Source organism: Schistocerca nitens, chromosome 2 (genome assembly GCF_023898315.1).
Source record: "Schistocerca nitens isolate TAMUIC-IGC-003100 chromosome 2, iqSchNite1.1, whole genome shotgun sequence".
Classification (NCBI taxonomy): domain Eukaryota; kingdom Metazoa; phylum Arthropoda; class Insecta; order Orthoptera; family Acrididae; genus Schistocerca; species Schistocerca nitens.
The window spans coordinates 4,793,427-5,066,632 of record NC_064615.1 but is presented as its reverse complement, the minus strand read 5'-3'; the positions used below and the strand labels follow the sequence as shown (position 1 = coordinate 5,066,632).

The 273,206-nt window shown below is 42.7% G+C and overlaps 3 protein-coding genes across 3 annotated transcripts; 1 reads left to right on the top strand and 2 right to left on the bottom strand.

Moving 5' to 3' along the window:
• The first annotated feature begins 29,870 nt into the window (after positions 1-29,870).
• Positions 29,871-180,342, top strand: LOC126235669 (ribonuclease Z, mitochondrial). Its single transcript, XM_049944392.1, has 11 exons — positions 29,871-30,319; positions 62,853-63,039; positions 82,038-82,320; positions 110,673-110,933; positions 127,108-127,252; positions 131,653-131,934; positions 137,208-137,414; positions 142,669-142,984; positions 148,854-149,043; positions 164,216-164,439; positions 180,144-180,342. Exons 1-11 carry the CDS (start codon positions 30,027-30,029, stop codon positions 180,291-180,293), a joined length of 2,538 nt encoding a protein of 845 aa, XP_049800349.1. The 5' UTR covers positions 29,871-30,026; the 3' UTR covers positions 180,294-180,342.
• A 30,704-nt stretch (positions 180,343-211,046) lies between these two features.
• Positions 211,047-222,917, bottom strand: LOC126235668 (putative ATP synthase subunit f, mitochondrial). Its single transcript, XM_049944391.1, has 4 exons — positions 222,769-222,917; positions 221,315-221,413; positions 216,385-216,501; positions 211,047-211,182 (listed from the first exon to the last, which is right to left on the bottom strand). Exons 1-4 carry the CDS (start codon positions 222,845-222,847, stop codon positions 211,151-211,153), a joined length of 327 nt encoding a protein of 108 aa, XP_049800348.1. The 5' UTR covers positions 222,848-222,917; the 3' UTR covers positions 211,047-211,150.
• Positions 222,918-239,797: 16,880 nt separating this feature from the next.
• LOC126234238 (uncharacterized) lies at positions 239,798-272,861 on the bottom strand. The gene is made up of 4 exons (XM_049942929.1): positions 272,673-272,861; positions 261,047-261,186; positions 253,891-253,990; positions 239,798-242,324 (listed from the first exon to the last, which is right to left on the bottom strand). Exons 1-4 carry the CDS (start codon positions 272,827-272,829, stop codon positions 242,182-242,184), a joined length of 540 nt encoding a protein of 179 aa, XP_049798886.1. The 5' UTR covers positions 272,830-272,861; the 3' UTR covers positions 239,798-242,181.
• Positions 272,862-273,206: the final 345 nt, after the last annotated feature.

Below are 273,206 nucleotides of genomic sequence, written 5' to 3'. Positions count from 1 at the left end.
CTACATAGTCGTGGTGCTAAGATAAAATGGCTGAAAATGCTGCATTAAAAACGGTGGCAGGAGTGCAATCTCTCTTGTACTGCAATAAATCTAAAATCACTCCGGGCCTCTTCAGTAACCAGGGTGGCAGGTGGTTAAAACCCTGGATTAGGGTTGTACAGACTCCACACCGAGGGACTCTAGTACACGTTGCACACAGATCCCAAACGGCAACGTAGCCCGGGGACGGCGGGAAAAAAGGCGGTCCAGAGGTGGATGGGCAATAAGACGGTGAGCAGGCGAGCTGGGAGCTGCAAGAAACTTACAAGCCTGGCGGACCACAAGGAGCTGCCGCCGGATGGTAAGTGGCGGTTCGCCAGCCTCAGCACAGAGGCTGGGTACGGGACTGGTCCGATAGGCACCCGTGGCCAGTCGAATCCCAGCATGGTGAACAGCGTCAAGGATCCGCAAATAAGACGGCCTTGCTGACCCATATACTGTGCACCCACATTCCAGCCATGAACGCACAAAAGCTCGATAAAACTGAAGGAGACGCGCCCTGTCCGCTCCCCAAGACCTGTGGCTGAGGCACTTGAGGATGTTCAGTGCCTTCAGCGTTTTGGCTTTCAAGTCACGTAGGTGTGGCAGCCATGACAACCTGGAGTCAAAAATTAGGCCCAGAAACCGCACCGTGTCTCTAAAATGTAGGACAGTATCCCCCATATGCAAGGCAGGCAAAGTAAAAAGACGACGAGAACGATTAAAATGAACACAAACACACTTATCGGCAGAAAACCGAAAACCCGTCTTTGCAGCCCACTCCTCTAACCGCCGCACTGTTAGCTGCAATTGACGGCTCGCGGTTGCAACACTACAGGAGGAACAGAAAACATCAAAGTCGTCCACAAACAAGGAGCACTGTACTGGACTCCTCACTGTAGACGTTATACTGTTGATGGTTATGGCAAAGAGGGTAACGCTTAAAACACTGCCCTGGGGGACACCGTTCTCTTGCTCAAAGCGATCAGACAGTGTGTTACCAACGCGGGTCCGAAAAAACCTCTGAGACAGGAAAGACCGAATGAAAATGGGGAGGCGGCCACGAAAGTCCCATTGATGCAGTTGTCCAAGAATACAGTGTCTCCAAGTAGTATCATATGCCTTACTGATATCAAGGAAGATACCAATACAGTGATGCTGAGCGGAGGAAAGCCCGCTGAATAGCCGCCTCTAGGAGGGTCAGGTTGTCGACCGTGGACCGAAATTTTCGGAATCCACACTGAAAGTGGCTAAGGAGCTGTCTGGTCTCTAGCAGCCAGACCAGACGACGGTTAATCATCCGTTCCAGGGTCTTTCCGACACAGCTTGTCAAGGCAATACTACGGTAACTACTGGGACATGTGCGGTCCTTTCCTGGTTTGAGGAGAGGGATGAGGATTGCCTCCCTCCACGACGTGGGGAACACTCCTGTCTGCCATATGAGATTAAAACATTCAAGGAGGATTTCCTTTGACGCCGCTGGCAGATGTCGAAGCATGGAGTACCGGACACGGTCGTAACCTGGTGCAGTGTCAGCAGTCTCAGTAAGTGCCGATTCAAGATCCCACATGGAGAAAGAGGAGTTGTAAGCCTCAGAACTGTTCGACCGAAAGTCCAAGTTTGCTGTTTCGACAGTCGCACTGTAGCGACGAAACGCTGGATCCTGGGTTGCAGTGGCAGCACTTTGTGCAAAATGCTCTGCCAGTGTCTGAGCAATGGCTCTGGGTGTCGTTTGGAGGCATCCCTGGTTCAGGACTGCAGCTATTGGTAAACGGCTGCGTTTACCGGAAATCCTCCGGATGGCTTCCCATACTTTTGTGGAACAAGTGGAACGGTTGATGGAGTCCAGGAACTCCTGCCATGACCTTTTCTTGCTCTCTTTAATGACACGGCGTGCCCTGGCTCTCGCGATTCGAAAGGCGGTAAGATTGACCGCTGTTGGGCGGCATTTAAATCGGCGAAGAGCCGCACGCCTGTCCCGGATGGCTGAACGGCACTCTTCTGTCCACCAAGGCACAAGGCGCCGCTTAAGAGGGCCAGAAGACTGTGGTATGGACAGGTCAGCAGCATGATGGATCACAAGTGTGATGTGATCCACCCATTCCTGTACGCTGTTGTGGCGTTCAAAGACAGCCAACCGAGTGAACAGTGGCCAGTTAGCCCTGCCAATCATCCATGATGGTGGCCGCTGCTCCAGCAGTACACCATCCAGGAGATGAATGCGGATGGGGAAGTGATTTCTGGAATGAAGGTCGTCAATGACCTCCCAGTGAACAGAGTCGGTGAGGGTTGGAGAGCAGAAAGATAGGTCAATGGCGGAGAATGACCCTGTAGCAGTAGAGAAATGAGTCGGCGTACCTGTGTTGAGGATGCACAACACTTGAGATGTTAGGAGATTCTCCAAAATTCGACCTCGAGCGCAAAGAGGAGTGGAGCCCCACAGGACATGATGGGCATTGAAGTCTCCCAGGAGGAGAAATGGGCGGGGGAGTTGGTCGATAAGATCTGTGAGAGCGTCTAAGGTCATTGCATCCAGAGGGGGTAAATAAAGGGAGCAAACGGTAAGCCTCCGATGTGAATGAATTACAACTGCAACTGCTTGCAGGTCAATATCCAGGGGGAGAGCAGAGGAATGGTGGTCATTATTGACAAACACAGCGACTCCGCCTTTGGCCCTTTCTCCAGTCAGGTCATCTTTGTGATATGACTTGTAGCCCCTTAGTACAGGAGCATCAGATGGTTTTAAATGTGTTTCCTGTAAACACAAGCACAGGGGGTGTTGCCGTGCTAGGAGGTTCAGTTCCTCCACATGTGCCCGGAGTCCATTCATGTACCACTGTATAATGGGAGCCATCTATCAGGGTGGGAGTACCTTCATTCTCACTTTCTGTCGGGCAGGAGAGCCCACAACAGGTGGAGGCTCAGTTTTGGGGCGAGATGATTGCCTCAGTCTGACATCAACCTCCATCGCCTCTGAAGAGGAGTCGAGAGAGACGTCAGAGAGAATGACATCCACATCAGCAGACTGTATAACTGCAGTCTCCTTTAGTGGGCAAGTCTTCACCTTTGTCTTTGGCTTCGATTTTCTGGCCTGAGGTGGCATTGAAGCCAAAACCTCAGAAGCAGTAGGGGGTGTGGCACGCCGGGCAGTGAACGAGACTGGACCCGGGAAGGGGCAGGAAGTTCCATGATGTCAGCTACCACGGCCTGGTCAGAAGGACGGGGGGGAGCAGCAGGCTTCACAGGAACGGCAGCAGCACACGTACATTGACAAACGCAGGTGCTAGTGCTGACAGTAGCAACCTCCGTTTGTGTAGCGGCATCGGTTTTCAAGACTGGCTGTTTGAGAACGGAAGAAAAGGAAGCAGCTAACGTGGGCGGCTGCATGGACTTGAAAATTTTCTTCGCCTCAACAAGCGGGATGCGTTTTGTAGTTTTAAGTTCCTGGATCTTCCGTTCCTCAAGGAAAACTCTGTATTCCCTACTCCACACAGGGTGATCCCCAGAGCAGTTGACACACTTGGGAGGAGAGGAGCAACCAACACCCTCATGGGTGGCTTTACCACAATTCCCGCAAGTGGCTTCCCCTCTACAGCCGAGAGTAGTGTGTCCAAAGTGTTGGCATTTAAAACACCGCATGGGGTTGTTGGGGTAATAAGGCCGTACACCGAGACGTAGGAAACCTGCCTTCACATGCTCTGGCAATTTGGTGCTGTTAAATGTAAGGATAAATGAGTCAGTCTTTATGAGAGTACCATCCACCCATTTCATAACGTGTTGCACATCGACAATTCCTTCCTGGGACCATTCAGCCTTCAGTTCATCTTGGGGAATGTCAACGAGATCTCTGCAAGTCACAACACCCTTGCTGTAGTTCAAGGTGTTGTGAAATTCAGTCTCTATCACAAACTCCCCAAGAAATTGTGCTTTCTGAAGGTTCTGGACTTGCTGGAAACTAGATGTTTGAACCAACAAGGTTCCATTTCGCAAGCACTTGACAGATTTTAAGGTGCCAGCAATGCCTTCTAAGCCTTTCTGTATATAAAATGGTGAAACTTTATCAAAACTCCCCTCCTTTCTTTTAATTATGAGAAACACATTCTGCGAAGCAGTTTGCATTCTCTTACTAGTAACTGAATCAGGAGGACTGGCTACACAAGCCCTCTTGTTGGATTGGGTGTTAGAACCCACCAGCGGTCCACCCTTTCCGCTGGCAGGAGAAGAATAAAAGTTCGAGGGTTCCATCTCGGTCCCACGAGCAGCTAGGGAACTAGGAGTCCACCTAGACAGAGCCCCGCGTGCCTAGGTAAGCCTTATACAACTGAGGTGCGGCAGGTTCCCCAGAGGTTGCCCGCTAACGACTGTTCCACCTCAACAGGCATGCATCTCATCGGCGCGCAGCACACCTTGAGATTGAGGGGTTTTTTATAGAGCTTTATTCCATCCTCACAATCCGGGCGGTCAAGCCAAGATCCCCACTCCCTGAGACACACAACGTTCCACCGCCGCGCCGCACAGTGGTCGTTGAAGTATGCCCAGAGCTTACGGTGACAGAGGACTGGCGGCGCTTTCTAGTCCCCAGCTCAGGAACCCCAGCGTCGCCAAGCCCGTACCCAGCAAATGAATGCTGGGCCCCTGGGGGCAGCTTCCTCTTTCATTCCTTGCTTCCATTCCATATTCACCTACTATGTTTCCTTCTCTTCCTTTTCCTACTATCGAGTTCCAGTCACCCATGACTATTAAATTGTCTCCCTTGACTATCTGAATAATTTCTTTTATTTCATCATACATTTCATCAATCTCTTTGTCATCTGCGGAGCTAGTTGACATATGAACTTGTACTACTGTGGTTGGCATGGGCTTCATATCTATCTTGGCCATAATAATGCGTTCACTATGCTGTTTGTAGTAGCTTACCCGCATTCCTATTTTCCTATTCATTATTAAACCTACTCCCGCATTACCCCTATTTGATTTTGTATTTATAGCCCAGTATTCACCTGACCAGAAGTCCTGTCCCTCCTGCCACCAAACTTCACTAATTCCCACTATATCTAACTTTAACCTATCCATTTCCCTTTTTAAATTTTCTAACCTACCTGCCCAATCACGGGAATCTGACATTCCATGCTCCAATCCGTAGAATGCCAGTTTTCTTTCTCCTGGTGGTAATTGGACAGAAACTGTAGAGAGATGGTGCAGAAAGTGAGCAGTGTCTTGAATGGAGGATGGGAAGTTATGGACAAAAGTTTGGAAGTGTTTATCAGCAAAGGCGGATGTTCGTTCTGTAGGAACACTATATTCACCCACGAAGACACGACCAGTAGGGAGATATGTGGGACTGTGTTTGTGGTGGTGGTGGTGGTGGTGGTTAGTGTTTAATGTCCCGTCGACAACGAGGTCATTAGAGACGGAGCGCAAGCTCGGGTTAGGGAAGGATTGGGAAGGAAATCGGCCGTGCCCTTTCAAAGGAACCATCCCGGCATTTGCCTGAAACGATTTAGGGAAATCACGGAAAACCTAAATCAGGATGGCCGGAGACGGGATTGAACCGTCGTCCTCCCGAATGCGAGTCCAGTGTGCTAACCACTGCGCCACCTCGCTCGGTGTGTTTGTGGAATAGGTAGAAGGTAGGAGTGTGGGGGATTGCTGGTGTGAGGAGGAAGAGGGAGTCAGGTGTCAGGTTTTGGAATGGGCCTAAGGCCTTGCGGAGGTACTAGAGGTTGTGTTGGTCCTCTGGAATGGAATCACGGTCATAAGGTTTGTATGCAGAGTTGTTGGAAAGTTGGCAGAGACCCTCAGCACATAGTGACTATGATTCATGACCACAGTGGTGGAATCTTTGGCTGTGGGAAGTATTATAAGGTCTGGATTCGTTTTCAGGTTATGGATAGCTGTGTGTTCGACAGAAGCAATGATGGACTGACTGGGGAGATATTTAGGAAAGAAAGGTGAGGCCAGGCTAGAAGTAAAGAATTCCTGAAAGACTGCCAGGGTGGATGGGGAGGAGGATCATGTTTGGAGGGAGGATGGAACTGTTTTAAACAATTATGTGGGGGTTTTGTTTGGCTGTTGTCAGTGGGGTGTGTGGCAAAGAAATTTTTTCCACTGGACAGAACAAGTAAGGGAAAGAAAATCCTTTGTAAGTCCAGTATGGTAGGACTTATGTTTGAGGCTGAAGACACGGTGTTTAGAAAGTACTGTGACTTCTGTAGGGTTCAAAGTTTTGGCAGAAATGTTGAGAACAGTCCTACGGGATGGGTGTTCAGGAGCAGCGTGTTTCAGGGAGGGTAGAGTAAGTTTATGGCAATGTACAAGCTGGAGTAAGTCAGCAAGGCATAGTTGAGTCTCTCTGAGGGGTTGACAAGGACAGGAAGGCTGGGGGTGTTGGATCATGTGGTAGGCCCTTTCTTGGCTATAGATAATCCCATGTGGGCATAAGACAGGAGTAGGTGGGACAGATGGTGCTATAAATGCTGTTACGACCATTGAAGGATAAGAGTTTCTATTACACTGATGGCTTTTAGCAAGTTGTGGTCACTAAGTGAAAGGGTTTTGTGAAGAGAATAGAGGTTGTCAACTAAAGTTTGCACTTTGTATGATTATGAAGGATCAGACTGGTGAGGGTTAGGGACCGATGGAATTGGGAAAGGTGAAGGTTCTTGCAGTAGGGTAACAATTTTAATGGTCAGCCCATTAGGTGTGATGCCCCATGACATACAGGATTTTAGAAAGAAGTGTGTGACTGTAGTTTTTCAAGGTCAAAGGAGAGTTTTCAGAAATGATGAAGGTAGAAAGAGCAGAGATTCATGGTTGGACTGTTGGGAGAAAATAAGAGTGACTGAAAAATAGTTACAAAAGGTTGAAAATAAGGTGAAAACTTATGGTCGATGTGTTATAAAGGAAATAAATGGTGGATACTATACAGAGATCTTTGTAGGGAGTTAGAGGTAATGTCAAAAAATGTTTTAAGGAAGCATGAAGTAGTGGGTGCACTCATAAATAAATATATTCTATCACAAATTGACATGCGTTATTGCAAATGAACACATGTGATCATACACTGTGACAGTAATAAACACATGTGATCGCACAATACAGTAGTAAACAAACACATGCAATCGGCTAACAGTCAGGTTGGGCTGCAAGAGTCAGTAGTAGAGAAAACATTATAAACAGCAGTGGAATTAAATGTTGGATAAGGGGCTGTCACCACATGAGGTGGAATCTGTACGGCACTACTTAACTTGGAGGGCCGTTACAAAAGTGGCCATTAAGATTCGTAACAGAGGATGAATGGTAGTGTTTTGTAGAGGAGAAGAAAGTATAGACATATTAAGGAATAAAGGACGCACAATTACACACAAAGACACCCAAGCACACACTTTTGTGGCCATGGTGACACTGATTATTGACTGTCAAATATTGAAAGCAGTTACTTGGGCTGAAGGACATAGGGAAACAGGTAGGAGAGGATGCAGGGGAAAGTAGGGTAGTGGGAAAGAGGTAGGACTTTTGGGATATCACTTAGCAGCTGCACAAAAAGATGAAAAGACTAGAGAGGGCAGAGCACAAAAGAGATATAGGAAGTGGGAGCAGAGGGGAGGGAGAGGGAGAGGGAGAGGGAGAGGGAGCATGGGGGAGAAGAGGGAAAGAGGTAAGTACATGATTTGGAGAGGGAAGTGATGTGGACAGAAGAGAGGATTACGGTGAGGCAGTAGGAAATAGGTTGGTGGAAGTTTGGGCCAGGGGGATAGCGAGAGCACATGATATGTTGGAGAGACAATTCCCAAATGCGAAGTTCAGAGAACATTTTGCTGGCAGGAAGTATCCAAATGGCCTGCATTGTGAAGCAGCTGTTGAAGTCATTTTTGTTGTGGTAACTGGACTGTCATGTTTGTGGTGTGCCACAATTTGATGGTTGTCAACCATACAAGTAGACAGTTGTTCCTTTTCATTACCACACACAATTTTCTGTATGGTAATTGCATCATAGCTGATACAGAAAAGGCAGGGCCACTTATGAATGCCACCCTATTATATATCAGCTTTGTTACGTTTTTTTAATCAGTCTTCTGACTGGTTTAATGTGAGCCACCACGAATTCCTCTCCTGTGCCAACTCTTTGATCTCAGAGTAGCACTTGCAACTTACGTCTTCAATTATTTGCTGAATGAAATCCAATCTCTGCCTTCCTCAACAGTTCTTACCCGCTACAGCTTCACCTAGTACCACGGTAGTTATTTCCATATGTCTTAACAGATGGCCTATCATCCTAACCCCTCTTCTTGTCAGTGGTTTCCATACATTCATTTCCTCACCAATTCTGCAGAGAACCTCCTCACTCCTTAACTTATCAGTCCACCTAATTTTCAATATTCTTCTGTAGCACTACATCTTCAATGCTTCTATTCTCTTATGTTCCAGTTTTCCCATAGCCCATGTCTCACTGCCATACAATTCTGTGCTCCAAATGTACATTCTCAGAAATTTCTTCTTCAAATTAAGACCTACATATGATACCAGTCGACTTCGCTTGGCCAAGAATGCCCTTTTTGGCAGTGCAGGTCTGTTTTTTACGTCGTCCTTGCTCCGTCCCTCAGGGGTCATTCTGCTGCCTAGGTAGCAGAATTCCTTAATTTCATCTAGTTCATTATGATAATAAGTTTCTAGCTGTTCTCATTTCTGCATTTCTCATTACTTTCATCTTTCTTCAATTTAATCTTAATCTGTATTCTGTTCTCATTACACTGTTCATTCCATTCAAAAGATCCTGTAATTAATCTTCACTTGCACTGGGGATAACAATGTTATCAGTGAATCTTAACGTCGATATCCTTTCTCCTCGAATTTTAATCCCACTCCTCAACCATTCTTTTTTGTTTTAGGGCACAAATACAACCAGGGTCATACATGCCCAAGTCAAAACTGTAGAAAACAAAGACAAAGAGATGAGTTAAAAATGAAAATACATTAATCCTAACTGGCAGAAGAGAAGACAGCTAAAAACAGGGATGTGGAGAAAGGACTACAAGATACGCCATAGAGAAATGGAGGTCCAGAACTAAAAATTAAATGGCTTTCACCATATTGCTACGACAGATAAAAAGTAAAACGTGGTCATCAACCTGCGCATTGTTCGCTAAAATGGCCGATAACTCAAACGGCAAACATAAACGAGAATGTAAGTGGTTGAAAAAGGTTATTCCATCAGGAAATGGTGGACTGTCAAAGGTTGAGCACAATGAGCACAAAATGGTGGAGGAGCACAACTTAACAAATGGCAATAGCTAAAAAGATAGTAAACAACCTAGCTTCTCTTAGCAAGAGGGCCGAGAGGAGGTCGTCCAAGCTGCTGGGAGAGACTTAATAAACCGGAGCTTGTTCCCATGAAGGGAGGACCAAGGGTGATGCCAAAGTGACACCACCCACTGACAGACAGCAACAGAGAGATCATCGGAGGGAATATAAGAATAGCAGGCTGAGGAACAAAGACTGCAGCCTTGGCAGAAGCAACAGCAGCCTCGTTTCCTGTCAGACCGATGTGACCAGGAACCCACATAAACATCACAGTGGCTCCACCAAGAGTGAGCAAGTGACAGCTTTCATGGACAAGTTGCACTAAGGGATGGACTGTGTACAGCACATTGGGGCTTTGAAGGCTACAGAGAGAGTTGGAGCAGATGACGCAATTGAAAAGCCTGTGTCACCAGATGTACTGCATGGCACTCATTTTACTACGGTTTGAAGCTCCTCTTTATGTACTTCCATGTTTGCGATTTAAAAACTTGGTTGTTTTGAAATGCAGCCTTATGCAAACACAATTAGTTTATTTTTATATTTACCCAGACATGTTTCAACACCTAAGTATATCTTGTTTGGGTCAAATTTTTATTTCTTAAAATTACATCACTAACTGAACTGTTTTATTATACACCAGTTTTAGTGCTTGTTTTCATCGCTTTTTTGACAGCGTGTCACCTGCAAAATTTTTCATCCTGTTTCATGTCTCTGGTTGGTGTCTCGATCAACTGCTATTTAGTGCATTGTTTTCATTCATGCTATTTAGTGCATTTTTTTCATTCAGTTTTTCACAAATTTCCACTCACTACTTCGCCTCACATGCACTTTCACAAAATGTGGCAAAACGTGATCTGAACAGACACTTCTGACAACATACTCATACTGCGTGGCCTGATACAAGGCGAAGAGCTCTGCTGTAAATACTGAGCAGTGAGTGTTCCGGAAGTTGATACCAAAAAATGTCAGTTGCAATGACAAAGGCACACCCAACACCACGGTCAGTCCAAGAGCCATCAGTGTACACAAAGGTACAATCGGGAAGTTCCGTGTGAATGTCGTGAAACTGAAGGCAATGGAGCGAACCTGGAGTAGTGTCCTTAGGAAGCAAATGAAGGCCAAGATGAACCAATGCCACCGCACAAGCCAAGATGGTGAAGGGCTCACACCCACCTGGAAAGTTGCAGGCAGAGTGAAGTTAAGCTGTCAGAGCAAGAGCCAAAAGCAAACTCCAGGAGGGAACAGAGAAGAGGGACGCGCCCCATACTGCCGAGCAAAGGAATCGTCAAAGAAGGAGGCACAGGATAGGTGGCCACGCATGGCAGACAAATGGCAGGCATATCTGCTGAGTAAAAAGGTCGCAGTTTGAGGACAGTGGTAGTGTGGCAGCTTCTGCATACAGACTCTCAACTGGGCTAGTGTAAAAGGTGCCAATGACCAAACGGATGACACAATGGCGGATAGTATTGAGACAGCATAATAGGGACATATGTACAGATGCATAAACAAAACATCCATAGTCTAGTTTTGAATGGACAGTGAACTGATACAAACAGAGGAGGGTGATTCGATCTGCTCCCCAGGAAGTACCACTGAGGACATGTAGAACACTGAGGGACCACATACAGCGGGCTGCCAGGTAAGACATATGGGAGGACCAAGAAAGTTTCCTATCAAGCACGAGCCGAGGAGCTTCGTGGTTTCAAAGAACGGAAAAGCAACAGGTCCAAGATGTAAGGATGGTGGAAGAAACCAATTGGGCGGCCAGAAATTCATGCAAATGCTTTTGTCAGTAGAAAAACTAAAGCCATTGCCGATGCTCCGTGAGTGAAGATGACCGACACCTCGCTGAAGATGGCGCTCAAGAAGACAAGTCCATGGAGAACTGCAATAGATGAAAAAATCGTCATCGAAAAGGGAGCCGGAGATGCCCGGCAGGAGACATGCCATTATAGGGAATGGTGGTAACAAAGACGATGATGCTCAGGACAGAACCCTCAGGCAAACCGTTTCCCTGGATAAAGGTGCCTGACAAAGCAAACCCACACATACCATGAAAAATCAGTCTTTTAAAAATTCCTGAAGAAACAGGGCATGTGGCAAAAGAAGCTGCACGTGTAGGGAGTACGGAGGACACCAGCCCTCCAGCACGTGTCGTAGATTTTCTCCAAATTGGAAAACACAGCCACAGTCTGGGATGCCCACAGGAAACCATTCATTACATGGGCGGACAAAGTGACGAGTTGGTCAACTGCAGAATGGCATACTCGAAATCCCCACTGCATACTCGAAATCCACACTGTGCAGTGGTTAGTAAATTGAGACTCGAGCCACCACACCAGTCGGGCACGAATCGTATGTTCCATCACCTTGCAAACATAGCTGCTGAGAGAAATAAGACGGTAGCTAGAGGAATGTGTTTGTCCTTACCGGGCTTAGGTACGGGCATGACAGTGGCTTCGTGTCAACATCTGGGAAACGTACCCTCTGCCCAGACGCGGTTGTACGTATGAGGCAGAAAGTGCTTGCCCACAAGAGAAAAGTGCTACAACATCTGAATGTGAACATCGTTTGGCCCTAGGGCAGAGGATTGGGATGAAGTGAGAGTGTGACCTAGCTCCCTCGTAGTAAAGGCAGCATTGTTGAACTCACTATTCTGAGAAGAGAAGGGTATCGCCTGAGCCACCTCCACTCCTTTCTGGTGGAGGGAGGGAGGATGATAGTGGGAGGAGCACGGCACCTCTGCAAAATGGCGGCCCAAGGTGTTGAAGATAGCAGTAGGATCCACTATGATACTGTCTGCTACTGTCAGGCCATAAATTGGGGAATGGATCTTGGTCCAAGGTAGCCGTCGGAGGTTGGCTCACACAACGGACAAGGGAGTGGAACTGTTAAAATAACTAGTGAATTAAATTCAACCAGCTTTTTTGCTATCCCGAAGAACATGACGACACCGCGCACACAACTGTTTATAATGAATGCAGTTCGCCATCATAGGATGATGCTTAAAAATGCAGAGAGCACGTATCAGCACGCGAATTACATCGCAGTGTCCCTCAGTTCACCAAGGGACTGGGACACAGTGTGGTAAAGAGGAAGTGTGAGGATTGGAACATTCTGGGGCAGTAAGGATAACGTTTATAAGATATTCTACCTGGTCATCACAAATGGGAAAATACCTGGTCATCACAAATGGGAAAATGTTGTTCGTCGAAGGTCGCCAGGGAGGAGTAAAGCCTCCAGTTGGCTTAGTAAGCTGCCATTCGGGTGTGCACATAGTTGGCTTAGGAGTCAGCAAATGGATAGCACACTGGAAACGGTCGCTTGAGTATTTGTCAGAGAGAACAGACCACTCGAGACGATGGGCAAGCTGGGCAGTGCAGAAGGACAGGTCCGTGTGCGTGGAGTCTGAAAAGAGCATGGGTGCTCCTGTGTTAAAGCAGAGAAGGTTAAGTTGATTGAGAAGGTCAGCCAAAAGGGCATCTCTTGGGCACATTCTGGGAGAACCCTAAAAGGGATGGTCCTCATTAAAGTCACCGAGAAGCAGAAAGGGGTGACGTAGCTGCCCAATAGGTTCAAATGGCTCTGAGCACTATGGGACTTAACATCTGAGGTCATCAGTCCCCTAGAACTTAGAACTATTTAAACCTAACTAACCTAAGGACATCACACACATCCATGCCCGAGGCAGAATTCAAACCTGCGACCGTAGGAGTCGCGCGGTTCCGGACTGAGCGCCTAGAACCGCGAGACCACCGCGGCCGGCTGACCAATACGCTGGAGGAAGTCTGACCTGGTGATGTTGAATGATGTAGGGATGTAAATGGTACAAAGGGAAAAGATCAACTAAGAATGAAAAGGCGAACTGCAACAGCTTCGAGGTGGGTAATCAGGGACTTGGGTTGACCGTGAACATCATCCTGTATGAGCAGCATGATTCCTCCACGAGATGGAATGCCGTCATCAAGCAGGTCAAAATGGACTGGGAAGAAATGCGAGAGCTCAAAGCGGTCATGAGGATGCAATTTTGCTTCCTGGAGGCAGAGAACATGCGGATGCTGTGATTCTAAGTGCAGCTGTAAATCCTCTTTATTTGTTGGAAGGCCACGAACGTACCATTGAATGGAAGTCATAATGAGGAAAGGGGAGGAGGCAAAACACGAAGGGGTGTCTCCTCGGCAGCTGCCGAATGCCAGCCTTCAAAGACTCCCTGCTACAGGGCGCTGAGGCTAGAGGATCCTGCTCCACGAGATCCACAGAGGCATCAGCATTCTCCTTCTGTCGATCTGCGGCGTTCAGGGCAGAAAACGAGTTGGCGGTGCACACCTGCAACACAGAGGTTGGCCAGGCCAGGGTATCACATGGCGACACTGTCGAAGAGCACCTCTGAGTCGGCAAAGGTGAAGACCTTTTGCTTTTGTTTGACTTCTTGGAGCCTTTCCAGTTGGCAGAGGAAGACACAGATGTTAGTTAGCTGGAAGGACATAGGAAGTCTTCGTGGGAGTTTTTCTTCTGTCCTTTCTGGCCTGCTGATTGTGTAGCAGGGATTTCACTTCAGGAGGCGACTGTTTGGTGGCTTGTCGCACAGCTGGATGAGGAGATGGCAATGCTATAACGACACTGGGTGATTCACAACAGCAGTGCTGAATTTGAGGTAGCATGTCTCCATGGCCATGTCCTTCATGGAGCGAGATGTAGCAACAACAGTACTGTAAGTGCCAGATGGTATAACACAGACGGTAGAACTTGCGAGGGACCAGGTAAGCCACTTTTTCATTTATCCAGATCTGGACAGTCTGCTAATTGAGATACATGGGACAATCTTGAGAGGAGGCGGCACGGTCACCATCTCCATTTGATACAGCGGGGAGGGGGGGTTGGACAATTGCTCTCGTGTGCATCCCTACCACAGTTTACACATTTTGCCGGTTGTTGACAAGACATTTGGGTGTGATTGAAACAATGACACTGATAGCAGTGCATTGGGTTCGGAATGTACAGTCAGACTGTGGTAACTTCTTAGTCTGCTTTGATCTTGGATGGGAGAACCACTGTCAAAGGTGAGAGAGTGCATGTGGGCACTAAGGATGCATCTACCCTTTTCATCACCTGATGAATGACAATGATACCCTGATCAGAGTGGTATGTTGGGGTTTCTGCCTCAGTCAGACCATCAAGCAACCTAGTGTACATAACAACATGGAAAGAATTCAGAGATCTATGGGCCTCAGCACGAACAGGGTAGCCATGGAGCAGCAAAGTGGCAAGCGGCTGTTGTGCCTGAGAATCATAAGTAAGCTCTAAAAGTAAAGTACAATTGCATAAATGAGAGCAGGATTTCACAGGGCCAGCGATTGCATCACCACCTTTCTGAATAAGAGACAGATTTACCATTGCAAAGGTCTGACCCTCTTCAGTAAGTGAAACCACGAGGAACCTTGGTGCCTTTGAATTGGGACCTTCACTCCATTTACATTTGGTAGATGTGGACTACAAAGACGATGATTGGCTCATTGCAAGAAAATCACCCTTGATTGCCAGCATCTCCAATGGTGTGCCTTCAAACTGGGGATTCCCCCCCTCCATGAGAGGGGGGCTCACTTGCCTTAGGTGATTGTTCACACCTTAGGTCACACCTCCTGAACATCAGACAGAGGGACCAATTGGCAATTTGGGAAGGCAGCAGCCAGGGAATCACCCCTCCTTGGCCTGGCCTGTACAGGGGGCACGTGCGAACCATACCTGTCAACCCAAGGCTGGAAATTACGCGTTACCCAGTCACCTGTTACATTTCATGTGTGTGTTCAGGAAGACACAGGGAGGAAGAAGAAAAAGAGGAGCCTGAAATACCAAAGCAGAGGAAGGATAGGAGAAGGTGAATGAAGAAAGGAAAAAAGGAACAAAAAACAGTGGCGAAACTCTTCTTATGTCAATTACTGAAAATGTCGAACATATTCCCAAAAACACCCAGACATGGTCCCCAAGGGAGGGGAAAGGAATACAACAGGATAGACATACAGCACGGAATGGAAAAGATGCTGCAAAGGCTGGGGCCTCGTGGTAGTCAAGCATGAACTCACCAAAAAGTGGCAAGCCCCGAGGCGTTTAATATTGTCAAATGACTTTTCCAAGTTGACAAATCCTGTGAATATGTCTTGATTTTCCTTCAGTCTTGGTTCCATTATCAACCACAATGTCAGAACTGCCTTTCTGTTGCCTTTACCATTCCTAAAGCCAAATTGATCATCATCTAGTAGATCCTCAAAATTCTCGCACTTGTCAGCTCGTGCAGTTCTGGGAGTTGTGTGGATGATGTTTTTCTGAAAGTCTGATGGTATGTTGCCAGTCGCATACATTCTACACAACAACATGAGTAATCATTTTGTTGCCACTTCCCACAATGATTTTAGAAATTCTGATGGAACATTATCTATCTCCTGCTTCTTATTTTATTTTAAGTCTTACAAAACTCTTCCAAATTCTGATTCTAATGCTGTAGTTTCTATCTATTCCCTGTGAACTCCTATTTTTGTACTTTCATGTCATTAGATAAGTCCCCCCCCCCCCCCCTGATAGAGGCCCTCTAAGTACTCTTTTCACCTATCCACTATCTCTTCTGGATTTAAGAATGGAATTCCCATTGCACTCTTAATGTTACTACTCTTGCTTTTAATTTGTTTTGATTTTTCTCTATACTACGTCAATCCTTCTAACATTTTTCAAGTAGCCATTTCACCTTAGCTTCCCTGTACTTACTATTTATTTCATTCCTAAGGGACATGTATTTTTGTATTCCTGAATTTCCCTGGACATTTTTGTACTCCCTTCTTTTCTCAATCAACTGAAGTATTTCTTCAGTTACCCATGGTTTCATCACTGTCATCTTCCTAGTATCTATGTTTTTCTCTCCAACTTCTGTGATTGCCTTTTTTAGAGATGTCCATTCCTCTTCAACTGAAATGCCTATTGGGCTAATCATTACCACATTATTTATAGTCTCAAAGTGTATCTTTTCATTCCTTAATACTTCCATATCCCACTTCTTTGCTCAGTGATCTTTCTGCTATTACCACCTGAAATTTGTTGCTCAATTAATCTCCCTCCTCTCTCATTCCTGCTACCAAGCCCATATCCTCTCATAACCCTTTTTTCTACTCTTTTCTCTACAACCACATTCCAATTCCCCATGACTATTAGACTCTCATCTCCCTTTACATACTGAATTACCCGTTTTAATATCCTCATATACTTTCTCTCTCTCTCTCATCATCATCTGCTTGCAATGTTGGACTGTAAACCTGAAGTGTGTTTACCCAAGCATTCTATGTGGGCATGACAAGCAACCAACTGTCCATTTGCATAGATGGCCACTGCCAAATTGTGGGAACCTTGCTCATGCAGTTGCTGGTCATGCTGCACATCAACACAAATGACTTCAACAACTCCTTCACTGTGAGGGTCATTTGGATAATTCAGCCAACCAAAAGTTTCTCTGAACTTCCCACAGGGGAATTATCTCCCCACCATATCCTGTGCACCTGCATCCCTATGACCTGTAGGCCTACCTGCGCTAACCTGTTTCCCACTGCCTCACCTCACCTTTTCCGTTCTCGCTTCTGTCCACGTCACTCCCCCCGTCCAGATTGGGTACTGCCTTCTCCCACCACTCTTCTTCCCTTCGTGTGGGCATTCTCCCCCCCCCCCCCCCCCCTTTCCCTTTCCCCCTGTTCCTTCCTTGGTCCTCTCTCTGTCTCCCTCTTCATCTCCACTTTCCTCTACTTTTTCCTCTTCTTTTCCCATCTACCTACATCTCTTATATACCCTACTCTCTGTATGCCTTTCATCTTGTTATGCAGCTGCTGAGTCACATGTTAAAAAACCTGCTTTTTTCCCATTTCTCCCTCCTTGACTATTTCCTTAACCCCTTCCCATTCTTCAGGTCAGATAACAGTTTTCGATAATCAATAAACAATGACCACTGTTGCCTTGGCCACAGAAGTGTGCATTTAGGAGTCCATGTGTACTCTCACAAGAAAAAGAGCAAGCTCGAAAGATAGCATGAACATTGCTTCCTGTTACTCACTTCAATGTTCCACACACAAACCATCACAGACGAGTTGTTGTCTGTCCCTAATTTTACATTTTGTTCCATCCAGGAATTTTCATTATTGTTATAAAATAAATTGTGAGTACTGTCCAACATTCGACTCTTAATATAAATCAGGTGCAGCAATATGGCTAATGGAAATAAATTTGTAAACTTTTTAAAAAATTTTCTTACCTGCAGGCGTGTACTTCAGTATGCAGTAAACTACTGTACTTATTAACTATAAATTTGTTATTTTTCCATTTATTTCACATCCTTGAGAAAAACTCCAATTCATTTTAAGGTGTTTTAAATATGTATTTTAGATAAATATTTAGGGATGGATAAAAATCATGAATTGGAAGAGATGCTGAGTAGCAGCCAAGTATGTTGAAAAATATCATAAATTGTTAGCTTTCTATACTTTTGTTAGCTCTGAAGAAAAACATTTTACAAAAGCTGAGTAATTTTGTCTTCTGTGTGTGTCCAACTACAACTCACTGCCTCCTATCTTTGGTGTGTAACCCTCAAACAAATATAAAATTCATTCTGAAGTTTCCATTAATGCACAATAGCAAACCTTGTGCTGGGATGTGTTACATGGTCAATCTTGCATTTTGAGCAGCTATGTAGCAACCATCGTGAATCAATATAAAAACTGTTAAAAGGAGAGTGACTGACATGAAATTTATAAATGCGAGGAAAAGAGAAATTATAAAGTCAACCCCAACTGCATCTCATTATGTTTGTAATAACTCTGCCATACTCTGGATAAGTCCTGCAAACAAAACACCTGCCATGACACGTAAACATGGTAGTATATAAATTTCATCCAGAGTTAATGTCTGGTACAGCACTGATATAAATGAAATGCAACGTGGCACATTTTTCTATTTACCTTGAGAACATGCAGACGAGGAAATATTAGTTCAAAAAGCACAGGAAACTGCCTTGTCCGTATTTCAGATCTGTTCCAAGAAGGTACAAAATCTGCTAGTAGAATATTCTGGTATTATCTATAGATATATTGCATGTAAACTAAATAAATATAATTTCACAAATGATCACTCTAGCTGAATAAACAATATGCAGACTTTACACGTAAAGTTTCAAGTTCAAATCCATGTGATTTACACACTCACTCACTCACTCTCTCTCTCTCTCTCTCTCTCTCTCTCTCTCTCTCTCTCTCACACACACACACACACACTCACTCACTCTCACTCACTGTCCCTCTTTTCTTTTTTGTCACAAGAAAAGCATTTTTCTCATTCAACAATTTGTTCTCTATGAATCCCTCCATTGTATTATGTGAAACGCTTTGTGACAATGTGCAGCTGACTTCCCACAGAAAACGTGATGGAATTGTGGCTGTAAATAAACAAGAGTCATTTCTAGTGGAGACTGGCTCTCAGGAGTCAAAAACTTATATTTACTACCTCTATTGCATATATGTGAGAATTAGTCACAGTTTCATTGGTATTTTACACTAACAGATTGATAATCTGTCACAAACAGTTACATCTGCAAGCACGCATTTGTTTTACAATAACCAATGACAGTACATGAGCAACAGCGTCTGCACCACTAAACTTGCAGGCAAGTCACATCATTCATGCACAATGTCATATCAATAGGCCATTTGTGACCACGTCACTGATCTTGTGGAGGAAGGAAATTTGATGGAATTGCAGGCTGGGGCACAGTATGGCATTCCTGAGCATACTGCATGATGATGGATTAAATATTATCAACATACTGGAGAATTCTGTAAGTGTTTGGGAATGGACTTTGGCATGTGACACCTGTCCAAGATAATGAACTTGTCAACACATCACAGCAAAATCCTTTTTTTAAAACGTGGTGCAGTTGAAACATACTACTGTTTTTCCTGGCTCAATGGATATGGTTTGGCACCGGTTTTGTGACCCTGGATTACATAGCAAATGTGCAGTCACCAAGGAGAAACTCTGTGATGATCATTGACTCTACTGGTTAGCGAACATTTACAGATGACAGTGTGAATTGTGATGGGCACAACATTTCATTTTCTGATGAATCAATGTTGTCCTCAGCAAAGGATAGTACAGTATAAATACACAGGTTGCAAGGTACTCATTTTGACCCCAAACACATCCATGAGTCATCACATGGTGGCCAAGTGTCTGTGGCTACTTGGAGTTGGATGTGTTCCCATGGACGTGGAATGCTTGACAGAATACATGCTGCCCAATATATACTCGTATTAAGAGTAATATTATGGTCCCTTCAGTGTGATAAGTATATATCTGGATGGAGAAACCTGTTTCCAGCACAAACAGTCTCCTACCCACATGTCAGTGATGGCACAGAAGTGGTTTGCAGAACAGAGTGAGATTTCTCTTTTCAATTAGCCTCATCCTGCACCAGACCTAAGCCCTATTGAAAGCACATGGGCAAAGACGAAACAGGCCATGCAAGGAAACTGGTCTGACACCATGCCAATGATCTTCGGAAAGTCACCCTAATGGCCTTTGAAGAGCTAGCAGAAAATTGGAAATTCATTACACACCTTGTGGACTACCTTCCACACAGATTGCAAACAGTCATTCACATTGATGGCCTTTGGTTGGGATATCAAATGTAAAGAAACCGGATGCTGTGCACTTCTGAGGGCTGAAAATATCTTCATAAGAACTGTGAACTGTCTATTCTATTAATTTTGTGATTTATACAGGCTAAACAAATTAACAGAGTAATGAAAAAATAATTGCACGGTGCCAGATAGAAACCAAACCCTGTCACCAGGCAGTTGTCTACTAGAGCTCTGACTATGCCACTGAGCTACAAATGTATTATGCAGCAGCTGTCACATTTGAATATTTCTTACCACCCTTAGATCCGCAGTGCTACACCGGATGTGGCACAATTTTCTTGATTGTTTTAAGAGGGTGTATCCTTACGCTAAGTGTCAAAAATGTGTTAATACTTCTAATCCACATACAATTACAAGTGTTCTCTACTTTTATGAACAGATTAGTACACCCTGTAACATAATTGGCTCCTGTGTAACATGGACGATAATTCAAATTTTAACCACAACCATTTTTTGTGATGTCAAATGTACAATGATTACAATAAAACTTGTAATGCAGACAGTGGAAAGTTTTAATCCATTTTAGAGTTATGTTAGACACTGAAGCACCAAAGAAACTGATCTAGGCATCTGTATTCAAATACAGAGACATGTAAACAGACAGAATATGACACTGCAGCCAGCAATGCCTATATAAAACAGCAAGTGTCTGGCGCAACATTAGATTGGTTACTGCTGCCACAATAGCTGGTTATCAAGATTTAAGTGAGTCTGAACATGATGTTATTGTCAGTGCAAGAGCAATGAGACGCAGCATGTCCAAGGTAGCGATGAAGCGGGGATTTTCCCGTACGACCATTTCACAAGTATACCACGAATATCAGGAATCCAGTAAAACATCAAATCTCTGACATCGCTGCAGCCAGAAAAGGATCCTGCACGAACGGGACCAACAGCAACTAGAGAATCGTTCACTGTCACAGAAATTCAATCCTTCTGCAAATTTCAATGCTGGGCCATCAACAAGTGTCAGTGTGTGAACCATTCAATAAAACATCATTTGAAGACCCACTCGTGTACCCTTGATGACTGCACGACACAAAGCTTTATGCCTCACGGGCTCTTCAACACCAACATTGGACTGTTGATGACTGGAAACTTGTTGCCTGGTCAGACGAGTCTTGTTTAAAATTGTATCGAGCAGATGGATGTGTATGGGTATGGAGACAACCTCATGAATCCATGGGCCCTGCATGTTGGCAGGGGGCTGTTCAAGCTGGTGGAGGCTCTGTAATGGTGTGGGGCGTGTGTTCTTGGAGTGATATGGGACTCCTGATATATCTAGCTATGACTCTGACAGGTGACATGTACATAAGCATCCTGTCTTAATCACCTACATCCACTTATGTCCACTGTGCATTCTGACAGACGGGCAATTCCAGCAGGACAATGCGACACCCCACACGTCCAGAATTGCTAGTGGGCTCCAGGAACACTCCTCTGAGTTTAAACACTTCTGCTGGCCACCAAACTCCCCAGACATGGACATTTTTGAGCATATCTGGGATTCCTTGCAACACACTGTTCAGAAGATATCTCCACCCCCTCGTGCTCTTATAGATTTGTGGACAGCCCTCCAGGATCACCAGTGTCAGTTCCCTTCAGCTCTACTTCAGACATTAGTCGAGTCCATGTCACGTCGTGTTGCGACACTTCTGCATGCTCGCAGGGGCCCCACACGAGATTAGGCAGGTATCCCAGTTTCTTTGTCTCTTCAGTGTATATACATTTTGTCCCATAGATCAACGATGAGGAGATCTGAAGAATGCAGAACGTGCCGTAAAACAAGAAAATGTAATACAATTTTACATTAAACCCCCAACAGCACCAGTATTTTGACAGCTGTCACCTCTCCCACACCAAATAATCACTCCCAAACAACCTGGCCACCTGAGGATGATATAACTGCAGTGATGAGAATTGCCTTGGCCAGTAGGCTGGAGGTCACATGAAGGCCTCTGTGGACAGGCGCTGCCCCAAAACGTAAGCACAAACGCATTTCTTGGGCCATATTCTCTAGCACTCTAAGAATCAGCTACATCGGAGCACCTCCCTCCATAGTAACTCAATTTCACCCTCAACTGGAGCACCTGATCCATTTCCTTTGCCACGGCTTCGACCATTTATCATTGTGCCCTGAAATGACAGACATCCTGCCCAAGATCTTCCCACCCCTCTTAAAGTGGTATTCCATTGTCCACCCAATCTACAGCACATCCTGGTCCATCCATATGCCACTCCCATTCCCAATGACTCCTCACATGGGTCATATCCCTGTGGAAGACCTAACCAATTCAGCCACCCAGCCTACTCCAGTCCTGTCAATGCGTACCCTAACCCATCACAGGCAGGGCCTCCTGTGTAAGCAGCCATGTCATTTACCAACTCTGCTGCAATCACTGCACAGCATTTTATACGGGCATGACAACCAACCAGCTGTTCAACAGAATGAATGGCCACTGTTGGCAGTGGCCAAGAACAAGGTTAGTCATCCTGTGACATAAAATGCTGCTGCGTACAACATATCCATGCCATCGGGATTCTACCCTCCAGCACCAGCTTTTCTGAACTACACTTGCAACACATCCTTTACTCCCATAATCATACTGGCCTCAATCTCTGCTAACCCACTGTCTCCACACTCAACTCAACAGTCTCCTCTTCCTCTGTCCTATCACTCCTCCCAATCCACACCTCCACTTAATCTTCATAAAGCGCCACCCCTTAACAGCTCTGGTATTCAGTACATCACATGCCTAGCCCACACACCTGCCACCCCACCTCCTGCATTCCAAGCCAACTGCTAGCTACCCTAACCTAACAACTCAATGCTTATTCTATTTGATGAGTAGTCTCCTTTATGCCAGAACTTTCCTTACTATATTTACAAGAAAGAAATACACCAACATTTCTTAAACAGACCCTAAGTGAAATAGTTCCCAGCGAGACGAATTAAGGCAAAGTCTGAAACATTTCAGTTTAAGAGGTAATTCCAAATCTGTCAAAGACAAGTAAATGTACAAGCACTGGAGTCATAGGATAATTCGTAGACACCTATCAACAAATGGAAAGCAATTTACTGCACACATTTACAGTGATCACATTACGGTTCTGAAGATATGCACAAGTCAGATTTGACATAACACTCATGTTATTTGATATTATTTTTATTATTAATATATAAATCAGACGACTCTACTATGAAATTTTTCAGTTGTGTAAGAGAAGCTGGCCACCAGTAAATTGTTTGGGGTCCCATCATCTTAATTAGTAATTAGACTTTCTATGGCTGCTGGCAAGTCACTGAAAATGTGTGTTTCTCAGTAACAGACACATTTCAGGACCAAATTGACTTTAAACCTTCATGTAGATTATTCTTATTTGTTGCATCGTTTTCATGAAATGAGCTGTTGGTCTAAATGGTTCAAATGGCTCTGAGCACTATGCGACTTAACGTCTGAGGTCATCAGTCCCCTAGAACTTAGAACTAATTAAACCTTACTAACCTAAGGACATCACACACATCCATACCCGAGGCAGAATTCGAACCTGCAACCGTAGCGGTCGCTCGGCTCCAGACTGTAACGCCTAGAACTGCACGGCCACTTCGGCCGGCGAGCTATGATCAATTTTATTAATGAATAAATGTACTGTAAAGTAGTAGTTAGTATCCCCAGTTCCTTGACCGGACTTTTGTGTGGTGCTCTTGAGTTTACGCCACCAATGAATTGTATTACATGCTTTTGCACTCAGGAAACTTTAGCTGACAAGATGTCATAGCCTAAAAAATGATCCCATATGACATTATTGAACTATAAATAAGGCAAAATCTTTATTACAAATAAAAATTGTTTAAATGCTGCTGCAGTTCTGTGATATGCTCCTCTGATTGAATTTATTGTCAAGTTATAATCCCAAGAATTTAACACTGTCAGCCTCTTCTTGTGGCTGACAATGAGGAAATCTCTTAGAGGTTCTAAACCACGTATAGTGCATCTTTTCAAAGTTTAGTGACAAAGAATTGACAAGGAACCATTTACTAATGTCCATGAAACATTCATGAACCACATTTTCTAAAACTATATTTGAATATATTTTTGTTGCAACACTAGTATCAACTGTAAAGAGAAAATATCAACATGTGGTAAGGTCACTGATAAAAGATCATTAATATGCATAAGAAAAGGTAAGGGCCTTAACATGGGAACTTGTGGGACACCACAGTTGGATAATGAATGATAGCTTACCATGTGACTCTCTTCTACTGGGGTCGAGTTCCAGTACTTCCTCAGATTTTTTCTAAGGTTGGGGAGTCTGGTGTAAGGTCCACTCAATCCTTGTGTAGCTAAATGAGAACCTACAAGCACTTTAACACAGAAGCAGCACAATTATCAGGATCAGGCAATAACAGCCGGAGGGATTGGCGACATGCTAATCACATTCACGATTGTAGATTGCTCCTCGTACTGTCTTGTGGGTAGCAGTCTGCCACTTGGAACAGCCCTCAGACCTAAACTGAGTGTGCTGTTTTATGTACTACATTATCACTGTAAATGTAAATAACCTTTTCAATAATGAAACCCACTAAAAATCCAAACTATGATTAGGTAACAGATAGATCACTGGAAGCATCCAATTCCACCTGCCTGCTTTTGACCCACGACGTAATGGTGGTGTTGTGTGTGACATCACTATGGCGCAGTGTTTTTGAGTTGGTTCGTGTTTTTAGATATCATCCTGTTGCATTTTATGGCACCCTTTGGTGACGGATAATGACATGTTGAGTTTAACGTGGAGCACTGGGTTCATTTGAGTCTTGGTCATCACTATGGTACCATGTGTTTATTTGAGTCTGGGAAGTCAGTGCTGTAACAGGGATTTGGAAGTGTCTGCTTTGTTTTCAGCAAGTTATGTTTTTTCCCCTAAGTTTGTTAGGTGTGATTAGTTTGGTGTTTGTCATCGTGGGTGTTTTTTTTCCCCTGTGTGTGTGTGTGTGTGTGGTTTTTTTTTTGAGCTAGTGGTGGATATGGGGGGGGGGGGTTCTTTGGTTTTCATATAGTTGTGTTCTAGTTTCGGTGGTGTTTTGTAAGTTATGCGGATGTGTTAAGTTTGTGGCTTTTTTATTGGGGGTTTGCCAGCAGGTACTGAAGGCTGCGTTTGAGCTTTAAAGGCCAAAGGAAATGTCTGGTTCTGGATTTCACAACTGCATATGTTGGTTTTTTGGTGTCATGGGCTTCATTTGAGCTATATAGGTCAAATGAAGTGTACGGATCCTGCTGGTTTTGTGGCTGTAGCATCATGCCGTAAGTTGAGAATTTCTTTTTATAATATTTGTTTTGAGATGGTGCTGTGTTTTATATTGTTATATATTTAGTTTATCCCCATCCTAAACCCCCCTCTTCCAGCAGTTGCCCCATTAGTTTCATTCTACTATTAGAGTGAGATGTTCTTGTGTCTTTTTTGTTTTTGTTCACGTTTGTTGGCATGTGTACATATTGACAACATCGTCACCGTTTTGCATACAATGGAAGTAGGTGTTTCCACCAACTGATGACATCACGCGTCAAGCAGATGGGTGGAATTGGATGTTTCCCTAATGCTGATTATAGGTAGTCAGATGGTCAAGAAGTGTAACATTTTTGAGCATGGTGGCAAAACTGAAATTGATTGGATGTTTGATGATCTTCCTTTACATCCTTTTTTACAGAGAGGCTAAACTTCACCTTATTTCAACCAATTGGGAAAGTTTCAGTGATCAGCAACTGGTTGCACAAATAACCTTCAATTTTTCAGTACCAGTTGTGAAATGTAAGATCTTGTTTAGCCAGTGTTGCTTCTATATAAGGTTCTTGCAGATATGCTGCTGGATTGCTGTGTTATTGGCAGAATATTTCAATGGGCAATGTTATCAAAATATTGTGCCAATAAGAATCAACAAACCCAAAGCATACTCACAACGACAGTTATGAAATGCTATATTTTTCAAAAATGGTTCAAATGGCTCTGAGCACTATGGGACTTAACTGCTGCGGTCATGTCTCCTAGAACTTAGACCTACTTAAACCTAACTAACCTAAGGACATCACACACATCCATGCCCAAAGCAGGATTCGAACCTGCGACCGTAGCAGTCGCACCGGGAACCACAATGATCAGAAATGTTTTATTTGCAACAGTTAGCTACAACTTCCAACCTACTTCTCTACATAGTCGCTGCTCCGACTGAGACACTTGCCATAGCGTTGTTCGAACTTCCCAATGCCGTCGTCATAAAAGGCAGCCACCTGTGCCTTACGCCACTTCTCTACGGTGGTCTGCACTTTGTTGCTGCTGTGCCAAAATTTTGTAATGTTGTCTTCATATCCTGCGGTTAATGTGAGCAGACATGAACACCGGAGTGAGCCAAGTCTTCATTAAGGAATAAATATTCTGAGAAGCAGTGGTTAGGACACACAGTTCCTTGAACAGCTTCCTACACGATGTTCTTGAATTTACACGACAAATGAGTCTCATTACACCCTTTGGCACTCTAAAAACTTTTGCTCAGTTTGACGATTTACCCCGAAATATGTTTCCATACGACATAAAAGAATGAAAGTAAGAAAAGTATCAAGTTTTTTTTTTATATTTACATCTCCTACATCTGACATATTTCTTACCGCAAATATAGACTTGTTTAAGTGCTTCAGCAATTCTGTGGTTTGTCTTTCCCAACTGAATTTATTATTTTTACTGCTAATGCTATAATTTGCTCCTCACCTCTGATTCTATGAATCTCCTTCACTACATTTCACACTGTATGCAAGTTGATACCTACTATGAAAAGCACTCACTCCAATATCGGTATTACCAAATTCACTGGTTTTGCAGTGTTTAGCACATTATGAATCTGGAATCTGGTTTATATATAGAGGGAAACATTCCACGTGGGAAAAAATATCTAAAAACAAAGATGATGTGACTTACCAAACAAAAGCGCTGGCAGGTCGATAGACACACAAACAAACACACAAAACTCAAGCTTTCGCAACCAATGGTTGCTTCATCAGGAAAGAGGGAAGGAGAGGGAAAGACGAAAGGATGTGGGTTTTAAGGGAGAGGGTAAGGAGTCATTCCAATCCCGGGAGCGGAAAGACTTACCTTAGGGGGAAAAAAGGACAGGTATACACACACACACACACACACACACACACACACACACACACACACACACACACACACACACACACGCAGACATTTGTAAAGGCAAAGAGTTTGGGCATCTCTGCCCAAACTCTTTGCCTTTACAAATGTCTGCTTGTGTCTGTGTGTGTGTGTGTGTGTGTGTGTGTGTGTGTGTGTGTAAACAAACACAAACATACACACAAAATTCTAGCTTTCGCAACCAACGGTTGCCTCGTCAGGAAAGAGGGAAGGAGAGGGAAAGACGAAAGGCACCCTTTCAGAAAAATATAGTTCATGACCATTTCAAATATATGCCTGCAGTATGTTCTCTTCAATAATGCAAAGCCATAGTCTAAATATTTGAAGCTGCTATATAATCTGTTATGGTACTTGGAATTTAGTTGTTTTTTGTTTAATTGATGTAGCTGAAAATTATTCTTGTGTGTGCCAATATAAAATTTGAAGCAGACATAGTCAAATATTCTGCAGCACTGCTCAAAACAGTTGCTTGGATACAGAAGGTGTGGCAAGAGATGGGTGGGGGGTATCATTATCCATAGTTGTCATTAGCGAAGAAATGAATCTGGTAAATTATGATGTGTGGACTTTTCACTTGTGCATAAAATCTGTATTACTCGCGGATGGATTTACTACCCAGTATAAACACAGGAACACAACATTCCAAATTTACAAAAATCACAGAATAACTTTCTATTCCTTCAGTAGAATGGAATTTTTCAGCCTCATCATACAACAAAGTTCTGTGAACATGACAAAGTAGGCACAGTAAAAAAATAGTAGTAGTATGAAATACATTAGGGCCTGCATACCACAAAACATGGCTTATTTACCAAAAGTTATTGCTGAAAATGCAAGAACTTCTACATGTTTCAGAAAGTACCATATGGCAAATGAAAGTGTTGCTCTGTTGAAGAAAGGATGACAGGAGACTGCTCCACTCCTAAAAACACAACATTGCCATAATTTTCTTTCTATACAGACAGACACTTTTTATCAGGATTACAGCATATTTAGAGTTACAGCTCACTGCAACTCTTGACAGTCTAATGGCAGTAATTTATCAAACAGAAAATTTAGTTTCACAATTAACACTTTCTACCAGAAAAAGAATCTCTTACTACACTGATCCCATCACACAAATTGGAGTCACTGAACCTGCAAGAATCCAAGTGGAACTATCAAAAGTTGAAAGTAAGTGACAACTTGTAAAGTAAGCCCACTGAAGTCAAGGTAGTCATATGGAAGAAATTCCTTGTTCCAAAGCTAGTAGAAAAACATGGCCACTTTACTTTTGATTAGGACAGGAACAGCAGCATGACAAAAATATCCACAGTGTTTCAATTTAAACTCTTTTTAGGTAATCACAACATTTCATTAATATACCACTTAGCATCAAAGTATTCGAGCATTTGCTTGGCTATTCAGTCTGGTGTATCCTTCATCCAAGTACTCCTGCGATTAAGCATTCACCTAATATAGTCTGTCTTTAGAAATTGAAAAATAACTCAGAAACATCAGTTGCACTGTCCGTAAATTTAAGATTCATAGTGGTGACAACTACGACATTTTTGCGTTTTGGCAAAATTATAATGTAGAAATATGTGAGCAGCAAGAAATGCATTATTTAATATAACACACATTATAAATTCTGTACAAATAGTTATCATTTCAAACAGGTAGATGTACGGTACAATAATCTACATATTAAGGTAATAACGCCATTAGCCGATAAATGAACTGAACTGCACATTACTATGAACAGTGAACAATATCCCTTTGTGTAGTAAACTTCAAGCTGTCAAATACTTCTTCCCATACAACTGTGCTTTCCTATCAAATGATGGACAATGAATTTGAGTATTCGGCTTATAAAACGGATTCATTAGATATTTTATGTATGTTTCATACATCTCCATGAAAAAGTTCTTAATGCCGTCTTCGTTCTTCACGTCGTGAACCATAACAAACCTCATGTGACTTGCAGTAACAAACGCTGACACAAACCACTGATTGAACTTATCAATGGACTTTAAATACATACTGTTTGTCTTCCACATATGTTCATCCACTAAGTCAAGTGCAGCATGCGCAATAAATTGATTGAGATGTCTATGATCTTCTTTCTTGACGTCTTTCGTTGCTGGTGTAAATTCCATTTCAAACACTGGATTGTCCATATGGCCAACTATAACGAAGTAATAACTTCCCGACATCGTTATTTCTGTAAGTTTCAGTTTTTCCTGCGTGTTTGATGTATGTTCCTCCTAGAAAAATCGGATAGGTCTTGCCCTCAGCAAGTTATTTATTTCAGCGTCCATGACAGTTCTCAGTCAGCTGGTTGATGTCACAAAACGTAGTATTGTAATATTGTAGTAATACACATCACGTACAAATTAAACTGATGATTTCTTTGTTCAGAGTCTGCTAAAATACGACACAGCTTTTATTGGTATCAGATTATACCACCCATCTATTTCCTTAGCACTACATGCACTTTCGTTCCATCCTAGTTTGTTTATAGATTTTTGTATCTTTCACAACTTCGTAGTTTGTACAACCGCTGATGGAGAGAAAATCTTTGGTCAGAGTTTGATTCTTAGAACTCCAAGGAGGTTCGCTAAACTATTGAAGATGTAAACATTGACAGTGTTATACTATCTTTGCGAAATCTTCAGTGTGGTGTACGAAATTTGGTTTGAATGATGCAAGGCGGGTGAAATTTAGTGCAAAATGACTGTTATTTCGTTTAGGCGACATCTTATCCTATTTCCACCACGGTAGCCGTAGAATTACAAAACATCAATGCATATGTTCCGACATTACAAATTTCATGAGGTAATCTTGAACCAGAATATTATCAGAATTTTGAAATTACCACTTATTTCATATAGCCACAGTAGGCTGTCAGAAACGTTAAACAACTTATTGTTGAACATGCCGAAAGTTCCAAACCATACCGCCGTCTTGAAACAGCAGAGACAAAAGCTAAAAGAAAAAGGGAAGAAATATGTGCCTGGTACAGTTAGCATTAAAGTACTTGGAAGTGGTGCAAAAGGAACGTCGCGGTCATTGTATGTATTCACGGATCAGTCAAGGTACGTAAATATACATATTAAAAATGTAATTCTATGACGTAAAATTTTATTGCCTAATGACTGACTGCCCTTTTCGTTTCGTTAGAAACTTGAGTCTCCTGCTAGATCTCGTGATCAAGTGTTGAAAGATGAACAAGGACCAGATTACAAGGGAACGTATTAAACTAATTGCTGACCCTTAGATTGAGGAGGAGAGGGTGTCACTTTCTAAAGATTTCACGAACGAGTGGAGGGTCATTCCATATCAAATCACCCAATAAAAAATTTTACGCCCACCTCCTTAGATTTTCATGAAATTTGGCTCAAATGGTTCTACTACCATCCTGACAACACCTGCAAATTTTTTTTTCTGTATCTCTTATAGCTTTTTTTAATAAATTTTTAAAGTTTTTATGTTATGCGTTTTCCGAACCTTCGGATATGGTAAATTTAATTTGTATTCAAAACTTTAAAATTGCTTATCTTAAAAACTCTTAGATAACATCATGAATTTTTGCAGCAAGTTTATTTATTACACATATTTGAAGATAAAATGATACTATTAAAATATATTAATATTTTCCATGAAATATATATATATGTGTGTGTGTGTGTGGGTGTTTTTACGGATGTTTTGTTTTATAAGAATTGCAATATCTATAGTCTCGGACCTTGCCGTTGGTGGGGAGGCTTGCGTGCCTCAGCGATACAGATGGCCGTACCGTAGGTGCAACCACAACGGAGGGGTATCTGTTGAGAGGCCAGACAAACATGTGGTTCCTGAAGAGGGGCAGCAGCCTTTTCAGTAGTTACAGGGGCAACAGTCTGGATGATTGACTGATCTGGCCTTGTAACATTAACCAAAACGGCCTTGCTGTGCTGGTACTGCGAACGGCTGAAAGCAAGGGGAAACTGCAGCCGTAATTTTTCCCGAGGACATGCAGCTTTACTGTATGATTAAATGATGATGGCGTCCTCTTGGGTAAAATATTCCGGAGGTAAAATAGTCCCCCATTCGGATCTCCGGGCGGGGACTACTCAAGAGGACGTCGTTATCAGGAGAAAGAAAACTGGCATTCTACGGATCGGAGCGTGGAATGTCAGATCCCTTAATCGGGCAGGTAGGTCAGAAAATTTAAAAAGGGAAATGGATAGGTTAAAGTTAGATATAGTGGGAATTAGTGAAGTTCGGTGGCAGGAGGAAGAAGACTTTTGGTCAGGTGATTACAGGGTTATTAATACAAAATCAAATAGGGGTAATGCAGGAGTAGGTTTAATAATGAATAAAAAAATAGGAGTGCGGGTTAGCTACTACAAACAGCATAGTGAACGCATTATTGTTGCCAAGATAGACACAAAGCCCATGCCTACTACAGTAGTACAAGTTTATATGCCAACTAGCTCTGCAGATGATGAAGAAATTGATGAAATGTATGACGAGATAAAAGAAATTATTCAGGTAGTGAAGGGAGACGAAAATTTAATAGTCATGGGTGACTGGAATTCGTCAGTAGGAAAAGGGAGAGAAGGAAACATAGTAGGTGAATATGGATTGGGGGGAAGAAATGAAAGAGGAAGCCGCCTTGTAGAATTTTGCACCGAGCATAACTTAATCATAGCTAACACTTGGTTCAAGAATCATAAAAGAAGGTTGTATACCTGGAAGAATCCTGGAGATACTAATAGGTATCAGATAGATTATATAATGGTAAGACAGAGATTTAGGAACCAGGTTTTAAATTGTAAGACATTTCCAGGGGCAGATGTGGATTCTGACCACAATCTATTGGTTATGAACTGCAGATTGAAACTGAAGAAACTGCAAAAAGGTGGGAATTTAAGGAGATGGGACCTGGATAAACTGAAAGAACCAGACGTTGTAGAGAGTTTCAGGGAGAGCATAAGGGAACAATTGACAGGAATGGGGGAAAGAAATACAGTAGAAGAAGAATGGGTAGCTCTGAGGGATGAAGTAGTGAAGGCAGCAGAGAATCAAGTAGGTAAAAAGACGAGGGCTAATAGAAATCCTTGGGTAACAGAAGAAATATTGAATTTAATTGATGAAAGGAGAAAATATAAAAATGCAGTAAATGAAGCAGGCAAAAGGGAATACAAACGTCTCAAAAATGAGATCGACAGAAAGTGCAAAATGGCTAAGCAGGGATGGCTAGAGGACAAATGTAAGGATATAGAGGCTTGTCTCACTAGGGGTAAGATAGATACTGCCTACAGGAAAATTAAAGAGACCTTTGGAGAGAAGAGAACCACTTGTATGAATATCAAGAACTCAGATGGCAACCCAGTTCTAAGCAAAGAAGGGAAGGCAGAAAGGTGGAAGGAGTATATAGAGGGTTTATACAAGGGCGATGTACTTGAGGACAATATTATGGAAATGGAAGACGATGTAGATGAAGATGAAATGGGAGATAAGATACTGCGTGAAGAGTTGGACAGAGCACTGAAAGACCTGAGTCGAAACAAGGCCCCGGGAGTAGACAACATTCCATTAGAACTACTGATGGCCTTGGGAGAGCCAGTCATGACAAAACTCTACCATCTGGTGAGCAAGATGTATGAGACAGGCGAAATACCCACAGACTTCAAGAAGAATATAATAATTCCAATCCCAAAGAAAGCAGGTGTTGACAGATGTGAAAATTACCGAACTATCAGTTTAATAAGTCACAGCTGCAAAATACTAACGCGAATTCTTTACAGACGAATGGAAAAACTGGTAGAAGCGGACCTCGGGGAAGATCAGTTTGGATTCCGTAGAAATGTTGGAACACGTGAGGCAATACTAACCTTACGACTTATCTTAGAAGAAAGATTAAGAAAAGGCAAACCTACGTTTCTAGCATTTGTAGACTTAGAGAAAGCTTTTGACAACGTTAACTGGAATACTCTCTTTCAAATTCTGAAGGTGGCAGGGATAAAATACAGGGAGCGAAAGGCTATTTACAATTTGTACAGAAACCAGATGGCAGTTATAAGAGTCAGGGGCATGAAAGGGAAGCAGTGGTTGGGAAAGGAGTGAGACAGGGTTGTAGCCTCTCCCCGATGTTATTCAATCTGTATATTGAGCAAGCAGTAAAGGAAACAAAAGAAAAATTCGGAGTAGGTATTAAAATTCATGGAGAAGAAGTAAAAACTTTGAGGTTCGCCGATGACATTGAAATTCTGTCAGAGACAGCAAAGGACTTGGAAGAGCAGTTGAACGGAATGGACAGTGTCTTGAAAGGAGGATATAAGATGAACATCAACAAAAGCAAAACGAGGATAATGGAATGTAGTCAAATTAAATCGGGTGATGCTGAGGGGATTAGATTAGGAAATGAGACACTTAAAATAGTAAAGGAGTTTTGCTATTTAGGGAGTAAAATAACTGATGATGGTCGAAGTAGAGAGGATATAAAATGTAGACTGGCAATGGCAAGGAAATCGTTTCTGAAGAAGAGAAATTTGTTAACATCGAGTATAGATTTAAGTGTCAGGAAGTCGTTTCTGAAAGTATTTGTATGGAGTGTAGCCATGTATGGAAGTGAAACATGGACGATAACCAGTTTGGACAAGAAGAGAATAGAAGCTTTCGAAATGTGGTGCTACAGAAGAATGCTGAAGATAAGGTGGGTAGATCACGTAACTAATGAGGAGGTATTGAATAGGATTGGGGAGAAGAGAAGTTTGTGGCACAACTTGACTAGAAGAAGGGATCGGTTGGTAGGACATGTTTTGAGGCATCAAGGGATCACAAATTTAGCATTGGAGGGCAGCGTGGAGGGTAAAAATCGTAGAGGGAGACCAAGAGATCAATACACTAAGCAGATTCAGAAGGATGTAGGTTGCAGTAGGTACTGGGAGATGAAGAAGCTTGCACAGGATAGAGTAGCATGGAGAGCTGCATCAAACCAGTCTCAGGACTGAAGACCACAACAACAACAATAGTCTCAGACCTGATAGAATGCTCACATTTGTTTTAATTTACTCCTAAACATATAGGCTACTTGATAAAATAAAAATAATGATGGCTTTTTAACATGTTTATTAATTATAGTACATTCTTTTAATAGTTCCTCCTAGGCCATCACAAATTGACTTCACATGACTTGTTGCAAAAAAAGTGTTGGGCCTTCAAATTAAAGCCTCTCAAGTGTTCAGTCAAATTTTTAAAACTGTTTCTATTTTTGTTCTGCCCAGCACAACCATCTGTAAAGTAGTGAACTGAGTCAATGTCAGTATGATGTAATGACAGCCACTTTGTAATTTCTTTTTGTACAAAGTTAACAAAACCAGTGTCATGTTCTTGGTCTTCACTAATAAAACAGTGGTTGGAAACAAAAGCACTGTTTTCCTCATTTCTTAGAAAAACTCCAACTGGGTGTAGAGTACAACCACCTCTATTCCAGTGGTAACTTTGGATCTTATTTTGTATAACAAAGGAATAATTTTCACTGAAATCCATCGCAATAATTGCTGTTTTGTGTGGTGGGTCTTCTTTCAATCTTTTAAAGGCTGCTGATTGGGATTTTGCTATAAAGGAGTGCGAGGTGAGCTTTTACAATGACCTAACCAATAAAGAAATGTAGTCTTCAACAGTGATAAACTGTTTGATCATTTCTGCCCTGTCTGTGTTAACCCACTGACTGATTACAATTTCTTCTTCTAAATCATAATCTTCACTTAGTTTTTCAGTTAAGTACTCAGTTAGTGCAGTATTTGCAGGACAGCTGTCGCAATGATGTAGCATGCAGTTTTGGTTTCCCATGTTGCACACAAGCATCTTAATTAGGTCTTTATAAGATTCTTCAATTTTCACAGCATCCAGTAATAGTTTAACATTCTGGTGGATACTGCATACACATACAGTGTGTGTGCCTGCAGCACCAGCAAGGATACACCATTTAGGTCTCAAGAAACAAAATTTTGAAAATCCTACTTCTACCTCAGGATTCTCCCATTTGAAAGAATAATAGAGTTCTCTCAAGTTACACAAAATGAGTCTTTTTTGCATGTACACATTTTTTTGAACACTTACTTTGTCTTTTGTTCCAGGTAGCACTCTGGAACTTTCATCCTCTTCATAAAAATCTGTTACAAGTCTTACTGTATTTTCAGAAAGAGTTTTACCTTTTTTTGGACCAGGAGTTTCCAAAATACCCATTTCAGATTTTAGCTTTCTAGCTTGTCGCACAATGTACTCACTCACATTAAATTCTTTCATCACTTTATTTCGACTCCAAGAATCTGGAGCCAAGGTCAGAATCTGGATTTTTCTAGACCTCCCAACAGATGAAATCTTGTCTTTCATAAGAGAAATCATTACATCAAAATCCTTTGCTTTCTCAACCACACTTGTATCTTCTTCGTCATCATTAGAACTTGGTGCATCATATTTTAATGGTTTTGAAACCGCCTTTTTTGCAGTCTTTTCAATACTGCTAATCTTCCTTTTAAAATAAGACCCTTTACTTTGTTCTGACAAGCCATGAAGCTTTATCGGTGTTAAACCTAAATTATCAAGAGCAATGTTTGTTTGTACAAGGGATTCATTTCTGGATTCCAATGATTCTAATTCAACCATGACTTCATCTGTTTCACTTTCATTGACTTCAACTCTTAATTTTTCCTCAAAAAAGTTTCGGCATGTTGAGCAAAGCTTTTGTCCAGGTTTTATGCTAATATTTTTTGTCAGTAATTGTTTAGAAAGATCCAAGCCTACACTTCTCAACGATTTTTTGATGGGCGTTTTGTGTTTTTTTAGTGGGTCTACACATGTTGTTTGATACTTTCCAAAAACATTTAAAAAGTAGTAGCTGTGGTGTGAACATATATTCTTAAATTCACACAGATTAATTCCAGATCGTAAGTGGATCAAATCTTTTTCGTCCTCACTCAATTCAGATACCGGTTGTAACTTTTTTGAAGGTGTGTAGGTTGTTTGGAAACAGTCAGATTTTTTAAATAACCCTACACTACAGGTTTGAATATCTGACATACTGATTTCACTTTTGGTCTGATTACTGTTCTGGTTACTTTTATAGGATATTGGAAAAGAATCTCTGTAAACTAAGTAACAGTACTTACTGAAAGTTGGAATAAACTTAATAAAATACTATCCAAGCACTATTTAACACTGTAATAAGTATTTACTTCAAAACACAGGAGTAACAAAACAAAATCCAAGCGTACATTGTTACTCCAAGAAGACAAAAACTTATTTTCGGTGTCGAAGTCACTTGGTACTTTTTATTTTTAAAATATAATTAATATTATTTTAAAAATTAGATAACTATGAAACACGTTAAAAAGCCAACATAATTTTTCTTTTATGTAATAGCCTATACAATTAAGAGTATTTTAAAACAAATTTGAGCTTTCTATCAGGTCTGAGACTCTAGATATTGCAGTTTTTGTAAAACTAAACATCCGTTAACTAAAAAAATAAAAAATAAAAACTTGTAATTTTTTTCATTTGGAAGATTTTAATATATCTTTATGGTAATTTCTTTAACATTTAGATGTAATACACAAACGTATTCCAAAATTTCTTGCTGATATCTTGAGTATTCTTTAATATACAATTTTTTTTAGTTGTGAGGACACGTTTAAGTTACAATTTCCGACTGCTGAAACAACGCCAAATCTAAAACCTTTTAAAATTTATAAAAAAAAAAACTATAAGAGATAGAGCAAAAAAATTTTACAAGGGCTTTCAGGATGATTAAAGAAGTAATTGTACCAAGTTTCATCAAAATCTGACATGGTTGGTGTAAAGGCCTGGGTGACTTGACATGGAATGACCCTGGACCGATTAGGGGATGGGTAAGCAGTAGGGGGGGGGGGGGCTAATTTTGAGATAGGTTCTAAGTATTTGTGTGAAATGGCAAAGATAGTTTTGAAAACAAACCACACCATAGCAGACTCTGTGTTGACTGCCATGACTGACGACATTTGAACTTGGTTGCCATGAGACTTTATTTGGAGTTAAAATGACATCTTGTGCAGGTTACATGATCACATATCAGTGTGGAGAATCACACTAAGCATAGCCTTGACATCAACTGGAAGTTGGTAGGGCTGACATAAATAATCTTGCAGGGTACACACTGTCATGAGTGGTGAAATGCCAGTGGCTGCTGCTGGTTCCTTTTTAAGCACTTTGTTGGAAGAAAGAAACCAAGATCTAAGTAGATGTTTTTAGTACAAATTGTCTTTAAAATTCTTCTTGCAGTTACTACTAATATCATTTGATTTAAATCCCACTGTGAATTTTTAAGCTGTGGTAGCTGGCTCGTCAAAAACAGACATTGATAATATCTTTAAAGAGAAGTCTAATGAACAAAATCGTATTAAAAAATCAATATACAGTAACTAGGAAAGTGCTAATAGGCACAGTCTCCATCCATACTTTAAACCTTCAAAAGTGATGAATGGAAAACAGAAGAAATGTGGGGTGAAGCTGATTCCAGTGACAACTATGGCATCACCTCTCCCCACCTCACTCAAAGACCCCCCCATGCACATCAACCACGGGATTTTAAACCTATGTCCATAGACATTGTAACACTCATATTAGTGACAAATGGTGATTCAGAGATGTGACCTACCACTCTTGTCACTTCATTCTCCTCCAGGAGACTCCAGAGCAATCATTCAGTGGAACTGCACCGGTATTACTGGAGTGTCTCTGAACTGTGACGGCTGTTACTCTACTCAGCGAGCTGCATAACCCTACAAAAGAAAACACTGTTATCTCACTGTAACTAACCTACCCACAAATACGTGTATTACGATGCCACCCTCAAAAGTGTATCGGGGGGGGGGGGGGGTCGTCGCACTCATTCAAATTGATATTAGAAGGGAATGGGTGCCTCTTCATATAGCGTTAGAAGCAACAGTTATGCAAGTTTAGACTATCACTGACATCACCTTCTGTGATATTTAACAACTTCCAGGCTGTAATAGTCCCATAGCCACCATGATGGGCACTTCAGAATGTCAACTGGTAAATATATATCCATAGCCTCCGCATCAGGAATCATTGACAATGTCTGCAGAGAAGTCTCTGCTACGATCATTCACACTTCTAAAACAGTGTTCCCAGTTTTCACAGACCCTTACTATTGGCTGCCAGTCAGGTTATGTTTCAAAGAAATTGGTCCCCTGCGGGTCCATGGGTTAGAATAGGCCCGAGGTATTCCTCCCTGTCATAAGAGGTGACTAAAAGGAGTCTCACACTTTTCGGCTCTATAAGTTCAGGTCCCATTTTATGGTTTGACCTGCCACTTTCCAAAGTCTACAGAATTGTGGGCCATATGGACAAGAACGCCTTATGTGGTGTGTGAGTTATCCATAGTGCCCTTAGATTCGATCTCCTGCACCTCTTGTCATGGCTTTGCATCTCCACCTTCAATTCAACCCCTTTGGATGAGGACACTTTCCAGGGTATGTCATCTTCTTCTGTTGTCTCCTGTCCTCTTTTGCCTCCGTGACAGTATTGGGTTTCTCTGCACCCAATTTCCAGCATGGTACCCAGTCCGTTGTGTTGGGGCTGTCATTCCTGTACCCATTTGGTGGTAGCCCCCTGACAACACAGAGATCGCACTGCTGATGCCTGAGCTGTAATCTCCCCGTGTATGCCAAGGAGTAGATGCCTGTCTTCCTGGACTATCAGGACTCCAAGCAACGGCCGTCATGCCAGGTCAACTTTGCTGTGGCTGGGTGTGGAGCCCTTGGGGAGAGCCTCTGATCAGAGTGGGTGGCATCATGGCGTACTACCTGCAATGAAGTGACTAAGTTATCTCTAGCTGGTGACCGTATGGTGCCAGCAGTCTCTAAGAAGGGCAAGACTGAGTACAATGCTGACAGATATGACCTTAAATTGTTTCCCTCCATCACTACACCATGGAAGGTACGTAGGGCTACAGAAAGAAGAGAGCCGTTTCACCTAGGTATTTAGTCTGCAGCAGAATGGACGGGAACTCCTTTCTACCCACGAAGCCTCAATTTTTTGTTGAAAATCGTGATGATAAGTTTGGGGAAGTGACAGCACTGTCCAAGATGAGAAGCAGTGCAGTTTTGATTCAGTCAGCATCCCCAGTCTAATCCTGGGCATTACTCGCTTGTGACTGGCTGGGTGATATTCCAGTTTCCGTCACTCCCCATAAAAGCCTCAATGTGGTCCAGGGGATTATTTACCATTACGACCTCCTCTTGCAGTCTGATGACGAGCTCCATGTCAGTCTAGAATAGCGGGGTGTTCATTTCATCCGGTGCATTTACAGGTGACCCAAAGACAGCAGGGTTGCTAGCGGTGCCTTCACCTTGGCCTTTGAGGGTGAGTCATTGACTGAAAAGGTCAAGGTGATGGTTTACCACTGTGACGTTAAACCATATGTCCCTTGCCCTATGCAGTGCTTTAAGTGCTGGAAATTCGAGCATGTGTCTTCCCACTGCACTTCCAGCACCACATGTTGAGACTGCGGACGTCCACTGCATCCAAATACTCCATGTGCGCCTCCTCCCACATGTATCACCTGTGGAGAGCAGCACTCCTGCTCGCCAGACTGCACGGTAATCCAAAAGGAGTGAAAAATCATGGAGTACAAGACCCTGGACCAGTTGACTTACCAAGAGGCTAAACGTAAATTTGAATGATTTCACCCCATTTGGTTGACGTCCACATTTGCTGCAGCTACATTACCATCTCCGTCATAAGTACCAGTTGTACCACACACTGTGCCACAAGCAGTGGGCCTTCCCGGTCTCCAGAATACGTTCGCCCCCTTGGTAGTAGAGGAAAAATCTCCTTCCGTTGCTCCCAAAGTGTCTACTTTGGGAGCAAGGCTCCGTTAAACGAAGGACGAAGGAAGTGACCGATGGCCTTTGTAGTCTGGTCCCTTCAACCCTCACAAACCAACCATCAAACGCAGGGGACATGAGTACCCTGCCCCCAGCTAGAGAAGCAAGAGCCTCCTCCTGCTTCTCTTGTGTGGAAGGGTTTCATTGAGACCCTCTCTCCCGAGGTCTCCACTAATGCCAAGGTGGACACTCGGGGCTAAAGGCGCCAAAAGCTGCTGGTCGAAGAGCTACACGGTCTTCCACTGTGCCTGAAGCTACTTTGTAGAAGTCCTCCCAGCAAGCCCCTAAAGAGAAGCGTCGTCATCGTCTTCTTCTTCTTCTTCTTCTTCAACCTGAAGACTGGTTTGATGCAGCTCTCCACGCTACTCTATCCTGTGCAGGCATCATCATCACCAGACAACTACTGCAACCTACATGCTTCCGAATTTGCTTACTGTATTCATCTCTTAGTCTCTCTCTACATTTTTTACCCTCCACTCTTTCCTCCATTACTAATTGGTGATCCCTTCGTGTATCATAATGTGTCCTATCAACTGATCCCTTCTTTTGGTCAAGTTGTGCCACAAATTTCTTTTCCCCCAATTGTATTCAGTACCTCCTCATTAGTTACTTTATCTACACATCTAAACATAAGCATTGCTCTGTAGCAACACATTTCAAAAGATTGTATTATTTTCTAAACTGTTAATCATCCATGTTTCACTCCATACAAATACTTTCAGAAAAGACTTCCTAACAGAAAAATTTTATATTCAATGTTAACAAAATTGTCTTCTTTAGAAATGCTTTCCTTGCCGCTGCTAGTCTACATTTTATATCCTCCCTACTTCAGCCATCATCAGTTATTTTGCAGCCCAAATAGCAAAACTCTTCTACTCATTTCCTAATCTAATTCCCTCAGCATCACCTAACTTAATTTGACTACATTCCATTATCCTTGTTTTGCTTTTGTTGATGTTCATCTTATATTTCTCTTTTCAAGACAGTTCTGTTCAACTGCTCGTCCAAGTTCTTTGCTGTCTCTGACAGAATTACAATGTCATTGGCAAACCTAAAGTTTTTATTTATTCTCCCTGCACTTAATTTCCTACTCCAAATTTTTGTTTCGTTTATCGAGTGCTCAGTGTAGAGATTGAATAACGTCAGGGATAGGCTACAACTCTGTCTCACTCCCTTCTCAATCACTGCTTCACTTTCATGCTCCTTAACTCGTATAACTGCTGTCTGGCCTCTATAGAAGGTGTAAATAGCATTTCGCTCTGTGTGTTTTACCCCTGATGGCTTCACGATTTCATAGAGTATTCCAGTCAACATTGTCAAAAGCTGTCTCAAAGTCTACAAATGCTATAAATGTGGGTTTGCCCTTCCTTAACCTATCTTCTAAAATAAATCATGGTGTCAGTACTGCCTCGTGTGGTCCTATCATATTCGGAATCCAAACTGATATTCCCTTAGGTTGCCTTCTATCAGTTTTTCCATTCTTCTGCAAAGAATTTGTGTTCGTATTTTGCAATCAAGACATGAAAATGATAATTTTCGCACCTGTCAGCATCTGCTTTCTTGGGAATTGGAATTATTACATTCTTCTTGAATTGTGAGGTTATATTGCCCGTCTCGTACATTCTTGCACACCAGATGGAAGAATTTTGTCATGGATGGCTCACACAAGACTGGTAGTAGTTCTGAAAGAATGTCGTCTAGTCCCAGGGCCTTGTTTTGATTGACGTCATTCAGTGCTATGTCAAATTCTCCTCACAGTATCATATCTCCCATCTCATCTTCATCCTCTTCCATTTCTATAATATTGCCTCCATGTTCAACTCCCTTGTATAGATCCTGTACGTATTCGTTCCACCTTTCAGATTCCCCTCCTTTGCTAAGGACTGGTTTTCCATATGAGCTCTTGATGTTCATACAGCTGCGTTCTCCCTCCACTTCCAGTCAGTAATCTGTCCCTACAGTTTGTTGGTTTTATTAATGTTCATCCTGCATAATGAATCTGAAACCTTCTGGTGTCTCCAGGTCTCTTCCACCTTTACAGTCTTCTTTCATGATTTTAAAATCAGTTGTTATCAATGGTTAAATTATGCTCTGTACAAAATTGTACCAGGTGGCTCCCTCTTTAATTCCTTTCCCTCAGTCCATATTCACCTACTATTCATCCTTCTCTTCCTTTTCCTACTGTTGCATTCCAGTTCCCCATCACAATTAAATTTTCATCAATCTTAACTATCTGAATCATTTCTTTTATCTTACCATATATTTCTTCAATCACTTCATTGTCTGTGGTGCTAGTTGGCAATATAAACTTGTACTACTGTGATATGTGTGAGATTCATCTCTATTTTGCTTAGATAATGCATTTGATATGCTGTTCATAGAAGCTGACCCGCATTCCTATTTTCTTATTCATTATTAGTCCCACTCCTGCGTTACCTGTGTTCGACTTTGTAACCCTGTATTCAGCTGACCAGAAATCCAGTTTCTCCTGCCACCGAACTTCGTTAATTCCCACTGTATTTGACTTCAACCTATCCATTTCCCTTTTTAAATTTTTTAATCTACCTGCCCGATTAAAGGATCTAACATCTCACACTCCAATTCACAGAATACCAGTTTTGGTTTTCCTGTTGACGACTTCCTCCTAAATACTTACCACCCAGCGATCCGAATGATGGACTATTTTACCTCCAAAATATTTTACCGAAGAGGATGCCTTCATCATTTAATCATACAGTAGAGCTGCACATTCCCAGGAAAAATTATAGCTGTAGTTTCCTCTTGCTTTCACAGTTGTAACGCAACTTTACGCTAGCACAGGAAAAGTTCAGTTAATGAAAGGACTAGGCCACAATTCTCAAACATAATTGACTTTATTACAATATAACTCTCTGAGCAAGTTTAATTCCTTGGTACTTATTAAAAAAAATACATACAGAATCATTGCACTTCCAGACTTGATCTTAAGCAAGGGTAGACAAACATCAGCTCATTTAGCATTAAACTTTTAGGCAAGCTATTAAAATAATAAAAGACTAAAATATATTTTACCAAGCAGTAATATTTAAACAACCACTACCAAACCAATCAGAATCCAATAAGGCTGGTACTTCAACTAGAAAAATAACTAGGCCAGAATATAACCTTTGGTCTTACTCTAAGCTGGCATCTACCAATGACCTTATAATTAAAAGAAAAAAGAAAAGAAAAAAAAACACACACAGCATAAAGTTTCTCATAAAAACATTACTCTAATGAAATATAGAAATCTCTAAAACAAATTCAAGCTGACAAGTAAATGACTTTAGAATTAACTTCTGCAATAGTTCAACACAGGATCATTAAATAACATTAAACAAACTCGTGGTTTTAAAACTAAGCCACCACTCACACAACTGCAAATGCATCAAGAGATAATGGTTATAATTGGGGGCATATACTTAAAGCAGGATTACACAGGTTTCCTTTCATTACACTTGTACTGCCACTGTTGGTACGAGTCCTTTTACTCTCCAACAATCTACAGGGCCAGCTCGCTCATTTCCTCAGACAGGTCGTTGTACAAATGGGAGAGAACACAAAGTAACAAGACAAGCTTCTAAAACACACAAACAGATGGTTTTAATTCAACAAGCCTCAAAAACATGTACATACGTGCTTCAGGGAATACAGGCCAGGCAATAATGACAATTTAAACTATGGCCAGGAAAACTTCAAGCAACCAATTGATCCAGTAAATAAAATAACAAAAAAAATTTAACCACACTTGATAAACCATCAAAACATGGCCATTTCACTGCTAAGGAAATCATTCAGGACTGGCAGCTGGCAATACCCACAGCACAGACTGAAGTAGCTGACGAGAATTTTGAATGAGGCAACAAGTGTCCACTCAGAGTCCCATAAACCAATGAACGTCAGAATCACCAATGCCAGTAGCAACAGTCTCAGTTCTACGCATTGCCAGCTTATACTGCCACCCAGCATGCTTCCAAACACAGTGCATGCGCGACTCACACCTCCTAGCAGCTCTGTGTTCTCTCTCTCTCATGTGGCTCGCCTCAAGCACTCGCTCTATAGGAAGACCGTATGCCAGATGGGATCAATAACTGCTAGGTCGATGTGCACACATCAACCCTCCCCCCTTAAGGAAAAGCTCCCCCAGGTTTGCCCCCCTTAAGTTGGTGCAGATGGGTGCGAACTCCTTGTGTGCCTTCAGATCCCTCATCAGGAAGTTGACCAGAGTGAGCACTCTAATCACTTCACTCAGGCCCCCCCCCCCAGGGGATCCACAACTCTTTTGTGGATACGTGCGTAGCGAGCACGGGACCCCAAGCTGATGTGGCCTTCCTTCCTTTCCGGGCTGCATACCTTCCCTTTCCGCATCCTTCCCCATCCCCCATCTTCGCCACCCCCCCCCCCCCCCCCTTCACTTCTGGCTCTTTCTTTCCCTTTCTCTGGGGTTATGGTTTGTGCCTACGTCCGGAGACGGACGCTTGTACATATACTACATTCTTCGCCTTCCTTCCTTGCTTGTAAGTCTTCATCCTTCCTTTGTCCTTCTCTTTTCCTTACCTCTTCTCTCTACCTTCTCCGCTGCGGCGTTTGAGACCTCTCTTCTTTCCTTTCCCTTTCTCTTTCTTCCTCCCTGTGCGTGTCTGAAGGCCAACCCACGCACTTCCATGCATAGCCGGTGACGGGGTAACGCGTAATTCCCCGCCCCGGGTAGACAGGTAGGACACGTACGTACCCCCTGGTAACGGCCATTCCCAGGGAGGGGTGATTACCCGAGCTGATACCTTCCGAAAGTGCCGATTGGTCCCTCCGTCCGTTTGTCGGGAGGTGTGACCTGAGGTGTGAACAATCACCTAAGGCGGGAGTGCCCTCAGAGAGGGCCCCCACAAGGGAGGAGCGCGCCATCGGAGACGCCGGTAATCATGGGGGATTCTTCCGCAATGGTTTCCTCACATTCCACTATGTCTGCTCACAAACGTAAGTTCACTGAGTCTCAACCACAGTCAGTTCTTCCATCGTTGCCACAGTTCCTTGTTGTTTCTCGGTCTGACGAAGGTCACGACTTCTGCACGGTCAACCCCTTCATTATTCAGAAAGGTGTCGACGCAATTGCAGGTCCTGTAAAGTCTTGTTCCAGATTACGGAATGGCACCCTGTTGTTAGAAACAGTCAGTGCCCTCCAGGCACAAAAATTGCTGCGTACGTCACTACTACACACCTTCCCTGTCCGGGTGGAACCACACCGTACCTTAAATTCCTCGCGTGGAGTCGTTTATACACGCTCCCTCGATGGACTGTCTGACGAAGAAATTCAGCACTACCTGTCTGACCAGGGCGTAACGGCTGTTCATAGGGTTATGAAAAGGGTTGAAACGAACATCATTCCAACCCGCACTGTCTTCTTGACATTTGACAAAGTTCAACTACCATCAAAAATCAAAGCCGGCTATGAGATAATTTCCGTTCGCCCTTACGTCCCGAACCCTACGCGTTGCTATCGGTGCCAGCGGTTCAATCACACCAGCCAGTCCTGTTCCAATCCGGCCAAATGTGTTACGTGTGGCAGGGATGCCCATGAGGGTGCTTGTCCACCTCCATCCCCTCGCTGCATCAACTGTATGGGTGACCACGCCGCTTCCTCTCGAGATTGTCCCGTTTTTAAGGACGAAAAGCTCATCCAGGAAATTAGAGTAAAGGAAAAGGTGTCGACCTTTGCTGCTCGAAAATTATTCGCCAGTCGACAGCCCACCGTGCCTCAGAAAGGAAAATACAGCGCTGTCCTTGCTTCTCATCGGCCAACAAAGGAGGCGGCCACGCAGACTTGCGACCTCACCTTTAGTGCCACGGTCGTCAGATCGGCCAGCGCAACGATCGCCCGTTCAACCTCACCACTTTCGCCTGCCCACTCTCTGGCTCACCCTTCGTCGAGTTCTGCTAAATCTCGAGCCCAAAAGTCAGACACCAAGACTTCGAAAAAAGAGCATACTCGTGAAGAGTTTTTACGTGCAGCAACTTCCCAACCATCGGTTCCTCCTTCCTCTAAACATCATACTTCCAAGAAGGCTACAAAGAAACCCAGTTCCTCTCCTTCTCCCTAAGGCGTGTCCCATCTACAGTACCACCTGGCGGAAGTCACCCTCGGCCGTCTTCTGTGTCGCCGAGGCGCACTGCTGGCGGCCGATCAACCGGCCGATCGCTGGTGGCAGGAGCTGCTCCTGAACAACCTATGGATCAGGATCTTCTGCCTTCGGCTGAAGGCCATTCCATGCTGTCGGTCGCAAGCTCAGAGCAGTCGTTGAGTTGACAGCGACCTTGGTCACATTCCTCCATTTTCTGTTCACCCTATGTCCATTATCCACTGGAATATCCGCGGTATTCGAGCCAATCGGGATGAATTGTCGATCCTCTTACAATCCTACTCGCTGGTCATCTTCTGTCTTCAGGAAACAAAGCTGCGTCCCCATGACCGCTTTGTTCTCCCTCATTTTCAGTCTGTCCGATATGATCTCCCCTCTGTTGAAGGCACTCCAGCACATGGAGGACTCATGATTCTTCTCCATGAAACTGTCCATTATCACCCAATCCATTTAAACACTTCCTTCCAAGCTGTCGCCGTCCGTCTTTCCCTTTCTGGATACACGTTCTCTCTTTGTACTGTATACATTCCATCGTCCACACCAATGGCACGAGCTGATCTCCTTCATCTTCTTGGTCAGCTTCCACCCCCATATTTGCTGGTTGGGGACTTCAATGCCCACCACCCGCTTTGGGGATCTCCACATCCTTGTCCACGTGGCTCACTATTGCTAGACGTCTTCCACCAAGCAGATCTAGTTTGCCTCAACACTGGGGTCCCTACGTTTTTGTCTGCCTCCACGGCAAATTTATCTCATTTGGACCTTGCGGTCGGTACTGTTCCGCTAGCTCGGCGCTTCGAATGGTTCGCCCTTGATGATACACACTCGAGTGACCACTTTCCATGTGTCCTTAGACTGCAGCCTCAACGGCCATATATGCGCCCGCGACGCTGGAAGTTTGCTCAAGCCGATTGGACACTTTTTTCGTCCCTAGCGACATTCGATGACCGTCACTTTCCCAGCGTCGACGATGAGGTCACACATATTACCGACGTTATTCTTACAGCTGCGGAACATTCAATACCACGCACCTCCGAATTGCCCCGGCGCCCCCCAGTTCCTTGGTGGAACGAGGCATGCCGTGATGCACTACTTGAGCGGCGACGTGCTCTCCGCGTTTTCCGCCACCATCCTACTTTGGCCAACTGTATCCGCTATAAGCAGCTACGAGCGCGATGCCGTCGTGTCATCCGCGATAGCAAGAAGGCAAGCTGGAAATTCTTTATTAGCTCATTTAACACCTTCACTCCCTCCTCGGAAGTTTGGAGTCGGCTTCGACGGTTCTCAGGCGCGCCTAGTTTCTCCCCGGTCTCTGGGCTCACTGTCGCGCATGACACATTAGTGGACCCCGTCGCAATTTCTAACTCGTTGGGTCAGCACTTTGCCGAGATTTCAAGCTCTTCAAATTACCCGCCAGCGTTTCTCCCAAAGAAACGTGCAGCGGAAGTGCGACCTCTTGCTTTCTCCTCTCAAAATCGCGAAAGCTACAATACTGTTTTCTCCTTGCGGGAACTCCAACATGCACTCTCTGCTTCTCGCTCCTCCGCCCCAGGACCAGATGGTATCCACGTCCAAATGTTGCTGCATTTATCAACCCATAGTCTGCGTTACCTCCTTCGCCTTTATAATCGAATTTGGACCGACAGTACTTTTCCCAGACGATGGCGGGAAGCTATCGTCGTTCCTGTTCCGAAACCTGGAAAGGACAAACATCTCCCCTCTAGCTATCGCCCCATTTCTCTCACGGTTTTGGAGCGTATGGTGAATTACCGTTTAGCATGGTGGCTGGAATCCCGCAGTCTTTTAACACCTGCCCAATGCGGATTCCGAAAGCATCGTTCTGCAGTTGACCATCTTGTTGCTCTCTCCACTTATATCATGAACAATTTTCTCCGGAAACGCCAAACGGTAGCAATATTTTTTGATCTGGAGAGAGCATACGATACCTGTTGGAGGACAGGCATCCTCCGCACACTGTTCTCTTGGGGCTTTCGAGGCCGGCTGCCCCTTTTTCTTCGCGAATTTATGGCGGAGCGCACATTTAGGGTGCGGGTGAACACTACTCTCTCCCGCACTTTCTCCCAAGAAAACGGGGTACCCCAGGGCTCCGTGCTGAGTGTTGTACTGTTTGCCATCGCTATAAATCCAATTATGGATTGTCTCCTTCCCGATGTCTCGGGCTCCCTCTTTGTGGATGATTTTGCGATCTACTACAGCTCTCAACGGACCAGCCTTCTTGAACGACGTCTTCAAGGATGTCTCGATCGCCTCCACTCTTGGAGCATCGAAACAGGCTTCCGTTTCTCTCCCAGTAAGACCGTTTGTGTTAATTTTTGGCGACGTAAGGAGTTTCTTCCGCCCTCCTTACATCTAGGACCTGTCAACCTTCCGTTTTCAGACGTCGCTAAATTCTTGGGTCTTATGTTTGACAGAAAACTGTGCTGGTCCTCCCACGTTTCCTATCTTTCGGCTCGCTGTCTGCGATCGCTTAACACCCTCCGTGTCCTGAATGGTACCTCCTGGGGAGCGGACCGAGTGGTCCTTCTCCGCCTCTATCGCGCCTTAGTGCGCTCGAAATTGGATTATGGAAGCATAGTCTACTCCTCTGCTCGGCCGTCTATTCTTCGGCGTCTCGACTCTATCCACCACCGTGGATTACGTTTAGTGTCTGGAGCTTTTTACACTAGCCCTGTGGGAAGCCTTTATGCTGAGACTGCTGAACCTCCGTTGTCCAATCGGCGAGCGGTCCTTCTAAGTCGTTATGCTAGCCATCTGTCTTCCATGCCTGCTAATCCAGCCCATGCCCTTTTTTTCGATGCCTCATTTGATGTAGGGTATGCTGGCCGCTCCTCCTCCCTACTACCCCCGGGAGTCCGCTTCCGTCAACTGCTCCATTCTCTTTCCTTCCGCTTTCCTAAAACCTTCTTGACAACTTGGGGTACAGCACCGCCTTGGCTCCGTCCCCGGATCTGCCTGCTCCGTGACCTTTGTCGATTTCCCAAGGATGGTACCCCTACACTTGTTTATCGTCGGGCATTTGCTGCTCTATGTGCACAAATGACGGACGCCACGTTTATTTACACCGACGGCTCGAAAACATCGTTAGGTGTAGGGAGTGCCTATATTGTTGGCAACTCCCCAAATCAATTTCGGCTTCCCGACCAGTGTTCGGTGTATACTGCGGAGCTTTACGCTGTTCTCCAGGCTGTCCACTACATCCGCCGCCATCGGCGGATACAGTACGTTATCTGCTCAGATTCTCTCAGCTCTCTCCTCAGTCTCCAAGCTCTTTACCCTGTGCACCCTCTGGTCCACCGGATTCAGGACTGTCTGCGCTTGCTCCATCTGGGGGACGTCTCGGTGGCGTTCCTCTGGCTCCCGGGACACGCTGGTATCTGTGGGAATGAGGCGGCCGATATAGCGGCCAAGGCTGCAGTCTCTCTTCCTCGGCCAGCTATTCCGTCGCTTCCCTTCACCGATCTACGGAGCGGTTTATGTCGCAAAGTTGCTCATTTATGGCATGCGCATTAGTCAACACTTCCCAATAATAAATTGCGGGAAGTGAAAGCTCTTCCTTGCGCTTGGACTTCTTCCTCCCGAACGCGTCGTCGGGAGGAGGTAATTTTAACTCGACTCCGGATAGGGCACTGTCTTTTTAGCCATCGACATCTTTTAAGCGGCGATCCTCCCCCACTCTGTCCCCACTGCTCTCAGCTGTGGACGGTAAGACACCTTTTAATTGAATGCCCCTATTTTAATCCGTTACGCGCCCGTCTACAGCTATCGCCTGATCTATCGTCGATTTTAGCAGATGACACGCACGCTCAGCCGACCGCGTTCTCCAGTTTATTAGTGCTAGTGAAATGACGTCAGTCATTTGAAGCTTTTTTTGGGGACAACCACCCCCTTTCTGTAGTGGATTTTTAAGCCTTCCTTCTGCTTTTAGTTTCTCCAATTTTGTTCCCATTGCTGCTGATTTTCAGTTTCGGTTTTTTTACTGTTTCCTAAGTCACAGGCTGGGCGCTAATGACCATAGCAGTTTTGCGCCCTTAAAAAAAAAAACTTCACTCAGGTCAAGGAACCTCGGCACTAATTTATCTACCGCCTCATTATCACGCTTTCTCTGCCCCCAGAAATTTTTTACAAAAACCCGGTCGCCTACTGCAACTGACACGACACACCTTTCCCTATTATTCGCCTGTTCTTTTCGACGGTGTGCCAAAATTATATTTCTTTTTGCTGCCTCCCATCTAACCTGTAGCTTGTGAGGGTCCACACACTCTGGCAGAATGTCCTTTATGGGCCAAAGATTACTCAAGGGGGCACTCATTTCGTAACTTAAAAGTAGCTTTGCAGGAGTAGTCCCGTAGCTTTCATGTTGAGTGGTGTTAAAGGCCAGACTCAGCCAATTCAACAACTGGTCCCACTTACTCGGAGCACTAGAGTGGTAAATTATTAACGAAGATTTTAAATTGCGGTTAATCCACTCTGTGAAAGAAGTTTGTGGGTAATATGGAGTAGTCGTCACATGGCGAATACCTTGCGCAAAACAGAACCTATGGAATTGCCGAGAATTAAATGCCAGCGCATTGTCGCTCATCAAATTACGAGATGGACCAAAACTCGCGAAAATAGATGATAAATGCCGAATACTCGTATCGGCAGTGGTACTTCTGCTCGGAATGAGCCAGACAAATCTGTTAAAGCATCCACTACCACAAAAATAAACCTATTCCCATTCTTAGTGCGTGTGAGCGGCCCAACTTAATCAATTAAAAGCTTTTGAAAAGGTTGAAATTCCCTAGTGGACTGCAAGGATCCCTTACGCCTGCCCACATCCGGCTTCCCGCATTGGCAGTCTTCACAACCACTGACTAACCTTCGAATTTCGAGAGCCATTCCTTTCCAAGTAAGATGTTCTTTAATGTTGGCAAGCCTTTTCTTGCCACCTAAATGTCCACCATATACAGATTGGTTAAATATAACCGGCACCAGACTATTCGGCAGACAAATTCTTGCCTTCTGGTCTCGCCACCCTTGATAACAAAGTACCCTTTTCTCTATTGAATAACCGTCTAACAAATGCCCGTTTTGCAGCTCCCCTCAGACCACGGCTAACTAGGGATCACTTTCTTGCTCTTCTTTAAGTTACTAAACAAGACCGGGATCTCGGTTAGTACCACCCCCACCACTTGAGGTTCCGGCATCTCCGCCAGATCCGCAGATAACGATGCCTGAGAAACTTATTTGTGGAAATCTTTTCCACCTTGCTCAGTCGTGCAGCTAAGTGCATCAGCAACCAGATTTTGTGACCCTCGAATGTGCACCACATAAAATTGTAAGGCTGAAATCCTAATAGCCCGGCGTGCTATTCTACCCATTTTTCGCGGGCATGCCAAAACCCAACTCAGTGCTTGATTATCAGTCTCAAGCTGAAATCGCCGATGCTCAAGAGAGAATGTGAATTTCTTAATAGCAAACAGCACAGCTAATGCTTCTAACTCAAAAGCAGAGTAATTGCATTCAGGACCTGAAAGTGCCCTTGAAGCAAATGCTATTGGTCTGCGTTCGCCTTCCTGCTGTTGTAACAAAACGGCAGCAATGCTGGCTTTTGATACATCGGTCTGGACAATAAATGGCAAATTAAAGTCGGGAATTCCTAATACTGGCACATTGCTAATAGATCTTTTAAGCGCCTCAAAGGCAGCTTGCTGGCTATCACCCCAGTGAAATTTATCCTTTTCTTTCTCAACTGATTAAGACGAACAACAAAATTTTGCATAAATTTATGAAAGAAATTGCACATGCCAACATATTGGGCAACTTCCTTCTTATTAGAGGGTACTGAGAACTTGTGAATAGCACTAGTTCTTGACTGATCAATCCTCACGCCCTTTTCTGACACAGTGTGTCCCAGAAAGGAAATTTCACTTTTAGCTAACTGACTTTGCCTGGTTTCAACGTAAGACCTGCTTACCTTAACCAAGTGACCACTTGTTTCAGATGTTCAATATGCTCCTCAAAATTCTTACTGTAGACCACCACATCGTCAAGGTAATTGTACACAAATTTAAATTTAAACTCGCCAAACACAGAGTCTAAAAGACGGGACAGGACTGCCACCCCAGTAGCCAGTGCCCAAAAGTTACATGGTTGAATTCATACAAATTATAATCAATACAGAAAGCCGTTAATGGTTTAGATTCCTCAGGCAGGAGGATCTGATTGTAGGCTTGATTTAAACCTAACACAGAAAACACATGGTCACCCACAAACCACGTAAAACAAGTATGTAAATTTGGGAGAGGCACAGATTCTAACACCACTTTCTGGTTAAGCAAACGGTAGTCTACTACCGGCCTAAACCCCGCATCGTTAGGCTTTGGTACCAAAAAAATTGGAGGAGCATAAGGTGAAACTGATGGTCTAATAACACCATCCTCCAACAACTTGCTTACAATCGTATGTAATTCCTCCATCTTGGGTGGAGCCAATAAGGTGATTGTCTGACTGGCATAGAATCGCGCACGCTTATCTTACAGGACACCTCATGTGTTACCCCTAACTTTTCTAAAAAGACATCCGGAAACTAGTAAAGAATGTCTAATGGTTTCCTGGCCTGATCACGGGACAAGTGTCTAAAGTTAAAAGTGGAGCCACCCCCTGTACATGGTACGCACTATTCTTATCTTTATGGTCACACAACTGTAATTTTTCCTCAGGATGGAATTAAAAAAAAAACTTTCCACGCATAATCTAAAACACAACCAGTTTGTAAGAGAAAATCGTACCCCAGCAATACAGGCACTGTCATGCCCGAATAATCAAAAATTGCCAAGGCCAAGTAAACACACCTATCCTGAGATTACACTTTATGCAGCCTACATCATCTAATTTTTTAGTAGTCATGGACCGACAGTCACTTTCTGTTACTTGTGAGAGAGGTAAACCTGCACAAACTATTATTAATACCCACTGATACCCAGGCAAAAGGCAGGCAAGAGGTATTAACCGCACATACTTTACGACAACCCCGAGGATGTCGGGCTCCACCCATCCCCTGAATTTTCTTCTGGCATCAGCTGTTTATAGAACGCTCATGCGGTTTGGGACAGCCACGCACAAAATGCATTGTACTGCCACATCTACACCACCGCGGGCCCTCACCTTGACACCCCCTAAAATTGGCCTGGAACTCAGCACCTTTGTTGTTTTCTTCAAGCATCCAATCTTTCTCATGTTTTCCATCACAATACTTCACATTTTCTACTCTGACCACCAACTTCTCTAGCTCGGAAAATGATTGCAGCCTTTCTAAAAATACTGTCAGAGACCGGTATCTCGGGCGCATACCTTCCATCGTGCTACCCACAGCTTCTACCTCAGATGTTCTGATACACAAGGCTAGCATAGCTGTTCTTACTCTATCTACGTAATCGGGTAATGTCTCCTCATTGGCCCGAACCCGGTAAAAGTAATCATCAGCAAGATCCTTACACCTACACTCGCCCAACCATTCTCTTAAAATCTTCTGACGGAGACAAGTCGAGGAGCCACCCCTGCTTAACACATTAATTATCAACTGATTCAGCTGTCCTTTGGCTTGCAGAAAAATTATCTGACATATCAATTCTTCCTGAATTTGCAATACACGAGCCTGGTTCTGCAATTTGACAACTAACCACAGAAGCTCTTTAACATGATTCACCTCTTTATCTGGCAACGTACTCCTTGAAGTAGTGGTAACAAAGGGGTCGGGAGTTTACTAAATTGTTCAGATATACGAACTGCTGCACTTGCGCTCACGCCTCTACTAATATCTGCACTTTCCTTCCCTTCACTTTCCTGCCATTTGAGAGAAAACAAGGCCCTCTGTACCGAAATAAGTTCCTGTTGCAATACCTGTATATCATGCAGATGTCTAGTATCTTTACAAACAACCTGGATGTCGTTAACAGGATTGGCAAGATGATCTACCAGAGCGTGTAGACGCGCGGTAACTGGACTTGGCACGGGACGGAACCCTCTAACAAGTCGACACCCTCTTTCACATCACCAGGCAAGGAAAGGCGTGCGGTACACGTGGTACTCACCTCCCCGACCGCACTTGCTATGATGTTTACCGGCTTGTCCAACGCACTCCGTAGCTGTCGACTCAACTCTGCAACGTTGCCCTCGTCCCCTTCACCGCGAATACGTAACTCGTACTGCAGCAGTTCCTTCTGCAAATATTTCAGACCCAACACATTTCAAACCGCCATGGTAAGGTAACTGAAAAAACACAAGGAATTTTAAACAAAGGCCTAAAGGTAATGCTAATTCTAGCTTAAACCTAAATCACACAGTACCAAGGAATGAAATTTAACCAGACTAACCACGTTCTGCTACCAGTTTTGTAGCTCAACTTTATGCTAGCACTGGAAAAATTCAGTTAATGAAAGGAATAGGCCTCAATTCTCAAACATAATTGACTTTATTACAATATAACTCTCTGAGCAAGTTTAATTCCTTGATACTTCTTTAAAAAAATTACATACAGAATCATTGCGCTTCCAGACTTGATCTCAAGCAAGGGTAGACAAACATCAGCTCATTTAGCATTAAACTTTTGGGCAAGCTATTAAAATAATAAAAGACTAAAATATATTTTACCAAGTAGTAATATTTAAACAACCACTACCAAACCAATCAGAATCCAATAAGGCTGGTACTTCAACTAGAAAAATAACTAGGCCAGAATATAACCTTTGGTCTTACTCTAAGCTGGCATCTACCAATGACCTTATAATTAAAAGAAAAAAGAAAAGAAAAAAAAAAACACACACAGCATAAAGTTTCTCATAAAAACATTACTCTAATGAAATATAGAAATCTCTAAAACAAATTCAAGCTGACAAGTAAATGACTTTAGAATTAACTTCTGCAATAGTTCAACACAGGATCATTAAACAACATTAAACAAACTCGTGGTTTTAAAACTAAGCCACCACTCACACAACTGCAAATGCATCAAGAGATAATGGTTATAATTGGAGGCGTATACTTAAAGCAGGATTACACAGGTTTCCTTTCATTACACATGAACTGCTGCTCTTGGTACGAGTCCTTTTACTCTCCAACAATCTACAGGGCCAGCTCGCCTGTCTCCTCAGGCCGGTCGTAGTACACACGGTAGAGAATACAAAGTAATAAGACAAGCTTCTAAAACACACAAACAGATGGTTTTAATTCAACAAGCCTCAAAACCATGTTCATAAGTGCTTCAGGGAATACAGGCCAGACAATAATGACAATTTAAACTATGGCCAGGAAAACTTCAAGCAACCAATTGATCCAGTAAATAAAATAACAAAAAAAATTTAACCACACTTGATAAACCATCAAAACATGGCCATTTCACTGCTAAGGAAATCATTCAGGACTGGCAGCTGGACCCCCTGCGGGTTCGGGGGTAAGAATAGGCCCGCGGTATTCCTGCCTGTCGTAAGAGGCGACTAAAAGGAGTCTCAAATGTTTCGGCCTTATGTGATGGTCCCCTCTCGGGTTTGACCTCCATCTTTCTAAATTATTCTGAAGAGCGAGCCAATTGGGGAAGGGCGCCTTACGTGGTGCACTGTATCCGTCGTGCACTTAGACCTTTAGCCGGCTTTCTCGTCGTTGCAATGGTGTCCCGCTCGTTTTCGATCTCTTGGGCGATTACCACGCTGCACTCTGCAGTGTTTCTTTTATCTGCGACGACGACTTTGGTCAGTTTTGCACCTAAGATCCAGCACGGTAGCCAGTCCGTTGTGGTGGGGCCGCCATGTACCCTCTTGGTTGTAGCCCCCTGACAACACAGGGATCGCTCTACTGATGCCTGCGCCGTTAACTCCCCACGTATGCCAAGGAGTAGATGCCCATCTCCTTGGGGCATCAGGACTCCCGGCAATGGCCGTCCTGCCAGGTGGCTATTGCTGCGGCTGGGTGGCGCCCGTGGGGAGGGCCCTTGGTCGGAGTAGGTGGCATCAGGGCGGATGACCCGCAATGAAGCGTGGTACATCGTCTCTCGCTGGTGGGCCTCCACCAGCAGTCTCTAAGCGATCGAGGTCTAACCTCAACGGGAAGAAATTTGATCCGAGATCGTTTCCCTCCCTCGCTACTCCATGGGAGGAACGTCTTGCTACAACAGGCAGTGGAGAATATTCACCCCGGTACCTCGTGTGTACACGGGTTGATGGAGAATCGTTTATGTCGACAAAGCCCCAGTTTTTTGTGGAGCATTTAGAGGACAAGTTCGGGGAGGTGGAGGGCTTGTCCAAGATGCGCTCTGGTTCTGTGCTCATCAAAACGGCATCCTCTGCCCAGTCACGGAGGTTGCTCAATTGTGACAAGTTGGGGGATGTTTCAGTTAGCATCACGCCGCATAAGAGTCTCAACATGGTCCAGGGTATTATATTCCACAGGGATCTTCTTCTGCAGTCCGACGATGAATTACGCGCCAACCTCGAACGACGAGGTGTTCACTTCGTCCGGCGCGTCCATCGGGGTCCGAGGGATAATCAGGTAGCCACCGGTGCCTTCATCTTGGCCTTTGAGGGTGATGTTTTACCCGAAAAGGTTAAGGTGATGGTTTACCGTTGTGATGTGAAGCCATATATCCCTCCTCCGATGCGGTGTTTTAAATGCTGGAAGTTCGGGCACATGTCATCTCGGTGTACTTCCAGCATCACGTGTCGGGATTGTGGACGTCCTTCGCATCCTGATACTCCATGTGCCCCGCCTCCTATCTGTGTTAACTGCGGAGAACACCATTCCCCCTGCTCGCCGGACTGTAGGATCTTCCAGAAAGAACGGAAGATAATGGAATATAAAACCCTGGACCGCCTGACGTACTCTGAGGCTCGGTGGAAATATGAGAGACTCCATCCTGTGCCAATGAAGTCAACGTACGCCGCTGCTGCTACGACGGTTCTTCCATCTCCTGTGTCGTCCCATACGGTTGGTTCTGTGATTGGTCAGCATCCAAAACCCCCCTTGCTTGTGGGGGGCACTTCACACCCTGTTGCTCCTGCTCCATCTCCTCCAGGAGCAACACCCTCAAAACCATCGGGGCCATCAGCTCCCCCTTCCCAGCCGGAGAAGCGTAAGACTTCTTCGGCTACTCTCGCCAGGAAGGGATCCCTTGGGGACCTCCCTTCGCAAGTCCCGACCAGTGGAAAAGCTGACGCCCGCAAGGGCTTGAAACAACCGCCAGTCCCTGGTCGTCGGGCCTCGCGGTCGTCGTCTGTCCCTGAGACTGACCCAGTGAAGCCCATGAAGCCTGAACCACCGAAGGCACAGCGCGACAAGCTGAAAAAGAAGAAAGTCCCCAAGACCAACGATGTTGCGGTGGCACCCATCCCACCGCTTCCTACAAGCTCTGCCTCTGACGACGAGGTGGAGATTCTTGCGTCCGCTGAGGACCTCGCTCTTGCCGGTCCATCGGACGCAATGGATGGCATTTGCACGGGTGCTCCATCGGAGGCAGCGGGTGACCCTGCGGCGTAATCTGCCTTCCCAGTCCCGTCACGCCTTTCCCAGCCATGGACAACACCATCCTCCAGTGGAACTGCAGCGGTTTCTTCCACCATCTAGCTGAGCTCCGCCAACTTATCAGCCTTCACCCTTTCTTTTGCATTGCTCTCCAGGAAACTTGGTTTCCAGCAATGCGAACCCCCGCCCTCCGTGGCTATCGGGGTTATTTTAAGAACCGAGCAGCTTATGAAAGGGTGTCTGGTGGCGTCTGCATATATGTCCTTCACACTCTGCACAGCGAGTCTGTCCCTCTCCAGACGCCTTTAGAGGCTGTCGCTGTACGCGTGTGGACGCCACAGGCTGTTACCGTCTGCAGTCTTTACATTCCACCGGATGGTGATGTCTCACAGCAAGTCCTGGCTGCACTGGTCGCCCAATTGCCGCCACCTTTCTTGCTATTGGGCGACTTAAACGCCCATAACCCTCTGTGGGGTGGGTCAGTGGCCACAGGTCGAGGCGCCATCATTGAGCATTTATTGTCGCAGCTCGATCTCTCGCTGTTAAATGATGGTGCCTTCACACACTTCAGTGTGGCGCATGGCACCTACTCCGCCATTGACCTTTCAATCTGTAGCCCTAGCCTCTTACCGTCTGTCCAATGGAGTGTGCATGACGACCTGTGTGGTAGTGACCACTTTCCGATCTTTCTGTCACTACCACAGCGTCACTCTTCTGGGCGCCCTAGCAGATGGGCTATGAATAAGGCTGACTGGGACTTGTTCTCCTCCACTGCCGCTATTGAGCCACTCTCTACTGATGACATTGATGCGGTGGTTACATCGGTCACCACCGGCATCGTTACTGCCGCCGAATCTGCCATTCCCCGTTCTTCTGGGTCCCCTCGGCGGAGGACTGTGCCTTGGTGGTCGCCTGAGATCGCTGAAGCGATTAAAGATCGCCGGCGGGCGCTCCAGCGTCACAAGCGACATCCCTCCATAGACCACCTTATCGCCTTCAAACGGCTGCGTGCGCGGGCCCGCCTCCTTATCCGCCAAGGCAAGAAGGAGTGCTGGGAGCGGTATGTGTCCTCCATTGGTCTCCATGTCACTCCATCGCAGGTCTGGGCCAAGATTCGACGCGTCTACGGGTATCGGCCACCTGTCAGCGTCCCTGCGCTCTCACTGAATGGAGCAGTTTGTACTGACTCCGACGTCATTGCACATCGCCTAACAGAGCATTTTGCTACGAGTTCCGCTTCTGCGAATTACCCCCAGGCCTTCCGCTCCATTAAAGAGCGGATGGAACGTCGGAGCCTTTCGTTTCGCACCAACCACCCAGAATCTTACAATGCTCCATTTAGTGAGTGGGAATTTCGCAGTGCCCTAGCTGCTTGCCCTGATACCGCTCCTGGGCCAGATGGCATCCACTGTCAGATGCTGAAACACCTTTCAGTGGACTGCCAGCGGCGCCTTCTCGATCTTTACAACCGTCTTTGGGTCGAGGGGGAGTTTCCGTCGCAATGGCGGGAAGGCATTGTCATCCCCGTTTTGAAACCTGGAAAGAACCCTCTGGAGGTAGACAGCTACCGTCCCATTAGCCTCACCAACGTTCTTTGCAAGTTGCTTGAACGGATGGTGAGCCGGCGCTTGAATTGGGTACTGGAGTCTCGGGGCCTTCTGGCTCCGTCCCAGGGTGGGTTCCGTAAAGGCCGCTCCGCCACCGACAATCTGGTGAGCCTGGAGTCGGCCATCCGTACTGCCTTTGCCCGCCGTCAGCACCTGGTCGCTGTCTTTTTCGACATGCGGAAGGCGTACGATACGACATGGCGTCATCACATCCTTTCTACGCTTCATGGGTGGGGTCTTCGGGGTCCTCTGCCGATTTTTATCCGCAATTTTCTGTCGTGTCGTACCTTCCGCGTGCAAGTCGCGGCCTCGTATAGTTCCTCCCACGTTCAGGAGAACGGTGTGCCACAGGGTTCTGTTTTAAGTGTCTGTCTGTTTTTAATAGCCATTAACGGGCTTGCTGCGGCCGTGGGAAATTCTGTCTCCGCTTCCCTGTATGCTGACGACTTCTGCCTTTATTACAGCTCTACTGGCATTGCAGCAGTTGAACGTCAGCTACAGGGCGCTATCCGCAAGGCGCAGTCTTGGGCTGTAGCGCATGGGTTTCAGTTTTCGGCAGCCAAGACCCGCGTTATGCATTTCTGCCGGCGCCGAACAGTCCATCCTGACCCGCAGCTTTATCTTGCCGACGAACTGCTTGCTGTGGTGGAGACCCACAGGTTTTTGGGGGTGGTTTTCGATGCCCGGTTGACTTGGCTGCCTCATATCCGGCAGCTCAAACAGGCGTGTTGGCGGCATCTTAATGCTCTGCGCTGTTTGAGCCACACCCGCTGGGGCGCCGACCGCTCTACCCTGTTACGGCTCTACCAGGCGTTAATCCAGTCCCGCCTGGATTATGGGTGCCTGGCTTATGGCTCAGCATCCCCATCTGCGTTACAGGTGTTGGACCCAATTCTCCACAGCGGGATACGCCTTGCCACTGGTGCTTTCCGCACCAGCCCTGTGGACAGCCTACTAGTTGAGGCAGGTGTACCTCCACTGCGGTTCCGACGCCAACGTTTGCTGGCCGCTTATGCTGCCCATGTTCTAAGCTCGCCCGGGCATCCTAACTATCGTCTCTTGTTCCCACGATCGGTCGTCCGTCTGCCAGAACGTCGGCCCCGCTCTGGTTGTACAATAGCGGTCCGCGTCAAAGGGCTTCTGTCTGGGCTTCAGGTTTTCACTGTTCCACCTCCTTTCCGGGCTACTTTGCATACACCCCCATGGTGTGTTCCTCGCCCTTGCCTTCGGCTCGACTTGGCACAGGGCTCGAAGGACTCGGTCCCTCCAGAGGCCTTCCGCCGCCGCTTTTATTCAATCCTGGCCACGTATCAGGGCTCTGGCATTGTTTACACCGACGGTTCGATGGTTGCTGGTCGTGTTGGGTATGCGCTAACTCTAGGGGACCATTCCGAACAACGTTCCTTGCCAGATGGTTGCAGCGTTTACACTGCTGAGCTGGTCGCCATCTTTCGTGCCCTAGAGTATATCCGCTCCTGCTCAGGTGAGTCCTTCGTTATCTGTAGCGATTCCCTGAGCAGTTTCCGAGCACTCGACCAGTGTTTTCCTCGTTCCCGTCTGGTGATGGCTATCCATGAGTCCCTGCATACTCTTGCGTGTTGCACCCGCTCTGTGGTCTTTGTCTGGACCCCCGGTCATGTCGGTATCCCGGGCAATGAACATGCTGACCGCCTGGCGAAGGAGGCCACGAGACAACCGTCTCTGGATGTCGGCCTCCCAGAGACAGATTTGCGGGCAGTCCTCTGCCGAAAAGTTTTTGCGATTTGGGACGCTGAATGGCACGATCGGATCATGCACAATAAACTCCGTGCCATTAAGGAGACGACGACTGTGTGGCGGTCATCCATGCGAGCCAACCGCAGGGACTCAGTCGTCCTTTGTCGGCTCCGCATTGGCCACTCCCGGCTGACACACAGTTATTTACTGCGCCGGGAGGACCCACCTTTATGTCGCTGCGGCTCTATTTTGACGGCGGTCCACATTTTATTGGACTGTCCACTTTTAGCTGTGCTCAGGCAGTCGTTCGCACTGCCTGACACGCTCCCTGCCCTTTTAACAGATGACTCGGCTATGGCTGACTTAGTTTTACGTTTTATTCGGGCAGGGGGCTTTTATCATTTAATCTGAGTGTTTGATTTATGTTATTGTTTTGTTGATTCTGGCCTTTGGCCTATGCTTTTAAACTGGTTTTTTAACGTGTTTCTAAGTGGTTGGCTTTTCCTTTTTTTTCTTTCTATGGTCGGCCAACCACCGTCACACTCTGTGTGGTTTTAGTTCGTTTTGTCTTGTCTTTGTCTGAGTTTCTCTTGTTCTGTTTCGTCTGTGTTCTATTCTGTTCCTCGTTTTTATTCTCTGTGGGTGTTCTTTGTCTTTGGAAAAAGGGACCGATGACCGTAGCAGTCTGGTCCCTTTGATCCCCGAAACCAACCAACCAACCAACCAACCAACTGGCAGCTGGCAATACCCACAGCACAGACTGAAGTAGCTGACGAGAATTTTGAATGAGGCAACAAGTGTCCACTCAGAGTCCCATAAACCAATGAACGTCAGAATCACCAATGCCAGTAGCAACAGTCTCAGTTCTACGCATTGCCAGCTTATACTGCCACCTAGCATGCTTCCAAACACAGTGCATGCGCGACTCACGCCTCCTAGCGGCTCTGTGTTCACTCTCTCTCTCTTGTGGCTCGCCTCAGGCGCTCACTTTATATGCAAACTTTACTCCAGATGGGATCGTAACTGCTAGGTCGATGTGTACACATCAACAGTACGGGTACAGTAAGCCGTTTTGGTTGATGTTACAAGGCCAGATCAGTCAATCATCAACACTGTTGCCTCTGCAAGTACTGAAAAGGCTACTGCCTCTCTTCAGGAACCACATATTTGTCTGGCATGGCATCTCAACAGAAACTGTCCATTTTGGTTGCACCTACAGTACAGCAACCTGCTGCAATCATTGCTGAGGCACGTGAGCCAGCCCACTGAAGGCTAGGTCCATGGTTCATGGGTTATTTATATTAAGAATTTCGTGTGATTCTATAATTCATGAATACATTATAGTTCCATGGAAATGTTTGCAAGTGTCCGTCATCACATTGAAACTTGTATGTTGCATCTTTGGATCCACTATGACATCACTGGTGAAAACAGACAGGTGTGATAGTATTTATCCTTGTGCTTGTCTTGCTCCTTGTCCTCCTCCTCTCTCCCCTTCCTCACACTTTCTTGAGAGCCATCTCTCGCTGCCTGTGGAAGGAACCATTAGCATATGAATTGTTTTGTAAAGATGTGTTACTGTTAATCATTTTCTTACCTAATGTAATGTCGACTACATCCCTGAGGATCTCCTTACTCTAGGTCATTGAAGTGAATGATGTACTAACCTAGCTTTTACACATCTACATTATCCACTTCTTATTCTAGGTACCTGTTCAACTGTGGTGAAGGTACTCAGCGACTGGCACATGAGCACAAAGCGAAGCTGTCTAAACTAGAACATATTTTTATTACTCACCTTTCATGGGACAACATCGGAGGACTACCTGGAGTTGCTCTAACAATACAGGATGTAGGAGTTCCAGAAATTATATTGCATGGCCCGCCAGGAACAGTAAGTTTCGTATATATTGTTTTCTGCATTTATGCAAGTGAAAATATCTAGAAGAATTGCTGAGTCGCGATAGGCACAATAAAAAGATTCAAACAATTAAAGCTTTCAGCCTGTAAGGCCTTTGTCAGCAGTAGACACACATACACACACACTCACATAAATGCAACTTGCACACACATCAGCAGTCTCAGAGAGCTGAGACCACACTGTGAACAGCAGCACCAGTGCATGATGGGGGTGGCGACTGGTTGGGGGTGAGGAGGAGGCTTGAGTGGGGAGGGGGAGGGATAGTATGGTGGGAGTGGCGGACAGTCAAGTGTTGCAGTGTAGATGGAGGGCAGGAGAGAGAAGGTGGGGAGGGGGTAAGTAGCGGAAAGGAGAGAAATGAAAGAAATTAAAAGACTGGGTGTGGGCTATCGCGACTCAGCATCTCCGCTATATAGTGAGTAGCAACTTTCCTTCTCTGGTATTGTTACATTCCATCCTGAATTTTCCATTGTTTGATTTTTGCCTGACAGCTTTTCTTCGATCCTAACCCTGTGCTGTTTTCCTTTGTAACTACATTCTTTTGCATCTGCTATACTCAATGTCATTCCTTTCTTTTTTCTTTTCTTTCCTGTGTTTCTCTTGTTACCTTACAAACTGCACTGCACACTCTACTTATGAGCCACACTGTGTAAACCGTCTCGGCTGCACACAACAGACGGCATCAAGACTACACTGATTGTTAGTGCAGCATCTTAGGTCCCACATTACTCCCACCAATATAATGGAAGCCTATACCTTCAAACTGATCACGCTCCCTGTGTCAATTCCCAGATTTTTGCATGTTATCTCCCGCACTTTTTCGGTGGCACAGGGTCTTACATCTCTAACTACGAACCTCTCCCCACCCCCACAGTTCCCCCGTTCTACGCCTGTTCACACCCACTAAATCCACCTCTTTCAGTCACATCTGCCAGGATGCCCCATTGTGGCCGGTTACTGTGCCCCCACTGAGAGAATCTCTGCTCTCATAGACCAACACCTTCAACCTATTACCCGGAACCTATCCTCCTATGTAAAAGATACCAACCATTTCCTCGACCGACTCTCCACAGTTCCTGTCCCTTTACCACATGGTGCCCTGCTCGTCACTGTTGATGCCACCTACCAGTGCACTAACATTCCTAATGCCCATGGCCTTACTGCTGTCGAACACTACCTTTCCAGATGCCCTATGGATTCCAAACCAACAACCTCCTTCCTAGTTGCCATGACCATCTATATCCTCACCCACAATTACTTCTCCTTTGAAGGCATTACCTACAAACAAATCCGGGCTACGGCTATGGGCACCTGCATGGCACCATCCTATGGCAACCTATTCATGGGTCATGTAGAGGAATCCTTCCTAAAAACCCAGAATCCTAAACCCCTCGCCTGGTTCGGATTCATTGATGACATCTTTGCTATCTGGATCGAAGATGAGGACACATTCTTCCAGAACCTCAACAACTTCTCCCCCGTTTGCTTCACCTGGTCCTACTCAACCCAACAAGCCACCTTCCTAGATGTTGACCTTCACCTCAGAGATGGCTACATCAGTACCTCTGTCCATATCAAACCTACTAACCTCCAGCAATACCTCCACTTCGACAGCTACCACCCATTCCATAGCGAGAAGTCCCTTCTGTACAGCCTAGCCACTCGTGGTCGTCGCATCTGTAATGAGGAGCAGGCCCTCTCAAAATATACCGAGAGTCTCACTGAAGCCTTAACTGACTAATTATTCCCCCATCCTTGTACAAAAACAAATCTCCCATGCCTTATCTTTCTAGTCTCCTACCACCTCCGAAAGTCCCACAGTCCGGCCACAGAGCAGCATTCCCCTCGTAACTCAGTACCATCCGGGACTGGAGCAACTGAATTACGTTCTCCGCCAGGGTTTCGACTACCTCTTGTCGTGCCCTGAAATGGAAAATGTCCTGCCCACACTATCGTTCCCACCGCTCCTACAGTGGTATTCCACCGTCCACCGAACCTACACAATATACTCGTCCATCCTTACACAACCCCTGCTCCCAATCCCTTACCTCATGGCTCATACCCCTGTAATAGACCTAGATGCAAGACCTGTCCCATACATCCTCCTACCACCACCAACTCCAGTCCGGTCACTAACATCACCTATCCCATCAAAGGCAGGGCTACCTGTGAAACCAGTCATGTGATTTACAAGCTAAGCTGCAACCTTTGTGCTGCATTCTATGTAGGCATGACAACCAACAAGGTATTTGTCTGTATGAATGACCACCGACAAACTGTAGCCAAAAAACAAGTGGACCAGCCTGTTGCTGAACACGCTGCCAAACATGATATCCCTCATCTCAATGACTGCTTCACAGCCTGTGCCATATGGATCCTTCCCACCAACACCAGATTTTCTGATTTGTGCAGGTGGGAACTTTCGCCGCAATACATCCTACGTTCCCGTAACCCTCCTGGCCTCAACCTTCGTTAGTCACTGTCCTCACCCATCCAGCCCCCTACCTGTTCCCATTCCAGCACTACACAGACGTTATTTCACTGCCACACCCAGTCTTTTAATTTACTTCATTTCTCTCCTTTCCGCTACTTACCCCCTCCCCACTCCGCACCTTCTCTCCTGCCCTCCGTCTAAACTGCAACACTTGACGTCCGCCACTCCCACCATACTATCCCTCCCCCTCCCCGCCCCAGCCTCCTGCCCCCTGCGGGTTCGGGGGTTAGAATAGGCCCGCGGTATTCCTGCCTGTCGTAAGAGGCGACTAAAAGGAGTCTCCAATGTTTCGGCCTTACGTGATGGTCCCCTCTCGGGTTTGACCTCCATATTTCTAATTTATTCCGAAGAGCGAGCCAATTGGGGAAGGGCGCCTTACATGGTGCACTGTATCCGTCGTGCAATTAGACCTTTAGCCGGATTTCTCGTCGTTGCAATGATGTCCCGCTCGTTTTCGATCTCTTGGGCGATTACCACACTGCACTCTGCAGTGTTTCTTTTAACTGCGACGACGACGTTGGACATTTTGCACCTAAGATCCAGCACGGTAGCCAGTCCGTTGTGGTGGGGCCGCCATGTACCCTCTTGGTTGTAGCCCCCTGACTACACAGGGATCGCTCTACTGATGCCTGCGCCGTTAACTCCCCACGTATGCCAAGGAGTAGATGCCCATCTCCCTGGGGCATCGGGACTCCCGGCAATGGCCATCCTGCCAGGTGGCTATTGCTGCGGCTGGGTGGCGCCCGTGGGGAGGGCCCTTGGTCGGAGTAGGTGGCATCAGGGTGGATGACCCGCAATGAAGCGTGGTACATCATCTCTCGCTGGTGGGCCTCCACCAGCAGTCTCTAAGCGATCGAGGTCTAACCTCAACGGCAGGAAATACGAACCGCGATCATTTCCCTCCCTGGCCACTCCATGGGAGGAACGTATGGCAAAAGAAGTCGGTGGAGAATATTCACCCCGGTTCCTTGTGTGCACGCGAGTCGATGGAGAATCGTTTATGTCAACTAAGCCCCAGTTTTTTGTGGAGCATTTAGAGGACAAGTTCGGGGAGGTGGAGGGCTTGTCCAAGATGCGCTCTGGTTCTGTGCTCATCAAAACGGCATCCTCTGCCCAGTCACGGAGGTTGCTCAATTGTGACAAGTTGGGGGATGTTTCAGTTAGCATCACGCCGCATAAGAGTCTCAACATGGTCCAGGGTATTATATTCCACAGGGATCTTCTTCTGCAGTCCGACGATGAATTACGCGCCAACCTCGAACGACGAGGTGTTCACTTCGTCCGGCGCGTCCATCGGGGTCCGAGGGATAATCAGGTAGCCACCGGTGCCTTCATCTTGGCCTTCGAAGGTGATGTATTACCCGAAAAGGTCAAGGTGATGGTTTACCGTTGTGATGTGAAGCCATATATCCCTCCTCCGATGCGGTGTTTTAAATGCTGGAAGTTCGGGCACATGTCCTCTCGTTGTACTTCCAGCCTCATGTGTCGGGATTGTGGACGTCCTTCGCATCCCGATACTCCATGTGCCCCGCCTCCTATCTGTGTTAACTGCGGAGAACACCATTCCCCCTGCTCGCCGGACTGTAGGATATTGCAGAAAGAAAGAAAGATAATGGAATATAAGACCCTGGACCGGCTGACCTACCCCGAGGCTAGACGGAAATATGAGAGGCTCCATCCTGTGGCAATGACGTCAACCTACGCCGCTGCTGCAACGACGGTTCTGCCATCATCACGAATCGGCTCTAAGATCGGTCAGCATCCACCAGCCCCCTTGCTCGTTGGGGGCACTTCACACCCTGTTGCTCCTGCTCCATCCTCTCCAGGAGCAACAACCTCCCAACCATCGGGGACATCAGTCCCCCCTTCCCAGCCGGAGAAGCGTAAGACTTCTTCGGCTACTCTCGTACGGAAGGGGTCCCTTGGGGACCTCCCTTCACAAGTTCCGACCAGCGGGACAGCAGACACCGGCAAGTGGCTCAAACAACCACCAGCCCCTGGTCGTAGGGCCTCCCGGTCGTCCTCTGTCCCTGAGACTGACCCTGTGAAGCCCTCTAAGCCCTCCAAGCCTGAACCACCGAAGGCACAACGGGCGAAACAGAAACAGAACCAGAAGAAAGTCCCCAAGAATACCAATATTGCGGTGGCACCTGTCCCACCGCTTACTACAAGCTCCGCCTCGGAGGACGAGGTGGAGATTCTGGCGTCCGCTGAGGACCTCGATCTCGGCGGTCCCTCAGACGCCATGAATAACACTAGCGCGGGTGCTCAATCGGAGGCAGCAGGTGACCCGTCGGCGTAATCTGCCTTCCCAGTCCCGTCACGCCTTTCCCAGCCATGGACACCACCATCCTCCAGTGGAACTGCAGCGGTTTCTTCCACCATCTAGCTGAGCTCCGCCAACTTATCAGCCTTCACCCTTTCCTCTGTATTGCTCTCCAGGAAACTTGGTTTCCAGCACTGCGAACCCCCGCCCTCCGTGGCTATCGGGGTTATTTTAAGAACCGGGCAGCTTATGAAAGGGTGTCTGGTGGCGTCTGCATATATGTCCTTAACTCTCTACACAGCGAGTTTGTACCTCTACAAACAGCTTTAGAGGCTGTCGCTGTTCGGGTGTGGACGCCACAGGCTATTACCGTCTGCAGTATTTACCTACCACCGGATGGTGCTGTCGCACAGCATGTCCTGGCTGCTCTGATAGCACAACTGCCGCCACCTTTCTTGTTGCTGGGCGATTTCAATGCCCACAACCCTCTATGGGGTGGGACTGACTCCGATGACCGCGGTCGTGCCGTGGAGCATTTGTTGGCTCAGCTCGACCTTAGCCTCCTGAACACCGGTGCTCCCACACATTTCAGTGTGGCCCACGGCTCGTTCTCGGCCATCGATCTCTCTCTTTGCAGCCCCGGCCTTGTCCCATCTCTCCACTGGAGAGTGCATCCTGACCTGTGTGGTAGTGACCATTTTCCCATCTATTTGTCACTGCCCCAGTGTCATTCTTCTGGGCGTCTGCCCCGCTGGGCTCTCCACAGGGCTGACTGGCCGAGTTTCACTTCCGCGGCAACCGTTGAGTCTCCCCCGCAGGGTGACATTGACGATGTGGTCCGTGACTTAACCACGTCCATCATTTCGGCGGCCGAGGCTGCCATCCCCCGCTCTTCTGGACTCCCTCGGAGGAAGGCTGTACCCTGGTGGTCGCCGGAGATTGCTGAAGCTATTCGCGACCGTCGGCGGGCCCTCCAGCGTCATCGGCGGCACCCGTCTCTCGAGACCCTCATCGCCTTTAAGAGGCTCCGTGCCTTCGCCCGTCGTCTTATTGCACGGCGTAAGCAGGAGTGCTGGGAGCGGTATGTTTCATCCTTGGGCTCTCGTGTCTCCCCCTCGCTCGTGTGGTCCCGGATACGGCGGATTTATGGACACCAGACCCCTATGGGTGTCGCTGGGATCTCCTTGGACGGCGCTGTCTGCACGGACGCTGCCGTCATTGCTGAACACCTTGCTGCGCACTTTGCTCAGAGCTCTGCGACTGCCACTTATCCCCCCGCCTTTCGCTCTCTAACGGAGCGAGCCGAGCGGACGCCGTTATCGTTCCACACGCGTCGTTCTGAGAAATACAATGCTCCCTTCAGCGAGCGGGAATTCCTTGCTGCCCTCGCCGACTGCCCTGATACAGCGCCAGGACCAGACGGTATACACGCGCAGATGCTGAAGCATCTTTCCAGGGACTGCCAGCGACACGTCCTCACCATCTTTAACCGCATTTGGAGCGAGGGCGTGTTCCCGTCGCAATGGCGTGAGGGTCTTATTGTCCCCATCTTGAAGCCCGATGCGGACCCACTGGCGGTGGACAGCTATCGTCCCATTACCCTCACCACCGTTTTGTGCAAATTGCTCGAACGTATGGTGGGGCGGCGTTTGTGTTGGGTCCTTGAATCGCGCGGTCTCCTCGCTCCATCCCAGGGTGGCTTCCGTCGGGGCCGGTCTGCAGCGGACAATTTGGTGCGGCTGGAATCTGCTATCCGTACGGCCTTTGCCCGACGTCAGCATCTCGTTGCCGTATTCTTCGATCTGCGGAAGGCGTATGACACCACATGGAGGCATCACATCCTTGCTACGTTGCATGAGTGGGGTCTTCGTGGTCGACTCCCGGCTTTTCTTCAGACCTTTCTATTGCACCGCTCTTTCCGGGTACAAGTCGGTGCCGCCTCTAGTTCATCCTATACACAGGAGAATGGGGTCCCGCAGGGCTCGGTGTTGAGCGTCTCGTTATTTCTAGTGGCCATTAATGGTCTGGCTGCAGCCGTGGGGTCGTCGGTGTCTCCTTCTTTGTATGCCGACGACTTCTGCATCTCATTTAGCTCCACGACTACGGGGGTCGCCGAACGCAGGCTGCAAGTAGCCGTACGCAAGGCAGCATCGTGGGCTCTGACTCATGGTTTTCAGTTCTCTGCAGCCAAGACTCGAGTTATGCACTTCTGCAGGCGTCGGACGGTCCACCCTCATCCTGAACTTTACCTTGACGGCCACCTGCTTGAAGTGGTGGACACTTGCCGCTTCTTAGGACTCGTCTTTGATGCCCGGCTCACATGGGTTCCTCATATTACTCAGCTGAAGCAAAAGTGCTGGCGGCATCTCAACGCCCTCCGCTGCCTCAGCCACACGTCTTGGGGTGCGGATCGCTGCACGCTGTTGCGACTGTACAAAGCCCTTGTGCAGTCCAGGCTTGATTATGGGAGCCTGGCCTATGGGTCTGCATCACCCTCAGTGTTGAAGTTGTTAGACCCCATACATCACTGTGGGGTTCGGCTTGCAACTGGCGCATTTCGTACGAGCCCCGTGGATAGTCTACTGGTGGAGGCCGGGGTTCCCCCGCTGCGGATTCGCCGCCATCGACTGCTCGCCGACTATGCTGTCCACGTTCATTGCTCGCCGGGCCATCCCCATCGTCGCCTGCTTTTCCCTGTCTCGGTCCTCCACCTGCCCGAACGGCGACCTCGGTCTGGGCTTTCCATAGCTGTCCGTGTCCAGTCCCTGCTGTCCGAACTGGGATCATTCCCTCTTCTGCCTCCCTTCCGGGTCCGTGCACCTACGCCTCCCTGGTGCTTGTCCCGTCCGTCCGTCCGTCTGGACTTGGCACAGGGACCCAAGGACTCGGTTCCGCCTGTGGCCCTCCGTCGCCGTTTTCTTGCGCTCCTCGCCTCATTTTCGGACTGTGAGCCTGTCTACACCGATGGTTCCCTGGTTGATGGTCGCACTGCCTACGCTTTTGCTCATGCCGCCCACGTTGAACAGCGCTCCTTGCCGGCTGGCTGCAGTATTTTTACTGCAGAGCTGGTGGCCATATTGCGCGCTCTTGAGCATATGCGTTCCTGCTCAGGTACGTCCCTTGTCATCTGCAGTGACTCCCTGAGCAGCCTCCAGGCCATCGACCGCTGCTATCCCTCATGTCCTCTGGTGTCCTCTATTCGGGAGTCTGTTTCCACCATTACCCGCTCTGGACGTTCGGTGGTCTTTGTTTGGACGCCGGGTCACGTTGGCATCCCAGGGAACGAACGTGTCGACAGGTTGGCCAAAGGGGCGATCGACGCCCCAGTTTTGGAGATCGGCCTTACGGCTCGCGACCAGCAGCTGGTGTTGCGCCGTAAGGTGCTTGGGATGTGGGCTGCTGAGTGGCGTGGCATGACAGCCCCGAGTAAACTGCGGGCTGTCAAGGAGACGACCGATGTGTGGCGTTCCTCCCTGCGGGCTTCTCGCAGGGACTCGGTGGTCCTGTGTCGGCTGCGCATCGGCCATACATACCTGACGCACGGCCATCTGTTGCGTCAGGAGGATCCCCCTCTGTGTCGGTGTGGGTCCCGGCTGACGGTCGGCCACATTTTGCTGGAGTGTCCTCGACTGCGCACACTCCGGCAATCTTTTAATCTCCCGGGCACTTTGGCTTTGGTTTTATCTGACGATGCCTCCATGGCTGACAATGTTTTACTTTTTATCCGTGGTAGTCCTTTTTATGGTTCGATTTAGGGAGGTCCTGCACCTTCCCATTCTGTGTCTTTTGTCCTCGCGTCTCTTTACATTTGTTGCTGTTTTGGTGTATAGTCTGCTGGTTGACTCTTTCCCTTTTTTTTGTCTCGCGGTCAGTCAACCAGTTTCCAGCCATCTTCTTTTCTTCTGTATGTTAGTGTCTGGTGTTTGTCTGTCCTCTTCTTGTCTGTAGTGTTCGTTGTTGCATTTGTGTTCTTGTAGTGCCTGGGGGGAGTCTCCTTCCCTCTAGGGTTTTACCTGCTTCGTGACCCTGTCTCGCCTGTTTTTGGAATGGGGGACTGATGACCTTAGCTGTTTAGTCCCCCTTAAACATCCCAACAACCAACCAACCCAGCCTCCTCCTTACCTCCACCCAGTCGCCACTCTCATCATGCACTGGTGCTGCCGTTCGCAGTGTGGTCTCAGCTCTCTGAGACTGCTGATGTGTGTGCAAATTGTGTGTGTGTGTGTGTGTGTGTGTGTGTGTGTGTGTGTGTGTGTGTGTACTGCTGATAAAGGCCTTAATGGCCGAAAGCTTTAATTGTGTGAATCTTTTTATTGTGCCTATCATGATTCGGCATCTCCGCTATACAGTGAGTAGCAACTTTCCTTCTCTGGTGGTGTTACATTCCGTCCTGGATTTTCCATTGTTTGATTATCTAGAAGAATTCATATTTTAGGAGGCATTGCAGCTCTTAATTTGTTGCGTAATGTTAGTATTTGCTGTTAATGAAATGTTATATTTTAATTTCTTTGCACTGGTTGCTTTTCATTTTATTTGTCTGTTGCACCTTCTTTTGATTTGTCTTTTATATTGTGCTTTACTGTTTCATATTTTCGCCTTGCATTTACTTATCAAAGGGTAAACATCATTTATTATCTTTGCCTCCCTTATGCACACAGCTGCTTCTTAATTTCCTGTAATTCCATTTTAGTAGTAACATGGAATTTTATTAGATTTTAAAAACACATTAAATGAGACTGTATGACTTTCTGTTAAATTGTAACTTCCCCACTCACTTGCACCCCTGCCAGATATAAACTCCAAATATAAAGACACTTTTCTTGGGTGAATGCCCAGTGAATGTTTTGATACCAAATATCTAAATATCTGTGTTTGTCCAAGCAAAGAATGCGCTATGTACTATTTATTAGAAGTTCCTACAGAAACCAAGACAATTCACGAGATAATTTCCTGCAGATGCCCTGTGCATGAGAAGGAAGTACTCACACACTGGGGAAAACAGCATGGGAAGATTAGTTCTGAGAGCCAGTGTGTTAATTTTCACAACACCAACTGAGTAACAGAAACTGTGCTGGCTACCTACTTTTCCACCATACCCAAGTCATTGCATTCAATGTGATAATCTTCAATGTAAGTAACTTAATCTGAAACATCAAAGAATATCTATGAATTATATGTCAAATATTGTCACAGTAAGTAGTTCAGAATGCAAAGAAAAGAGACAGCAATAATAAGTCTCATCTATCTGCCCAAGATTCTGGACAGAAATATGATATGTACAAGAAAATATACACTTTTATCCAATAAATCTGATATAACAAAAATATGAAGTAGATCCTAGTTTTATTTGTGGTCAGCCAAAAAGGCCAAAAAAATGATGGACAGTTGATAAATGTTCTCATTCAGCGTGCAGAAAAGTACTACAATTTTTCAATAGAAGTTAGTTTAGAAGCATTACGCTCGTAATTTATGCTTACTTTGTTTTGGCTGCCATGATCTGTTCAGTGGAACATCTTGGGATGGAACCCAAACATCCATAGGTACCTAAAGATAGCTTTGTATGTAATAAAGCATGTTGTTGTGGTCTTCAGTCCAGAGACTGGTTTGATGCATCTCTCCATGCTACTCTATCCTGTGTAAGCGTCTTCATCTCCCAGTACCGACTGCAACCTACATCCTTCTGAATCTCCTTAATGTATTCATCTCTTGGTCTCCCTCTACGATTTTTACCCTCTACACTGCTTTCCAGTACTAAATTGGTGATTCCTTGATGCCTCAGAACATGTCCTACCAACCGGTCCCTTCTTTTAGTCAAGGTGTGCCACAAATTTCTCTTCTCCCTAATTCCATTCAATACCTCCTCATTAGTTATGTGATCTACCCATCTAATCTTAAGCATTCTTCTGTAGCTCCACATTTCGAAAGCTTCTATTCTCTTCTTGTCCAAACTATTTATCGTCCACGTTTCAATTCCATACATGGCCACCCTCCATACAAATACTTTCAGAAATGACTTCCTGACACTTAAATCTATACTCGATGTTAACAGATTTATCTTCTTCAGAAACACTTTCCTTGCCATTGTCAGTCTACATTTTATATCCTCTCTACTTCGACCATGAGCAGTTACTTTGCTCCCCAAATAGCAAAACTCATTTACTACTTTAAGCGTCTCATTACCTAATCTAATACCCTTGGCAACACCCGGTTTAATTCGACTACATTCCATTATCCTCATTTTGCTTTTGTTGATGTTCATCTTATATCCTCCTTTCAAGACACTGTCCATTCCGTTCAGTTGCTCCTCCAGGTCCTTTGCTGTCTCTGACTGAATTACAATGTCATCGGCGAACCTCAAACTTTTTATTTCTTCTCCATGGATTTTAATTCCTACTCTGGATTTTTATTTTGTTTCCTTTACTGTTTGCTTAATACACAGATTGCATAACATCGGGGATAGGCTACAACCCTGTCTCACTCCCTTCCCAACCACTGCTTCCCTTTCATGCCCCTCGACTCTTATAACTGCCATCTGGTTTCTGTACAAATTGTAAATAGCCTTTCGTTACCTGTATTTTACCCCTGCCACCTTCAGAATTTGAAAGAGAGTATTCCAGTCAGCATTGTCAAAAGCTTTCTCGAAGTCTACAAATGCTAGAAACGTAGGTTTGCCTTTCCTTAATCTATTTTCTAAGATAAGTCATAGGGTCAGTATTGCCTCATTTGTTCCAACATTTCTACAGAATCCAAACTGATCTTCCCCGAGGCTGGCTTCTACCAGTTTTTCCATTCGTCTGTAAATAATTTGTGTTAGTATTTTGCAGCCATGGCTTATTAAACTGACAGTTCGGTAATTTTCAGATCTGTCAACACCTGCTTTCTTTGGGATTGGAATTATTATATTCTTCTTGAAGTCTGAGGGTATTTCGCCTGTCTCATACATCTTGCTCACCAGATGGTAGAGTTTTGTCAGGGCTGTCTCTCCCAAGGCTATCAGTAGTTCTGATGGAATGTTGTCTACTCCCGGGGCTTTGTTTCTGCTTAGGTCTTTCAGTGCTCTGTCAAACTCTTCACGCAGTATCATATCTACCATTTCATCTTCATTCTACATCCTCTTCCATTTCCATAATATTGTCCTCAAGAACATCGCCCTTGTACAGACCCTCTGTATACTCCTTCCACCTTTCTACTTTCCCTTCTTTGCTTAGAACTACATTTCCATCTGAGCTCTTGATATTCATACAAGTGGTTCTCTTTTCTCTGAAGGTCTCTTTAATTTTCGTGTAGGCAGTATCTATCTTACCCCTAGTGAAATATGCCTCTACGTCTTTACATTTGTCCTCTAGCCATCCCTGCTTAGCCATTTTGCACTTCCTCTCGATCTCATTTTTGAGACATTTGTATTCCTTTTTGCCTGCTTCATTTACTGTATTTTTATATTTTCTCCTTTCATCAATTAAATTCAATATCTGTTACCCAAGGATTTCTACTAGCCCTCGTCTTTTTACCTACTTGATCGTCTGCTGCCTTCACTATTTCATTCCTCAAAGCTGCCCATTCTTCTTCTACTGTATTTCTTTCCACCATTCCTGTCAATCGTTCCCTAATGTTCTCCCTAAAACACTCTACAACCTCTGGTTCTGTCAGTTTATCCAGATCCCATCTCCTTAAATTCCCACCTTTTTGCAGTTTCTTCAGTTTTAATCTACAGTTCATAACCAATTGATTGTGGTCAAAGTCCACATCTGTCCCTGGAAATGTCTTACAATTTAAAACCTGGTTCCTAAATCTCTGTCTTACCGTTATATAATGTATCTGAAACCTTCGAGTATCTCCAGGCCTCTTCCATGTATACAACCTTCTTTTATGATTCTTGAACCAAGTGTTAGCTATGATTTAAGTTATGATTTGTACAAAATTCTACCAGGAGACTTCCTCTTTCATTTCTTACCCCCATTCCATATTCACCTACCGGGTTTCCTTTACTTCCTTTCCATACTCTCGAATTCCAGTCACCCATGACTATTAAATTTTCGTCTCCCTTCACTTTCTGAATAATTTCTTTTATCTCATCATACATTTCATCAATCTCTTCGTCATCTGCGGAGCTAATTGGCATATAAACTTGTACTGCTGTGGTAGGCATGGGCTTTGTGTCTATCTTGGCCACAATAATGCGTTCACTCTGCTGTTTGTAGTAGCTTACCCGCACTCCTATTTTTTTTATTCATTATTATACCTACTTCAGCATTATCCCTATTTGATTTTGTATTTATAATCCTTTATTCATCTGACCAGAAGTCTTGTTCCTCCTGCCACTGAACTTCACTAATTCCCACTATATCTAACTTCAACCTATCCATTTCCCTTTTTAAATTTTCTAACCCACCTGCCCGATTAAGGGACCTGACATTCCATGCTCCGATCCGTAGAATGCCAGTTTTCTTTCTCCTGATAACGATGTCATCCTGAGTAGTCCCCGCCCAGAGATCCGAAAGGGGGACTATTTTACCTCCGGAATATTTTACCCAAGAGGATGCCATCGTGTCATTTAACCATACAGTAAAGCTGCATGCCCTCAGGAAAAATTATGGCTGTAGTTTCCCCTTGCTTCCAGCCGTTCGCAATACCAGCACAGAAAGGCTGTTTTGGTTAGTGTTACAAGGCCAGATCAGTCAATCATCCATACTGTTGCCCCTGCAACTACTGAAAAGGCTGCTGCCCCTCTTCAGGAACCACACGTTTGTCTGGCCTCTCAACAGATAACACTCCGTTGTGGTTGCACCTACAGTACGGCTATCTGTATCGCTGAGGCACGCAAGCCTCCCCACCAACGGCAAGGCATAGAGCAGGAAAAACTGAAACATGAAAGTATTTGTCACGTGGATGATAGGATTTATTATGTCAGCTTGTTGATAAAAACATAGGTTTGCAGAACAACCTTAGAAATGAAGTAGGAAACAAAAAATGTGAATAATAATAATATTTTATTGCTATGTAATAGTAATTAGAAACATAATTCTTTATGATCTTGGTGAACAGATTTGTAATAAAAACCACTTCATACGAAAGGCCACTGAAAATATTTTAAAATACACTGAAAATAGTCTAAATAAGACCTCTATTACAATCGAAAAGGTTGTATTTATCCTATATTAGCATATTAATACAACTGTGACTCTGGAAGAGAGGCCTAAAACACAAAAGACAACAGGTATAACATTTTAATCTGTCAAGTAGAATTTTGTAGTCCACAAAATCAGAGGTTTTGTGGGGTTCACAAAATATTCTAATAGGATAACATTTCTTATTTAATGCTTTCAGGAGTTCACATATTCATTATTCTACAGCTTTCTCCATGTGTATGTGTGTGTGTGTGTGTGTGTGTGTGTGTGTGTGTGTGTGTGCGTGTGTGTGTGTGTGTGTGTGTGTGTGTGTGTGTGTGGGCAGGGGGGGGGGGGTGTAGTGTAAGTATTTTAGGAAGCCAAACTGGGAGACAATTAACAAATTGTGCTCAGAAAATAAAGCCATCTATCATAAATCACTTTCTTAAAATTTTTTGAAAAGCCTCTAGACAGTGAAATAGCTCTCTAATTACTACAGCAAAATTAAGTGTCATGAGGCATGACATTGATTTCAAGGTAGCTGAAGCGTAATCCAGGAAAGTCAGTGCAATGTTAATACACTGTCAGAAACACCATTCATTTTGTTAGATGCTGCATGCACAATCAGCACGTGCGCGTGCGCACACACACGCGCGCGCACACGCGCGCGCACACGCGCGCGCACACGCGCGCGCGCGCGCGCGCGCCCACACACACACACACACACACACACACACACACACACACACACACACACTATTGGGGGTGGGGGAGGGGGAGGAAGATTATGGGAGTGGAGGATGGGCTGTAAGGATAGCTCCCACCTGTGCAGCTCAGGAAATCTAGTGATGGTGGGAAGGATCCAAATGGCATGGATTGTGAAGCAGCCAATGAAATCTTACATGTTGTGCTCTGGTGCATGTTTTGCCATTCGGTGGTCCAGTTTGCTTTTGGCAACAGTTTGGCGATGGTCATTCATTCTATTTGACAGCTGGGTGGTTGTAATACCACTGTAAAACATTGTGCAGTGTTTGCAGCAGAGCTAGTATATAACATGGCTGCTTTCATAGGTGGCCCGACCTTTGATGGGGTAGGATAAGCCTCTGACGGGACTGGAGTAGATAGTGCGGGGTGGCTGGATTGGGCAGACCTTGCATCTAGGTCTTCCATAGGGTTATGATCCCTATGGCAGGGGATTGGGGGTGAGAGTGGCACAGGGATGGATTAGCTTATGAAGGATGTGGTTCAGTCTTTCCAGTCTGGAGTGGTATTGGGTGACAAGGGGGTGGTTCTTTGTGGTTGGTTCTTGGGATAGGCGTGAGAATCGGGTGCGTGTGAGGATATGGCATGGGAGATTTGTTTGTGAATTTGGTCCAGAGGCCTTTGTGTGGATGGATCCATCTAAGAGGAGGAAATTGACATCAAGGAAGGTGGCATGATGGGTGGAGGAGGATCAGGTGAAGTGAAGTGGATGGGAGAGAAGGTGTTGAGATTGTGGAAGAATGCGGATAAGTTGCCCTGGTCTTGTGTCCAGATTATAAAGATGTCATCAATAAACCTGAATCAGACCAGGGGTTTGGGATTTTTAGGAGCAAGGAATGTATCCTGTAGGTGGCCTACGAAAAGGTTGGCATAGCATGGGTGAAGTAGTTATGGGTTAGGATGTACGATGGGGTTTGAAAAGTTCTCGGAACGGAATAGGAAAAAAAGTATTTACATCACTGAAACTTTTTATTTTTCAATGTAGTCTCCTTGTAGATTAATGCAATTGGTCCAGCAATGTTCCAGTGCCTTGATCGCATCTCGAAAATGAGTTTCCTCCAGGCCTGCAAAATACTACCCCCTGTCCCAACGCAAATCCTTTCATTCCTTACACCCGTCAACATTATTCAACTCCCCCTTTTAACCTCCTGACACATTTACTTGCCACTTCCAGTGCCAACTTCTTTCCCCAGCACTATTCCTGCCCCCTCCCACACCCTGCTCTATTTCTCTGCACCAGTTCCGAAAAATTTCAATATCCCTAGCCAAAATCCTGCCCTAAATTCTGTTCCTTAAATGCTGTCTAGGCCATGGAATCCCCCTGAATGGCCTGCTCATAAAAATCCCAATTTGTGGCTCCCACCTCTCTTTTCATAACGATCTTCGACTTTTCAGATTTTGCGTGTCTTACTGTCACAAACCTGGTTCTTCAAAAACACATCTCTGGGGTGCAAGTATCCCTGAACTACCTCGATTCCCTCTGCAAAATACCATTACTAAGCAATCCCCACTACCTACGCCTCATCACCCATGTTGAAATCCTGACACTCCAATGCCTAGAACAACATTCAGAACACCATCTCCACAAATTATCCGGCCTGCTGACATCCTACCCCTGCCTCGGGGCACCACTATCCAGCATCATCCTACCCACGGTGTTCTTCCTCGTCAACCCCTCATGCACCCAGATCCAGCCTAGCTGACGTTTTAAACCTACCAAATCCTCCAAAACTCCCTACCAATGCTCCACGAAATCCAGAGCTGCAACAATCCAATAACATGGTTGTTAACCTTTTCACCAAAATCCTCAGCTCCACAGAAGTTTGTCCTATCTAAAGGCCTCAAATTCAGCCGTACTCCCAGGTTTAACCATATTGGACTTGTGAAAGAATCACTCTCCTTCTGCTGCTCCCTACAGTGAAAACACTTTTTGCCACCAACCCCCTCCAAACAATGCCAGGCCAATCCCAACATAGAACCTAGCCTGTCCCAATTCATACCACCATCCAAAAGTGACACTCCCACCTAACCATCCCTGGTCACCTTCCAGGAATTCATTTCCAATGTGGCTCACCTTCCCCATATTCCTCTCTAAGAACAACCACCTTTCAACAGAAGAAAGAACTGCCCTACACAACCTGAAAATGGACCCTGACGTGATCACAATCCTGGCAGGCAAAGGTTCCACCACTGTTATGATGAACCATAGTGATTATCTGGTGGAGGGCCTTTGCCAGTTGTCCGACACATCCACCTAGCAGTTCTACCAAAGTGGCCCTAACCGTGAAGTTCAACATAACCTCCAATCCCCGCAGAAACCCTTAGGCCTTTCCCACAACCTCTCCCCTGAATTTATCTTCCGACTCAAGCCAAAAACAGCCCACACATCTACCTTCTACATTCTCCCGAAAATCCACAAACCTAACAATCCTGGATGGCCCATTATGGCTGATTACAGTGCCCCCACCAAAACAACGTGGGCCCTTGTTGATCAACACCAATCACTTTCTGCATCGGCTCTCTGCCATTCCCACAACCTTACTTCCCGGATACCTACGCATCACTGTTAATGCAACCTCCCTATACACCAACATACCTCACACCCATGACCTTGCTGTGATTGAACACTACCCCTTCCAATGCCCTGCAGATCCCAAACTCACCACTTCATTCCTTGTACACCTAACCAACTACTTAAATTTGTGGCACAGCTATAGACACCCAGACGGCACCCTCCTATGCCTACCTTTTCATGAGCAACCTAGAGAATACATTTCTAGCTTGCCAAAACCCGAGACCCCTGTTCTGATCCAGGTTTATTCATGACATCTTTATAATCTGGACCCAAGGCCAGAACAGATTATCTTCATTCCTCCATTACCTCAACACCTTCTCTTCCATCCACTTCACCTGATCCTCCTCCACCCATCAATCTCCTCCTCTAGATGGCTCCATCCACACTTTGGTCCACATAAAACCCACCAATCATGAACAGTATCTGCATTTTGCCAGCTGCCACGCTTTCAACACCAAAAAAGTCCCTCCCATACAGCTATGGATTGCAGTGATGAGAACTCCACCACCAAGTATGCCAACGGCTTTACAGAGGCCTGCAGGCAGGCAGTACCCTCCAGACCAAATTCACAAACTGATCTCCTGTGCTCTATCCACACACACACACACACACACACACACACACACACACACACACACACACACCTGTTCCTCACACCCATACCAAGAACCAGCCTCAAAGATGGGACCCCCTTGTCACCCAATACCACCTAGGACTGGAAAGACTGAACCATGTCCTTCACCAAGGCTTTGATTACCTATCATCATGCCCTGAAATGAAGGATATCCTATCCAAGATACTTCCAACCTCTACCAAAGTGTTGTTCTGCCTTCCACTCAACCTCAACAACATCCTAATCCATCCCTATGCCACTCCCTCCCCCAATCCCCTGCCACAGGGATCATAACCCTGTGGAAGACTCAGATGCAAGGTCTGCCCAATCCACCCACCCAACACTATCTACTCGAGTCCCGTCATTGGCTTACCCTACCCCATCAGAGGCTGGGCCACTTGTGAAAGCAGCCATGTTGTATACCCACTCTGATGCACAGCGTTTTACATTGGTATGACAACCAACCAGCTGCTAATTCCCTCAGCATCACCCGACTTAGACTACATTCCATTATCCTTGTTTTGCTTTTGTTGATGTTCATCTTATATCTTTCTTTCAAGACATTGTCCATTCAGTTCAACTGCTCTTCCAAGTCCTTTGCTGTCTCTGACAGAATTACAATGTCATCGGTGAACATCAAAGTTTTTATTTCTTCTCCATGGATTTTAACACCTCCGAATTTTTCTTTTGTTTCCTTTACTGCTTGCTCAATATACAGACTGAATAACATTGGGAAGAGGCTACAACCGTGTCTCACTCCCTTCCCAACCGCTGCTTCCCTTTCATGCCCCTCGACTCTTATAACTGCCATCTGGCTTCTGTACAACTTGTAAATAGCCTTTCGCTCCCAGTATTTTACCCCTGCCACCTTTAGAATTTGAAAGAGAGTATTGCAATCAACATTGTCAAAAGCTTTCTCTAAGTCTACAAATGCTAGAAACATAAGTTTGCCTTTCCTTAATCTATTTTCTAAGATAAGTCGTATGGTCAGTGAGGTGGCTCAGTGGTAAAATGCCAGATTACAAATCCAAAGGTCTGGATTCGATCTCCGGGCAGTCCTAGGATTTTTATCTATCACTTACCGAATGTTAATAGTAAAAGAAATAATGTAAATATATATGTCTATATTTCTAAAATAACATTTCCTCTTTTTGTAGGATGAAATATTTTCAGCAACACGTCGATTTGTTGTTCTGAAAGATTTAACAGTTCAGCTGGCAGACTTGCAGAATCAAGAATTTGAAGACAATGTCATGACTGTTAAATATGTGCCCATATTTGAGGCCCAGTTAGACGATGAAAACAAGACTGATATAACAAACACTTTTAACTCAAGAAATGTTTCTAGTATACTTGATGGGAACTCATCAGATGAGACAGATGATATTGACTATTACGCACATGAGAAAAAACGTGCTCGTAGTTCTTCAAGATCAAAAGGTAAAATTGTTTTGAAAATATTTTGTAAATATTTGTATTTTTGTTGTAGGAGAGAAATTTTGTAAAGGAATCTAGTAGGATACAACTTTTGAAGTTAGTAGATAGTCTATCCATCAATGGCAAAGCATGAAACTATCTTGGCACTCATTCATGACAAACTTATGAATGTCATTGAAATCATTGTTCCTCTTTATGAGGGCGAGTGTTGGGGAGGAGATGTTGCAAGTAAAGTCACTCAGTTATGATGTTTCATCATCTGAACGCTCAGTGCCTGCAACAATGATCTTTTCCTGTAATGGATGGAGGACTGTTAAATTCATGAAGAAGGGGTTGCAGTAACAAGTCACTATTTATGTTATCAAAGTTATTTTTTATACTTTATTGATTTTGGATGTTTTCACTTATTAAATAGAAGACATACACTTAAGTTATTCCACATAACAAGTAGTAGATCTAATATGTCTTCTTAACTCTCGCACAACTCTTTAAACTCATTTGCAAAGTACCTACAAACTGTTCGAAACAGTGTGCTAACATTTCTATAATCACACTAAAGGAAGAAGAAAATGCAGGTATTAAGAACAAATATTAGAGCTAATAACTATTTTATGGTACTTCTAAGTGTGCACCATCCATAAATGTGTAAGAAAACACCACAGGTCGGTAAAGTTTAACATAAATAAATGACTGGGTGCTGCAGTTCATACCTTGATTGTGACTTTCCTGTTCGGTGTAATTGAATGTCACTACATTCACTGTCCACAAGCTCCTTGTACATGAAAGAGAATATTTCATGCCTTCATCATTTGCCTTAACTTATGTGACATGTGAATGAAGCATGGGAAATATTGTATCTGTTTCCATGGATAAAATTTTTATATACTGGTATCAGACTTCCTGCCATTGTAGCACAACAAACAAACCATACTGCAAACAACACATCTTGACAAGATATTTAATGTGCTGTATCATTGAAGCTGCATATTTTTAGAATACACAAGTTTAAATACAATATCCACCAAATAGCTTCCAAAACACTGAAATTAAGATGGCGGCTGCTCGATTTGCTGCTGCCTGCCAGTTACAGCGAGCACAGCAGATGTGATCAAATCAGCCAATTATAACATGGCTGCTTCTTCATGTGTAATTTTGGTTGTCGCAAGTATTGGCTTCTGCTTTTTCAGGGATGTGATTAGTCTCGGATGGAAGAGCACAGCTTAAATTGCTCTGAGTGAAGCAATGACATTCCTTTTCTGTTTGCGAGAAATGTTTGGCTGTTTTTTCCCAAAGTACAAGGTCTGTTCAAAATATTCCACAGCATTTGTAATTTTTCGCCAATGTTGTATCGGAGCAAAATGCGGCTGGCACTCTTGCACACACCTGTGTTTAATGTGTAACTACCAGAAGTTTCATTGTTGTATGTCTTAGTTATTGTTCAGTGCTGTATTAAGGCGAACGTTGTGTTGCACATTTTGCGGATTTCAAGATGGCAGAGTTAGAGGAGCAACACATCTGCATTAAATTGTGTGTGAAACTCAAGAAAACCTTTACAGAGACACATCAAATGATGCAGAAAACCTACAGCGACGAGTGTTTAAGCCACACCTGGTGTTACGAATGGTTCACACAGTTTAAAAATGGCCAGATGGAAGTTAGATGACCCTCGTTCAGGATGCCCTTTGACATCTGCCAACAACACTCATCTCAAGAACATCAACGAAATTGTGCATGGCAATCAAAGACTGACTGTCCAAGAGATCATAGAAGGATGTGACATTTCAGTTGGATCATGTCATGAAACCTGACACAGCATCCTGGAATGCATTACGTTGCTGCCAAGTTCATTCCACAGCTCATGAGTCAAGACCGGAAAGACATCCATCTCACAATCTGTGAAGAGCTTTTGGATCGTGCCAGTGAGAACGAGATGTTTCTTAAGAGAAACATAATTTCCAAAGTTGGAAACCTCATTAAAAGGATGAAGATTTGCAATGATAGACAAGATAAAAGAAAATTTGCAGACAGCGTTTTATGCGATCCAGCAAGAGGCATACCAAGACTATACACAATAAGTGAAAGGTAAGTGTAGAAAAGTTTTGTGGACAAAGTTCCAGAATTTTTTGAACAGACCTCGTATGTCGCTGTTTGTATATCACAATTTTGTAGGGTATTGTTAGGTTTGGATGTAACAACACAGCTTAAATTGCTGGAAATGAAGCAATGACATTTAAATTCTTGCCGGCTGCGGTGGCCGTGCGGTTCTAGGCACTGCAGTCCGGAACCGTGGGACTGCTACGGTTGCAGGTTCGAATCCTGCCTCGGGCATGGATGTCTGTGATGTCCTTAGGTTAGTTAGGTTTAAGTAGTTCTAAGTTCTAGGGCAGTGATGACCTAAGATGTTAAGTCCCATAGTGCTCAGAGCCATTTGCACCTTTTTTTTCCGTTGACACATATATTTGGCTGCTGTTCTCTGATTAGGTCCAATGTCCAGAGTGGAGTTAGGCTGTTTTTACTGAAAGAATGTGGTATTTTTAATTTTTGCTATGTTAATTTTACTCATTCATAACTAGTTTCAGCCTTGCAGGCCATCCTCAAGTCTTTTGTGGTTCTGTACAAAATAGATATATTGCATAACTGTAAACCTAGTTTAAATATATTTATCTGCAACAGAAAACTATGCTTTGCGTTTTGCATTGTCAGCATCTTAAATTTATGTTTTCTATTCATTGCTATCTTTTTGGTATTATATTGATCAAAGAGTAAAGCTAAGTGTGGAATGAATGGAATAATAATTTCAAATACTGTGACTATATGCCTATAGTTGAGGAAAGTTAAAAATAGCAAGAAATAAGAGTAAAAAATAAAATAAACATAAATATTAAAGTATATAAAATAAATTGTGAGGTAAATGTATTTAAAATCCTTTACATTCACATCTACATCTACATCTACATCTATACTCCGCGAGCCACCTTACGGTGTGTGGCGGAGGGTACTTATTGTACCACTATCTGATCCCCCCTTCCCTGTTCCATTCACGAATTGTGCGTGGGAAGAACGACTGCTTGTAAGTCTCCGTATTTGCTCTAATTTCTCGGATCTTTTCGTTGTGATCATTACGCGAGATATATGTGGGCGGTAGTAATATGTTGCCCATCTCTTCCCGGAATGTGCTCTCTCGTAATTTCGATAATAAACCTCTCCGTATTGCGTAACGCCTTTCTTGAAGTGTCCGCCACTGGAGCTTGTTCAGCATCTCCGTAACGCTCTCGCGCTGACTAAATGTCCCCATGACAAATCGCGCTGCTTTTCGCTGGATCATGTCTATCTCTTCTATTAATCCAACCTGGTAAGGGTCCCATACTGATGAGCAATACTCAAGAATCGGACGAACAAGCGTTTTGTAAGCTACTTCTTTCGTCGAAGAGTCACATTTTCTTAGAGTTCTTCCTATGAATCTCAACCTGGCGCCTGCTTTTCCCACTATTTGTTTTATGTGATCATTCCACTTCAGATCGCTCCGGATAGTAACTCCTAAGTATTTTACGGTCGTTACCGCTTCCAATGATTTACCACCTATGGCATAATCGTACTGGAATGGATTTCTGCCCCTATGTATGCGCATTATATTACATTTATCTACGTTTAGGGAAAGCTGCCAGCTGTCGCACCATTCATTAATCCTCTGCAGGTCTTCCTGGAGTACGTACGAGTCTTCTGATGTTGCTACTTTCTTGTAGACAACCGTGTCATCTGCAAATAGCCTCACGGAGCTACCGATGTTGTCAACTAAGTCATTTATGTATATTGTAAACAATAAAGGTCCTATCACGCTTCCTTGCGGTACTCCCGAAATTACCTCTACATCTGCAGATTTTGAACCGTTAAGAATGACATGTTGTGTTCTTTCTTCTAGGAAATCCTGAATCCAATCACAAACCTGGTCCGATATTCCGTAAGCTCGTATTTTTTTCACTAAACGTAAGTGCGGAACCATATCAAATGCCTTCCTGAAGTCCAGGAATACGGCATCAATCTGCTCGCCAGTGTCTACGGCACTGTGAATTTCTTGGACAAATAGGGCGAGCTGAGTTTCACATGATCTCTGTTTGCGGAATCCATGTTGGTTATGATGAAGGAGATTTGTATTATCTAAGAACGTCATAATACGAGAACATAAAACATGTTCCATTATTCTACAACAGATTGACGTAAGCGAAATAGGCCTATAATTATTCGCATCTGATTTATGACCCTTCTTGAAAATGGGAACGACCTGCGCTTTCTTCCAGTCGCTAGGTACTTTACGTTCTTCCAGAGATCTACGATAAATTGCTGATAGAAAGGGGGCAAGTTCTTTAGCATAATCACTGTAGAATCTTACGGGTATCTCGTCTGGTCCGGATGCTTTTCCGCTACTAAGTGATAGCAGTTGTTTTTCAATTCCGATATCGTTTATTTCAATATTTTCCATTTTGGCGTCCGTGCGACGGCTGAAGTCAGGGACTGTGTTACGATTTTCCGCAGTGAAACAGTTTCGGAACACTGAATTCAGTATTTCTGCCTTTCTTCGGTCGTCCTCTGTTTCGGTGCCATCGTGGTCAACGAGTGACTGAATAGGGGATTTAGATCCGCTTACCGATTTTACATATGACCAAAACTTTTTAGGGTTCTTGTTTAGATTGTTTGCCAATGTTTTATGTTCGAATTCGTTGAATGCTTCTCTCATTGCTCTCTTTACGCTCTTTTTCGCTTCGTTCAGCTTTTCCTTATCAGCTATGATTCGACTACTCTTAAACCTATGATGAAGCTTTCTTTGTTTCCGTAGTACCTTTCGTACATGATTGTTATACCACGGTGGATCTTTCCCCTCGCTTTGGACCTTAGTCGGTACGAACTTATCTAAGGCGTACTGGACGATGTTTCTGAATTTTTTCCATTTTTGTTCCACATCCTCTTCCTCAGAAATGAACGTTTGATGGTGGTCACTCAGATATTCTGCGATTTGTGCCCTATCACTCTTGTTAAGCAAATATATTTTCCTTCCTTTCTTGGCATTTCTTATTACACTTGTAGTCATTGATGCAACCACTGACTTATGATCACTGATACCCTCTTCTACATTCACGGAGTCGAAAAGTTCCGGTCTATTTGTTGCTATGAGGTCTAAAACGTTAGCTTCACGAGTTGGTTCTCTAACTATCTGCTCGAAGTAATTCTCGGACAAGGCAGTCAGGATAATGTCACAAGAGTCTCTGTCCCTGGCTCCAGTTCTGATTGTGTGACTATCCCATTCTATACCTGGTAGATTGAAGTCTCCCCCTATTACAATAGTATGATCACGAAACTTCTTCACGACGTTCTGCAGGTTCTCTCTGAGGCGCTCAACTACTACGGTTGCTGATGCAGGTGGTCTATAGAAGCATCCGACTATCATATCTGACCCACCTTTGATACTTAACTTAACCCAGATTATTTCACATTCGCATTCGCTAATAACTTCACTGGATATTATTGAATTCTTTACTGCTATAAATACTCCTCCACCATTGGCGTTTATCCTATCCTTGCGGTATATATTCCATTCTGTGTCTAGGATTTCGTTACTGTTCACTTCTGGTTTTAACCAGCTTTCCGTTCCTAATACTATATGTGTGGTGTCACCGCTAGACACCACACTTGCTAGGTGGTAACTTAAATCGGCCGCGGTCCTGTAGTACATGTCGGACCCGCGTGTCGCCACTGTGTAATCGCAAACCTAGCGCCACCACATGGCAGGTGACAAGACACGGACTAGACCTCGCCCCCAGTTGTACGGAAGACATAGCTTGCGACCAGACGTACGAAGCTTTCCTCTCATTTGCCGAGAGACAGATTGAATAGCCTTCAGCTTAGTCCATAGCTACTACCTAGCAAGGCGCCATTTGTATCAGTGCTTATAGCGTACTAATATTCAAGAGAGATGTATTCCAACAAGAGAATAAAGTTAAGTATTATAACACTCCGTACTTTTCTTTAGTGCATTAATAAGTCTCCTGTTCCAGTACTTCAAGCCCGTCTGCGTTAGTTTAGCGTGCACCTAGCTACCTCATTGTGTCTAGACTGTATGAACTAGACACAACAATATGCGCACTATTTCCTTCAATAAGCGATACTAATTCAGGAACCTTGCCCTGGATACTCCTGCAGTTTACCAATATTACGTTAACTTTTCCTGTTTTTGGTCTCTGAGGACGGACGTTCTTTATCAACGATGCTGATGTTCTCTCTGGTAAGCCGTCAGGTATTTTATCGTTTCGCCCAAGGGGGGGTCCCTCTAACCTAAAAAACCCCCGTGTGCACGCCACACGTACTCTGCTACCCTAGTAGCTGCTTCCGGTGTGTAGTGCACGCCTGACCTGTCTAGGGGGGCCCTACAGTTCTCCACCCAATAACGGAGGTCGATGAATTTGCAACCATTATAGTCGCAGAGTCGTCTGAGCCTCTGGTTTAGACCCTCCACACGGCTCCAAACCAGAGGACCGCGATCGACTCTGGGCACTATGCTGCAGATATTAAGCTCAGCTTGCACTCCGCGTGCGATGCTGGTTGTCTTCACCAAATCAGCCAGCCGCCGGAAGGAACCAAGGATGGCCCAGAACCCAAGCGGCAGGCGTCATTCGTTCCGACATGTGCTACTATCTGCAGCCGGTCACACCCAGTGCGTTCAATAGCTGCCGGAAGGGCCTCCTCCACATTACGGACGAGACCCCCCGGCAGGCACACCGAGTGCACACTGGCATTCTTCCCTGACCTACCCGCTATTTTCCTGAGGGGCTCCATAACCCGCCTAACGTTGGAGCTCCCTATAACTAATAGGCCCGCCCTCTGTGACTGTCGGGACCTTGCCGGAGAATCGGCCACTGGCCCAACAGGCGAGGCATCCTGTGGTGGCTCGGAAACGATGTCATCACCACTAGGAAGCACCCCGTACCTGTTGGAAAGGGGTAAGGCAGCTGCCACGCGGCCAGATCCCACCTTCGCCTTTCGGCCAGGCACGCGCGAGCCCACCACTGTCCGCCATTCACCCTGGAGTGATGGCTGACCGGTAAGATGCTCACTGCCGGAAGACGCAGCGACATCAGGGGTTCCATGTGATTCCAAGGCCACCGAAGTAGGCATAGGTCTCACCACAGTTGCCCCAACGCCACTACGAGCCGACGCCTGCGCCTCGAGCTCGATGAGCCTAACAGACAAAGCCTCCACCTGCCCCCGAAGAGTGGCCAATTCTCCTTGCGTCCGCTCACAACAACCACAGTCCCTACACATGACTATGTTTACCCTACTCTATACGGTGACAAATTCCCAAGATAATCTTCTGATGAGCTACTCTGATAATCAAGAAACACTCACTGAAATACGAGACGCGAAAACTACGCTAGGTTTTCCCAGAAAAACTATTTAAAAGCTAAGCGCAGTCAATAAGTACAAAATAAATTTCTCTCCTAACGATCAAGAACTGTTAGTTTCTATGCAGAGCAGATAAACACAAATAGAATCCCTTCCTTAGTGGAAGGTCGTAAACAAAATGCAAAATAAACGCTTTATACAAACAGTACTCGCTGCTGCTGGTGCTCTCGCTCTGGCTGTCACAAGACAACATAATTACATTTCTATTTTTGGAGGTAATATAACATATTCTATTTTGTACAGATCCACAAAATCACTTGAGAATGGCCTAGAAGGATGAAACTAATTGTGAGCAAATAAAATTACTATAGTGAAAGTGGAAAATGGCACCTTCTTTTAACAAATCTATTGCTGTGTACCTGCTATAAAGAAAATGTTTCTTTTTATCTTGCGATTTCCAAAGATGTGGTTAGGCTGAGACAGGAGCCCAGCTTGAATTGGCACAAAAATCTTGTTGTGATGATAAACTTATCACTATCATAACCCACAGTTGAGGTTAGGTTGGAAGGCAGCAATTTGGTTATTAGTTGGTGAAGCCAACAAATGTGACGGCTAAAAAACCTGGATGTGCTGATAACTGTAGCTTATTACACAGCAAAGAAATGTCTAATTTTGCTTGCTTGTCAAGAATATTCAGCTATTTTCCAAAATATATTGCACTTTCTGAGGGTATGGATAGGCAGGAAACTAAGAACACAACTGCAGTTTGTGGAGACAACTAGTTGTTGTAATTTAGCAGAATTATAGCTTGTCATGGCTAGTTTGTAGCATATCCCTAGCACTTGTTCCATATAAGTCAAATGTGATGCTATTGTGCAATAACGTATCAAGCACTGTGACATATTGTGAAATTTGGGCCCATTTGAAGGCGAGTTTCATGTCCATAGTTTTTCTTCATACTTTAAAATGGAGTGCCTTGTAGGTGAAGTTGGATTTTGTGGATTATGGTCATAATGGGTGAAGTATGATTTACTAGCACGACCAATGGACTAAGCAGGTGTCATGTGCCATGTAACTTTTGACTGAACAAGGACTCTCCGTTTCTAGTGCTGATGGAGGGTGCGGATTGGTAGTCGCATGCTAAATGTGTAATGCATGTTCAAGCAGAGTGCTAGGATCTGTACGCGGTTCAATGTTTTGCGAATGAAGGTCTAAAAAATCTCTGACTTCTCTGCCATGTGTGTCTCCATGTGTTATCCAAAGATGGTGAGACTTCTCACAAATTTTGGAATGTGTTTGCATATTGTGACTGACTGTCCTCCTCCTGTTATGAACTGTGTCTTGAGCAGGAGATAGAATAATGCATAACAGTTGGGGGTGGGGGGAGGCACGAGTAATGATTGAAATAGACAAGGTGAAATATGGGAAAAGGAAACACAGCAAAGGCTGTGATACCATTGAAAATTAGGTTTTTGGTAAAATCCAGTGAGGGTTGAAAAAATGCTTGCTTGAGCCTGTTGAATTTCAAACTAAACAAGACTTGACAACAATCTAAGAAAAGTTCCCCCCCCCCCTCCCCTCCCCTCCCCTCCCCTCCCAGTTCATAAAATGCTCTAGGTATTAGAGGTCCAGCACCTTAGAGTGAACCATATTCTGAACTTTGTAGGTCCAAAAGATTATTCTCTTCACACACAGAACGTGGAGAGAATGTTGTAAGATGTCAGCAGTAGCATCCCTTGATATGGCAGAAAGACCAAATGTTATGTGCATTACATAGCTGAGTATATGTTCCACTGAACGTATCACTTGAAAGAAATATTACATCACTTTTTTGTTGAAGTGAATAAACTTTACCTGCCCAGTGGAACTGTGATGGAATAATTCTTTCAAAGAATGCTGCATGCAAGCATGACTAGGGAAGTCAGCACCATCACTTTCCTCACTAAAAAGGTATATTACAGCATCGCTTTGCTTGGTATTGTACACTTTGTATGTTACTTTGGGATATCTACTTTATTCATGTCTCGCACTTAAAACTTTTTGTCATTTGTGTGTTTGCACATTGAAAATGTGATGATATGATTGGCTGAATACATCACATGTCATGTCTGTGTTGTGATTGGGTGATGAGATCCATGCACTGTGTTCTGGTTGTCTAACAAAAGCACATCAGGCACAGCAATCTCAGTTTCATGATTTTCGAAGCTATCATGCCATATTTGGTGGATTTAGTATTTATACTTCTGTTTTCTGAAAATGAGCAGCTTCAGTTATATAATTCACTGAAGATCTCTCAAAACATGTTCATTTTTGTGCTTATGTGTTCCTCTTGTGTTTACTTCTTTAATTTGCCTTTGTCTAGCATTAGCAGTGTAAACAATTCCTCTTATGTTAATAAAATGCAGATAATATGATCTCTCTGGATGGGAACTGCTTAAGAGAACTGTTGAAGAAGACGAAAGGCTCACAGTCTTCTGGAATCCAGGGGTCCTCCCTGTAGAAAATAAAATGAGATTTGGAAAATGTGTTTTGGTGAACTACACAAAGGACACAGAACTGTGAACGGTACCATACACAGTTTGTGAATGAAAGAGAACTGGTACAATTTAAAAACCTTAAGTTTTTCTGTCTGGTAATCAAGAATGTATAAATAAGAAAAGGAGACAATAGAAAAACAGAAAGAACAAGTAGTGGGAGGGAATCCATGAGCAAATGATGCCAACAGAAACTACAAGGAACGCACAAATAGAAAATAAAAGACAAGTATTACAAGGTGAAAAAGGGGACTCAAGTATTGGAAATATTTGTGTAAATTTAGATCAAGCAGTTGAGGTAACTAGACATGACATAAACAGAGTTCTCACTTAGAACTGAATGGAATCTTAAACCAGAGGCTCTGATGATTCAGTGATGATCTTGAGTGAAGATTTCTTAACCTCTGTTATCAATTGGAGAATTGCAGGACTCTCCTAAGTAGATCAGTTGTGCACTACATGCAGTAAACAGCTACTTGGATGGCATACGCATTGGTACTTTTAAGGATACTGGCAACCACTACATAGGGTAAGTGATGAATTCCATGCTTAATCTGAGAAAAGTGTAGATCAGCCACATTAATCATAGAAGAGAACATTTATTCTTACTGATCAAAAAGAGAAAATATTATCCGTGCTTAACTGCAGATAAAGTCCCAGAATTAATTTCATTTTCTAAAGATAATAATGGCTATGTCATATTTGGGACAAAAAACTAACCGAATAGATATGAGATGCCATATTCATATTGAAAATGTACCACTAGGATAGGCACGATGCCAACAGTGGTGACAAATTTAGTGCTGCAAAGAACTTGGTAATATAGACAGGTTATTACAAATTCTGAATGCAAAATTATCTGGAATGGTAAACATTGAAACCCCCCCATGAACCATGGACCTTGCCGTTGGTGGGGAGGCTTGCGTGCCTCAGCGATACAGATGGCCGTACCGTAGGTGCAACCACAACGGAGGGGTATCTGTTGAGAGGCCAGACAAACATGTGGTTCCTGAGGAGGGGCAGCAGCCTTTTCAGTAGTTGCAGGGGCAACAGTCTGGATGATTGACTGATCTGGCCTTGTAACATTAACCAAAACGGCCTTGCTGTGCTGGTACTGCGAACGGCTGAAAGCAAGGGGAAACTACAGCCGTAATTTTTCCCGAGGACATGCAGCTCTACTGTATGATTAAATGATGATGGCGTCCTCTTGGGTAAAATATTCCGGAGGTAAAATAGTCCCCCATTCGGATCTCCGGGCGGGGACTACTCAAGAGGACGTCGTTATCAGGAGAAAGAAAACTGGCGTTCTACGGATCGGAGCGTGGAATGTCAGATCACTTAATCGGGCAGGTAGGTTAGAAAATTTAAAAAGGGAAATGGATAGGTTAAAGTTAGATATAGTGGGAATTAGTGAAGTTCGGTGGCAGGAGGAACAAGACTTTTGGTCAGGTGATTACAGGGTTATAAATACAAAATCAAATAGGGGTAATGCAGGAGTAGGTTTAATAATGAATAAAAAAATAGGAGTGCGGGTTAGCTACTACAAACAGCATAGTGAACGCATTATTGTGGCCAAGATAGACACAAAGCCCATGCCTACTACAGTAGTACAAGTTTATATGCCAACTAGCTCTGCAGATGATGAAGAAATAGATGAAATGTATGACGAGATAAAAGAAACTATTCAGGTAGTGAAGGGAGACGAAAATTTAATAGTCATGGGTGACTGGAATTCGTCAGTAGGAAAAGGGAGAGAAGGAAACATAGTAGGTGAATATGGATTGGGGGGAAGGAATGAAAGAGGAAGCCGCCTTGTAGAATTTTGCACAGAGCATAACTTAATCATAGCTAACACTTGGTTCAAGAATCATGAAAGGAGGCTGTATACATGGAAGAAGCCAGGAGATACTGACAGGTTTCAGATAGATTATATAATGGTAAGACAGAGATTTAGGAACCAGGTTTTAAATTGTAAGACATTTCCAGGGGCAGATGTGGATTCTGACCACAATCTATTGGTTATGAACTGCAGATTGAAACTGAAGAAACTGCAAAAAGGTGGGAATTTAAGGAGATGGGACCTGGATAAACTGAAAGAACCAGAGGTTGTAGAGAGTTTCAGGGAGAGCATAAGGGAACAATTGACAGGAATGGGGGAAAGAAATACAGTAGAAGAAGAATGGGTAGCTCTGAGGGATGAAGTGGTGAAGGCAGCAGAGGATCAAGTAGGTAAAAAGACGAGGGCTAATAGAAATCCTTGGGTAACAGAAGAAATATTGAATTTAATTGATGAAAGGAGAAAATATAAAAATGCAGTAAATGAAGCAGGCAAAAAGGAATACAAACGTCTCAAAAATGAGATCGACAGGAAGTGCAAAATGGCTAAGCAGGGATGGCTAGAGGACAAATGTAAGGATGTAGAGGCTTGTCTCACTAGGGGTAAGATAGATACTGCCTACAGGAAAATTAAAGAGACCTTTGGAGAGAAGAGAACCACTTGTATGAATATCAAGAGCTCAGATGGAAACCCAGTTCTAAGCAAAGAAGGGAAGGTAGAAAGGTGGAAGGAGTATATAGAGGGTTTATACAAGGGAGATGTACTTGAGGACAATATTATGGAAATGGAAGAGGATGTAGATGAAGACGAAATGGGAGATAAGATACTGCGTGAAGAGTTTGACAGAGCACTGAAAGACCTGAGTCGAAACAAGGCCCCGGGAGTAGACAACATTCCACTAGAACTACTGATGGCCTCGGGAGAGCCAGTCATGACAAAACTCTACCATCTGGTGAGCACGATGTATGAGACAGGCGAAATACCCTCAGACTTCAAGAAGAATATAATAATTCCAATCCCAAAGAAAGCAGGTGTTGACAGATGTGAAAATTACCGAACTATCAGTTTAATAAGTCACAGCTGCAAAATACTAACGCGAATTCTTTACAGACGAATGGAAAAACTGGTAGAAGCTGACCTCGGGGAAGATCAGTTTGGATTCCGTAGGAATGTTGGAACACGTGAGGCAATACTGACCTTACGACTTATCTTGGAAGAAAGATTAAGAAAAGGCAAACCTACGTTTCTAGCATTTGTAGACTTAGAGAAAGCTTTTGACAATGTTGACTGGAATACTCTCTTTCAAATTCTGAAGGTGGCAGGGGTAAAATACAGGGAGCGAAAGGCTATTTACAATTTGTACAGAAACCAGATGGCAGTTATAAGAGTCGAGGGGCATGAAAGGGAAGCAGTGGTTGGGAAAGGAGTGAGACAGGGTTGTAGCCTCTCCCCGATGTTATTCAATCTGTATATTGAGCAAGCAGTAAAGGAAACAAAAGAAAAATTCGGAGTAGGTATTAAAATTCATGGAGAAGAAGTAAAAACTTTGAGGTTCGCCGATGACATTGTAATTCTGTCAGAGACAGCAAAGGACTTAGAAGAGCAGTTGAACGGAATGGACAGTGTCTTGAAAGGAGGATATAAGATGAACATCAACAAAAGCAAAACGAGGATAATGGAATGTAGTCAAATTAAGTCGGGTGATGCTGAGGGAATTAGATTAGGAAATGAGACACTTAAAGTAGTAAAGGAGTTTTGCTATTTAGGGAGTAAAATAACCGATGATGGTCGAAGTAGAGAGGATATAAAATGTAGACTGGCAATGGCAAGGAAAGCGTTTCTCAAGAAGAGAAATTTGTTAACATCGAGTATAGATTTAGGTGTCAGGAAGTCGTTTCTGAAAGTATTTGTATGGAGTGTAGCCATGTATGGAAGTGAGACATGGACGATAACTAGTTTGGACAAGAAGAGAATAGAAGCTTTCGAAATGTGGTGCTACAGAAGAATGCTGAAGATAAGGTGGGTAGATCACGTAACTAATGAGGAGGTATTGAATAGGATTGGAGAGAAGAGAAGTTTGTGGCACAACTTGACTAGAAGAAGGGATCGGTTGGTAGGACATGTTTTGAGGCATCAAGGGATCACAAATTTAGCATTGGAGGGCAGCGTGGAGGGTAAAAATCGTAGAGGGAGACCAAGAGATCAATACACTAAGCAGATTCAGAAGGATGTAGGTTGCAGTAGGTACTGGGAGATGAAGAAGCTTGCACAGGATAGAGTAGCATGGAGAGCTGCATCAAACCAGTCTCAGGACTGAAGACCACAACAACAACAACAAACAACATTGAAAATGGGTCAAACATTGTTATTAGATGCATTTGTAGACCACCTGTCTCGAGCAATATTGACAAAGTGCATTGGAGAGAATTTGGAGCTTATCATGTGAAAATGTTCTGATTGTGCTGTTGTAACAAGATATATTTCAACTTTCCACCACGTAAATGGGGAAAGCCATAGGACTAATACTGGTATCAGGGATAGCTTTGAACACCTGTGAAGATTGCTTTGGGTAGATAGAGAATGGACTTGTGTGCGTAGTCTTTACAACACAAACATACTTGAACCAGTTAACATAGAGGAGGGAGTCAGTAACAGTAATGCTGGTACAGTGTTAATGACTATAGAAGTTAAGGCATATTAAGGAAGATAGGAAAATATTATCTGTTGTGTCAGGAAACATTACAGATTACAGTGATTAACCACATTTTTGTTACAAGGAATGCAGATGGTGTTCTTTGCTTAGTCACGGTTGCAAAATTTGAAAATTAAATAAATTTTGGCTATCATGCTCAGTATTCTTTCGATATGCTGCTCTCTGTCTGTTGAAATCCTTGAAGTCACTACTTATTGGTTACTCTTCTGTGCCCTAACTTATACAGTGTTGAAAAGTAATCATAATATTTACAAAGAATTACCACACATGACCCTCAGTTCACAAACTACATCCAGCACTAGCATCTCAGCATTGAGAATTCTGACAGCTGTGGGACATGACTAATTTTTGTTCTAAGTTCATGAAGACTTTTGTTTTCTGTTAATTCAGAAGAAGAAATGACACACACCTGTGTAAATAATGAAAAATCTTTTTAAAATACCGTATGTGGATTAAAATCCTATCTCGAGATCGCTGAAATTCCTTTGATAACTAGTTTCAGCTCATTGATGAACCATCTTCAGGTCAGTAAAACTTTTGCTACTTGATTCCATGTATACCAGCTGCCAGGCACTCTTTTTGTTGTACCTCTGAAGAGTTAACTTGGAAATTACAAAAGTGGAAACAACCCTACTGTCATTAAAAAAGTTACAAATTTTATTTCTGGTGTAAGGTTAATGGCCAGGACAAGAATTGGGCACTCTACATATGCTGTTCACATGCCCTCCTGACAGGCTGATTAAAGAGATCATGTCACGTGTCCTTAGCTGTTCCTGTGATTGGGAGGGAGCCAATGAACCAACACAGTGAGATAGGTAAAATCATCCCAAAAACTAGAAAAACTGTGATTTTCTAATTTACCATGTACTGTGAGGCCTGATGGTATGGTGGAGAATTGCCAATACCATCACCTGCTAAGAATGAAATAGTGAGTGCGTGTGAACGAAATTACAGACCTACAGGAGATAGTGAATGAGATACAATTATTGACCAAACATTTCAAGGTCACTATGCATCGTATGAGTCACACTTTTTGTCTCAAGGTGATCACAACATTCTTGTTCGTGATTTAAATTTGTCAAAGCAACAAGCTCAGTTTTTAGCTTGACAACAAAAGGACGGAATTTTCTTCTTTGCAGTTAAAAAGTGATTGTTTCTCATGAATACCATCCTGTTTTTGCTGAATGTTTCTCCAAGGAAGGTGCCATGATTTTTTGTAATGGTGTCAATTCTGATATAAAGAGTCTTCATCACTATTGTGTGCAAATGAGTGATGTTTGTTCATAGATTGCAGCGGCTATTAGTGTGAAAACAGTACTAAAACACAGTTGGAATAAGTTCTGTCTATTCTGATTGCTCACACAGTTAATCTGAAGCAGCCTGAAGTTTAACTGCTACTCTCACTTATCCAGTATAAGATATACAAATGGATTACATCTGGAAATATCAAGGTAATTGTAATCCTCAACATGCAGCTCGGATAGATAAAGCAGTGCTGATTTCTATGTGAGTTAGACTGCAGAGACAGAAAAGTCACTATTATGGGTAAAAATGGCTTGCTCAGCAAGAACTACTGTATGGATAGAAGAATGTGGTCAAGACTCCCATTGTTCACCTCAAAATTGTGTATCTACCTTTGCTCCATATTAAATTGGATATCTTCAAAAACTTTGTGAAAACCTTTGATGAAACTTCTTCCAAGATAACCTTGGCATTGTTCATGACAAATATAGAAAATATACCACCTGCACATTCCTTGAATGGGAAAGCATTTTCAATACAACTGGAGTACCACAGTGTTGTCAGACTATTACTGGTCTTTATGAAGCAATGTACTGCAGGAAATTAAGAAGGAAATATTTTTAGGTATGAGCCTTCACTTTTGTGTTACTAGTTGTTTTGATACTTTTTTGTATGCATTGGAAGTCTTGTGTGAGCATATCACTTTGCGTATAAGACATAGACTGTCATAAGCATTTACAAAAACTATTATTTCATCAAAACTGAGGCCAATACAGCAATTCTGAAGTTTGATTTAGATTCTGAGGGAAATTATCTACCAGAAACAGTGTATATTGTGCTTTTAACTTTAAAAAAAAAGATTTTTTCTTTTTTAAATTGACCCCTATTACGTGAGTGGACAGCATCAAACATTCAACTCTGGGGATGAAAATATGGAGGATCAATGAATACAATTCTAAAATAATATGCTGTAGGCAGAACTCAGTGAATTTAACAAATCAAGACAAATTGAATGGTGCCAGAATGAGTGTAAGGAGAGCAATGTGAGAACTATTCAGCCTAAAACTTCCCGGTGATTAAAACTGTGTGGCTGACCGGGACTCAACCATGGGATCTTTGTCTTCTGTACAAAAGTGCTCCACTGACAGCTATCCATCCATGACACACACCCTGCCCTCATGGCTCTTCTCCCACCAGTACCTCATCTCCTGTCTTCCAAACTTCACGGAAGTTTTCCTGCGTACGTAGTGGGACTAAAAGATTTCCAGGAGTGCTAGTTCCACAAGGTAGGCAGGAGAATTTCTGTGAACTCTAGAAGGTAGGAGATGAGGTACTGACAGAAGTAGAGGGGGGGGGGGGGGGGGAGGTAGTGAGTCATGCTTAACTAGCTCAATCAGTAGAGCAACTGTCAGAGAGAGGCGAAGATTCCAGTTTCAGATCCCTGTCCGGCACATAGTTTTAGCCTACCAGGAAGTATCAAATCAGCGCACAGTCCACTGTGAAAATTCATTCTAGAGCACTCGAGTATTTGAAAGTAAAATTTTGACAGTCTATCTGATGAAAAATTGTAAGACATTTTTGTGTTATGGGATTCCAGTCAACAGATCAAAATCGACAACTCAGTTGTTCAGTTATCATACTGACATTGAAATTTAAGATGACAGGCAGAGGACTGAAATACTGAATTTTGTCTTTCAAAATTATTACACTGTGGAAAATAGAAATGTGGTCCCTCATTTCAGTCATCCCACAAATGCTGAAATGACAGATATTGAGATAATTGATCATGAAACATATCTGGAATTGATAAGATACCTGTACAGTTCTATTCAGATTATATAAATGAAACACAGTTCCAGTCAGATAATGTAAAAGAAACTGTTCTCCTTGCAGCAGTTTATCGTAGGTTACTGGAGCAACGAAGGGTTCAAAGTGACTGGAAAAAGGCAAAGGTCATTCCTGTTTTCAAGGAAGGTCACTGGACTGATGCACATCATTATCAGCCTGTATCACAGATGTCAGTCTGTTGTAGAATAATGGAACACATTTATGCTTACATATTGTGAGATTTTTGGGGAATGAAAATCTCCTCCGCAGGAATTAACATAGATTAGACAAACAGAGATCATGTAATACTTCGTTTGTCCTGCTCATCTGGGAGATTCACAGGGCCACAGAAAACATCACCCAGGTTGATGTCACATTCCTTGACTTTGGAAAGGCATTTGTAACAATTATCTGTCACTTACTGAACATATGCTATAAATGTAACTTCAGCAGTGCCCTGAGGGAGAGTTAGCATCGTTAGCGTTAATTATACATAGGTTGGAACTTAAATAGTGGCAACACTGCTGTGGAGACACTATGCAATGGAATCTACTATTGTCGCTGATAGCACACATTGTTGAAATACCTACCTCACCTCCGAGCATATGCACACGCTTTCTCATGTCACCAGCATGCTCTCTATTGAGGGAAACATAGTCACTTTGTAACCTCCCCCTCACTTATCGACCTTAATGACAGTGAAAAATTAAAGCACGTGTACCTAATGGAAATTTGGGAAAAGCAATCGTCACCGAGGTTAATTTGTCGGTAAAGAGGGAGGAAAGGGTTACATCTTAATGAAAGGAAAAATGCTAATGAAACTGGTGGAAATTAATTTTGAAATAGGGGTAAAGTTAATAAAGAAAGTTAATGTGCGGCCGTTACGTTAACAATCAACTAGCGGTAATTAGATATTTGAGATTTGGGGGAAATTACGGTCGCCAGTCCTAAGGACAATTACTATAGTAACTGAAAAAGAAAGATTATTACACATATAATTAGCACTAGAAGCGTGGAAACTGAAGGTTGACAAGTGTAGTGTGAAAACTGAAAGTTTGTCAGAAGTAATAAATTTCGCTACACTTAATTTAGCAAAAGAATTAATAAAACCGGAAAATCGAAAGTTAATTTAGTGACTGAAGTTAATAGTGAGCTTTCTTTCTGAAGCACATCGAAATTCAGTAAAATACGGTCAGTCTTGGACTACCTCAACAATCATTTCAAAAGCTACTTGAATCTACGCAATTTAGAAATAAGAGATTTAACTTTGAACTTGAATTAAATGATTCTGAACAATTAACAATAGTAAAATTTAGTATGTACCAAGCTGAGCTGCAGTCACAGGTAAGCTAAAATATGGTAACAAAACTAGCACTCTTAATTTGTGCTTGTGTAATCTAAGTATTGTAGCCAGCTATGAATACTTTAACTGAACTTTGAAATTAAAGCAGTGAAATGGAATTATGCTGGCGTTTGAATTTCAACGACACTCGGGTTCATTTCGGAAAAGGAAGGGACCCTGCTTGGTAATGCAATTGGGACAATGAGCAACAAAGGTTCATGCTAAGTAGCTGTAATTTTGTGATGCAACAATTTTAAAAGTTTGAAAAGCTGAGGTCTGCCATACAGTTCTAAAACTTTACGTGCTTCCAGTCTTCCTTGTTGGTTTATTGAAGGTTTGAAGCCGTCGATCGAGGATGTGGCGACAGTCACTCATTGTCGGCCGTCGCTGTTGCAGAAGCTGGATGTTGGCGCGCCTTCTTCTTGACACGGTCACCAGACGAAACGGGCTCTTGATGTGCGCCAGCTAATGCTTCCCGTCCGCGACACCATGTCAGAAACTATCATCGCAAGTCGAGCGCAATTACATGCTGCCAAACCCCGAAAGCGCAGCAACTCACGGGAGCTTCACACCACACACCTATTCTCAGCCCGCGCTCGACGCGGCAGAGTTAACACTGCCAAAGATCCTCAACACTTTACTTCTCCACACGACCTATCGATGTATTCGTTCGATAGCATAGATTTCCCTAGGCCAGACCCAGCGTATAAATACAGATAATATTCACAAAACAAACCAACATAAATGCATATATATATAAACAGAGGGAAACATTCCACGTGTTGCGAAAGCTAGAATTTTGTGCGTATGTTTGTGTTTGTTTGTGTGTCTATCGACCTGCCAGCGCTTTTGTTTGGTAAGTCTCATCACTTTCTTTCTTTATATATATATATATATATATATATATATATATATATATATATATATATATATATATATATTGTTTGTGTGTCTATCGACCTGCCAGCACTTTTGTTTGGTAAGTCTCATCACTTTCTTTCTATATATATATATATATATATATATATATATATATATATATATATAAAAAGAAAGATGATGAGACTTACCAAACAAAAGCGCTGGCAGGTCGATAGACACACAAACAAACACAAATATACACACAAAATACTAGCTTTCGCAACCAACGGTTGCTTCGTCAGGAAAGAGGGAAGGAGAGGGAAAGATGAAAGGATGTGGGTTTTAAGGGAGAGGGTAAGGAGTCATTCCAATCCCGGGAGCGGAAAGACTTACCTTAGGGGGAAAAAAGGACAGGTATACACTCGCACACACACACATATCCATCCACACATACAGACACAAGCAGACATATTATATGTCTGCTTGTGTCTGTATGTGTGGATGGATATGTGTGTGTGTGTGCGAGTGTATACCTGTCCTTTTTTCCCCCTAAGGTAAGTCTTTCCGCTCCCGGGATTGGAATGACTCCTTACCCTCTCCCTTAAAACCCACATCCTTTCATCTTTCCCTCTCCTTCCCTCTTTCCTGACGAAGCAACCGTTGGTTGCGAAAGCTAGTATTTTGTGTGTATATTTGTGTTTGTTTGTGTGTCTATCGACCTGCCAGCGCTTTTGTTTGGTAAGTCTCATCATCTTTCTTTTTAGATATATTTTTTCCACGTGGAATGTTTCCCTCTGTTATATATATATATATATATATATATATATATATATATATATATATATATATATATATACAAACAGTAAAACAATTACAATATATAAAGAGACAGAAATGTCATATCTTGAGGTAACAAAACAAAGAAAAAAATTATAGTACAATAGATGGAAATAGGAGGATATGCATTTCCGGCGTTACAACTTGTGAGTGAGCGGTCTAACGTAATGGTGTCACTATGTTTTCGAAACAGAAACAACAGAGTTGAATCAAGATTGAAAATGTCAGATGTCCTACAGCACGACACTGTCATCAAGGTCTTCGAGAGGCATGCGGGGAATCGGCATTGCCATACAGAACAGTGGCACATTGGGTAAAAGCTTTCAACGAAGCTCAACAAACTTTGGCAGACATGCATCGTGCAGGTCATCCTAGCGTCTCTTATGAAGTAGTGCATGCTGTTGCCGTGTTAGTGGACAGTGATCGACGCCATACAATTCATGAGCTCGCCCACAAAACCAGATTAGCGCATATGACTGTACTTCGCATCCTGAAGGAATGCCTGGGCATGTGAAAAATTGCATCACGATGGGTTCCGCGTGACTTGACGGAAATGCAGAAATGGATGCGTTACGACGCTGCTCAGATGCACTTGGAGCACTATGAGCGTGAAGGAGAGGCTTTTCTATGCCATATCGTAACACTGGATGAGACATGGGCCACATTGTACGAGCCAAAACCGAAACGCTAATCCAATTAATAGCGTCATTATGGGTCACCGTGAAAGTCGGAAGTGCGACAGGGCCCCAGTATGATGAAAGTTATGGTGATTCTCATGCACAACTGTGATGGTGTTATCTTAACACATTACATTCCTCCACGGCAGACTGTCAGTGCACAGTATTACTGGTTTTTTTTAAGCAACGACACTTTCTGCACAATCCACCCATCATTTTACACAACAATGCACAGGCGCATGCAGCACAAGCTGTGGCTGCTCTGTTCAGTCAATGGGACTTGGAAGTACTGTACCATCCACTGTACTCCCCAGATTTAAGTCCTTGTGACTTTGATTTGATTCAAAAGATGAAGGAACCTCTTCATGGCATTCGTTTCAGAACTGTTCCAGAGATTCGACAGACAGTAGACCGATCCATTCGCACCAGCAACAGACAGGCTCTGCTAATGGTATACTACGCCTTGCACATTGCTGGCAATGGGTTCTACACAATGCCGGTGACTACTTTGAAGGACAGTAACAGGAGCAAACATGTAACTCTTTTGTATCGGTTGCAAATAAATAGTTGCCACTATTTAAGTTCCAACCCTCGTACATATGTTCTGGTGGATAACGTCTGAAACTCTTGAGTCAACTAATAGATAATGCTGTTGTATATAGAAATACTGCAATGCTTGAAAACTACAGAGCATCGATTCTTGGTGCAGGGACAGGCAGTTGACTGTCAATGCAAACAAATATAATATGTTGGGTATAAATAGGTGGAAAGACCCATTACCTTTCCATTCCTCCATTGGTGATAAATCGCCAGAAATATAATAAATGTAAAATGTCTGGTAGTAACCATCTGGAGAAATGTAAAGTGAAATGACCACATAAAACTGGTTGTAGAGAAACCACATTCCAGCCTGAAGCTGATTGCAAGAATCCTGAACAAATGTAATTCATCCATTAAAAAAAAGTGGCTTACAAAAGATTCATTTGAGCAGCAGTTCTTGAGTATTTCCTCACATATGAACCTTTAACATGTAGGATAAGGATATAAATATTAAAGGTGTGTCTCATCACAGATCTGCGTAGGAAGTGAAAAAGCATTATGGAGATAGTCATCAAATTCCAGTGGCAAATGCTACAAGAGAGGTGGTATGCATCACAGATTTACTGTAAAAATCCCAAGAGCTTACATTCCAAGAGAAATTGGACTACATATTAGATCCTTCCACCTGCATCTTGTGAAATGATCACCAACGGAAAAATCAGAGAAATTAGATCTCCTGTGGAGACTTGCCAACAGTCGTTCTTCACATGTGTTATTTGTGAGTGGAACAGGAAAGGTGGAAATGATAGCACGAGTAGTGTCAGGTGTACACTGTGCCACACTTGCATATTGTAGATAATTTAGATAGAAAAAGATCTGCAATTGAAGTGTTGCTGACGTATTTCCTAGTCTCATAAAAGACAGAAAAAGTACAGCATACAAAAATAAAATACTTTAGGTAGTGAAGTTATTTAAGATAACTGCAGCTGTACAATCAGAAAACGGGAAAATTATAGGTAATATCAAACAGTGGAAAATCCAGGATGGAATATAACAATATAATGAAAAGGATGGTTGCTACTCACCATATAGTGGAGATGATGACTCGCAGAAAGGCACAACAAAAGACTGTCAGAATGTTAGCTTTCATCCAACAAGGCCTTTGTCAAAAATACCAGGTGTACCAGTATGAAATTAGCGATTTCTTTTTTTTTTTTTTTGTGAAAATGAAACACTAATTTTGAATTGAATAGTAAAAACATTTTATTCAAAGTACTGACCATTGCTTTCTATACATTTTGACCACCTTTCTGGCAATTTGTGGACACCACGGCAATAGAAATGTTCGTCTTTTGAAGCAAACGAATCAGACACCCAATTTTCGACTTCGTAGGAATCAAAGTGTTCCTTAGCCAATGCATGTCCCATTGATGAAAACAAATAGTAGTTGGAAGGGGCCAAGTCTGATGAATATGGCGGGTGGGGTAGCAGCTCCCAGCCAAGCGTTTTGATTGTATCCTGCTTTGTGTGCAGGTGCATTGTCATGTAAAAAAATTACTTTGCCATGTCTTCTGGCCCATTCTGGTCTTTTTTTGATCAATGCATAGTTCAAATTGATCATTTGTTGTCTGTAGCGATTAGTATTCACAGTTTCACTGGGTTTTAGAAGCTCATGATACACCACACCTTTCTGATCCCACCAAACACAGAGCATTGTCTTCTTGCCAAATCGATCTGGTTTTGCAGTCGATGTTGATGGTTGTCCCAGATTAACCCATGATTCAGCCCATTTAGGTTTCTTAAAATAAATCCATTTTTCATCACCAGTAACAATTGGATGCAAAATTGGTTTTCTTTCATGTCTTTGAAGCAAAATTTGACAAATGGTTTTTCGGTTTTCCATCTGTCTTTCATCCAATTCATGTGGTACCCATTTTCCACACTTTTTGATCCTTCCCATAGCTTTCAAACAATCAGAAATTGTTTGTTGTGCAACATTTAGCATTGCTGCCATTTGCTTCTGACTCAAAGTATCATCTTCATCCAATATTGCTTGCAATTTGGCGTCTTCGAATTTTTTTGGTGCTCTTCCACGTTCTTCATTTCTTACATCAAAATCATTATTTCTGAACCATTGAAACCATATTTTGCATGTTGCTTCTGATAGAGCATGATCACCATATGCCTCAACAAGCATTCGATGCGACTCTGCAGCACTTTTTTTCAAATGAAAACAAAAAATTAATGATTTCCGCAGATCATCACTTTCTGGTACAAAATTCGACATTCTTAACACGATGAAAACATATTATGTTGTTTGTTCCATGACTTGATGTATACTAAATATCTTTGACAGATGTCATACCAACCAAACAAAAAAAATTAAGGCTCGTTCACAACAAATGTTCCCTATCAACACATTTGTATCTTAATGCTCATTTCATACCGGTACACAACACACACACACACACACACACACACACACACACACACACGACCAAAGTAGTGAGGTGCAGTTGGTTGCATAGTGAGAGAGAGGGTACTAAAGATTATGTAGAGCTATTGCCCTATCAGCCTTCTGTCCAAACTGTACAAAGTTTTCCCTAGAATTCTGACTACCACATTGAGCTCTGCAGTTGACATGGCTCAGCCCATTGAGAAAGCTGAGTTCCACACAGGATTTAGTACAGTTCACCATATCCTCACTCTACATGAAACAAATAGTAGAACACCCACCTCTTTGCCTTGCCTTTATAGATTTTGAAGAGACATTAAATTTGATCAATCATCCTGCTCTGTTTGAGGCTCTTACCAGAATAAGGAGTAAAACAAGGACATATTAAATCATATATAACATATGCAATACCTCTACAGCATTTGTGAATGTTGTTGAAGAAGTTAATGAATTTCTCATTGAAAAGGGTGTAAAACAAGAAGACTCTATCTCTGAAACTATTTTCAGCAGTCCTAGAAAAGCTGTGTCTGAGTTTAATTGGAAAACAAAGAGAATCTGTATTCTGAGAAAAAGATTAAATAACCAAAAATTTGTTTCTGGTGTTCTGGGCAAATAATATAGAACAACTTTCAGATTTTAATTAGTGAACTGGCTTTAGTCTGCTCTGAAGTTAGTCTAATAACGAATTACGATAAAGCCAAGATAATAATAAATGAATGGACACTGGAGGGAAATATGTATTGGATGTACACAATTGCAGAAGTTTGGAGAATATATCTGTTTGAGTCAACATTAAAATATGAAAGGTGACTTAAAACCATAATTATTTTAACGTATTAAATTTACCTGGAAAGCTTACGGAAGATACTAGTCAGTTTTCATGTGTAAGAAGTCAGTTGAGTTGAAGAAAACGGTTTTTGATCAATGTCTACTACCAGTAATAACTTACGGCTTTGAGACATGACCATTGTATTCAGAGTCAGAAAATTCATAGTAAATCAAAGAGGAATGGAAAGATTAATGTTGGGCTATATGAAGAAAGGCAGAAGAAAGCATAGATATCAGGTATGAAATTTTCACTCTACAGCGGAGTGTGCGCTGATATGAAACTTCCTGGCAGATTAAAACTGTGTGCCGGACCGAGACTCGAACTCAGGACCTTTGCCTTTCGCGGGCAAGTGCTCTACTGACTGAGCTACCCAAGCACGACTCACGCCCCGTCCTCACAGCTTTACTTCTGCCAGTACCTCGTCTCCTACCTTCCAGACAGGAGTGCTAGTTCTGCAAGGTTCGCAGGAGAGCTTCTGTAAAGTTTGGAAGGTAGGAGACGAGGTACTGGCAGAAGTAAAGCTGTGAGGACGGGGTGTGAGTCGTGCTTGGGTAGCTCAGTCGGTAGAGCACTTGCCCGCGAAAGGCAAAGGTCCCGAGTTCGAGTCTTGGTCCGGCACACAGTTTTAATCTGCCAGGAAGTTTCATAGATATCAGGTGTCCAACAAATGCCAGTGACATAACGGAAAGAGTAAATACCTTGAAATGTCAGGCAATAGGAAGCTTGTGATCAAGTGTATAATGGAAAACAAAAACCATTATTTATTTAAGGAATGGAATTGTAGCAAGTGGAGTTAATCCACCTCACTTCGTCGTATAATATATTGTAGAAAGCATTTCTTGGGTAGTCAAAATAAGAGGGTGTGCTTCATGTTTAATGTAGCTGAAGAGTAGACCATAAATGAGAGGTAAGTCAGTGTCACTGCAAATGCACTGAGTTAAAAAATTGCTGAAAGAAAGAATTATATTTTCCAAGGAATTTTAACAGATGATATTGTTGTGATTTTGCCATACATGCATTTGAGTAATGACCAGAGACAAATGGTCCTTTAATATAAGGAAATCTAAAAGTAAGAACTCAGCCAAAATGTAGGCAATCAGGGCTCCATGATTGTATAACTCCTCTAATGATTATATTTCAGGGGTAGATAGTTATTTATTTGGGTACAGACAATTAATGTGAGCAGGAAGAGTGTTGAAAGTTGGTATGTAGCTGGACAATTTACGATGGAAAAATGTTTGCTAGCATGTAAGCCATCTACATAGGAATATTGATAAAGAGCATTATTTCATCATCAGTTGTCAGCAGTAGGGGAGGGAGAGAGAACTCACTCTGCATGGCCATTCTAATTTAAGTTTTCCAGCAAATAACAAAAAGCATCCTCAAAAAAGGTCTAAGTCATTTCATTCTCAACTGGTCCCATCTTCCTCTTGTGACTCAATGTTGATAATGATATGTAGTTAACAGTTTCACTTGTACAGTAAAATGTTTCAATCTGGTTTTGACTGTCACACCCATTTTTACTGTCCCTACAAAAACATTAAACTCAAGATTATTGATGTTAATGTGCAAAATCTACTTCTTTAATCAAACTGGTAGAATGGTTATGAATAATGGCGAAGCCACCACTTTTCACAAAGATTTTTACGAAGAGTTAATAATGTAAACTAGTATCTGAAGCTGTCAAACTGTAAAAATGTAGGATTAATATTTGGTATAAAAGAGTTAAGTCATCTTAATAATTACTGTGCATAGATTTCAGGGGTATAAATTGCTAGGTGATTTGCTGTGCTTATTTATTCAACTATGGTGTCCACAGTTGCATATAGATATCGTGACCCCACATCTCTCATGTTTCACCTTGTGAGTTGCTAAAAGGAACTCGTTAAACTTCGGTTACACGATAAATCGGTCTACTCTAAAAGCCGTAAATTCAACTAAATACCTAGATATTACAATTACAAACAACATAAATTGGAAGGAACACACAGAAAATGTTGTGGGGAAGGCTAACCAAAGACTGCGTTGTATTGGCAGGACACTTAGAAAATGTAACAGACCTACTAAGGAGACTGCCTACACTACGCTTGTCCGTCCTTTTTTAGAATAATGGTGCGCGGTGTGGGATCCTTACCAGATAGGACTGATGGAGTACATTGAAAAAGTTCAAAGAAGGGCAGCATGTTTTGTATTATCGCGAAATATGGGATAGTGTGTCACAGAAACGATACAGGATTTGAGCTGGACATCATTAGAAAGGCGTTTTTCATTGCAACGGAATCTTCTCATGAAATTCCAATTGCCAACTTTCTCCTCCAAATGCAAAAATATTTTTTTGACACCAACCTACATAGGGAAGAATGATCACAACAGTAAAATAAGGGAAATCAGAGCTCGTACGGAAAGATATATGTGTTCATTCTTTCCACATACTCCGCTGCAGAGTGGAAATCTCGCTCTGGAAACATCCCCCAGGCTGTGGCTAGCCATGTCTCCGCAATATCCTTTCTTTCAGGAGTGCTAGTTCTGCAAGGTTCGCAGGAGAGCTTCTGTAAAATTTGGAAGGTAGGAGACGAGATACTGGCAGAAGTAAAGCTGTGAGGACCGGGCGTGAGTTGTGCTTGGGTAGCTCAGTTGGTAGAGCACTTGCCCACAAAAGGCAAAGGTCCTGAGTTCGAGTCTCGGTCCGGCGCACAGTTTTAATCTGCGAGGAAGTTTCAAGATTTTCCATTCTTGCCTTTTATTGGAGAACATTCAGCCTCCCTTAAACAATTACCATATCAGTCACATCCAGTAGCTCCACACATCCAAAAGTTCGAGAAGTGTGGCATATGGTCTAACGACACACTGGCAGCCAAGGTGCTTGCTATGTGACACTTTCCATTTCTGTCAGTGTAACAGATTTTTGGTGATCCCACTGCATCAGTAATTGTTCAACAATCACCATCCTCCCTGGAGCACCTAATAACAGTTTCCCTCTGCAGTACACAGTTGTACTCGTTAAGCAGTTATCAGATGATCAAGTAGATGGACTTACATTCAAGTTCTTTGACACCAACATTTCATTGTAGGACTTGATGAACTACATACAATTCTATGAATTTCATCTCACAGATTTGCTGAAAGAGAAATGCCATTCCAATCACTTCAAACCAAAGGCTCTTGATGTAAGTTTTGTCCTAAGTCTTTTTTCCCATTTACCAGTACATCAGAATATTACCACTTTCATTGCAACAGTATATATACTAGCCAGACTGTTTCCATTCCAGACCGCAAGAGACTATGTAAGAGTCCAGAGTCACCTAAAGCTACTACCATCAGTTCCGTTTGCAGTATGGCAGTGTCATACATCTGTCGTTTAAAACCTCGCCCAGGAAGCCTCAATCTAGAAAAATGTGTTGAGAAAGGAGTACCCCCAGGCCCATTACTGGGACGTCTGAAATCTGGTGAAGATGTTGAACTAGAGGATGGATCAGTTGTAAAGTCAGCTGAAGTGTGCTTTCCGGATGACCCAGGACCTGTTTTCCTTGGTGAGTACATCCAACAAATAATTCTGTGTCCTTTTGATGCAAATTAAAATAGTTTCATGATGCTGATGATGAGTATGATATTCAAGACAAACTAAGGAATATAAATACTAAGGATGTCATATATGGTGGATAAGATCCTTTTGTGTGTTTAATAGAGTGAGAGAGAGATTTTTGTATTGACATATAATGTAATGTATATTTGTAAGCAAATACTGTCTTTCTGTAAACTACACACATTATTAGACATATCCATAATGTATGTCAGAACTAAAACACTATTAACTGTCTCAGGAATATTAACATGTTTTGTATGTTTATTACATTTGGCAGAGCATTATGATAGCTAAAGCAACAGAACAGATAGAATATTGAAATCTGGGAAATTGCAAATGATAGTTGCAAAAGGGCATGCTTACCAGCAAGAGTGAGAGGTGTGGAGTAAAAGTGTGGTGCCTGTAACCTGTACAGTTGAAAGTTTAGCGTTTGTGTTGGAAGAGCTGATTCATTTGTGTACAACAAGAATGTTATTTTCGCATATGGTTTCATTTGGTGATATTTTTACATGTGAGTTGAGTAACTATAATATAAAGAATGTTGTTGTTGTGGCATCATTCCAGAGACTGGTTTGATGCAGCTCTCCACACTACTCTATTGTGTGCAAGCCTCTTCATCTCAGGGTAACTGCTGCAGACTACATCCATCTGAATCTGCTTACAGTACTCATCTCGTGGTCTCCCTCAACGATTTTTACCCCCACACTTCCCTCCAGTGCTAAATTGGTGACCCTTTGATGCCTCAGAATGTGTCCTACCAACTGATCCCTTCTTCTAGTCAGGTTGCTCCACAAATTACTCATCTCCTCAGTTCTGTTCATTACCTCCTCAATAGTTATGTGATCTACCCATCTAATCTTCAGCATTCTTCTGTAGCACATTTCTATTCTCTTCTTGTCTACACTGTTATCGTCCATGTTTCACTTCCATACACATCTACAGTCCATAAAAATTATTTGAGAAAAGACTTCCCAACACTTAAATCTATCTCAGTACTTCTCTTCTTCAGAAACATCATCAGTTATTTTGCTGCCCAAACAGCATAACTCATCTACTACTTTAAGTGTCTCATTCGTAATCTAATTCCCTCAGCATCAACTGATTTAATTTGACTACATTCCATTATCCTCATTTTGCTTGTGTTGATGCTCATCTTATACTCTCCTTTCAAGACACTGTCCGTTCCGTTCAACTGCTCTTTGCTGTCTCTGACAGACTTAGTGTCATTAGCAAACCTCAGAACTTTTATTTCTTCTCCCTGAACTTTAATTCATACTCCAAATTTTTCTTTTGTTGCCTTTAATGCTTTCTCAATATGCAGATTGAATAAAATTGGAGATAGGCTACGATCCAACCCTGTCTCTCTCTTCTCAACCACTGCTTCCCTTTCGTGCCCTTTGACTCTTACAACTGCCATCTGGTTTCTGCACAAATTGTAAATAGCTTTTTGCTCCATGTATTTTATCCCTGCCATCTTTAGAATTTGAGAGATAGTATTCCAGTCGACATCGTTAAAAGGTTTTTCAGGATGTATATGTCCGGGGACAACCAGCACGTCTGGGAAAGACCTGGGAATTTTTTCATCCAGGAGAAGACCAGGAAAAACTCGGGAATTTTTTTAGAATTCTGGAAATTTTTCATTGTTTTACTTTTCAGTTAAATTTTAGTAGTTTTGATTGGTAAAAACTGATAGTCCAACAAAGAATTTTACTTAAGCCCACTGCTGCAGAATAATACTGCAGCAATAAAGCATAAACAAGGGGAAAAAAATAAATAAAATTTAAGTTGCAATGGAAATGTGCCATTTACAACAACAAAACACAGTGCTCTCATGAATGTCTGCCAACAGCAAAAAGTGCCATAACAACAAATTGCTTCCAAAGAGTGTAACTTCACAACGGTTTACATTAGGTTCATGCGTGGGCTGATGCGCATGAGCAGTTGAGTCGTGTAAGAGCAGTACCTTCTCCTGCTTCTGGCTACTTGAAGTATGGCTGTTAGGTGTATCAGCAGTAGCAACAAGCAGCCAGATGCTATTCCCCTGTGGGCACGGGGTTACAGTAGTCCCGAGGTATTCCTGTCTGTCGTATGAGGTGAGTAAATGGATTCTCCAACTATTCAGCCAAATCAGTTATGGTCCCTTTGCAGGGTTTGACCTACACCTCTTTCAGATTTATCCAAAGTGTGGGCCATTTGTGGATGAACACCTTACGTGGTGCACCGTACATCCAGTGAGCAATTAGACCTTCTGCACATCATATCGTCCTGGATCTGCACCTTCACCTGCAATCCAGTCATCTGGGCAAGGACACCTTACAGGGTACATCATCTCCTTCCCTAGTCCATTACCATCTTTCACCCTAAGACAATATTAGATTTCTCGGCACCCAAAGTCCAGCACAGTAGCTAGCCCATTGTGGTGGGTCCATCTTCTACCCATTTGGTGGTAGCCCCCTGACACACAGGGATTGCACTGCTGAGGCCAGAGCTCCAAACTCTCCATGTATGCCAAGGAGTAGATGCCCATCTTCTTGGGGCATCAGGACTCCCGGCAAAGACCATCATGCCAGGAGGCCTTTGCTGTGGCTGGGTGGTGTCCGTGGGGAGAGCCCCTGATCAGAGTGGGTGGCATCAGGGTGGATGACCCATAATGAAGCGGACCAAGTCATCTTTTGATGGGGACCGAATGGCCCCAGCAGTCTTTAAGAAAGGAAAGGTTGGTTACAATGCTGACAGGTATGACACTAAATTGTTCCCCTCCCTAGCAAAAACATGGGAGGAATGTAGAACTACAGAACACAGAGATCCGTATTTGCCTCCATACTTAGTGTGCAGCGGAACTGATGGGAACTCCTTTCAGGATATGAAGCCTCTGTTTTTTTGTTGAGCACCTGGAGGATAAGTTTGGGGAAGTGACAGCACTGTCGAAAATGCGCAATGGGTTGGTTTTGATTCAGACAGCATTCCCAACTCAGTCCCGGGTGTTACTCGCCTGTGTCAAGCTGGGTGATATTCCTGTTACGATCACTCCCCATAAAAGCTTCAATATGGTCCAGGGAATTACTTTTCATCGCAACCTCCTGTTGCAGACTGACGACGAGCTATGCGCCCATTTGGGATGGTAGGACATTCACTTCAGCGCATCTTTAGGGGGCCTAAAGACAATAGGGCTGCACTGGTGCCTTCACCTTAGCCTTTGCAGAGGATTCGTAACCTGAAAAAGTCAAGGTGACGGTATACTGATGTGACGTCAAACCTTACCTTCCTCCCCCTACGCGGTGCTTTAAGTGCTGGAAAATGGGGCACGTGCCTTCCCGATGCAATTCCAGCACCACATGTAGAGACTGCAGACATTCGCTGCATCTGAATACTCCATGTGCGCCACCTCCCACCTGTGTCAACTGTGGAGAGCACCACTCCCCCTGCTCGCCAGACTGCCCAGTACTCCAAAAGGAGAGGAAAATTATGGGGTACAAGACCCTGGACAGGCTGTTTTACCTTGAGACTAAACTAAAATTCGAAAGATTGAATCCTGTTTGAATGCTATCTACTTATGCTGCCACTATAACGGCGTCACTATCGATGACACCATTATGCCCCTCACCTAAGCTTCCTCCAGTGGGCTCTCAGGGCTACCCATCTTCCTCACCCTCTCCCGCTGGCTGGGGGAATGTCTTCTTCTGTTGCTCCCAAAGCTTCTACTTTGGCCGCATCCCCCCCTCCCCCCTCCCCTTGCTGGAGAAGAAACTGTTAGTCGAAGAGCTTCACATTCTTCCTCCTTGTCATCATCAGGATTTCCTTCCAGTGAGCCAGGTAGGGACTTCGTGAACGATAAGCCTCCATTGGTTTCTGTCCTGGTAGAGCTTTTACCCTCCCCACTACACCCCATGTTACTCCTCTCCTCTTGAGATCTTCTTTAACCTAGTCGTCCATCTCTTTCTAGGCCGCCCAATTGGTCTTCTTCCTGGTACCTCCATTTCCAAATACTGATGTGGAGTTTGAGTCGGGTGCATTCGCTTCACATGACCGAACCATTTTAATCTCAAAGCACTCGTTCTCTCCTCTGTAGTCAATGTCACCCACAGGTCTCTCCTTATATAATCATTCCTTACTCTGTCTCTCCTAGTATTTTGTAGAGCTGACATAAGGAACTTCATTTCACATGCTTGTATTTGACTCTGTTCTCCTTTTATTTTTGACACTATCCTCTAGGCTTTACATCAGGAGATAAGTTTTATACGTGGTCTGTTTGGCTCTTTGAGGGACTTCCTTTCCCGGATTAGATTTCGTACTTGGTCGAAGAAGCTAACTCCTTTTGTTATTCTGTTTGACTTCTAGTTTGGAACTTCCATTGCGTGATATGATGCTACCCAGATAATTGAAGCTTTTCACACATTCAACCTTCTCTCCCTCCAGTATGATGTGACAAGGTGTGGCTGTCCTGGTCATCTTCATTGCCACTGTCTTGTTCCTACACAGTTAACTTGATTTTTTTTTAATTTTGTGTTCCAGTAATCCAGTCTCCTCTGAACCTCCATTTCCCTCTCTCCCCAAATGGTGATGTCATCAGCAAAAACAAATGCGTTGAGATCTTCATTTTCTTCTCCCTTGATTTCTTTCATGAATGTGTCCATAAGTGTAATGAAGAGTAAAGGGGAGAGTGAACTGCCTTGCTGAACACCTCTCTTTGTCGTAAACCATGGAGGCTTTGTCGCCCAACACCATACGTAGGGTGCTGGGAAGGTTAAAATTCCACCACAGAGTGGCTAAAATTGGGCAGTCCAGCAAGAGATGGACAACAGTTGTATGGGAGCCACAGTAACACCACCTCCTACTTGTACAGTGCTCTCACAACCATTGTACAGCATCTGGACTTTTTTAATTAATGAATCAGGAATATTATGTTTTGGAACATTGTTTTCTCAGGCATTCCCATATTTTATCCTTTGGTACACTGTCATATGCTTTTTCCAAATCCATGAATACTACTATCAAGTCCATTCCTTTTTCCCAATATTTCTCCATTAACTGACAGAAGGAGAAAATTAGATCTATCATTTCCCTATTACTTCTGAACTCATGCTGTTGTTCCTATAATTGGTGTTCTAGAATTTTCCACTATATTTTCTGTATGATCTTCTCCATTATCTTAAGGCAGTGTGATAACAGTGTGATTCCTTGGTAGTTGCATTTCTTTCTACTACCTATCTTGAACAATGGTATTATAATTCCTTTTTTCCATTTATCCGGCGCTTTCTTGTCTTTCCATATCGCCCCCAGCACCCAGTGTAACCATTGTATTCCATGGATTCCTGCAGCTTTAACCATATCCGTTGTCGGCTCATCTACTCCAGCCGCCTTCCCACTTTTCATCTGTTTCAGGGAATTCTCATTTTCTAACCAAGAGATTGGATCCTACTCTTCCTCTAATTCAATGATTTCAGTGTCAGTTTCTTGTGCACCTTCCCCATTCAGTAAGATTTCAAAATAATTCATCTCTTCTCTGATACCTTCCTTGTCCCTGATAATATCCCCATTCTCTGTTTCAATTGCTTTTATGTCTTCTCTATCAGATATTTTACTTTTCAATAACCCATATAGCAGTTTTTGGTTCCCTTTGCTATCCTGCTCTAGTTTCTGGGTGAATATTTCCCAACTCTTCCCCTTTTCTTCTTTCACAATTCTCCATTCTTCCTCTACACTTCCCCTTTCAGTTTTTGGCAGTTTTTGTGCTTCTAGATTTTGGAAACTTTTCTTCTTCTTTCAACTTCCACTCCTCAATTTTTGGCATTCTTTGTACAGAATTCAAACTTTTCATCTTCTAATTTAGATCAGCTACTAGTAACCTGTGGCCACTATCCAAGTGCTCACTTGGTATGACTTTAGTGTCCCTTACTTTTCCTCCAATTAATTTGTCCATTAATATATAGTCTATAACTGTCTTAGATATGCCATCCCAGCCATATCTAGTAATCTTATGGCTATCTTGTTTCTTGGAGAATATATTGTTCACTAAAACATGATTCCTTATGCACAGATTTAGAATTTTTCGCCCTCAACATTTCGTCTTCCGTATCCAAAATGGCCCATCACCTGGCTGGATGGCTGCAGTGTTTTCACTGTGAAGCTGGTAGGCATCTGTCATGCTCTTGTGCATATCTGCTCCTGCGCTGGTAAGTCCTTCGTCATCTGTTGTGACTTCTTAAGCAGCCAACAAGCTCTCGACCAGTGCTTCCCTCGACATCCTTTGGTAATGACTCTCCGTGAGTTTTTATGCCCTTGAGAACAGCATATGTTCAGTGACCTTCATTTGGAACCCAGGACATGTTGGGATACTGGTCAATGAACTTGCTGATAGCCTGGCCATGCAGGCTACCAGTAAGCCAACTGTGGAGATCGGCCTGCCGGAGACTGACCTCCAATTGGTCTTCCGCCGCAAAGTTTTCGCAGTCTGGGATACCAAATGGCGCACCGTCAATACCCCAAATAAATTTCGTGTTATCAAGGAGACAACTCACAGGGACTCTTGTTGTCCTTTGCCAGCTCTACATGAACCATACGTGGCTCACACCTGGTAACCTCCTCCATCACGAGGACCCAACTTGGTGTTACTGTGGCTCCCATACAACTGTTGTCCATCTCTTGCTGGACTGCCCAATTTTAGCCACTCTGTGGTGGAATTTTAACCTTCCCAGCACCCTACGTATGGTGTTGGGCGACAAAGCCTCCGTGGCTGATTTAGTTTTATGTTTTATTCATGAGGGGATTTGTATCATACAGTCTAAGGTTGGGCATCTGGCCTTTGCTCCTAGAGCTCCACCAACCCTCCTTTTTACTTCTTTGTCACTGTTTCTTTGATTTTGTTTGCCTTGGTGTTTATCTTTTCCCTATGTGTGTACTTCTCGCCTTGTCTTTCAGGCTGGTGATTGTAGTATGTGGCAGAGTGGCCAGCTCATTCTTTTTCATCCTCATGATCAGCCAGCCCAGGCCATCTGCTGTGTGATTTTATCATCTTCCTCTACCTTTTGTTTTAATGTCTATTTGCCTCTTTGGTTTTTTCTTTTGGTGTGGTTCCCAATTAGTTTTACGATCTTTTGCTTCCTCCAACTCATTTATTTTCCCTTGAGACTTGTTCGCTTGAGGAAAAAGAAACTGATGACCCTGTAGTTTGGTCCCTTTATATCCCAAACCAACCAATCAACCAGATGCAATCCAGAAAAATTTTTGTGGCGCACCAAAGCAACCAGACACGTGCATGCGAAGAGCAGTCTGTATTGTAGTGAGGAGGGGAGTAGTCTCCACGTGACCTGTGTTTATGTTTAGTGATTTTGCTGTTTCCTCTTCATTTACAGCTCTCACATCAAATGAAAACAAAACGGATTTCTGTGGCCGGGAGCTATCAAGTGAATTAAAATACATTTACATAATTATGGAAGGCTGTTACTAGTTTATTGTCCAATTTTATTTCCAGGTTTTTGGCAGTCAGGCATTAATTGCCTTGCAGAACAGTGAAGTTGTTTTTGTCAATTTGCCACAGAAATTAGGCTTTTATTAATCTTTTCTGCAGAGGCAGTCAGTTTATTTAAAACACTGTTGGCTAGTGTCAACTATTTGCTGAATTTCAAGTGCATGTTTTTATCTTTTGGCACATATGGCATTATGCCATAATAAAGAACCAAACCTGAGATAATGCAGTACTGGTACTCAAAGAAAATTTACATCCCGAAGACTTCTCTGAAAAGCTTAATATCAGGTTGGGGCCTTCTTCTTCGTGAATCTGGTCGTATGAATGTGCACTTTAATCCAAATTGTGCATTTTAGTATGGTTTACAAAATTTCTATGCACTTGGAGTATCCTCTGATGTCCTACTTTGTTTATGACATAATTTAAGATTAATGCTATAAATGTATGAACATATGGGCTTCCTATGTCATCATAGATGCATATGCACAGTAATGCCATTTTCTGACACTCTCTGATAACTGCTGAAATGAATTCTAACAGGTTGTGGAAAAATATTGCGAATGATGGTTTGAAAAGCCTTACTTTCAAAGTAAATTTCACTTTACAAAAGATGAATTATGTTATGTGTGCAAACGTGCTTTGAATTTCTTAAATTACAGAGAATTTGATTCTCATTTAAAGCTTAACACAGTGAGGGCCAGCCAGTTAGAAGAATTTCGAGCCAAGAAGACAAGACATTTATGTCATTATTTAAAATTTTACTGTCACATTTGACTGATGTGTCTTAAAGTGGAACACAGGCAAAAAAAGACCAATATTATATGTGGAAGCTTAGCTTTTCTTGCAGCTACACCGTGTATATTAATTTAATTAGGAAATATAACTGCCCAGGGCAGGAAACAGTGGATACTAGGAATGAAGAATCAGGCGGGAGAACATCTAAACACAAGAGAGGATATAATCAAATCAGCAAAGGAATTCTACAAAGCAATATACAAAAGTTCTCTACCAAACAAAGCCACAGACCACAATCCTGTCGATCCACACCCAAACACCACTGAAACCATACCCGCTATAATACACAGCGAGGTTAGAACAACCATGACTGAATTGAAAAATGGAAAGTCACCTGGAGAAGACAACATATACAGTGAGCTCTTAAAAGAAGCCCAAGATCCCCTAACTCCAATCATCACAGAAGTGTTCGGCAAAATCATACAAACCGAAGACATTCCCGATCAGTGGAAAACAAGTACGATTGTACTTTTGCACAAAAAAGGTACGAAAGGTGACATGAACAATTATAGACTCATAGACCCATAAGCCCGATGTGTAACCTATGTAAACTGTTCACGAAAATACTAACAAGATGATTAACAAAAACACTAGACAAGAACCAACCCTCAGAACAAGCAGGGTTCCACAAAGGATTTAGCACAGTCGACAATATTCAAACCATTAATCAGATAATAGAAAAATCAGATCATCACCATCTCAAAATATACCTTGCTTTTGTTGATTACAGCAAAGCATTTGTTACTGTCGAACACCCAAACATAGTTCAAACACTAAGAAATCAAGGAGTAGAAGCAAAATACATCCAATTACTAAGAAACAATCAAAACTACAGCTTTGTTAGCATTAAAACCGAAGAGACGTGCCAACCTTTCCGCGTGGAAAGAGGAGTTAGACAAGGGGATCCCATCTTCCCAAAATTATTTGCCTGCATACTGAAGGACATATTCAGGAAACTAAAATGGAATAAGAAAGACGGAATATGCCTCAACGGCAAGAGACTAACAAATTTGAGGTCGGTGACTACATAGTCCTCTTCGCCAAAATTGCGAGGGAACTGCAATCAATGCTCCAGGAGCTTAACACACAAAGCAAGATAGTAGGACTCACAATGAACAAATCTAAAACACAAGTAATGACAAATGGATTAGAAACCCCAATACATCTTGAAGGAACAGAACTATTGTGCATCACAATACATATACCTAGGACAAATAATTAACGACAAAATGGAAAAAGAAATAAAACCAAGAATTTCCTTAGCTTGGAAAGCTTTCTGCGCCTTAAAGTTCATATTGCTAGGAAGAACCTTGAATAGGGGACTCAAAATCGATGCACTCGAAAGCTGCGTTTTTCCAGTGTTGTTATACTGATGTCACACATGGTCTCTCAAAGCCAAAGGGAGAAACACTCTACAGGTATCCCAAAGAAAAATGCAGAGGAAGATCCTTGGCATCTCTCTGAAAGACAGAATATTGAACACCTCGATACACAAGGTGACAGCAACAATAGGCATAGCACAACAGGCTACAAAGACCAAATGGAAATGGCGTGGCCACGTGGTGAGGCTGCAAGATGACGGATGGATGGCACAAACTACCACACGAGTCCCCTACATCGGCAAGAGACTCCCAGGAAGACCAAGACACAAATAGTCGGACTTATTGAGAAAACAAGCAGGGAGACAGTGGACCAACATAGCCAGAAACAGAAAGGAGAAACTACAACTAAGTAATCGAGTGTAATTCAGTGTGTAGTGTGCATTGAGTGTGGTACCCTCTTGTGCGAACTAGCTCAACACGTGAGTCTTTAAAAGCAGCTACTCCCACTTGTAGGAGGCCTTTGCCTTCAGTGGGACAACACAGGCTATTTTCATTCATTCATTCACTCATTCAAATACCTGTACAGTGATTGAATTTCTCCTTTGCAACCCTCATCATTACAGTCTCTCATAATTAAATAAAACTGATCTGGGTTCAAAATCGAGTACTGTTTTTTGAAGGGCAACATTTCCACTTTTGAATGTTATCTTTACTTAAAAAGCAGCATTAATGTTTGTATATGGCATCCACAAATTTTATTGTAAATCTGTTCAAACAAAAGAAGAGTTTGTAAATTGATAGAATTTAGTACCATGTCCTCTTGTGTTTCACAAAACTGTCATATTCTAAGCAGAACAATAGATTGTTGTTGTGGCTAGTTCATAGTTTGTTGCGTATCCTGTGCAATAGCACTGCTTGAAGCAAATGTCACTTAATTGTTCGAGCGATGCCAATACTGTATTGAGCATTTCTGCGTATCGGGAAATCTTGAGCCTGTTTGAATGTGAGTACTGTTTGCCCTGCCCTGCCCTTCTGAATTCTTCAAAATAAATCTGCACATGACTTCAATAGCCAAAGCTTCATTTTTAAATGTAAAGGTGACCACTATATATTCTACTAAACAAGGTAAAAATGTTAACCTCAGCAGTAATACTTTAAGCTGCGAATGTAAGATGACTGTATTTTTCAAATGATGAATTTGTGAAAAAATCTCATCTTATAACTGGGTAAATACAGTAACCTTAATGTGCCATGCCTAACAACCTCACTGGATATATATATATATATATATATATATATATATATATATATATATATATATATATATATATATATAAAAAGAAAGATGATGAGACTTACCAAACAAAAGCGCTGGCAGGTCGATAGACACACAAACAAACACAAATATACACACAAAATTCAAGCTTTCGCAACAAACTGTTGCCTCATCAGGAAAGAGGGAAGGAGAGGGAAAGACGAAAGGATGTGGGTTTTAAGGGAGAGGGTAAGGAGTCATTCCAATCCCGGGAGCGGAAAGACTTACCTTAGGGGGGAAAAAAGGACAGATATACACTCGCACACACACACATATCCATCCACACATACAGACACAAGCAGACATATTAAAAGTCTTTTAATATGTCTGCTTGTGTCTGTATGTGTGGATGGATATGTGTGTGTGTGCGAGTGTATATCTGTCCTTTTTTCCCCCTAAGGTAAGTCTTTCCGCTCCCGGGATTGGAATGACTCCTTACCCTCTCCCTTAAAACCCACATCCTTTCGTCTTTCCCTCTCCTTCCCTCTTTCCTGATGAGGCAACAGTTTGTTGCGAAAGCTTGAATTTTGTGTGTATATTTGTGTTTGTTTGTGTGTCTATCGACCTGCCAGCGCTTTTGTTTGGTAAGTCTCATCATCTTTCTTTTTAGATATATATTTTTTCCACGTGGAATGTTTCCCTCTGTTATATATATATATATATATATATATATATATATATATATATATATATATATATATATAAAATCTGGAACCACAACACCCCAATTCAGTAGTTAACCTTTCCTCCAAACCTCTCTCCCAATCCGAAACCTCTGTCCTATCCAAAGGCCTCACCTTCAGCCCCACTCCCAGATTCAACCAAACAGCCCTCGTCAAAGATTTATTGTCCTACACCCGTACTCTCTGCTGGAAATATCACTTTGCCACGAAGAAAAATGATCCTAATCCTACTCCTAATGATCCAACTCCCCAAGAAACTATCCAAATTGAACCCTGCCTGGAACAGTTCCGTCCTCCGTCACAGCGGGACCCACCTCCTCTTCCTCAAAATCACCCTCTCCTAACCTTCCAGGAATTTCTGACTTCCAGCCTTGCCTCTCAATCCTTCTTAAAAAACCTTAATCCTACTCCCAACATCACCACTGCTGAAGCCCAGGCTATCCGTGATCTGAAGGCTGACCAATCCATCGTCATTCTTCCGGCTGACAAGGGTTCCACGACTGTGGTACTTGATCGTCGGGAGTATGTGGCTGAGGGACTGCGTCGGCTTTCAGACAATACTACTTACAAAGTTTGCCAAGGTAATCCCATTCCTGATGTCCAGGCGGAGCTTCAAGGAATCCTCAGAACCTTAGGCCCCCTACAAAACCTTTCACCTGACTCCATCAACCTCCTGACCATACCAACACCCCGCACCCCTACCTTCTACCTTCTTCCTAAAATTCACAAACCCAATCATCCCGGCCGTCCCATTGTAGCTGGTTACCAAGCCCCCACAGAACGTATCTCTGCCTACGTAGATCAACACCTTCAACCCATCACATTCAGTCTCCCATCCTTCATCAAAGACACCAACCACTTTCTCGAACGCCTGGAATCCCTACCCAGTCTGTTACCCCCGGAAACTATCCTTGTAACCATTGATGCCACTTCCTTATACACAAATATTCCGCATGTCCAGGGCCTCGCTGCGATGGAGCACTTCCTTTCACGCCGATCTCCTGCCACCCTACCTAAAACCTCTTTCCTCATCACCTTAGCAAGCTTCATCCTGACCCACAACTTCTTCACTTTTGAGGGCCAGACATACCAACAATTAAAGGGAACAGCCATGGGTACCAGGATGGCCCCCTCGTACGCCAACCTATTCATGGGTCGCTTAGAGGAAGCCTTCTTGGTTACCCAGGCCTGCCAACCCAAAGTTTGGTACAGATTTATTGATGACATTTTCATGATCTGGACTCACAGTGAAGAAGAACTCCAGAATTTCCTCTCCAACCTCAACTCCTTTGGTTCCATCAGATTCACCTGGTCCTACTCTAAATCCCATGCCACTTTCCTTGACGTTGATCTCCACCTGTCCAACGGCCAGCTTCACACGTCCGTCCACATCAAACCCACCAACAAGCAACAGTACCTCCATTATGACAGCTGCCACCCATTCCACATCAAACGGTCCCTTCCCTACAGCCTAGGTCTTCGTGGCAAACGAATCTGCTCCAGTCCGGAATCCTTGAACCATTACACCAACAACCTGAAAACAGCTTTCGCATCCCGTAACTACCCTCCCGACCTGGTACAGAAGCAAATAACCAGAGCAACTTCCTCATCTCCTCAAACCCGGAACCTTCCACAGAAGAACCCCAAAAGTGCCCCACTTGTGACAGGATACTTTCCGGGATTGGATCAGATTCTGAATGTGGCTCTCCAGCAGGGATACGACTTCCTCAAATCCTGCCCTGAAATGAGATCCATCCTTCATGAAATCCTCCCCACTCCACCCAGAGTGTCTTTCCGCTGTCCACCTAACCTTCGTAACATCCTAGTTCATCCCTATGAAATCCCCAAACCACCTTCCCTACCCTCTGGCTCCTACCCTTGTAACCGCCCCCGTTGTAAAACCTGTCCCATGCACCCTCCCACCACCACCTACTCCAGTCCTGTAACCCGGAAGGTGTACACGATCAAAGGCAGAGCCACGTGTGAAAGCACCCACGTGATTTACCAACTGACCTGCCTACACTGTGAAGCCTTCTATGTGCGAATGACCAGCAACAAACTGTCCATTCGCATGAATGGACACAGGCAGACAGTGTTTGTTGGTAATGAGGATCACCCTGTGGCTAAACATGCCTTGGTGCACGGCCAGCACATCTTGGCACAGTGTTACACCGTCCGGGTTATCTGGATACTTCCCACTAACACCAACCTGTCAGAACTCCGGAGGTGGGAACTTGCCCTTCAGCATATCCTCTCTTCTCGCTATCCGCCAGGCCTCAATCTCCGCTAATCTCAAATTTCTATTTGCCGCCGCTCGTACCTCACCTGTCTTTCAACATCACCTTTGCCTCTGTACTTCCGCCTCGACTGACATCTCTGCCCAAACTCTTTGCCTTTACAAATGTCTGCTTGTGTCTGTGTATATGCGGATGGATATGTGTGTGTGAGCGAGTGTATACCTGTCCTTTTTTCCCCCTAAGGTAAGTCTTTCCGCTCCCGGGATTGGAATGACTCCTGACCCTCTCCCTTAAAACCCACTTCCTTTCATCTTTCCCTCTCCTTCCCTCTTTCCTGACGAAGCAACCGTTTGTTGCGAAAGCTAGAATTTTGTGTGTATGTTTGTGTTTGTTTGTGTGTATATATATATATATATATATATATATATATATATATATATATATATATATATATATATATAACACAGATGATGTGACTTACTGAACGAAAGTGCTGGCAGGTTGATAGACACACAAACATACACATGAAATTCAAGCTTTCGCAACAAACTGTTGCCTCGTCAGGAAAGAGGGAAGGAGAGGGAAAGACGAAAGGATGTGGGTTTTAAGGGAGAGGGTAAGGAGTCATTCCAATACCGGTAGCGGAAAGACTTACCTTAGGGGGAAAAAAGGACGGGTATACACTTGCGCACACACACACATATCCATCCGCACATACACAGACACAAGCAGACATTTGTAAAGGCAAAGAGTTTGGGCAGAGATTTCAGTCGAGGCGGAAGTACAGAGGCAAAGATGTTGAAAGACAGGTGAGGTATGAGCGGCGGCAAATTGAAATTAGCGGAGATTGAGGCCTGGCGGATAACGAGAAGAGACCCTCCCGACCTGGTACAGAAGCAAATAACCAGAGCCACTTCATCTCCTCAAACGCAGAACCTCTCACAAAGAACCCCAAAAGTGCCCCACTTGTGACAGGATACTTTCCGGGACTGGATCAGACTCTGAATGTGGCTCTCCAGCAGGGATACGACTTCCTCAAATTCTGCCCTGAAATGAGATCAATCCTTCATGAAATCCTCCCCACTCCACCAAGAGTGTCTTTCTGCCATTCACCTAACCTTCGTAACCTCTTAGTTCATCCCTGTGAAATCCCCAATCCACCTTCCCTACCCTCTGGCTCCTACCCTTGTAACCGCCCCGGTGTAAAACCTGTCCCATGCACCCTCCCACCACCACCTACTCCAGTCCTGTAACCCGGAAGGTGTACACGATCAAAGGCAGAGCCACGTGTGAAAGCACCCACGTGATTTACCAACTGACCTGCCTACACTGTGAAGCTTTCTATGTGGGAATGACCAGCAACAAACTGTCCATTCGCGTGAATGGACACAGGCAGACAGTGTTTGTTGGTAATGAGGATCACCCTGTGGCTAAACATGCCTTGGTGCACGGCCAGCACATCTTGGCACAGTGTTACACCGTCCAGGTTATCTCGATACTTCCCACTAACACCAACCTGTCAGAACTCCGGAGATGGGAACTTGCCCTTCAGTATATCCTCTCTTCTCGTTAGCCGCCAGTCCTCAATCTCCGCTAATTTCAATTTGCCGCCGCTCGTACCTCACCTGTCTTTCAACAACATCTTTGCCTCTGTACTTCCGCCTCGATTGACATATCTGCCCAAACTCTTTGCCTTTACAAATGTCTGCTTGTGTCTGTGTATGTGCGGATGGATATGTGTGTGTGTGTGTGTGCAAGTGTATACCCGTCCTTTTTTCCCCCTAAGGTAAGTCTTTCCGCTCCCGGGATTGGAATGACTCCTTACCCTCTCCCTTAAAACCCACATCATTTCGTCTTGCCCTCTCCTTCCCTCTTTCCTGATGAGGCAACAGTTTGTTGCGAAAGCTTGAATTTCATGTGTATGTTTGTGTTTGTTTGTTTGTGTGTCTATCGACCTGCCAGCACTTTCGTTCGGTAAGTCACATCATCTGTGTTTTTAGATATATTTTTCCCACGTGGAATGTTTCCCTCTATTATATATAATCTCGGGTAATTTTTCAATACATCTGGCGGAATTACAAGAATAGACAAGCACGTAAACAACATTGAACAGCTTTCAATTGATGCCCCCCTCCCCAAACAAATGTATATACACACTGAAAGGAAAGTAATTTTTCTACATTAAAAATTTCTAATTCATATTTACAAACAGGGTATTCAGCCCTTTCTCTTTTCCAATTTTATAATGTTTGAAATGGAAAATATCTTTAAACTTTTTAAAATGACAGTGAATTTTGCTTGCAGTTGTGGAATGTCCATCTGATAGCTTTCTGGACTCATTCATCAGTAATCCCATGTTTCGAGAACATCAAGCAGTAGCAGAGAAGGACGAAGATCTGGCTTACCTCGTTGTACACTTTACACCACCAGAGGTCATGAACGATGTAAGGTTTGTTACTTCTTTTGTGAATTTCTTTACAACTTTAGTAATTGACCTGTATCATACATGCACTAGTTTGGCTCTTAAATTGAAAAGTTAAAAATTCAGCCCCAGTGGGTTGTAAGAATATAGAAAAATTGGAGAGTGGTCTATATAAGCATTTCACATGTGTTTCTATCAAACAGAAAGCATACATTTTCAGGAGTGAGTCAGTGTTTCATTTGCAGATTTACCACAACAAATGCTGCAAAGCAATGGGAGGGATCTAGTAATTTCCATTTCTCTCATTTGAATTCTTCCCTCCTCCACCCTCACTTACCTCGCTTCTTGATCAGTAGCACCAGTTAAATATTGTAAACTTTGTCTTTACACTTGTCTTCACCACTCACACCTCTTCTGTGCTCATGGTTTGTGATGCTTCCCTGCCTCCCAAAACCTTTGGTTTGTTGTTTTTGATATTGCCATTTGATTCCAGCCATCCACATCACTCTTATTGTTTTCATAATAGTAACAACACAAATACCAGTCTAACTCAGGTGTGTGCAAGCATTAGTTGGACTAATGCATGTACATGCCTGAGTTTGTGTGTCATTACAAATATGTTCAGTCTGCATGACTACTTATAACACACTTATGATAGCTGCACTGACAGTTGGAATCTAGAACTGCAGGGAAATTTTTGATAGATGACATGAAGACCAGTGCTTGACCACCTTTCCATCCAGGAGGTGCCTCTGTTGAGAGGCCAGACAAACATGTGGTTCCTGAAGAGAGGCAGCAGCCTTTTTTCGGTAGTTGCAGGGGCAACTGTCTGGATGACTGTCTGCTCTGGTCTTGTAACATCAACCAAAATGACCTTGCTCTGCTGGTACTGTGAACAGCCGAAAGCAAAGGGAAACTACGCCTTTATTTTTTCACTGAAGACATGCAGCTCTACTGCATGGTTAAATTATGATGACATCCTCTTGTGTAAAATATTCTGTAGGTAAAATAGTCCCACATTCAGATCTCTGGGCAGGGACTACTCAGAAGGATGTCATCGTCAGGAGAAACAGAACTGGCATTCCAAAGATCAGAGCATGGAATGTTAGAGCCCTTAATCGGGCAAGTAGGTCAGAAAATAGATTAAAGTTGTATGTAGTTGGAATTAGTGAAGTTTGGTGGCAGGAGGAAAAGCTTGAATACAGGATTGCAAATACAAAATCATATAGGGGTGATGCAGGAGCAGGTTGAATAATGAATAAGAAAATAAGAGTGCAGGTAAACTACTATGACCAGCATAGTGAATGCATTATTGTAGACAAGATAGACACAAAGCCTGCATCCATCACAGTGGTAAGGGTTTATATGCCAACTTGCTCTGCAGATGAGGAGATTGAAGAAATGTTTGGTGAAACAAAAGAAATTATTTAGATAGTTAAGGGAGATGAAAATTTACTAGTGTTGGGCAATTGGAATTCGTTAGCACTAAAATAAAGAGAAGGAAAAATAGTAGGTGAATATGGATTGGGGAACTGAATCGAAGAAGAAACCACCTGGTAGAATTTTGCACAGAGCATAATTTAATCATCGCTAACGCCTCGTTTAAGTATCATGAAAAAAGATTATACACCTGGAAGGGACTTGGAGACACTGGAAGGTTTCAGATTAATAATATAAAGGTAAGACAGAAATTATGGAACCAGATTTTAAATTGTAAAACATTTCCAGGGGCACATGTGTACCTTGACCTCAGTTAATTGGTTATGAACTGTAGACTGAAACTGAAGAAATTTCAAAAAGGTAGAGAATTAAGGAGACGGAACCTAGATAAGAACCAGAGGTTACGGGTTATTTCTGAGGAAGCATTAGTCATGATTGACAAGAAAGGAAAGAAATACAGTAGAAGATGAATAAGTAGCTCTGAGAGATGAAATAGTGAAAACCAAGCTAGATGGTGCAATGGTTAGCACACTGGACTCGCATTCGGGAGGATAGCGGTTCAAACCTGCAGTCAACCTTCTTGATTTATGTTTTCCATGATTTCGCTTCAGGTAAATGCCGGGATGGTTCCTTTGAAGGAGCACAGCCAATTTTCTTCCCCATCCTTCCCTAATCCAAGCTTCTGTTCCGTCTCTATTGACCTCATTGTCGACAGGACTTAAAACACTAATCTCCTCCTCTTCCTCTGAAATAGTGAAGGCAGCAGAGGATCAGATAGTTAAAAAGACAAGGCCTAGTAGGACTCTTTGGCTAACGTGGGAGGTATTGAATTTAATTGATGAAAGGAGGAAATATAAAAATGCAGTAAATGAAATAGGTGAAAGGGAATACAAACATCTAAAAAATGAGATTGGCAAGAAGACTAAAATGGCTAAGAAGGAATGGCTAGAGAGCAGATGTAAGGATTTAGAAGTATATAACACTAGAGGAAAGACAGATACCGCCTAAGGGACAATTAAAGAGGCTTTGGGAGAAAAGAGAAGCAGCTGTGTGAAAATCAAGAGCTCAGATGGGAAATCAGTACTGAGCAAAGAAGGGAAAGCTGAAATGTGGAAGGAGGAAGAGGATTTATACAAGGGAGTTGAATGTAAAGGCAATAATGTGGAAAGGGAAGAGGATGCAGATGAAAATGATGTGGGAGACATGATACTGTGAGAAGAATTTGACACAGCTCAGAAAGACCTAAGTTGAAATGAAGACTTCAGAGTAGGTGACATTTTGTAAGAACTACTGATAGCCTTGGTAGAGTCAGCCATGACAAAACTATTCCACCTCATTTACAAGATGTATGAGACATTCGAAATACCCTTAGACTTAAAGTAGAATAAAATAATTCCAATTCCAAAGAAAGCAGATGCTGACTGGAGTGAATATTACCAAACTATCAGTTTAATAAGTCATGGTTGCAAAGCACTAACTCACATTCTTTACAGAAGAATGGAAAAATTGGTATGAGCCAAGGAAATACTGAGCCTGCAACCATGTTAGAAGATATGTTAAGGAAAGACAAACTTAAGAAATATGGCATTTGTAATCTTAAAGAAAGCTTTTGACAATGTTGACAGGGGTCCGCTCTTTGAAATTTTGAGGGTAGTTGGGCTAAAATACAGTGAGCGAAAGGCTATTTACAGCTTGTACAGAAGCTAGACAGCAGTTAATGAGTTTAGGGACATGAAGGGGAAGCAGTGGTTGAGAAAGGAGTGAGACAGGGTTGTAGGATATGCCCAGTGTTATTCAGTCTGTACATTGAGCCAGCAGTAAAAGAAACCAAAGAAAAATTTGGAGTAGAAATTAAATTCCTGGGAGAAGAAACAAAAATTTTGGTGTTTACCGATGACATTGTAATTCTTTCAGACAGCAAAGGATTTGAAAGAGCATCTGAACAAAACGGACAGTGTTTCGAAAGGAGGATAAAAGATGAACTTCAGCAAAAGCAAAACAAGAATAATGGAATAAAGTTTTAATTAAATTAGGTGATGTCAAGGGAATTAGTTTAGGAAACGAGACACTTAAACTAGTAGACGAGTTTTGCTATATGGGCAGGAAAAAACTGATGATTTTCAAAGTAGAGAGTATATAATATGTAGACTGGCAATGACAAGAAAACTGTTTCTGAAGAAGCGAAATTTTTTAACATGAAATATAGAGTTAGGTATCAGGAAGTTTTTATCAGAAAGTATATGTGTAGAATGTAGCCATGTATGGAAGTGAAAGATGGGCAATAAATAGTTTAGACTAGAAAGCTTTTGAAATATGCTGCTACAGAAGACTGCTGAAGAGAAAATGGGTAAATCACGTGACAAATGAGGAGGTACTTTCATGGAATTGGAGAGATAAGAAATTTGTGGACAACCTGACTAGTAGAAGGTATTTGTCGGTTGGACACATTCTGAGGCTTCAAGGGATCACCAATTTGGTACTGGAAGGAAAAGTGGGATAAAAATCATTGAGGGAGATCAAGCTAGAGATGAATATGGTTAACAGGTTCAGAAGGGCTAAGGTTGCAGCAGTTACTTGGAGATGAGGCTTGCACAGGATAGAGTAGTGTAGAGAGCAGGTTAAACCAGTCTTCGTACTAAAGACAACAACAAAACAACAACAAGAAGATAGTAGCCGTCACTTTCAGAGCTATGTTTAATTCCCTTCATGCTTCTTCCCTTAGCCCTGACATATCTGTATGTAAATAAAAACAGTAATGAAACATTGTGCTTGAATGATACAGCATTAATTTCTTTTGTGTGACAGATAAGTGAGCAAGAGTTTTACTAAAACAGAAAAAAATAGTCTGTCCTTAATAGGAACTGCTTTGCAATTTGATCATACCATGAACACACAAGAAGTATAACCTTTTCACAATTTTGAACTATTTATAGAATTCAGTGCCCAGAAAAGACTGCTCAGACACTATGTATATGTCATTTTAACAGGTACCGCAAATGGATGGATGCATTCTCACAAAGTACTTTCCACCTAGCAATTAATGAAGGAAGTACTTGTACAGGAAGCATAGCAGTGCATCGCATCCAGAATAAATTGCACCAGCTTCATCCATTTATCTTCCCATTGCTTAATGATTCTGGAATACTCCATGAAGAAGTGGAACCTGAGACAACAATATCATCACCAACTGCAGTAGCTGTGCAACAGAATGTAATACAGGCCAGAACATTGTGTTCGGTTAATTTAAGGCCGAACAGGATGCTAGACAGGTTTGTGTACCCCTTGATTTTCCCATTATTTTCACACGAGATGTTGACTAAAGGAAAATTCATTGCGGAGGGACACGATTCTTTTGTAACAAAACCATCTTTACTTTTGATTGAATTTATTTTAATTGAGTTTAAATAAATCATGGTATTTTTTATTTATTTTTTTATGGTAATACTCTTGCTTGTAAACATTTCTGTCCATGAAAATACATAACACTATTACGATTTATTATGATAAAGTTTGATGTTTTTTGCTCCCAATTTCTAATATTGTCTAATTAACCGAGAGTAAAACTTAAAATTAAGAAGATTAAAATGTTTTAAAAACTATAATGGGAAATCCTGGAAACAATATGAATAAGTAATGGCATAACAAAAATCAACCACCTGTCATGTAGACAAGAGATTGGTCAGTGGATAAGAGTGTAGCAATTGTGATTTTTAAAAATAAAAAGAAATACGAAAGTAGACACACACACACACACACACACACACAGTCTCTCTCTCTCTCTCTCTCTCTCTCTCTCTCTTCTTTTGCAAAGACAGAAGGCTCCGCCTACATGGATCAGGGGAATACTACACATCAGGGTGCTACCTTGGCTGACTGTGTGTGGGGTGCACACAAGGTTAATTTTTTATTAGAGTAGGCCATTCTCCATCCAGTCCAAATAGGATAACCTAGAAGACTACAAAGTATCAATGTAACATCCAAAGAAATGCCCCTGTAGATGAGACTTAAAATACTAATGATCAGCTACCAAAGCATTTGCAATGAAATGGCAAGAGTTTGAAGCACTCTTAGAAATCAGTGGAGTTCCCGTAATACTAGACACAGAAATATAGCTAAAACCTTAAATTGATAAGAGTGAAGTGTTTTGCCTAAATCTGAGTTTATATTAAAATGATAGACTAATGGGAAATGGGAGAGCTGTATTTGTTGCAGTAGACTGCAAACTCATAGCCACTAAGATAAAAATTGATACTACATGTGAGATTGTTTGGGTGAGACCAAGGGTGAGCAAAAACTTTACAATTTAGTCCTTATTCTCAGATGTAACCAAAAACTTATGAGAATATCTCAGCTCACTGGTATGTGTTCCCCAATCATATCATCAATGGAGCAGACTTTAATTGTCCAACAGTTGATTGGGATGGTTACAGTTTTGTAAGTAGTGGGTGTGACAGACATATTGTGAAACAGTATTAAATGCCTTCTCAGAAAACTGCCTGAAACAAATTATTTTGAACCCACTTATGATGGACCTATATTATTTCTAATCACAAAAAATAGAATGGACATCATCGAAGATGTCTGCATGGTAACTGTTATTGGTGATCATGAGGTGGTTGTAGCAAAAATGATTACCATAGTTCCACAGGCAAACTAAAACCAGTAGAAATATTTACATGTTCTCTAAAATAGGTAAACAGGCAGTAGTGTTAATGTCAATGAGGAACCTGAAACCTTTACCTCTGGGCAGGAGCATTTAGAGGAACTATGACACAAGATTAGAAATTTTTTGACCAAGTGCTTAATAGATGTGTACCTAGTAGAGTATTCATGATTTTTGTGCTCCCTCCGTAGTATACAGTCTTTGTAAAATAAAGGCAACTGCTGCACGGCATGTGTAAAACAACGCATAGGGTCATAGACAGAGGAAGGCTAAAAGAAATGTTTGGCTGTTAGTAGGGCAATGCATGAAGAATTCAGTGACTAACATTGTAGAATCGTACTTGAAAAACCCCTGACAAAACCAAAAGAAATTCTGGTCATACATAAAGGTGGTCAGTGGCACACAAATTAGTGTCCACCCACTCATTGACGACACAGGCACAGAAATTGGATGACACAGGCACAGAAATTGATGGTAGCAAAGCTGTAGCAGAAATGATGAACCTCATTTTCAAATGTTCCTTTACAAAGGAAAATCTGGGAGTACTGCCCCAGTGAAATTTTCACACTCTTGCCAATGTGAGTGATGTAGATTTAATGTCAGTGGCACTGAGAAACACCTGAAAGCATCATAATGAAACAGCTGAAAGCATCATAACTAAACAAAGCTCTGGGGCCCAATGGAATCCCTGTCAGATTCCACATAGAATTTGTATTGTAGTTACCTCCTCTTTTTAACCATAATGTGCTGTAGATCCCCCAGACAAATATCTGTGTCCAGCAGTTGGAAGAAAGCACAGTTCACAGGAGTGTACAATAAGGGAGCAACCCATACTATTGGTACTCTTATTAAAGATCTTAGACATACATCTGTTGTAAGGTCTTGTGATGTGTTCATACCTCAAACTTTGACCTGGTAGACAGTACTAGCAGTAACCTCAGACTTTTTCCTGGTGATACAGTACCTGTAGGAACTACTAGCTAAAGAAAAAAGGCAAAATAGCATACATTTCTGATCATCTTGATAAGATTTAAAAGTGGCTGAGAGATTGGTACTTTAAAACGTTCACAATTGGCATCTGTTAACTCGTATAAATATTTGTCTGTTACAATTTGTGGGTACATGAAGTGGGATGATCAAATAGGCTCAATCTTGAGTAAAGCAGATGGCAGACTTTTGTTTGTTGGTAGGCTTCTGGAGGAATACTATCAGTCTGCAAAGGAGATTGGTTACAAGATACTTGTGGCACATCATAAAATATTGCTCAAGTTTGTTGGGGGGAGGGTATTGAATGTACATAGAGAAGGGCAGCATGAAAGTTCACAGGACTGTTTGACACATGGGAAAGTGTCATGGAAATGCTAAAAACTTGAGATGGCAGACACTAGAAAATAAATGGCATCAAATTCATGAAAGATTATTTACAAAATCTCAAGAACCCGCTTTAAGGGAGGAATATATGACTACCCTACAACTCCCTACTTAATGCTTCCATAGGAATAGTGAAGTCAAGAGTAGACTAGTTACAGTGCACACAGAGGTGCAATAACAGTCCTTCCCATGCCCTGTATACAGAAGGAGTGGAAAGAAGCCCTGATAAGTGGTACAATGAAAAGTACCTTCTACCATGCACTACACAGTTGTTTGCACAGTATGGTTGTACTTGCAGATGTAGAAATGGTGTAACTGGCTTTTTTCAGGTTTGGTTCCATGCAATTATACAATCACAGTGGAAATACTATCACCTTTCAAAAAATTCTCCAACTAATCCCTGGCATTTGTATTTATCAATCATGATGCATTCTGGAGCAATAGCATAGTTTTCAGATGACAGTTCTGTACTTTAGTTTGTTAACCCACTTCTCAAGAATGCACTGTTGAGTTCTGCTCTTGTACTTAACACTTCTCAGCTGAACTACTGAAAAGTGTTTGTGCTTTCCCCAGAAAAGTATGCATATGGAGGGGGGGGGGGGGGGGTGGAAGATTATAATTTTCTCTCAGATCAAACTGGAAAGATGATTGATGTGTCATTCATTTAGATATCCTTTTCTGACAATAACAAAAGCTATTTTACTGTGGCGATAGAAGATGTCAGTCATTAAGGAAACGTTCAGTAGACCAAAATGGGCTAATTGCTGTATACATTCTCCAAATAATGTAGAATTTCTAATGAATATTAGGATACTAGGGCTGAAGATCATTATAATGTGTGTGATGTTTGCTAATCATCTGTTAATAAGAAACAAAGAAGCTGTTGTAGAACTAAGGCCAGCAGATCGAAAATTTACAGTTATATTTGAATGTAATATTCATAGATGAGGATCACACATTTAGTATCGTGCTCTTTAGTACTGGTTAGGGTGAAAATTTGAAACAAACATATAGTAACCAAGACAAAATGTAAGTTAAGTGTTACAATTTCTAAATATAGCATTCATTCTATGAACTTATGAAAGTTAAAACCATGGTTCTGTCAATCTGTAAGGTCTCACAAAAAATTAAAACTTGTTACTGCATCACAGTTTGCCATTTTTCAAGTGATACCAAAAAATATGAGTAATGTATATCAAGTGATTTCTGGTGTAAACTAACATTTAAGTTGTAAAGTCAAAACCACGTAAATACATTTGGACATGAAAACAGATTTCAAGACTTGTCATTTCTCTTAAGAAAATGTACCCATCATGGAAGTAAATAACAAGAGTGAAGTTAGTGTGAAGAAAGAAAAAAAAATTATAACAAACACAGATGTTTATTAAGAAGTTGACAAATACATAATCTGAATAATCTTCATAATCAGAACATGACATGTCTCCATCACGTATAAGAACATTCTGGCTGGTTATTTATAAGCTCTAGTTTATGTGCTCTCTTCTTTCTATGTCAAAATGCAGTGAGACACTTTTCGGATATGTAATTTTTGAAATATTTGTTGGCACCAGTGTGTAATGAGTTAGTACATACCAGTATTTGTTGGATACACATGTTCTGTTCTGTTTTCCAAGTTTATGACAGCAAATGTATTTGCTTGGGTCTTGGTAACTATTTTATATATATAATGACAGGCTTATGTTCATTATCTACATTTAAACAATGGAAGACCCAGGATGGAATAACAATATGAAATAGGCTAGGTTGCTATGCACCACTTGTTGGAGCCACTGCACAGCACACACACACACACACACACACACACACACACACACACATTTAAACGTAAACTAATCTGTTGTATAGAGCACTTAGCGGAATTTTCCATTATTTCATTTTCCCTAGTTGCTTCTGTTCTGTTCTACAGCCCAGTGCTTCATCCCTTTGTTACTGTTCTTCATTGCATTACTTTGTTCGGTGTCTGTTCTTTTCTTTCTCCATGTTCCTGTGTTTACTTGTTGCCTGCCAAACTACAAATGCTTTGTACCCAGTTACTATGAATGCTGGACTTCTGAGCCATTCTGTAACTATGTTCTCGCCCACTTACAATGCACAGCAATGTGCCTGAGTTTTACTAATCTGCATTAAAATTTAAATGTCATGTGACTAGGGCCTCCCGTTGGGTAGACCGTTTGCTGGGTGCAAGTCTTTCGATGTGACACCTGAGTGGAGAAAATCTCCGACCCAGCCAGGAATCGAACCCGGGCCCTTAGGATTGACATTCTGTCACGCTGACCACTCAGCTACTGGGGGGACGCACATCTGCATTTAATATGATAGCCTTGTTCCCATTCTCACCTTGATCTTCGTTCTTTATGTTACATAATTTTTACAAAAAATTTAAAAATGTATTTGTGTAATGATTAGATACACTGATAACAATCAGCCATAACAATAATTACTATAAATATTAAATTATGAAAGGCTAATTTGATTTTTTTCCTCTAGTGAATCTACCGTGAAGATAAATGTTAAATCTTTTATTGAAGAGATAAATAGTATTGAAGGTTTCTCAGAAGCACTAGCTGAATTGCAAGATCAGTTAAAATCATATGACAAAGACGTTGCACCATATCCTAAGATTGTCTTTCTTGGAACAGGTTCTTGCATTCCAAACAAAACTAGAAACACAAGTGGAATTGTCTTGGAAGTGAGGTGAGTGGATTTAAGGCACTGAAATCATGACACAGGAATTAATTTAATTTATTTAGCTCAAAAATGTCACAACTTCACAAAAATTCTAATTATTCCCATTTATCATTTACTTCTCTTTGCTATTTGTCATGTCGTCAATGACCTTTTTAATGTTGCAAAGTTTTGTTGAGGAAGTATAAGGAAGTTCTGTTCAAAGAAAAGTATCTATTAGTGTTTCCTCATGTAGCTTGTGTGTTGAATTTTTCAAGGTCTCATCCGCTTATTATCAAACTGTTTATTTTCGTAAGTTTGAAGTATGGCAGGAAGAACACAGGTTGCTGTGATTGACACTTCTGTTAATATATTTTTGTTTTCAATTTTAACTGTTAGGTTAAGAAGATACAAATTATAAGTTTTTAGGTATCCAAATGCCTTTAATGTAGAATGTAAAAGTCTAGTACACTTTTATAGTGCCCTGCTATATTGTTGATTCTGTGTAATATCATATAGGGCATTATGAAAGTAGTCCTGCCATCCCGTCAAAGCAATGGTGAGTAAAGCAAATTGACACCCACAGCTATGAACACAAATTAGTGGCATTGGATAGTTCTGTAATCACTGCAGCAAGAATAGTGATAATGAACTTAAGTTAAAGGCAACAGATGCACTTCACATTGATTTTGTGTAGATCGATGTACAACAGGACAAATAGATTTTGCCTACTTAGTTTTGTAAGACATTTGAAAGTCTTAATCTCCATGAAAATGAATGGGACATTGATAATGAACTGAATGAATATATGGAACCTCTTGAGAAAGACCATATCATAGCATCAGATGAAGCTGATGATGAAATATCAGAAGACACTACACATTCACATGAACAAGTAGAAGAAGAGGAGGATGAAGAAGAAGAAGAAGACGACTCAGGAGATTTGTTTGTTTCTAGAAGTGGACTACAATTTTCTAGTGAACCACCAAAAGGTGGGTGGTGTCAATGTCACAACATTTTGAACGTAACACCTGGCCTAGTGAATGATGGAAAAACAATCAAAACAATAACGGAGTCATTTCTATTATTTATCTCACCGGAAATTGTGAGCATCATTGTAGAAGAAACGAACAGGGAAGCCAAACGAGTAATTTCTTTGTGGAATGCAGCTCATTCCTCGAACAAAACGACCTGGAGAGATATAAATGCAACTGAAGTGTACGCTATATTAGCAATTCTAATAGGAGCTGGTCAAACTCGTGGACATTGCACAAGTGCTTCCGATCTGTGGGGAGGTAATGTTGCCTTTCGGCAACCATTCTTTTCTGCTGCCCTGTCAAGGAACCGATTTTTGTCTGTACTGAAATTCTTGCGATTTGACAACAGAGACACAAGAGCACAGAGAATTGAAGAAATCAAGGACAAGCTACAAGCCATCAGGGTAGTGTTCGACAAATTTCAGTCTAACTTGTGCAAGAACTTCTATCCTTATAAATACGTGACTATTGATGAATGATTAGCAACGTACTGAGGAAACTGCCCTTTTAGGGTTTATATGAAGAGCAAGCCTTGAAAGTATGGCATTAAAATTTGGGTTTGTGCTGATGTGAAGACATCTTACTTATTCAGCTGTGGATCTCGGGTATCCCCATCTGGTGTGCTGAGAGTTAAAATCGCCAGCGTAAACTGCTGGGTGGTTAGCCTCGGGTAGGATACCTGTGGGCCATTTCTGTGATGGAGGTTTGTAGACGTCATACAGTGTCATCTCTCCCAGTTTTATGCCTATCGCGTGCTCTGCTGGTACCACTTTGGTGTCCAAATTCATTAGGAGTTCGTTCTTCACTAGGGTGGCTATGCCATGTTTGTCGTGTCCAGTGTAGCTCACAGCTGTAAATCCTGGTATTTTGAGTCGATTGATGGTTTCATCTGTGAGGTGGGTCTCTTGTAGGAGTACGACACTTACTCGTTCTCTCGTTAAGATCTTTTCGAGGATTTCTCCCTTGGTCCTCGTGTAGCCTTCTATGTTGAACTGGCATACGTTCAGCTTCTTCATGCTAAGACTCTGCTCTATTTGCCTCTGTGTGGGCCGGGAGGCATTGTCGCGTCCGGCTGCCGTGGATGTGTAGACTTTTCGCCGCTGTGCCATGTTACAGCGTTGTACGGAATGCATAAGCACGGGGGTTGTGCCGAAGGAATGGAAAGAAGCAAAAGTCATCGCAGTGCTGAAACCCGGAAAGACTGGAGATAATCCTAGGAATTACAGACCAATATCCCTGCTATGTACCTCCTATAAATTATTCGAGAGAATATTGCTGACTAGATTAACTCCATACATCGAAGCCAACCTCCCAACATACCAAGCGGGTTTCCGAGCAGGTAGAAACTGCTGCGATCAAGTGCTGTCCCTCACAACCTATATTGAGAAAGGCTTCCAGAACAAGATGAAAACTGGCCTGGTCCTCATAGACCTCACATCAGCTTACGACACAGTATGGATTGAAGGGTTACTGCTTAAGCTAACTAGAATCATAAATTGCAAGCAGACTTACAAACTACTCAAGAACATACTAACGAACAGGAAAATCAAGGTCTCACTCCATGGCACGAACAGTAAGAGCATGGTTCTGAATAATGGTCTGCCACAGGGTTCAGCACTAGCACCCGCTCTCTTCAATCTATACATAGCTGACTTGCCAGAAACTAAATCACGCAAATTTGCATATGCAGATGACCTGGCCATCGCATATCAGAGTAAAAACTACAACGATCTCGACGAAACACTGAATGCAGACCTTGAAGTCCTGAACACCTATTACTCCAAGTGGCACCTACTTCCCAACCCCAACAAAACAACCAGCACTATAATGCACCTCAACAACAGAGAGACACACAGAAAATTACAGATCTTTTCGAATGGCCAAAGCATAAGACATGAGAATAAGCCTAAATATTTGGGAGTGAAACTAGACCGGACCCTAACGTACAGCTCACACCTCGAAGACACAAAGCAAAAACTAAAATCCCGCAATGCTATCCTTTCAAAACTGGCTGGAACAACATGGGGATGTGGAGCGAGCACTTTGAGAACTTCAGCACTAGCCCTTGTCTACAGTGTAGCTGAATACTGTTCACCAGTCTGGAGGAGAAGTGCACACGTATCTAAAGTGGATGTCCAGCTGAGGGAGACAATGCGAATAATCTCGGGAACACTCAGGGCCACCCCCTGTGCATGGCTTCCTGTACTAGCGAACATAGAGCCTCCAGAAATCAGGCGATCACAGCTAGCCCTAAAAACCTACAGGAAAATTATAGACAACCCGGACCTCCCTATCCACCAAGATCTGACACCGACAAACAGGCTTAAATCCAGATCACCCTTTTGGAAAATCGGTGAAGAACTACAAGCCTTTGAGCCGAGAACGGCCTGGAACGAAGTATAGTCGGCAAGTGAATTTAAGAACAAAAATTTAGTACACGATCCGAACAAGAAGATTGATGGCTTCAACCTACCAAGAAGAGTGTGGACAGCTCTAAACCGGGTCAGAACGAGTGTTGGGAGATGTAAACACCTGATGAACAAGTGGGGCCTGGCAGACAGCGCTGTATGTGAGTGCGGAGAAATACAGACAATGGACCATCTACTCGTGTGCAAAGTGCATGGCTATGGTGGTGAACTCATGGACATACATAGACTCAGTGACTCAGCCATAGAGTGGCTCAAAAACATATCTAATATAGTGTAGAATTATATTGTTTTCTTTTTTAGTATATAGTGATAAGAATATTGTAAATTATGCCTCTGTGATGCCGAACGAGTAAATAAAATCTTACTTATTATGGATCCAAATTTACACGGGGATGGTGGACAATACTCGGGAAGTGAATCAAGGGCAGAGAGTTGTTTTGGATCTGATGGAACCATTTCTGAATAACGGTCATGGTGTAACAACTGATAATTTTTTCACCAATTTTCCACTGTCTGTTGAACTACTAAAACGAAACACGACATTGTTTGGTACCTTGTGTTCCAATAAGAAAGAGATTCCGAAGGAATTCTTGCCAAACAGAAAGAGAGAAGTTCGCTCTTCAATGTTTGGTTTCACAAATGACTTGACGCTAGTTTCCTATGTTCCAAAGAAGGGAAAGGCAGTAATACTACTCTCTACTCAGCATAATGAGAATAAGTGAGTGGTGAAGAAAGTGAACACAAACCCGAAATCATACTGCACTTCAACAAAACCGAAGATGCTATAGATAATGGGGACAAAATGACAAGAGAATACAGTTGTGTTAGAGGAATGAGGCGGTGGTCACTAAGAATCTTCATGGAAATGATAGATATTGCAGCACTGAATGCATGTATTCTGTACACTCAAAGATTTCCTGAATGGCAGAAGAATAACCGAAACCGACGTAAACTCTTCACGACTTAACTGGCATTTGGACTCAGCAAAGGCAATATGGAAGAGAGAGCCAAAAATATCAATGGTCTTCATAAAGATGCACAAGATGCACTGAAAGCTGGTGGTATTGCAATTCTTACAGCAGTGATCCAGACCCAGTGTTCCAAGTTACCAACGCCACAACGATGTCAAGATTGCAAGAGAAGCGAAGATCGGAAAACAAGATTCTGTTGTGTAACATGCAAGAAACCTGTTTGTAATATACACAGAGAAGAAACTGTTACTGTGAAGTGCATGCAGTGCAAAAATGTACTTGACTGAAAAGTTGAAAAAAGTCTTGTGTTATTTTACTGCAGTGACTGTTGAGGTACATAATTATTAATTTTCTGTTCATTGAGTACTGAATTTAGTGAAAGATATAAATTTTTTTTTGTACTTTGTATATGTGATTGATTAAATACTTCTAATAACCTGAAAAGCTGGTTTTCAATACTAAATAAACCCATTCAATGGAAATAACAAAATCTAAGAACAAATATTACAATAAACCCAAAACTCTTTTGGGGTAGTCCAAATAACCCGCTTGGTAAAATAGAGGTGTGAAAAGGCTTGGTAACGGGAGGGTTAAACGGTCAAAAGGGCAAAAAGTTGGAGACATATGTATGGCAGGGTTTCTTTGTAAAATTTGTTGATGACGCAGGAATGTGATTAACAACGGTACCGGTACAGGATATTTTTTTACCATTTACTCATCGTGGCTTTATGGGGTATGCATGTAAATATGTGTACATTATTAATGTATTTGGTTGAAGTAAAATTACTTTTCTGAAGTGCTTAACATTGATTAGTATAATATTTACTTTGTCTCTTTTACATTCTAGTGACTCCAAAGTACTGATGCTTGATTGTGGTGAAGGCACCCTCGGTCAGCTGTGGCGATTTTATGGTGTGGGCGGTGCTGAAGAAATACTGCGGAAACTTCAGTGTGTATATGTATCGCACCTACATGCAGACCACCATTTAGGTTTGGTGGGCCTCATTCATGCTCGACGAAGGGCATACTGGGCTGCAGGCACCAGATCTTTTCCACCTCTGATAGTTCTCGCTCCTAAACAAATAATGGCCTGGCTCAGCTTCTACCACAGGAGATTTCAGCCTCTGTTGCATGAAATACAACTTGTGCCAAACTCTGCTCTGGTACTGTTAATTTACAGAATGTTAAAGTAAAGCTAATATTTTGTTTATTTATTCTTAAGTATGTATATTTTGAGGGTAATAGCAATGAGTAGAATGCTGTGAACCATGGAAAAATAAGTGTTAATTTTTTTCTCTTCGTTTCAATATATTATTGTGTGTTACTTCTCATTTCATACATGAACATTCACTGTTTCATGTGTTTTTCTTTCTTCCTGATGGTGAACAGACCGCAAGGTCTAAATGATTGAGGTTCAGTGTCTCGCACTGTTTGTAAATGGCAACAATGCTGCCATTGCCCGTGTTTCAGCAGCTGTTACATAAGTGCTCAGAGACCATCTTGGGGACTTTTCGATAAATAAAAAATTGGTTTTTGTGCTATGCTTGTAGCGTACTTTTCAGAATAAATCTTTCACTCATGAGTGAAGTTTATGCTGTTTCAAAATTTCCTGGCAGACTAAAACAGTGTGCCAGACAAAGCTAGGAACATTGCCTTGCACAGGCAGTGCTCTTACCAGAAGGTAGGAGAGATGTACTGGCAGAAGTGAAACTATGAGGATAGATCTGGATTTGTGGCTAGGCAGCTCAGTCAGTAAGAGCATTGCCTGCAGAAGGCAAGTTTCTGAATTCGAACCCATGTCTGGCATTCAATTCTAATCTGCTAAGAAGTTTTTGTTGCATACGGTGTGAAACACACAGTTTGGCTGGGTCCAAACAAGTAAAAATGATATAATTGCTGTATGGGATGATGTCATGACATGTATTGAAAAGATTTGTGAAGCCATGGTTACATGGAATGCTAAAAATGTGAAAAAGCTTGACTCTGTAGAAAGAGATGTATTAGGTTTACTTTGAAAGTCATTGCAGTCACCACCAACATTTTCCTGAATCAGCCATAAGAGAATTCACAAAAATCAGTAAGCCATAGGACTTAACCAAAGTACTGATCTCTTTTGCTGGCATGATTGTGCCCCAATGAAGTTACCTGTCTAACTACTCACCGAGTAGAGATGTATTTACTGAAGGACTGAAATCTATGGTTATAACATTGATTTATAAAAGTGAAGATAGGCAGTGGGGGTCCTATTATTGACCCATCTTCCATTATCTACATCTACATCCATACTCTGCAAGCTACCATATAGTGCGTGGTGGAGGGTACACTGTACCACTTTCGTGTTCCACCCACTAATAGAACGAGGGGAAAAGCGACTATCTACATGCCTCATTATGAGCCCTAATTTTCGTATTTTATCATTATGGTCCTTACGCATAATGTATGTTGGCAGCAATACGATCATTCTGCAGTTGGCCTCACATGCTGGTTCTCTAAATTTCCACAGTAGTACCTTGTGAATAGAGTGTCATATTCCCTCGAGGGATTCCGATTCAACTTCACAAAACATCCCCATGCTGGTTGAGCCTACCGGTAACAAATCTAGCAGCATGTCTCTGAATTGCATTGGTGTCTTCCTTTAATATGAGCTAGTGTGGACCCCAAACACTTCAGTAGTGCTTAAGAATAGTTCACACTAGCATCCTTTGTACAGACTCTGTTGCAGATGAACCACAATTTCATAAAATGCTCCCAGTAAATCAATCATTTGCTTTCCCTATCACAATCCTCACGTGCACATTCCATTTCATATTGCTTTACAATGCTACACCCAGATATTTAAACAACGGGACTATCAAGCTGGACACTACTAATGCTATATCCAAACATAATGAGTTTGTTTCGCCACTCATCCACACTAACTTACATTTGTCTACATCTAGAGCTGGCTGCCATTCATCACACCAACTAGGAATTTTGTCTGAAGTCATTTTGTGCCCTGCTGTGGTCATTCAACTTTGACATCTTCCCATACACCAGAGCATCATCAGCGAATACCCGAAGAATGCTGCCCACTCTGTGTGTCAGATCATTTATGTGTAGAGAAACTTATAGCGGTCCTATTACACTTCTGTAAGTCACTCCTGATGATACCCTTGTCTCTGATAAACACCTGCCATCGAGGACAACATATTGGGTTCTAATACTTAAGAAGTCAACTAGCCGCTCACATATCTGGGAACCTTTTCAATATGCTTGTACCTTCAATTACAGTCTGCCGTGGGGCACTGTGTCAAACGCTTTTCGGAAATACGCAAAAATGGAATCTGCCTGTTGCCCATCACCCATAGTGTCGTGACTGACAATTCACAATTTTTCACAAACTCAACTTTATTTATGTAAGTGTACAAGGTTGATGACTGAACAACAAAAGAAAGGTAACAACAGTGTTGCCAGTAAAAGTCTCCTAATTGATGCAAACAAATGTTCACTTCTAATTTTCCACACAATTCAGAGACAAAGACATAATCTTCAGCGGTTGAAGTCCACGAGGTCGGCATCCAGAATGAACTGAACTTCGGGGCTGGTTCTAGCCCCTAAATAGCCGTCTCCAGCCAATCAGATTTTGGCGTAGTGATACTTCCTGCAAGCCGTGGCTCGAGTTTCCCCCTTCAGGAAGTAGTGCTCGGAATGTCTGTTTCCATTATCTTGTATGTAAATAGGCGGTGTTTACCATGGTGCTTTTGGTACGCCTTGGACATAGACAACCCCGTCCTCTGTGGTGTAATATGGGCTGTTGTGCCTATCTACGACTCAGATTCTCCACTTTTGTCTTTTTCTTATATCCCCCTTTCAAGACACTGCCCATTCCTTTTAACTACTCTTCCAATTCCTTTGCAGTCTCTAACAGAAATACAGTGTCATTGGCAAACCTCAAGGCTTTTATTTCTTCTCCATGAGATTTAATTCCTACTCCAAATTTTTCTTCGATTTCCTGTTCTGTGTGCTCAATGCACAGACTGAATAATATCGGGGATAGGCTACAATCCTGTCTCACTTCCTTCTTAACCACTGCTTCCCTTTCATGCCCCTCAACTCATATAATTGCTATCTGCCTTCTGTACAAGCTGTAAATAGCCTTTCACTCACTGTATTGTAGCCCAGCTATCCTCAAAATTTCGAAGAGTGTATCCCGGTCAACATTGTCAAAAGCTTTCTCAAAGTCTATAAATGCCACAGTTGTAAGTTTGTCTTTCCTTAACCCAGCTTCTAAAATAAGCTGCAGGGTCAGTATTTCCTTGTATTTTCCTAAATTTTTCTGGAATCCGAACTGAACTTCCTCAAAGTTGGCTTGTACCAATTTTTCCATTCTTCTGTAAAGAATCTGTGTTAGTATTTTGCATCCATGACTTATTAAATTGATAGTTTTATTAAATTGATGGTTTGGTATGTTCACACCTGTCAGCATCTGCTTTTTTTGGAATTGGAATTATTTTATTCTCCTTGAAGTCTGAGGGTATTTGTCTCGTGCATCTTGCACACCAGGTGGAATATTTTGTCATGGCTGGCTTTATCAAGGCTATCAGTAGTTCTGATCGAATGTTGCCTACTCTTGAGGCCTTGTTTCAACTTAAGTCTTTCAGTGCTGTGTCAGATTCTTCTCACAATATATCTCCCATGTCACCTTGATTAACATCCTCTTCCCTTTCCACGATACTGCCTTCAAGTTATCTCCCTTGTATAAATTCTCTATATACTCCTTCCAATTTCAGCTTTTCCTTCTTTTCTTAAGATTGGTTTCCCATCTGAGCTCTTGATATTCATTCAGCTGCTTCTCTTTTCTCCAAAGGCCTTTTTAATTTTCTTGTACTCAGTATCTATCTTTCTCCTAGTGTTGAATACTTCTAAAGCCTTTCGTTTGTCTTCTTAGCCATTCCTGGTTAGCCATTTTGCACTTTCCTGTCAATCTCATTTTTTAGACATTTGTATTATCTTTCATCTGCTTCATTGGCTGCATTTTTATATTCCTCCCTTTCATCAATTAAATTCAATATCTCTTGTGTTATCCAAGGACATCTACTAGGCCTGGTCTTTTTACCTATTTGATCCTCTGCTGCCTTCACTATTTCATCTCTCAAGGCTACCCACTCATCTTCTACTGTATTCCTTTCCCCCATTCTAGTCCATCATTCCCTAATGCTCCCTCGGAAACTGTCAACAATGTCTATTTCTTTCAACTTATACAGGGCCCATCTCCTTAATTCCTGCCACTTTGCAATGTTTTAATCTACTGTTCATAACCAGTAACCATGAACAATGAGTTTTATGTAAAACTAATGTTTGGTTTCCTTAACAGTATACATGAGTGATCAGCAAATATCACAGCTTCTGAAATGTCCTTCAGTTTGTCATCAATAAGAGTGAAACAAATATCAAATCTTGCAGGTCACTGTATTTAATGTTTCTGCACTCTGAATTTACAGTATTTTGTATAGTAGTACTTGTTAATGCGACTCTCAGTTTTTTGTTGTTGAGATGTGTTTCCAACCATGCAAATGGAATGCTTTACTCTGGTAAAATTTTAAGATCTATAAAAGCAAAGGCCTTGGCAAGCTCATGTAAGATGCCAATGCGTTAATGCTTGTTTAATTCCTTCAGAAATGAATTTGTTAATTATATCTTTCTTGCACAGGATAGGGTAGCTTAGAGAGTTGTATCAAAACAGTCTTAGGACTGAAGACCACATAGGAAAACTCATTATTCAGTTACAAACAAATGAAAATGAAATACAGGTATCAAAAGTGGAAATCAGTGCGCACACCATAAATGAAGGTCCATGTGTGAAGTACCTAGTCTGCTACATGGATAAGTTGAGAAACAGTTCAGCTCTGCCTGGTTTGAACTCTAATTCTGTTGACCTGCAGAGTCGGGGTACTGTCTGGTGGCATAATCTTCAAGTACAATGTAGCCAGGTTAAGAAAATATTTATTCTACAGAAGTCTGCAGCATGTAGTGTAAATTCAATAAGTGAACATGTTGTAGGAATCTTGGGATTCTTACACTCAACTCCCCAAGTATTTTCCTTCTAATGATATTTGGGGTTAATAATAATAGTGAATTTGGGATTAACTGTGAAATTCACTACAACAATACTAGGAGCATAAATGTGTTTCACACAGATTTTGTGTTCTTGTTGTAGAGTTCCCAGTGCAGGTTTTATACTGTGAAGCAAAAGTCTTTAATAGTTTGCCAGCCGACATAGCACAGAAATGTGACAGTCCTCAGATACTAAAAAGTAAAGTAAGAAAGTATGTTATTAGCCACTGCATCCATAATTTATCAGAATACTTCAATATGTGGATGTAATTTCTTGTTAACATGATCATTTTAAACAGGTTTTAACTTTTGCAATGTATAGGAAGCTGACAGTCTTCTAAAATCAGTAAAGATATATAAATACTTAACATATATTATTAGCAAATAAAAACAGCAGCAGGGTAGTGTAAGAGGAAGAGAAGTGGCTTTAATGCACATTATTTAAAAATGCCTATAAGTAATTCCTGTAATTCACCGTCTGAGTAGATTAGCACTAGTTGTAAGTAAGTGTTAGTATACTTTACAGAAGTAGCCTACATTGGGCCGCTTCTGCCTTTTGGACTCATTCTACATCCCTGAAGGCTCTTGTTCACATTAGAATTTTGGAGAACCTAATTTGTGAATGAATGAATAATCAGAAATTGTGTTGTTGGCCAAAAGTAAGCGAAAAAAACATCTGTTTATATGTTACACATTTCAGATTTAGGAAGAAGAGAATGCAAACAACCATCAACAGTCGTTTTTTAGAATTCCCAATATTTCTTTAAATTGCACTGTGTTAGTTTAAAAGTATTGGTGTAATTTTACATCATCGTCTCATAAAACTTCATTCTTGTAATTATTTCTTAAGAAGTGATCTGTGCAGTGTTGTTCTAGTTTGTTCTGTTTGTACATAGTTACTGTTGAAGGCAGTTGCGTAATGAATGGTCATCTTTGCAGGAAATGGAAAAATTTGGGCTGGATGCTGAATCTTCCAAAAAGCTTATGGAAGCATTAGAAATGAATGATATCAGCACAGTGCCTGTCAAACACTGCCCAAATGCGTTTGGTGTCGCACTTACTCATTCATCCGGTTGGAAGATAACGTACTCGGGAGATACTATGCCTTGCCCACAGCTCATTAAGTTAGGTAAGAACTTAATTTTAGTTTTCTAATAATAAGAGTTGTTGTTTTAACTGAATGTGGGATAATGGCAAACTCAGCTAATCACATGCATAATCTTACCTTATACACATCATCATCACCACTCTTATTTTCAGCTTTATTCAGATGTAAACTGCTATTGCAGTTAATTACCCACTTTTGTTTCCATGAACATCAGAAGGCCATTTGAGTTGAAATATAACTTTCACTGCATTTTCCTTTGGTACCAAGAGAAGCAAAAGGATTAATCTGTACATCACACAAACATTAACACTGTGTTTTTCTTGTTTTTCATTCTTGTGTATAGTGAACTTCAGATAGAACTTGTGAACTAGCTCAAATACCTATGTCAAAATGCTGGAAACCGAGATGGGCTAATCTCCACATGAGACACCCAGTGACAGTGAAGTCAAGATGTCATCATAGCAGTTAGTGTAGTCAAGTAGATATTCTTACATTCTTTGGAGGCCTGGCTACACTGTTTCTAGAATATTAAGTTGCTCTGTGCTCAGTAAAGCTTCAAATGTTGTAGGAGATGAAACATTGTAACTCATCCACAGGTATCTGTGTAACAGTTGTATAAGTCCTTTTCTCTCAGTAAGGTTTAGCCAATTGCCTTCAAATTCAACAGTCTAGAGCAGAGTTTTACATAACATTCTGGGAGGATTTATTTAATACAATAGTGCAAAATAAACACAATAAACATAGAGAATGTTTAGTGGTGTTTTGATTAAGACTGTTGTGAATTAATTGCTACTTCAATTGCAGCTCTGGCCATAAAGGATGTTCAGGAGTATAATCTTACAGATACAATTCAGTTCTGTTATGACAGATTAGCAGTCTGCGAAAATTGAAGTAGGATTAAAAAAATTATATTTGGAGTCACAAATGATGATGTCAGTTGAGTTTAGGCTCGCCCTGAGACCTGACAGTGTACTCTCTGTGACAGCCAGGGAACATTCAGTAGTGTTCTCAGCACACAGCTGTGAATGTCTTAATCATTGCGAGCATTATGTGTAGTCATAGTGAGTTATTTAGGGAATTTTTATTCCGTTTGTTGCAAGTTGTCATGGCTGATTATGATGGTATACATACTCAACCTAAACGGCCTTGCTGTGCTGGTACTGCGAACGGCTGAAAGCAAGGGGAAACTACAGCCGTAATTTTTCCCGAGGGCATGCAGCTTGACTGTATGATTAAATGATGATGGCGTCCTCTTGGGTAAAATATTCCGGAGGTAAAATAGTCCCCCATTCGGATCTCCGGGCGGGGACTACTCAAGAGGATGTCGTTATCAGGAGAAAGAAAACTGGTGTTCTACGGGTCGGAGCGTGGAATGTCAGATCCCTTAATCGGGCAGGTAGGTTAGAAAATTTAAAAAGGGAAATGGATAGGTTAAAGTTAGATATAGTGGGAATTAGTGAAGTTCGGTGGCAGGAGGAACAAGACTTCTGGTCAGGTGACTAATGGGTTGTAAACACGAAATCAAATGGGGGTAATGCAGGAGTGAGTTTAATAATAAATAGGAATGCGGGTAAGCTACTACAAACAGCATAGTGAACGCATTATTGTGGCCAAGATAGATACGAAGCCCACACCTGCTACAGTAGTACAAGTTTATATGCCAACTAGCTCTGCAGATGACGAAGAAATTGAAGAAATGTATGATGAAATAAAAGAAATTATTCAGATAGTGAAGGGAGACGAAAATTTAATAGTCATGGGTGACTGGAATTCGAGTGTAGGAAAAGGGAGAGAAGGAAACATAGTAGGTGAATATGGATTGGGGCTAAGAAATGAAAGAGGCAGCCGCCTGGTAGAATTTTGCACAGAGCATAACTTAATCATAGCTAACACTTGGTTTAAGAATCATGAAAGAAGGTTGTATACATGGAAGAACCCTGGAGATACTAAAAGGTATCAGATAGATTATATAATGGTAAGACAGAGATTTAGGAACCAGGTTTTAAATTGTAAGACATTTCCAGGGGTAGATGTGGACTCCGACCACAATCTATTGGTTATGACCTATAGATTAAAACTGAAGAAACTGCAAAAAGGTGGGAATTTAATGAGATGGGACCTGGATAAACTGAAAGAACCAGAGGTTGTACAGAGTTTCAGGGAGAGCATAAGGGAACAATTGACAGGAATGGGGGAAAGAAATACAGTAGAAGAAGAATGGGTAGCTTTGAGGGATGAAGTAGTGAAGGCAGCAGAGGATCAAGTAGGTAAAAAGACGAGGTCTAGTAGAAATCCTTGGGTAACAGAAGAAATATTGAATGTAATTGATGAAAGGAGAAAATATAAAAATGCAGTAAATGAAGCAGGCAAAAAGGAATACAAACGTCTCAAAAATGAGATCGACAGGAAGTGCAAAATGGCTAAGCCGGGATGGCTAGAGGACAAATGTAAGGATGTAGAGGCTTATCTCACTAGGGGTAAGATAGATACTGCCTACAGGAAAATTAAAGAGACCTTTGGAGATAAGAGAACGACTTGTATGAATATCAATAGCTCAGATGGAAACCCAGTTCTAAGCAAGGAAGGAAAAGCAGAAAGGTGGAAGGAGTATATAGAGGGTCTATACAAGGGCGATGTACTTGAGGACAATATTATGGAAATGGAAGAGGATGTAGATGAAGATGAAATGGGTGATACGATACTGCGTGAAGAGTTTGACAGAGCACTGAAAGACCTGAGTCGAAACAAGGCCCCCGGAGTAGACAACATTCCATTGGAACTACTGACGGCCTTGGGAGAGCCAGTCCTGACAAAACTCTACCATCTGGTGAGCAAGATGTATGAAACAGGCGAAATACCCTCAGACTTCAAGAAGAATATAATAATTCCAATCCCAAAGAAAGCAGGTGTTGACAGATGTGAAAATTACCGAACTATCAGTTTAATAAGTCACAGCTGCAAAATACTAACAAGAATTCTTTACAGACGAATGGAAAAACTAATAGAAACCAACCTCGGGGAAGATCAGTTTGGATTCCGTAGAAACACTGGAACACGTGAGGCAATACTGACCTTACGACTTATCTTAGAAGAAAGATTAAGGAAAGGCAAACCTACGTTTCTAGCATTTGTAGACTTAGAGAAAGCTTTTGACAATGTTGACTGGAATACTCTCTATCAAATTCTAAAGGTGGCAGGAGTAAAATACAGGGAGCGAAAGGCTATTTACAATTTGTACAGAAACCAGATGGCAGTTATAAGAGTCGAGGGGCATGAAAGGGAAGCAGTGGTTGGGAAGGGAGTAAGACAGGGTTGTAGCCTCTCCCTGATGTTATTCAATCTGTATATTGAGCAAGCAGTAAAGGAAACAAAAGAAAAATTCGGAGTAGGTATTAAAATCCATGGAGAAGAAATAAAAACTTTGAGGTTCGCCGATGACATTGTAATTCTGTCAGAGACAGCAAAGGACTTGGAAGAGCAGTTGAATGGAATGGACAATGTCTTGAAAGGAGGATATAAGATGAACATCAACAAAAGCAAAACGAGGATAATGGAATGTAGTCGAATTAAGTCGGGTGATGCTGAGGGAATTAGATTAAGAAATGAGACACTTAAAGTAGTAAAGGAGTTTTGCTATTTGGGGAGCAAAATAACTGATGATGGTCGAAGAAGAGAGGATATAAAATGTAGACTGACAATGGCAAGGAAAGCGTTTCTGAAGAAGAGAAATTTGTTAACATCGAGTATAGATTTAAGTGTCAGGAAGTCATTTCTGAAAGTATTTGTATGGAGTGTAGCCATGTATGGAAGTGAAACATGGACGATAAATAGTTTGGACAAGAAGAGAATAGAAGCTTTCGAAATGTGGTGCTACAGAAGAATGCTGAAGATTAGCTGGGTAGATCACATAACTAATGAGGAAGTACTGAATAGGATTGGGGAGAAGAGAAGTTTGTGGCACAACTTGACCAGAAGACGGGATCGGTTGGTAGGACATGTTCTGAGGCATCAAGGGATCACCAATTTAGTATTGGAGGGCAGCGTGGAGGGTAAAAATCGTAGAGGGAGACCAAGAGATGAATACACTAAGCAGATTCAGAAGGATGTAGGTTGCAGTAGGTACTGGGAGATGAAGAAGCTTGCACGGGATAGAGTAGCATGGAGAGCTGCATCAAACCAGTCTCAGGACTGAAGACCACAACAACAACAACAACAACAACAACATACTCAAGTGAGAGACATAATTTTGAGGATCCATGCTTTCTCTAAGTGCAAAGCCCCTTATGCATGTACTGCAATTGTCACTTGGAACCAGCAACTCTGGAGTCCACATCTGTGCCTCGACATGCACGGACCACCATTGTTAGTGAATCGGAATACAGTAGCTGTGAACAATGTTGTCACATTGAATTGGCCAGTGACCTGGTGTTGTTATTTACATACAATGAGTAAAAATTGGCTGTTCTAATATGTAGTTCAGACACATCATCTCACCCTATGACCGAGCGAGGTGGCGCAGTGGTTAGCACACTGGACTCGCATTCGGGAGGACGACGGTTCAATCCCGTCTCCGGCCATCCTGATTTAGGTTTTCCATGATTTCCCTAAAATCCCTTCAGGCAAATGCCGGGATGGTTCCTTTGAAAGGGCACGGCCGATTTCCTTCCCCAATCTTCCTCACCCGAGCTTGCGCTCCGTCTCTAATGACCTCGGTGTCGACGGGACGTTAAACACTAATATCCTCCTCCTCCTCACCCTATGCAAGAGAGTAGTAGTATGTAGCTAAGAATGTGGATAGTATGAAGGTGAATAGTATCAAGAGCGAGTGAGATTTCTGTCTGTGCCTTACATTTCAGGGTTGTACATAAAACATTTGGTTATGACTTTTGTATCGGTACATGTATGGTGAATGTTGTTGTAATGTACAACAAACATTATGATAAGTGATATCTCTTGGTGTATACAATTGTTCCAGTGAAACATTAGAAGAAGAATTTCTGTCTCTTTGTCTGCCAGTTTTCCGAATGGAAAATGGACTGTTGGATCATATATTCACTTCTGTTATGAACTTGGCTTTCTACATATGTAATATATATTTTTGTCATCAGTGACCATTTGGGACTGGCCAAAGCGAGCAAATAATTTTATAGAAAAAAAAAATAGTATCATATTTACTCAACTATAAGACGAGCTTTTTTCCCCAAATTCATCATTTGAAAAGTACAGAGTCACATTAAATATGCAGATTAAACTACGACAATAACTATGATGGTGGTGGGGTAGTGGTGGTTATTATTATTATTTCTTTCCTTTCTCAGACGTTATGTCTGGTTAAAAATGGAAAGTGATGCGGACCTTGATCAAGCGTGACTTCCTTTTAACTGTACGGTATATGTTACATTGCATTTAGGAACTTTCGGGTAATTGAACATATATATATATATATATATATATATATATATATATATATATATATATATATATATATATATATATAACAGAGGGAAACATTCCACGTGGAAAAAATATATCTAAAAAGAAAGATGATGACACTTACCAAACAAAAGCGCTGGCAGGTCGATAGACACACAAACAAACACAAATATACACACAAAATTCAAGCTTTCGCAACAAACTGTTGCCTCATCAGGAAAGAGGGAAGGAGAGGGAAAGACGAAAGGATGTGGGTTTTAAGGGAGAGGGTAAGGAGTCATTCCAATCCCGGGAGCGGAAAGACTTACCTTAGGGGGAAAAAAGGACGGGTATACACTCGCACACACACACATATCCATCCACACATATACAGACACAAGCAGACACATTTAAAGACAAAGAGTTTGGGCAGAGATGTCAGTCGAGGCAGAAGTGCAGAGGCAAAGATGTTGTTGAATGACGGGTGAGGTGTGAGTGGCGGCAACTTGAAATTAGCGGAGATTGAGGCCTGGTGGATAACGGGAAGAGAGGATATATTGAAGAGCAAGTTCCCATCTCCGGAGTTCGGATAGGTTGGTGTTAGTGGGAAGTATCCAGATAACCCGGACGGTGTAACACTGTGCCAAGATGTGCTGGCCGTGCACCAAGGCATGTTTAGCCACAGGGTGATCCTCATTACCAACAAACACTGTCTGCCTGTGTCCATTCATGCGAATGGACAGTTTGTTGCTGGTCATTCCCACATAGAATGCGTCACAGTGTAGGCAGGTCAGTTGGTAGATCTCGTGGGTGCTTTCACACGTGGCTCTGCCTTTGATCGTGTACACCTTCCGGGTTACAGGACTGGAGTAGGTGGTGGTGGGAGGGTGCATGGGACAGGTTTTACACCGGGGGCGGTTACAAGGGTGGGAGCCAGAGGGTAGGGAAGGTTGTTTGGGGATTTCATAGGGATGAACTAAGAGGTTACGAAGGTTAGGTGGACGGCGGAAAGACACTCTTGGTGGAGTGGGGAGGATTTCATGAAGGATGGATCTCATTTCAGGGCAGGATTTGAGGAAGTCGTATCCCTGCTGGAGGGCCACATTCAGAATCTGATCCAGTCCCGGAAAGTATCCTGTCACAAGTGGGGCACTTTTGTGGTTCTTCTGTGGGAGGTTCTGGGTTTGAGAGGATGAGGAAGTGGTCTGGTTATTTGTTTCTCTACCAGGTCGGGAGGGTAGTTGCGGGATGCGAAAGCTGTTGTCAGGTTATTGGTGTAATGCTTCAGGGATTCCGGACTGGAGCAGATTCGTTTGCCACGAAGACCTAGGCTGTAGGGAAGGGACCGTTTGATGTGGAATGGGTGGCAGCTGTCGTAATGGAGGTACTGTTGCTTGTTGGTGGGTTTGATGTGGACGGACGTGTGAAGCTGGCCATTGGACAGGTGGAGGTCAACATCAAGGAAAGTGGCATGGGATTTGGAGTAGGACCAGGTGAATCTGATGGAACCAAAGGAGTTGAGGTTGGAGAGGAAATTCTGGAGTTCTTCACTGTGAGTCCAGATCATGAAGATGTCATCAATAAATCTGTACCAAACTTTGGGTTGGCAGGCCTGGTACCCATGGCTGTTCCCTTTAATTGTTGGTATGTCTGGCATTCAAAAGTGAAGAAGTTGTGGGTCAGGATGAAGCTGGCTAAGGTAATGAGGAAAGAGGTTTTAGGTAGGGTGGCAGGTGATCGGCGTGAAAGGAAGTGCTCCATCGCAGCGAGGCCCTGGACGTGCGGGATATTTGTGTATAAGGAAGTGGCATCAATGGATACAAGGATGGTTTCTGGGGGTAACGGATTGGCTAAGGTATCCAGGCGTTCGAGAAAGTGGTTGGTGTCTTTGATGAAGGATGGGAGACTGCACGTAATGGGTTGAAGGTTTTGATCTACGTAGGCAGAGATACGTTCTGTGGGGGCTTGGTAACCAGCTACAATGGGGCGGCCGGGATGATTGGGTTTGTGAATTTTAGGAAGAAGGTAGAAGGTAGGGGTGCGGGGTGTCGGTGGGGTCAGGAGGTTGATGGAGTCAGGTGAAAGGTTTTGTAGGTGGCCTAGGTTCTGAGGATTCCTTGAAGCTCCGCCTGGACATCAGGAATGGGATTACCTTGGCAAACTTTGTATGTGGTGTTGTCTGAAAGCTGACGCAGTCCCTCAGACACAAACTCCCGACGATCAAGTACCACGGTCGTGGAACCCTTGTCCGCCGGAAGAATGACGATGGACCGGTCAGCCTTCAGATCACGGATAGCCTGGGCTTCAGCAGTGGTGATGTTGGGAGTAGGATTAAGGTTTTTTAAGAAGGATTGAGAGGCAAAGCTGGAGGTCAGAAATTCCTGTAAGGTTTGGAGAGGGTGATTTTGAGGAAGAGGAGGTGGGTCCCGCTGTGACGGAGGACGGAACTGTTCCAGGCAGGGTTCAATTTGGATAGTGTCTTGGGGAGTTGGATCATTAGGGGTAGGATTAGGATCATTTTTCTTCGTGGCAAAGTGATACCTCCAGCAGAGAGTACGAGTGTAGGACAGTAAATCTTTGACGAGGGCTATTTGGTTGAATCTGGGAGTGGGGCTGAAGGTGAGGCCTTTGGATAGGACAGAGGTTTCGGATTGGGAGAGAGGTTTGGAGGAAAGGTTAACTACTGAATTAGGGTGTTGTGGTGCCAGATTGTGTTGATTGGAATTTTGAGGTTTTGGGGGGAGTGGAGCTGGAAGTGGGAGATTGAGTAGATGGGAGAGACTGGGTTTGTGTGCAATGAGAGGTGGTTGAGGTTTGCTGGAAAGGTTGTGAAGGGTGAGTGAGTTGCCTTTCCGGAGGTGGGAAACCAGGAGATTGGATAGTTTTTTGAGGTGAAGGGTGGCATGCTGTTCTAATTTGCAGTTGGCCTGTAGGAGGATGCTCTGAATAGCCGGTGTGGATGTGGGAGAGGAAAGATTGAGGACTTTTATTAAGGATAGGAGTTGACGGGTGTGTTCATTGGCTGAGTTGATGTGTAGGTGAAGGATTAGGTGGGTGAGGGCAATGGATTGTTCAGTTTGGAACTGGTATAGGGACTGATGGAAAGAAGGGTTGCAGCCAGAGATGGGAACTTTAAGTGTGAGGCCTTTGGTGGTTATGCCAAATGTCAGACAAGCCTGAGAAAATAAAATATGCGAGCGTAATCTGGCTAGGGTGAAGGCATGTTTGCGGAGGGAATGTAAATAAAACTTAATGGGGTCGTTGTGGGGGTGTTGTGAGGGTGACATGGTATTAGAAGGTGGAAAGTGTAACATGAGGTTGAAATGAATTTTTCCTACGTGGAATGTTTCCCTCTACTATAACCATATCACTAATTTGAACCCAACAATTACATTTGTTATTGTCGCTGTTGCATTTCGAAATCTTTCCTGTCATCTTATTTTCTCTTTATTTTCTCTTTCTGTTTTTACCAGTAGTCTCACTTTGTATTCACCTTCCCCTTTTTACCGTAATACAATTTTATCCCGCCTATATATACTCAATAATACGTAACCCACTTCCAAACCATAACCAAAAATTTTTATTTTCCGCTTTCAACACTACCGCTGCTATAAAATCCACCGTTTCTAGTTCAATAACAGCTGCTTTCACGTATTAAACAACCATTTCGACCAGTTCTAATAACTTTCACTTTATTTCCACTTCCGTTTTTCGCACATTACTGATCATTTTTAGCCGCTCCCCACAGGTTTTAACGTCATTATTACAATTGTTACCCCCATTTTCGTAATCTTTCACCACAACACCACTCCTTTAATACATTTACACGTTTTTTCGAAATTTTCCCGAATTTCTCCGTCCTTTAACGTGTTTTAGGGGCAACACAACCACCTAACCTTCATGCACATCGCTGTCTACCAACCCAAGTTCACCACAGGATCAACTTAACCAACACTTTTTCGCCTTTTTTCATACCAGATCTCCAGTTACTTTCTATTTCACCCTTCTCTCCCCATATATTTTTATCTTTCATTTCAAACTCATGTTACACTTTCCACCTTCTAATACCATGTCACCCTCACAACACCCCCACAATAACCCCATTAAGTTTTATTTACATTCCCTCCACAAACATGCGTTCACCCTAGCCAGATTACGCTCGCATATTTTATTTTTTCAGGCTTGTCTGACATTTGGCATAACCCCCAAAGGCCTCACACTTAAAGTTCCCATCTCTGGCTGCAACCCTTCTTTCCATCAGTCCCTATACCAGTTCCAAACTGAACAATCCATTGCCCTCACCCACCTAATCCTTCACCTACACATCAACTCAGCCAATGAACACACCCGTCAACTCCTATCCTTAATAAAAGTCCTCAATCTTTCCTCTCCCACATCCACACCGGCTATTCAGAGCATCCTCCTACAGGCCAACTGCAAATTAGAACAGCATGCCACCCTTCACCTCAAAAAACTATCCAATCTCCTGGTTTCCCACCTCCGGAAAGGCAACTCACTCACCCTTCACAACCTTTCCAGCAAACCTCAACCACCTCTCATTGCACACAAACCCAGTCTCTCCCATCTACTCAATCTCCCACTTCCAGCTCCACTCCCCCCAAAACCTCAAAATTCCAATCAACACAATCTGGCACCACAACACCCTAATTCAGTAGTTAACCTTTCCTCCAAACCTCTCTCCCAATCCGAAACCTCTGTCCTATCCAAAGGCCTCACCTTCAGCCCCACTCCCAGATTCAACCAAACAGCCCTCGTCAAAGATTTACTGTCCTACACTCGTACTCTCTGCTGGAGGTATCACTTTGCCACGAAGAAAAATGATCCTAATCCTACCCCTAATGATCCAACTCCCCAAGACACTATCCAAATTGAACCCTGCCTGGAACAGTTCCGTCCTCCGTCACAGCGGGACCCACCTCCTCTTCCTCAAAATCACCCTCTCCAAACCTTACAGGAATTTCTGACCTCCAGCCTTGCCTCTCAATCCTTCTTAAAAAACCTTAATCCTACTCCCAACATCACCACTGCTGAAGCCCAGGCTATCCGTGATCTGAAGGCTGACCGGTCCATCGTCATTCTTCCGGCGGACAAGGGTTCCACGACCGTGGTACTTGATCGTCGGGAGTATGTGGCTGAGGGACTGCGTCAGCTTTCAGACAACACCACATACAAAGTTTGCCAAGGTAATCCCATTCCTGATGTCCAGGCGGAGCTTCAAGGAATCCTCAGAACCTAGGCCACCTACAAAACCTTTCACCTGACTCCATCAACCTCCTGACCCCACCGACACCCCGCACCCCTACCTTCTACCTTCTTCCTAAAATTCACAAACCCAATCATCCCGGCCGCCCCATTGTAGCTGGTTACCAAGCCCCCACAGAACGTATCTCTGCCTACGTAGATCAAAACCTTCAACCCATTATGTGCAGTCTCCCATCCTTCATCAAAGACACCAACCAGTTTCTCGAACGCCTGGAATCCTTAGCCAATCTGTTACCCCCAGAAACCATTCTTGTAACCATTGATGCCACTTCCTTATACACAAATATCCCGCACGTCCAGGGCCTCGCTGTGATGGAGCACTTCCTTTCACGCCGATCACCTGCCACCCTACCTAAAACCTCTTTCCTCATTACCTTAGCCAGCTTCATCCTGACCCACAACTTCTTCACTTTTGAAGGCCAGACATACCAACAATTAAAGGGAACAGCCATGGGTACCAGGCCTGCCAACCCAAAGTTTGGTACAGATTTATTGATGACATCTTCATGATCTGGACTCACAGTGAAGAAGAACTCCAGAATTTCCTCTCCAACCTCAACTCCTTTGGTTCCATCAGATTCACCTGGTCCTACTCCAAATCCCATGCCACTTTCCTTGATGTTGACCTCCACCTGTCCAATGGCCAGCTTCACACGTCCGTCCGCATCAAACCCACCAACAAGCAACAGTACCTCCATTACGACAGCTGCTACCCATTCCACATCAAACGGTCCCTTCCCTACAGCCTAGGTCTTCGTGGCAAACGAATCTGCTCCAGTCCGGAATCCCTGAAGCATTACACCAACAACCTGTCAACAGCTTTCGCATCCCGCAACTACCCTCCCGACCTGGTAGAGAAACAAATAACCAGACCACTTCCTCATCCTCTCAAACCCAGAACCTCCCACAGAAGAACCACAAAAGTGCCCCACTTGTGACAGGATACTTTCCGGGACTGGATCAGATTCTGAATGTGGCCCTCCAGCAGGGATACGACTTCCTCAAATCCTGCCCTGAAATGAGATCCATCCTTCATGAAATCCTCCCCACTCCACCAAGAGTGTCTTTCCGCCGTCCACCTAACCTTCGTAACCTCTTAGTTCATCCCTATGAAATCCCCAAACCACCTTCCCTACCCTCTGGCTCCTACCCTTGTAACCGCCCCCGGTGTAAAACCTGTCCCATGCACCCTCCCACCACCACCTACTCCAGTCCTGTAACCTGGAAGGTGTACACGATCAAAGGCAGAGCCACGTGTGAAAGCACCCACGTGATCTACCAACTGACCTGCCTGCACTGTGACGCATTCTATGTGGGAATGACCAGCAACAAACTGTCCGTTCACATGAATGGACACAGGCAGACAGTGTTTGTTGGTAATGAGGATCACCCTGTGGCTAAACATGCCTTGGTGCACGGCCAGCACATCTTGGCACAGTGTTACACCATCCGGGTTATCTGGATACTTCCCACTAACACCAACCTATCCGAACTCCGGAGATGGGAACTTGCTCTTCAAGATATCCTCTCTTCCCGTTATCCACCAGGCCTCAATCTCCGCTAATTTCAAGTTGCCGCCACTCACACCTCACCCGTCATTCAACAACATCTTTGCCTCTGCACTTCTGCCTCGACTGACATCTCTGCCCAAACTCTTTGTCTTTAAATGTGTCTGCTTGTGTCTGTATATGTGTGGATGGATATGTGTGTGTGTGTGAGTGTATACCCGTCCTTTTTTCCCCCTAAGGTAAGTCTTTCCGCTCCCGGGATTGGAATGACTCCTTACCCTCTCCCTTAAAACCCACATCCTTTCGTCTTTCCCTCTCCTTCCCTCTTTCCTGATGAGGCAACAGTTTGTTGCGAAAGCTTGAATTTTGTGTGTATGTTTGTGTTTGTTTGTGTGTCTGTCGACCTGCCAGGACTTTCATTTGGTAAGTCACAAGGGAAACATTCCACGTGGGAAAAGCTTGAATTTTGTGTGTGTGTTTGTGTTTGTTTGTGTGTCTATCGACCTGCCAGCACTATATATACACTCCTGGAAATGGAAAAAAGAACACATTGACACCGGTGTGTCAGACCCACCATACTTGCTCCGGACACTGCGAGAGGGCTGTACAAGCAATGATCACACGCACGGCACAGCGGACACACCAGGAACCGCGGTGTTGGCCGTCGAATGGCGCTAGCTGCGCAGCATTTGTGCACCGCCGCCGTCAGTGTCAGCCAGTTTGCTGTGGCATACGGAGCTCCATCGCAGTCTTTAACACTGGTAGCATGCCGCGACAGCGTGGACGTGAACCGTATGTGCAGTTGACGGACTTTGAGCGAGGGCGTATAGTGGGCATGCGGGAGGCCGGGTGGACGTACCGCTGAATTGCTCAACACGTGGGGCGTGAGGTCTCCACAGTACATCGATGTTGTCGCCAGTGGTCGGCGGAAGGTGCACGTGCCCGTCGACCTGGGACCGGACCGCAGCGATGCACGGATGCACGCCAAGACCGTAGGATCCTACGCAGTGCCGTAGGGGACCGCACCGCCACTTCCCAGCAAATTAGGGACACTGTTGCTCCTGGGGTATCGGCGAGGACCATTCGCAACCGTCTCCATGAAGCTGGGCTACGGTCCCGCACACCGTTAGGCCGTCTTCCGCTCACGCCCCAACATCGTGCAGCCCGCCTCCAGTGGTGTCGCGACAGGCGTGAATGGAGGGACGAATGGAGACGTGTCGTCTTCAGCGATGAGAGTCGCTTCTGCCTTGGTGCCAATGATGGTCGTATGCGTGTTTGGCGCCGTGCAGGTGAGCGCCACAATCAGGACTGCATACGACCGAGGCACACAGGGCCAACACCCGGCATCATGGTGTGGGGAGCGATCTCCTACACTGGCCGTACACCACTGGTGATCGTCGAGGGGACACTGAATAGTGCACGGTACATCCAAACCGTCATCGAACCCATCGTTCTACCATTCCTAGACCGGCAAGGGAACTTGCTGTTCCAACAGGACAATGCACGTCCGCATGTATCCCGTGCCACCCAACGTGCTCTAGAAGGTGTAAGTCAACTACCCTGGCCAGCAAGATCTCCGGATCTGTCCCCCATTGAGCATGTTTGGGACTGGATGAAGCGTTGTCTCACGCGGTCTGCACGTCCAGCACGAACGCTGGTCCAACTGAGGCGCCAGGTGGAAATGGCATGGCAAGCCGTTCCACAGGACTACATCCAGCATCTCTACGACCGTCTCCATGGGAGAATAGCAGCCTGCACTGCTGCGAAAGGTGGATATACACTGTACTAGTGCCGACGTTGTGCATGCTCTGTTGCCTGTGTCTATGTGCCTGTGGTTCTGTCAGTGTGATCATGTGATGTATCTGACCCCAGGAATGTGTCAATAAAGTTTCCCCTTCCTGGGACAATGAATTCACGGTGTTCTTATTTCAATTTCCAGGAGTGTACCTCTCACACACATGACTGCCAGCTCTGGCAGCTCGGACCGGTGTTCCAGTCTGAGCTGCCATGGATGGTAGTCGTGTGGGTGTGATGTCTGCCTGCTTGTGTGTGTGTTTCTTTTCTGAAGAAGGCTTTGGCCAAAAGCTAAATGTGTAACGGTCTTTTAACTGTGCCTGTCTGCAGCTCAATGTGTCATCTTCACAGTGAGTAACAATCTGTCTTTTTCCTTATATTGTTGATATTCCAGCATGGACGTTTCATTGTTTGATCAGCATTTATAGGTAATCATATAGAATGACGTAATTGTAACAAAACATATTCCAATATAACATAGGCATGTACAAGTATTACTCCAACTAAAACTTGTACATGCCTAAGTTATATTGGAATCCGTGTTGCTATAATTATGAGACTTTTGACTACCTGTAACACACTGATGATAGCTGCACTGCTAGTGGAAATCTAGATCTCCAGTAAAAAAAGACAGCTGATATTATGGCCAATGCTAAACTTCTTTCTGTCCTGGATTACATCAGGGTCATGGGGCAGAATCATTCCCGTGGAATTGAACATAGTGGTGGTGATGTGATGTGATTATTATTATTATTATTATTATTATTATTACTGTCATTAAAATGACTGACTGTGGTAGTAAGCAATAAAGGAAGTGAAGATAAAAATTTATGCAAGTAATTTCTTTTTATGTACTTTATTTCTGCTTGTACTAGAAAAATGTAGAAAATTAATAGATTGCATAAGTTTGGCATAGGTATAATTTTAACTTTTTAGGTGGATACTTTATATCTATAAAACACATTGTAGTTTTGATTAGTCATAATATGTTAAGAATAAAATTTTTTTGAGGAACTACTTTAAAAAAGGGGATCATCATTACAATCAGATCATCTTATAGTCAGATAAATAAGTTAATATACACAATTTCTTTTTTATTCAACATTTACAATGTAGTTTAATATATGGATTCCTAAGCTTACATATTAAAAATGCAACTACTGTGATGATTGAAAAAAATATTATGCTGTCCATAGGTCAGAACAGTGATCTTCTGATCCATGAAGCTACCATGGAAGATGAGCTAGTCTCTGAGGCACGCTTAAAGATGCACTCTACAACTTCAGAAGCAATAGAAACTGGTCAGAAAATGGGTGCAAAATTCACTATTTTGACCCATTTCAGCCAGAGATATGCAAAATTACCACGTTTTAACAACAATTTTACATCTAATGTGGGCATCGCTTTTGACAACATGCAGGTGTGTAATTTGTTGTACATACATGTATAAGACACAGAACAGCTGCTTATACAGGATGTGCAAAAAGTCTCTCCACAGTGGCGTGTGATTGTTAGCCGTGCGTGCCGTATGATTGTTCACCTGCCTGGGTTACTTCCCTTCAGGTGGACTCTCCCAACATTCCACTGTTTAGGTTATCTTAGCCAGCGTCAGTAGCATCACTGGTGTGTGTTGCTACGTGTTGACATGAACCTTTAAGTTTAGTTCCTTTGTTTCGTTTTTGTCACTGTTAAAATGCTAACTATTGAAGAATGTGTGTTTTTAACCAAACAAGTGTTCAAAGCTGGCAGTAAATACACAGTTTGAGTACGTCAAACATTTAATTTAGTTTTCCCAGAGACAACACTCCCTTATCGTGATACTGTGTGAGATTTGATTAACAGATTTCAAAGTACAGGTTCAGTGACAGATGCACTGAGAAGTGGTCATCCTAGCCTTTTGTCTGAGGACAAATTACTCGATATTTCCGATAAAATGCCCATGAGTCCAAACAAGTCAGTAAGAAAACTCGCCCAGGAAATTGATGTTAGTGTCGGAACAGCCCACACAGCTGTAAGGAAAAAATTAGAACTTTTCCCATACAAAGAGACAGTCATTCAAGAACTGAAAAATACTGATCATGCCAAGAGACTGCATTATTGTCAATGGTTCAAAAATTTCGTTCAACAAAATTGAAGGGATATTCTTAATGAAACATTTTTCACTGATGAGGCATGGTTTCATTTATCCGGGTATGTGAACTCTCATATGTGGAGTACTGTAAATCCATTGTGTATTCATGAGGAACCACTTCATTCTGTGAAAATAGGAGTTTGGATTGCAATTTCTAGATGTTGGATTGTGGGTCCCATATTTTTCAACGAAACAATAAACGCCCAGCTATATTGCAGTGATATTCTGTACCCATTCATAGGAAACTTGTGTTAAGTGAAATAAATACTGAACAGTTATTTTCAACAAGATGGTACAACCGCGCATACAACTCGTATTTTAATGTCACTGCTTGCTGATGTTTTTGGTGATCGCATAATTTCACAGGGACTTTGGCCTCCACGATCGCCTGACCTAACACCACCTGACTTTCTCTTCTGGGGTGCAGCAAAAGCAACTGTCTATAAAAAGCATCCAAAATGCATCGATGAATTGAAAACTGCAATATCCACTTTCACTGCTTCTGTTACAGAAGAAACCTTACAGCTTGTGTTTGGAACATGATTAGACGAATTGAATTGTGCAATCAACAACTGGGGGAACATTGTCAACATTTAATGTGAAAATTTGTAAGTAAAAATGAATATCCAATAAATTAGTAACTTTTATTTCACTGAGTTTCATGTCGGTATATTCACTGTGGCAAACGGCACACACGGCTAACAATCATACGGCACTGCGGAGACCTTTTGAACACCTCGTATATCCCTTGTACAATGTTTTTCATTTTTATTGGACATTAAGATACATGTTGTTCCTCCATATGAAGTCTTCAGTCTTTGCATTTATTTTCATTTCTTCCAGTTTATTTTGGTAATGTAGCTTCATTCAGTTACCAGAATGAATCCTTCCCCCCCCCCCCCCCCCCACTTCCTTATGACTGTTTGGAAATGGCTATCTGTGCTGCTATTTTGTAAAGACATTTTCTTTATCTATACTTTTGTCTTTCCTTAGTATTATTTTATCTCCATGATCTAGAATAGTCTTTTCTTCCCAAGTAATCATATAGAACACTGGGGTGCTGCACATAGCTATTTTTAGGTACTGCTGCCATTCACTGGAGGTGTTTTATGATTTTATAGTGTGTCCTTTTCCAAATTAACAATCTTGCAAGCCATTTGGTAAAGTGCCACAGACACCGTTTGTTACCATCTTTTTGTAATTAAATTTTGTTTGTTTTTTGTGTAGCTTTTCTTCGCCAGAATACTTTTTTTCAGCAGTTAAAGTATCTTGAATGCCTTATCAAAGTGCAACTCTTTATAATGTGTTCACACTGTGAATAATTATTTCAAATGTCACTACAGGAGATCTTACTGTATAGTTTGACACCAGTTTGGGAGCTAAAACATTGCTTTGAAGTATTATGCAATTCCTCCAATTATCTTTGTGTTTAACTTCACATTGATAAATACACATAATTTCTTATTGAAATTACATAGTAACCAACGACTTTCTCCGATTTCCGCCATCTGTGAGTCATGTGAAGTAACACAGATCTGTACCCTTGTGCAACGAGCTTTAGATTAGATTAGATTAGTACTTGTTCCATAGATCATGAATATGACACTTCGCAATGATGTGGAACGTGTCAGGTAAATAAAAGGTGTCTATACAAGATATTACATTACACAAAATATTACGTGAAACTTCATATTTTTAATTTTTTGTGGGGGTTGGGGAAAGTACCCACTTACTATATCCAAAAATTCATCTAATGAGTAGGAGGAGTTGCCATTAAGAAATTCTTTTAATTTTCTTTTAAATGCTATATGGCTATCTGTCAGATTTTTGATGCTATTGGGTAAGTGACCAAAGACTGTTGTAGCAGCATAAATTACCCCCATCTGAGCCAAAGCTAGATTTAACCTTGAGTTGTGAAGATCATCCTTTCTCCTAGTGTTGTAGCCATGTACACTGCTATTACTTTTGAATTTGTTTGGATTGTTAATAACAAATATCATAAGTGAATATATATATTGTGAGGCTACAGTGAAGATCTCTAGCTCTTTAAATAAGTGTCTGCAGGATGATCTTGGATTAGCTCCAGCAATTATTTTGATTACACGCTTTGGTGTAATGAACACTCTTTTACTCAATGATGAGTTACCCCAAAATATGATGCCATACAAAAGCAGAGAATGAAAATAGGCATGGTAAGCTAATTTACTGAGATGTATATTGCCAAAATTTGCAATGACCCTAATAGCATAAGTAGCTGAACTCAAACGTTTCAGCAGATCTTCAGTGTGTTTTTTCCAGTTCAACCCCTGTCATCATCCAGCTCAGCAATACACTCTTCTTACAACCCTAGTACACAGAACATGTGCCATTTGTGACAAAGACAGTCTCTCAGTTGAGCTGCAACACCTTAGACCTGTGTTTTGTCAAAAATGGGTACAGTGAAGCATATGTCAGACATGCATAAAGAAAATTAATAATACAGCCATCCTCAGAGAAGAGGTAGAGAAATAGGAAGCGAAACTTACTTTTATTCTACCATACTAGGCCTCCCTCAGCCAGAATTGCGAAAATTCTTGGAAAAAAGCAAACATCAAGGCCATCTTTTGAACACCACAAAAACTAAAGATATGCTTGGCACAGTAAAGGACAAACTATAAGTACCCAGTATGTACAGCATTCCGTGAGAGTGTGGCCTCCAGTACATAGCATCTCACAACACTGCAGGTAACACATCAGGTCCGTATACATCTGGGGCAGAACACAGGCTCAACAAGGGAGATGTGTTTGAGTTTGAGAAAACAAAAATTCTGTGCTGAGCTAGTGACTTTTTTCAAGGAATCACTTGAGATAAGACTCCAGGACAATCTTATCACCATGGGACGAGAACTACCAGCAAAATGAGCATGGAACCCAGCACTAACAGCTGTATGCCAAGAACACAAACAGCAGTTGACACTTTGCAAGTCTGGGCCAGCCTGAATTCATCGAGACTCAAATGGTGGCCTCGACGTTTCACCAGAAGTTGATGAGAATGACATTCATCGCAATCTTAACTCTTTGCCAAAAGATGATGAAAGTGACACTCATCGAAATGTTGCAGAATTTTGATGCAGCTTCCCGAATTGAAGGCCAAGATGATTTGTCAGCAGTATATTCACATAATTCCTCTTGATGTTGTCTTCATTCCTGATTTTCGATCTTGCCAGTATTTGTTCATTCCTTCATTGCGCTCTTTTCTTCTTTCATTTACTGTACTCCTTTCTTCTTTCATTCAATGTGTTGTTTTCTTCTTTCAACAGTCCATAAAGTGACTCACTTTCTGACCTCCTTCTGAAAACACTCTGAAGTTCATAATCTTATTTCGAAAAGTTGGCATTCCTAGAATTTTTGCTTTTGTAATGTTGATTGCTGCTAAGTCCTTTTCTACTTCCCTGAATCAACTGATTTGGTGGAATTACATTTTCATGGAGACATCTGGAGTCCCAGGTAAGGATAGAAGTTGAAGCAGTGAATAAAAATTTGTGCCACGTTTGGGACTTGAACACAGGTCTTCTGCTAATTAGGCAGATGTGCCAACCACTACACAGCAGTGACATAGTAGCTACCATAGCTGTGTCAACTAGCCTAGTCCAATGCCCTCCCCAACATAAACTTCAGTTCACATCTTCAGTCCTTTTTCCCATTCTTAAATTGTTGGTGTTGCCTAGGCTGAAGGTGTGAATTGAAGTTTGTGTTAGGGAAGGTCATGGATAGGGTAGTCCATGCAGCTGTAGTAGCCATAGTGCTACTGGAGTGTAGTGATTACCACATCTGTGTAGTAAGCAGGTTCTAGCCAGTCTTTCGGGGTTCATTTGAACCAAGTGACCATAAAACAGAATTCTCATTTCCCTTGAGTATCAGATAGTTTTTCTGTTTGGATGTAGATTTCTTCCTTACTTTTTCCGATCTATGTACTCCTTTTGTACACACAGTATTTTCAGTAGTACCTCCCTTTCCTTTCTCTCCAACTCTTCAGTTTTTTATATTATTTTATTATTATTAAACATTGTGCTGCATAAAGGGACTCTAGTTTTATGACAGTGCTGTGGTGTTGGGTTTTTGTCTTTTATTGAGAGTGATTTTTTGTGGTAAATTTCTTTCATTAATTGATAAGCCATTTCCATTTTCAGGGCTCTATTTTTGTTTGTTTCTTTATGTAGACCATTTGGCTGTATTATTTCCCCTATGTATTTAAATTTATTCACTCAGTTGAGTCTGTTGTATCTTGTGATTAGGAATTTTTGAGCATTTTTAATTTTCATTATGAATTCTGTCTTGTCAAAATCCAGCCTTTTCAGCTGCCTCTTTTTCTTTGATTTGCTCAGTTGCTGTACCAGTGTTTTTGATAACATTACAAAGTCATCAGCAAAAGCTAGAAGGTTAAGTTTGAGATTATAGTTTTTACATCTCAATCTCATTTTTGTGATACCTGTTTTTTGAAGTAGAGGATTCTATTCCCGTGGGGAGAGGCCATCACCTTGTCTTACACCAGTTGTTATTTCAAACGGTTTGAAATTTCTCCACAGAAATGTGGAAACATGCCAGCAATGACATGATTGAAAAAACTTCAAAATTTCTTGGAGGAAATTTGGGAAACAGAGAAAATTCCAGAAGACTGGAAATGCACTCCCACACATTCATTTCTTAAGAAAAGACACAAGGGAGACGTAAATAACTACTTTCATTTTATTTTGGACTTTGTTCCTGTCAATGTTTCTTTAATTATTGCCAAAACGTTCCTGTGAACAGGTTCAGATTCATAATCTGTTCTATGCGTGACCAGCCTCTTCTAAATCCTCCTTGGCATTTATGGAACTGAAGGTTTAATTGCTCCTCGAAGTGATTTTGAAGGGCTTTGCTTAGGACTTTGTGCATAACAGCCACTAAAGAGATTCTCTACAGTTATTAACATCTCCCTTGTGTCCTTTCTTGGGCAATGAATGTGTGAGAGTGCATTTCCAGTCTTCCGGAATTTTCTCTGTTTCCCAAATTTCCTGCAAGAAATTTTGAAATTCTTTCAATCATGTCATTGCTGACATTTTTCCACATTGCTGCAACAACTGGATCCTCTACAGAAGCCTTGTTATTTTGGATTCTTTTCTTGTATCCTCAATTTCAATTTATCTGGTAGTTTTGAATTTGGGAAAAGAATTTCAGGTTCTACTCTATCAAAAGATGTTACTGGTTTCTCACAGTTGATGAGCTTTTTACAGCTTTATTTACTGTTAATAGCTTCTTTATTGTTTTCTCTTTTAAAATACACTCTTTGCAGTAGACACATCATTAAGTTATCTTTGTAAGTTTAATAAAAATTTCTCGTGTTGTTTGTTCTGGAGACCTCCTTCAATATCATGTTAAAAAGACTTCTCAAGATTTCTATTAGCAGATCTCAGAATTTTTGCCTGTTCTTTTGTTTATGAATTCCAAATAATTATCTTCTCACCTATAGGTGACATGTGTGGCACATAGAGATATGCAACAGAAAACTATTTATTCTAGCTTTTGAGCTCTTGCTCTTTCTCTAGTAGAAGTTAGTTACACACACACACACACACACGCACACACACATTCATTCTATAACACATACACCCAAACACACATGCCTGTGGACATGGCAGAACTAATTGTTGCAGGTGTGGACAGGTTGGGAATATGCTCAAGGCAAGGAGGAGCACCCCCCTGCTAGTTCGGGGGTAAGAATAGTCCTGTAGTATTCCTGCCTGTCGTAAGAGGTGACTAAAAGGAGTCTCAAATGTTTCGACCTTTATGTGATGGTCCCCCGTCGGGTTTGACCTCCATATCTCTCAATTTTTCCGAAGAGCGAGCTGATTTTGGAAGGGCGCCTTACTTGGTGCATTATGTCCATCGTGCGTTGAGACCTTTCACCAGGTTATTCGTCGTTGCATTGCAGTCCTGCCCGCTCTCCATCTCTTGGGCATGGATAAGTTTGTGTGTGCACTTTCGAACATGCAATGTGCAGTGCCACTTTCTGCACAGACGACGACCATGGACTATTTGTCACCGAATATCCAGCACGGTAGCCAGTCCGTTGTGGTGGGGCCGCCATGTACCCTGTTGGTTGTAGCCCCCTGACAACACAGGGATCGCTCTGGTGATGCCTGCGCCGTTAACTCCCCACGTATGCCAAGGAGTAGATGCCTATCTGCCCGGGACATAGGTATTTCTAGCAGTGGCGATCCTGCCAGGTGGCCCTTGCTGAGGTTGGGTGGCGCCTGTGGGGAGGGCCCTTGGTAGGAGTGGGTGGCATCAGGCCAGATGACCCACAATGAAGCATGGTACATCATCTCTCGCTGGTGGCCAGCCGCCAGCAGTCTCTAAGCGTTCTCGGGCTCAATTTAACGCTCAGAAATACGATCCCAAACATTCCCTTCCCTGGCCACACCGTGGGAGGAACGTAAGTCTCAGGATGGCAGTGACAGTTATTCGCCCCGGTTCCGAGTTTGTACGAGAGCTGATGGGGAGTCTTTCATATCCACAAAGCCTCAGTTCTTCGTAGAGAATTTAAGAGGACAAGTTTGAGGAGGTGGAGGGCTTGTCCAAAATGCACTCTGAGTCAGTGCTGATAAAAACAGCATCCTCTGTCCAGTCACGAAGGTTACTTGCTTGTGACAAGTTGGGGGATGTTTCTGTTACCATCACACCCCATAAGAGTTTAAATATGGTCCAGGGTGTTATTTTCCATAGGGACCTACTTTTGCAGTCTGATGACGAGCTGCGCGTCAATTTAGAGCGCCGAGGTGTTCATTTCATCCGGCGCGTTCATCGGGGTCCGAACGATAATCAGATTGCTACCGGTGCCTTCATCTTGGCCTTTGAGGGTGATGCATTACCGGAGAAGGTCAAGTTGATGGTCTACCATTGTGATGTCAAGCCTTATATCCCTCTCCTGATGCGGTGCTTTAAGTGCTGGAAGTTCAGCCATATGTCTTCCCGCTGTACTTCCAGCCTCACATGTCGAGATTGTGGACGCCCATCACATCCCAATACTCCATGTGCCCAGCCTCCCATCTGTGTCAACTGCGGAGAGCATCATTCACCTAGCTCGCCAGATCTTACAGAAAGAGCAAAAAATCATGGAATATAAGACCCTGAACTGACTGACCTACACTGAGGATAAGAGGAAATATGACCAACTACATCCTGTTCAAATGACATCTTCATATTCCGCTGCTACAACAACTGTGTTAGCCCAATCAGCGAATTCCAGTTGGATCACCGAACCATACAAAACATGCCCCCTTGCCCGTAGGGGGCACTATCTTCGCTGTTGCTCTTGCGCCACCTACCTCGGGAGCAACACCACCCCACCCATCGGGGTCGTCTGTCCCCGCTTCTAAGCCGGAGAAGTGTCCACCTTCTTTGGCTCCTCTCGCTCGCAAGGGGTCCCTTGGGTCCCTCCCTTCCCAGGTTTCCACAAGCGGGAAGGCTGACGCCCGACAGAGGCGTAATTGCCCACAACCAGCTGGTCGTAGGGCTTCGCGATCCTCCTCCGCCCCGGAGACTGGATCGGTGAAGCCCTCCCAGCCAGTGAAACCCAAGGAGCAGCGAGAGAAGTCCAAGAAAAAGACCTCTAAGACCAAGGAATGTGCTGTGGCACCCACCCCACCGCAACCTTTCAAACTCTGCGTCTGAGGATGAGGCGGAGATCCTGGCATCCGCTGAGGACCTAGATCTCTCCGGTTCCTCAAACACAATGGATAGCACTTTCACAAGTGCTCAATCAGTGGCAGCAGGTGACCCAGCAGCGTAATCTGCCTCCCCAGTCCCTTCACGCCGTTCTCGGCCATGGACAATGTCATCTTCCAGTGGAACTGCAGCAGCTTTTTCCGCCATCTTGCTGAGCTCAGACAACTTCTCAGCCTTCACCCTTTCCTGTGCATTGCTCTTCAAGAAACTTGATTCAGGTGATGCGAACCCCTGCCCACCGTGGCTATCGGGGTTATTGTAGGAACCGGGCAACTTACAGAAGGGTATCTGGTGGCGTCTGCATCTACGTCCTTCACTCCCTTCACAGCAAGTCTGTCCCTCTACAAACACCTTTAGAGGCTGTTGCTGTTCGGGTGTGGATGCCTCAGGCTGTTACTGTCTGCAGTCTGTATCTTCCACCGGATGGTGAGGTCCCGCGGCATGTCCTGGCTGCGCTGATAGCCCAATTGCCGCCACCTTTTCTGTTACTGGACGACTTCAACGCCCATAACCCTCTGTGGGGTGGATCAGTGGCAACAGGCCGAGGCAGCACCGTTGAGAATGTATTGGCACAGCTCGACCTTTCCCTTTTAAATGATGGTGCCTTCACACATTTCAGTGTGGCTCATGGCACGTACTCAGAAATTGACCTTCCGATCTGCAGCCCTAGCCTCTTACCGTCTGTCCATTGGAGTGTGCACGACAACTTGTGCGGTAGTGAGTTAGTGACCACTTTCCAATCTTTCTGTCACTGCCACAGCGTCACTCTTCTGGGCACCCCTGCAGATGGGCTATGAATAAGGCTCACTGGGACTTGTTCTCCTCCATTGCCACTATTGCGCCTCTTTCCAATGATGCCATTGATATGGTGGTTCACTCGCCACCACCGGCATCGTTGCTGCTGCAGACTCTGCCATTCCCTGTTCTTCTGGGTCCCCTCGGCGGAGGACTGTGCCTAGGTGGTCGCCTGAGATCGCTGAGGCGATTAAAGATCGCAGGCGGGCGCTCCAGCGTCACAAGTGGCATGCCTCATTAGAAAACTCCTCGCCTTTAAACGGCTCCGTGCGCAGGACCGCCGCATCATTCGCCAACACAAGAAGGAGTGCTGGGAAAGATGTGTCTCTACCATCGCAGGTTTGGGCCAACATTAGGCGACTCTATGGCTATCGGACCCCAGTCAGTGTCCCTGCACTTTCACTTAATGGAGCAGTCTGTACTAAGTCCAACACCATTGCAAACCACTTAGCAGAGCATTTTGCTCAGAGTTCTGCTTCTGCGAATTACCCGCTGGCCTTCCGCTCCCTGAAAGAGTGGTTGGAGCGTCAAAGCATTTCCTTTCACACGCGCCACCCTGAATCGTACAATGTTCTGTTCAGTGAGTGGGAATTCCCAAGTGGCCTAGCTGCCTGCCCTGATACGGCTCCCGGACCAGAACACATCCACTGTCAGATGCTCAAACGCCTCTCGGTGGACTTCCAGCAGCGCCTCCAAGACCTTTACAACTGTATCTGGTTGTGGGTGAGTTCCCATCGCAATGGCGGGAAAGCATCGTAATCCCCGTTCTGAAACCTGGCAAGAACTCACTGGAGGTGGACAGCTACCGCCCCATTAGCTTAGCCTCACCAATGTCCTTTGCAAGTTGCTCGAACGCATGGTGAGCCGGCGGTGAGTTGGCTCATTGAGTCTCGGAATCTCCTGGCTCCGTCCCAGGGCGGTTTTCGCCAAGGACGCTCCATCATCAACAACTTGGTGTACCTGGAGTCTGCCATTCGGTCAGCCTTTTCCCAGCGAAAACACCTCATCGCCATCTTTCGATCTCACGAAGGCCTACGATACGACTTGGCAACACCACTCTGCATGAGTGGGATCTTCGGGGACCACTCCCAGTTTTTATGCAGAACTTTTTATCCTACCGCACTTTCAGAGTTCGCGTTGGTGCTTCCCACAGCGCTCCCCATACACAAGAGAATGGGGTCTCGCAAGGCTCTGTCCTGAGCGTCCCACTCTTTCTCATTTCCATCAATGGTCTTTCGCTCTCAGTAGGATCGTCAGTCTCTCCTCTCCTCTATGCTGATGATTTTTGTATTTCTTTCTGCTCCTCTCCTACTTTGTAGCTGAACGCCATCTGCAGGGGGCTATACGGAAGGCACAGTCATGGGCCCTCAACCACGGCTTCCGGTTTTCGGCCGCCAAAACTTGTGTGATGCACTTCTGTCGCCGCCGTACCGTCCACCCCCATCCCGAACTTTACCTCGATGACCAACTACTAGACGTAGTGGAGACTTACCACTTCCTGGGACTGGTCTTCGATGCCCACTTAAGTTGGCATCCCCATATTCGTCAGCTTAAAGACAAGTGCTCGCGGCATCTCAATCTCCTTCGGTGCCTGAGCCACACCAACTGGGGTGCTGATCATCGTACACTACTGCGGCTGTACCAAGTGGTTGTGCAGTCCCGTGTTGATTACGGAAGCTTGGTGTGTGGTTCAGCCACCCCTTCTGTACTGCGTCTACTAGACCCTGTCCACCACTGTGGAGTTCGCCTTGCTACGGGAGCCTTTCGACCTAGCCCCGTGAACAGCCTTCTTGTAGAAGCGGGCGTTCCTCCATTGCGGCTCCAGTGGCAACTATAACTCTCAGACTATACTGCACACGTCCATAGTTCACCTCGCCACCCAAATTACCGTCTTCTTTTCCCAAACACGGCAGTCCATCTCCTGCAACGGCGGCCCAGAATTGGGAATCCCTTCACTTTCCGTGTTCGGTCACTTCATGACCTTGACACTTCCCCCCCCCCCTCCCCCAACCACCTTTCGAGCAGCCTCGTTTCCATACCCCTCCATGGTCAATACGTCGGCCACAGCTTCGACTGAACCTATTGCTCGGCCCCAAAGGCTCAGTCCCACCTGAGGTCCTCCACCGGAATTTTCTCTCTGTTCTTGGCGAGTTTGGAGGCTCAGTCGTCATCTACACTGACGGCTCACTGGTCGACAATCTTGTTGGCTTTGCTTACGCTCACGTTGACCATACAGTACAATGCTCCTTGCTGGTTGGCTGCAGCGTATGCACTGCAGAGCTGGTTGCCATCTATCACGTTCTTGAACATATCCGCTCCTGCTCTGGTGAGTCCTACGTAATTTGTAGTGACTCCTTAAGCAGCCTACAAACCCTCGACCAGTGCTTCCCTAGGCATCCTTTGGTATTGTTAATTCAGAAGTCTCTTTATGCCCTCTACAGGAGTGGATGCTCAGTGACCTTCATTTGGACCCCAGGCCATGTTGGGATACCAGGCAATGAACATGTTGACCGGCTGGCCAAACAGGCCACCAGTAAACCATCTCTGGACATTGGTCTCCGGAGACTGATTTGCGAGCAGTCTTATGCTGCAAAGTTTTCGAGATTTGGGACACTGAATGGCGCAATCTGACCACACCAAACTAACTCCGTACTATCAAGGAGACACCAAATGTGTGGCGGTCATCCATGCGAGCCACTCGCAGGGAATCAGTCGTCCTTTGTCGGCTCACCATTGGCCACACCCGCATGACACACAGCTATTTACTGCGCCGTGAGGACCCGCCTCTATGTTGCTGTGGGTTGGCTTTGACAGTGGTCCACATGTTGTTGGCCTGTCCCCTTTTAACAGATTCACTGCCATGGCAGGCTTAGTTTTGTGTTTTATTTGGGCAGGGGGCTTTCATCACTTAATCTGAGTGTTTGTCATTTTTTTGTTTTGAGTCTGGCCTTTGGCTTTCACATAAAAGCAGCTTAGTCGAGCTAGGAAAGAAACGTTAGCAGTAGCTTTTGACCGGGATCAAATCCTTCCCATTCGTCCCCCTCCACAGCAACCAAGTGCTCACTCCCCCATCAGTAGGGGAGCCAGTACTGTCCCGAGTATGTACACACCACGTAAATTCTTTGGCCTGCACTGTGCAGTCAACAGTACACGGGCTTTGGTCCTCACTCATCACTGTATAATACATAGTGCACTTGTTTCACCTTGTTTGCATGTTTGTATTAGCAGTGTTTTGCAGTTTAAAATAAAAATGCATGTTCTTAAATATAAAGTTTGCAAGTATGAGTAAAATATTCGCAAGACTCCAAATCAGCATGTTTCTAAAGTCCACACATAGCAGCTGAAGGAAATCATACCTGCTGTTAGAAATCACGAAATCACGCCTCGTAATGTAGAATACTTTCAAACTTAAAATATTATCTCACACACTACAAACAGTAGGTCTAGGTTAGGTTGGAAGGTATGTTAGAAACGGTGCACCAGAATGTGAAATACTTTCAAAATTAAAATATTAGATTGCGTGCTATAAACATAGGTCTAGTTTAGGTTGGAAGGTGATATTGTGGTGGGTTCTGTGTAAATAAAAGAAGTATTGTAAATGCAATACAATTATGTGGTCTTCGGCAAAAAGGAATCGGTCCGGACATGAAAATTTTCAGCAGCTACAAGTTAAAGTGTCTTCGTCAATTTTGTAAAATATGTTAGGACATACAGTAATTTTTACTTTGACTGAAATAAAGTCGCAAAGAAAAATATAAAATATCACAGCAGCTAAGTGGTAAACCAATAGCTTAAATGTGGGCATCTGCATAATAACAAACTTTGTCACCATTGCTGTTATTGTTTAATGTTTTTCTTATGAGCCGCACTTCATGCTCACTGCGTTTCATATCCTCCAACCCATAAAAGTGTTATTTTATGCTCATTGAGAGAAACAGAGGCATGAAAAATGAGTTTACTTCCCCAGTTACAATGACAAGCTTGTTAGAAGTAGGCTGTATACTGTTTAAAATGTAAATCTAAAAGAAGGCTCAAGTGCTACAGTTTCGTTTCAGCCTCCTGTAATTGCTGCCAATCTTTACAATCTACAGTGTGTGGTGCAAAGTACTCGTATATATATATATATGTGTGTGTGTGCGAGTGTATACCTGTCCTTTTTTCCCCCTAAGGTAAGTCTTTCCGCTCCCGGGATTGGAATGACTCCTTACCCTCTCCCTTAAAACCCACATCCTTTCGTCTTTCCCTCTCCTTCCCTCTTTCCTGATGAGGCAACAGTTTGTTGCGAAAGCTTGAATTTTGTGTGTATATTTGTGTTTGTTTGTGTGTCTATCGACCTGCCAGCGCTTTTGTTTGGTAAGTCTCATCATCTTTCTTTTTAGATATATATATATATATATATATATATATATATATATATATATATATATATATATATATATATATATATGAGTAGTGTATGTAGTCGCAACTGTATCGTGTCACATTTAAACATGAAAGCCTTGAAAACATGCTATTGCAAAACCCTTGTTGTATTTCTGTGTCACATCAGTCCCACAGCACATGATCTGTGCAAAAAGTTTATTTTCAGCACTTCACAAAATGCTTTCACCCCTGCCTGCACTCCCATCATTGAAAGACTACTCCTCCTCTCCACGCATCCAGCAGGCAAGCTCATTTTATGTATGTTAGTGAGGTGTGGTGGCTGCGTTGGCTATTGGGTGATGTAACAAGTCACCAACCAATAAGAGCTCACTAGCCAGAAATGGCCGATTTCCTTGATTATGACCAAGTATATTATTGTTTGAATTTGAAAGGTTGACGATTGATATTGTTGCTGAATGTAGTACATCAGAAACACATACAAAAAGATGAGAGTGAGTTATAAGCGGCATAAGAAAAGGTGAGGCCTGGGCCCCTCCATCACATATTGGTTCAGTCTGGAACACTTCACGTCGACTGCCCTATTTTTCCATTGCTGCCACGACCACCTAGTGTTTGTATCAAAATTGTGGGTGAAGCGATATGTTGCAAATTGTTTTGGCCATGCCAATCGTGGATTATGTCAACATTTCCTCTCTCACATCTCCCCTCTCCGCAATTGCCTAAAATAATCCCTTAACTCTGCCACCATCTGCGGTGCAAACCGTCTGTCTTCTGTGCCACTTACAAGTTGTTCAGTTACATGAAATATCAATAAGAAGAAAACAGGATGAAGTCAAGCATGATGTCGAGTAAAATTGTACAATCAAAGTAAACCTTACTAGCAAGAAACGTAAAACTGGGGAATTTTCAGCATTGATGTTATGGGTTTTTCACTTAGGCTACAAATTTGTGACATAGAATTGCAAAAAATGTAAAATCGGAGAAAGTGAAATCGAAGTTATGCTGTATACATCAGCATCATCCAGAGCAAGGTAGATTGTTGTCGGCAATATATGTCTATAGTTAAGTTTGTCTGTTTGATGACCCTTCTTGAAACAGGAATGATCTGCACATTTTTCTAATGACTTGGAATGCTTCTTTGCTCCAGCGACATGTGGTAGGCTGCCACTAGAAGAGGAACAAGTTCTCTTGCTTACTCTTCTTAATGTCATATAGATATCCCATCAGGTTCGGTCTTCTTCCCTCTGTTGAACAGTTTAGTTGGATTTCTGTCCCACGGTCGTTAATATCATATTTCATTTTAGTATTTATGTGACGATTAAAAAGTATCATGGATTTCTACGTACTTGTACACAATATGTTACATTTGTATATGTTGAGGATCAACTGCCTGTTTTGGAGCTGAGTTCAGAGGAAACACTCATCAATAGGTTTGAAACACACATTTCTATATAGCAACACTGCAATTATATCTTAATTTACAATAAATTCCTTCACTACACCTTCTTCTGCCATAAAACAAATTTAGAAAACAGAATTTAGTATTCAGTCTATCTCTGTCATCCTCCATTTCAGTGCCATTATGATCATGAAATGATTGAATAGTTGGCTTTGACCTGATAAACGCCGTGTCAAAGTCAGTCTATCTATGGCTTCTTGCTCTCTTGACATTTCACCCTTTATCTTCCTCTCCCCTTCTCCTCACAACATGTGGATCTCTCTCAACCTGAAGTCGGGTTGATCTACTCCTTCTTCCAAACATTACCAGATCTGACTCCCTTTCTTCCCAGGGGAAGGAATTAATAGTTCCAAAAGGTAGGTGATAGCCTTTTCCATACTTTTAATGGGTTTATCAGCAGTGTTTAGGATTCTGCCACCTGAAAGTAATTTTATTCGACTTTTTAATGCGTTCATCAGCAGTATTTAGAATAATGTCTCCTGAAGGTAATTAATGGATAGCCACTTTGTCCCTTTAATTTTATCATTTCTTTAAGTTAATTATCCTTTTAATATTTTTGCTAAGTTTAAATAGCGTGCAGCTGAAGATTAACCTGTAAGTCTTTTCTCAGGTTCGTCTGGGAGACTTGCCAGTGCTACCTTTGTTTTATCCTGTTCTGAAGCTGATGTTTGCTGAAGATTACGAAGAACTGGAACAGCGAGCTGTACGACGACAACTGCGAGCTGAGCGTGCTGCTCAGCAAAAGCAGTCAGAATCATGAATGGCATGTTTGTTCATACCAGAAATAAAGCTCTAAAATCTGTTTTGTATTTATGTGAAACTTTTGTTTTCATATCTGTTGTCTTAAGAATCATATCCCCCTTAGCCAACAAACCCTGGCTCACAGACCTACTACATTTACCATGTGTTCAGAAACTCCCTATCAGAACCTAAATAGACTTAAAACACAGCCATGAACCTTTCAAAAGCCTTAGTCCCACAGAAGTATCAGTCCTTTCCAAAGGCTTTATCTTTCCCACCAAATTCGATCATGCTGGTCTTAAATACCTTCCCCCAGTCCCTACAGTGGAAACACATTTTCACCACAAACACTCCCAATCAGACTCAACCCAAAGCCAATGTCGAATCCTGCCTGGCTCAGTTCACTCCACCATCCAATTGTGAGCTATCCCCACTGCCCCAAAATCACTTTCTATTAACATTTAGGAATTTTTCAATCTCAAACCTTGCTTCACCATCTTTCCTCAAATCACTCAACAGGGAAACCAATCTTACATCTGCAGAAAGAACCTCATTCCACTACTTAAAACATGTTTCCAACCGTACAGTCCCACATGCCGACAAAAGCTCCACCACTGTAGTTTTATACCACAGTGATTAGCTGGAGGAGGGACTCTGCCAGCTGTCAGATTTGTCCACCTACAAACCCTGTCACAGTGACGCCATTCCAGAAGTCCAACAGCATCTCCAGTCTCTCCTCAAATCCTTAGGCCCACCCTAGAATCTCTTCCCTGAGCATATCTCTCTCCTCACACCTACCACTCCCCATGCTTCTACTTTCTACATGTTTCTTCAAGTCCATAAACCAAACCAACCAGGGTGTTCCAATTGGTTGGTTACTGTACCCCCACTGAAAAAATCTCTGCTCTCGTGGACCGACTTTCACCTGTTACCCAACCTTTTCCCCACCAACCCTCTACAGTTTCTTTTCCTTCACTATATGGTGCCCTACTCATTACTATTGATGCCAGTTCTCTCTACACTAACATCCCTAATGGCCTTAGCCTTGCTGCTACTGAATGCTACCTTTCCTAACATGTTACTGACTCCAAACCTATAACCTCTTTCCTGGTCACCATGACCAACTATGACCTCACACAATCCAGAATGGAATGTAACAATATTATCAAAAGGAAAGTTGCCACTCACCATAGCAGAAGTGCTGATTCACAGATAGGTACAACAAAAAGACTGTCATAAATAAAGCTTTCAGCCAGTAAGCCTTTGTCAGAACACACACACACACGACTGCAGTCTCAGGCGACTGAATGCAGTCTCGTGTGTGTGTGTGTGTGTGTGTGTGTGTGTGTCTATTTTTGACAAAGGCCTTACTGGCTGAAAGCTTTATTTGTGACAGTCTTTTTGTTGTGCCTAACTGTGACAGCATCTCCACTATATGGTGAGTGTCAACTTTCCTTTTCATAATATTGTTATATCCTCACACATAATTACTTCTCCTTTGAAGGCATCACCTACAAAGTAATCCATAGTACATCAGTGGCTATCCACATGGCACCATCCTATGCCAACCTATTCATAATCTACCTTGAGGACTCCTTCCTAACCACCCAGAATTCCTAACCCCTTACCTGGTTCAGATTCATTGTTGACATCTTCATGATCCGGACTGAGGGTTAGGGCATCCTATTCACATTCCTCCAGAACCTCAACACCTTCTCACCTATTTGCATCACCTGGTCATCCTCAACTTAACAAACCATCTGCCTCGAGGATGGTTACATTAGTACCTTAACCCGTAACAAACATGTCAACCACCAGCAATACCTCTGCTTTGTAAGCTATTACCCATTCCATACCAAGGTGTATCTTCCATACAGTGTAGCCACCCTGGCCACCGCATCTGTAGTGACCATTCTCTGTACAAATATACCTAGTGTCTCATCAAGGCCTACAAAGACCTAAATTACTGACCCAACCTTGTGCAAAAACAGACCTCCTTTGCCTAGCCTCTCCAGTCACCTACAGCCACCCACACAACCACCATGTGGCCACAGAGAAGTGCGTCCCTCGTGACTCAGTAGCAGCCAGGGCTGGAGCAACTGAATCACATTCTCTGCCAGGTTTTAGACTACCTCTTGTCATACCCTGAAATGATTAATATTCTAACCACTATCCTCCCCAACCATCCCACGCTTGTTTTCCACCACTCACCAAACCTACACAATATCCTTGTCCATCGCTACTCTACCCCTGTTCCCAGACCCCTTGGCTCATGGTTCATATTTCTGCAATAGACTTTGACTTAAGACCTGTCCCATGCATCCTACCACTGCCACCTACTTCAGTCCGGTCAAAGATATATCCTATCCCACCGAAGGTAGAGCCATCTGTGAAACTATAAACTAATTTTTCACCTTGTCTGCCTTTCCCCCATTCTGCCTTTCCCCCATTCTGCCTTTCCCCCATTCTGCCTTTCCCCCATTCTGCCTTTCTCCCATTCTGCTTCTCTCCCATTCTGCTTTTCTCCCTTGAAACCTCTCAACTGCACCTAGCAACCCTACCCTGCTATTGCTGCACTCCCTTCCCCTCCTCAACGATCCCTTCCCTTCCCCTCTCCAGCCTCTCCCCCCCCCCCTCACCACCCACAGATGGCTTTCCCGTCGAGCAGATACTCTATGTAGTCCAACCTCAGTGGCCACAGACAGTGGTCATGTGTGTGTAAGTTGTGCTTGCATATCTGTCTGCGTGTTTTCTACTTCAGAAGAAGGCCTTGTGGTCAAAGACTCAAATGTATAGTAGTCTTTTTACTGTGTCTGTCTGCAATTCAACATCTCCTCTACAGGGTGTTACAAAAAGGTACGGCCAAACTTTCAGGAAACATTCCTCACACACAAATAAAGAAAAGATGTTATGTGGACATGTGTCCGGAAACGCTTGATTTCCATGTTAGAGCTCATTTTAGTTTCGTCAGTATGTACTGTACTTCCTCGATTCACCGCCAGTTGGCCCAATTGAAGGAAGGTAATGCTGACTTCGGTGCTTGTGTGAACATGCGACTCATTGCTCTACAGAACTAACATCAAGCACATCAGTACGTAGCATCAACAGGTTAGTGTTCATCACGAACGTGGTTTTGCAGTCAGTGCAATGTTTACAAATGCGGAGTTGGCAGATGCCCATTTGATGTATGGATTAGCACGGGGCAATAGCCGTGGTGCGGTACGTTTGTATCGAGACAGATTTCCAGAACGAAGATGTCCCGACAGGAAGACGTTCGAAGCAATTGATCGGCGTCTTAGGGAGCACGGAACATTCCAGCCTATGACTCGTGGCTGGGGAACACCTAGAACGACGGGGACACCTGCAATGGACGAGGCAATTCTTCGTGCACTTGACGATAACCCTAATGTCAGCGTCAGAGAAGTTGCTGCTGTACAAGGTAACATTGACCACGTCACTGTATGGAGAGTGCTACGGGAGAACCAGTTGTTTCCGTACCATGTACAACGTGTGCAGGCACTATCAGCAGCTGATTGGCCTCCACGGGTACACTTCTGCGAATGGTTCATCCAACAATGTGTCAATCCTCATTTCAGTGCAAATGTTCTCTTTACGGATGAGGCTTCATTCCAACGTGATCAAATTGTAAATTTTCACAGTCGACATGTGTGGGCTGACGAGAATCCGCACGCAATTGTGCAATCACGTCATCAACACAGATTTTCTGTGAACGTTTGGGCAGGCATTGTTGGTGTGTCTTGATTGGGCCCCATGTTCTTCCTCCTACGCTCAATGGAGCACGTTATCATGATTTCATACGGGATACTCTACCTGTGCTGCTAGAACATGTGCCTTTACAAGTACGACACAACATGTGGTTCATGCACGATGAAGCTCCTGCACATTTCAGTCGAAGTGTTCGTACGCTTCTCAACAACAGATTCGGTGACAGATGGATTGGTAGAGGTGGACCAATTCCATGGCCTCCACGCTCTCCTGACCTCAACCCTCTTGACTTTCACTTATGTGGGCGTTGAAAGCTCTTGTCTACGCAACGCCGGTACCAAATGTAGAGCCTCTTCGTGCTCATATTGTGGACGGCTGTGATACAATATGCCAATCTTCAGGGCTGCATCAGGGATTCCATGCGACGGAGGGTGGATGCATGTATCCTCGCTAACGGAAGACATTTTGAACATTTCCTGTAACAAAGTGTTTGAAGTCACGCTGGTACATTCTTTTGCTGTATGTTTCCATTACATGATTAATGTGATTTGAGGAGAAGTAATAAAATGAGCTCTAACATGGAAAGTAGGCGTTTCCGGACACATGTCCACATAACATATTTTCTTTCTTTGTGGGTGAGGAATGTTTCCTGAAAGTTTGGCCGTACCTTTTTGTAATACCCGGTATATGGTGACACCCTTTCCATAATAATGTCATACAATATTGTTACTAATATTTACCTTGGTGTCAGAAAATTAGATGTAGTTAAAAGAGGAGAAATCTGTAACAGGGTGCCAGAATCCCAGAAACATGGGTCTGGGTAAGTACTAGGCTTTCTCACATGGAACAGGGAAGAATATACTAGTTAACAGTTGATTACTTGGTACAAAAATACACATGAGGAATAATCATCTGAAAACCACTGCCTTAAGAACTAAATCAGTGTGAAGAATTATTATTCTAAAAAGCCACTTCTTCCTTCCAGTCAAAGAGATGATTCAGAATCGGAATAGTTTTGGAACTGTGTTTGGAAGTAACACTGGTCTATAGATATCTAACACACGTCTATATAACAACAGTTTAAGCTGTATCTTCATTTACAAAAAATTCCCTCTTTACTGCTGGTTGATGCATATGTGCATTACCTTCTATAGACCTGTACTCCTTAGCAACAAGGCCAGTAAAAGTAACAACATGATTTTAAACTATTAGCACCTGTTAACATCGAGCCACCTCTCCAGCCTTAAGGATTTATTACTAATCATGTCTGACCAGAAGTATGCCATTACCTATATATTGTAATGGGCTGATGTAAAACAGGCCACACACATGATCTAATTTTTTCATGATTATGGAAATACAGTACCATATTTTTGGTTCTTTTATTGTAATTTGTGTCCAACAAGAAAAAAATGCAAATACTGCCACATTGGATATCCATTAACGAGAAGTCATTTTGTGTAATTGGTTAAAATAAATTGAATCCTAGGTTCCCAATTACTCACTTGATGAAGCAGTTTAGAGGTCATAGGAAAGGAAGGATGTAGTAGCTGCAATAGGACAGTTCCCAGTAAAGAACTGTGATATTCAAAGTGACCTGTAGGATTAGAACAGGTTTACTTCATTAATATGCTTTAATACGCCTTCTCAATATCTAAAAAGGCCATGATCAAGTCCTTCCCGTACTCATAGTGCCTTTCCTGCAGTTGCCTTACCGCAAATATGAGGTCCGTTGTTGATCTTCCCGGTCTGAAACCGTACTGCTCCTCTTGCAGTCTACTTTCAATACTGCTTCTTATTCTCTTCTCCAGGATCTTTTCATAGATTTTTCCACAGTGGCATAGCAGGGTGATTCCTCTGTAGTTCTCACATTTCCTTTTATCCCCTTTCTTGAAGATCGGGACTATAATTCCTTTCTTCCAATCCTCAGGAATTCTGTTCTCCTTCCACACCACCCTCAGCACTCTGTATAGCCACTGGGTTCCTACTACTCCTGCTGCTCGTATCATATCCACTGTTACTTCGTCCCAACCTGGTGCCTTGCCCCCTTTCATCCTCTTTATGGCTTCTTCCACTTCATTCCAAGTTAGATCATCAATTTCCCCACTATTATAATCGTCTGCTGCCTTAGGCTCTCCATCGCTGTTAGTTACCCGCTTGGCGGCATTCAACAGATCTTCAAAGTACTCCTTCCAAATCTTTTTGAGCTCATGCATTTCCTCCACAACTCTTCCATTATTATCCATGATCCTCAGGCACTCGCTTCTGTCGTTCCTCTTATTTCTTACCATGGTGTAAAGTACTTTTTTGTTCCCTTCACTGTCCTCTTCTAACATTCTTGTCCATTTTTCCATCCAATTCTTCTTCTCCGCCCTTACTATGGTCTGTGCCGCTTTCTTGCTTTCCTTATATTTTACCCTAGCTTCCTCTGTTCGGGTCTGGAACCATTCTCTGAAGGCTTTGTTCTTTCGAAGTACTGCCTCTTTACATATGTTGTTCCACCATGGGGTTTCCTTACTTCTCCTCTTTGTGCTAGTTCTTCCGCACACAGTCTCAGCTGCCTCAACTAGAGCACTCTTAAAATCTCCCCATTCTTCTTCCACTGTTCTCTGATCTTCCTTTGGCAGCTTTTTCCTGATCAGTGTCTGGTACTGGGTCCTCCGTTCATCCTCTTTCAGCATCCATGTTTTCAACCTTTTCTCTTGTATATCTGTTGCCCTCCTATCTTTTTTCTCTCTCAGGGTGGCTACCAACAGCCGATGGTCACTGTCTAAGGCCTCAGATGGAATGACCTTAACATCTGTGAGGCTGCTCATCATCTGCCTATCCACTAGTACATAGTCTACTACTGAAGTTTGGGACCAGTCTCCACTGTACCAAGTTATTTTGTGGCTACTTCTCTTCTTGTACCAGGAGAAGTAGCCACAAAATAACTTGGTACAGTGGAGACTGGTCCCAAACTTCAGTGGTAGACTATGTACTAGTGGATAGGCAGATGATGAGCAGCCTCACAGATGTTAAGGTCATTCCATGACAGTATCTGTAGGGACAAGCTCTGGGATGTGCTGAACGCAAAAGGGATAGATGAAGAGATAACACGAAAAGTCAGAAAAATGCATGAGGGAAGTGAGAGTTGTGTGAAAGTGGGGAGGGAACGTACTGCATGGTTCAAGCTGGAAAATGGGCTGCGACAGGGAAGTGCACTTTCGCCTTTATTGTTTATTATTGTTATGGATGAAATCCTACAGCAAGTATCAGATGCAATTGGAGATCATAAAATGAAAGCAGTGCTTTTTGCCAATGACCTGATGTTATGGGGAAATTGCGAGGAGGAGGTGCAAGAGCAGTTAGATGTATGGGAGGCAACGGCAGCACAATATGGAATGCATTTCTCTGCAAAGAAAAGTGAAATAATTGTCACAACAAGGAAGAAGAATAGGCCAAATTTGGATATAACTTGTGGAGGGGAAAAACTACAAGTGGTAGAGAACTTCAAGTACCTGGGAAGCATGATTGAAAGTAAGGGGGGAAACGCAATGGAAATAAATGAAAGGTGCAGAAAAGCAGGGCAGTTCTACAAATGCATTAGGGGGATTATTTGGAGCAAGGAGGTACCACAGAAATCCAAGGGAATTATATACCGAACCTACTTTGTCCCCATATTGACATACGGAAGTGAGACATGGGTAATGCACAAAAGCGACAAAAGTAGAATACAGGCTAGTGAAATGAAGTTCCAGAGGAGCAGGTTGAGTGTAACAAGACGAGACAGATTGCGAAATGTGTATGTGAGGGAAAGACTAAAGGAGGAACCAGTACAGGACAGGATAGAAAAATCAAGACTGCAGTGGTATGGACACATGAAGAGAATGGATGAGGGAAGAATTCCAAAGAGGATGTTTGATCTGCAACTGGAGGGGAAGAGGCCCAGAGGAAGACCAAGAGATAGATGGGTGAAGGGAGTGAAGGAATGTGTGATGAGAAGAGGGGAGAACTGGACGAAGGTGGAAGAGGGGGAATGGTGGAAAGACAGAACACGATGGAGAGGCTTGTGTTCCCGACAGACCCAGCCAGTGGCTGGAAACTGTCCAAGATGATGATGATGAATATGCTTTAATATTCAGTGACAGTCTGTTTCCATATAGTATCCTTCAGCAAGTACACTACTGGCCATTAAAATTGCTACACCACGAAGATGACATGCTACGGACGCGAAATTTAACTGACAGGAAGAAGATGCTTTTCAGAGCATTCACACAAGGTTGGTGCCAGTGGCGACACCTACAACGTGCTGACACGAGGAAAGTTTCCAACCGATTTCTCGTACACAAACAGCAGTTGACCGGCATTGCCTGGTGAAATGTTGTTGTGATGCCTCGTGTAAGGAGGAGAAATGCGTACCATCACGGTTTCCGACTTTGATAAAGATCTGATTGTAGCCTATCGCGATTGCGGTTTATTGTATCGCAACATTGCTGCTTGCATTGGTCGAGATCCAATGACGGTTAGCAGAATATGGAATCTGTGAGTTCAGGAGGGTAATACGGAACGCCGTGCTGGATCCCAACGCCCTCGTATCACTAGCAGTCAAGATGACAGGCACCTTACGCGTGTGGCTGTAACGGATCGTGCAGCCACGTCTCGATCCCTGAGGACATTTGCAAGACAACAACCATCTGCATGAACAGTTCGACGACGTTCGCAGCCGCATGGACTATCAGCTCGGAGACCACGGCTGCGGTTACCCTTGATGCTGCATCGCAGACAGGAGCGCCTGCGAAGGTGTACTCGACGAAGAACCTGGGTGCAGGAATGGCAAAACGTAATTTTTTTCGGATGAATCCAGGTTCCGTTTACAGCATCATGATGGTCGCATACATGTTTGGCAACATCGCAGTGAACGCACATTGGAAGAGTGTATTTGTCATCGCCATACTGGCATCCCCCGCATGAACCATGGACCTTGCCGTTGGTGGGGAGGCTTGCGTGCCTCAGCGATACAGATGGCCGTACCGTAGGTGCAACCATAACAGAGGGGTTATCTGTTGAGAGGCCAGAAAAACGTGTGGTTCCTGAAGAGGGGCAGCAGCCTTTTCAGTAGTTGCAGGGGCAACAGTCTGGATGATTGACTGATCTGGCCTTGTAACACTAACCAAAACGGCCTTGCTGTGATGGTACTGCGAACGGCTGAAAGCAATGGGAAACTGCAGCTGTAATTTTTCCCGAGGGCATGCAGCTTTACTGTATGGTTAAATGATGATGGCGTCCTCTTAGGTAAAATATTCCGGAGGTAAAATAGTCCCCCATTCGGATCTCCGGCCGGGGACTACTCAAGAGGACGGCGTTATCAGGAGAAAGAAAACTGGCGTTCTGCGGATCGGAGCGTGGAATGTCAGATCCCTTAATCGGGCAGGTAGGTTGTTGTTGTTGTTATGGTCTTCAGTCCTGAGACTGGTTTGATGCAGCTCTCCATGCTAATCTATCCTGTGCAAGCTCCTTCATCTCCCAGTACCTACTGCAACCTACATCCTTCTGAATCTGCTTAGTGTATTCATCTCTTGGTCTCCCTCTACGATTTTTACCCACCACGCTGTCCTCCAATGCTAAATTTGTGATCCCTTGATGCCTCAGGACATGTCCTACCAGCCGATCCCTTCTTCTAGTCAAGTTGTGCCACAAACTTCTCTTCTCCCCAATCCTATTCAATACCTCCTCTTTAGTTACGTGATCTACCCACCTAATGTTCAACATTCTTCTTTAGCACCACATTTCGAAAGCTTCTATTCTCTTCTTGTCCATGTTTCACTTCCATACATGGCTACACTCCATACAAATACTTTCAGAAACGACTTACTGACACTTAAATCTATACTCGATGTTAACAAATTTCTCTTCTTCAGAAATTCTTTCCTTGCCATTGCCAGTCTACATTTTATATCCTCTCTACTTTGACCATCATCAGTTATTTTGCTCCCCAAATAGCAAAACTGCTTTACTACTTAATTGTCTTCATTTCCTAAGCTAATTCCCTCAGCATCACCCGACTTAATTCGACTACATTCCATTATCCTCGTTTTGGTTTTGTTGATGTTCGTCTTATATCCTCCTTTCAAGACACTGTCCATTCCGTTCAGTTGCTCCTCCAGGTCCTTTGCTGTCTCTGACTGAATTACAATATCATCGGCAGTATTGTATCTCCCATTTCTTCTTCATCTACATTCTCTTCCATTTCCAGAATATTGTCCTCAAGTACATCGCCCTTGTATAGACCCTCTACATACTCCTTCCACCTTTCTGCTTTCCCTTCTTTGCTTAGAACTGGGTTTCCATCTGAGCTCTTGATATTCATACAAGTGGCTCTCTTTTCTCCAAAGGTCTCTTTAATTTTCCTGTAGGCTGTATCTATCTTACCCCTAGTGAGATAAGCCTCCACATCCTTACATTTGTCCTCTAGCCATGCCTGCTTAGCCATTTTGCACTTCCTGTCGATCTCATTTTTGAGACGTTTGTATTCCTTTTGCCTGCTTCATTTACTGCATTTTTATATTTTCTCCTTTCGTCTATTAAATTCAATATTTCTTCTGTTACTCAAGGATTTCTACTAGCCCTCATCTTTTTACCTACTTGATCCTCTGCTGCCTTCACTACTTCATCCCTCAGAGCTACCCATTCGTCTTCTACTGTATTTCTTTCCCCCCATTCCTGCCAATTGTTCCCTTATGCGCTCCCTGAAACTCTGTACAACCTCTGGTTTAGTCAGTTTATCCAGGTCCCATCTCCTTAAATTCCCACCTTTTTGCAACTTCTTCAATTTTAATCTGCAGTTCATAACCAATAGATTGTGGTCAGAGTCTACATCTGCCCCTGGAAATGTCCTACAATTTAAAACCTAGTTCCTAAATCTCTGTCTTACCATTATATAATCTATCTGATACCTTTTAGTATCTCCAGGATTCTTCCATGTATACAACCTTCTTTCATGATTCTTGAACCAAGTGTTAGCTGTGATTAAGTTATGCTCTGTGCAAAATTCTACCAGACGGCTTCCTCTTTCATTTCTTAGCCCCAATCCATATTCACCTACTATGTTTCCTTCTCTCCCTTTTCCTACTGTTGAACTCCGGTCACCCATGACTATTAAATTTTCGTCTCCCTTCACTACCTGAATAATTTCTTTTATCTCATCATACATTTCTTCAATTTCTTCGTCATCTGCAGAGCTAGTTGGCATATAAACTTGTACTACTGTAGTAGGCGTGGGCTTCGTGTCTATCTTGGCCACTATAATACGTTCACTATGCTGTTTGTAGTAGCTTACCCGCACTCCTATTTTTTTTATTCATTATTAAACCTACTCCTGCATTGCCCATCTTTGATTATGTATTTATAACCCTGTATTCACCTGACCAGAAGTCTTGTTCCTCCTGCCACCGAACTTCACTAATTCCCACTATATCTAACTTTAACTTATCCATTTCCCTTTTTAAATTTTCTAACCTACCTGCCCGATTAAGGGATCTGACATTCCACACTCCGATCAGTAGAATGCCAGTTTCCTTTCTCCTGATAACGACATCCTCTTGAGTAGTCTCCGCCAGGAGATCCGAATGGGGGACTATTTTACCTCCGGAAATACAGGTAGGAAAGGTGGGAGAAGGAAACATAGTAGGCGAATATGGATTGGAGGAAAGAAATGAAAGAGGAAGCCGTCTGGTAGAATTTTACACACAGCATAACTTAATCATAGCTAACACTTGGTTCAAGAATCATAAAAGAAGGTTGTACACATGGAAGAATCCTGGAAATACTAGAAGGTATCAGATAGATTATATAATGGTAAGACAGATTTAGGAACCAGGTATTAAATTGTAAGACATTTCCAGGGGCAGATGTGGACTCGGACCACAATCTATTGGTTATGAGCTGTAGATTAAAACTGAAGAAACTGCAAAAAAGTGGGAATTTAAGGAGATGTGACCTGGACAAACTGATAAAACCAGAGATTGTACAGAGTTTCAGGGAGAGCATAAGGGAACAATTGACGGAAATGGTGTGTGGTGGTTTCTGGATAGGGGTTTTCCTGCCTGAAGTCTTAAAGTAACCTTTTACAGACTTGTGCATCACCATATAATACACCATTCTGAACTCTCAAGTAAAGATATTTATTTGGTGATTCTTTTTACTTCTAATATAGTGACTGTGAATTGCACATTTCATCCTAAGACCACATACATCCATAGCCACATACATAGTAATTCGCCCATATAAGATATCTGTATTTGCAACAAAAATGTATTTCTCAAATGCCTGATCTGATTCAAGTTCCTACTGCTGTTCACTGGGATGCAGTTTTCATAACATCTTGCTGTAATTTTAACACTTTTTTTGACTGTTCACCGATCAGCTAAAATATTATGACTACCTGCTTAACAGCATCTTGGTCCACTTGTGAAACACACTACAGGAGCAGTTCCACTGGGCTTGGATTCGGCAGGTCCTTGGGAGGTTTCTGGAGATGTGTGGCACCAGATATATATATTTACTATCAAAAACAGTCTTGATCACAATTTATTTATTATGGTGACCGGTTTCGACCACTACTGTGGTCATCTTCAGACCAGTGAGTAAGAACCTCCTCCTGGTGGTAAATCACTACTCCTAGTGGATATTGGTTTGGTATTGGGGAATTATTCTAGTGGTGATACAACCCTCAAATGGAGGAATCCACTGACATCACTGACTTGTCAAAATGCAGATTATTGTCCGGCTTCTGGGAATGAGCATCTCGGAAAAGATGAAGCTGGTTGGCTGTTCACATGCTACTGTCATGAGTATGTATTGGATAGCCGCTCCTCATCACAGAACACGAAAGTCAGAGGCTCATCGGCTGTGTACAGCAAGATAGTTCACAATATGTGGTTGATCTTATGACAGAGTATGATGCTGGTGTTCTCGAGTACATTGTTGAAAAATTAACGCTGTGCGACAGATGACCCCTACATGTTCCCCCCCAAGCAGATCCCACTGAGTTACAATTGTATTGGGTAGGGATCATCAGGATTGAACCATGAGCCAATGGAAATGTGTCAATTGGTCAGATGAATGATATGAACAGTCATTTCCAAATGCACCACTATTCAAGCAAATGGCTGCTCAAAATATTCACCACACAGTGGACACAAGCTGCTGGGCCCATTATTATGCTATAGGTGACATTGACCTGGGCTTCCATGGGACCACTGGTAGTAATCAAGAACACCACTAACATTATTGTGGACCTTCATGTCATATCGACACTGAAAGTAATGGTACTTTCCAACAGCATAACTGTTCAATGAAACATGTATTGGACACTGTTGCACACCAGCCCCTAAGTTTCCAAACCACTGTCCCATGATCTACGAGAATTGTGGGAGTGAACAATGATCAATGTGTTCCAGATATTTACTATCAAAAACAGTCTTGATCACAATTTATTTATTACGGTGACCAGTTTCGATCACTGCAACTGTTTGGCTGTTATCATTTACCATGAATCAAACCAATATCATGGTGGGCAGGGATGATAATGTTTTGGCTAATCAGTGTATTTCTATTCTTGCTTATTAATTACTCAGCTTTTCCAATTTTTGTGTGACCCCTGAAAACATGTCTAGCTGCTCCTTTATAATGGTTTCCAAGAAGGCCATTCCAACCCACCACCCAGTAATTCCATGAACTAGTACAATTAGATAACTATAAATTTTCATTTTTGATTAATGTTGTGTAGGAGCCTAGAATGTGTTGTTACATCAAGGAAGTGCCATACAATGAAATGCCTGCATTATGAAACCTACGTTGTATGATAGTGCTAACAGTAAACAACCTACATTTTAGGAATATTTTGAAGATACTCTTCTCTATAGTCCAACAAATTTCTTTAATTCAGTCTTAACACATTCACTGCAGCTGAGCCCAACATTTGTGCTGCAGTGGATACATCAGTTCATAGTCAGGTGTGGCGAATACTTGGCTGGGTGACGTCGAGTATACCGCAAGCTGTTGGCAGCGTTTTCTTTGTGCTGTCATGAACTACATTCCGAAACCCTCCCGTGTCTCGAAGTGAGGGTATGCAATACTGTTGATGGTGATGTCTGTTGCATGGGGACATTAAGCTCAGCAACCCTCTTGGTGCTATTAGATTCTGGCACTAGATTTCACACTCTCCCTTCTCTCATCTTCATCCTGCTCCTGCACGCATGCCGCCCCCCCCCCCCCCCCAAAAAAAAAAAACTAAGGAAATATGCCTACGGTGCAAAGTACAGATCACGCCTTTCCAACTCAGGCAGCTGGGCCGCCCTTCAAGGTCTCCAGTCTTATCACGTAACTTCACTGCAGCTTGTAAATTAAGAGTGGGATGACACTTAGCGAAGTCTGTGATACAGACCATATCATAGAACCTGATATCTTGTGTTGTAGACAACAAAATGTTTACATTGTGGCGTCGATAGGTCGATCGACCACAATTAACACCATCTTTGGACTCTGATTGCTCTGCCAAGCCTCCATGTTAGTTTTTAGTTCTGTTCTGTATTGCAAGCTGTGTACACATAAATGACTTACTGCGAAATATATCTCTATGTGGAATTTAACCCTTTTGTGGGCAAAATTATTGAGCAGTTTTTTTTAATGAATGGAGAGCAAATAGTAGTTAACAGATAGGTATATTTATCATACAGAATATAAAATTTGCCCCAACTGAAAGTGAGGTCACACAACAAGGTGGGAAGTATTCTTCCCACTGCCCTTCCTTGGAGTTAAATGACAAAAACAACTTTTTCAATATGTCATATTTATTTGATAAATTTACTTCTCTTGTTACAATGATTGTTCACAATTGCTTGCCATGAAATTTTCTGAAACATGGGTCTATGCAAAGTGGTATCTGACAATACGTACAAACACAGCGAGTGCTCTTTTCCGCAGCTTTGGTACTACAGTGACGGCACGTCCAGTAGGTTTCTCCTAAAATGGATTGATGCTCTCCTACAGCCACATGACGAAAATCTTCAGGTACTTTACCCCTTTTTGCCAGACAGACAGGTTTTTGTCCACGCCTTTTTTGGGATGAGGAGCCAGCGATCAATTGTCTGGCTAGATGGATGCTGTATGTGAGCTGATCATGCTGTCCACTTTCACTTTTTCCACAGGATAAAACTGTTCACTGCAGCAACGTCCACCAGGAAATAAAATATTCTGTGCCACCATTTTACAGAACGTTTGCCAATAGCATACCTTTCTCGTAATTGATCAAACTTATAGGCACCATCCATTATTTTGTTGTATTCTGCCACAACTTCAGGACAAGAAATCTCTGTACTAGTACGATCCTTGTTTTTACTTTTCACTGAGTGTTTCTCATGGGTCATGAATTGAGGACAGGAAAGTGACTGGACGGTTTTCCATCCATTTTACTGCAGAAATGGCTCCTTTTGTTTTAAACTGGAATTCTCCTCGTTCCAATTTTATGTTTTCCTTCATAAATGTGGGTAAATCAAAAGTATTTACCTTATACTATAGCTTTGAGGGAAAAAAAATCACAAAATGTCACGCAAACAGCACTGAAAGGCTCCTATACAGAGCAACGCTCAGCTATACGATGCCTCTGCGCGAAGGTACAGCAAAAACGGCGGAAACTTCCGATTGGAAGTAGTACCCTATACTGTTCACTAGGTGGTAGCATCATACAGAGGTGGGAACTGTGAATCCCACGGGACTAGGAGCGAGTTCATTGTAGTGGGAAGCATGTTTACCACGGCTCATGAAAGGGTTAATGAGGATAATTATTGCATTCAACCAATAATTGTATACCTCACACAATGCTTTGTTCAAAGATTTGGAAGCGCAACAACGATCGCCGGACGTCTTCATTCCTTTGCCAACGACCAGTTCTACATTAATTCACAGTGATTCGCGACCTCCAGCCACCTTAACTTCAAACTTTGTCACTCTACAACAGTCGAGTGCTACGCCGCTAACACAAACAATGGACTCAGGTTTCGTGTCGCCGGACTGTGCTCGCCAACGTGTGAAGTGAATAATATTCAGAACTGTGTACCTACTGATTGATCGTATAATGCTCAAAGTGATCTAGATTCACACACATACTTTGCCTCTCAATGGACCGCAACAACAGTTACTGTCGTACCGTGTGCAGCACCGCCATTATTGCAAAATGCACCCAGCCACTATGAACCACAACCTGTTGCGGTTTTGCCTCATTGACAAACTAATCAAGAACGTTTTAGTGTGCACAATTCTCCATGCTCATTTAAGAATAAATTAAATTTGGGTCATACGAGTTACCGACCCAGACACACACTCCCCCCCCCCCCCCTCCTGCACAGGGGGCCAAGGTTTCGGTCGCTAAGCCGCTCGCCTATCCCACAGCACCGCCTGTGTCCTCCATGCCGGCCTTCCGCGTTATGTCCAGGGTGGGTCAATTCAATTCAGTACCTGTAATCGCCGGTCCAGTTTACGGGACCCCCGCACGTATTGCGCAACCGCTCGTTCCCATGGTACCGACAGTGCCAGCCGCGTCGTGTTTTCGTGACACGTCAAGGACAATGCAACCTGCCGTTGCTAAGGACATGCTTGCCAGTAACACACCTACACCTATTGCGCCTGGCCTCTCCTACCACAGAGGGACACCGAAGCTGCCTTCGTCCCCTTCCCCTGGTCGTCTGCCAAAGCTGACTCCTTTATATGAGGACAACCCTGTATCATGGTTTGCGCTTGTTAAGCATCTTTTCGAGTTGCATCGTGTGTCTGACAACTCTAAATTCCTGTGCCTCGTCACGCACCTCCATGATCACTCAGACTTAATTTGCAATCTACTCCTCTCGCAACCACCTCCACCGAAGTATGAGTTCACAAAGAAAACGATCGTGGACCAACTCGCCTGTTCACCACAAGAATTAATCATTAAGATCTTGTATGAGGAGCACCTGGGGGACCAAAGTCCATCACAACTCTGGTTCTGTCTTTGGTTGCTAGTGAGTGAGCGAGCATACAGTGCCAGATGCCACTCTGCGGGGGTTTGGTCTGCTAAATTGCCTACCGACCTACAGATTCACCTGCTACTGCACTCCTTCGGCTCTCGTCTCTGCATCGCAGAACAGCTGTATGCATTGCTATGGCAACACCAATCAGCTCACCACTCACCGCTGGTTGGCACAACTGCTCCTGTTTACAAGCCGTCTGCTGGCAGGGGCAGAGCTCGCTCCACCTCCAGTGTCTACACCGCCTGGCAGTATCCGCTTGCTCTCTCCACCGTCCGAACATTTCAGGATCGCCCACACACCATATGTGCCGGTATACATGCCAGAGCAAATCGACGACGACAAGCCTCCTCCACTGCCGCAGTCACCACCACCACCACATCCGGCTCATCCGTACTGCTGGTACCACAAGGTTTTCGGCGATAATACTAAGAAGTGCCAGTTACCTTGCCAGCACCCAAGCTGACCGCAGGACCTAAAAGACGCAGAGTCCTGCAGGGAACCTCATAGGCATCCCCATACATTGCACTCCGTCCGCCTGGCCGAGCAGCTGTTTATACGTGACAGACATTTTGTCATGGCTCATTTTCCTAGTCGACACTGGTGCTGACATGTCTATCATACCTACATCGATGGCTCCCCCCCAGTCTCTTCACTGATGAGTTCACTTCTGCGAGCTGTCAACGCATCAACGTTACAAACCTCAGGCTCTGTCAAAGCTACGGTGCACCTATCTTCTCCTCTGTGTTTTCCGTGGACTTTCTACATTGGCGACATCAATGAACCAATTCTCGGTATGGATTTTTTGTCCCATTACAAACTCTCTCCGAACGTGGTTCAGGGCTTGGTGCTACACCATCCCACTAATACTCACATACTGTGCTCCCGCACTTGCGTTCCACATTCTGTTTCTCTCGTGACATGTTGAGTTAGTATGTGAGTGCTCTGCCCTTGCGGGCAACACTGTGACTTGCGTCACTAACCTACTGCCAGAGTACGACTCGGTGGCACAACTGCTCCGGGAAAACGACAAGCTGAAACAACGAAAAGCACGCACTTACAACGAGATCGTACCTCACTGCTGTAATTGCAGTCCACAGTGCCGCCACCTAACCTTGTTTCTCCGGTAGACACCGCACCCCTGACGCCCTCGCCACGTTCAGTGCTTCTATTGACAGTCACGCGCGCGATACGACCACGCCCACCGCGCAGGCAGCCGCCCTGCATGTTGATAAACATTCCCCCGCTCTTGTGCGCCATCCACGTGACTCGGTGGCCATAGCTGTTCCCCGCGCGACGCCAACACCTCTCTCGCCCATGCCGGTTACCCAAGACAAGGCTGACAAGAGTCTCTGCGCGTCTGACCTCTCCAAACGAGCATACGCCATGCTCACGTAATAGGCATGTGACTTTCATGCTGCCTTTTTCCCACCCGCGCTAACGGTTACGCCTCGTCGCGCCCCACTCGTCCAAAAACTTCGTCAGGACGTTACTCAGTCTCGTGTGCAGTCCTCAATTTCTTCCGTCACTGACGGAACGACACACAAGATAATTACCACTGCCGGCCCTCCTTTTAGGCACAGGGTTAGACACCTCAACCACATTAAGTTGTGCGCGGCCCAGCAGCAAATTAACGAACTTTTGGAGGCAGGTATTCCACAACTGTCGGACAGCACCGATTCACCTCGTCCTCAAACACGACGGTTCTTTTCGCGACTGTGCGGTGATTTAGACGCTTGTACCGTCATGGACAATTACCCCGTGCCGAACATAAACGATTTCACTCATGTTATCGGGCGCCACAATCTTCAGTATTATTGACTAAACATTCCTATCACCAGATTCCTGCAGTGCCAGAGGACATTCCAAAGACAGCCTATTATCATGCCACTCGGTTTGTTCCAATACAACTTCATGCCATGCGGCCTGAAAAACATGGCAACGTTTCATTGACTCAATCTTACGACAGTTGGAGTTTTGTTTTGCATATCTGGATGACATACTCATACTCATTTTCAGCAACTCGGCTGAGGAACACGAAAGTCATTATACAAGGTCCTCCAGACCTTGAACTCCAATGGCGTCAAGGTCAACAAGGACAAATCCCAATTGCGCCCGTCCTCTGCCGCATTTTTGGGTTACACCGTCTCCACAGACGGAATACAGTCTCCCAAATCCCGCATGCAGGCCATCACGTCACTGCCACCTCCAGCTACTTACAAAGAACTCAGACGTTTCTTGGGTACAATAAATTACTACCGTCGGCACCTGCCTTCTGCCACCGCTGTGCAGGCGCCGCTGACAGACTCGCCGTTGGACAAACAGACTTCAGGCCTTAAACCTATGAAGCCGTCAAACACTTTCGCCCCGATGTCGAGGGCTGCTGTTTTTCATCGTCACTGATCACAAACCACTAGAAGATGCTTTCTGCAACCCTCCCAAGGAACGATCCCGTCGGCGTTTCCGCCACTTTGATTTAGTCTCTCAATTCACAACAGATGTTCACTACATCAAAGGCACAGAAAACATCCCCGCTGATTTTTTTTCCTTGCGGATCAATGCTGTCTCACGCATCATCGACTTGTCCAACCTTGACGCTCTCCAGGCCTCCAATGAGGAATCTCAAGCTCTCCTCATGCACGGATCCTCAAACATCTCGTGTTTGCCAAAGCCAAGTTCCCCGGCATTTTGAACGAGGTGTGGTGCGATTCTTTCACCAGCACCCTGTGGCCATTGCTCCCGCCCACATTGTGCCGGCAAGCCTTCGATGCCTTGTATAACCTCGCTCACCCTGGCGTCCACGCCACTACACAGCTCGTATCTGAGAGTTTCGTTTGGAAAAATATTAAATGAGACTGTCAGACCTAGGCACGCAGCTGCGTCCCCTGTCAACACGACAAAATCGGCCGCTACACCACCCCTCCACTACGCAAGGACGATTTAGTCATGTACATATCGACCTTATCGGTCCACTACCACCGTCAGAGGGCCACAGATATATTCTCTCCACAATCGACTGCATGTCTCGCTGGGTGGAAGTTGTTCCTTTACCCAAAATCGCCGCTGAAACCGTGGCCGTGGGTTTCGTCTCCTGATGGATTGCCAGGTTTGGTTGCCGGACCACCACCAACCAAGGTCGGCAGTTTGAGTCTGCCCTGCTCACAATTTTTGTAATATCTGCGGCATTAAGACATTCATACAACAGCCTACCACCTGCAAAGCAACGGGTTAGTTGAACGGTGGCACCGCACCCTCAAAACTGCCCTCAGGTGCCACGACTGCCTCTGGTCTGAGGTGCTTCGATGGGTGTTACTCTGACTCCGTTCGACCTTTAAACCAGACTTACAGGAAACCATCTCTGAATTCGTTTACAGGGAGAACCCAGTCCTACCAGGGGAACTTATCCTGCCTCAAGCACCCGAGGATTTTTTTCCCCCCTCCCCAGATTTCATTAGTCACATGCGCACTCACTTCAAACGTGCACGGCTACACTCCCCTATCAGCCATTCCCCACTGGACACTTATGTGCCAACCGCACTCAACACTTGCTCCCCTATTATGCTCAGGGATGATTCCGTTTGACAACCCCTGCAATCACCCTACCTTGGCCCCTTTAAAGTACTCTGGCAGGGCGAGACAACGCTCGACATTATGGTTAAAGATCGTCCTCAAACTGTTTCATTGCACAGGCTCAAACCTGCTTTCGTGGACTCCAACGCCCCTCTGCCATCTCAGTTGGATCCTCCTGACGACTTTTTCCACCGCGGAGCCTGAAGCTGTTTTCTCTAACCCGTGATTCGTCGTCGCCATTCAGAGGTTTTTTTTCAGGCATGTCGCCATCCGCCCCATGTGCCGGTTTTGCCACCAGTTCACCGTCTACGTAGACTCACTCTCCCACATTCAGCCTCTGCTGCAACGTGCTACCACACAGTGTGGACGACGTGTCGATTGTCACCTTCGATGACCGTGTGCTTGTGCTCGTGCTCCTAACAGACACTGCGGCCTTGCCATCCAACGGGCAGTTAAATGTCAGTGTGGTGCATAGCCTGTCCCTCCCCCACAAGTGCGACCCATCAGAAATTTGCGCATTCATCTTGTGAGGCGGCTCGATCTGCATACATGGCGGACATGCCTGCACCACGCCACAGGCTGCTCTCGGGCTGGTCGACGCATCGTCTGTCCCCGCTGGTTAACAGACTACAATGTGGACCTGCCGCCAGTCACACCGCTCCAACCGAGATGGAAATCCCAGTCGTGCGCCTGCCGACTCGTTGTACAACTAATACCGACGCCAATATGATCTCTGCTCAAGCCTCATTGGTGGTACTCCGTACTGTGGGGGGAGGGGGGTCGGCAGCTGTGTGGCGTCTATAGGTCGTATCAACCACAATTAACATGATCTTTAGACTGATTGCTCTGCCGAGCCTCCACGTTAGTTTTTAGTTCTGTTCTGTATTGAGAGCTGTGTACAAATATAACTTACTGTGAAATATAGCTCTATGTGGAATTTAATGGGAATAGTTATTGCATTCAACTGATAATCATATCCCGTTCACGTAACGTTTTAACAATATTAGTTGAATGTAAATGAGGGTCCTGGAACATAATGATGAAATATAGTTTATATCTGAAAATATTTATGACTATTGAAACTTTTATGTACAGAGAAACTTGAACCAGGTTCATGTTAGTATCAAACATTGTGACAAGGTAGTTCATGTATTGTGGCAGTGGTAACTCAACTTGTCAATTATTTTGGAAGATTATAATGCCATTATTAATTGTAAACTTAAATTACTGGATGCATGTTCCAATTATTGTAAGATACTTAAAGATTAGTGTAGCAGTCCTCACACGGTTAGTATTACAGTTTGTTGGCTGAATGTTACAACATATTTGTGGCACAAAGAAACACATTAAGTACACTTTCATTTCGGCCACATCATTCCGTACATTTGATTAACATGACAAGTCAATCCTGACATTACATGGAGCATGAGACTTACTTTCGGGTGGAGCAAGAAACAGCAAGTTAACTATCAAATTTGGTAGTCAGGAATTTCAGCTTAAGCATTTCTGAGCCAGTGCGTCAGTAGCAAGAGCTACATTATTTAGTCAAGTTTTGCAACTGTGAACATGTGTCTAGCAGTGATAGGCATGACCAAATGCTATTTTATTTGTGTAAAAGCAAGACCACATGCTGGCATAAAGAAGCATTCTCCCAAATAATGATATAAAGCTGAAGACTGGACTTTGATATAAAGTAATAAGGAAGTACTGAGATTAATGGTCTGAATGAAGTGTGTATGAACATTTACACCACTTAAGAATTAACTGGAAGTGACAAAAGCATATTAAATATGTCAAGATTAAGTGCAACATATTTAGTAATTAAAATTGTTTTGCAATATTCTATATCATTTCCAAAGAATAAACAAAACTGAATTTTTCATAGCGACACTAATAAACAATGTGTAGTTCAGAAATTCAACAAGAATATATATATATATATATATATATATATATATATATATATATATAGTTTGTGTGTCTATCGACGTGCCAGCGCTTTCGTTTGGTAAGTCACATCATCTCTGTTTATATATATATGCCATTAATCACAATGCCACAAAATTTCACTCAATATTATTTCCAAAAAAGCTTTTCCATACACTGAAGATAATTTCAAATTGTCTTTCACAACAGTCAGTCTAAACTTTCATGTCAAAAAATACTGACAATCAAAAATTAGTGCTTTTCAAGCATAAGCTCTGTTTACAAGTATAACAGTTCAAGACAAGGAATGCCTGTGTGTGTGTGTGTGTGTGTGCGCGCACGCTGTAATTATTCTAATCTTACCCTCACAATCCCTTTGTGAACAAGTAGTAGGTTGTTGTCTATACCTAGAGTCATCTAAAGCCAGATCTTGAAACTTCATTGGTAGACTCAGGATAGTTTACATCTGTCTTCAATAGTCTGACAGTTCAGTTTCTTCAGTATCTCTCTAGCACTCTCCCACGGATCAAACAAACCTGTGACCATTCATGCGCCCTTCTCTGCAAACATTTAAGTCCCCATCACTCCTATTTGGTATGGATCCCACACACCTGAGCAATATACTAGGAATGGTCACATGTGACTTTTCAGCAATCTCCCTAGTATACTGATTGCACTTTGAATTCTACCAATAAACCGAAATCTACCACCTGCTTTACCCAAAATTGAGCCCGTGTGATCAACCCATTTCATATCCCTACAAAGTTTTACAACCAGGTAGTTGTACAAATTAGCTGACTCCAACAGTGACTCACTGATATTATAGTCATAGAATACATTTTTCTGGTTTCATTCAAATCTACTGTGCAGGCGTTGTCACAAATAAAAGTTTTTTCAACGCAACAGGATACTTATCTACAATAGACAATAAACTGATTAACCTATCAATTAAATGAAACGCAAAAGAAAACAATGGACTGTCCAGAATGGAATATCAGCTATATGGAAAGGATACATTGCTGTTCACCATGTAAAGGTGGTGCCGAGTCATACACAGGAACAATTAAAAAGAATACTAGAAATATTTCAGCTTTCAGACAGTCTGTCCTTTGAAGTAGAACTCTTAAACGGACACACAACAGCAACAACCATATGGCTGTCTCCAAGCATTAAATCCCGGAGCCACATAATCCATGTGTTCGTGAGCTGCAGTGTGAATGTGAGGGAGATCTGCTTCCAAGGAAGGTCTTTGTCCAAAAGCTTAAATACTGATAAGTGTTCACTACCTCTGTGTGGCAATTAAATGGAAGCATAAACAAACCAGGGGGAAAAGTGTGTGAGTAGTTTTAAAATAAAAAAGTAGACTTTCCTTAGCAGTTTTATTTTTTACATGAAAGCCTGTACTTTATTCCACTTTTCTACATAAAACTCAACCCTTAAGGCAATTATCATATCCTACAATCAGCTTTTGACTATCACCCTCTTAGAAATCTGCTGCATGATTACACAACCACTGCAACATGGTCATTTTGACATCGTGGCACTGACCACACACAGATGCTTCTTCAAATGAAGTAACATGTGGTTGTCACTGCACACTAAATAGAGTCTGCATGGAGGATGATCAAGTTGTTCCCAGCCAAATGATCTCCTTACTCAGCATGTCACTTTTTTGAATTGCAGAGCAGTGTTTTTTTAAACGACTAACAATAAATTTTAGAATTTATGGTGTCACCGAGGCAAAAAATCTACAAGCAATGCTGCTTCCTGTCCCAAAAAACAGTACATACAATTTTCCAGGCTGAAACTGCTTGGACTTCAGTTGCTTGGGTGATAAATGCTGTCCCATGTATTACTTCTTTGTATCTGATGTAACACGATTGCCAGTGACGATTTGGCTTCAAAGCTCATTGCCTTCTTCACTGCATCACTCTAGGAAAGTGAGGGGGGGGGGGGGGGGGAAAAAAAAAAAAACTGGCTTAACATTTGCATCCAGCCAAAAGTTTCAGTGCCCAGTGTGAGTACAAATTTTGATAATTTATTTTAACATCTACATAAAGCTTATTTCTTGACACTTGAGGAAACTCGTCACATAATGTAGAAATTTCAACTTTCTGCATCAATTTGTCAGTAATGACTGAGGGTCATCACTTCATTCCTCATCATCCACATTCATATGGCCATCATTAAAATCTCTCACTCATTTCTGTACCATCCCATCACTCCATGTTTTCTCCACACACTACTGATAAGACAAATTTCAGCTGTTATCAAGCCTTCAGCACTGAGAAAATTAATCGGCATGTATTTCCCAGTTGGGAGGATTCTCAATCAGAGGAGCCATTTCATTTCAGATATTTACATACAAACATGCTGAATGGCATCTGGGGGCTTGCCAACAGTGTGCATGTGCCAAATGTCAACTGTGGTGCTGTTGTGGCAGAATTTCAAAATGGTACTTTAAAAACACGCCTCATATTTAACAACACAGGTATGCAACTCATAATCATTCAGACTTTAAGGAAGACGCACAGCAATATGGAACATTTACACACTGTTAGTTCACCAGAGGAAGCTCCTGTGCTTAAAGATGAAATGGAAATACTTCGGAGCAAGTTGTAGTTAAGACTACAAATACAGTGTTTACAAAGGAAATGGAACCCCAACTGAAGAAATCACAATATAGTATGACTCAACTAGTGATGAACCAGTCAAGATAGAGATTTGCCAGGTGATCAATTTCTATCTTCTGTTGCTACTGGTACATTACTACCAGTTGTTGCTAATGATAAATTAATATTTGGAAGGAGAAACAGCCTTGGTCGTATTCTTTTGTTTTTGTTTTATTATCCGCAAAATCGATTTCGGTCACTTAGTGACCATCCTCAGTGTGAGTCACTAAGTGACCGAAAATCGATTTTGCGGATAATAAAACAAAAGAATACGACCAAGGCTGTTTCTCCTTCCAATTGTATCCATTATCTGGTCATGGTGCACAGAACACTCCATGGAGTCGCCAATCAATAAAATTAATATTTACTGCAGTATACATTCAGGTGGATCTCATTCAATACAATAGGGTTTAAGTCATCTAATATATATGATCCACATAATAATTTCTTAAAGTTTGAGAATGTCAGTTGTGAGGTAAGCATATAATTATGAGTTTTGCTCACAAAAAGTACGTACTACACATAAAGAAACTTCAAAACAATGTGTTTATATTAAGAAAGAAAATGGTGATAACCTACATGTCAGGGGAAATTAGTTACTTCAGCTGAAGGTAATGTCTTATTTTTAACCATCCAGAAGCTCTTCAAAATTTCTTTACCTGTGGCACACATTGATCCACTGCCTCGGGACCAGGGAGAGATGGCATACATCCCCACTGGCATCATACATGTGGCAATATACTCACAAATAGTAACTATTACAGGAAATGTAGAAATGGTTGGTTGGAGATATAGAGAACATATTACAGGCGATACAAGTGTTGAGGAACTTTTACATGAAACCTAGTGCTCAATTGACCCCTTCAATGAATTACAAAATTTTGGATATTGGAACATCTACTGGTTACTTACAACAAGAAAATATTTTTCAGAAAGACTCTTAGATAAACTTTTTTTTGTATTAACTGTAGGAGATTATACACTGAAGTGCCAAAGAAACTGGCACAGGCAAGTATTCAAATACAGAAGGATGTAAACAGGCAGCATACGGCACTGCAGTCAGCATCCCATATACAAGTGTGACGCAGTTGTTAGACTGGCTACTGCTGCTAAAATGGCAGGTTATCAAGATTTAAGTGAGTTTGAACAGGATGTTAGTCATCGCATAAGCGATGGGACAGCGAGGTAGCAATGAAGTGGCCATTTTCCCATACAAACATTTCACGAGTGTACCGTGAATGCAAGGAATCTGGTAAAACATCAAATCTCCAATATCGCTGCAGTCAGAAAAGGATACTGCAAAAATAGGACCAACAACGACTGAAGAGAATCCCTTTCACATTGTATCGTGCGGAGGGACATTTATGGGTATGGAGACCACCTCATGAATCCGTGGACCCTGCATGTCAGCAGGGGACTGTTCAAGCTGGTGGATGCTCTGTAATGGTGTGGGGTGCGTGCAGTTGGAGTAATATGGAACCCCTGATAGTCTAGATACGACTGACAGACGAGACTTAAGTAAGTCTCCTGTGTGATCACCTGCATCCCCTCTTGTTCACTGTGCATTATGACAGGCAATTCCAGCAGGACAATGCAACACCCCACACAGCCAGAATTGCTACACAGTGGCTCCAGGAACCATTTTCAGAGTTTAAACACTTCCGCTGGCCACCAAACTCCCCAGACATGAACATTATTGAGCATTTCTGGGATGCCTTGCAATGTGCTGCGCAGAAGAGATCTCCACCCCCTCATACTCTTACAGATTTATGTACAGCCGTGCAGGATTTATGGTGTCAATTCCCTCAAGCACTACTCAGAATCCATGCACATCCTGTTACGTCACTTCTGCATGCTCGCAGGGGTCCTACATGATAGTACACACATGTACCAATTTCTGTGGCTCTTTAGTGTAGGTATAGGACGAAACACTGACTGAATAGTTGTAGTATTAAGATAGGAAGGCTAACTAGCAGTAAAGGAAGCTGAATGGCTTCTAGGGGTATGATTAAATGTGTTGTGGTCCAAGGAGCTTTCAGGCCATTGTTAATGGACGGCACCCCATTTTGGTGGTTGTGATAGATTACCTTATGTGAAGACTCATGAAGAGTTGTAGCTTGTAGTCTTGGAACCATTTTCTTTTTCCCTTTAAGGGATGGGCACCTATGTGCTGTATACTGAAGTTGCTTGAAAGAATGGTGACTCGTGAGTAGCAAGAATATATTGGTAATTACCATGGTCTTTGTATCCTTTGCCCACTGGCCAGGGAAGCAATATTTTTCCCTGTTACAGTGAAGTATCAATTTTATTTTCTGGCTGGCCTTTTACTCAGAAAGGTAAACCATTAATGGTAACACTAGTATTAGCAATGCTGGAGGAAATAACATCTGGGAATCTTCCAGAGAGAGAGAGAGAGAGAGAGAGAGAGAGAGAGAGAGATTATGATGGTATCAAGATTACTGTTTCAAGTGAATGATTCTGTCAGTCCAATAACAAGTTCCAGATTAAGATTACTGACATAATTTTGTTTATTATTTTTTGATGAGGGTTTGTAGGTTTAATTACAAAACTTCCGGTAAGGGTTTTTACAGGTTTCTACACGACAGTAATACTAATTGATATGAATTTTGTACAAAAGGATTTTGTGCTATTTCGAATTTACTGATTGATAATATGGACGAGTTTAGAAAGTTATATGAAGATGGTTCGCTTATCTATAATACAGATAGTCAAATTTATTCTTGTTTTGGAATAGTTAACCAGAAAATGAGAATGGACTCTGCAGCCACCTCCGTGCAGCATCAGGTCTAGTTACTCTTTCCTTGCACTAAAACAAACTCAATGTTTTTCTGAACAACACACACAAACCAAATACTTATTGAAATAATAATGCAAATGACATGAATTGCATGAACACACTATAGTACGGTCATTGAAAGGCCAGTAAAACTTGTTATTATAAATGGAAGGTTGTACTAGATCAAGTGTAACAGGCCCCTTAAAGCAGAACCTACACTGCTGGCCACCGTAAATGCAACACCAAGAAAGACAAGAGGTAGCACAACAAGATTTATTTTGTAGATGACATGTTGACCAAGTATCAAATGATTACGTTTACAGACGTCTGTGACATGTGGTTCCTGCCAGAATCAGTAGCCAGAGTAGCCGCCATTGTTGGAGATCACCGCTGCCACACGTCTCGGCATTGAGTCAAAGAGACGTTGGATGTGTTCCTGGAGTACAACAGCCCAAGCAGCTTCCACATGTTGCCAAAGATCATCTGGTGTGGCAGCTGGGGATGTAATCTGGGTCACTCGTTGAGCAACCATGGACCACATGTTTTCTATCGGCGAAAGATCCGGAGAGCGAGCTGGCCAGGGAAGCAATTCAATCTGGTTATTGACGAAGAACCTTTGGACAATGCGTGCCACGTGTGGTCGCGCATTATCCTGTTGAAATATGGCTGTGGCCGAGCCCTGAAGGTAAAGAAGGACAACTGGCTCCAGCACCTCAGATATGTAGCGCCGTCTATTTAAAGTACCGGCAATGCGTACTAGAGGCGTGCGAGAGTAATATCCAATACCACCCCATACCATAATACCCGGTGCAAGACCAGTGTGGCGGTGCATAATGCAGCTGTCCAGCATCCTCTCTCCACGGTGTCTTCACACTCTAATCCGACCATCGTGGTGCTGCAGACAGAAGCGTGCCTCGTCAGTAAAGACGACGTCATTCCATTCTGCCGTCCACATCCGTCTGTCATCACACCATTGGTGACGGAGACGTCTGTGGTTCTGCGTCAATGGTAGACGAAGCAATGGACGTCTTGCGGACAGACCACTCTGCTGTAAACGGCGTCGAATGGTACACGCAGACACTGGATGATGCGTTACAGACGCAATGTGCTGTGCTATGGTTCGGGATGTCACTGAGCGATCCGTCACTGCCATGCGCACAATTTGCCTATCAGCACGTGCAGTGGTGCACCGAGGTGAATGCGATCGACCACGTCGGTCCGTCGTACCCTCCTGCACCCAACGGTCACATATCCGCATTACAGTTGTTTGGTTTCGTCCAAAACGACTAGCGATTTCTCTGTATGATAATCCACAATGTAAGCCACTATCCTTCCTCTGTCGAACTCGGATACTTGATCAAACGATGTTCACTGTTGTCTACGAGGCATAACCGATCGTCTTGTGAAACAACCACAAGGTAAACACACCTGCCGAACGTACAATCGTCGAAATCGCCAAGCCTTAAATGGCGCTATGAGGTGGCGCCACAGGTGCGCGTGATGTGCGTCTACGCTGAAATTCTAATCAGTTTTATATCTCATCGCTGCAAACCCATGGTGTAAATTTCACTTGATTCGGATGCTTCCTTCAGGGTGTTGCATTTACGGTGGCCAGCAGTGTATTTGCCCCAGTACACATGAAACTTAAATGGTGAAAAAAGAACAACAATAAATGGATATATAGAAATATAATATTAATAGAAGTAATTCCAATATATAAAAAATAATTTGACATTAACAGCTCAGATTTCTTTTAAAGCCCATTTGGCTATTTGACCTTGAAAGAACAACAACAACAACAACACAAAAAGGTTATGTACTTACCTGATGTATGTCAAAATAGTTTGCTATTAAAGTAAAACCCCAAGAATGGTTCAGACGTTTTGAATCAAACAGTAATGAATGAAAAGCAAATGCAAATATGACGAAGTTTCTTTTGTATATGAAAAACTAAAAAGGGTGATTTTTATTGTAATGTTTTGTATCTGAATTCTGTAACTTAGAAAATACCAGTAATCACTCGATTATGTGGGGCAACATGCGAGGTTACAACAACATTTTTGCTTAATTAAATTTGAGATTCTTCCCATAAGCGTTAGGGAGTGCAAAGTTTCCCGTACCCTCATCATCTATAAACAAGCAAGCATGTCGTAATTAATTTTATTTTAAAGGTATTTATAATTAAGTAATACACAGGTGGGATTTCTACATATATTTCGTATTAGTGCAAATATTTAGTTTCTTATTGTATTTTATTATTCTGAGGTCCTCCTTGGACGTAGTGCGGCAGCTGGAGTTTATCACCAGATGCCCTTACACCAAAGCAAGTGAGTCATGGATCTATTAACACTGCACAGACTGCCTAAAAGGGAGGGGGAGGGGGCGCAGCTCTAGAGTGCACCCATATCTGTGACCGTGCACGTGCACATTTAACTTGATAAGTACCAGAGCTTACTGAACCTACACTGAATGTAATAGGAAATGACCCTCCTAAAGATTATGCCACATGGGAAATGTTGCCACTGACAATGTCCAAGCTTTTGTCCTGTTCTGGCCTGCCCTGCCCTGCCCCCCAAAACACACAAATGCTGTCTATGTCAAATGCAAATCCTCATCCCATGAGAGGATTTAAGCCCACAACTTTTCATAATAGTATATATACTACCAAACATCAATCATGAACTACCACGATCATTTCATTAAGTCAATCACCAATGAACCCCAAATAAGGGCATGTAAATGATAGCTGGATAAATGCCTAACACCTGAAAATCTATCATCAATTCTCAATATTTAATGTTTCAATTTAAAGATTGGCACAGTGATTGTAATCCATTAAGGACTATATTTACTGGCACACCTTTCCTACTTTCCTCTCCTGCACTACAAGTTTAACATCTTGTCATAAATCAATATTCAAGAACAAATTCATGTAGCTATCTATATATTACCACATAAAATCTTTGTGTTTAGGGTATCGATTAACAATACATCAGTAAATGCTGACACTACATTGCACATTCAGACATATTTACAACATATTCATTAATTTCACTTTATTCACTGTACAGGAATAAAGTTTTCAACACTAATACATTGTGTTTGCTAGATTATCCACAAAATATGCTTGGTGCTGTTTTAATGTTTACCAGTGATACTTGTAGTTACGGTGCCTCTCTGAAAAAGAAGAAAGAATAAAATCAATTCATGTTTGCACTACGAAAGTGGAAAGTTGGACTTAACCACTACCAAACTGAACAGTGGGCACTGTCACCATACACATTACACTGTAAGTACACTTTTAGAATTTTCACCTTCTGTATGGCCTCACCATACAACTTCCACCTCACAAGCAGAGGTCTCCAGTAGTGGGATCCATCTTTTGATGCCATCATTATGGTGATGCTGGTATAATTTCACACGACACTCTGTAGCTTTACATAGTAATGTAACAGGTTGATTACTTAGCCTAACAGCTAAGGTCCAGTCTTCTGATGCAAGAGTGTGGGTTCAAATCTCATTACGTGCTTTGGAATTTTTTAATTTTATTTTTAAGTCTTTAACAAAATGGCTTACTTTTATTCAATTGACTGGTTTAAATTTGTTTCTTTTATTTCTTTTCCTCTGTCATGTCATTTTAATCAAAGTATTAATTTTTTCATTTGCAAGCAATTTTCTTCCTATCGTACTTTTCCCTGCGATTTCAGTTTATGTATTAACTTCAATGTAATTTCTTTGATTTTATCATCCTATTTTTCTTCCATATTATTGCATTTGTTATTTCTGTTCCTCATTTCACTTTAGTTTCATTTTGCTTATGATCCCTTCTCACTTAAATCTTCATCTGCATTATTTCATGCACAGTGCAATAGGAATTTATGTTTTAAAGCTCTTTGACAATTGCCATCCAAGAAAATTGCATAGCAAGCAAAAATACATTTTTGACACCTTTCCACAGTCAATAAAAGATTATGTCGTCTTTTGTTTTTAATTGAAATACCAAAATTTACAAATGTTGAAATACTACGGTAGATAAATATAAATGATTAAATTCACATGAACAAGAGTTCTACATCTACATTTATATTCCGCAAGCCACCCAACGGTGTGTGGCGGAGGGCACTTGACGTGCCACTGTCATTACCTCCCTTTCCTGTTCCAGTCGCGTATGGTTCGCGGGAAGAACGACTGTCTTAAAGCCTCAGTGCGCGCTCTAATCTCTCTAATTTTACATCCGTGATCTCCTCGGGAGGTATAAGTTGGGGGAAGCAATATATTCGATACCTCATCCAGAAACGCACCCTCTCGAAACCTGGCGAGCAAGCTACACCGCGATGCAGAGCGCATCTCTTGCAGAGTCTGCCACTTGAGTTTGCTTATCTCCGTAACGCTATCACGCTTACCAAATAACCCTGTGACGAAACGCGCAGCTCTTCTTTGGATCTTCTCTATCTCCTCCGTCAACCCGATCTGGTACGGATCCCACACTGATGAGCAATACTCAAGAATAGGTCGAACGAATGTTTTGTAAGCCACCTCCTTTGTTGATGGACTACATTTTCTAAGCACTCTCCCAATGAATCTCAACCTGGTACCCACCTTACCAACAATTAATTTTATATGATCATTCCACTTCAAACCGTTCCACACGCATACTCCCAGATATTTTACAGAAGTAACTGCTACCAGTGTTTGTTCCGCTATCATATAATCATACAATAAAGGATCCTTCTTTCTATGTATTCGCAATACATTACATCTGTCTATGTTAAGGGACAGTTTCCACTCCCTGCAACAAGTGCCTATCCGCTGCAGATCTTCCTGCATTTCGCTACAATTTTCTAATGCTGCAACTTCTCTGTATACTACAGCATCATCCGCGAAAAGCCGCATGGAACTTCTAACACTATCTACTAGGTCATTTATATATATTGTGAAAAGCAATGGTCTCATAACACTCCCCTGTGGCACGCCAGAGGTTACCTTAACGTCTGTAGACGTCTCTCCATTGATAACAACATGCTGTGTTCTGTTCCAAATAGAAAGAGAATAACAGGAAAAATAGGGTGAATTTAGTTAATATTATGATTCAAATGAGGTGACAAAGAAATAGAAGTACAAAAAATTAACATTTAAACCACATAATTGAATAAAAGTAATGGTCAAAGTCACTTTGATACAGATAAAAAAAAAAAAACAAAGCACCTGATGAGATTCAAACCCACAACATCTTGCATGTGTAAACTGTACCTTAACCATTACACTGTGCAACCAACCTGTATTACACTACTACAGTATTTAAAGGTACAGTGTGTCATGTGACATTCCAATTTTTGCCTTCATCAATTACTTGCAAACGATGCCTACCAGGGTGAATGGCTGCAGGATGAGATTCCTGGGATCTTCATCTACATCATGACATTGACTGTTTCACAAAGCCATCCCGTCACTGGGGACCTCTCCTTTTATATAGTGTACCACCTGTTCAGTCCTCAAAGACATCCATTTCTCCTTTACCTACAAAATTAAGAGACAGTAATTATGAAGTACTTACCTTCGGGAGGCGAAATGTTTAGTGCTGCTGACACACACACACACACACACACACACACACACACACCTCACACCTCACACTTCCTCAGGGATGGGAGAGAAGTGTCACTTAGTCCCCAGGACAAAATTGACCTATATTTTACAGTTTTATGCACCTCCACTACTGGGTTTCAAGCAACTCCAATACATTCACAGTTTTTTTATATGCTGCTCCCTGGTTTGTTTATGTTACTTTTGGTTTGCCTGCACATCTAAGCTCTCAACTGTCCTCCCCACAGTTCTGTTAACTTCTACAGTTTTAAAATCTCTTCAATCACTTAACACTGTTTTCCTGACATCCAGAGAAGGGTGTGGCACAAAGAAATTAGTATGCGTTTTTTAAATAACTACATTTGTAACAATAGAGGCCTGTTTACAATTATACTGTCTACCTGCTTAGTTGAATGGTAACATGAAACACATACCATGCAGCAGGCCAGGGTTCAATTCCTGGCCAGGTTGGAGATTTTCCTCCACTTGTTGACTTGTGTTGTTGTCATCCTACCACCACCACCACCACCACCACCACCACCACATCACACAATGTGGCACCAACTGAAATAAGACTTGCAACTCAGATCGAACTTCCCCAAATGGGGCTTCCGGCCATCAATGGCACTTTTTTTTTTCCAGTTATATTGTTAAGTGTACCAAAAGTTAACAGGAATCAAATCCTTTGATCTACTGATGTGTGGTTTCACTTAATGTTTCCAATAACTTTTCGTTCTTACTGAATTTAAGTGACCTAAGCGATCCTCACAAATGACACGATGATGAATGTGATGCAAACATTTTCCACTGTTGCTGCCACCAAGTATGCACTTGCTAACTTTTATCTGAAACTGCAGGACTGGAGTGGTCCACCAACCACACATCATTTCTACATTAAATAAGTATGGTTATCCCGTACTTTGTCCGCGAGTTTCAAAAATGTACAAAGAATGTTCTAAACAACATCAAAAAGGCAACAATGGATTCAAAGGCACTAATAATCTGAAAGCATTTCAAAAATATTCCATTTCCTCTTTTGACCAGTCGCTGACATATCTGATCAATTGAATTGGGTTTCGAACATTTTGTGAATTAAAATTGAATACCTGACCAGAATTCAGCTATTCCTTTAATCGAGTGCAGTACACTACTCGGCACCATTTGTGTATATTACACAGATATCATCAAAGTTTGTAAATTTAATTGATTTGGCTTCCTACCCTGTAAGTTGCTTAACAAAGCTTACACTTCTACATAATCAGTGGAGATATTACACAACTGGAGAGTCTTTTATTGCACTTATAAGTACAAGAGCGCTTTTTGTAGCACAATAACATGTTTAACATCTTTAATATGCTGGTGCACTAAAACAGCATTTTTTCGCACCGCAAAAACTGTAATACAAAAAATTTTAGCCCAATATCAAATACACTCAGTGTCACCCACAAAGCAAGTAGTAATGTTACAACACATTTCTTCCCTTTTAAATGAAATCAGTGCAGCCTATGGCTGCTTAAATTACTTGTATTATTTCACATTTCTTAGCACACTGCTGGAGCTGACAATTTATTCTGTTATTCACTCTCATAAATGCTGCGAGAAAGTGGTGGTCAAATCTTTTTCTAGTTTAACAGCCTTTCACATTATATTTGAGGATGGGTTTAGGAAATGAAAAGTCTGAGTTCTAACCGAATGTCACCTCAAAATCTTTTCCCAATCCTTATATTTCTCAAGTAAAGCTCTTAGCAACTCTTCCTTTCACACCAGCTATGTAATTTTTTCTGCAAGTACCAGCAGATTTTTCGGTTTGGAAAGTCATTTTAACATACTTTTCCCTAGCTGTGGTGCTGTTGTTTGCTTCCACAAATTACTACAGATGCTTTGTTTTGTCTCTCCACATATGACGACCTTTTTACTACCATATTTCAATTTGAGGCAATGTGAACCATAAGGGGCTCAAGCACACCATCCTCAATTTGATTCTGTAGCACATATACATGCTCCTGACATCTGTTTATTTTATGGTGAACAATCTTTACCTACGCTGTAGACCCATGTTATATGATAAACATTTCCAAAAAGCTGCCACCAATTTATCTAATACCCATTTCCAAATGGGCCCAAAGGACAAAGCTTAATTTTATTGCTATGCACTGCATAACTGTTACTGCTGCAGCATAATTTAGTGTTAACATCAATTACGTAGAACAACTCTGATCACAGGTAAATTGGCAATTTTATCTGAACCTCAAGCCAATAATCTGCTCAATGAAAACAATAACTAAGACCATGACATGTTTGAATAGGTAATATTTGTGTGTGTGTGTGTGTGTGTGTGTGTGTGTGTGTGTGTGTGTGTGTGTGTGTGTGTGTGTGTGGTTCATTTCTTATCTGTTGTTTATGTTATGATTCCAGTTTCATACTAATTACAAACAACAGCACTGTCAAAAGATACTGGCCTATTATAGGAAATTTTGTGGACAGAAATAAATAATGTAACACCAATTACTAATTAATATTTCATACCGTAAAGTGGATACATTATTTTAATATATTTTTATTGTATAGGAAATATAGGGTGCTGAGACTTGACTTATTAAGTCAGACCTACGAGACTGACAGTTCGTCTATAAATTTGATATACACAAACACTTATTTTTCTCATAACTTTGTGCTGTGCTTTTGGTCTTTGATTCCAGTGTCTCATTTGATGGAGAAAATGAGGTGTGTAAAAAGTATATCCAAAGTGTAGCTATTAGGCTACTATATTATATGACAAAACATAATGCAACTCACTCAGTTTTCCATAATTGATGCAATAAAAGAAGAGCATAGCACCAGCTGTTATTTGAAAGAACGGAGCAATCCCTGGTCGCTTCGGCTGCACATATTTGTGTTGCCATCTCCACCAAGCTGAAAGAATAAGAATGAGCATAAAATTTCAGGTGTGTTACTTATTGGGATATTTAGACAGCAAAGAAATATGAAAAGCCTTATTTGGATACTATCGGATGTCAGTTTACATAAGCTGAATTGTTAGCAACAATACACAATTTTAAGATTTTGGAGAAAGATTACACCCATCTTACAATCATAACATCTTAATTTTCCACCAACTGATACACAGTGCTGTGGTGTCTGCAATTAAGATGAAATTACACTTACATGATTTGTGGAGGAATTATTTACATTCTCTATGGGATATGCTTTGTTCATAAACTATCCCAAATTAAATTGCCAACTTTGATACCTGCCTCTTGTGAAAGGTGCTCTATAAAGCCACCAAATAATATCTAACAGGTCATGTGCATGTTATGACTTTCCACTGACTTCTTAACATGTGTTCCAAATTCTACTAACACACTCCTAAAGTGCTGTGGAACATTGAAAAGTGATTCAAACTCTTCTTACAACATTAAATGTTGAGATCACATTAAACTCTTCACAAGTCCACTTCCCTCTAAAGGTGGGATTCCGATGCAGTGTGATGCATGCACCGGACATAGTGCAATTGTCATATAGCTGGCAAGCCCTGTATAGGCCACCAGCCACACAGCATTAGTTTGTATCTAGTATTTGTACCGATATGACGAGTGAGCACAAATTATTGTTTTACCCAAAGCTTGATTTGCAGTAAGTAAGGTGCTAGTGTTGTGACCTCCCAGGGTATGTTTTTGAAATTTAGACATCTTAAAACATTGTTGAAGCTTCTCTGAGCATTTTAAAAGTGTGAGTATAACATTTGTTTTACATCGTTTTAGCACAGTAAAAGTTCCATCATACATCTCAAAATCTGTGGTTCTGATTTTTTTGTCAGAGGTAAACCAAGCAGTGGTTTTATCTAATGTTAGAAGTTGAAGACATTCAACTACAGCTATGTGAGGGAAACGCTGAAATACCACCAATTTTCAAAAAGGACTAAGGAAGGTCACTCTTAACATCTCTCCCATTAGATACCAAGGACGATTCCTCTCCCAGTTCCCCGTACCCTTTAAGTACAGGTAACTAACATTTGGGTACGTAAAATCAGAAGTCTTCATTAATGTGTTATTGATTTATTTATGAGGCAGACAGTATAAAAAAATGAAAACAGTATATTGTAAGTCATAAAAGCTACATGCACTATTAAGATGGCTGGTAAGCTTGCGTTTCCATCTATGTATAATTAGGTTGTGCTACACCAGTATTGTCCACAGTTGATGGCGTTGGAATTCTTAAGTGTTAAGTATTCTGTCTAACGCCACACAGAACACGAAGAGTCAACTGAAGTGCAATGTTCCAAACCCATAAGCTTATGCCTGCTATGTTGTTCTTTTGGCTTCACTGATCAACTACGACTTTTTCCACTGCTAGCGATTTAAAAAAAAAAATCAACATTGTCACATTTTTATTCGGCCAGTGTTCACCAAATGGTTCCTCCCTCGTCCTACCAAGAATTCATCAAATCCTAGATTTTGTTATTTTAATGTGTCTCTTGCTGAGTAGTCTGAATAACTTTATATCTTCCACATCTCTGTTACTTGCTTCACGATCATCATATGGACTTGGGTATACTTCTGTTAAATAAGTTACAAAAATAATTTAATATAAATATAAAATTATAAAATTAAAAGCAAGGTCAAAAGACAAGTGTATTAGCTAGTGCCCATTTACTTCCTTTACTGGGAGCAGAATTTAATGTTACACCTTATTTTATTTTGTTTTTAGATTTATGGCAACAGGATAAATATTCAGATCATTGGCACTTGCATTCAGAATACCTCTTTACATTAGCAAAAATCATACAAGCTGTGCTGCGAGTCTTACATAAAAAAATTACGGAATCCTTTCACCACCAATTTCATCTGACCAGTCAGAATCTAAGCTTAAGGAACTTGAAGAAAACTGGCAATTTCCTAACTGTTGGAGACATTGACTGAAAATGTGTGGATTGTTCCCTGTCGCATCAAGCTCATAGTATTGCAATTACAGTTGTTTTTCCTCTACTGTCCATCTTACTGTGATCGACATGAACTACATATTTATTTTTATTGACTTCTAATCACAGGGGAAGAAAATAGACAGTGGAATTTTCGACAAAAGTAGCCTGAGAAATTATCGGCAAGCTGAGGAGTTTTGTCAGTGAGAAGGCATTTCAATTACACCCAAATGTGATTAAACATCTAGAACCAATAAAACAACTACTTTCCTGAGCCAGGAGAGCTTCCGAAAATTGCTCTGTTAGGTCACAAATTAGACTTTTTTTGGCCAATCAGTCCGAATCCAGAAGTCATTTACTGTAGCTTCATGTTTACACTGTTTACTTAAGAGCTCCTACTTACGGAAAAATAATGAGCCTTATTTCGAACTAAACAAAAATGAACAATTAGTAACTGAAAATCTCTGACCATCAGCAAGGAGTGGCAGTTACGCAAATGCTGAGGTTTTTTCTGCGCAAGATTCCTTTACCGCACAGGTGCAGTGATAACACCCTGGCAAATTAATCACACTAACAGGACTGAGTATGCTCCTAGCATTACTGAATTTTTTTAATATAAAAATAAGTACGACAATGCTAAAAATAATTTTTTATTGTAATATGCATTATATGCCTGAAAATAAACTAACAATATGAATAAACTGAAAATATATAGCACTTTTCCTATTTTTTCTCTCCATAAATTCCGCTACTTCTCTCCAAGCATTATCCTCCACAGTTAGGTCCTTGTTTAGTGATTAGCACACAGTAGATATAAGGAATTTTTTTAACCATTCCCAGCAATTTCTTATTTTTTTACTAATGTAAATAGTACTTTTCCCTCGGACATGCTTACTTTTTCCTCCTTTCCAGCAGCAACTACACTGTTCTCCAACCAGCTCAGGCCGCTGCGGGTGGCCAATGCATTGTGAGACCCTAGTCCCGTATAATACCATTTGTAGCAGTACAGCTTGGCAAATGCTTAATGTCAGACATAGCCTGCAGACGTTGTATAGGAATCCCACCTTAAATCTTAATTCTACAGCATTAAGGGAGTCTCGGGGGGGGGGGGGGGGAAGGAAAGAATGAAAAGTTAGCTAATTCAGGCTGCAGCTGTGAGGTTGTCATTAACGCATGTTCAGATAGCATAACTATAACTGATTTCTTATCCGGCACACACCGAGTTATCACATTCAAACAACATCCATGAACATTACCGAAACTACTATGATTACCAGGTTTCCGATACAAAATGTACATCAAACATAAATGTGCCCACCACCCTAAAAGTGATGTATATGTGGGCTGTCAACTGACATTTCAACTTGATTAAACAGAACAGTGTTCTCTCTTTCTGAATTTCTTAACTGTTGCTCAAGGCATGGCTTAACATTCTTTAAATTCAAATGCTACATTCATTTCACATTTCTGATCAATTATCTGGAAGCACATAAGAAGTAATGGCAGCATCGATCTCACAAGTAATCATTAGATCGAAAGATGTCAAAAACCAAAACCCACGTAATATAATCAACAGCATAGAGCAGTAAGTTCATAAAACTACAGGACAAAGTCACATATACCATGCAAGCCTTCATCCTGAATGTATATGTAAAAGTATATCCCAAGGAATTTTAGTGCCAATTATACGGTCACATCCACACAGACAGATGTACTCACATCAAAAGTGATGTCTGCTACATTAATTTCAGAAGATTGTATCCCAATAACAAAATTAGGCAAGTCGAAAGTTTTCATGCAGGGCATAAGATTATTTTTTAAGGAGAAAAGAAACCTTAAATTAAAATTTTTCAGTTTGTCATTGACTTAAGTACGTGCTACAGGAAACTAAACTTTTCTGAACAATAAAGGATGTGTCCACAACAAAGATTGTTGCTCTTTCTTGTGTTCAATGATCAGAAGTTCCTGTTCCTTTTAAACAAGTTGCTCGTCAGGAAAGTCAAGAGTGAGAACACGTACTTTGTTGCCAGTGTATTATCAAATAGAAGTCTAATGAGCCTCGAATTAACACAATGTATTAACCAGATAATTCACTTTTTGGCTAAAATGATCTTATTTATGTCTGAAATGAGGTGTCCAAATACAATCCCATGTCATATCACGGAATGAAAGTATTTAAGTTTTAGTTTACCACTAGTACAAACTCAACGCTACTCTGGTCATAAAAATACCTACCCTACTTCAACTATCACAATAGTATAAGAGGTAATTCGTCAATTACTGTCAAATGTTACTATCTGAACCTAGACACTGACACAGAATGCCACAATCCATTAACGTAAAGACTAGAAATTTGGCTTTCATGGCCAGTACCATTCCAATTTGTTACATTATCAAGTTAGCATAAATCCCACCTGCCAAGATTTCTCTGACACTTGCCACCAACTCCAGAGTTTTATAACATTATCGATATTAGGTAAATGTGTTAGAAAATTTAGATTTCCCTTCAGATTGCTCCCAATTCTGTGTTTAAGTGGATGGTTCTTAATGTGAGACAATTTTCCTACTTTTAGAAGGAAAACTTTCTCACTTATGTACCTTATGCCTTTTCACAATATGATCAGACCCTAATTTACTCTGTTTATCTGGTAACAGATTTGAATTTCCTTCACCATTCATTTGCATGTCACTGGACATATAAAATCTTTGAGATGCAGAGTACTAACAGCTTTAGGAATTGTTACAGTGATTGCAAGCAACTGCATAGATCTATAAAAGATTTTGCATTTCAAATGTACAAACACTTACCACGGCTGATAGCACCAGCCATAGCTTGTGGCGACTTATTGCGGCGTGCAAGCCAGCTTCCCAGTTCACCAACCTTCACATCAGCTAGTGGTGTGTCAGCTGAAATATGAAATTTTGAACAATCTTACAACAGAAAATATCCCATAAATCATGTATGGATCAATAGACATTGGAAAATCTGGTCAAAAGTTAAACAGGACCAGTCCTGCAAAAGACAGGAAATTGGTGTACTCACCAGTACGACAGGAAGTATCATTCAAAATATCAAAAGCTTTAAAAAACCTCTCTAATGCATGAGAACATACAAATCACACTGAAAGTCGAGAAGCATGACGAGGATAAGACAGTAATTTGCATTACAGTTTGTCCATCTAAAGTGTGAAATAATACGTTGTTTGCATAAATAACATTTTGCACCATGTGTATAGCCGCGATTCTTTCAAAAAATTTCTGTGACAGACTTTTTCTCGAAACATCACAAGAGCCAGTTCTTTTCTAATAAATCTCCCTCTTCAGCAACTGTCTTCTTTTGGCTGTCTTCATCCATTGTTTATCCCAGCCCCTTTCTGGTTAGATGGTACTATTGGCATGCACAGAAAGTATTTATTTGCGTTTTTTAATGCGCGCTAATGTGCATTTCATCTAAAGTGGAGTCACTGCTATTTATATCAATTTTCCTGCAAATTTGCTTCCACAAAACTTGAGGTTTCTTTTACAAATCATTTCAAATATTGTTAGGTGTAAATTCAACACCTGGAAAAAGAGTCCTCTGCTGTTAATATTCACCTATACTTATACACAAAGAAGGAAATTAGCTTCAGTATTCCTGTGTTAGCTTTGTGTTTGCTCTGTATTAAGCCCTTTTCATTAAAAATAGCTGAGACGTCATGGTAAATTATGAAAAAGAGTAAAGTTATACACGCTACAAAACCTCCGAAGAGTACTTCGGTATATGCTATTTACCTAAATACTACTAGTTTGAATAATTGAACGGTGTTGTGGCAATTCGTACCCTCGTCTATTTCTGGAAAGACCTAATCCACTTACAGAATACGTAACGACCCAGCAACTTATTATCTTGCCTGACTGAACAACCCAAACGGAAGGAAGTGAGCAACATTCTTTCAGAAGCAATAGGGAACGCAGCTTTCGTTCTTTGTGAAAACCGTTCAAAGTATTGTTTGGACTTGCAAGAAACTTTTGATTCATTAATCAGAATGGGAAGGAGAAAGATCGTTATCAGTAAAACGGAAAACTCGATAATGTAAGGAATCTGAATGTCTACTTTCAATTTACATCAGTCGTGTACAACTGATTAACTCCTTACTAAAGATATTTCCTAGCTAATGTGCAGACGAGCCGACAAAAATTTATGATACTGTAACTCAACCCAAAATTCCAAAAAATCACTTATCCACATATTAATTTTCCATGTTCACTATTTTATCACTTACGTTTCCCGTAATAACGGGCAGGATCATATGTGCCATGCACTTTCGGATTATATTCAGCTGGGTAGTCTCCGAACGCCATTTTCGAACGAATAGGAGACCCTATACCAGCGATTACATATATCTTGTGGCATGGAAAACAAATACGTAACGAAAATTGACGTCGCATCCAAGGGTAACTAAAATTTTTTATATTTTTATTGGCTTCTAGCATACAAACTTTTTAGCCATCACAAATAAATGTACTGACACATATAACAAGGTAACTTTTTTTCTTCGTCATACATACTGTTTAGGGCATACATTCTTATATTTTCAGATTAAAATTATTGTAATCAGATTACAAAACACAGTTGCCTGCTAAAAATTTATTTGTTAATTAAGTTCTATAGTTAAGTTCAATTCATTTTAGATTTGTATGTCTTCTTTCGCTAGAAACCGGGATATGGCATCATTTGTACTCCTGGTTGTGTCTCCGAGAAAGCGGCTAGCAGTGACCAAGCACTTTAAAAAGTCGACTCTGCCTTTCTCATAGCGTCTACACTGAAATAAAATGCGGTTTACGTCACCAATTGTTTCGTCTTCACATTGACATAAATGTCATAAATCTTGAAAATAGATTTAACCTGTTGCCTCAGTCAGAATCAGATGAGCCTCATGTAGCTGAAGCTGTAGACAGGTCACAACAAGCTTTCAAGGACTTGAAGAAGGTAGGGAAATTTGTAAAGAGAAAGAAAGTTCTGTTGTTAGGTAGCTCCCATGGTAGAGGTGTTGGCCAACTATTGCAGGAAAATCTAGGTCCAGAGTACCAGGTCACAAACATTTTCAAGCCTAGTGCAGATCTGGGTCAAGTTAGAGAGGATGTAGGTTCTTTATGCAAGAATTTCACAAAGGAGGATGCCGTGGTTATAGTGGGTGGTCTGGGAAATAGCATTGACAGAAACTCTGACTATTCCATAGAGTGTCACCTGGTGAAGATAGCATCAGCAACGAAGCACACGAGTGTGGAATTTGTGTCAATGCTGAGACGCCATGATCGGACTCATTTGAACTCTTCCGTCGGGAGGGTGAACTTGGAGTTGGAGTGGCTACTTAGGACGGATATAGGGTTCCATATTGGTTTGATTCCTGTGGATGCTATCGATAGGTGGGACTACACTAGGCATGGCCTTCTCCTCAATAGGAAAGGGAAGGGAAAACTGTCTGGGTTGACAGCAGAAAACTTAAGGGGGGACACTGTCACAAGTGCTAAAATACCAGTGGTCACAGGTGTCAGAGGGATGCCTTTTTTAGGATAGGGAAGGGGGAAAGAAAACGAGTTTTAAGATAGATTGGCAGACACACTCAGTTTGAGAAAACAGATGAACAGGAGTCAGATTTTAGCATACAGTCTCCATTTAAACAATGTTTAACAGAAAGTAATCAGAAACTGTCAGTTCATCTTCGCCAAAGCAGTTATAATCCCATTAGTATGCAGTATCAGTTATCTTTATTACACCAGAACATTCCGGGACTCAGAAATAAAGTTGATGAACTACTCATTTGTATTGATGAAATGAATTCATGTAACCAAATTTACATACTCTGCCTCTCTGAACATCAAGTGACCACTGGTATAGATATGTTAAGACATTTCAGGATTTAAGCTACCTTCCTACTTCTGCAGAGTAGATATGGATGGAGGAGGAGTTGCCACATTTATCAAAAACTGCCATAAATTCAAGAACATTGACATTAATAAATTCTGTTTAGAGCAGCATCTAGAAGCATGTGCAACAGAAGTAGAGTTCCATAACAGATCCTATATAATAGCAACTATTTTCCGAGCACCTACAGGAAATTATAATCTATTCATAAATCACCTAGAAGCACTTTTGGGTTATTTAACAGGAAGAAACAAAGAAATTTTGATAGCTGGTGACTTTAATACAGATTTTCTAATGCAATCTTCCAGTAAACATTTACTGCAGTTAGCAATGTTGTCTTTCAATCTAACTCACACTGTAAACTTTCCAACTAGGATCACTAAATCCTCAAGGACAGCCATTGATAACATTTTTATAGACAAATCAAAGGAACAAAATCGTATCATAAAACCTGTAATAAATGGACTATCAGATCATGACATGCAGCTCCTTGTTTTAGATGTAAATTCTAAGCAGATTATCAAGACTGCTAAATCTGAGTACAGGAGAGTAGTCAATCAACCAAAAATTGAGTGTTTTAGAAAACTGCTCAAAGATATGAACTGGAAAGGTTTTTATAGTGCTCATGACATGAATGAAAACTATAACACATTCATGAACAATGTCAGTACCATGTTTGAAAACTGTTTTCCTCTAAAAGTTACTCAAATTAAACAGAAGTCTATAATAAAACCATGGATTACACTAGCAATAAAGATTTCCTGTAAGAGAAAAAGGAAAATGTATCTGTCGACCAAGAATAGCTCCAATGCTGATGATTTAGCTAAATACAAGGAATACTGTAAAATATTAAAAAAAGTTATTCAGACATCTAAACAAATGCACTACGACAAGAAAATAGCAATGTCAGGGAACAAAATAAAAACAATATGGGATATAGTGAAAGAGGAGACTGGTAGAACCAGAAAGGTGCAGGAGCAAACAGCACTAAGGGTAGATGACACATTAGTAACCGATGGGCATAGTGTGGCAAATCTATTTAACAAGTACTTTATACCCATTACTGATAGAATGAGATTGTCAGGATCAGTAAATAATGCCCTTGAATATCTGAAACTAGCCTTTACAAATAGCTTCAGGTACATGAATATGTCACTCACTTCACCAAAAGAAATACTTCTATAGTAAAATCTTTGAAAACAAAGCATTCTAGTGGTTGCGATGAAATATCAGCAAAGTTAATTAAGGCATGTTCTTGTGAGTTTAGTACAATTCTAAGTTACTTGTGTAACCAGTCAATTATAACTGGGATATCTCCTGACTGGCTGAAATATGCAGCTGTTAAGTCTCTATTCACAAAAGGGGATTAAGAGATACCATCAAACTACAGACCGACTTCACTGTTGAGATTGGCGCGATTGTGAAAGCGAATAGTAGTTGTTTTTATGGATTGTACAATGGCTTTTACGTATGTGAGCGTAGCGTAGCGCAGCAGGTTGCAACAACAACAACAACAAGATACCACATGTCTTTTTTTTAGGTTTGCAAAGGTCCCTGATAGGTATATACCATCATGTTACTAAACTCTATCGTCAGGATTCGCTTGCAAAATACGTGTATATTGATGATTACTGTTTCGTTTTAGGAGCAGAAAATGGCTAGTGAATAGCAGACAAGAAGATCTCCATGCTTCTGTGATCAGGAAAACCACTACCGGTGTAGCAATGACTTATGGTTTGATGAACTAGATGCCCAGCCAAACCAGCATGCTACACGTTCTCGTCATACAGTGAACTTCTCAAACAAATACCACAAAGTTATCACTGGGAAGTGAGTAGTATGTGGCTCTTACTGATGCAGTGAAACAAGCTCTGTTAAAAATATCGCTACACTTGGGAGTAGTTAGTCTTTTGTTTCTGTGTATCGTATCCATTACATGACTGTCAAAATATACGTGCATTTGTTGTGGTGTAGTTTTTGTGGCGCTGTACAAATAGTTGTTTTAACTAGGACCACTTTAGCTAAGGATATGTCTATTAGATTTTGTTTTATTCATGTGAGGGCAAACAGTAAACTCTACTAGTTTTCATGTGAGTGCACACGAAAATATTTTTTGCACTTCACATACTCATTCGGATCGGATTTTATTCTTATTTCACAAACTGAGAAAGTACATAACAATTTAGATCCAACTGGCTACTAAGGCTCAAAGCCGATTCACACTAGACATCTGCGTAATGGAACGGCCCGGCAGGCAATATAAAAAAACTGCGCTGTGTTCACATTAGACACAACGTCAGTTCAGCGTCACTTCACTTAGCCGAGGAAGATGGAAATGAGGTTATGAGATACCATTTGTGTCACAAATATAATATCAGAATTAACAGACATGGTTGTTCTTCCTATTACAGAAGGTTATTCCACCAGATCGCATAAAAATACACAATGGTTGCCAGTTTCAGCGAAATTAAATAGTCATCTTCAGATCATTTGTATAGACAATAATTTTTACATAGCCAATCCATTTCGTCGTCTGTTCACATTAATTGGACACAACACTAGACGAAATTGATTGGACTAGTAAAACTTTTTTTCTATCATATGATTTGAGATGGAGATTTAATGTCGCTGAAAGTAGTAATCATTGTGTATTTTTATGCGATCTGGGTGAATAAACTTCTGTAATAAGAATAACAACCTTGTTTACATTCTGAGACCGCCTCCAATACAGATGAAAATGCCAGGAAAAAAAATTGGGAAATTTGTGGTAAGGACTATGGGACCAAACGGTTGAGGTCATCGGTCCCTAGGATTACACACTAATTAAACTAACTTACGCTAAGGACAACACATACCCCTATGCCTGAGGGAGGACTCGAACCTCGAACGGGAACGGGGGGGGGGGGGGCAGGGCGGAGGGGGTAGGAGAAGACGCCCTAGACCGCACGGCTACCCAGCGCAGCGAAAATGTCAGGAAATCATCATAAAATTAAGACGCTAATAACAATAAAGTTTATTCATCTCCGAAGCAAAGATGTTCTAGATAGAGTTTCTATGATAAACTGTTGATAAGTGTAACAAACAGGAAGTGACATCAAAAGCGGAGGGGTTGTGCCAGTCTCAGGACACTAGGCATCTGGACTGGCTGAAGTACCTCGACGTAGAAGTTTTTGACGCAAGTTTCTGTACCATGGGTTTCAGTACACTTGACTGGAAGGGCCGCATTTTTCCTACACTGGTGCGAGTACAGCGACGACTGCTTAATTTTTCATTGGTGAAACGAAAACGTTACTTTCTAATTGGCAGTTGCTGCTTGAGAAGCGAGGAACGTCCGCAGAAGTGACTCGCTGTGCGTTTTTAAGTTCACTCTGGAATTTGCAGAGGGGAGAGTTTGGCCTCTGTCTGCAGCAGAGTCACTCAGCGCCTGTATAGAAACTCCGGGTTCCGCACGCACCTGGGACCCCTTGCGGCCACGACGCTCCAGGAGAAACTCGTCCAGTATGCCGCTGGGTCAGACCTCGTCCGAGGGCGACGCAGCAGCGGCGCTTGGCGGGCCATTGGCGCCGCCTGCAGCCAGCGCAATCGCACTCCATCGATGGCGAGATTTCCGGGCAACACCGGCGGTACATATCGCGATGAAATTAATAACCTGGCCATCGTGGCAAGCACAGCTGCTCGACAACTTCACATACATTCCACCAAGTATGACTACAAATCACTATTGTCGGGTCGCGGATCTGAGTCAGCTTTGCTAATATGTTAGAGACCTGAACTTACCATCGCATGCTTCCCTTCCTGAACTTTGCCAACCATATGTCACTTCAATTTTATCTTGTTTTCTCTTTATCATTATTGTCGTTGTATCTGGAGTAAAACTTACTGAATTACGTGAGAGCGTTTTTTAACGAAATCAACTTGTGCTGACAAATTAAAAAATCCATCGTTACTTTGAATTTAATTTCATAGCTAGTCATCCCTGTTCATAACAAGGAAACTATGTGATTACCCGCACCCATTGATCCGTTGCTGGGACGAAAATAAGAGATAATTTACCATGTTGTGCACAGTTTAATTAGCATGGTTCATTGGGGGAGAGGTCTAGATAGATAACTAAACAGCATCATTTCTCACTCTCTTTAATAGCGAGGGACAGGGGGGGGGGGGGGAGGGCTCGCACCCATATCTCACACCCATTTGACTGACTGTTTCTTTAAATCAAGGTACAGTAAGCGTTGCTAAAAGAAAAAGAGCGAGTGATTACTATATGGCTATTCAGTCTTCTTGCACTGCAAATGATTTCTATTGGAATGATGATGCTAGTGCATAATAGGATATCCCAGTAGACAGATAACTGAGAAGTAACTTAATAAAGTTCCTACTAGAAAGTGGCGACAGGGAAAGCTGTTCAACAGTGTTGTAAGTAGATAGAATAGGCATTTATTTAGTCAGTCTAATTTCATAATTCTTTAGTAGCAGGGAACTAAGGATGATGTTTCCTTGGACCATTTTAATATTGTTACTATGGTTAAATCTCCCTTAAGGAAAGCATCAGTTTTCACTGCTGTTTTCTGTCTCTTTCTTTTTTCTTTCCAAAAACCTCTCATATATTCACTGTGTTTTTTATTCTTCTCTTCTGTCCACTTCCTTCCTGTTTTCTTTTCTTTGGGAATTTACTGAAATTTCTGTTTTCTGATTTTTTTTTCTCTGTATTTTTCCCTGTCTGTCATCTTCTGTGGAGATGTTCAGTTTCTTGAGGTCTTCCATTGTTTCCTTTACTCAGTTGGTTTTCACTTCATTAGTTGTCACTATGTTAAAAATTTTCTTGGTCAGTTTATTTATGTTCATCCTTTGTATGTGTCCCTAGAAGTTGCCTCTCCATTCCCTGATTCTGTTTGTAATAGTCTCCATCTGTTCATACAGTTCTAATGTCGGTCTTTTTATCCAAATCGCCTCTTTGTGAACTAGCCTGTAGATCTTAGTGTTTTTGTGTCCTGTTGTCCATCTCCTTGGTTTTCGTCTTCCCTTGATTAGGTGTTGTTTTTGAGGCATACGAAGCCTCTGTTGTACTGTAGTGTCTTAACCTGGCATTGATGTAAATACTTCTTTTGTTGTAATGGTTCGATGAGTCTGTACGCTTTTTGTAGTTTTGTGATCCTTTCTTCATTGGATGTCGAGTCAAGTCCTATTTCCTGAATAATGTCACCAGATATTTGAAACTCTCTGCTTGTGTTATCTTTCTGTTTGTGGATTTTGTGTCCATGTACTCCATTTCTTCATATGAGATTTTTTAGTCCTATTTTGGATGAGATTTCGTTTAGTGCCTCTAGAGCTTCTTTGGCTTATTTTCTATTATTTGTTATGATGGCTATATCATTGGCAAAGGCCGAACATTTTATGTTGACTGTTCTGTTCTGGTGCCTCCCCATGTTTACTCCATTGTCCCCTTTGTCACAAGTCCTGATTGTTTTCCCCAAAACCAAGTTAAATAGAAAGGGGTGAACAACTTACATAATTTTATTTTTCTTTCAGTTAAAAGTGCGAAATCTACCTGGAAACGCCTACAGACAATAATCCTGGTGAACTTAAGAAACTTAGCAAAGTGACATCAGTTGATACAGAAAAAAACCACACAGAAATGCAATTCCATTTGGTCTTGGTTTCACAACAAGCGTTTCTTAAATGATGTTTTAATACCAATAGCTATGCACTGTTCATTGTTGCAGAAACGCGACCAGCGACCCAAACTGAATTAGCTCAAGAATTTTCCTCCTTTCAGTCTCCTTGGGTCACGAGATGAAGGAGATCAGTCAGAAATGTCGTCATTAGCTGCAGTTGATGAACCATCGCCGCTGCCAAGTAAAGCAGTACTAAGAAAAAAGAAGAAAAGTGGTGGGCAAAATATTGAAGAAGAATTTTTAAAGCTCGAAAAGGACAAAGCAGCTGTGATGAAGGTACGCCAAGAGATCCCATAAAATGACTGTTGTGGCCGCCCACTTCAGATATCGTAGCGCCTACTGCATCGGCATCTCACTTCACGTCCAACCAACACGGGATACCTGCATCACAGGGCCTATATCCACCAGGAGAACCTGCGTCAACTACTTTCAAATAACTATCGGGAATTCAGCCAGGTAACACTTTCAGCGACCGCCGATATTTCGGCGGGAGAACACCCCGCCATTTTCAAGGCAAACTGCAACGGACAGGCGGCGTACATGCAAATTTAAAACCTCGGTTCTCGGACTGAAGCAGGAAAGATAACACACAAACTGAACACTAGTGCCACCAAAGATGACCAAAGTCAGAGCTATCGATAGTGAGACTCTGTCCCTCTGTTTTTTGACAAGGGAGAGAGCCGGATTCCAAACAGAGTTTAAACAGAAACCTCCATCCCTGTTAACAAGGTTGCTCGCCAATTTAATCTCAACTGCCTCCCTAATAATACTGTCCCAATAGCTGGACGTGCATGCCAATATTTCGGTGTTATTATATAACATGGGGTGACCAGTATCCAAGCAATGTTCGGCAATAGCAGATCTGCTTGGCTGCTGTAATCGTGTGTGCCGTTTATGCTCAGTACATCGGTCCTCCACGGTCCTAATAGTTTGACTAATATATGCCATGCCGCAGCTACAAGGAATACGATATACACCCGCCTTACGCAGTCCAAGATCATCCTTAACGGAACTCAAAAGTGCTCTAATTTTAGATGGAGGTCGGAAAACACATTTCACATCGTATTTCCGTAAAATACGACCGATATTGTTGGACGTGTTTCCTACGTAAGGCAAAAAGGCAGTAGACTTAGGTGTCGACTCAGAATTATCATCAATCACCCGATGTACAGTTGATCGATAGCGCAACGCACGTTCAATCTGTCTATCACTATAACCATTTTGACGAAATGTAACTTCAAGATGGGACAGCTCAGCTGGCAATGTCTCAGAGTCAGAAACGACATGTGCCCTGTGTACCAAGGTACGAAGTACCCCTTTAAGCCAAGCTGGATGGTGACAACTATTAGCCTGTAAGTACAAGACGGTGTGAGTACATTTCCTGTAGACTGCATGTCCCAATGATCCATCATCCTTCCTCCTAACCAACACGTCAAGAAAGGGAAGGCAACCTTCCTTTTCCACCTCCATAGTAGATTAGATTTACTTTCATTCCAATTGATCCGTAGTAAGGAGGTCCTCCAGGATGTGGAACATGTCAGAAAAACAACAATACATGACAAATATTTACAACTAAAACAAATAAGCTAATGTACCATTCCACAGGTCCCAAGTGGAATGATCGTCATTTTTTAATGAACACTATATGAAAGAGTCATTTTACAAATACTAATGCACTGAATTTAAAATAAAAAGTTTTTTATTTATTTATAAGGTAATAAACATGTAATACAACTACTATAAAACTTATTTACAACGAACACATTACTGCACTGAAATTGTGCAGAAGTTATATTGTACTTTATATATATATATATAGTACAATATAACTTCTGCACAATTTCAGTGCAGTAATGTGTTTGTTGTAAATAAGTATTATAGTACTTATATATATATATATATATATATATATATATATATATATATATCAGTTAGTTTTACTGAGAAATTCATCAATGGAGTAGAAAGAGTTGGCCACCAATAAATCCTTTAGGCTTCTCTTAAACTGAATTTCATTGGTTGTTCAGGTGGATCGAGTTCAGATGTTCTAGAAAGACATAAAAATTCTCCCTACCATGAGGCCAAACAACAAAGGTATCATCAACGTATCTAAAGAGGCGGGTTTCAAAGGCGCCAACTCCAATACACGCTCCTCGAAGTCTTCCATAAACAAATTTGCGATCACAGGAGACAACGGACTACCCATCGCAACTCCATCTGTCTGCTCGTAATACTGGTCATTAAATAAAAAGTAATTGGATGTCAACACATGCCGTAAGAGATTAGTTAATTCAGCACCAAACCTGGCCTCAATCAACTGCAACGAATCAGACAGAGGAACACGAGTGAAGAGAGAGACCACATCGAAACTCTCTAAAATATCAGAGTCATTCAACCGCAGTCCCCCCAAAAGACTTAAAAAATCAGCTGAGTTCCTGATATGATGTTCACACCGACTTACATGTGGACTCAACAGAGAAGCAAGATGCTTGGCTATACGATATGTCGGAGTGCCGATGTTACTCACTATAGGACGGAAAGGAACCCCTTCCTTGTGAACCTTCGGAAGGCCATATAACCTGTCTCCCCTTTTGTAATCTGGAAACCACTGACTTCTTAACTTTCGATTGCACCTTCCGTCGCCTTTTCTGTCAGCACTATTGCACCTTCATCGTTCTCATTGTCAATTAAATTAATGCCGTTAACATCACGCTGTTGCGGCTTCCTGCGAAAGTAATTTCCAGTATCATTTTTCGTGCTCACACAGCGAGGTGACAAATACCAGTGTATCGAAGATCAGTATCAGCTGTATGCTAGAGAATTCTGTCTTGTTTATTTAGTCATGATGAACGCAAACGCAGACACTGCTTCTCCCTTTTCCTTGTCTCGTAGACTCCTTTTCAAGAAATGATGATGATGGACGGTTGTCTTTTCAAACTGTTGAAAGTACTTGCAGAAGTTTCCATGATAAAATGAATGCATGTTTAGTTTCATTGTCTATTTGTTTTTTTTTATTTCATTCCACCTCTGAGGGAGATGGTTGGCTGTAGGGGAGCGTAGCCCCTTTTAGCCAATAGTTAAAGTTTACGCTGCTGTAACACAATGTATTTAGGACAGTTGAGTGCTTATTTTATTTTGCAGGATTTGTAACTGCATATAGATGGACAGTTGAGAGGAAGAAGTTATTCATTAAGTCTCCTTCAGTCCGAATCCTGGCATTTGCCTTACGGCCGAAGGAAAAACCTCTTGGTTGAAAAAAAAACCAGCTGGGATTGGCTGTCTGTTGTTCGGCTTATGTATCTTCATATTACCTCCGTGGTCTGGATAATGCCATATTGTGATCTTGGAATTTTGTTAATGCAAAAAATTTCCGTCTTATTCGGTAGAAGATGAAAAATTTGAAAATCTAGTCGATATGGAGATTATTGTCTTCTTCTATAGACGATGACAAGCAATTTTCTCTATAAGTTGTTCTTTCTGTATTAGTCTGCTACATCATCCGTACTGCTTCGAGAATAATGCAGATGGCACCAACATGATGGCTGTCCAGCCCACAGTGCACCAAGTATTACAGCATAGTCTTCACGAATTGTTTGTAAATCGTTGGACTGGACGCAGAGGACCTAACCTGTACTTTAGCAGGCCCGTACCCTGCATTTGACGCCTGTAGACTTTTTTCTGTGGGGGAAGCTGACGGACGCTATCTACAAGAAAATAGCAACTACAACTGATGGTATACATCGATGTATTACCGGAGTCTGCTCGGACATCTCCACTGAGCCGCTACCACATGTGCAGCAGTCGTTCAGTAGCAGTCCGGAAGCGTGTATCGCCACTGGTGGTCGTTTGGAACACAGCCTGTGATCGTCAGCTGTCTCCTTACTAGTCAGAATCTCTATAACTAGCCTAAGTACTTGTGCTGTTTTTTAGCATGTGCTATCACAGGTATTGTATAAGTGTCGATGTGGGATCTTTTCAAAATACAATGTCTCAAACGACTCGCACTTAAATCATGCAACAAACACCACTGACATTCTAATTTTCGCTACTTTTAGTTTGTTAATGTCAGAGGGTATTCTTCCTTTTAAAAAGCGTATGTTTACACAAAAAACACATTTTCTAATAATTATTACTACAATTTGGTTATTGACTAACAATACGACCCCCTGAGTATCAATCCATTGTGAAAACCGTAAATCAATAGCACTTCCCATTTCCACAATATTTGCGGTGAAAGATTTAGGTGATTCACCCTATACAGGGTGTAAATTTTAATTTGACAAACCAGAATAGTTCGAAAAATAAGCTTCACACGAAAAAATGTGTAGAATCCAAAGTTGATTATTTTCGAGGGGGACATCTGGTGCTGCTAAAATTAGCCTGCCACCTCAGTCCCCTGGGGGTGGAGGCAACTTTAAAATTTTAAATGGGAACCCCCTTTTTTATTGCAGAATCAGATTCTACATACAAGACTACGTACATTTTGTCTTAACCATTTGTTTTGATTCTTGGTAGTTGGCGCTGTAATTCAAGAAAATCCAAGTTCTCGTTTTTGCGTGGAAAATGGTTACAGATAAATAAAAAATGAGTTCACTCGTTAGTAAGTAGGATGTTTGGTTACTTAGTTAGCTATTCAGATGATTTGTTTGATAATTAAAAGTTGTGTGACCTCATGACCACGAAACAAACAAAACGTATCCGACTCTGCGGAAAAATTAATACAGTATTTCGGTCAACATTTGTAAAACTCTAATTCCTCTCTCTCAAACCCCACCCTATGGGGAGGAAGGGAGAGTTTTAGTTGTAGTGAATCAAAATTTACGGAGTAAGTAGGTATTTTTTATTTATCCTTAACCATTTTCCACACAAAACTGAGCACATGGATTTTCTTTAATTACAGCGCCAACTACCAAGAATCAAAACAAATGTTTAAGACAAAATGTACGTAGGTTATACGTAGAATCTGATAGTGCAATAAAAAATGAGGGTTCCCATTTGAAATTTTAAAGTTGCCTTCCGTCCCACTCCCCAGGGGGCTGGGGTGGCGGGCTAATTTTAGCACCACCAGATGTCCCCCTCGAAAATAATCAACTTTGGATTCTACATATTTTTTCGTGTGAAGCTTATTTTTCGAGTGTTTCTGGTTTTTCAACTTAAAATTTGCACCCTGTATAGTGAGCTTTGTATGTGATGTTCTGAAACTAGGTGATAAAGAGACTTTTGAAGACATAACCAGTGTTTGTAAAAAAAAGGTAGGTAATGGTGAGGTGAGGAGGTAAGTTGTTACTGTAATAACAGCAGAATATTACGCTTTTATTAGATGACGTTGTCTTTGATGGTTCCGGGAGAAAGTAGAAAGAAAATAGGAGTTTCTATTTTACTGACATAAACTACGTGAGTCAGAGAGTGAGAATGAGAAAAAAAACATGGTGGAAAGTTTTGTAAATATATTGTTTATGTTTCAGTGTGTTTACCATACTTCTGTCTCAGCTGAAAGCTTACAAAGATGATGTCAGTTAGGCGTTGTCGTTTGTTCACCATATATGTAACTGTGCAGAAGTTAAGAAAAGGAACAGGAAACATATGGTAAATATGTTGTGCTTCATTTGTATAAATGTGTGATTTTTCTTTGGTGCAATATTTGTGCAGAACTATATAAAGAAAATATTCAGAGCTAGTCAAATAAGAGCAAAGAATCCTTTCATTAGCAACCTATTTTTGCTAAAGTTGTTTGCATTCTCACTCTCAGAATGATACTTGGGAGCACCAGTTACTGAAATTATCTGTTAATTCATTTTTCTTGAAAACCATTGTAGCAGTAATAATACTAAATTTTAAAAACAGCAGAAGAAGTTTTAGAGGTAAGATGTGTACTGAACTTGATTTTACTGGCTGTATAGTAGCTAATTGTGGTCTTGAATTATACTGTGTCTGTCAGAAAAATGTGTAGAAAACTTGATGTAAACCGTTATGCACTTCATACAAACAATAGGTGCCATGAAAAATGTAATGAGAATTATAATCATGTATGTAACAAAAAGGAAAAGGGGTGTTATGGACGACAAACAACAAAATAGTGCTAAACGATATATAATGTATTTAGAGAGGAAAAGAACATGGTAGAAGCGCCTCTTTAGAAGTAGGACCGAAAGGTCAAGCATTATTAAAGAGTGTTTGGTTGCTCACCACAGTGATGAGATAGTGAAAATAATGCAGAGACTTAAGGGGTAATAGTAGTTAAGGGAATGAAGAACTAATCTTCATTGAAACTTGCTATGGGAAAGGCAGCTTAAAACTAAAAATCGTGTTTACTAAACGTGTGTAATAATTACTAATAAGAAATTTAGCTGTATTTCAATAGGCCTTGTTACATAATGTAACAGAAGGATTTGGAAAAAGATGCGAATCTGTAAACAATATGAAAAAGTTTTGTGAAGTGTGCGACCTTTTTAGTGTGTAGAGCTGCTAAGTCTCAAGAATAGAAACTTCCTGGCAGATTAAAACTGTGTGCCCGACCGAGACTCGAACTCGGGACCTTTACCTTTCGCGGGCAAGTGCTCTACCATCTTTTTTTTTTTTGTTTCCATTTTGTTTGTTATTGATCGTTGTGTTTGGTCGTTGCGGACGTCGCAAGACATCCTGTTCAAGTTCGGTGGTTGATCCTTCCACTCAGTTTTTTATTACAGATGCCAACAGGCTCTCTGACCGAACACGCTGAGCTACCGTGCCGACTAACTACCGAAGCACGACTCACGCCCGGTACTCACAGCTTTACTTCTGAAAGCTGTGAGTACCGGGCGTGAGTCGTGCTTCGGTAGCTCAGATGGTAGAGCACTTGCCCGCGAAAGGCAAAGGTCCCGAGTTCGAGTCTCGGTCGGGCACACAGTTTTAATCTGCCAGGAAGTTTCATATCAGCGCACACTCCGCTGCAGAGAAAATCTCATTCTGGAAACATCTCGAGAATAGGTTTTGTTTCGAAATAATTTCTTTCTTTACCTATGATTTGCAGTCTGAAAGTTTTGATGTTCTTTGACATTAGCGTAATTCATGACATTTATTAGAGAAATTAAGGAATACCAGGGGTTGTGTGGCGCAGTAATACGCATTGACGATTATGGAGCTGTAAGATTTTTCTTGCTCCTGTTCAGTGGCCTACAGAACGTGTGCCCACGCTGCAAAATTTGACCTTGTCACCTCTGTACTTGCTTTTCATTAAAAGAAACGTCGTGACACATTAATACGTGTTTGTAGATACGTCAGGGGATAGTTTAAATTAAACACTTCCTCGCTGTACAATTAATTAGAAAGTACATTTTATAACAGTAAAATTTACGCAATGTTTCAGTTTTCAAACAGTAATTAGTATTTTCATTCATCTAACATCGTTAATTTAATTTAGTATGATGTCAGATTGAATGAGGTGGCGAATGCAGCGTGTTGTGACACATAAATCTTGAAATTTGTTAATAATTAATGATGAATGAGCGTGTGAATCATATTGTGTAACGATCAGTTAGCTGCATACATGGTGTGATATGCTTAATGCAAAGTAGCCTGCGAAATCTTTACTTCTGTCCTTAAGACTATCAAATATAAGATTATTTTCAGTTTATTTTCTTTTCGGAAAATACTAGGAGTCCAAGATGCTCCAAGTAAACTCAGAGTTAGGGGTAGGTCAAGGAGGGAAATTAAAGGGCTGTCATCGAATATCTTTGTAGCTGATTGGCACAGTATGTACCAGACAATCAGGGTAGATAACGGTGGTGTGTTCCGTGAGGGAGAGAGATTTGCGTGCGCTAATCTCGAGGTGCCGTAATTCGGCTCTTGTAGTGCGACGAACTATATTTAAACGTATTAGCAATTTTGTAAAAATGTTTCAAGTTTCTTTCACGGAGAAGCAGACGGTTTCGGTAAAAGACAAGAATCTGAAGTAAGCAATGTTTCCATAACTTTTGAGAATTACAGAACATTTTATGATAACCTTTACATGGGCTACAAAAATTCTCCGTGGGGTGCTATGCAGTCGACATTCTGAAATTTCAGATGACTGAGCAGTGGTGAACTGTGCAGTATTGAGCGAGTATACAAAATTTGATAAAAAGTTGCGTCGATTTTCAAACTGTTTACTGGTCAGAGAAAGTTGCGGTTCGACCACACGCCGTAAAGAATGCGGATCTTACTTTCATAACTTGAAGTAACAGATATCAAGTACTGCTAAAACATTATTTTTTGTATTCCTTCAGTCAGTTCAGAATACGACCTGCGTAAATAAATTAATGAGACTGATAGGGTTGTATTGGGTGCTGCCACGCTAGTGATCCCGGACGTGGACGGAAAAGTGGACACGTGTTGCAACATCAGTTTACGTTAAACCGCGTTGGTGTCACACTCGTTGTCCGAAGAACTTTTTTGTGAAGAACGCTTTAACACGAATTTAGAACAATGGTGCGCGATAAGATTTTACTTCAGACTTGTACACAGAGCCAAGGAAACGTTTGCAAAACCCTGGCAGCCCTACGGAGACAGCGCTTTGTCAAGAGCCCAGGCGTTTAGTAGCTTCAGCCATATGTAGAGAGAAGACAGTCAACTGGGGATGAACTTCATAGTGGAAGGCCCTCGGTTTCAAGAACTTATGTAAATGCTGACAGAGTCCGGGATCTTATGCGTGCAGATCATCAGTCAGAATCATTGGGGTAGAGATGAATTTGAGTAACACCACCGTTAGTCAGATATTGAACAATGAATTATGCATGGAAAAAATTTGCTCAACATTGGTCCTGAGAAACCTCACACAGGACCAACAGGACATGAGAAGGAACTGGTGCGTTGACTTTTTGGAATCGAATTGAAATGCCTCCCCTCCATTTCCCTTTCTTTTAAATCTGTCTTTAGTGGTGACGAGACTAAGGTGTTTCGGTACAAACCGGAAACCAAGCTCCAGTCCATGGAATAGCACATTTCAATCTCTCCAAGGCCAAAGAAAAGCAAGAATGTTGCCAGGGAATCGTTCATAAGGCGTTTGTGCTTTAAGGACAAGAGACTAACAACATTTTTACCAAGAGATTCTGAAAGACTCTTTCAGTCATGCGTGGGTAATCAAACATTAAGAACAATTTTGTGTTGCATTACTGCAATGCGCCTAGTCACACAGCAATTTCAGTAAGCAGTTTTTTGGCCATATCGACATTCCTGAGGTTCCTCAGCCTTCTTTTTCACCCGAGTTGTGTCCTTGTGACATTTTTATCTTCCCGAGATTGAAAACACGCCTCAAGGGACGTCGGTTTCGGACCCTGGACAATGTTCAAATGGCTGTAACCGATCAGCTGTAGATTATTCCAGCATCCGAGTTCCAGCACTGTTATGAGGAGAGGAACAACCGTCTCCAATGCTGTGTGGCTTCTTAAGGTACGTACAGTGAGGGGAACAAAGTTCTACTGTATCGTTATCGGAATAAAACAGGTGGAAAAAAATCACTCTCATTATTTTATTTACATACCTCATGCCTCCCGTCGACATTTTAACTCCACGCTTCTTTGAGTCCATTATTATTCTGTAAAACATAAGCTTGCAGAATACTACAGTTTCAATTGGGGCTTTGCAAACTGTGTTTTAGTATGCATTGGAGTAGTCATTATACATTGGTGAATAATGATGTACATTGTTGTTTAGAAGTTGTTATATGTTATCACTTTTTATTTTCATACATACTTGCTTTCCAGTACTCCTTTGATCAACATTATCTCAGTGTTCAACATTGAAACAATATTGCATGAAAAATTTCTCTGTAATTTTAAAATTATCTGTTTGCATTATTCTTTAGTAAAGCAAAATCTATCAACAGCACATGAAGTGAACTGTTACAAAGTTTAATAAATTTCTCTTCATTACTCACATGTATTATTCACATGTTATATATTGTAGTTCAACATTCTTGTTTTAGTGTCAGTATTATTTATTTAAAAGTGTGTACTGCTATATTTTGAATCATGTAACTACAACACATAATACATCTTCCAAATGATACAATAACAGTAACGAAGCACAAACATTCCTGTCAGAGGAACATCTGCAATGGAGCATTGCAGCAGAGTTTGAAAATACCGCTTCAGTTGTTATATGTGTTATACTGAAAATAAACAAGAGACAGGAGCTAATAATAGTTTTTACGCGCAGAAGTATACATAAAAAAGCAAAAATGAATTCCATATAACATTTTAGAAACCATTACTTTGGTAGCCCTTAATTAGGATTAGCGAATGTACAGCATATACATGTCTCCTATAGCGAGGTCTGCAAGGTCCACCCACATTATTTTACATACCGTAGCTGTAAAATGTCCCCTTTTAATAGGAGTTTGCGTATTTTTCATTTTTTATCGTATGACTACAGTGCATTGTTGTGCGTCATTATGTGTATCCTCACTAATTTAAAATTTACCTGTCTTTCATGATGTAAAATTTGTCTCACGTCTTATCTTATGTAAGCCTCGTTTAGTCCTCGACTTTTAGTTAGCAGATTTTAATGTGTCCCTTTAGTGCTATTGCTGCTAGCTATTAGTTGTCATAGTAGGTTTTGACAGTGTCGACTGTAAGGTTTTGCTACCTTCCATTTTGTACAGTGGCGAGATGGTTTTTAATAGAAATGGCACATGTTCATGTTATTTTAACTCATGACTGTGGCGTGTTGTTCCACGTCACCTATATATCTCCATTAAATTAAAAACTTGCATGTTTTTTTCCTTTCTTTATTGCAAATCGGTTCCCCCCCCTACCCCAGGGGGGGGGGGGGGCGGGTGGAGGGCTGGCAGCAGCATAATAAGCTGCCCTACAGTAAACAGAAAAGTTGAAAAACATAATGAGAATATAAACAAACAATAAAAACAGGTGATAAAGCAGTGACATTGTAAAAAACTGTAATGGTGCAAAGTTGTGGAATTTAAAATATAAAAAACACGGCGTTGACGATGCGGATGAAGACACACAATAAGTAGATAGGCACAATTAAAAAAAAATAACACGACGACAGTCTGGTTTCTGTTCGCACTAGATAAAAAACACAATTAGCGACAGTATGTTGGTTGTTCACAACACTGACAGGGGATGCACAGCACGGAACATTCGCTGAAAACAGCACTATAGGCGACACGGTGGCAGACGGGGGCGGGGGGAAGGTCCTGGACCGATGAGGGGGAAAAAGGGGGGAGCGGAGGAAAAGGGGGGGAGCGAATGGAAGGAGAGGACACAGAAAAAGGGTGGCAGGGCGGACGCGAGAAGGATGGAGAAGGCAGTGGAGGGGAAGCAAAAGGACTTGCAGGAGAGAAGGGAGTCATAGAGATGGTAGGCAGGGAAAACACAGGATGGGAAGTGGGGAGAGGGAGCCCAGGAAAAAGACAGAGGGAGGGAGCGGGAAACTTGAATGCCACTCGTGGAAAGGGAAAAATTTTCATTGTGTTTTACAGTTTTTACATAAATTTTATGTCGCTGGATTCTAGTTGGATTTACTACAGTTCTGTACTGCCCAGTTCAGTATGTTTATTTACCACTCATAATGTACTTTAAACGTTTTTCATCTAACATTCTATGTAATGATTTTTTTTGTCACTTTGAATCTGAATTACTAATTCAAATTGTGAACGGTCGGGCTAGTGGCCCCGCTTTCTACTTCCTGTCAACAGATGGCAGTACTTTTGCGATTCTGGTTCACCCCCCCCCTCCCCCTTCCCCCGCTACTCTGATTCCCGTATTCGTCTTCCGCGGCGCTCAGGGTCGCAGTGCGAAGTGTCAAGTGTCCTGGTGTTCATTGCATATTTCTATACCCTGGCAGTCGTCTGTAGTGTTGTCTGGTGTCACTTCCCATTCACTTATGTTTTACAGGACCTAATCCGACTGCTGGTTTCCAAAATGTTATATGCAACTTCGTTTTCCTTTTTTTATGTGTACTACTACGTGTAAAAGCTATAATTATCTCAAGTCTCTTGTTTATTCACAGTATAACACTTTATACGGGGCATATAAGAGCCCGAAACCGGCCGTGTTCTAAATAAAAGGAACCCTATAACTGAAACGGTATTTTCAATCTCTGCAGTAACTGAACAATTAAACAGAGTTAATATGATTATCAGTGACCTTTTCATAGAAAAACATGATGTCTTCTGTATACACATCCCCTTCATGCATTTTCACAACAACACTCTTTAAATTTTCTCCGGCAGCCAAAAAATAGTTTCTCTTCCGTAAACCTAAAAACAAAAGCATTGTGCAAGAATTTAAAACAATCTTAGAATGAATATCACTAAGAATACGTTAAGTCTCTTCAAAGCTACTTGACAACATACAATTTGAGAATCCTGATTACACTAAATTTTATTGGTGCTAAAAATGATTTTCAGTATATGATTAACGCAAAACTTTTATGAGGGTTCCTCACAATTAAAATCCGCCATGTGCAAAAACTGTTAATGCAGTTACTTCTTATTACGTAACAGTATTCGTAGATCCCAGAAAAAGACGCCAATGAACAAAAGTTTAATGTGTAGCTCGGCGATAGACTCAAGTGTATCATTACATTTAGGCTATAATTCAGTTTGAGAGTCTTCTTCATTTATATTTCCTAGCCTCTAAAGTGGAAGACGAAAATTTAATAGTCATGGGTGACTGGAGTCGGAAAAGGGAGAGAAGGAAACATAATAGGTGAATATGGATTGGGGGTAAGAAATGAAAGAGGAAGCCGTCTGGTAGAATTTTGCACAGAGCGTAACTTATAGCTAACACTTGGTTCAAGAATCATAAAAGAAGGTTGTATACATGGAAGAATCCTGGAGATACTAGAAGGTATCAGATAGATTATATAATGGTAAGACAGAGATTTAGGAACCAGATTTTAAATTGTAAGACATTTCCATGGGCAGATGTGGACTCTGACAACAATCTATTGGTTATGAACTGTAGATTAAAACTAAAGAAACTGCAAAAAGATGGGAATTTAAGGAGATGGGACCTGGATAAACTGACTAAACCAGAGGTTGTACAGAGTTTCAGGGAGAAGATAAGGGAACAATTGACTGGAATGGGGGAAAGAATACAGTAGAAGAAGAATGGGTAGCTCTGATGGATGAAGTAGTGAAGGCAGCAGAGGATCAAGTAGGTAAAAACACGAGGATTAGTAGAAATCCGTGGGTAACAGATGAAATATTGAACTTAATTGATAGAAGGAAAAAATATAAAAATGCAGTAAATGAAGCAGGCAAAAAGAATACAAACGTCTCAAAAATGAGATCGACAGGAAGTGCAAAATGGCTAAGCAGGGATGGCTACAGGACAAATGTAAGGATGTAGAGGCTTATCTCACTAGGGGCAAGATAGATACTGCCAACAGGAAAATTAAAGAGACCTTTGGAGAAAATAGAGCCACTTGTATGAATATCAAGAGCTCAGATGCAAACCCAGTTCTAAGCGAAGAAGGGAAAGCAGAAAGGTGGAAGGAGTATAAAGAGGGTCTATACAAGGGCGATGTACTTGAGGACAAAATTCTGTAAATGGAAGAGGATGTAGATGAAGATGAAATGGGAGATACGATACTGCGTGAAGAGTTTGACAGAGCACTGAAAGACCTGAGTTGATACAAGGCCCCGGGAGTAGACATCCTTATAATAATTCCAATCCCAAAGAAAGCAGGTGTTGACAGATGTGAAAATTACCGAACTATCAGTTTAATAAGTCACAGCTGCAAAATACTAAAGCAAATTCTTTACAGACGAATGAAAAAACTGGTAGGAGCCGACCTCGGGGAAGATCAGTTTGGATTCCGTAGAAATGTTGGAACACGTGATGCAATACTGACCCTACGACTTATCTTAGAAAATAGATTAAGGAAAGGCAAAACTACGTTTCTAGCATTTGTAGACTTAGAGAAAGCCTTTGACAATGTTGACTGGAATACGCTCTTTCAAATTCTGAAGGTTGCAGGGGTAAAATACAGGGAGCGAAAGGATATTTACAATTTTTACAGAAACCAGATGGCAGTTACAAGAGTCGAGGGACATGAAAGGGAAGCAGCAGTTGGGAAGGGAGTGAGACAGGGTTGTAGCCTCTCCCCGATGTTATTCAGTCTGTATACTGAGCAAGCAGTAAAGGAAACAAAAGAAAAATTCGGAGTAGATATTAAAATCCATGGAGAAGAAATAGAAACTTTGAGGTTCACCGATGACATTGTAATTCTGTCAGAGACAGCAATGGACTTGGAAGAGCAGTTGAAGGGGAATGGACAGTGGAGGATATAAGGTGAACATCAACAAAAGCAAAACGAGGATAATGGAATGACGTCGAATTAAGTGGCGTAATGCTGAGGGAATTAGATTAGAAAATGAGGCACTTAAAGTAGTAGAGGAGTTTTACTATTTGGGGAGCAAAATAACTGACGATGGTCGAAGTAGAGAGGATATGAAATGTAGACTGGCAATGGCAAGGAAAGCATTTCTGAAGAAGAGAAATTTGTTAACATCGAGTATAGATTTAAGTATCAGGAAGTCGTTTCTGAAAGTATTTGTATGGAGTGTAGCCATGTATGGATGTGAAACATGGACAATAAATAGTTTGGACAAGAAGAGAATAGAAGATTTAGAAATGTGGTGCTACAGAAGAATGCTGAAGATTAGATGGGTAGATCACATAACTAATGAGGAGGTATTGAATTGGGGAGAAGAGGAGTTTGTGGCACAACTTGACAAGAAGAAGGGATTGGTCGGTAGGACATGTTCTGAGGCATCATGGGATCACAAATTTAGCATTGGAGGGTATCGTGGAGGGTAAAAATCGTAGAGGGAGACCAAGAGATAAATCCACTAAGCAGATTCAGAAGAAGGATGTAGGCTGCAGTAGGTACTGGGAGATGAAGAAGCTTGCACAGGATAGAGTAGCATGGAGATCTACATCAAACCAGTCTCAGGACTGAAGACCACAACAAGAACAACAGCCTCTAAAGTACTTTATTCCGGCAGGTATCCAACTTCTCCTTCTTAGGTCTTCAACCATGAGATAGTGTAGCTACACCATGCTTTCTTCCCTTCAGAGCAGTGTAGGTGGTGCAGCTCGTATTCTCCATGATCTGGTTGACACACTCCAGTTTCAGTCTGCCTGTTGTTTCCCCTCTACTGTCCCTTCAGTGGCGCCATCGTGTTTATTTATTTATTTATTTATTGTGCTGTGGGACCAAATTAAGTAGAAGTCTCCATGGTCATGGAACGAGTCAATACATGAAATTATAACACAATAGTAGAAACACATAAAATGAAATATAAGAAATGTATTCAGGCGACAGTTCGTAAGTTCAAATAAAGAATAATCAACAATGTAACACTGGAATTTGCTTAATTTCTCAGATCTTCCAGGAGCTCCTCGACAGAATAGAAGGAGTGAACCATGAGGAAACTCTTCAGTTTAGACTTAAAAGTGTTTGGGCTACTGCTAAGATTTTTTTTTGAGTTCTTGTGGTAGCTTATTGAAAATGGATGCAGCAGAATACCGCACTCCTTTCCGCACAAGAGTCAAGGAAGTGCATTCCACATGCAGATTTGATTTCTGCCTAGTATTAAATGAGTGAAAGCTGCTAACTCTGGGGAATAAGCTAATACTGCTCACAACAAACGACATTAAAGAAAATATATACTGTGAGGGCAATGTCAGAATTCCCAGACTATTCAATAGGGGTCGACAAGAGGTTCTTGAACTTACACAACATATAGCTCGAACAGCCAATTTTTGAGCCATAAATACCCTTTTTGAATCAGAAGAATTACCCCAAAAAATAATACCATATGACATAAGCGTATGAAAATATGCGAAGTAGACTACTTTTCGTGTTGAACTATCACTTATTTCAGATACTGTTCTAATGGTAAATAAAGCAGCATTTAGTTTGTGAACAAGATCCTGGACATGGGCTTTCCACAACAGCTTACTATCTATCCAAACGCCTAGGAACTTGAACTGTTCCGTCTCGCTTATAATATGCCCATTCTGTGTGATCAAAATATCAGTTCTTCTTGAATTGTGAGTTAGAAACTGTAAAACCTGAGTCTTACTGTGATTTAGCATCAAATTATTTTCCACAAGCCACGAACTTATTTCATGAAGTACATTATTTGTTACTGTTTCAATATTACACACAAGATCCTTCACTACCAAGCTGTTGTCATCAGCAAACAGAAATACTTCTGAATCACCTGTAATACTAGAAGGTATATTATTTATATAAATAAGAAATAGCAGTGGCCCCAGCACCAACCCTTGGGGAACGCCCTACTTAACAGTGCCCCATTGGGACTGAACATCACTACCACTCTCAATATTGCGGAGAATTACCTTCTTCTTTCTGTTCTTAAAGTAAGAGGCGAACCAATTGTAAGCTACTCTCCTTACTCCATAATGGTCCAATTTCTGCAATAATATTTTGTGGTCAACACAGTCAAAAGCCTTCGTTAAATCGAAGAAAACACCTAGCGTTCGCAACCTTTTATTTAATCCGTCCAAAACCTCACAGAGACAAGAGAATACAGCATTTTCAGTTATTAAACCATTTCTAAAACCAAACTGTACATTTGACAGCAAATTATGTGAATTTAAATGCTCCAGTAACCTTGTATATACAACCTTCTCGATAACTTTAGCAAACACCGATGGCATAGAAATAGGTCTATAGTTGTCAACATTATCCCTGTCTCCCTTTTTATAAAGTGGCTTCACTACCGAGTACTTTAATCGGTCAGGAAACCGACCATTCCTAAAGGAAAAGTTACAGATATGGCTAAGTATTGGGCTAACATACATATGAGGTGTGGCTAGAAAAAAACCGGACTAGTACTGGTGAAACAATAAAACGAATGCAATAAGGCTAGTCGCGTGGCCTGTCACGTGACTCTCGCTCCGCCTACTGCTCGAGTTTCATCTGCCTCCTGCACTCAGTCTGCCCATGGCGTCTGTTTTAAGTAGTTGACATTTTGTCCGTGCGTCGGAAAATGTTGAGTGTACAGAAAGAACAGCGTGTTAACATCAAATTTTGTTTCAAACTAGGAAAATCTGCAAGTGAAACGTTTGTAATGTTACAACAAGTGTACGGCGATGATTGTTTATCGCGAACACAAGTGTTTGAGTGGTTTAAACGATTTAAAGATGGCCGCGAAGACACCAGTGATGACACTCGCACTGGCAGACCATTGTCAGCAAAAACTGATGCAAACATTGAAAAAATCGGTAAACTTGTTCGACACTTTCCTTGTCAACTCCTGTTAACTCAGACACTGCTCTGATTGCTAAACGGCGATCTTGTCGAACAAGTTTACCGATTTTTTCAATGTTTGCATCAGTTTTTGCTGACAATGGTCTGCCAGTGCGAGTGTCATCACTGGTGTCTTCGCGGCCATCTTTAAATCGTTTAAACCACTCAAACACTTGTGTTCGCGATAAACAATCATCGCCGTACACTTGTTGTAACATTACAAACGTTTCACTTGCAGATTTTCCTAGTTTGAAACAAAATTTGATGTTAACACGCTGTTCTTTCTGTACACTCAACATTTTCCGACGCACAGACAAAACGTCAACTACTTGAAACAGACGCCACGGGCAGACTGAGTGCAGGAGGCAGATGAAACTCGAGCAGTAGGCGGAGCGAGAGTCACGTTACAGGCCACGCGACTTTCAGCCTTATTGCATTCGTTTTATTGTTTCACCAGTACTAGTCCGGTTTTTTTCTAGTCACACCCCATAGAACAATACTTCAGTATTCTGCTAGATACCCCGTCATATCCATGAGAGTTCTTGATCTTTAGTGATTTAATTATTAACTCAATCTCCCTCTTGTCAGTATCATGGAGGAGCATTTCAGGTAAAAGTTTCGGAACACTTTTTTCTACGAGCGCTATATGATTCCCTGTTGGCATGTATGTCTCAGTAGGTGGCAGCCCCACGTGTCCCTTCGGTGTGGGATAAGCTGGCACGGTTTCTCTTCCTCCACTCTGTGGAGCACATCTTCATTTGGTACCGTATCTATCCAGGAAATCTTCAGCGTTCTGCGGTAGCAAGGCAGATCGAAGTCTATTATTTTGTGTTTTTCTGCTTCTCCGAATGCCCATGTTTCACTTCTGTACAGCAGCACACAGCAAACAACGGTCTTTATGGGGACTTTCCTGAGATTTCTGTCTATGTAGTTGGATGTCAAAAGGCTTCTTCTTTTGTAAAAAGCAGCCTTTGCCTGGTAGCTTTGATTTGAAAGATCCTTCTTTGATTTTCCATCTGATGTAATTTTAGTCCCTAGGTGGGCGAAGGATGGCCTCCAGTCGCTCAATGTTAAGTGAGTACTGAGCAGCGGTTTTCTGCGAATCATCGCTAAGATTTTTGTGCTGGCTTCATTAATTTCCATAATATAGCAGGAGCTGAGGGTGTTTTCTATGTGCGGCTGCACTGCTTCTAGCTGTTTCATGTCTTCACTTAACACTGCAATATTATCAGCAAATCTCATGTCTGTTTTCTTACCATGGACGTTAATTACTTCTGTAGCTCCTAGTTTCTCTCTGACTTAATCTATTGCCTTCTGAATGTATCCATTGAATAAGGCAGGAGTGTATGGGCAACCCTGTCGCACACCCTTCGTTTTGATATTCTCCACATCTTATCATACCCACCTCTTCTCTATGCAGACTCTGCACTGTTCTTCTGTCCTTATGCTTTATGCCACTCTCTCTCAGCATTTCAAAATCTCTCGCCATGCTTTTGCTAAGTCAACGAAGGCAATATATATGTTATGGGCCTTCTTTAGTATCTCAATAATTACTCGTAACCCGAGTATCGCTTCTCGTGTATCCGCACCTCTTCTCAAATGAAACTCGTCGTCCAGGATCACTGCATCTATCCCGCCTTCGATCCACCACAGAATGATAGAGGTCAAAACCTTGGAGGAGATGTTACAGTACTGAGGGTCCTACTGGATTACATCTGTTTGCATGCTGGCACTGTGAGATATTTTTTAAAAGTCTTTTGTGAGATTCGTGGTTTCGTATATAACTAGAATGAGATGGAGCAGTTCGTCATGTAGCTGTTGTCTCCAGCAGCCTTGATGAGTTCTGCTGGTAGATCATCAACTAGCAGGTAATATAGTCCCCCTTGTCTTTGGGATCGACTTTCTGAGTGTTCTTCAGTTTCATAACTTTATTATTTCCCACATACAGTTTTTCTGTTATGTCTTTCTGCTCATATAATACCATCCCATTTTCCTTTTAAACTGAATTGCATTTTATTTATCTATTTCTAAAGAACTATTTAAGTGATTAATATGCACAATAACTTTCTGTACCTTGAATGTTTCATTAAATCCTTTACTTTGGCCCTCCAAAATTTGTTGTTTAGCCTTTCTTGACTCTCGGTTGATTACATTTCTCAACGCTCTATATTGCCTTTGTCGTTCCTCACTGTTGTTTCAGCTTGCACCTTAAATTTATTATTGACATTTTTGTTAATGTAACCCATTCTTGTTTATACTTAATATTTTGTCTGCTGACTACTTAATTTACTGCTTTTTGGATATTGCTTTTCAAGGGCTCCAAGTCTTCTTCAATATTTCTGGTGTTGTCCATAACTCTGTCCATGTTTACTTACAAAACTGTAATTTATAATTTTGATAAAGTAATAATCTGGGCAAAAGCAACGTAAAATTACTAAAGATGTGTCTTCTGGGAACCCCTTCAATACTTATAATTTGGAATGTGTTCCATACTTTGATCTTATAGTCATATGAAAAGCACATTGACATAGGATGAGAGACAAGAACATTTTTCATATAAACTATGTACTACTGAACAACAGAGTGGAACAATTTTTTTTTAATTTAGTAGATACAGGAAATAATGTTGGGTAGACATACATTTAGAAATATTTTAAATTTATACCTTATCAGCGAGAGTAGGTATAACTTACGAAAATACATGATATCCATAGCAGCCATCAGCCTTTGTTGGTGAAGCACCAGGAGACTAGCATGTAGCATATTTAACTTTTTTGGTTGTTTCCGCACTTCAGTTCTTAAATTCTTTGCATGTTTTTGTGTACTTGTAAAATTTCATTCTGAAATTCATTGTGTATTTTTGTATTTCAGAGGTACAGTATCGCATTTTAATACCGCTAACGTGTACATTCGCGCAATCTGTAGCGCAGTAGCCATTTGGTTGTTTGCTTTGGACAGCCTGTGATCTCTGACCACACCTCACTCAGCTGGCAGTCTCCATTGGTGAAGCACGAGGAGACTTGCAAGTCACACATTTAGCTCTTCCTCTTCGTTTTTTAAATTTGTAGTAGCAGGATGTATTGTGTGTGTGCCTGTTGTGTGCGGACGCAGGAGAAGGTGGCCACAGTTAGCAAATAGCTGAAGACACTTAAGACCATGGTCAGCCATCTGCAGGCTGCTGCCTCGGAGTGTGGCGGCAGCGGAGAAACTGGTGCATCGCATGGGACACCTCCAGTGTTGCTCGTTTGCTCACGGGCTGTGCTGTCGAGGCATCTTCCAACATACCCGACGTGGGGAATCGCGCTCACTGTAGAATTGTGGCGGGTTGTTAGCGGTCGCATCGCCCGAGGTGGGAAATCAATGTGAAGGCTGATAGTCTCGTATCGCCCATTCACTCTGCGAGTGGACAGGTGGCCGCTCCTTCAGCAGGGTCCCTGCAGGCACACAGGGGGGGGGGGGGGGGGTTACTAGTTATCTGGAGCTCTAGTGTTAGGCGCGTTACGGAACGCCTTAGGGAAATAGTGTCCAGTTTCGGAAAGAGTCCCAATGGGCGCTCTCTGTGTCTTCTGGGCGGGCCTCGTCTGAGATGTGGAGGAGGACCTGCCTGCTGCTGTCGAGAGTGCAGGATGCGAAATAAGCAGACAAGCTTCAACTGTGAAAATTTTAGCAGTAAATTGTTGAAGTATGAGTTCCAAAGTTTCTGTACTTACTGCCCTCCAGGGAGGTTGTTGCGCTCAAATTACTCTCGGAACCGAGAACTGGCTGGAACCCGAATAGGAAGCTCCGAAATATTTAGCGACATAGTCTAGGTAAGAGTAAGGTCAGCAGTACATACAGATGGTAAAAGATGTTGCCTTAGTTCTTTCACAGCCCAAAATAGGGCAAATGCAATGTCCATAAGGCATTAGTTTACTTTGAATTCTTGGCTTAGATATACAAGAAGAGACTAGAATGCAGCTTATGCATCGCGATTTTGGGCTGTCTTTCTCTGTAGCCACCCCAAAGGCCCGACATGAGTCACGCCGCGGCGTCTAAATATATGGGGAAATCATAGCATTTGTACACATCTGGGTAACACGCCATGAACTGCTTACAAACGTGGATGACTTTGAAGAACGTGACTCAATCGGTAAAGTGACTCCAAAAGTGGGAAAAAATTATTATTAACCTTTTTTAGGGAAACGTATTCTTAACACTGTGTCAACCGGAAGCAGAATTCTGCTTGAAAGAGCTCTCAACGCAAATTCGACGCATTTGGAGGTCTTTTCCGCGTGAATATGCGGAGAACTCGGTTTCAAGCATGGCTCGGAAATGCAAGCAGTTGTCGACTCTGCGGGTGACTGGACGAATTATTAATTGTAATTGCATTTTTCGTTTGTTCATATATGATGCATGCATATGTTTTAGTTTGTTGTCAAATACATTTTTCTACTGTTTAACCCAACCACGATCTTACTTAACTGGCTGTGTATCGAAAAGAGGTAGCCGGCCGCGGTGGTCTCGCGGTTCTAGGCGCGCAGTCCGGAACCGTGCGACTGCTACGGTCGCAGGTTCGAATCCTGCCTCGGGCATGGATGTGTGTGATGTCCTTAGGTTAGTTAGGTTTAAGTAGTTCTAAGTTCTAGGGGACTTATGACCACAGCAGTTGAGTCCCATAGTGCTCAGAGCCATTTGAACCATTTTTTTGAAAAGAGGTATCAGACGCCATAGGAGGGCGAGTGTTCATTGCTGTCTATCGAGGTCGAAAATGAGTCTGACTGTGAAATGAGCAGCACGTCTACGTGAACTCAGGTTAATTATCGGATGTTCTCACCAGCCACCTGATTCTACCGTAACCGTTGTAGAATAATTCAATGAAAGTATAACGGACATATCCTGATCATGCATTATTAATCGGAGGTGACTTTAATATGCCGAGTATAGACTGTGACGTCTGTGGATTCATTGCAGATGATATGGACAGAAAGCCTTGTGAAGCACGGAGCACGTATTCCAAAAACTGTCTTGAACAACTGGTTCGACAACCCACACGAAATGGAAATATTTTAGCTCTAGTAAGCAAAAGCAGACTTGGCCTTGCAGCAGTGTCAGTATAGAGACACGGTTTAGTGATCATGATGTCATTACAGTGACGATGGTTACTAAAGTTGATAAATCTGTCAAGAAGGCAGGTTCCACATTCCTAGATTTCCGTAAAGCATTCGACACGGTGCCACACTGCTGACTGTTAACAAAGGTACAAGCATAGGGAATATGCAAGCATTCAGAATATGTTTCCAGGTGGCTCGAAGACTTCCTGGGTAATAGAACCCAGTACGTTCTCGTCGACGGCGGGTATTCGTCGGGCACAAAGGTATCATTGGGAGTGCCGTAGGGAAGTGCCACAGGACCACTCTTTTTCTGTGACAGACACACTGAGCGGCAACCCTCGGCTGTTTGCTGAAGACGCTGTGGTGTGCGGAAAGGTGTTACTGTTGAGTGACTGTAGAAGGATGCGAGATGACTTAGACAAAATTTGTAGTTGGTGTGATCAATGCCAGCCTTCTCTACATGTAGAACAATGCAAGTTAATGCAGATGAGTAGGAAAAACAATAGAGTAATGTTCGAATACAGCATTAATGGTGTACGAGTTGAGACATGTCGATTAAATATCTGAGTGTAGTGTTGCGAAGTGATGTGAAACGGAACAAGTATGTACGGACGGTAGTAGGGAAAGCGGATGGTCGACTTCGGTTTATTGGGAGAACTTTACGAAGTAAGTGTAGCTCATCTACGAAGCAGACCGCGTATAGAACACTAGTGTGATCCGTTTCTGAATACTGCTAGAGTGTTTGGGATCCCCATCAGATCGGATTAAACCAAGGCATCGAAAAAATTCAGGTTACCGGTAGGTCCAAACAGCACGCGAGTATTACAGAGATGCTTTGTGAATTCTGATGCGAATCCCTGGAGGGGCTACTTAGAAAATTTAGAGAACCATCTTTTGAAGCTTACTGCAGAATTATTCTGCTGCCGCCAAAATACATTTCGTCTTAAGGACCACGAAGATAAGATAACAGAAATTAGAGCTCGTCGGAAGCATGTAGATAGTCATTTTTCCCTCGCTCTGTCGGCGAGAGGAAGGGGAAAGGAAATGAGTTCTGGAGGTACAGTGTACCCTCCACTATACATCAAACAGTGGATTGCGGAGAATGTATGTAGATGTAGATGTAGAATAATGAAGTTCTCTTTTATTTACAAGTATGGAAATATACATTTATATGTTTGCATTGTTCTCATAAAAGGAAATGACAGTGAACATTGTCAATTTTCTATTTAAAACGAAAGCATTGATACAGAGGTAGCATTCTTTTCTCCGCATTTAATTGATTCATGAAACTATCACTGTTTTCTTCGTAAAACAATATGAGGTGCATGTTTCTTGGCGTATCACTTAATGTAAGGCTGTGACGCACTGTCGCATTCAAAACTGTTGTGCAGCACAGAATATTAGTTCCAAAAGAATTGCTGCTGACCTAAGCAATCGACTTACCGTTCATTCCCTCTAACAATATCCTTGTGGCGTCCCCTTCAGGAAATTTTATGTAGAAGAACCTGTCGTCAGCTTCCTTTAATTCCTCAGGAGAACGGGGCTGTAAATTAAACATCTATATACAAAACCAGTCTCCTTGGCGCCAAAATTAAGTACACAGCATATGAACTACAAATAACCTGCAAAATTAAATAGTAATATTATTCATTTCAGTAACTTGCCATTTATATTCACAATTTCAGAATATTATTTTCCCTGCTTACAAGCACAAAAACATAATCGTATGTACATGAGATTAAATGTGCCGTGGCGTCCAGCAACATCAGTCATTCCCTCTCGCTGTGCGTTGTTGTTCCTTTCACTTTATGATTACTGTGTCGTTCATTTCTGACTTTTGGATACTTTTCTTTAACTTCATTGTAAATTCACTTCCCTATGAGGAGGGGAGGGCTGGCAACGGCACAGTCCAACGCTCTTCAGCCAATTGACTTTCCAAAAATAGAGAAGGGGGATTACATAAAAAGGATGGATAAAAAGGGGGGCATAAAAAACACAGCAAATGGAGATCATAGGAGTTAAAATATACACTAAGGTGAGGACACACACTGGGGGACAGTTAAAAAGTTGACATAAAGTTGAAAGAACACAGCTGGCAAATCAAAGTGCATTTAAAAAAAAAAAACACTGGAGGCAAACACAAGTTAAAAGTCGGCCACAGGATAAAAATCACACAGGGCACGAAAAACCACTGGAAACGAAGGAGCACACGTGAAGAACAAAAAACGGCTGGTAGGGACCTGCTGAGGGACTGGAGGCTGGAGAGGAGGGAAAAAGAGAGGAGGAAGGTGCGATGGGGAGGGGGGGGGGAGGAAGAGGAAAAAAGGGGGCAGGAGCCGCACCAAGGGACAGGAGAAGGGTGGGGCAGGAGATGAAGAGGGAACACAAGGCAGGAGGGAGTGCAGAGACTCTGAAGGGGAGCGCGGGAGAGGGAGGGGGTGTAGGAGGGCGAAAGCCTCTCAGGAGAAGGGAGGGGGTGTGAGGGAGCCCTGAGGAGGAGGCAGGAAGAAGGTGGGGTTAGAATTGGTAGGAGGGGTAGACATCGGTGCGAAGTTCATCATCTGGAAAGGGTAGAAGCTGGAATTTGTGTTGGGAAAGGAGGTGGAGGGTGTGGAGATGGACAGAGGGCGGGACACAACGGTAAAGGCGCGGCAACAGGCTGGGGGTGGAGAGGAATGGGGAAACCACGGGGTGGGGGAGATCGGTCGGTGGGCAATATACAGGGTGTGGATGTGTTCAAGGAAAAGGAGAAGGTGGGGGAAAGTGATGAGGTCATAGAGGATGTGCGTGGGGAATGGAAGGCGGTTACAAAAGGCGAGGCAGCGTGAATGGCACTCGAGGATTCGGGGGGCGTTATAGAACCTGGGAGGGGCGCAAATCCAAGCAAAACTGGCATAACAAAGTATGGGGCAGATCAAGGATTTGTAGGTGTGAAGGATAGTGGAAGGATGCAGTCCCCACGTCTGGTTGGACAGGAGTTTCAGGAGGCGGAGTCTGTTGTGAGCTTTGTGTTGGATGGTAAGGAGATGGGGAGTCCAGGTGAGGTGGCGGTCGAGGGTGAGGCCAAGGTATTTGAGGGTAGGAGTGAGGTGGATAGGACGGCCATAAATGGTGAGGTAGAAATCATGTTTTGGACACACGCAATCATAGATATACAGCTCTTCTTTGTATGCCCAATTAACGTGTATGGAATATCAAAGCCATCTTTTCAGCGCTTTCAACAATTAATACATGGAAAGGAACACTGTTCTACAATTTACCAGAAGAGTTATTACAGGTGATGTTTTCATATCATACGTAATACAAGGATGTCACAATTTATCAGACCTGTTCTAATTACTTCCCCCAGCTCAAACACTAGAATGTAACCATCTCCTAAGAGCAGTTAAAAAGTGAATTATATTTTAGATACCAAGAGGCGAAGTGTAGGAAGTTTCTACAGTATTTTGAAAATATATGAACTCTTAGAATAAATTTAATGAGGTAGGAGAACTGTCCTGTAATCATTAACTACAGCCAGTTTTAACAAAAATAATTTTAAGTTATCTATCTATAGTTTTATTGCCAAATATAAGGTATTGCATTTAAATACTCTAAGATTTTCCTTTTCTTTATTGGTCTTTTCTCAAGCATGAGGAAATAACACCAAAGACCCTGATCTGGTGTCAGCAGAAAAGTCAGACTGTTTAAGCAAGCTTTCTTGTCCTGTCAGATGCTTGCACTCGCTACACATAAACCACAGAAGACAAATGAATCCCACATGTGCTCAGATTGCTGTCAAACGTATCCTTCTCAAGTACAATAAAATATAACTAGTTCACTTTCGTAACGGATTTTCTCCTGATATGTAAACCCTCTGCATCTGAACCGTAAGGATGTTATTATCATAAACCATTACTGCTGCACCTGAAATCTGGTCATTCTGTTTTGTTATTCTTGAATGGGGCGTTTTATTAGGATACCAAGTAGTTACTACACTGAGCATCAAATTCTAATCTCCTCTTACTACATATGATGATAAATAAAATAGTTGTTTCTGTCATGGTTCACATTTATTTATAATGGGCTGGTATATTTGCGCCATACTGCATTCATTGTTTGTCTCGGACCCAGTTCTGAATTCGAAACTTTTGTAAGATCTGCGAATTGAGTTGTTTAACTAACACTATTTTCATACACCTGTGGCTACCACTATAAACTTTTATTTCTCACACTGAACATGTTTTGTACTGAAGTCCATTTTCAACAGTCATCATGTTGAAATAAAATGACCGTGTATTACAGAGACAAGTGAATTTAAAAGTCTCATAGTAAGGAGAGGACATGGATAAAGTGCCAGCAGTGAACATAAAAAAAAGTATGAACAACATGAAACAGAATACGATGTTTGTAAGTCGAGCGAATAACTCCCGTTTAATCACTGGAGGACAGCACCGAACGACAAACTGAAGCAACGAATTAAAATTACTTAGAGTAGCTCCATCGAGTACATACAGGAAATTCCTGTTACATTCTAGGACTTACAGAGGATAGAGTGTACATAATATTTTGAATAGAAATCTATTTCCGGAAACGTACCGTTTCCGTGCAACAGCCATTTGAAAACATGTTTGCTAGGTAGGTATACAACATGTTAGTCATGGTGGGGAATGGTTACATCGGATCGGCTTATATAGCTCGTGCAGTGTACGGTGGTCCATGCGCAGTGACCGGGCTTCGTCTAAAGTGCTGGGCGAGTTCATGTGTTTGTTCAGAAGGGAAGGCCGATAAGTGTTTTCCACCTTTCGACCGGTCAGCATTGACAGAATCGAGGCACGCACTCTGCAATCTTTCTCAAACGATTTTACAGGAACTATTCGGTACCTATTATCCCGCCAAAATTCAAAATTCCCGCCATTTTTTTCTGGGGGTTAGGTTAGTGGACATAGCACAATTGACCTATCTTCCCTCCAAAAGCCGCCATCTTGGATGATGTCATGTGCTGTTGCCAAGTCTACATGCCGCCATCTTGGATGACGTCAGCGCCGCCATCTTGAATAAATTTGGTAATAATGGAAAGTGGGGTGATACATAGGTTGCCCCACTGCTGAGGGGTTCGAATGGTCAGAATAATCTCTGCCCATACCAGTAGGGATCCTCCCCGATATCGGTCTCTTTCCACAATGTTTGGGTCTCGAAATAGTGTCCCACATTCCCTCCGGATGCTAATCCTTTGCGAATCACTCTCCAGACTAAATCGGGTCTCGTCTGTAAAAACACCATTGCCCCGTGCGACCGCCCAGTTGGTATGTCGATGTCTCCACCCTAGACGTTCCTTCTGTGTGGATGCGTGAGCGGTAGACATGCAGCAGGTCTCTGACAATAAAGGCCACTTTGTCGAAGCCTTCTGCACCACGTTTGCCTCGACACAACACGTCCAGTGGATGCTGCGAGGTCAGATGCCAGTTGCCATGCAGGACTAAAGGCCTGGCCAGACAGAATCCGGCCTGCCGCTGAGACGGACGGCGCAGCGGGATGCCGGGCCAGTCAGCGGCCAGGGACGCCACACAGGCAACGGCTGGCCGCAGCGAATCTTGATGCGTGAGCTGTTACGTTACACTGTGGAAGGGGACGAACCCCATTATTAAGCTTGCAGGCGTACCGCGATTGTCTTGGCGTTAGACGATTTGGAAGCTTCACGCCAGACACGTTATCTTTGTGCGGAGATGTTGGGTGCAGGACATTAATAGCAAGAGAGAAAGCTTAGGAGAATACCATCGTCTGTGTATTGATCTAGAGCCTGACGCAGATAGGTTCGCAGGAGAGCTTCCGTAAAGTTTGGAAGGTAGGAGACGAGATACTGCCAGAAGTAAAGCTGTGAGGACCGGGCGTGAGTCGTGCTTCGGTAGCTCAGATGGTAGAGCACTTGCCCGCGAAAGGCAAAGGTCCCGAGTTCGAGTCTCGGTCGGGCACACAGTTTTAATCTGCCAGGAACTTTCAGGTTCTTCAAATATTTTCGTACGTCGCGAGAACGTTTTGAGGAACTGCATCGCCTGATTAAAGGGTAGCACCGAGAAGTGCGCAACGAAGTGGAGAAAGCCAATTGATACAAGGCACAGACTAGCCATTTGTTTGAGGTAAGTTTTACCATTTGTGGCCTCTTTGTGCATCAAACAGAAGTCATATAAATTATTCCATTTCAGTTTTGCTGTATCATATGAAAGGTTCGGCGGAAGATGGTTCAAATGGTTCAAATGGCTCTGAGCACTATGGGACTCAACTGCTGAGGTCATAAGTCCCCTAGAACTTAGAACTACTTAAACCTAACTAACCTAAGGACAACACAAACATCCATGCCCGAGGCAGGATTCGAACCTGCGACCGTAGCGGTCGCGCGGTTCCAGACTCGGCGGAAGAAACTGCTATCCCACAACGTAGTTACGAGTGGAGTGATAAATTTATCTTCAGTGTTTTCGAATACAGCAAACGATAGTAACATCCAGTTTCGTATGTCCCGCTAGAGAGAACTTTCCACTTAATAGATTGTTTTGTTTCATTGTATTCATAACATTGTCATTGAATTTAAACAAACATATCTTTGGTCGTTAACTTATCTACTCGTTCTATCGGCATAATTTATTTTAATCTTTTCCATGTACTTGACTACAGGCGATAGCCGCCAGACCGTAGCTTTTTCTTTTCGGTTAGGACGTTCAACAGTTTCAGAAATTGTGAAATAAGTGTGCCAGGTAATATGGACGGTTCTACAGCCCAAGTATTTACCTACTCCTACAACAGAGATGTGGAAGAAATCTGAAGAAGGATTTCTAGAATTTTGGGGGTTTCCGAACTGCCTTGGAAGCATAGACGGAAAGATATCAGGTTAAAATGCCCGAAGGATAGTGGATCCCAGGTCTTCTGTTACAAACAATATATTTTGCTGGTTCTCCTGGCGATCGTTGATTCATACTACGAGTTTACAGTAGTTGATATTGGAAATTATGGACGTCACAGTGACAACAGTATTTCTGAGAATTCAGCTTTCTATCAAGAGTATATCGAGGGCAAAAGTATTCTACCTCCAAATCAGGATCGCGTGTATCGTTCAAAAAGTTGTATTGTCTCACCTCCTCTATAAGTCTTTCTGTGTCCATGATGCATGCCCAACGAGCTGCAAGACAAAAACCGCCTCACGCCGCTGCTTCCAGTGTGACCACAGAGCAGTTGAGTGCGCCAACAGAGGCACGCAGCCGCTCCGGCTTGCGGCGAGTCTGTGATCTGTGACAACCCGGCGGCGGCCGGTGCGGCAGGCCGGCTGCCGGTGCGTCAGAGCCGCACCCTGTCTGACCGCCGCCATACAGTAACGAGCGATTCGACAGTGCGGCCTGCCGGCTGCGGTTCAAGGCCACAGGCCGGACGGCCAGGCCGCATTCTGTCTGGCCAGGCCTTTAAGGCGGTTGTGTCGTGCCCTTACAGCCGAATAACGGTCCTCTCTTCGGAAGTCACAAGTGGGCGGCTCTCGGCTCTGCCCTGGTCTTTGGGATACAGTTTCGGTTTGTATACACTGTCGCCACATCCGAGAAACGACAGGACGATTCACACTAAGCTGTCGGGCCACATCAGCTTATGACTGTTCTCCTTCCTTCCTGTCTCTGGCCCTCAACTGCAGAGAGTCTAACAGGCATCTTCTCTGTGGCACACAGCACCGTCTGGTCTGTGTACACAACGACTGTGGATGTGGGGCTATCCGATGAACACTACCTCGTTTCATAGGTGCACTGACGTCATCGTTGCCATGGTTATCCGTTGATCGGAATACCATCTTCCGTGCAGAATACGATGGAACGGACATGTGTTTGACAGTTTTTGTGATTATGTCGTGAATTAGACACAGGACGGGGAAATAGCGGTTTGTTGCTTTACATTTTGGACACCAGTGTAGATAGCAGCAGAAGTTCGTGAAATATTTTAATTTTCCCTCAAATCAAGTTTCTCTCAATTGCCATGATGTCTTTCAAGCAGTTAAACCCTCTTCTGCAATACTAGACACGTCAGTGATCAGTTTGATGGCTCATTTGCCAGTTTCCCACTCTTCGTTTGGCTTCGAAAATTCGGTAAAAACTTTCCCTTGTATCACTGTTTAAGGATTTCTAAATTACTCCGATTACGTTAAATCAAATAAACCCTTGTTTGCGAAGCTGGACATCATTCTGGTCAGTCTGATACTCCATTTGTTCATTTTCTACTTTTCTTTTGAATTATAAAATTCAGACAAGAAAATGTCGAGTAATTTACATGGAGTCATGTTTTCTTTACATTCGGACATTTGACCAAAAATGTATACCACACAAAAACGTACTTGAGTGAAGAACTAGATCACATTATACTTACTAATAGTAACACAACTATAAAATCAGTACTGCAACACAGTGCATTTAAATCGCAGAGTTGCTATTATTTTCATGGCACTGAGCGGCAGCTCAGTTCTATTAACAGAGAATAATTCTTCAATACTGTACAAAAGTTGCTCTTTTTATTTTACAGTGTTTAATGGCATATTTTAATTGGCTGTATCTACTATAAACTGGACTGGCTTAAAACCAGATACAAGTGATCTTACCGTCTCATATGGATCATCTTTAAGATTTAGTCTGTATTTCTTGTCCATGCTAATATATTTCTGGGTAGCTTCATGTCTTGGTAGAACAAGCTGGGTGTCTTCAATGTCAGCTGTTCTATAGAAATAAAATTTGAATGTAACTGAAATGTAAAAAAAAAGAAAAAGAATTCAGTCTCACATTAGTGAAATAATCAGGGAAATTTGTCACTCTTCAAAAATGGATGTAAGTAAGGCACTTAAAATGTTGAGACAATGTGGCATTAATGTAATGACAGCGTGACTCTTCAGCTTTATCCATTTTACTGCATACAAGGTCGTTGTAATGTCAAGTTTTGAAAATTATTCAAATCAAATTCAACCACAGTATCTAATAATCCTAGTCACATACTGAAACGGACGTCTCAGGAAAAACTTAATTACGAATTGTAGCGTGAAATGCAAAATGAGTAAAAAATATTTCACATATTCTTTAAGCTATAACACTAATTATCATAGTCTTATATATGAGGCTATAAGGTTCCTGCCATATTGTCACACTTGGTTGATAATTATTCTTCGCCTTGTCCGTAAAGCATTGTTTCAACATTAGTATTATTCAATAATCGGTTGTGTGAGGTTCATGAAAGACAACAGACTTAGATAACACTCATTAGTTTATTACATCATTTGTCACAAGGTATTATTGAATGAAAGTAATAAAATCACGCAAAGAAATTCGAATAAAAATTCGTCTTTCGTGCGTGCTTCAATACTGGACAGCGTTTCCTATGTGCAAATTACTATTCAATGTTCTTCCAAATGGGACCATGAAATTCGGTTCACTACTTGGTTTTCTACATCTGAAGACTTCACATTAACAACTGCCATACTGATGAGCGTTCAAAAACAGCAACCGTAAAACTCATTGTAGAGCCCACAGCTGTTACACTTCACAGCGATCGTATTTTTTTTTTCTCGTACTAATCGAGCTGCAGCAACAGTTACCTCAAAAGCTTGAGCACTTCTAAGATACACTGCACTCGCATTTAGGAGGACGGGGTTTAGTTACACAGCGAGTCACCCAGATACAGGTTTTCCAGGTTTTCCAAAGTCTGTTAGTGCCTTGGCGTTCCCTCTGAAAGCGATACGGCCGATTTCCTCCCCCAGTTCGAATGTGTTCCACATTTAATGACCTCATCAGCAGCGGTAAACTAAACCGTAATAGTGTTGTGCTTGCCTGTAGTGCCAGCTTTGTCGTAACATCACCATCTTTTTTCTGCTACAGGGTCTTCAATGTAAACAATACATTATAATTTTTTTAAATTTTTGACATGCTCTTTACTGAGAAGTTGTGTGCCATTATCAAGCAGACCTGTATTTACTTGCCTTAGCTCACAAGTGATGAGTCGGAAAGACAAAAATCCAACGAATTCACACGCAAATGGTTCCATTACGAAAATTTTAATGTGCTGCTTCATCGAAACCAAGCGCATAGTTCATATAATGCACCAAACGTTGAGTAGTGAACCAAGAATAGGTGTAACTTTGGAAACCCCTCGTGTGTGTGAGTAAAGTTTGTTGTATAAAAACTGATTGTGATACAGACGCACCCGTGAGACCCAATGCTGGAATAAATGTACGTAACGAAATGATTAGCGCTAGCAGTGATCCTTAAGGTGGGGAATATGCGTTTTATCATTGAAAAATACACACACCAAAAACAGTTTTACGTCACCCCGGCTCCCAGAACCCCTGAAGATAGACGTTGACTGTGGATATGGTACCACAGACACAGTCCCTTTGGCTGTTCAGAGATGTCACTAAATCCGCTCAAAGATGTAAAAAAAATGTAAACAACCATGCTTGAGTAGCGCCTATTAGCCGGGGGGGGGGGGGGGGGGGGGGAGTTCGACAGCCGATCAATTCCAGTCATTCCCCCAGAAGGAAGATATACGGCTCGTGTTGTCTGTAGTTTAACCATGCCTAGACGGTGAATACCGCGTTTCGATCGCGACCGAATTGTTACTTTGTGCCAGGAAGGGCTCTCAACAAGGGAAGTGTCCAGGCATCTCAGAGTGAACCAAAGCGATGTTGTTCGAACATGGAGGAGATATGGAGAGGCAGGAACTGTCGATGACATGCCTCGCTCAGGCCGCCCCAAGGGCTACTACTGCAGCGGATGACCGCTACCTACGTGTTATGGCTCGCAGTAACCCTGACAGCAACGCCATCATGTTGAACAATGCTTTTCGTGCAGCCACAGGACGTCGTGTTACGACTCAAATTGTGCGCAATAGGCTGCATGATGCGCAACTTCACTCCCGACGTCCAAGGCGAGGTCCATCTTTGCAACCGCGACACCATGCAGGGCGGTACAGATGGGCCCAACAACATGCCGAATGGACCGCTCAGGATTTGCATCACGTTCCCTTCACCGATGAGTGTCGCATATGCCTTCAACCAGACAATCGTCGGAGACGTGTTTGGAGGCCATCCGGTCAGGTTGAACGCCTTAGACGCACTGTACAGTGAGTGCAGCAAGGTGGAGGTTCCCTGCTGTTTTGGGGTGGCATTATATGGGGCCGACGTACGCCGCTGGTGGTCATGGAAGGCGCCGTAACGACTGTACGATACGTGAATGCCATCCTCCGAGCGACAGTGCAACCATATCCGCAGCATATTGGCGAGGCATTCGCATTCATGGACGACAATTCGCGCCCGCATCGTACACATCTTGTGAATGACCCCCTTCAGGATAACGACATCACTCGACTAGGGTGGCCAGCATGCTCTCCGGACATGAACCTCATCTACCATGCCTGGGATGGATTGAAAAGGGCTATTTGTGGACGACGTGACCCACCAACCACTCTGAGGAATCTACGTCGTATCGCCGTTGAGGAGTGGAACAATCTGGACCAACAGTGCTTTGATGAACTTGTGGATAGTATGCCAAGAGGAATACAGGCATGCATCAATGCAAGAGGACGTGCTACTAGGTATTAGAGGTACCGATGTGTACAGCAATCTGGACCACCACCTCTGAAGGTCTCGCAGTATGGTGGTACAACAGCAACATGTGATTTACATGAGCAATAAAAAGGGCGGAAATTATGTTTATTTTTCTCCCTATTCTAATTTTCTGTACAGGTTCCGGAACTCTCGGAACCGAGGGGATGCAAAACTTTTTTTGATGTGTTTATTAGATATGACCAGGGAGAAACTATCTACTCGAATCAAAGACATGATTTAAGTGTAACCTTAAGTTTATTACAAAAAGGCACGAGAATGAACAAGCATCTCAATAAGTCATTAAATTACGAACATGGAATATTAACTACGAGATGTAGGTAAGTGATCTATCGGTTGGCAAAGTTACTTGGTAAGGGTCGGTTTTAGCTCATGATCATATACCTGAGTTTGTGAAGGCTACCTCGACCTAGCTCCACATCTGTTAGAGTGGTTGTCAGTAAAATTATTGAGTGTACGTGAGTGCATTTTAAGCAAAACACCCTGAGGAAGGCCATTTGCAACAGTGGCAGAAGCCTGGAATAATTTTACATATTGAAAATGCAGACACATACACAGAAGAATTGTATTGACGGTGACAAATGACCCGGAAGCCTGCGCTTGTGATCACGCTAATTGGTCTGACTGGTGAAACCGAGAAGCCCACGCAACTGAGCGTGCACAGGCGAACGTGGGAAATTAAATCTGAACACTATTCTGAATTTCTAGTTCATATGGTCCTACCATGACGAAGATGCAAATTATGTTCAACATTGACGTCTGTGCGATACGAGCAGATCGGTGACACCTACTACGGCCATCAACTACGGCGCTAGAACAGCTCTCCCGAGGACTCGAACATTGGACCTCACACAGCCAATGGAGTCTGTTGTTCCAGTTGAGAGCAAAGCCAGCGGAGTGCCGATACGTTCAGCTATTCGTCCAGAGACAAAGTCTTTAATTTGTGGTCAGTAAAGGCCTTATTGCTCACCTATTTCCGCCAAGAATGTCGGCGACCAATCCTCTTAAAGATATACCAATCCGCCAATGCTGTAGTTGTTTCCTTGTAACTATATCTGCCACAAAGATAGGCGAATCGTTAAAAACCAATCATCTCGATTTCCTGCCCACTTTTACCAAAACTTTATATATATGTATACAGGGTGGTCCATTGATCGTGGCCGAGCCAAATATCTCACGAAATAAGCGTCAAACGAAAAAACTACAAAGAACAAAACTCGTCTAGTTTGAAGGGGGAAACCAGATGGCGCTATGGTTGGCCCGCTACATGGCGTTGCCATAGGCCAAAAGGATATCAACTGCGCTGTTTACATAGGTACCCCCATTTTTTATTACATATTCGAGTAGTACGTAAAGAAATATGAATGTTTTAGTTGGACCACTTTTTTCACTTTGTGATAGATGGCGCTGTAATAGTCACAAACATATAGCTCACAATTTTAGATGAACAGTTGGTAACAGGTAGGTTTTTTAAATTAAAATACAGAAAGTAGGTACGTTTGAACATTTTATTTCGGTTGATCCAATGTGATACATGTACCTTTGTGAACTTATCATTTCTGAGAATGCACGCTGTTACAGATTGATTACCTGTAAATACCACATTAATGCAAATAATGCTCAAAATGATGTCCGTCAACCTCAATGCATTTGCCAATACGTGTAACGACATTCCTCTCAACAGCGAGTAGTTCGCCTTCCGTAATGCTCACACATGCATTGACAATGCGCTGACGCATGTTGTCAGACGTTGTCGGTGGATCACGATAGCAAATATCCTTCAACTTTCCCCACAGAAGAAAATCCGGGGACGGCAGATCCTGCCATGAAATATGCTATTCAATACCGCTTCAACCGCACGCGAGCTATGTGACGGACATCCACCATGTTGGAAGTGCATCACCATTCTGTCATGCAGTGAAACATCTTGTAGTAACATCGGTAGAACATTACGTAGGAAATCAACATTGCACCATTTAAACTGCCATCGATAAAGTGGGGGCCAATTATCCTTCCTGCCATAATGCCGCACCATACATTAACCCGTCAAGGTCGCTGATGCTCCACTTGTCGCAGCCATCGTGGATTTTCCGTTGCCCAAAAGTGCATATTATACCGGTTTACGTTACCGCTGTTGGCGAATGACGCTTCGTCGCTAAATAGAACGCGTGCAGAAAATCTGGCATCGTCCCGTAATTTCTCTTGTGCCCAGTGGCAGAACTGTACACGAGGTTCAAAGTCGTCGCCATGCAATTCCTGGTGCATAGAAATATGGTACGGGTGCAATCGATGTTGATGTAGCATTCTCGACACCGACGTTTATGAGATTCGCAATTCTCGCGCAATATGTCTGCTACTGATGTGCGGATTAGCCGCAACAGCAGCTAAAACACCTACTTGGGCATCATCATTTGTTGCAGGTCGTGGCTGACGTTTCACATGTGTCTGAACACTTCCTGTTTCCTTAAATAACGTAACTATCCGGCGAACGCTCCGGACACTTACTTGATGTCGTCCAGGATACCGAGCAGCATACATAGCACACGCCTGTTGGGCATTTTGATCAATAGCCATACATCAACACGATATCGATGGTAAACGGTCCATTGAAATGTATCACGAAGCAAATACCGTCCGCACTGGCGGAATGTTACGTAATACCACGTACTTATACGTTTGTGACTATTACAGCGCCATGTACCAAAAAGCGAAAAAAATAGTCCAACTAAACCATACATATTTCTTTACGTACTACACGAATATGTAATAAAAATGGGGGTTCCTATTTAAAAAAACGCAGGTGATATCCGTTTGACCTATGGCAGCGCCATCTAGTGGGCCAACCATAGCGCCATCTGGTTTCCCCTTCAAACTAGACGAGTTTCGTCTTTGTAGTTTTTTCGTATGATGCTTATTTCATGAGGTATTTAGACCGGTCACTATCAATGGACCACCCTGTATATCAAGGTGCCCACATTAACTGAGGACACTGAAATATCTCAAAACTACACATCGGATAAAAAAAGTTATAGTTCCACTTTGTTTGTCTCGGAGAGGAATATCCAACGATACCACACCCGACCCGCCACCCCACCCCGTTTTTTAAAGCGGATTACAATTCTACAGCAAAATCTACATACGGTTTGTCTGAAGCATTTTCTTCCATTCACCACAGATGGCGCTGCAATCGGAGGAATAGAAATGGGTAGACAATCGCAATTTACGACATGCTACTCAACAGCCCTTGAACATCCAACGGCACGTGGGACACAACCTCCATGCTGCGAAGGTATGACTGGCCAGTATTTCATAACTTCTAACTGGAAACCCCATTCGCGACGTTGTATTCGTCCGACATATCGAACAGAGGACTAATCGATGCACCACCGTGGCCTTGTAGCGAACTACGAAGTAGCATAACAGACAACAGTACATTACGGCGGCAGCTCGTGTATCTTGCAGACGTAGAAAAAATGGGAGCTCTAAACATACAATACTTGCCCAGTGTTTACTGCCAGTTCATCTTCCTATGATCTGGAGAAAAGACGTACAAGTGGACGATGAATGTTGCAGCCACAGGAGAACAAATTGAAACAATCCTGATTTACGGAGAATGTAGAATTGTTGAGGCTCGTGTTGCCTTGTATACCAAATGTTTTCCAAGGAAAGTCCAGTCTCGTTCGTTCTTTTACAAGGTTGTAAACGCCTTTATGTGTGATGGCAGCATACAGACCGACAAAAGGAAACGAAGCAAACGTGTTACAGGATTAGCTGATGAAATACACTCATGCTCATAAATTAAGGATAATTCCAGAATGTGGTGCCACACAACGTGGCATTACACAAAACCGGCGCTCCTAGCATAGGCGCATAGGGAACACACGCGACACAGATCTGTCAGTCCACGATATTGGTGATAAGTTGAGAAAACCGTCACGAAACGCATGTACTACAAAACGCCACTGTTTCCTGCGCATGTGCCCCGACATCAGTATGGGATATGATCACCATGCACACGTACACAGGCCGCACAACGGGTTAGTATACTCTGGATCAGGTGGTCGAGCAGTTGCTGGGGTATAGCCTCCCATTCTTGCACCAGCGCCTGTCGGAGCTCCTGATGTGTCTTAGGGGTTTGAAGACTTGCAGCGATACGTCGACCAAGAGCATCCCAGTCGTGCTCGATGGGGTTTAGGTTTGGAGAACAGGCAGGCCACTCCATTCGCCTGATAACTTCTGTTTCAAGGTACTCCTCCATGGTGGCAGCTCGGTGGGGCCGTGCGTTATCATGCATCAGGAGGAAGGTGGGACCCACTGCACCCCTGAAAAGGCGGACATCCTGTTGCAAAATGACGTCCCAATACACCTGACCTGTTACAGTTCCTCTGTCAAAGACATGCAGGGCTGTACGAGCACCAATCATAATCCCACCGCACACCATCAAACCACGACCTCCATACAGGTCCCTTTCAAGGACATTAAGGGGGTGGTACCTGGTCCTTGGTTCACGCCAGATGAAAACCCGGGTGAGAATCACTGTTCAGACTATACCTGGACTCGTCCGTGAACATAACCTGGGACCACTGTTCCAACGACCATGTACTGTGTCCTTGACACCAGGCTTTACGGGCTCTCCTGTGGCCAGGGGTCAGTGGAATGCACCTTACAGGTCTCTGGGCGAATAAACCATGCCTGTTCAGTCGTCTGTAGACTGTGTGTCTGGAGACAACTGTTGCAGTGGCTGCGTTAAGGTCCCGAGCAAGGCTACCTGCAGTACTCCTTGACCTCTGCGGGCATTGATGGTGAGATATCGGTCTTCCATTGGTGTTGTATACTGTGGACGTCCCGTACTGTAGCGTCTGGACACGTTGCCTGTCTGCTGGAGTCGTCGCCATAATCTTGAGATCACACTTTGTGGCAAACGGAGGGCCCGTGCTACGACCTGCAGTGTTTGACCAGCCTCCAGTCGCCCTAGTATTCTACCCCTCACAGGGTCATCAGTATGTGTTCTCTGGTCCATTTTCAACACACAGATACCATTAGCACGTCTGAAAACGTCTGCACACTTACTCGCTGAACCCTACTCTGATATGCACCAACAGAACTGTGCATATGTGGACTGCTGCCAGCACCACCGTGCGACGACCGCAGGTCAAATGCACCGCATGGTCATACCCCGAGGTGATTTCAACTCGAAAACCGCCCACCAGAGCGTTAGATTGTATTGGATTGTTTGCGGGAAGAGACCAAACAGCGAGTTCATTGGTCTCATCGGATTAGGGAAGGACGGGGAAGGAAGTCGGCCGTGCCCTTTCAAAGGAACCATCCAGGGATTTGCCTGGAGCGATTTAGGGAAATCACGGAAAACCTAAATCAGGATGGCCGGACGTGGGATTGAACCGTCGTCCTCCCGAATGCGAGTCCAGTGTGCTAACCACTGCGCCACCTCGCTCAGTACCAGAGCGTTGTTTCACCGGGTATCAGCATTATCCTCAATTTATGAACATGAGTAGCTGTGCTAGCGCCGGTGCACCAGAACCCACAGTATGTTGTGCTGGACGTTCGGCAAGGTACTTAGTTCCACCTCGACGGCTGTCCAGCGAGACAATTGAAGCATGGGAGGAATTAGACTGTGTTCACACTGGTCAGTCGATCTTCAGAGGTTAATTGGCCCCCTAGGTCGCCGGAATTGACGTCGCCGGGTTTCCTTCTGTGGGGATATTTAAAAGACAGGGTGTACCACCGAGTGTCGACAGGCTCTGAAGACATGGTCTACTGCATCGGAAATGCCTGTGCTGACATTCCCGCAGATATACTTGTGTTCTGTGTACAGTTTTTTGTAAAGCGGATCAATGAGTGTACTGAAGTTGGCGGCACAACGATAGAACACTTACTCTAATTGGAAAATTAGAGTTGCGTTCGCCTCGAGCCGCAGCGATAGTGGCGCGTCGGTTAGCGCCCTGCTCGATATGTCGGAGGAATACAGCGTTGCGAATGGGGTTTCCAAGTGCAAGTTATGAAATACTGGCCTGTACTGCCCTCGCAGCATGGGGTGGCGTCCCACGTGCCGTTGGATATTTAAAGGCATGTCGTAAATTACGGTTAGTACCGATTTCAATTATTCCGATTACAGCACCATCTGTGGCGAAACGAAGAAAATGTTTCATCCAAAGCATATGTAGATTTTGCAGTCGAATCATAATCTGCCATAAAAGGGGGGGGGAGGTCCCATTAAAGAGTTCAAAGTTGTCCGACACCCCCCTCGCACGTGGTTGCGTGGGGGATCGAGTGTGGTATCTTATCAGTGCCCCCGCCGAGACAAACAATTATAACTTTTTTTCATCTGATATGTAGTTTTCGAGATACTTCAATGTCTTCAGTTAAAATGAATACTCTGTATATGTACACACACACACACAGAATATACACTCCTGGAAATGGAAAAAAGAACACATTGACACCGGTGTGTCAGACCCACCATACTTGCTCCGGACACTGCGAGAGGGCTGTACAAGCAATGATCACACGCACGGCACAGCGGACACACCAGGAACCGCGGTGTTGGCCGTCGAATGGCGCTAGCTGCGCAGCATTTGTGCACCGCCGCCGTCAGTGTCAGCCAGTTTGCCGTGGCATACGGAGCTCCATCGCAGTCTTTAACACTGGTAGCATGCCGCGACAGCGTGGACGTGAACCGTATGTGCAGTTGACGGACTTTGAGCGAGGGCGTATAATGGGCATGCGGGAGACCGGGTGGACGTACCGCCGAATTGCTCAACACGTGGGGCGTGAGGTCTCCACAGTACATCGATGTTGTCGCCAGTGGTCGGCGGAAGGTGCACGTGCCCGTCGACCTGGGACCGGGCCGCAGCGACGCACGGATGCACGCCAAGACCGTAGGATCCTACGCAGTGCCGTAGGGGACCGCACCGCCACTTCCCAGCAAATTAGGGACACTGTTGCTCCTGGGGTATCGGCGAGGACCATTCGCAACCGTCTCCATGAAGCTGGGCTACGGTCCCGCACACCGTTAGGCCGTCTTCCGCTCACGCCCCAACATCGTGCAGCCCGCCTCCAGTGGTGTCGCGACAGGCGTGAATGGAGGGACGAATGGAGACGTGTCGTCTTCAGCGATGAGAGTCGCTTCTGCCTTGGTGCCAATGATGGTCGTATGCGTGTTTGGCGCCGTGCAGGTGAGCGCCACAATCAGGACTGCATACGACCGAGGCACACAGGGCCAACACCCGGCATCATGGTGTGGGGAGCGATCTCCTACACTGGCCGTACACCACTGGTGATCGTCGAGGGGACACTGAATAGTGCACGGTACATCCAAACCGTCATCGAACCCATCGTTCTACCATTCCTAGACCGGCAAGGGAACTTGCTGTTCCAACAGGACAATGCACGTCCGCATGTATCCCGTGCCACCCAACGTGCTCTAGAAGGTGTAAGTCAACTACCCTGGCCAGCAAGATCTCCGGATCTGTCCCCCATTGAGCATGTTTGGGACTGGATGAAGCGTCGTCTCACGCGGTCTGCACGTCCAGCACGAACGCTGGTCCAACTGAGGCGCCAGGTGGAAATGGCATGGCAAGCCGTTCCACAGGACTACATCCAGCATCTCTACGATCGTCTCCATGGGAGAATAGCAGCCTGCATTGCTGCGAAAGGTGGATATACACTGTACTAGTGCCGACATTGTGCATGCTCTGTTGCCTGTGTCTATGTGCCTGTGGTTCTGTCAGTGTGATCATGTGATGTATCTGACCCCAGGAATGTGTCAATAAAGTTTCCCCTTCCTGGGACAATGAATTCACGGTGTTCTTATTTCAATTTCCAGGAGTATATATATATATATATATATATATATATATATATATATATATATATAGGGTGGTCCATTGATCGTGACCGGGCAAAATATCTCACGAAATAAACGTCAAACGAAAAACTACAAAGAACGAAACTTGTCTAGCTTGAAGGGGGACACCAGATGGCGCTACGGTTGGCCCCTACATGGCGCTGCCATAGGTCAAAGGATATCAACTGCGCTATTTAAATAGGAACCTCCATTTTTTATTACGTATTCGTGTAGTACGTAAAGAAATATGAATGTTTTAGTTGGACCACTTTTTTCGCTTTGTGATAGATGGCGCTGTCACAAACATATGGCTCACAATTCTAGACGAACAGCTGGTAACAGGTAGGTTTTTTTAAATTAAAATACAGAACGTAGGTACGTTTGAACATTTTATTTCGGTTGTTCCAATGTGATACATGTACCTTTGTGAACTTATCATTTCTGAGAACGCATGATGGTACAGCGTGATTACCTGTAAATACCACATTAATGCAATAAATGCTTAAAATGATCTCCGTCAACCTCAATGCATTTGGCAATACGTGTGACGACATTTCTCTCAACAGTGAGTAGTTCGCCTTCCGTAATGTTCGCACATGCATTGACTATGCGCTGACGCATGTTGTCAGGCGTTGTCGATGGAACACGGTAGTTTGAATATTATAAATTTTAAGACTCATTCCAAATCTTGAATGTCACCCAAAATTCATTTTATACTGAACTAACACTGAAACTTAAGGTTTACGCACATACCCTCGTCGTCCTCAAGCAGGTGCAGCGGCTTTGCCTCCAGACTGTGTTTCGACCCCACGGAGCGCACGCACACGTAGTGTTCCGTCTTGACGTTCTTGAGCCTCACAGCCTCACTCCTTTCGAACTGGACTTCGGCAAACTGACTCGTGGCCGACATACTTGTAGTGCTCAACACGGGACAGTCTCTCCGGTCAAATTATTTAAGGCTGTCCATCTATCACTCGGACGCATCGCTTCCTGCCACAGCATGCAGGACATCCTCATTCCGCTTCCTTCCAAGTGAAACCGTGATGTAATGTGTGTACGGTTGGCTGTACTCGGAGGAATTACTTCGCCACACACTTGTTCTTTTTTAAGCTGCGAAACGCCAGTGAGTCGAGGGGTTGTTACCTCTTATTACAAATCTTGACATGTAAAGAAAACTTCTTTACTCCTCATCAGAAAAAAACATATATGGTGTTCTAACAGGTCGTGTCATACATTATTAGATTTCTTAATTACGTGGATAGGATCACCACAGACTTCGAGAAGAAC

Coding starts and splice junctions, on each gene's coding strand:
- LOC126235669 (XM_049944392.1), top strand. CDS start 30,027: ATGCATATGTTCCGACATTACAAATTTCATGAGGTAATCTTGAACCAG. Junction 82,321..110,672: donor TAGTTCTTCAAGATCAAAAG/GTAAAATTGTTT, acceptor TTTCCATTCCAG/ACCGCAAGAGACTATGTAAG. Junction 142,985..148,853: donor TTGTGCCAAACTCTGCTCTG/GTACTGTTAATT, acceptor TCATCTTTGCAG/GAAATGGAAAAATTTGGGCT.
- LOC126235668 (XM_049944391.1), bottom strand. CDS start 222,847: ATGGCGTTCGGAGACTACCCAGCTGAATATAATCCGAAAGTGCATGGC. Junction 221,414..222,768: donor TGCCCGTTATTACGGGAAAC/GTAAGTGATAAA, acceptor TTCATATTTCAG/CTGACACACCACTAGCTGAT. Junction 216,502..221,314: donor GGCTGGTGCTATCAGCCGTG/GTAAGTGTTTGT, acceptor TTATTCTTTCAG/CTTGGTGGAGATGGCAACAC.
- LOC126234238 (XM_049942929.1), bottom strand. CDS start 272,829: ATGTCGGCCACGAGTCAGTTTGCCGAAGTCCAGTTCGAAAGGAGTGAG. Junction 261,187..272,672: donor CCTGCTTGAGGACGACGAGG/GTATGTGCGTAA, acceptor TTTACATTTCAG/TTACATTCAAATTTTATTTC. Junction 242,325..253,890: donor ATTGTTAGAGGGAATGAACG/GTAAGTCGATTG, acceptor TTTTGTTTTTAG/GTTTACGGAAGAGAAACTAT.